This window comes from Columba livia, chromosome W, assembly GCF_036013475.1.
Source record: "Columba livia isolate bColLiv1 breed racing homer chromosome W, bColLiv1.pat.W.v2, whole genome shotgun sequence".
NCBI lineage: Eukaryota > Metazoa > Chordata > Aves > Columbiformes > Columbidae > Columba > Columba livia.
In genome coordinates this window covers 18,465,992-18,754,349 of record NC_088641.1, presented here as the reverse complement: position 1 = coordinate 18,754,349, position 288,358 = coordinate 18,465,992, and the positions used below count along the sequence as shown (strand labels likewise).

Sequence of the window (288,358 nt, the reverse complement as noted above, 5' to 3'; positions counted from 1 at the left end):
GCATGAAGACACATGGGGCTAAACACAAACCCAACAGGTCACACCCAACAACGGGTGGCCAGACATCAGGATGCTCATTAAACCAGATCAGGTTTCTCGGTGCTCGCTAAGCCAGGACTCACTCAGTCTCTTTATTAGTTCATAATTTTTCCTGATCCAGTCTGTTTTTAAGTTATTTGCTTTTTACCTTGGATTAGCTAGAACAAGCTTTTCATGTAACGGCCCTTGCTGAGATAGAAGGTATGGTAGATGACACCTGGTTCCTGCAATTTGGTATTTAGGCAGTTCTGTCAAAAGTGTGGTCAAGAACGTTGTAAAATTGGTAAATCTGGACATCCACAGTGTCTGACAAGTCACAGAGCTGCAACTCAAACATCAAGGCAGCTATCCATTTTTTTTTCAAGATATCCAGTCTAGATGTAATTTTACTGCATTGCACCTTTATATTCTCATACTTTCTTCTTATTGTCCCTTGGGGAAGATTCTGAGATTGCATTTTGTTATTTTCTACCATCAGTTCCATGATTTGCTAACACAAACTGCAAGGTGTTAGCAAACAGTAGGAACAGTAAAAATACTTACTTTGCTGCTGTTGTGAAAGTGCCGGTATAATGTATCTATTTACTGAATTACAGAAAATCGTTCTCCTCCTGCAGGGGAGCATTGGCAAATTTGGTCACTTAATTCTGAAAGATTGAGAGTAATATAACAGCAATTACTTCAATGTCATGGAAACACATGCCAGCGCTGTGAGGAGCTCAACAGTTCTCCCTTGGGAAAAAAAAAAAAAAAAAAAAAAAATTGCAGCAGTTTAGCACTGAGGTTTCCTGGGAGCAGCATTCCTGGGGAAGCATTACCCATATTACCAGGTCTGCTGAATTTTGGGGAACATCTCCAACCAGCCCAGAATTCCTATCAGTGGGTGTTTGACAGCACCTCCCTGCTATTAAAATCCTTCCCCCTGAGCTTGCAAAGAGCTTTTCAATAAAGAAATGTCAGCAAGAGCAGGGGACCAGCATTTTTTGCAGCCATCTCACGCCATCAAGGGCTTTGCTGGGTGGCGCAATGATGGTTATTATGGGTGTGGGGGCTCAGGCTTTTGGCTACTCTGTGGGAGAGTAAACGTAAATTATCTTGTTATCCAAGCTAATCTCCTGGGAATAAAATCCTTACAGGATGTAAATGACATGGAGCCTCTAGGATCTACAACTCACCCTCCCAAAAAGCAGCTCTCTTGCCTTCAGCCAAGGCTCGGTGACGGTAAGGGTGGACTATGGGTGGGTTCCCAATGATATCATGGAAGGATGTGGGTTTGCCTGCAAATTCCTGTGTCTTCTCCTGAGCTAATTGTGCTCTTTGTTTACTCTTAATCAGGACGTCTGCAGCCAAGAATTAATTAGCAGCACTGGCTTAGTGCAGCAGTGTCCTACCAGTTCAAGGCATCATAAAGCCAAGAAGATCCATGCAGCTTAAAACAATTTTTTTGAAGGAAACCATTACTAAGCACTATTACTAGTGAAAAAAATCAGCTAATTACTCCGGTAAAAATAAACACTTAAGTGGGGAATGTCTCTCCAGCTTCACTGTGAAAAGCAAGGAGTGCTAGTGGAGGAAGAAGATGTTTTAGTAAGGACTTTGGCTTTTTTATTTTGCTTGCTGAAGAGCATTTTTACTGCCCTCCACTATGCCTGATACCTGGATAAGCCAGGCCAGATAGGCTTGTTAGCATTCAGGACACATAACCACGGGCGTAGTTATATGTGGTGCTTTATTTCAGCGCTGGGAAACCAGGGGTTCGCACCCAAAGCTGGCTTTGAGCGCTGATTCGAACTCCACTATATTTATACAATTTAGTTACATACAGATTCATTAGATTTACAATGTGTATATTGCATATTCATTAGGTTACACAATTATTTCACAATATCAGTTGCAACATCTTGGATCAACTCTAAGCATGCGCAGTGTCCTCTGGTGGTCGTTTTGGGGTCTTCAGGATGAAGTAAGTAGTCTTCATCACTAGTGTACTTTTCACCTTTTGTCACTGCACATGCGCACTATTCATGAAGTTATATGAATTCTTGGATGATAGCAAATGTACCTTCTCAGCACATCTTATTCTCTCGAGATAAGTACTAACTTTCAGTTCTCTAAAATATGAACTTGTATACAACCTACATAGCTTTTAAGATAAGAATCTTGGATATGGTCTGCAGAATCAAAACACAGCCCACAAAACCTAGTTCAACTCCAACAGGCTCAGTTCCTGCACTGCCTGGGGCTGTGGATTTTTTGCTTTTGTGTTTTCTTTTTTCTTTTTTTATTTTTAAGAAGGATAAAAAGCATCCTAAACAGAGTGATACTGTATCACGCGGCATTAAGACAGTTACTCAAAATGAGATGTGAAGAGATTATTTGCTTCCTCTCTTTGCTAAAATAAATAAATCATGTGTAGATTAAGTGCCGTGCAATGAAGGCAGCATTGTACGCAATATTCCCCAGTAGATGCTTACATTTCCTAGATAAGATACATGGCAGTGAAGGCTGATGAACTACAGACTTTCACATGAAACTGCTACTAACTACTATTCCTACTAAAAATATCACCTAACTATACTTGCTAAAATAAACATTTATATGCACAGATAATCCCCAAGCTTCAGCATATAAACCAGCCAGTGGTGGATAAATGATAGAAAAAGCTTTGCCAGTAAGGATGTTGCTGCAATTTTTCTGTTCTAGGGTCTCTTCTAGCATCACATCCAAACTATTGATACTGGTTGGAACACGTTGGCAAGTGGAAGCAAATCCAGATTGCATGTCCCAAAATAAATAAATAAATAAAACCAAACACACGCAAAAACAAAACAAAACAAAACAAACAAACAAACAAAAAAAAAAAACAAATAAAAACACAAAACAAACAAACAAACAACCGAACACCCACATTTTTTTACTTGTTTTGATTAGAAGAAAATCATTAGCAAATATGTTCACATCATAATTTTCATGCCGATGAGAGCATCGGACCAAAGTCAACTCCAGAATCCAAAACCTTCTACAATGGGAGACCAAAAGTCAGATGAGAAACTTAATTCAGGCATTCTTGTGTAATGTTTCTGCTTCTGAGACTACAGCGATGGTTTCACCTCAATATTTTGCAAGTATGTGTGAATAATAATGTTACTAAAGTTACCCTTCATGACACTGATCTTCTCTTCTCTTCTCTTCTCTTCTCTTCTCTTCTCTTCTCTTCTCTTCTCTTCTCTTCTCTTCTCTTCTTTCTCTTTCTTCTTCTTCCTCCTTTCCTTTCCTTTCCTTTCCTTTCCTTTCCTTTCCTTTCCTTTCCTTTCCTTTCCTTTCCTTTCCTTTCCTTTCCTTTCCTTTCCTTTCCTTTCCTTTCCTTTCCTTTCCTTTCCTTTCCTTTCCTTTCCTTTCCTTTCCTTTCCTTTCCTTTCCTTTCCTTTCCTTTTTTCTCTAGGTTCAAGCAAGATGACCCAAAACACCTTGGAAGCATCGCTAAAGTGCCCCAATAAACATTTTGTTGTTGATGCCCAAAGACACAACCATCTCAGGCAAAGTGGAGCCAGATATGTTGCTATGTTTGGGTTTTTTTGGACCAATCTTATTAACAGCAACCTGTTATTTTCGGCAAATCAGATCAAATGCAGCTATCAGTTCACTTCAGCTACTTTTGACCCTGGGCTTCTGCCTATTTTTGCATGCCTGGGATGGAAATATCGTGTGTGAGCCTTGAAATAAAACAGTGCATCTCCTGAAGTACAAGAAAAATCGCTGTCAGTACTTACACAAGCAAGAGTTTGTCAGGTAAATCTGCAAAAAATAGCGAGATACATGCCAAAATCATGTACTGGGGCTCAGTACGTACAAATCCCGGAATAAAGATAAACCAGCCTAACCATCTGGATATGTATGTCATACAACAATCTATGCTATTTGGGTTTTGCTTTTAAATCCTCCTGTCGTTTTGGTTTTTTTTGTTTGTTTTTTTTTAAGAAAAATCAGGTTAACTTTAAACAAGTTTTTTTCTACCACAAACATCTAAATTGGAAAATCCTCGAGCAAGCTGTTCCTTTTCCATTCCAATGTTTTTTCAAGCGTTTTTTCAGCACCAAGAAAGATCAGTCACCTTATTGCTGGCAGTAAGTAGCACTCCCAAAAGCTGTTAAATTCTTTACCTGCAGATGAGTGCCTCTTGAATAGGTAAAAAAACCTATTTCCTGCCTTTTGAAGATATGAAAGGGGCTCAAAAGGATTACGAACTGGAACTGATAACTTTCAGACAGCAGCATTATCAAAACGTGAAGATAAATGACCAAATTCATCCAACATCTAGCTGCTTAAAGTTCAACCTGGAGATGAATTGCCTTCAGCAAAGCCAAGGTCTACATGGTGTTTTGTTAATGAGTACAGAAATAATATTAGATATTATGATTGACAGTGGTGTTTTTGACGTGTCACTGTTATTAAAGCCCGTAAGTCCAAGTCCTACTCATGTGGGGACCAAGATCTTGCCTTTCTCCTAGGATCTTGCTTTTCTCCTAGGATCTACCACCATCATCACTCACTTCATTTCTGGTTGACCCATCTGCCAGTAAGGTCAACATCAGGAAAATGAGGTCCATGCTTCTCCTTTTATGTGCTCCTCATGGTCTTACATAGACAAAACCCAACTTTCCAGGCAAATACAGAGCTATTTTTAGAGGTGTTGTCCCCCCAACAGAAGTTGTAAATATTTTTGAGCTCTCCCTTATCTCAGTAGTAATTGAGAGTGCTCTACCTCACATGGGAACAAGCTTTGTTTCCAGGCATTTTAAAAGTATTTAGGTTATTTTGGTGTCTCATTTTGAAATTATCCCATTAGGCTCTTGCTTTGACCATGTGTACTACATTTGTCTGGCATTATGGCACAGGGCTGTGGCATGAGAATGAAGTAACTCAATCCTCTGCTTCTGTGTTATCTTCCTGTCACCCATGATATTCTGAAAATTCAAAAGAAAACCATAATTGGTCTTTTTTATTATCTGGTGGTCTTAGCACCCTCACAATCCTGGAGGATTTCCTCATGCTCAAGAGGTTCCTGCTCTGTAAGAGCCACAGCATCAGAGCAACTGGGCATGTCAAGAGAGTGCCATGAACCAACATCATGGAAATGAAAAGAAAGTGTCCTGCTGATAAGACTTAAGGTTTTACTGGCAGACCTAATGTGTATCAGCAAAAATATCCTCCCAGTAGGGTAAACTTTGATTATCAGCACAAAGAGGTAGGCCCTCCTGCTCTTCTCATGCCATTTGGGAAGATCAGTTTAAGCTACACAAGAGGAAGAGTTTTATTGTCCCTATGAGATATGTTTCCTGAGCAAGGGGTATCTGGTTGCAATGATAGAGTTCTGCTGCAAATTTCTCTGAGCATAGACCAGTTCTTGCCCTACCATTCCTCACCTGGAGAGCTAGATCTGCTACAAAGGCACGAATTCAGAACTCTTTGATTCACCTGGAGCTACACCTGGCTGGTGTTTGCACCAACGACCAAGATTGAAAAAGGGCAGACCAGGCAGAAAAATCAACTGGAAAAGGGCTTTTCTGGGAATGCTCTACAAGCAGAGTTAGTGAGGATAATGAAATATGTGATGTCAACCAGCACACTTTCATATGTCCCTTGGTTCCCAGTCCAGATGCTCTCCTTTGTGTGCTACTCACATTACTCCTTGAACAAGCTCTGGATGAGCAAAGGGTGACCTGTTCTTGGGTTCATGAAAGAGGAACCATGTACCAGCAGGTAAGAGCAAGCCAGCAATTAGAGATCAATGTTTTGGTAGCTAATATTTTGTCTGTTGTAGCTGATAGGGTACTTAGAGACAGATGTCTCATCTGAAATGACAAATGAACTTATATTTTGAAGCAAACAGCTTCTCTTGCATTTCTCTCATTCCTTTATAACCATAGACTGTTGTCGTTTTGTGGACATCTTCTCTTAAGCCAGCCCTTCCAGAATGATAAGATTTAATGTTATATCACAAAGTGACAGGAGAAGACAGTGGTATGTGTTCCCTCTATATGATATTTCCCCAGGAGGCCTAGAAAAGATCATCATACTTTATTTTATGATCAGTGGGTCATTCATCTATACCTGCTTTGAAGCCTCAGTAGACATTTTGCCAATTGCTAATTGTCCTGGTTTTGTTAAAAACAAGACCGGTTGTCTTTTAGTGATTTTTCTTTCAGCTAAGTTCTTCTAGGTGGCTGTACTTTTCTGAGTTTTAGCCTGCATATTTTTCCTAGGATGCTGTACTCGGTGCTGATAAGACCAACGAAATGCTGAAGAAGCTCGTGTTTAGATTTATTACTATGGTAGCCAAGAAAGATTGATAAGTTTTCCCATGTTCTGTTGTGAGAGGGGCGTGTTTGAGGAGGGGTGGATGAAACAAGTGACTAGAACTGACCAACGGAAGTATTCCATCCCATAGTCATCATACCCCCTATATAAGAGGTTGATCACGAGGGTCACTCTCTCTTTGACCATGGCCGGCATCTAGAGAGGACCCTGCCTGTCTGCCTGTGATCTACAGGCCTCAGGCCCTGCATCCCTGCAACCAGTTTCTGGTTTGCTGTGAAGTCCCGCCCATGACTTCTGGGGGCCTGAGCTGCACCTGCTGGAGCCACCAGCTCCACACACCCAGCTCCTGCTGCTGGAGTGACGCCAACTCCACATCGAGCACTTGAGATTGGTTTTGTATATTTTGTATATATATTCTTTATTTATTAGTAGCATTAGTAAACCCTTTAAAACTCTCCAACTTGAAGTCTAAGTCTCTCTTACTTTCCCCTTATCGTTCTTATCATCTTTCCTATCTAAAGGAAGGGGTGGCGGGAAGTGAGGGGATAACAGGGAGCGTCTGCCACGGTTTATTGGCACCTTGCCTTAAACCTTGACAGATTTAATTGGTGGCCCGTACGGGGAGAAACAAGACCGTACAGAGAGAAAGTGTATGGGGATGAGATAAGAGAAACCGTGACAGGTTTTATTGGTGCCGTGACTCGGATTTGCGTGAGAAATTGTGACAGATTTTATTGCACTGGAGCAGGGATGGGATTTTGACTGAGACGGGCTATGAGCAGTATCTGACAATTAATGTAAACAGCTTACTGGGTAGTGTAAGTGAGAGAGCATTGGGTTTTGATGTGTATGGTCTGTGTTTGAATCCTCTGGTGGGAGGAAACTTTGGGAACCAATAGACCTGTGTGTGCTTTATGGGCCATAAAGCAGATTGTGGTTTGAGTTTGTTTTTGATTTTAAAGCATGTTGTTGCAAATCTATTTGGATTTAATAATGCCTTTTTTGGGGGTTAATTCTTCTTGTTAATGTTTTTGTGCAGAACATTGCTTTTGGAAGAAGGGATGAACTTGTTATAATAGTTTTGGTCCTGGGTTGTGTATCACTGATTTATGTGATTTTTAGTTAAGTCCATGATGTATTTCTACTCACTGTTATCATACTTTGGGAGTATGCATTTTTGGAATTCTCCGGTAGAAGCAGAAGAAATTAAAGAGACCAGTGCCTTTTGTTTTCTCAGTTTGAGGAGTGAGATTTTAGGAGAGCTATTTAACTCTTCTTTGCCTGTGTCATTAGAGCAAATTACAGATGCTTTTGGGAATTTTGAATATCCCTGGACCTTTGAGCGAAGTTTGTTGGTGTTATTGGGTCTCTGGAATGTGTGTCAGTCTTTGCTGCTGATAAAACTGTTTAGGAGAACAGTAGCGATTCTAACTCCTGCAGCAGGAGTTGCTGCTTCTAAAGCTACAACGTCCATGACAACTACTGCACCCCTCTCGACAGACTCTGCAGCAACTCCAACTCCAGCACAATTGGAATCCATTGTGAAGGAAGATGAGGAAGAGGAAGCAGAAGGTCCTTCTACCACAGAGCAGGGAGAGGTTGTTTCTGGAATAGAACAAGGTGGCGATGAAGAAGAATCAGAAGAGGAAGAAGAGGGTCCTTCTACAGCTCCTCCCACAGCCCTTTCTCAGCTCCTTCCACTGCCATCCCAGGCTACTACAGCAAAGCTACCAGCGGGTCCTTCTACAACAAAGTGACCAGCAAAGGACGAGCTAATAGAACACTCCTTATCTCTGAAGGAGCTGAGGACTGTGAAACAGGATTTTAGCTGTCGTGAATTGCCACTTGCCAATTGTCCAATTGCCACTTGGCTCATTCGATGCTGGGACAATGGGGCTAATAGTTTGGACTTAGATGGCAGTGAAGCCAGTCAGTTGGGATCCCTGGCCAGAGATGGGGGCATTGATAAGGCAATTGCAAAGAAGAAATTAAGTCAAAGCCTCTGGAGAAGAATTTTGTCAGCAGTAAAAATCAGGTACCCTTTGAAAGATGATATCATATGCTGCCCAACCAAATGGACTACTATGGAGAGAGGTATTAGGTATCTGAGAGAACTGGCTGTGCGAGGGATAATTTACAGTGACCCACAGACAGTTATAGATCCTGATGAAGTGCCATGTACTCGAGGTATAATGCGGAAGTTTGTCCAGTTTCCAGTGGGAGGCTTTCAAGACAGAGCAGGAGAGATTCTTGTGTCTCCCTACCAGAGACTGTGCAAAGCACCAATTAGTGGGGCCCTGCCTCCAGCCAGGTGGAGGAGAGGGACAATGACAACAGAGTTTATTGGACTGTGTGGATTCAGTGGCCTGGTACATCAGAACCACATGAGTATAAAGCCCTGGTAGACACTGGTGCACAGTGTACAATGATGCCATCGAATCATAAAGGGTTAGTATCAGTATTGAAGGAGTGACTGGGGGATCTAAGGAATTGACTGTATTAGAGGCTGAAGTGAGCCTAACTGGAAAGGAGTGGGAAAGGCACACTGTTTTGACTGGTCCAGATGCTCCGTGCATCCTTGGTATAGACTACCTAAGGAATGGGTATTTTAAGGACCCAAAAGGGTATCGATGGGGCTTTGGTATAGGAGCTGTAGAGACTGAGAACATTAAACAGCTGTCTAATTTGCCTGGTCTTTCTGATGACCCTTCTGTTGTAGGACTGCTTAAGGTCCAAGAGCAACAGGTGCCGATTGCTACCACAATGGTGCACAGATGATGATATCGCACCAACCGAGATTCCCTGATCCCTATTCATAAACTGATCCAACAAGCAGAGAGTCAAGGAGTGATCAGTAAGACTCGCTCACCTTTCAGTAGTCCTATATGGCCTGGTCCAAAGCCTAATGGAGAATGGAGACTGGCTGTAGATTATCATGGCCTAAATGAAGTTATGCCACCATTAAGTGCTGCCGTCTCGGACATGTTAGAACTGCAATATGAACTGGAGTCAAAGGCAGACAAGTGGTATGCCACAACTGACATCGCTAATGCGTTTTTTTCTATTCCTTTAGCAGCAGAATACAGGCCACGGTTTGCTTTTACCTGGAGGGGTATCCAGTACACCTGGAACCTGCCCCGGGGGTGGAAACACAGCCCTACTATCTGCCATGGACTGATCCAGACTGCACTGGAACAAGGTAAAGCTCCAGAGCACCTGCAATTGGCAGGACATTGCTGTTTAACTAGAGAACCTGACTGTAAAAGTATGGCATGTGGATGCCCGTGTGCCTAGAAGTCGAGCCACTGAGGAACATCAAAACAACCAGCAAGCAGATCAAGCTGCTAAGATTAAAGTAGCTGAGGTGAATTTGGACTGGCAACATAAAGGTGAACTTTTTCTAGCTCGGTAGGCCCATGATGCTTCAGGGCATCAAGGATGGGATGCAACATATAAATGGGCTCGGGACCAAGGGGTGGACTTAACCATGGACATTATTTCACAGGTTATCCATGACTGTGAAACATGTGCTGCAATCAAGCAGGCCAAAAGGTTAAAACCTGTGTGGTATGGGGGGCGGTGGTTGAAATATAAATATGGGGAGGCTTGGCAGATTGACTATATTATACTCCCTAGAACATGCCAAGGCAAGTGCTATGTGCTCGCAATGATGGAAGCAACCACGGGATGGCTGGAAACATATCCTGCCTCTCATGCCACTGCCCGGAACACTATTCTGGGCCTTGAAAAGCAAGTCCTTTGGCGACATGGTACTCCAGAAAGAAGTGAGTCAGACAATGGGACTCATTTTAAAAATATTCTCATAACCACCTGGGCCTAAGAACATGGTATTGAATGGATATATCATATCCCCTATCATGCACCAGCCTCTGGGAAGTTTGAGTGATATAATGGTTTGTTAAAAACTACTCTGAAGGCAATGGAAGGTGGAACTTCTAAAAATTGGGAAAAGAATTTGGCACAAGCCACCTGGTTGGTTAATACCAGGGGATCAATCAATCGAGCTGGCCCTGCTCACTCAGAGCTTTTACATACAGTGGAAGGGGATAAAGTCCCTGTGGTGCATGGAAGAAACATGTTAGGAAAAGCTGTCTGGGTTATTCCTGCTTTGGGCAAAGGCAAACCCATTTGTGGGATTGTTTTTGCTCAAAGGCCTGGATGTACTTGGTGGGTGATGCTGAAGGATGGTGAAGTCCATTGTGTACCTCAAGGAGATTTGATTCTGGGTGAGAATACTCAATTTTAAACTGTATGAGGGGAAATTGCTGCATGACACTAACAGTGTTCCATAAGTGTCTTTCAGATTGATGCAGTGGTGGTGATGAACCCTGAGCTAACCTCATCGAGTGGTGTCCAGTAACTTGCCTGAGACTGACATCTCAGACTTACAATTCCTGGACATGAACTGCATCAGATTGCACATCATCTCTCCTGCCTAGAGAGAGAAGACTGCTGTGATAGAGAGACTTGCGCTCATGAACTAGTGAAATAGATATTTTTGTGTGTGTGTATATACATTTGAAGACAGGCAGAAAGCGGTAGTGATTTGGGTATAATGTAAATGGTATGGAATAAGGGGTGGAATGTCCTGGTTTTGTTTAAAAACAAGACCAGTGCTCTTATAGTGATTTTTCTTTTAGCTAAGTTCTTCTAGGTGGCTGTACTTTTCTGAGTTTTAGCCTACATATTTTTCCTAGGATGCTGTACTCGGTGCTGATAAGAGACCAACGGAATGCTGAAGAAGCTCGTGCTCAGATTTATTACTATGGTAGCTAAGAAAGACTGGTAAGTTTTCCCATGTTCCGTTGTGAGAGGGGTGTGTTTGAGGAGGGGTGGATGGAACAAGTGACTAGAACTGACCAACTGAAGTATCCCATCCCATAAGGAGGCTGTCCTGGGGAGCCCTGTACCCCTGAGACCCCAGATGAAACCAGGTCAATGGAAGAGTTTACTTTAGTCGATGAGGACTGGGTTAGGGAGCAATTAAATAGTCTGGACATCCATAAATCCATGGGTCCAGATGGGATGCATCCGCAGGCGTTGAAGGACCTGGCTGAAGTCATTGCTAGACCGCTCTCCATCATCTTTGCCAAGTCTTGGGAAACGGGAGAGGTGCCCGAGGATTGGAGGAAAGCAAATGTCACTCCAGTCTTCAAAAAGGGCAAGAAGGAGGACCCAGGTAATTATAGACCAGTCAGCCTCACCTCTGTCCCTGGGAAAGTAATGGAACAGCTTATCCTTGGTGCCATCTCAAGGCATATCAAGGATAAGAGGGTTATTAGGGGCAGTCAGCATGGCTTTACCAAGGGTAAGTCATGCTTGACCAACCTCATAGCCTTTTATGAGAATGGAACAAGGTGAATGGACGATGGCAGAGTGGTGGATGTGGTCTACCTTGACTTCAGTAAAGCCTTTGACACAGTCTCCCACAGCATCCTCACAGCTAAGTTGAGGAGGTATGGTCTAGACAACAGAGTAGAGAGGTGGGTTGCAAACTGGCTTAAGGAGAGAAGCCAGAGAGTGGTAGTCAATGGTGCGGAGTCTAGTTGGAGGCCAGTATCTAGTGGAGTGCCTCAGGGGTCAGTACTGGGGCCAATATTATTCAATATATTCATTAACGATTTAGACGAGGGAATAGAGTGTACTATCAGCAAGTTTGCTGATGACACTAAGCTGGGAGGAGTGGCTGACACACCAGAAGGCTGTGCTGCCATCCAGCAGGACCTGGACAGGCTGGAGAGTTGGGCGGGGAATAACCTAATGAAATTTAACAAGGGAAAGTGTAGAGTCCTGCATCTGGGCAGGAACAACCCCAGGTTCCAGTATAGGTTGGGAAATTACATATTAGAGAGCAGTGTAGGGGAAAGGGACCTGGGGGTCCTGGTGGACAACAGGATGACCATGAGCCAGCACTGTGCCCTTGTGGCCAGGAAGGCCAATGGCATCCTGGGGTGTATTACAAGGGGAGTGGTTAGTAGATCGAGGTTCTCCTTCCCCTCTACTCCGCCCTGGTGAGACCACATCTGGAATATTGTGTCCAGTTCTGGGCCCCTCAGTTCAAGAAGGACAGGGAACTGCTGGAGAGAGTCCAGCGTAGGGCAACAAAGATGATTAAGGGAGTGGAGCACCTCCCTTATGAAGAAAGGCTGAGGGAGCTGGGTCTCTTTAGTTTGGAGAAGAGGAGACTGAGGGGTGACCTTATTAATGTTTATAAATATATAAAGGGTGAGTGCCACAAGGATGGAGCCAGACTCTTCTTGGTGGCAAACAATCATAGGACAAGGGGTAATGGGATCAAGCTGGAACACAAGAGGTTCCACTTAAATTTGAGAAAAAACTCCTTCTCAGTGAGGGTGACAGAGCACTGGAACAGGCTGCCCAGGGAGGTTGTGGAGTCTCCTTCTCTGGAGACATTCAAAACCCACCTGGACATGTTCCTGTGTGACCTCACCTAGGCGTTCTTGCTCCAGCAGGGGGATTGGACTAGATGATCTTTTGAGGTCCCTTCCAATCCCAAACATACTGTGATGCTGTGATAATCATCATACCCCCTATATAAGAGGGTGATCACGAGTATCACTCTCTCTTTGACCATGGCTGGCATCTAGAGAGGACCTTGTCTGTCTGCCTGTGATCTACAGGCCTCAGGCCCTGCATCCCTGCAACCAATTTCTGGTTTGCTGTGAAGTCCCGCCCATGACTTCCAGGGGCCTGAGCTGCACCTGCTGGAGCCGCCAGCTCCACACACCCAGCTCCTGCTGCTGGAGTGACGCCAACTCCACATTGAGCACTTGAGATTGGTTTTTTATATTTTGTATATATTCTCTATTTATTAGTAGCATTAGTAAAACCCTTTAAAACTCTCCAACTTGAAGTCTAAGTCTCTCTTCCTTTCCCCTTATTGTTCTTATAATCTTTCTGATCTAAAGGAAGGGGTGGTGGAAGGTAAAGGGGATAACAGGGAGAGTCTGCCGTGGTTTATTGCTGCCTTGCCTTAAGCTGTTACACTAATAGAAACTAAATAAACACAGCCAAACAGTGTCATCTGTCTGTGTGATGAGTAGTTCTGAGGGATTCCTCTTTAAATGGATGCTTAAGTAAATATAGAAATATCATTTTATGAAAGCTGTCTCAGAAAAAGGTGTCGAGGAGTTACAAAGTAGGAGCCGCCTCATTTACAAATGTACATGTATAAATGCTAATGTGACCCGATATTGTTATCGAGTGTGTAGCAAAGGCATTTATTTCGGCTTTTAGAGTCATGTGTGCTTTCTTTAATCCACCATACTCAAGATGGAAAAGTAATTTTCTATTTCTGAAGTGTCATTCATAAAAATGGCTTTTTCGTTGAGTATTTTCATGCCGGTATGCAACACTATTCATTTTTCTAAGGAGGCTATTGGGGAAATATTTCATATAATACATTGAGTTCCTGCAATACAATGGAGGGTTATATTGCAGCTGTACGATTGTTCTATACCCTATCGAGTTGTGATTATTAATGACCGTGTAGCACTTAGCACAAAGATATGGGTGTTTTAGCTGATATGATTTATTTTGCTCTGCCCACTTCAGTCCTCCCTCCATGTCTCCAGGACACATAATTCAGCCTCATCTCCACTCCTGCAACATCAGACTGGGCTCCAGGTTGAGAGATGGACCTTTTCCATGCTCGGTGGAGCTGTTTGCTACCTGTAATGCAGTAATTTAAATATTAAGGATGGGTTTTTTTGGGAAGTTCAGCTCTCGGTGAGTAAACCTTACTTAACTGTGGGAAGAGGGAAGAAGAAATGGGGAAGGGGGAGTGATGGGGAAAGAACAAAGAGTTTCAAATGCTTCCATAATTGTCTGAGGAGGAGGCAAGTGGTGCTGTTGGAGGGTGTTGGTATCTTTTCCCAAGTATTAAGTGATGGGACGAGAGGAAACAGCCTCAAGTTGCACCAGGGGAGGCTGAGGTTGGATCTTGGGAACAATTTCTTTCTGGAAAGGGCTGTCGGGCATTGGAACAGGCTGCCCAGGGTGGTGGTGGAGTCACCATCTCTGGAGGGGTTGAACAGGCATGGAGATGAGGTTCTCAGGAACATGGGTTAGTGCCAGGGTTGGGTTAACAGTTGGACTTGGTGATCTTAAGGGTCTCTTCCAACCAAAATAATTATGTGATTCTATAACTGAGAGATTTATCTCCCAGACCACAAAAAAAAAAAAAAAAAAAAAAAAGTAGATGGTGGGTATAGAGGGAAGAGGCGTAGTGTGGGGCACAGAGCACCACTGCTGGGTGGGAAACCAGGGCACCCGAATCTGCAGAAAGAAGGGAACAGGTCCCTGCTGTGGGTAAATGAATGGCTTAGAGCATCCAGGGTATGTGTATTGGCTGTTGATATATTTCTACCATTTGTTCTTTTTCCCATTCCCTCCACAGCCTGAGCCGTTCAACTTCCATGCATCACCACTCCTCCCCCACCCCCCACCCTGTTACTGCTCTTGAACCAGAAAGGTAGAAAAATGCAGAACTTTTGCAATATTGCTGCCACTGCATGAAAACAAGTTGGCAGGGAGATGAGGAGCCAGGATTCCTGGGACTTGCAGCTGTGCAGAGGGAGACGGCAAGAGGACAAGGGCTTTTGCAAGAGGATGGTCCCTCCTTCTCCAGCTCTCAGGGGGTCTGAGCTCAGTAGGATTCCATGGCAAAACACCATATTATTGTTTGCTTTCTACCAAACCAGGCTGTGCCATTGCTTTTTTAGGGAAATGGCTGCTTTCTGACTGCCTGCGGCTGCTCTGTACAGCTGTGGCCAGGCACAAGGGGTGAATATGGCCCAGATTGTGGCCAGCAGATCAAGGGAGTTGGGGTGTTCAGCCTGGAGAAGAGAAGCTCCAGGGAGACTTTATTGTGGCCTTTCTGGACTTAAAAGGGGCCTGTGAAAAACATGGGGACAGACTTTCGAGCAGGGCCTGTTGCGACAGGACAAGGGGTGATGGTTTTAAACTAAAGTAGAGGAGATGCAGACTAGATTGAAGGAATGAATCATTTATGCTGAGGATGGTGAGACCCTGGCCCAGGTTGCCCAGAGAGGTGGTGGATGTGACATCCCAGGCCAGGCTGGACAGGGCTCTGAGCAACCTGAGCTGGGTGAAGATGTCCCTGCTTATGGCAGGGGTTGGACTGGATGAGCTTTGAAAGTCCCTTCCAACCCAAACTATTCTAAGATTCCATGAAACAGCTGCTCCCAGCTGGGCAGTGGCACCATCTCCCCCACACTACTGCAGACCTTCCGAGATGGAAGCATTTGTAGGGGTGCAAAGCAGAGTCCCCAAGTCAAACCTCACTTGCTGCAGCACATCACTCACCTGTGCCTTGTACTGGTGTCTCACCTGGACCACACAGCTCCTCAGACATCTTCTGGGAGCAAGTGAGGTCCCACCAAAGGTGCTTCACCCATGCTGTGATGGGTGTCAAGAAGGGAGAGGAATTACTCTCTGGAGGGATTTGTCTCCTCTCAGAAACCCTGCATAGACCCTTAGACTAGAAATATTACTCTTTTTCTATCCAAGTTTAGGTAAGGTGAACACCATCTTATAAACAGCCCGGCCAAATACGAATAGTGACATTAATTATTTCAATCAGTGTCAAAGGATCTATGAGTTGAGTTTTTCCTATCCAGTCTAGAGAATGGAGATGAAGTGACTTGGAAGATGCTGGAACAGAAATACGCACTGCCCTCAGGGGTGCCTATAATGGCATGGGATTTCTGTACGTTGCAACATTCCTTTAAAGTAATGTAATCTAATGACAGACTTAATTCTTTTTATTTGGAGGCAAGGAGAGAGAAATTAGCTTTCTTATACAGTTTCCTCCCTTTCAACTACTTTTCTTTTTATTTTTCAGATATATGCGTGATGTGTACACATTAACTGTAAATAAAAATACATTCTGTTTTGTAGTATGTGCCTTTTAAGAGTCTTGGAGGAGTAACGCTATCTCTGGACTGTGAGTAGTTCATCAGCTTTGGAGTAATAACTCAGGGAGGAACCTGTTAGTAAGCAAGGTTACAGCCTGGTAAACTGAGGCAGGGGTTTTGCCCTGTTAAAAAAGGGACTTGTCGAACAGGGATTAAACCAGCAATTCTGTAGAATATATGAAAATCTCTATAAAACTTGTGTTATTTAATACAAAATGACATACTTCCAAACAGTGGTCACTGTGGCTCTTCCCGAATATCTCACATTTGTGCAACTGAAAGATGCTCTGAAGTTGTGGCAAGGCTTATATCTTTTATCCCAGGGCTTCATACAAACTGGAGCTGTGCAGGATCCTTGGGGGGATGTTGTCAGCAAAATTTTGGACGCAGGGAGGTAGCGTTTAAAATATTTCAGGTGTATAGAAAACCTATCATTGCTTCTGAGGCTCCAAGTAGTCTTGTGTTCATGGTAAGTCAGAGCAGTTAATAGGGCTTTCTGGCTTTACTTAATCTATTTTACCACATTTTTTCTGGAATTAATATGTTGCAAAACAATTTAACTAGTCCAGACTAAAGGAATCTTCAAATCGGTGCCAATTTACCTTACCTGCTGTTCTGCAAATGGAGATGCTCACTGGTGTGAGATGGAGGAAGATGATGCACTCAGACTTACCTTCAGACTCACCAGAGGTATTGGGACAACCTGTCATGAGGCTTTTCACTCAAACTGAGAAGCTGAGATCTTGCTGTCCCTTATTTCTTTCTCTATTTAAATTTTGCATTGAATTTATGGATTCAGTTATGCAAGTGGAACACAAAAACCTGCAGTTTGCAAGCATAAATGGTCATCTGCATATTTGCTTGCCGTATAGATGGGTCCAATCTGTAATAAGGCTGATTGAACTGGTCCTATCAATTAAACACGTGTTGGAATTAATGCCGCAATTTAAGAAAACAATTTCCCTAAAGGGGCTAAGTGCTGGTGGGGAAGGCCTGAGAGCTCTAAACTTCTCTTGATGCCCTTTGGAGATGAGGCTACTCCTTGTAGGAACCTGTATGGTCTGGAGAAACCTGAGCCAGCAGATTTTCTAGCACATCACCATAAACAAAGAGTTAATAGTAGTAGTAATAATAACAATAATAATACTTAGCGTGTAAGGACAACAGCTGGTGGGGCTGTGAATGGGAGTGTTCTTGCAAACCTGTATTTATGGTGCTGGTGATATCATGGAGTCTGGCAGGAGGTCCACAGCTTGGATTTCTTAAAGCCTTTAGGAGGTGGTAATTGTCTCACTTTTGCCTTAAACACAGAGTTAATTAGCTTTTTTTAAACAATGGATATAAAGTCATCCTTTAATTCTTCGTAAAGTGCTCTTCCCTGTCTCTGAGTGTTGGAAGGTGTCGGAGTAAAGCGCCATCACTAGGGCTATCAAAAGGGAAAAAAAAAAAAAGTCACTTTAAGTTTTGCTCATTTTAGTTGATACACTTTAATCTTGAAGTTTTGTCTTTCTTTGAACTTGAAGGCACAGTTAGCACAGGATCCGTTGCAGTGCACTTTACCTCTTTGCTTCAAATTGTTTTTTCTTTTCTATTCCATAGGTGATGTTGGGTGGTTTGACTTTGTATCATTAAATTATGCCAGCAAACCCTCTGAAAATAATAAATTTTTAAAAGTGCCTGTAATATCCTTTGGATATTTCAGATCTGAAGTGACTTTTATGTCTTTGAAAAAAAAAAAAAATTAATAATAATACATTTGGGACACGGTGGGCCATCTTCTGCAGCCCCTAGAAGACCCAGCCAGCAGCCCACAGCTATCTCAACCAGTACGGCTGCTTTTACCTTCTCCCAGAATATGTAATTTTTCCTTTTAAATGAGGAGAACAAGTCTGGGCCTCCTTTGGATTAATCACCACTATCAGATGGCATGTCTTCTTCCCTCCAGATGAAATGAATGTGCAGGTTTGGGTAACGTGCTTTTGAAAATCCCATCTTTAAATTACACTTTATTATTAATACTTTTTTTTCCCCCTTCAGCTTATGCAATTTGGATTGTGAAATCAGGGTAACCAGTTCCTGTCTGATGCTATATTTCTTGTTTACATGAAACTCCCTTATTTCAGGTTCAAGGGAAATTTCTCATCCTATCAGATGGGGTCCCAATTTCATTTCAGTGCCACTCTCCAGTTCTCAAGCAATTTCCATCACTTGAATCTTTTAGAGAAAAAAAAAAAATCAATTCTGAGCAGGTTATTTTCCCTGGAACTGAGCCATGCATAAGACCGTCATGAAAAAAAGCTATTAAAAAAATCCCAACCCTACATTTAGACAAATGAGGACTTTTCAGTTATCTGTTTTAATACACTGGCTTTGCTAATTCATAAATTATCAGGTATGAATGGCTATTCCTACTGTCTAGATGACCCACCTGAGGAACTCAGACCAGAAAGAATCCCTGTGTCCCTACAGGTTTAAACCAGCTGGAGCTCATCTTCTGAATTACCACCAAAACCTCACTTCAAAATTAGTATTGACAGAGCATCCACCATAACCAGTAGTTAATTACTCTACCTGGATCGTTACTGGTGAAAAATGATGCTTCATTTCTCACTCATATTATCTAAGCAGAACATCCAGCTTTTGGCTCATCCTATATCCTTGAGAAACTCATTATCAAAAAATGCTTTTTTCCGCCCATGCAGGTATTTTGTGACTAAGTCCTTGTAGGCTTCTAGATAACAGATATTACTTATGTAGAATTGTCCTGATTTTGGAGCATCTTTTAATTATTTACATGCATGTTCTCAGTTCCTTCTTGAGCACAACATAGTGGTGTATCATGCAGAGTCCAAAATGTTGTCATATAGAGATATAATGCTACCCTAAAAATGGAATATAAAGAAACATCCAAGAATTTGTTACTTAAAATAAGAATTTGGATTGGAGGACAAGAAATCTAAAACATGTTCTTTAAAGCAGACTTGCACAATGTAACTGCAATATTCTACACTTAAAATGTCACAGATTTATAAAGTGCTTGTACCACAGATGTTTGATTGTTAATTTTTTTTTAATGTCAAAGTGTAGGTCAGTATGAGGAACACTAATCCTGAGCAACCTGTTATAAACATGAAAATTCTTTATTTACTACAGGCTGATCCCTGTCTCTGATGGGACAAAATTCTCATTAGCATCAGTGGAAATTGTTCCTGGAAAAGCCTGTGGAAAGTCCAGGTATCTCACTACCTGTGAGGATGTGGATAATGTTTGAGGGAGAGAAATGAGCTCCACAATGCATCTGGCCAGGCCACCGCAATAAATACAGAAAGACACATAAATGTTGTCAAGGTTATGACCTATCCCATTAAAAAGGAAGGAACTCCAAAATTACACCTCTACCTACTGGCAATAGGAAATACAGAAGCTGGTGATTATTTTTTTTCCCCTCTTGCTTTGCCTGCTACTCTTCTACAATTATATTTCCTTCTGCCAAAAAGGGTTTGGTGTTTTTTTGTGTGTGTGTGTGTTTGGGTTTGGTTTTTTTTATTGAAGGAATTGTGGGTTCCTTTCTGGGTAAGCAGCTGATGCTGCCATCTGAGCAGCCCAACTTGCAGGATCTGATAAATCCCCCCTAAAGCTCCATACCTCCCACTGAAAAACAGGGATTTGCTTGATAACATTAAGACTAAAATGCTGCTTGTAAGTGATTGACACCCCACCCTTCCCCAGCCCCCCTGGGCATAGGTGTTGCAATGTCATATTTAGCATCCAGGAGGTCTAAAGGCAAAGGTAACTATATGTATAGGTAACTAAAAATAAAACATTGCAGTTCATGCATTGGGAAAACATCCTTACTTGAAATAAAGAGGATTTTGATTCACACTGCTGAAAGGGAGATACTATATTGCCTACATGTACTTACTTTCAAAATGTTCCAGCAAAGCTACTATGCTTTCTCTTTCTATATAGAAAAGTCCTTTCTTGAGAGCTTGCATGCCAAAACAAGTCTAAAGAAACATATATTTACTATTTTGCACATCCAAAGCACAGAAGTACAGGTACAATAAGTTACAGATAAGGTGGTGTATTCAGGTTGTATATTTTATATTAATATTGAGCATCTCAGTCAGCAAGATCCTCAGGAGCTCCAGAGTGCAAACAGATCCCAAAGGGTCTCTGGGTGGGACTGCTGGAGAAAAAAGCCAATCTCTGTCTCAGAATAACATGTAGCAAGAGGGATTTGCAGGCTTTCGTTTATCTGTGAAGTTAAATATTCCACCTGCCTCTGATCCTCCCCTTTGCATCTCTCATTCAACAGACCCACATCTTCTCTGTCTGTCTGTCTGGCAGCTCCCAAATGTGCTTCAATTCCCATCTCCCTGGTCATACCCACCCAGACCACCTGACTTAAATCCGTTTTCTAACCCAAGCACTCCAATGACTGTGTGGTTGAACCATAAAACTAACAAAATTTCAGGTAGCAAAGCACATATATGTGCATGTGTAAGTGCTTTGAATCTGGGTATTTTGGTAACTGATGAGTCCCCCAGTGCCAGCTATAGCTACTCCATTTGGACAGAGAATCACAGAATCATGGAATAGTTTGGGTTGAAAGGACCTTTCCAGCTCACCCAGTGCCACCCCTGCCATGAGCAGGGACGTCTTCACCCAGACCGGGTTGCTCAGAGCCCCATCCAGCCTGGCCTGGGATGTCTCCAGGGATGGGGCATCTACCACCTCTCTGGGCAACCTGGGCCAGGCTCTCACCACCTTCATTGTGAAAAATTTCTTCCTCATGTCTAGCCTGAAAGGAGTGCTTTTCCCCATGCTTGATAAGCACAGGCAAATGTCCATCCCACTACACTTTTTTTTTTTTTTTTCTAATTTATTCTACCCACTTGCAGTGAATCATTTTCCAACAGATGCAGCCTTGGAGTGGCTGACAGCACCCAAGATCACCAGCGCTGAAATGACGATTTTTATCTTGCCATGTTGGGTGAGAAGAGCAAGAGCGTGTGAGCTCCATGTCTCCCTGTGTCACATACCAAGGTTGCTCAGAGTTTTCTTCGCAGACCTGAGGTTTTGTAGCTTGAATTTGCCGTGTTTTGAGCTGCTGGAGTGCAAGGAGACCCTGGATACAGCCCAAATGGCATCATAGCCTGGACTTCGAACATTGCTTGAGAGCTCTGCTCTGAAAATAAGGCACAAAAATTGAAGTAGGGCCACAAGTGTAGCTATTCCTAATGTACACAAAAGGATGGGAGAGTGCCAGGAGCAAGCCTTGTGCTCTCCTACCTCCTCTCAATGGCTTTTCACTGCTCTTCAAAAAAAAAGACATACCCCCAAAAGAGCAAAGTGTGTTTGTTATTGACCCTGGCCTGGAAAGTGTGTGAAGAGGGATCAGCTCTGTTTGTTTGTACCTGGTAATGATGTCAGGAAAAGGTTTGGTTTGGGTTGTGTTTGTTTGTTGTTTGTTTGTTTGTTTTTTTCCTCCCAAGTCTGGTTTTATCCCCTTTGTTGGAAGTGCCTTTGGTGAGTCTCACACCCTGGTGCTGTTAGCAAAACAATTAGATTAACAGTGCCCTGGCTCCAACTGTCTGTCAAGGGCTGAATTGCAATGCAAATGAACTCGGCTTGAGCTCTTTAAAGCCAGCTGGGTTCAGGAAAGGTCTCTAGAACCCTCCATGAAAATCCAGGTCTTAGGGACGGGGAGCGTGGGCTTGGTGGGATTTGACATCCAGGAACTAATTTGTTTCACACGAGGGATGTAATGCATTCTACAAATACATAATACAAATATATTATACAAATGCAATACATTCAATTAATACAAATCCCTTCAAGGATTAGAAGAAGATGGGGACAGACTTTTTTGCAGGGCCTGTTGCGATAGGACAAGGGGTGGGTGATGGTTTTAAAGTAAAAGAGGGGAGATTCAAGATGGGTTTAAGTAATAAATTGTTTATGCTGAGGGTGGTGAAACACTGGCCCAGGTTGCCCAGAGAGGCGGGAGATTCCCCATCCCTGGAAATATTCACATTCAGGTTGAACAACCTGATCTAGGTGAAGATGTCCCTGCTCATGGCAGGGGTTGGACTGGATGAACTTTAAAAGTCCTTTTCAACCCAAACTATTCTATAATTTGAACAGATTTTATTCCTTCTCATGGGTTAGGAGTGACTCAGGTATATTTTGGGCCAGGTTTCTGGTCCAGTCTCATGTTTATCTGCCCGTGAGCAACGTCATCCCACCGCAGCACAGTCTGTGACTGTCACCCCTCTTTCAGAGCATCTCCCCAACCCAGGTACCATGCACATTTTTATTAGCTTCATTACGCTTATTTCTGTATTTTCCATATGGGCATACACATGTGGACTGTTTAAGCAAGTTGGCAGGGTTAATTAGAAAGCAGTTCTTTATCAGTTATTTAATATTTCACACTTCTGGAGTCATTTTCACCTGCAGGGATCACAAGGATGGGCAAGTACTGCTGGCCCAGCTGTACGAATGGGCCAAAGCTCAGGTCCCTTCTTGTGGGGAATTAGATGCGCCCAAGGTCACGTAAAGTCCCTATGGCAGGGCCAAAAAGAAAAAATTAACCCTGGACCCCATTCCTATTATTCATTCCTTCATAGCATATGCCCTGTTTTGCTTTTTGTCGCTCTGTTCATGACAATAATCACAGTCATAATTGAAAAAAAAACAAAAACAAAAACAAAAACAAAAACAAACAAACAAACAAAAAACACTAAAGAAATCAATTAATTTCACAGAATCACAGAATCGACTGGGTTGGAAAAGACCTCAGAGATCATCGAGTCCAACCCTTGGTCCAACTCTAGTCCGTTTACTAGATCATGGCACTAAGTGCCATGTCCAATCTCAATTTAAAAACCTCCAGGGACGGCAAGTCCACTACCTCCCTGGGCAGGCCATTCCAATGCCTGACCACTCTCTCTGTAAAGAATTTCTTTCTAATATCCAGCCTAAATTTCCCCTGGCAGAGTTTAAGCCCATGCCCCCTTGTCCTATTGCTAACTGCCTGGGAGAAGAGACCAATCCCCACCTGGCTATAACTTCCCTTCAGGTAGTTCTAGAGAGTGATGAGGTCACCTCTAAGCCTCCTCTTCTCTAGACTAACCAACCGCAGCTCCCTCAGCCTCTCCCCATAGGTCTTATGTTCAAGTCCCTTCACCAGTCTTGTTGCTCTTCTCTGGACCTGCTCCAGCACTTCAATGTCTTTCCTGAACTGAGGGGCCCAGAACTGAACACAATACTCCAGGTGTGGCCTCACCAATGCAGAGTACAGGGGAAGGATCACTTCCCTTGTCCTGCTGACCACGCTATTTTTGATACAGGACAGGATACCGTTGGCCTTTTTGGCCACCTGGGCACACTGATGGCTCATGTTGAGCTTCCTGTCAATTAGTACCCCCAGGTCCCTTTCTGTCTGACTGCTCTCCAGCCACTCTGCACCCAGCCTGTAGCGCTGCAGGGGGTTGTTGTGACCAAAGTGCAGCACCCAGCACTTGGCCTTATTGAACTTCATCCCATTGGAATCAGCCCATTTTTCCAGTCTATCCAGATCCCTCTGCAGAGCCCTCCTGCCCTCCAGCAGGTCGACACTCCCTCCCAACTTGGTGTCATCAGCAAATTTGCTGATGATGGTCTCAATCCCCTCATCTAAATTGTCAATAAAGATGTTCAACAGGACTGGACCCAACACTGACCCCTGGGGAACACCACTAGTGACTGGCCGCCAGCTGGATGCAGCCCCATTCACCAGCACTCTCTGGGCCCGGCCCTCCAGCCAGTTCTTAACCCAGCGTAGAGTACACTTGTCCAAGCCGTGGGCTACCAGCTTTTGCAAGAGTATATTATGGGAGACAGTGTCAAAGGCCTTGCTGAAGTCCAGATAGACCACATCCACGGCTTTCCCCTCATCCACCAGGTGAGTCACCTGATCATAAAAGGAGATCAGATTGGTCAGACAGGACCTGCCCCTCCTAAACCCATGCTGGCTGGGTCTGATCCCTTGTCCATCCTGAAGGTGCTGTGTGATTCCATTCAGGATGATCTGCTCCATAACCCTGCCAGGCACCGAGGTCAGGCTGACAGGCCTGTAGTTGCCAGGGTCAGCTCTGCAGCCCTTTTTGTGGACTGGGGTAACTTTGGACAATTTCCAATCATATGGGACCTCCCCAGTGAGCCAGGACTGTTGGAAGATGATGGAGAGCGGCTTGGCAAGTTCTTCTGCTAGCTCCCTCATCACCCTAGGATGGATCCCATCTGGTCCCATAGACTTGTGAGGATCCAGATGGCTCAGTAAATCACCAACTATTTCCTCCTGGAATACAAGGGGCCTATTTGGCTTCCTATCTCTGTCAACCACCTCCAGAGATGAGTTGTCCTGAGGGCCACCTGTCTTACTGGTAAAAACTGAGGCAAAGTAGGTATTAAGTACCTCAGCTTTCTCCTCATCTTTGTTAACTATATTTCCCTCAAAGTCCAACAGAGAATGGAGGTTTTCCTTGCCCCTTCTTTTGTTATTAACATATTTGAAGAAGGACTTTTTATTATCCCTGACAGAATTGGCCAAATAAACTTCAAATTGCACTTTTGTTTCCCTGATTTTTTTTCTGCATGATCTAGCTATTTCCATAAATTCTTCATAAGTAGCCAGCCCTTTTTTCCACAGTCGGTAAAGTCTCTTTTTATTTCTGATTTCATTCAGAATCTAGCCTGGAAAGATTTAAAAATTCAAAGAGTATAATGTGTATGTTAATGGGCATCTTTCACCAGCAGATATGGGAAGGAGAAGGAACTACTTTATTTTCCTCTTTTTCCCTATCAATTTACCATATGCATCACAGTGAAAAAAGGATTGAGGTTCTCTAAGGAAATAAGGAAATCAGCCTCGGTTTATATGAGGTCACTCCAGAGGCTGGCGAATAAGACGTTAAACTGAAAATGTTACCCCGTTTCCATTTTTCAGGCTGCAGAAGTGACTATTTTCAAAGCAACGGGATTTTCTGGAGCGCAGCAGCCCCAGATGCCAATTCTGTTCTGCTTTGGCATCATGCAGCCCACCTGACCTCTGCAATGGCCTTGGCTGCAGCCTCAGAATTCGATGGGCCACTTAATAGGCAGCTTCATTAATGCCATTAATTATTTGGTGGTGAAGTGAGGAGTCCATCCCCTTCCTCAGACTCTGGTTTAATAACACAGCTTCCTAAATTATTCTTTAAGATGCCAGCAAATAATGTTCTTCCCCACCTCAAATTTTCTTGCTGTTTATCACAAAGCAGATTTTGGGCCTGGGTGACTATATTCTCATGAACATTTCATAAGGCTGCCCCAAAATCTAACCCCCATTATAACTTATTTAGATCCAGATTCTGCAAATACCATGATTCCAGGCCTGTTAGGAGTCTCCTTGGCCTGTTCTTGTGAATATTTGCAAGACTGGGCTCTGAAATTATACCTGCACTCCTGCCTTGATGATCTTAAAGGTCTTTTCCTGTCGGGGATTGGCTCAAGGAGCACGGACATGAGTCCACCAAGCAACTGTACGAGCAGAGCCCATTTTAGTTGACATAAGTAGGCCTTAGTTAGCTTGTCTCTTAGGCCGTGGGAAAGGGGGGAACGGAAAAGTACTAACTAAGGCAGGGTCAGGATATCCTTGAAGAGAGAGTCAGAAGAATGTGGGATGCGTATAGCTAGCTAAACCCAAGTAGGTGGAGTAAGTAAATGTAACCTTTTAGTGCTTAGCCTATTAGATAGAGACAAGTATGCATAATTATGGTATTTGGTATAAATGCATGCTATCTCGGGCAATAAAGTTGAAGTATGCTTTATCACTCACATTGAGTTGGCTGCATTTCTTCCTCCGTCCGCTCAGGTCTGGAACTCTGATGGCATTTCTCTCTGCAATTGGCGCCCGAACAGGGACCTGAAGTGGCGGACAGGAGCAAAAGGCGCCGGGAGAGCAGCGACCGGCGGGCAAGAGCGACCGAACACTGTGCTGCGGTGTGTCGACTCCGAAGCCTGAACCGACTGAAGTTCGCCAGTGCTGGGCTACAGGAAACAAGGGCTGCAAGAGGTCTCTTAATTTAGCAAGAGGTACCGTGCTATAGTGATGAATAACGGAGAAATGGATTTAGAAGTAGCCCTAGATTTATTACAAAGCTTTTTAGAAAAGCGGGGGGTTGATCATAGTTGCATTAAACAGCTAGCTGGTCTAGTAGCAACGGGGAAAACTAAGGGGTGTTTTCAGGATCCTGATTTGTTGTTTGATGAAGGAGAGTGGAGGAAACTGGGAGACGTGTTGTGGGATATGGTTATAGATGATGATAAATCAGCGAAGAACCTCAAAAGACTATTAACTTGGTGCAGAGGCAATAGGTATCCTGCTGACCTGTCAGGAGTTTTTCAAATAGAGACTTGGAAAATGATGGGAACTGTGTTGTGGAAGGCAATTAGTCACCGCGAAAGATATATTCTCAGCCTTGTAACCATCTGGAAACTGATAAATACTACAGTGAAGCAATTAAAACCTGAAAAGACTGTTACGAGCATTAGTGACTCAAAACTTGAACTTTGGGACAGTATAGAGCAGAAATTATGGGATAAAGTCAGCAATAGAGATAAAGAAGCTAAATCATTAGTAACTACATGGAAGCTTGAACGGTCTGCTGCTGCCGGAATTTTTGCAGCGTTGCAGCCTGATAAGTATCCTGAAAGTTCCGGTGAAGTTCACCCGGTTTGTGTCTGCAATACCCTCCCTATTCCATCCCCTGCTGTGCTTTCGGCACCCCCGATGGTTCAGCAGTCCGGGGCACGGGGAAGGAACAATGCCAAATGGTTAGCCTCCTGTACCATCATCTAACCCTGGTGAGAACAGCAAGTCCAGAGGATTGGTGTCAGACAACTTACTCAAAGAACCTGTGAAAGCTGAGAATGCTAAAGTCGTAAACAAGTGTACTATCAGTCCTTTTACCAATTTTACCAATCTGCTTTTCCTGCATTTTAACCCTCTAACTTCCACAAGAGAACAGAAGAAGTCACTGAAAATAGAACTGGACAACAGAACTGTGTGACAGATTAGATCAGCTAACAGCAAGTGAATCTGACAGTCGGCAATGTGGTCATGATAATCGTGACGGGAAAGGGGGTGCTCCTGGGGACTCAGGGTATAAAACTTAGAAGTTAAGGAAGCACTGGTGTTGAAATTAGCAGTAGAGAATGCTAATGTTTGCTATCAACATGTTATTTGCAAGTTTTACAGTGCATATTATGTGCTCCTGTTTATTGCCTCTCTGAAAGTCAAGCAGCTTGTCAGGAATGTGAGTTAATTGTTTCACTGGTTGTTGTTAGAATTGTTTCTTTGTGGTATAAGTACACCGTAAAACTTTCTCTCCACTTTTCCCACTCACGCTGCAAGCAGCCCTGTGCTTTTCCATGGGGTCAGAAATTACTGTTTTCAGTCGTATTCATAAAAAATCAGTATTGGGAGGTGTTTCAAAACATAGGGAAGCACTTGGAAATATGAGGAAAGAAGATCTTGTAAAATATTGTAATTAATGGTGGCTGCTGTATAAGTTAAATGATTGGGAAAAGTGTCTGGGGAATAGAATCTTGAAGTATAACACCTTATTGCAATTAATGTTGTTTTTAGGGTGAGAAGAGTAAGACAAAATAAATCCCTACAAGAGATCATTAAATCATTTCAGACAGCTGAGAGAGAGTTAACTGATAACACACAGGTCACAGTAAACTTGCTGAAGTCTGCACAATGTTTTCCTTATTAGCCTGTTTTCTTTGTGGGTATCTGTTTAAGCACGTTGCAATTTTGGTAGGTCTTTGTTATATGGTACATTAAGTTCACAGACTGTTAAATCATGAGAATCGGTTGACTCAAAAGGTGCGTTTTGTGATAGTACAAAAAGATCATGAGTAATTTAGTTCCTTACTGCGTGAACGTGATGTTAAGATTTTATGTGTAGTAGCTGTTATATTTTTTTTTTTTCTCTAGCATACTAGCTTTATTCCAATATCCAGACTTGCGCAACTCTGTGACAGGCTGTCTCTCATCTCGGTGCACTAAATTTGGCCTTTTTGTATGCACATCAAGTAAAGAATCCTGGTTTTAGAATAACAGTTGTAGCGCACCAGATGAGACACTGATAAAAGGCCTTGCCCAGTCCAGCTTGCTGCGGCAGCGGGTGGGCGGTGGATGCCAAATGGGCCTCCAGCGCGCACTGACCCATTTTGTCAGGGAGACCCAGAGGTACCTCCACCTGGCTGAGCAGTAAGCGGTTCAAAGGTGCAATGCAAAAAATTGAGATATTGTCTTAAATTGGTGTAAGTGTGATCCATCTGCTTATTTGAACTTGGTATATGGTTTTCGTATCTGAGCTCAGTATTTTAGTTTGTATATTCATATTCGGTACCAAAAGAATCTTGTTTGGGGAGATAATTACAAAATGGGAACCGGTTCCACTGCTAAATTTCCACCTTGCTCCCCCTTAGGATGCATCCTTACACATTAAAGTAATCGCTTATATTGTTAGAAAAGCATTTAAATTGTTAAAATACTATGATAGATGTGAACTTGGGGTATTGTATGAAGTTATGAAGTTGTATTTAAAGGTTGCTGGAATGTGAACTGATTTGGATCTAGGACAATAGAATAATGGATTTATGTTTATTATACTGGTTTATACTGTTTTTTGACATCTCTAAATTATAAAAGGTAAATGGAGCTAAGGAATGTGACTATTGCTGAGCTACTTGAAATTGCATATAAAGTGTATTATGGCTGGAATGAAATGGGAAAACAAAAGAGCAAAATATCCCAGGCCTGTGTGCAGCTCATTGTAACTGAGAAGTTTCCCAGAGCCTCCTACTTCGTACCAGCCAGTATGCCAGCTGCGTGACCTTGGTTGTATCTACACTGCAAAGAAAGAAAAAACAACTGGAAAAACCTGGCTGCCCGCTTTTAAAGCAGTGAAAGGGGGGTTCTCTTTCCCCCCACTGCAGCGATGTAATACTGAATGGAGCAGTCCGAGGGTGAAGTTTAAAGGCATCCTGAGCAGACCCATTGTTCTAATGAAACTGGACAATTAAACCAAAAATTTGTTGATAGACTTATCCTATGGTAATTAGTTGTAAGAGACTTCTTAGTAAATTCACCATGCTAGTTTTTGAGGACATGGGAGACAACAAAAGAAAGACCGTTTTTTGAGACAAACGGAATGCCAGATTTGGAACAAAGTTTTAATACATGAATTCTTGTATTTGCCCAAAAGTCCTACACCTCTCTTGGGTCAGGATTTGTTAAGTAAATTGTAAGCTCAAATAACGTTTTCTGAGAATTCTGTTTAGTTGCATGTCCTACAAGAAGCTGCTTGGATGGTGCAGATCTGCTTGTGCAAGTGAGAAATCTTCAAGGAACTTTTGAATGCTGTATTTCCACTAGTATTAACAGCCAATGTTTTTGATAAAGCAAATACTACACTGAGAAATCTGAAACAGGACTTCGATCCGGTAAGGGAAAACAATATCCAATAAATATGACAGCCAAAATGGAGTTAGAAGCTTTGAGGGATGAATTTATGACAACTTTACAGGATGACTGCATTCGATTGAACTTGTAGATTTGTCTATGAAACAACCTGTGGCTATTGTGGGACAGTATGATGAGAATGCTAACAGACTAATATACCAATTGTCACTCTGATCAAGAAAATGCAGGGAATGAATTTAAGTCTTAATAGGCCATGATCCTTTTGTCATATATGTACCATTTGTGAAATTTAATTCTGATTTTTTTTTAATTTTTTATTTTATTTGTAATCTATGTCTTTGTCAATTGCACTAGCTGGTTTTCTTAACAGCACAGCTTTTGGTATGCATAAATGTAAAATGTAAATTGCTGCAGAACCTGCAAGTCTTTAACATCAGGCCATAGGCCATACTTGTATTTGGTCTGATCCTACATACTTGCACAGTTTTTGTTGATGGTTTTGGGAAGTCTCATAAAGCTGTAGTGGTTTAGCGTGAAGATAGTGATTAGCATCATTCTGTGAAAATTATTGAAAATTCAACCCAATTAGCAGAACTTGGCACAGCTTTAAATTATTTAGAGATTTTTAAGGAGGAACCTCTAAATTTGATTTGCGATTTTGAGTACGTAGTCAAGATCCAACGCATATCTGATTCTGAACTGTGTTTTTGTTTTGTTTTGTTTTGTTTGTTTGTTTTTTTTAAACAAAAAGAGAAATTGTCAAAAGGATTGTATGTGATGAATCACTTATATCTAAGTGGTGCAGCCTAAATTTGCCCTGTGATGAAACACTTTGTAAGTATGACCCAAAACCATGCTAAATCAGAAAGAACCTGCATTAGTTATGGTCAAATCACTAGTTAACGTTCAATGGAAAAGGCCACACCAATTGATAACCTGGGGGAGAGGTTATGCTTGTGTTTTTACAGATCAAGGGCCGCAATGGTTGCCAGCACGAAACGTGAAACCTGTGTTATCTTCCTGACAATGATTGTTGCAGCTGCTGTGTTTTGGATGCCTGCACAGACAAAGACTAACATGTGGATTACTTTAGCCAACATGACTGACCATCTATATGCCTAACTACGATGTCTCTGGAAAAAACATTGCACACATGCTTGGTTGGTGTCTTCCTTGATGACTACAGCAGCATCACACGACTGTTTCAAATAGTGGTTGATGCAGAGGCATTGCAATGAACTGTAATAATACTAACACGGCACTTTGGATTAATTGCCACCTGGAAGCAGACATCGAACCACAGGAACTGGAATTGCTGGCATCTATGCCCATGGATGCTTGTATCCAGCTGGTTTGTGAAAAGTGTCAGAACAGTATACAAGAACATGAATGGATAAAACTACAAAATGTTAATGCTACCCTTGGTGACTACAGAAATGAAACTCGACGGTGTAATGCTTCACAGAAGAATGCAAGGGATGTCATTGATAATGTGGGACAGCGACCCTAAAACCTCCTGTATGGTGTATTCTTGATCTGTGAAGATAGAGCCTGACCAGGAATTCCTTCTAATGCTGTTGGAGGACTGTGTATTTTGGGACTATTAACTCTCTTAACGCCCAATGTATCTATGATAACAGATCACAGAAGAGCAAGACGAGAAAAACACTTTTGCGTGTATATGAGTCAAAATGTGATGATAATGTAGATTATTGAGGATCAGGGTAAGGGTTTTAGGATCTCTTGTATCTAGTGTTGGCACAACTAAAGCTTTAAATACTTTAGAAAAATTAGGATGCTGGCTAGTTAAGCAAACAAACAGAACTTCTAAGGCTTTAAGTGGACTTCTGTTAGATGTAGATTCTGTAAGACATGCTACACTGCAGAATACAGTCACAGGAGACTTTTGTTATTAGCCCATGGCCATGGATGTGAGGAATTTGACGGAATGTGCTGTATGGATTTTCAGGATAAGTCGAGATCCATCCACAAGGAGATTAAACAACTTATGGACCATTCACAGAAGATCAGAGAGGATGTGGGCCTCTTTGGCTTAGAGGGCCTCATGAACTGGTTTGGACTAGGAGGATGGGTAAAAGGGCTTTTGCAGAGTGCTCTGGCTCTCTTAATCATAGTAGTAGTTGCATTAATATGCTTGAGTTGTGCTATATCATGTATTAAGAAGATTTTAGAGCAGACACTTGGGCAGGCTCTGCTCGTAAAAAAAAGAAAAGGGGGGAGATGTCGGGGATTGGCTCAACGAGCATGGACATGAGTCCACCAAGCAACTGTATGAGCAGAGCCCATTTTAGTTGACATAAGTAGGCCTTAGTTAGCTTGTCTATTAGGCCGTGGGAAAGGGGGGAACGGAAAAGTACTAACTAAGGCAGGGTCAGGATATCCTTGAAGAGATAAGAGTCAGAAGAATGCGGGATGCGTATAGCTAGCTAAACCCAAGTAGGTGGAGTAAGTAAATGTAACCTTTTAGTGCTTAGCCTATTAGATAGAGACAAGTATGCATAATTATGGTATTTGGTATAAATGCACGCTATCTCGAGCAATAAAGTTGAAGTATGCTTTATCACTCACATTGAGTTGGCTGCATTTCTTCCTCCATCCGCTCAGGTCTGGAACTCTGATGGCATTTTTCTCTGCATTTTCCAACCAAAATAGTTCTATAATTCTATTATTTTATGAAAGGCAGACGTGCAGGACAGTGAACCCCAGGAATACCCTACCCACACAGCACGTTTTGTCCCCCCGTTTTAAGTCTGGTGTCACATTTAGCTCAGTGCAATTGTTTTAGAATTGGATTTGCTTATAGCAGCCATGATTTAAGAGTCTTGGCTTCTACTTCTGATGTGATAACTGACTTACTGAGTGACCTAAAGCAACTTTTCTGCCTGCACTTGTTATATGAAAAAGGAGCTACTTATCTGTGGGACATCATGTGGGATGGGGACCCCTGGGGACACCCCTGGCCCAGCAAAGCCTGGCATTAGCAATGGGGACCCTTGGGGATGTCTCCAAACCTTGCAAAGCCTGGTGTTAGTGATGGGGACCCCTGGGGACATCTCTGGCCCAGCAAAGCCTGGCTTTAGGAAGCCTGGCTGGACTTCCCAGCTTCCTGCAGCCTGAAGCAGGGCTGCACCAGCCACGCAGCCTCTTGGTGGCTCAGTTTCCCCATCCTTGGCAGGTTCTTGCTGGCAGAATCTGAATGGGAGGACCTGCGGAGCACCCTGGGGTCAGGAATTACTACCACTAGTAGTACTCAAAACAAGAATAGTCAGAGTGTGACATGCTCATCATTCCTGCTTCCCATTTTGTGAGAATCAGAGTATACTTACCCTCTATGAAAATACTTTGGTGACAGGTGCTGTAAAAGTGCAAAATATTATTAGTGTTATTGCTTTTTTGTGCCATGCTCTCTTTTAATGCTCAGAATCATTTTTAAAAATATATATAAATTTTTATGGCTGGAAAGGGTTTAATACTTCAATATTGACAGTGGGCTACAGTCTCTCCGGCACACCCAGGCTTTGGGGGCGCCCCCATGGCACCTACGGGGGGACCAGCTGCATAGCACACCCACCCATACACCCCAATTCCCGGGGGGTGCAGCACCCCTGGGTGTAGCGGGGGGGTAGGGAGAACCCACAACCTTTCAGCAACCCGAGCCGTCGCTTGCGCAAGGCAGTTGGAGATAAATATATTATATATATATATTTCTTTTTTTTATTATTATTTTTTTTTTTTCCCGGAGCGACACGGTGTCTAGACACCCACGTGATGGGGCCGGACTGAGGCCGCGCTGCTGCGCACTAAGAGCAGCGGGCGGGAGGGGTGGCGTGGTGGGCGCGGCCAAGCGCGTAAGCACCGCAAGCACCGCGTTTGCTAGCGGCTCCGCCGCCGGGATTCCCCCGCCGGAAGGGAAAGACGGGAGGTGCTGGTGCGGGGAGGCTCTTTGCAGCGAGCTGAGGTGGGGGGGGGGAGGAAAGGAGGAGGAGGGGAAGGAAGGCAGGCAAGAAGGAGGAGAGAGAAGGAAAAAAAAAAACAAAACAAAAAACGAGTGAGGCAGACGCGCCGGCAGCACGGAGAGGGTCGCCGCGGGCAGCTCCCGCACCCATGTAAACAGCGGCGGGAAGAGGCGGCGGTGACAGCGGCCCCGGCGCGGAGCGGTGCGGAGGGGCGGGCAGCCCGGCTTTTCCCCCCCCGGCAACACGCTGCTGGGGAAGGAGGGGACACAGCCCCACTTTTTCTTTTATTTTCTTTCTTTCTTTTCGTAGCAGCCGGATCAAGACTCCATGTGTGCGTGCGTGTGGATTAAAACCTTTGAGAAGAAGGAGGGAAAAAAAAAAACAACAAAAAAAACACAAAAGCAAACCAGACCTCAAACCCCGCATCAGGACGACCTGGGCTTTAAAAAGGGATACAACACTCTGGATGCGCTTGTTCTTCTCTTTTGTGACAGATGCTTAAACCGATTCCGACGTCCAAATCTTAGGGTTGGTGTTTGATTTAAAAAAAAAAAAAAATTCTTTTTATAGACATCATTTTGGCTTGCTTTTTTCTTTTTATCTTTTGATTCTGCCCTGCGTCGCATCAATCCCGTCTCCCCTTCAACCCGCCCTCCCCCCCTCCCCACAACCCCCCCTCCCCAGCACTGGCGGGTTGATGGAAGCTGCGGCCCCGGGGAGGCCGAGGATCCCCTGCGGCTCCAGCCGCGCTCCGTAGCCGCGCAGGACGACGCGGCGCCGGCAACCTCCACACGCCTCCCCCAGCGCGATGCGCCTCACACTATACCCAGCCTTTTGATTTTTTTTCTTTTTTGGGCAAAACCAGAGCGAGCAGCGGCTCCCCCCTCCCCCTTCCCCCCCCCCCTTTTTTTTTTTATTTATTTTTTTTTATTTTTTTTCTTGTTTGTTCTTTTTCGCAGCGGGCAGAGGCGCGAGCCGGCACAGCCCCCCGCGGGAGGCGGCGGGACCCGCGGCCCCCTAGCGCGGAGACTGGCGCATGCTACAGCCTGCCTCGGCCTCGCCGCCGCCTTTTCCCCGCCGCCCGCCGCCTGCTGCTGCCCGCCGCCGCCTCGTCTCAGCTCCCGGCCCCTTCATGCGCGGCGGACGACATGCCCGTTTTGTAGCCGGGTGCCCCTCCTCTCGTCCCGCATGTTCAGGACCAAACGCTCGGTGCTCGTTCGGCGGCTTTGGAGGAACCGTGCGCCCGGCGGCGAGGAGGAGGAGGAGGCGGCGGCGGGGGAACCCGGCGGCGGGGCGGCGGCGGCCGAGGCCCAGGCTCATGTTTGCGGCGGGGGGCGCGGGTGTTGCCCGGGCAAAGCGAACCGCGGTAGCCGGGCGTCCGCGGGCGCGGAGGCGGAACTGAAGGCACTGATCCACGCCGTGTTGAAGCGGTTGAAGGAGCGGCAGCTGGAAGGCTTGTTACACGCCGTGGAGTCCCGCGGTGGGGCGCGGACCCCCTGCCTGCTGCTGCCCGCCAAGGCCGACTCCCGCTTGGGCCAACACTGGTACCCGCTGCCGATGCTGCTCTGCAAGGTGTTCCGCTGGCCTGACCTCCGCCACTGCTCCGAAGTGAAGCGCTTACGTTGCTGTGAATCCTACGGCAAGGCTCACCCCGAGCTCGTCTGCTGCAACCCGCACCACCTCAGTCGGCTCTGTGAGCTAGGTAGGGCGGTTTGGGATGGAGGGATGGGGGTGCAGGGGATGGGGATACACGCGGTAGAGGTGCAGGGGATGGGGATGCAACACTCGGGGATGCGACTCCGCTCCATGCCCACTCAACTTTTAATTTTTTTCCCTGAGGGGGAAAAAGAGCAAGAAACGGAAATAAAAATTACAGTGTTTTCTGAATTTATTTTTTTTTATTTAGGGGAGGGGGTCAGATCCCCCAGCCCCGGGGACTCCGGCGCTGCCTCTCCGCCGTCCCCGCGCCGTACCGGGGGATTAGGGGCCGCCTGGCGCTGCCAGACCCGGCGCTGCCGCTGCTCCGGCGAGCCAAGGAGGCCCCGATCAGACAGCCCGAGCGGCAGATAGCAGGGAGACTGGCGCCAGACGGCCCCTTTTGTTTATCTGACAGCTAAATATCAAGGCAATCACCGCCTCGCTGCCCTGCCTCCAACCCCCAGAGCTAAGACAAACAGTTTTGCTAAAAGAATGCCACTGCTATCATAAGTTCCTATCTTTTTTCTTTTTCTTTTTTTTTTTTTTTTCTCATGGCTCTGCCTTTATTTTCTCTGTGCTTTTCTAATTCCAGAGTCTCCCCCTCCACCCTACTCCAGATATCCAATGGATTTTCTCAAACCAACTGGTAAGTGGACTTATTCAATGCAGACTGCAGATAAAAAAAAAAAAAAATAAAAAGGGAAAACAGTCCCTTTCTCAGGGGAAACATCTCCTGCCTTTGTCATGCTGTGATGCATTTTGCTTTTGGGCTGCTTGCATGCTTCTGTGCCTTCTGATATCCCTGGAACAATTAACATATAATTTATCTCAGACATTCTTTGCACAAAGTGTTATTTTAAAACTCTGGTAGGAGGGATTGCAATGCAGCACAGGCCTTTGCTGCTTGGAAAAGCCAGGAAGAACCATGGGCCCTGGTTTTAAATAGCAGAATACCCCTGCCCTTGTGTGAATTCATAGGAATTTAGGTTGGGATGCAGCACAGCTCTGGCCAGCATCTCCCTGATGGCTGGGCATCCCAAGGAGACTTGACAAATGGAGCTGGTCAAAATCTTTCTGTCTTTTAAGGGAGCCTAATCCCACCTTGTCAGGTTGAAAAAAAATAGGGAAGGGAGTTGAAAATTTGTTGGTTGTTTGTTTTTTTTTTTAGTACTGTTCTGCATGCCTGTTGCTTGTAATTGAATGTCAGGGTGCCAGAGGAGAAGCCCATTTGAGGCTGGCACCAGCTCTTTTGCGGTTGTCTACGTAAACTCCTGGTTGGCAGTGAGTTGGCTGGCTGGGAGATAAATTGGATTGGAGGAAGGAGGAGAGGTGGGGAGAATCAGAAACGGGGGGAGCTCAGGGCCGAGCAGCTCCTGGCTCCCCCAGGATTAGTGGATCTGGAGCGCTGGCTGGAGGATGGTGGTTGCTGTGGTCTGTGGTCGTGTCCCTTGGTCACAGTGGGCAGGAGGGACACAGTGGTACAGGTGGTACAGGGAGGTAAAGATAGATGTATTTCTGAAGACCAATATCAGGTTGTTGTTTTTTTTTTCTTTTTTTTTTTTTTTTTTTTTTTTTTTTTGCCAAAAGAGTAGTTTCTGTAAAATTGTTGCTCTTGAGTTTCTTGGAACTAGAAGAAACCCCAAACTTGAGGTCGCTTCAGACACATGGGGTCCCATTCTGCCCACTATTCTCTCAGAGGCTGGACTGTTGTTTTTCCCCTCTAAGAAACACTAATAAGTCTCTTTTAATGCCTTGTGGAAATAAGCAAAGCTTTTTAACAAACAAAGCATGAAATATTTTGCCTCAGCATTGAAAAACAGGAGATAAAGGCTCATGAATGAAAGAGGAACATGGGGAGGAGGTTCAGCATCACTAGCATGTGCTGGGATGCAGAAAGGCTGTTTCATAATAGACTCTGAGGGTTTGCTGCATCACAAAGTTTAATGGGTTTGGGTGAGATTGGCATCACTTTGACTGCATCCCTGCAGTGCTCCCCCAAAAGTTTATATTTCTTTGTTTTTTGCCTTTGCTTGCACCCGATGATGTTCCTGGCATGGAATGCAAAGGGGGTCGGAGTTGCAGGAGAGAAGGGTTAATGCTTGCCTTTGGTTTCCTGTAAGGATGTTAGGATAAATCTATTAGCAGGGTTTAAACATCCAATCTGCCTCTGCCAGGACCTCATTTTCAGTTAGCTGAGTGATATATTTATTCATTAGCAAGTGTTGACATAAGGTAGCAAAATGTGTGTAAACAGAAAAGCCACAGAACATGAATGTGCCATTTTGAAAAGAAAAGTTATTCCTATCAGCCAATAGGAAGTGAATAACGCTGCCCATCGGAAACGCAGAAACAACTGGGTTACTCACCAAAAAGTCCTCCTTTTTAAAAGAAAAATCCATTTGGCAGCTGAGCTCTGACTAATGGGGCCGTGACAGGCACCAGTGGAGCCTGGAAGTCTGTTGTTGCAGGTGGGTTTTGCAAGCTCAGGGCTTCTCAGCGTTTACTCTGCAGACGGACCGAGGATTTTACATCCCGGCATCCGTGCCATCTCCTGCAGCATTTGCCCAGCCCAGTGTTGAGGATTGTGTGCCATGAATGGAAGAGGGACAATAGGTGATGATGGGAAGGTGTGAAGTATTTTACCTGGTTGATGCACATGAGCCATCTTCTCCTCTGGGACCTTGGGTGGGAATGGTCCCTCATTTAGTCTTGGGCAACTGCATCTGCCAATGGAGCTGAGAACATGCGTCCAGCAGGAAACTTCTGCTTTTCCATCAAGCATGATAGTGGTCATAAAAATATTGAAGCATTTAGTGCAACGTCTTGTAAGTGCTTCATAGGGATGGACGGACAGGAATACCTGGACCAGCATGGGGTCTGGCAGTGGTCGCCAGTGCCCGTGATCATAGAATAGTTTGGGTTGAAGGGACCTTCAAAGCTCATCCAGTCCAACCCTTGCCATGAGCAGAGACATCTTCACCCAGCTCAGGTTGCTCAGAGCCCCATCCAGCCTGGCCTGGGATGTCTCCAGGATGGGGCATCTACCACCTCTCTGGGCAACCTGGGCCAGGAGTATGAAGAGTGCAAGAAACTCACTGAGATGTCGCTGCAGAGCTAAATGCCCTTGTGTGGCATCAACTTTCAGGGGAGTTGGAGGTTTGGCAGCTTCCAGGAACTTATTCGGTACCTTGCAAGGTTGGGCTGGTGGCCACCAGGAGTAACTGTATGTCTCTGTGATGGCTTTATGTTGTGAGAAGGCAGTTTTGGGAGGGGACTCACATGCTGTAAGCTTGGGTAGATCTCTGATCCTACGATCTCTCCAGTGCTGAAGATAAAATGAACCCAAGTATCCTCTGCTAGCGAGAGATCTGTGGGCAATGGGAAGAGTGTGAGGATGAAACCAGTATAGGGCAGGGAGCCCAGGAAGGTCCCACTTCTGGGTCTGTCCCATACCTGACCATGATGCTTGGTCTAGAGTTGAGGTGCATCAGCTCTGTGTCCTCTAAAGAGATGTTGGAGGGTAATTAATTGATGAAGGGAACTGGCTGTTGGATGGTGGGACATGAGAATGGAGCTGATGGTTTTGAAGGGCTTCTCTTTGGTGGACAGTGTGGATCAGGGTGGAGTGGTCCAGGTGTTCAGGGAGGTTCCAAATCTCCTTGTTCTCAGCTTCAGTGCAGAAATGCCAAATGGATTCAGAGTCAAACCGGAGCAGCGTTGCTCTAAGACCCATTTCTAGGGTGATGCATTTTAAGTCGGGATGGGATTTTCTCCCACTGATGTGCTAGCAGAGGACCTGGTCATGGATGATCCCAACATGGAAAAGGCAAATTATGTCCTTGATTTCACAGGGGCTCATCAAAGAGCTGTAACGGGGAGTGGATGGAGCCCAGTGCAGGGCAGAGTGGTCCAGCCTGCATTCAAAAAACATCTGTAGCCCAAGCACCTGAAGCCATCTCAGGGAAAGGGCATGAGGAATCTTCTGTCTGGGTTAGATAGAGTTAAATAAATGAAAAAGCATATTTCTTTAAAGCACAGAAAGCACAACAAGGCATTTAGAGAGTGTGTCATATACAGTATTTCACAAGTAAGTCCATTTCCTGTCTCCCCTATTGTTTTTGGTTTGATTAAGTATATCCTGTTAAACTGTATATTCCTGTTAGGGCTTCTACTTTACTCTGATAAAATGAGGCTATGCAGCCAGGCATTTCTTTTTCACTGGGATTTCAGGGGATGAAATCTGGGAAAATGACTTTATCAGTAGTGAGAAAATTACCTCTGCTCTCCTGGTGGTGGCCCTTGCTTTGAGATACAGCATGGTGTCATTAGGGAGCCCAAATTTGATGAAACCCAAAGTCCCCAGGAACCTGCTGAGGACCAGAAGGTTGTATGAATTTCATGGGTCTTCTCAGGCGTGGAGCGTCCTTGAGCTTTTTTTCCCCCCATGGTAGTGACCAAAAAGCTGGAGTTTGCCTGTAGGACCAGGGGATGGGTGTTGGCTCATGGGTGTTGTCACCTGGAAGAGCAAACTTGGGATGGGATGGTCCAAACCTTGAGCTGGAACATCTCCACGCGTCACGAGAACCCTCTGACGGGGCAGCCCATCCTACCCTGCCCTTGCCCTTTGGTGGTGGATGGAGGAGTAGATCCAGTTGCCCACCTGTCCCCGGAGGTGACAGCGGGGAACACGAATGTAGACCATTTGCCACAAAAGGGCAGCAATGAGACACTTCCCTTTCGGTTCCCATTTCAGTGACTTACAGGTGTTGACTAAGTTGGGTGCTTAAAGCCACAATTTAAGCATTTTTGGGAGCTCATTTACATCAGAATGACATGAACCCTGATCTCGGCTACTCAGTGACTTTTTTTACTTGGTGACTTGGCCAGAGAGGTGACAACCAGTCTATAATGTTTGCCGATCTATGATCAGCCTTGGCTGGTGATGAAGCACAATGTGCAGCCTTGATCGAGGTGACGAGTTAGGGTGGATGCTTCTTGACAAACTACTGTCTCTGCATGGACAATTAGTAATCGCTTCCTGCTAAACCCTTTGGAATGTGTGTTCTGCTCACAGCAATGCTGGGAGCCTGCAAAGAGTTGCCTATATACTGATTTTTTAATATTTTTTTTTTTTTTCTTCAGCAGATTGTCCAGACTCTGTGCCTTCCTCCACTGAAACAGGGGGAACTAATTGTCTAGCCCCTGGGGGGCTTTCAGGTAAGACATTTCTTGTTGCCCTTGATTTTGGCCATGGGTTGTGTTGACAGAGGGTCCTGACGGACAGTGAAGTGATGCTGGGGAGTTTTGGAGATGCGAGCAGTTGAGAGAGTCATGCTCGAAGGGGGAATTAGGTTTCATTTTGGTAGCAGCCACGTACCTCTCTTGCAGAGGATGTGTTGAAATCCCAGGTGAGGTTCTCCATCCCCAAAAGCCCATATTTTCTTCAAATTCCAGCTTTATGCTCCATTCATTTTCGGAGCAAGGTAGGAGTTGGGGAAGGCGTGTTGGGGAAGGTGAAGTGCTGTTGGCCACCCCTTCATTTGGATACATGGATTATTGGAGCAGGTGCGGTCGTGCTTTGTAGAAGGATTCAGTGTCAAGTTCTCCTTGACTTGATGGTGGTGGTATCTCTTGTCTCTGGGACGAGAGCCATGCTTGGCCTTTGCTCCTGGTAGGATAACCAACATCCCACATCTCATGCGTGAGGCTTGTGGTGCCCAGGGATGAAAGGCAACCCTGTTTTTTGCATAAGTTGTTGCTGAGGCAATTGGTCTTGATGATCCTTACTGGTCCCTTCCAACTTGAGATACTCTATGACTTTCCTTGTTTGCCCATTTGCCATCTCCTTCAGCCTCCAGGTGCCACTATGGGATGGGGGTACAGAGGATGGTCTCTCACCCCTCTTGTTTTTTTCATAGAATCATAGAATGGTTTGGTTTGGAAGAGGCCTTTAAAGGTCCTCTAGTCCAACTCCCAACACCTTTTCCAAGGTGTGACATCTCCAACACCTCGTCTCCTACCCCGGACCGCCCAACTCTGTGGCTGGGCTCTGTCTCTACCGGGATTAAAGTGTCTGAAACCATGTACCTGCATGTACTCGCCAATGTTTGAAGGTGCTTTCCTTTGTGCAGATGTCTCCTTGATTTGTGATTTATTCATCGCCCTGAAACTGGAATTTCAGAAATAGGTTGGCGTGCGCGTGCATCCGCCCTTGCGTCTCTCCAGGAATTGCATTTGGTGTGGATGTCTTTAAGTGAGCCTTGTTTGTTTTTCTTTGGGTGTAATATATACCCTGTCTGTTATTTGAGAGGGGAGCATATTGTTTGTTCAAAGGCCCTAATGAGAATTAATCAAATGAAAGGGGGAGAGGGAACAGAGAAACTTGTCCCTGCCTTTTTTACTTTGTTTGTTTGTTTGTTTGTTTTGTTTTTTTGGTTTTTTGTTGTTTTTTTTTTTTCTGTAGCTGTAGGGAAGAAAGAAAAAAGAGACTTTAAAGTAGAAAAAAGACAAGAAGCAAACCAACACAATAAGGATGTTGTTATCTCTTTTTTTTCTTTTTTTTTCCTCCTGAAATGCACCCGTTGTGGAGGGGAGGAGAGAGTTCAGTTCCACAGTATACCACATGAAATAAGCAGAGGAAGTACTCGCTTCTTAAAAGGGGGCTTTTCTGTAAGGTTTCAGCCTATTGATAACATCTTGTCTGGCTGCTCCCCTCCTGAAGGGAAGGGAGGGTGGGAGGTGGGGGCTTGAACTGCAGGAAATAACGCAGCCTTCCAAAGGGCCATGGGAAGGGGAGCCCCAGCTCCCCATAGAGCCTCCTCCTCCCCAAAAAAAAGCACGTTCCCCCTTGACAATTCCTTTTTTTCCCCCTATTTTATTATATTTGTATTATTTCATCACATGTGCTTGTTTTTGGTCTTCATTATCAAAGGTTTCCCCCCCCCAAGCATAGAAACAGAACCTTTTTACGATCATTAACCGCTCTTATTTTTTTTTCCTCCCCAAATGTAATTGTAGCCTTTAGTTTAACGAGGAGCTGATAGGAGAGTTGACTCATGAAGGGGATACGGTTAGCTACCCAAGCCCTGAAACAAAGCCAAACGCCTCCACATGAAAGAGCATTTGTTTTGAATTTGCTCTGATTTACTGGCATGTCCCTTCCACACGCAGAAGTGCAGCCCTGAAAATTCCCAACTGGAGAGACCCAGTCGAGAAAGGAAAATAAGTGCACTTTGCAGCACTCCTCCAAAGCTTTCTTCTTCTTTTTTTCCACCCCCTTGCATATTTTAGTTAGCAGAAGAGTGTATTTGAAGGTGGTTTTAATGAGTTATTGGCAGGGTACATTGGGGAGAGCTTCAGTTTGGTCTTACCTAAGTTTGGGCAGATGGCGATGGGTGATGCTGGGTAGAGATTCCAGCATCCATCATCACTGAGGCTGAGGAATAAGACATCATGGGTGGTGGTGGTGGGTTCCTGTAGCACCGTGGGCTTTGGCCACCAGTGGATGCTGGTGTAGTGGTGGTCAAAGCCAGCAGATCCACGCTAATGTCTGGAAGCTGGAAGGGCAGGATTTAGTGCGGCAGATCAGTCTCAACACCGAGAATTTGGGAACAGGGACAACCTGGGGTTTCACAGCCGTTCTGGCAGGAAAACTGCATGGGGGGGTTGAGAAGATGAAAGTTTCTGTTCCCTTTCCTGGCTCAGGAATGAAATATTGGGTAGTCTTTGACGCTGTGCTGGTGTCCTCATCCCTCCCCAGCTGATGCACCTCTCGCTCCCCCCGAGGTGTTGGCTCTCGATTCCTTATTCTTGCCTTTATTTATTTTCTTATATCTTTATTTTTATTGGTGGTCACTCTGTGGGTAGGTCAGGCCTCCTCACTCACAGTGATGGTTGTACTCAGGTACTACCAGTCCAGATCCTTTATGTCCTTGATGTGGTTGAAGAAGAAAGCAAAAATATCCCATTGGAAACAAAAATAATTTCCATAAATAGGAGACAGAAGGTGTTTTTTCCTGTATTTTGAGCTGACTCGTTCCCAGCAGATGTGTTCGGTTATGACTCTTCTTTCAAACAAGCAAAGTCATGCTTGGGGAGCCTGGAGGTGGCCAACTTCTGGTCCAGTGGCATCTGATGGGTGGCAACTGATGGGTATGACTGTGCTCTGAGGGTAGGAATGTGCTGATGGTGCTTGATGGTGTTGGTACTGGGTCTCCATGGGATGTTCTCCACCCAACCCTGGACATATCTCTCTTGATGTGGGGCTGGTGGCTCTCAGCTGATGTAGAAGGTTGTGGTGCCCATGGTGGGCGAGAAGGTGACTCTCCTGCAGAACAGGTGAACAGTGCTGGATCTGCTGGCAGAGTTAAGTTCTTCAAGAAGCCCAGAGCTGGCCATCACAGAGGGAAAGCGAGATAAACTGGCTTGTGTCCTCGCCACCTCTGCTGCTTTTTTATTTATTCATAAAATATCAAAACCTGAGAGTTTACCCAGATTTCAACCTGATCCTGTTGACTTGCCCTGACTTTGGAACCACCCCAGGGTCTCCTGGAGCAAGTGAATGTTGAGTGATGGTGCTTGGTGGGCACTGGACCAAGGGTTGAAGCTGGGAGACCCACAAGGCTCTTCAGGAGCAAGCACAACCTCAGTTTCCCCCTCCCAACCCCTCTGTACCAAAAAAAAAATGGGAAGAGACCTCTAGAAGCTGGAGAAGCATCAGCATCACTCCCTGCCCCAGGGGTGGGACCTCATCTGGTTTAAGGGACCTCTTGGCTGAGTGACAATTCATTCTGAAATCGTGGGCAGGCCAGGAATGTTTCACTATGTCTCTGATCCCCGCTGGTATCTGCTTGCTGGAGAAGCAGCACCTTGTCCAAATCTGGAGCTATTTGCCCCCAAAGCAGCTCCCCCCCATGTAAACAGGATCCTGCATGGTTTCTCCAGCAAAGTTCTCCCTGTGTTTTCCCATTCCCCCCCCGGCTCTTTCCACCTCCCTCTCATACAGAGTTTACAACCTCCTGTGAAATACCTTTATTTACAAATTGGCATCCTATTATAATCTGAAATCGAGACATCTTCCTGTGAAACTAGGATTGTATATTTGTCCCAGGGATAAACAGTTGCTTGGGATATTTCTTTTTTTTTTTTTTTTTTTTAAAGTCACTTATTCTTGGTTTATTTTTGAGCATATGTCCTTTTAATATATATTTTTTATTTACTTTGAGCACCAAACGGCCTTGCACCCCTTCCTTCCCAGCCTTATTGCAGACGCCACCACCTTGCTAAAAAAACAGTCCCCTCCTGGAAAGGACAAGGTTATCAGGGGTTAACACCAAGATGACAGCACTGGAGCCTCTAGAGCAGAGCAGGCTGCCTGCCAGACTAGGAGCCTCCCCACTCGCCTCACACATCATCTGACCGTGGCCAGTGGGGAGGAGGGAGCCGGCACTTGGCACCAACCCTGGGACTCTTGGCTTGGCCACCCACTCTGGCTCCTTTGACCCTGTGGGGTTTTTTTGTTGTTGGTGTTTTTTTTGTTGTTTTTTTTTTTTTGTTTGGGGTTTTTTTGTGTGTTGGTTTTTTTTTTTTGTTGTTGTTGTTGTGTGTTTTTTTTGTTGTTTTAAGGGGGATCTCAACCTGTGGGGACCCCCCCTCTTCAGGGATAACCCCTATGCTGCTGGGGCATCCTTCCCCCAGCTCCTGGCTTTTAGCTAATTAAAATCCCCTCAAAGCAAATAAGACCTGTTTAATTATTATTTTTAAGTGATCTAGAGCCTTTGCTAGTTACTCTTCTAGGATGAGTTTTTAAAAAAAAATGATGGCAGAGATGCTCCCCCCATTAAATGTTCCAATCCATCCATGTACAGGTCCATTACATTCATTTTTTTCTGTGTGCAGCTGGATTTTCCCAACCAAACAGTGCCTTGAGAGCAGTTGACAATAAAGTGCAGAAGATGACCCCGTTACCAGCAAGTCCTTCATGGTGGGGACCATGATGGGTATCACATGGGTTTTATCCCACTTTTTAGGGCAGAATGAGGACAAAAAGGTGAATTTTGGAAGTTCAACATCAATTTGAACCACACTCCACTGGCCAAAAAGATGTCCCGACGAGCGCCAGCAACTTGATCGTTGGGGACATTTAAAACTCGTTGGGACACAAACACTTGTAGCGGAGCAGCAGCGGGCTGGCAGGGATGTAGGTCGCATCTTTTCCATCCCCGCCGTCTTGCCAGCGGGTATTGCTTACGCTGGAAGAACCAGTAACATTAACCAGTAACATTAACCACACGTGTTTCCCTGCTGCCGGCTGGGGGGGAGATGCCCATTTCCACTGCCAATGCCGTAAATCACCGTGCTGGGTTAAAACAGGGTACACCCCATTTTAGGGTGCGCAGGGGAAAAAAATAGGGTGTGCGGAGGCTTCTCTGGCTCTAAGCGGGTGTTTTATCAGGGTGGTGGGGTGGGTGGCTGGGGGTGCCATCCCCACCGCTGTCCCCAGCCAGTGTGAATGACCCAGGCCATGGCCTGGCTGCCTGCCGACTGTCACAAAGGAGCTTCCTTTCCAGTTTATTTTCAGCGCCAAGATATTATTAACCACTCAGGCACAGTCTCTTGTTCTAACTACCCTGGCTTTTTTTTTTTTTTTTTTCTTTCTCTTAAATTGCTTTGTTTTCATCCGTGAGACTGCCGGTTTGGCTCCGGTGCCACTGGGAGTACCAGCCATGTCATGGATGCTGTTGAGGAACAGGGAGGGTACGAGGGGCCTGATCCTGCGCGGGGTTGGGGACGGGGAGGGGAAGGAGCTCAGTGTCTTGTAGGATTTCCGCCCACTGGCTTTGGATTAGCCCCTTTTTATTATTTATTTTTTAAATTATTAATTTTTTTTTATTTTTAATCATATTTTGATAAAAGCATCATCTTGGGTGTTGCCGGCTGCCTCTTCTTTTGCAGTTTTTAATTTTATTTTAGTTTAGTTATTTATATTATTGTTTTTTTCCTTTTCCTCTTCCCCTCTTCTCCTCTTCTTTCTCTTCTTCTTTTCTTCTTCTTCTTCTTCCTCCTCTTCTTCTCTCCTCCTTCTCCTTTGCCTTCTCTCCTTTTCTCTCCTTTTATTTTCTTTATTTTCTTTTACTTTTTCTAATGCAAGAAAAGAGCTTTTCTGGGCAAGCATTGCAGGTATTTTCCATCCCCATCCAGGGAAGGGTGGGGGCTCGCATCCCCCATGCACGGACCCACTGTAGGAGCCACCCTTGGGGGGGGTCTTGGCCGATGGGCTCAAGTCTTTGGGGTCAAAAAGCTTTTACTGGAGGGTTTTGTGCTGTTGGGGGTTTCTAACAGACGGCACTTTTCTCCCCTTTTTAATTTTATTTTTTTTTCTTTTTCCCCTGTTTTTTTTTTTCCCTCCCCTCTCTTGGGTAGCCATTTAAATATGTGAGGATAACTTTCACCCTGTTAATTAACAGGAAACATTGGGACATGACAGGAAATTACATCAGTCTTTTTATGAGGAAAGAGCCAAGAAAAAAAAAAATACAAGAAAACATAGTTACTAGCGAAAGGAAAGAAAGTGCCGGGGGAGGTGGAGAAAGAAAAGGAAGAAAAACCCCATCCCATGGGCCCCGCTTTTCCGAGGGAGGCTGCTCCAGTACTTCTATTTTTATTATGTTGAAAAATATTTGACTAGCAGGGTCACCTTTGCTTGAGTGTGACACTCGAGCTTCCCGAGGAATTTTTTTTTTTTTAACTTTTTTTTTTAATGCCTTTTCTCAGCTTCCTTCCCCAAACTGTGAGACCTAGGAAGCTCTTGGCTGGGAGACTAATTTTGGTTTGGCTGCTCAGCCCTTCAAATTGGTCCACACCCAGCATCATTATCTTGGTTTTAACTTGCAAGGGGAAAAGAAAGAGGAAAAAAAAAAAAAATAAACACCCCATAAGAGCTGGCTCAGCCCTTCTCTACCCATTTAACCTCGCTGCATAAAAAAACCTCCTGGTTTCAGCTGGATTGTGCCAGCAATGCCGAAGCACCAGGGGAGGTTGCAGGAGGTTCTGGTGATGGTCTCAGTGATGTTCTTCCATGTGCAGTGGTGGGCACCTAGCTCTGTGGTCTTTCATCTTCCTCTGTTGAGGATGAAGTAAGATGCCCGTTGGGCTGCTGGCTTTTGGTGAACTGTCTGTGCGCTGAAGTCCTGGCTCCCGTGGGCTTTCCCAGCTTTTCCCTGAATACCTGGGCAGGTGGCAAAGCAGATTTCTCCATTAAATGAATTAACTCAGAACTGCTCAGCCTTCAGAGCATTGTTGCAAATATGTGCCTGTATGTGTCTGCAATAAGTGAGGCTATGAACTGTTTTATATATATATATATATATATATATTTAGGTTGAATATATATAGGTTGCATATATATTGAGTTATGTATTGTATATGTAGGTTGAACGCATCCAGCATAGTCATTATATATTCATTATATTTGATCTATTTGATACAATGAATATATAATGAATGTTGAGTGTATTCAACCTATATATATATAGGTTGATAAAAACCTCACATACTTGGAGAAACTCGGGTGTTGGGAAGGTAGGGAAAGTTCAAACATCCTTCACTTTTACAAGTTGGCGCTGTATTCGGTGATTTTTGGTGATGAAAACTGATGGGTTGAATTTATAGATGCTAAAAATTGCTGGGCATCACCACAGAGGAGGAACTCCCATCATGGTGGGTGATGCAAAATAATATCGGAGAGGTTGTGTGGCTGTTTGTGTGTTGGGTTCCAGGTGAGGTTTTGAGTGGAAAAGCAGGGAAAACAGCAAAAAAGTCCCCCCACGTGGGACAGCTGCTGATGGCTGAGCTCTGGCAGCACCTTCCAGGGCAGAACAGATGGAGTAAATAACTCCATAAAATCATCTTTCGAGCAGGAATCAAATAGCAGCAGTTTTATTTGGAAAAGGAGTCGGGAGCCTGAAGTTACATCACTGCGTTTGAACTGATGAATTCATTTTCTTTGAAAGCCGAGCTGAGACTTTTTAGCTCATTATAAGGAACAAACCCATAAATCTTCATGCGCTGAGGCCCGTAGTTTTCCTGTTCTTTGTCACAGCCAAGCATGGAAAATGTATCTTGGGCATCAAGAGCATGAAGACTTGACTCACCTGAGATGTTGCACCAAGGTTATTTTCTAGAGTATGGTACTGGGTGCTGAGCCCCAAATCCCCTTGGTGATGTCCAAATCTGGGTTTTGTCCCCACAGAAGGGTGTTGCTGGGTCTTGGTGATTGCCAAATCTGGATTTTGCCCCATGGGACGATGCTGCTGGGTCACAGTGATGCCACCCTGGCTGTGGCACTGTCCCCGCCTGGGCATGGACACTGCTGCTACCACTAAAAATGGGGTGGGATGAGCATAAGGGGCGTTTTTTTTTATGTGTGTTTGTTGTTGTTGTTGTTGTTTTGTTTTTTTTCCTTTTTTAAATCCGGGTGCTGCTAACCTGCTCTGTTTTATAACCTGCCCCGTTTTATAGCCTGAGGCAAACCTCTGCCAGCCTCCGTCTGTGAAAGTGGGGTGCCAACTCCGCCAGAGCGCCGGGAGGGTTAATTACTTAATGAATGTAATATTCTCTATAATTGCGAAGCGTTATTAATCCAGAGCAAAGTGAGAGGCAAGGAGGGGAGGGGCGTCTGCATGGCCGGGCTTGTGAACTCCATCCGAACGTTGTCCGTCTGTCTGTCCCTTGCCTGCCCCGCTGCCTGAGGAAGGGCTGATGCTGTCTGTACGTCGGTCTGTCCGTCCCTGGGCGGTGACCCTGCCTTGTACATGAGTGCGTTTTGCCGCCTGCTCTTAGGAATAGGCGATTAGATTATGAAGGCAGACAGAAGTAATGATTAACTTTTTCAGTCTGCATGCTGTCTCCAGTCTGGCGCTGGGTGTTTTTTTTCCCCCTAAGTAGGCCCTGGCTCCGTGTCGACAGGGTATTAGGTTGTAAAGAAAGCCAGGAGGAATGAAGGCAAGGGAGGGAGGGGAAAGAGAGGGAAGGGGGAGACATTTCCATCGGATCCGGGGATGGAATTTATTGGCAGGAATGCAGTAAATGAGTAAATGCTCTAAATGCCAGCCCAGCTAAACAGTTCTCATAATTGCTACGGAGAGGGGCACAACAGGTGTGAAAAGGACTTTTGTTCCAACTCTGCTTTTTCCATGGGTTTACATCCCTGCGAGGGATGCTGCTCTGGGAAAGGGAGCTGGGGGATCATCTTTTTTTTTTTTTTTTTTTTTTAGGGGTGGGAAACACATATTTATGTCTTTTTTTCAGTCTTTGGGGAGAATTCTAGGTCGGTGTGCTGTGAGGAGAGGCTTTTTTTTTTCATTATTGAAATGAGAGAGGCAGCAATGCTGTGTGTGTGCGTGGAATGCAGTTGGGGGGGAAAAAATCCTAACACACATCTGGGTATTAGGTATCTGTTTGGAAATCCTAGACCACTCTGCTTCACTTTTTATTAAGGACTTTACAGGGTTTTTAACATGTTGTCAGCAGAGAGCTGCGGCTTTCCTGGGGGTCTGCCCTCCCCGAGGCATTGCCAGGTACCAGGTGACCCCCCCGCTTCCTTGCAACAGCAGAGCTTTATTTTTAATTGCAAAAGCGTTTTAAGGTCTTCATCCTCTAAAACTGAGCTCGGCGGCTGTGTTGAGGGGGCTGTGACCCTGGGGATGGTGTGGCCCGGTGGCCTCTGGTGGCTTCAGCGTCTGTGTGGGTGGCTTATCCTTGGGCTGGAAGGGTGATGGGCAAGGATGTTGTCGTGGGAGCCTCCAGAACAACCCAAGCCGGGAGAGATATTTTGGCAAGCTCATCCTCAGGTCTGATTTGCATGGTTGTTAAGTCAGGAACCTTTTGTGTGCTGGTTTCTCCTTCTCAGAAGGTTTCTGGTGGAGATCTGGGTTGGGTATGGGTGGAGAAGAGGTGTGTCTTGGTAGTTGCGGAGGATGAAGCATGGACGTGTTTGCTCATCTCCCGGAGCTGGGGCTGGTACTGACCTTGAGTCACTTGATGGTCTCATGGCAGCATCTTATGAACTCTGGCTTGAGGTTCTTGTGTTTTCCAGAGGAGCCTCTTGGCTGATTGTAATAAAAATGTGATTATTTTGGGTTGCTATCAAGGCAGGGGAGGAGATTGAAGGGTGCACGGGGCTGTGGAGCATCCTGCAACACCTCAAACAAGTCCTTCCAGGATATAGAATCACAGAAGCATAGAATGGATTGGGTTGAAGGGACCTTCCCAGCTCACCCAGTCCAACCCCTGCCAGGAGCAGGGGCATCTTCACCCAGATCAGGTTGCTCAGAGCCCCGTCCAGCCTGGCCTGGGATGTCTCCAGGGATGGGGCATCTACCACCTCTCTGGGCAGCCTGGGCCAGGCTCTCACCACCCTCAGGGGCAACAATTTCTTCCTCATGTCCAGCCTGAATTTCCCTTCCTTTAAAACCATCACCCCTTGTCCTATCGCAACAGGCCCTGCTGAAAAGTCTGTCCCCATCTCTCTTACAGGCCCCTTTTTAGCGCTGAAAGGCCACACAGGAGAACAGCAATGGGAACACGTGAGCAAAAATAAGATTTCTGGGGGTTTTCCACATGGATCTACATGTCTTCATGCCTATATGGGTGGCCTGGGAGGGGGTCTTAAAATCCCCATGGGTGCTGGCAGCACCCTCTGGAAGGGTCTCCCCTCTGGAACGATCTCTGTGTCCCACCCTGTGTTGGGTTGGAGCTTGGGGAAGGGTTTCCTGTCCTACTGCTTTTTGAAATAAGGGAAAAAGTTTTCCCACACCTTTGAGGGGTGCAGCAGGAGAGGCAGATAAAGAAGGTTCTTTAAATTAAAACTTCAAAAAATAATTAGACTGACTGTATACTAAACAAAAGCAAAGAGGCCCCATTTACTGTAAATATTATTAATGGATTTGGCTGGTTTCTTCGCATCCCCACCCTTCCTCTAAGGCTTTTTCTCTTGAGCTGAGTCGAAATTCAGCCTTCAGACAGCACGGTACTCTATAATTTGCATGGCTGATGAGGCCTGAAGCCTGGTACGGAGGAAACTGGAGTCAGCTGGCTCCTCTCTAACCGCTGCAGACAGGCAGACAGAAATTTTTGGTGTGCGCCTGCATTTTTTTTTCTTCCCCCTTGTAGCTGCAGCTTTGCTTGACTTTTAAAGAAAATGGGCACAAAAAAAAAGGTTCTTCTCAAGTCATTTTTAGCCATGGTAATTGATTAATCACCGTAATTAGACAATAGCGGTGACTAATAGGATGTTTATTAATCAAATTTCAGGTTTGGTGGACTCTATGAACTCAGCAGTTTCACTTTGGTTCTTTCTTTGGCATCTTTTGATGCAGGGGACATGGGGGAGCTGGGCTTTCTTCATACCTATATATTGATCACCTTATATTTTTCAAGCTTGGACATGTCTCCTGGGCCAGCCTTGATGTTTGCTATACTGGTGCTCACTCTTATAACAACATACTTGCAGGGATCCTTTCCTGGTTTTTCTTACTTTTGTGTCTCATCCCTGAATTAACCCTCAATGGTCAGGCCTTGGGTTCCAGGTTGGGAGAAGGTTGACTCAAGGTGCCACCAAGTTGGGGTGGGAACCTCAGGGGATGTCATCTATACCCACCATCTACTCAACCTCATTTTTGTCCTGCTTTCACAAGAGGGTTTCCCAGCCCTGGTGAAGGTCATGGAAGTCCTTGGTTGGGTCATCAGGGGACTGAGCAGAACATTCCTAAGCTCATAGGTTGCCACTAACGAGTCTGAACCTAAAGCCCTAGTTACAAAAATCGGGAAACCCCAGACTCCTTCCCCTGATGACTTCTGTGTCTTTCATCCTCTGTGTCCCCATCAGACTCACAAGGTTTCAAATCTCTTGGCAGCCCTTAGAACTGAAATCTTGGGGGAAAACTCAGATGGAGATTTATTTTCATACAGGGTTGACTTATTTTGCTAGGAGCAAGGACCATTTAAGCGATTGGGTGGGCAACTTGTTAATAAATTAAAGCCTACAATGACTACTGTATATGTTGAGTAGTAAGAGCTGCCTAATTAGGCATAGACACAAATTTATGGTCTAGCCTTTCGATCTGCAGATTAAGGACTCCGTAAGTACCTACTGACACGATGGGCTGTAATGGCTCCTAAAGAGATGTGATGGTCTATCGTGTTAATAATCCACAGATTAAGGGCTCCCTAAGTATGTGTTGATGTGACTGACTGTCCCAGCTCTTTGGGGGCTCTTGTGTTGGCGTGGTGGAGGGACCCCAGGGGCCACCTTGGGTGGTGGCATCCCTGCAGTAGATCAGGGCTTATTTTCTCTGCAAACAACAGGATCTTTAACACATGACCATCCTCTAAGTTAGCCTTTCAGAAATCATCCCAGCCATCAAAATCAGGGGTGGGTGAGGAAGTCAAAGCTGTCTAGCCCTTGTGTGCAAGGAGACCTAAAAGGTTTGGGGCAAACATTGCCGTGGGTGGTGTCTCCAGCCTGCCCACAAACTCCATTAAAGGCACAAAGACCCTTTTCTGCATGCAGGATATATCCTTTTATTGGGATTTCTTTTTTTTTTTTTTTTTTTTACTTTGCTTTTTTGCAAAGCATACCTGGAAATCTGGCTTTGAAGGATTTTTCTTGTGTTTTTTTTGTTTGTTTGTTTGTTCCCCCACGCAAGTAGCCTGTAAATCATCTGAGAGACTAGAAAGGAAGTATGATTTCCCTTTTTGGTGCCTGTTTTTCTTTGCTTGGATGAGCTGTGTGGTTGCATGTCATGCTCGGTGTTCTCCTCACCTTGTTTGGGGGTGTGTTTTTCCTGAGATCCTGCAAAAACAACACTGACTGGTTAACATGAAGGGCAAAATTGCAACTGGAGTGCCCCGAGCTGCTCTGAGGACCCTCAAGAAGAGCATGCAAAAACCCATAAAAAGTTCCAGGGTTTGTGTCTCCATCTCTTCCATCTCAATGAGCAGAAGATGGGGGGCTTGCAAATGCTGCTTAAGGTCAGCCAGGAGAGATTACTGGGCACGAGACGTGCTGAGCTTGGTCTCAGCCTTGTCCCTGGCCAGATGACACATTGTGCTGACACCAGGCCAGCCAATTTATTTTTTTTTTTTTGTTAAGCACAGATGCCTTCCATGAGTTCATCTGCTCATTGGTGGTGCCCACATTGCTTGTTTTCCAGCAGGAAGCTGCCTCCTGAGAAGCTGAGCAGGGATCTCACCACCCCTCTGGGCCTCCTTGCTGCCCCAGGAGCTCATGGGTCCTGGTCCTTCTAGGAAAGGTCCATAAGACCAATCTCCTTTAGGTGCTATGATTTCTTGGTGGACATCTATACAAATGTTTCTGTTGCCTTTACCCATTTGTGTTCGGTTATCAGTCGTGTGCGCAACGTGTCAACCTCCACAAGAGGCCTGGATGAAGGTATCACAAAACCTGAGCAACCTGATCTGGGTGAAGATGTCCCTGCTCATGGCAGGGGGATTGGACTAGATGACTTTTAAAGGTCTCTTCCAACCTAAACCATTCTGTGAAAATGAGACCCTTGTTAGCAGTTCAGGGTAGATGATACCATGGTGAATATTGCATCCAGGTTGTTTGGTGGGAAATCCAGCCCCAGGGATCGCAGAGGAATGAGGAAGAGGAGGGAGAAGTTTAGGAAGAGCATGAGAAGATGCCTTGTGTCAACACTACACTTAAAAAAATAAATATATATCTAAAACCAAGCAAAAAAATATGTAGTTTGAAACACTTCTACAGCTGGATAATTTAATTTACATCTAATCCTAATATCATTGAGGAAAGATCCAATTACAGGCATTTAAAAACCTAATCAGGGACACAGTTGTACTCCCATTTTCAGCGAGGAGTTGTTATTATTGCAGATATCAGTGACAATTTCTATAGCTCTTGACTTGATCAGATGGGAATAGTCCCGGCAGGTGAGATCGCTCCATGTGTGCTAAACTTGCTGTTTTCTTTAGAGGTCGGTTGATTACAGGAAAACCTTTAGCTGTGTCAAAACAAAACAACGAAAAACAAAAGATCCCCAGCCCCCCTTCCCTCAGTGTTCATGAACTTGGCACCGGCACAAGGCTGAGATCCAAAATCCAGCTGAGAGCTGCATTTTCTTTTTTAATTTTTATTTTTAAAATTCTATTTTGCCAGAATGTGTCGATTCTTCCTTTTTCCTCCCAAGCTCCTAATAAAACTGCTGGAGTTCAGAAAGAAAAAGTACAGATGATATGGTTTCATCATCCTAAAAGTGTTCATGTGTCGAGGAGAAAAGCCACACCAGAAATTTTCCGCCGCTTCCAAGCAATGTGGGATGCGAGTCCTCTTACCATGGCTTGGGCGTGGAGACATTATTGATAAATTTGGGTGTTTTCTGTGGTGTGAATATCCCATATCCACCTTTATCCAGACCTCCTTGGTTTCAGAAGCTTTTAATTTTGGGGGGGTTGTTGCTCTGGTGTTGCATCCTCCAGAATTTCTGTGTGGATGTAGCATCTTCTTCAGCATCCCTCCCCAGCGCAGGATGATGCCCTGAGCCCTTGGGTACCAAGTGCACACCCAAAGACAGAGAAATCCTGGCTTTCGTGGCCTTTTATTGAACAATTTTGGGCAGGAGTCGATATTTGGGAAGGTCAAGGCAGGTGGTGGAAAACTTCACAGTATCCGAGGCTGGTTGGTGTGTTGGGAAGTTTTGGGGATAATGCTTTTGAGGAGTGCGCCAGTAAAAGCCTCAGGAAAATTCAGGAGGGTGTGAAAAATATGGAAAAAAATCAGTTTTCCACTGGGAATGTGATACTAAATAATGTGGTTGTGCTGGGACATTGCTGGTGATGAAACATCAGCACCAAATTAAAAAAAAAAAAATGTTACCCCAAAAAATTAAGGTTTAAAAATCTTGCCTTAATTTCTCCACTTCATGCAGAAATGTGCTCTGCTTCGAATGGCCTTTCTCTGTAGCCCCAACTATAAGTGATCAATATGACTAATTCTCTAAATTCCTGAGGGCGGACTCGCTTTATTTTCAGTTATTTATATATATTTTTTTCACAATAGGCTTGTACAACACACTGGGGGGAGCCTGATGGAGCCCCTAGGTGGCCTGTAATGCAAACCATGGAAAATACTAATAAATCAGTGATAGCAACAAATGGAGGAATGCTTAATAATGAAATAATAGCGCGGATGTTTGTAGCATTAAACATTATAATTATTTGCTGGAATATGGGAATGCTCACAGTTTGCTGGGAGTTTTCCAGGTATTTAGAAAGGAATATATTTGCTCAGAGGAGCTCGTAAAAACAAGGCTTTTTAAACTAAAAACAAGAATCCCACAGTGTTTTCTGGGCTGTCGCACATGAGGACACATTGCAGGTGATGTGGCTGCAAATTCCCTGGGATCTGTTTTTTTTTTGTGTGGAATGGGAGACAGGACTGGGATGGTGGGTATGGATGAACCTGGTGGGGCGTTTTGGGGCAAAATTCACTTATTTGCTTCATTTGCCCACCAAAAAAAAAGTGCCTTTTGAGGAAAAAAGTCTCCATCACTGTAGGAAGCATCTCTGTGTCATTTTTTCCTTCTGTCCTGCAAACTCCTCTCCCACCTCCGCCGCCCCAGTGATGCCACCAGCTTTTCCTCCCCCTTTTCATGGCTGATGCCAAAATCAGGGATGCAAGTGGGACCTTGGGGTCCCAAAACTGTGAAAAGCGGCTTCGGTGGCGGCTAGCGTGGAGACCCAATCCTGTTATCCGAGCTCAGCCCCTGATATTCTCTTGGCTTTTTGACTAGAAATCCAGTCAACAGCTGAATTCCGTGAATGGAAGATGCTCTGGCATATTTATACTGTGTGCTGGCATTGACTTCTTAAAAAAAAATATATATATCCCACATTACCTAAGACTTGTCCTTGAAGTCTGGTCACCCCATGTAATTGAAAAACCTAGTGGGGAATTCATTCATGAACTTTCAGCCCTCTATAAAGGTCTGTTCATTCATAGCCGAGGCAGTTGTTTTTTTTATTTTTTTTTCAATGCGCTGGCAATTAAATAACTCTTTGTAAGCAGCAATGAGCTGCTTGTTAAGTGGTCTTCACTAATGCAAGCGCAAAAATCAGGTGAAAAAGTTTTTCTTTTTCCCTCCTGCTAAAAGGGGGGCTTTTGTGTTAAAATAAATAAAAAACTATAGGAATTTCAGCAGGGTTCAATGGATCTTGCTCCAAAATTCCCTTAATTACTGTAAAACAAAATGCGAGAAGCTCTGAGCATCGCTGGCAGGCTATTGATGAGGAGTGTGCAAGATGGGGATGGATCCAGGAGCATCCCCCCAAAATTCCTCTGTCTCATGGGGTGGGAGAAACATCACCCCAGGGGTGTTTCTTGCCCTGTTGGGTGCATCCTTGGGTGGGGGACACCCCATTTGGGTTAAGGGAGAGGCAACTCAAGTTGACGCCCCCCCTCGGTCCCTCGCATGGTACCAGATTTCAGCAGGATATAAAATTATCCACAAAAAAAAGCACTGAAAAAGGGAAGTGGAAGGATAAACTGGGGCACATCCCGATGGATCCCACTCCCCTGCCACCAGGACCCCCATCCCCAGTTTCAACTGAGAGCGAGGGTCTCTAGTTTTGGGGCAGACACAGTCAGGCTCATTTTTAGTAGCTGCCTTCAGAAACTGGAGAAAATATTTTCCTCTCTGTCATAGAAATGAGGAAATGAAAAGTGTGTTGCCGGGTTGTTTTTTTTTTTAATTTTATTTTTTATTTTTAAAAGCACAGTGCGGGGCTTGAAACACAACTCGGAGATGGGAGAAAAAAATGCCTGGTCTGGGGAAACTGGCTTATTAATAGCAAAAATTATAGAAAAAAGAGCATGCCGCTGCCATTGCTTATGTCGAGGGGGTTAGGGGACTGCTAAGGAGAGTTTTGGGGTGCTGGGTCACCCACTGTCCCCCGTCCCATAGCTTTATTTCGGTAGCTTTCACTAACTCACATTCACAGCTTTTTTTTAATATATATATTTTTTTTTTAATACAATTATAGAGATGAATAGTTCCCAGGTCTTAACATGCCTACGGAGGCTAGAAGGAATTACCCGCTGAGCAGTGCAGGGATCGTCTGTCAGGAAAAGGGGCTTTTTCACATTTCTCAGCCTCCCCCCTTGCTTTTTTCTCTTATGTTGTATCCTTGCTGCTTGCACAGAGTAGCTACAGGCCAGGGAGTTGAAAGAAGGGCTACGGGACAAATTATTGGGGTTTTTTTAGGCCATGAGTTAATGAGTGTGAGATTTCTGGTCCCTACCCTGCCACCATCTACCGGTGCTTTCTGCAGGTCGGGGCTTCATCCAACATCTCCATGGGGCAATGAAGACCCCCATGGACTAGAGTTGGTGAGTCCTTGTCCCCTCTGGTCCCATGGGTGACCTTCAATGTGCTTTTCTTAGCAGCACCTCGTTTTTTTTCAACATCCGCGCACAGTAGATCCGTCGTTCGGTAGGTGCAAATAAGGGGATTTAGGGTGTTTGGTCTTGCTGGATGCAGTTGGCTGGAGCATCTTGTCTCTCCTGTTGGCACTGAAGGTGGTTCTAGTGATGGTTTGGGCGTTGCGGTGCCACTGGTGGGTCTGAAGCCACTTCTGAAGGTGGATCTGGTCATTTAGGACCTGTAACTCCAACCAGAGCTGAAGCAGCACAGGAATCCCCCAAACCTGGGTCAACTTAAATGGTGTTTGTGGTGACCTTAACACATGGCTTTTGGAAAAGGTGGATGTGCTATGGGCATTGGTGTGTGCATGGAGAGCATCATGAAGCATTGTGTCACTTTTGGGTCATATTACCCCTTCTTGGTGCTCAATTTCTCCTTTTTTTCTCCCGTTCTGTAGATTCCCAAGTTCTTCAGGAGCCAGGGGATCAGTCACAATGGTGCGTGGTGGCATACTGGGAAGAGAAGACGCGCGTGGGTCGGCTGTACTCTGTCCAAGAGCCCTCCCTGGATATCTTCTATGATCTACCTCAGGGGAATGGTTTCTGCCTCGGACAGCTCAACTCGGACAACAAAAGCCAACTGGTGCAGAAAGTCCGTAGCAAGATTGGCTATGGCATCCAGCTCACCAAGGAAGTGGATGGCGTGTGGGTGTACAACCGCAGCAGTTACCCCATCTTTATCAAGTCGGCCACACTGGACAACCCCGATTCTAGGACGTTGCTGGTTCACAAAGTGTTCCCAGGTTTTTCCATCAAGGCTTTTGACTATGAGAAGGCATACAGCTTGCAGAGACCCAACGACCATGAGTTCATGCAGCAACCATGGACTGGATTTACTGTTCAGATCAGCTTTGTGAAAGGCTGGGGCCAGTGCTATACGAGACAGTTTATCAGCAGTTGCCCATGCTGGTTGGAGGTTATTTTTAATAATCGATGACTCGAGACAGAGTGGACTCATGACATTTATACTACTTTGCTGCTGCTATTTCCTTCTGAGTGCTTGCTTTTCATGCAAACTTTTTTGTTTGTTTGCTTTTTCCCCCTCTCTGTTTTGAGAAATAGCTTATGGAAATAATTTTTTTTTTTTTTTTGCCTTGGGTATTTGGATAAATACCTCTATTTTTTCAGAAGTGTGAATGACCAATAACTCAGAAGGGTGAGAGAAGGGAGCGGGGGGGATGGATTGCAAGTGAATTATTTTGCGCCTCTGAAAGGTTTATTCTATGCAATCGGTGGATTCGGAAGCCACTCGCTGTATGTTACAGCTCCTTCTTTTGGATAGAACAACAAGATACCTGTATTTTTTATGCACCGCTGTCCTCTTGCCACCAGCTGTCCCTGGTGACAGTGACAGCGAGACCCTTTCCTCAGCGGTGCCATCCCCACATTGCTGCTGAAGGATGGTGCAAAACATTCCCAATCAGGTCTTTAGCCCCCCTTTTAATTTTTTTTTTTTTCTTGTTGCTGGGTTCACGTCTTGTCTCTGTGTTCATCCTTCCACTGCTTTTTTTTTTTTTTTTTAATGGTCATGGATTGATGCAAGGGGAGAAAACAACGGTGGAGAAACCTCGCACACGGCCCATGCTTTATAATTTGAGCTGAGATGCAAAGCGACAGAAGCTTAAGCCTTAAAAAAACAAAACAAAGCAAAACAAATGGGAAAACAAAAGAAAAAAATTGTTCATGATAGTTGGTCTGTTGTAATCTGCTTAGTTCAGGTTATCCCGGTACCATCCTATCTGGAAATGCTGTTGTGCTTTCATTTCTTCTTGAATTCATACACAAGTATGATACTTTTACACTGTTCTTAGCTCAATGAGCATGTTTAGACCTTAACATAAGCTATTTTTCTAAATATAAAGGTTTATGAACAAGAGAGCATTCTCATTGGAACTTTAGCATTGTAGTGCTTTGGAAATACACACACAAAAAAGGACTCCTTAAAAAAAACCCTGAGATTTATTAAAGAAAAAATGTATTTTATGTTATATATAAATATATTATTACTTGTAAATATAAAGATGTTTTATAAGCATCATTATTTATGTATTGTGCAATGTGTATAAATGAGAAAAAAAATAAGATGCACTTTGCTTTAATATAAATGCAAATAACAAATGCCAAAATAAAAAAAAAAGAACACGAGATTGGTGGGTTTTTCTATGGGTGTTATCATCCAGATGAATGTTTTTTCTAAAAGAGTTTATGTTCCATTCAAAAACTAAAAATGTACACTTGATCCCAGGCTGTGCCAAATGGCTTTTTTAGTGGCGGGGATGCCGCAGGCAGGTGGTGGGACCACTCTGGCATGGGTAGCCAGACTTTGTCCTGTCCTTCCCCCTTCATCTCCCATCCCCCTGGAAATAAAAGGTTATTTTTTTTTTCCCTTTTGCCCCTTTAACCCTGCCTTCAGGTGTTCACATGTGTCACATCCTGCTTGCACGTGTCCTCTGCCAGGGAGAAGGTCCCTGTTCTTGTCTTTTGTGGAGAGGAACCTTGAGTGGAAACCACCAGAATCCTGGAGACTGAAAGATTTGGAGAAGTAGAAGGTCTGGATGGGTTTGTAAGCTCCCTCCCTGCCATAGCACCTGGAATGTGACTTCCAGCCTCTGCTGTCCTTCACGTGGTTGATGGTCATAGTGGTAGATCAACCTTTTTGAGCATCTGGACCAACTGGCTCAAAGTTGTACCCTACTATTCAACGGAGATGTGCCCAATACAGAGGGATTTCTTGAGATAAGGCATTTGGTTTGCTCTGCATTGACTGTACCTTTAGTTGGATTTATGTCACTGAGCCCATGAACCAACTTCAAAGTGGCTTTTGCTCATGCGTGAGGTTTGCATAGGAGTTTCAATTTCCAGGGTCTGGCCTCTCGTCCTTCTGGTGGGAGTTGTCATCAAAGGCTGAGCGCATGATGGACGCACCCACCCTGTCTTGCTTGATGTGCACTAAGAACCACCTGAATGGCAGATGTTGGAACAGTCATCTACATGACAATTTGGCTTGTTTCCATTCTACACTAGCAGACTTGAAATATCCAATAATCATGTCATACCTTCTCCGTGGTCCAGTGGCCAAGCTAGCATTGATGGCTTGCACTAGATTCTCAATGAAGAGTGTTCCCACATGTGTCTTCCACACCCACCCAGGTAACGCACCATCAAAGGCCCAGCAGGATAAAGCAGGAAATTTCATCGCAAAACCAGCTTTTTACTCCTCTGAGCTTCTGTAGCATTTATCTGCAGGATTGTACAGGCAGTAGAGACCTGGGGTTAGAAAGATGCTTCCAAGTCTAGGAGCCATCAGATTGATGTTCTATGAGGTACATACCATATCCTGGTACTTAAAGCCCTGACCTAAATTGTAGCATAGATGACATCGTCCCTTGAATTGAGATTTGGGTTCTTGTCCCTGTTCATCGGTCCATGAGGTGTGATTTAACTTTGTTGTTTCTCAGGATTGCCTTGTGTGACAAACAGAGGCTACAAACCATAGCTCCTCCTGAGAGATGAAAGCAGAAGATGGAAATACTTCACAGCAGTTTTCCAAAATACGTAAGGGCCACAAAAATGATCTGAGGCTGGAACAGCTCTGCTGGGAGGACAGGCTGAGAAAGTTGGGGTGTTCAGCCTGGAGAAGAGAAGGCTCCGGGGAGACCTTATTGCAGCTTTTCCAGACTTAAAAGGGGCCTGTAAGAAAGATGGGGACAGACTTTTCAGCAGGGCCTGTTGCAATAGGACAAGGGGCGATGGTTTGAAACTAAAGGAGGGGAGATTCAGGCTGGACATGAGGAAGAAATTGTTTGCACTGAGGGTGGTGAGACCCTGGCCCAGGTTGGCCAGAGAGGTGGTGGATGCCCCATCCCTGGAGACATCCCAGGCCAGGCTGGACAGGGCTCTGAGCAACCTGATCTGGATGAAGATGTCCCTGTTCATGGCAGGGGTTGGACTGGATGAGCTTGGAAGGTCCCTTCAACCCAAACCCTTCTGTGATTCTGCAATGATCCAAAGAGGAAAAATGATCCAGCAAAGCCCAGAGGATGGCCCATGATGGGTGCTGGTGGGCTGTCGTATCACTTGCAAGGTGCAGCAAGGGTCTGCTAGGCCTGAGATATCCTCCACACACCCCATTTTACACCATGTCCTATGTGACTATCCCTGGCCATGGCTGGAGACATGTTGAGCTTGGCTAGACCTTCATCTGGACATCATGGCTTTCCAGGTCAAATGTTACAGAGCTCGTCTGGAGAATGAGCTGAAACTCCTCATGGAGCACTTTATTTTATGTGATCTTTACTTGCATTCGTCTGTCAAAAGAAAAGAAAGCTTGGAAATAATCAGCAAAACTAAGGCTTTTCAACACTATGGCAGCTTTACCTAAAGTGTTCCAGTCTTTACCTCCTGCTGAGCTAATTTTAGACCTCATTCAATGAAAAAAAAAGAAACACGACAGAAGGGTACTGAGGACCAGTTCATGCGTATTCCCAATTACCCAGAGCTTGTTCAGCTCTAGGGCTGGTAGATGCAGGGCGGGAAATAGTCTGAAGGTTAAAATAGAGATTGGAGGTTAAAGTGTGGAAGAATTTCCCCTGGGCTGGGGTTTGGTGATGCTTTAAATCCATCTATAGGGCTCAGAAGCTGCAGCCACCTAAAGCAAAGTGCTGATCTGGTATAAACCTGGTCTGATGTGGTCCTGCTGGTGTTGTGCCATTCAGCTGGAGGCTTCATCTGCTTGTACCACTTTCACTGTATGCGAGTCCCTCTGCAGCTGGCGCTAAATCAGGCTTAAACACATGTGCTTATATAAACCCTGAGTGCTGGAGGTAACTTGTCAGAAATGCAGTTTTGTGGCCACTCTTGATCTGGTCAAATTTTGATGATCCAGTAACGCCCAGACTAAGGATCAGAACCACAGTCCTGACCTGCCCTTGGATAGAGAAGCTGTGGGCAAGGGTAGAGCCAGCTCCTTCTCAAATGAAAATGCTGATGTCCAACCTCCAGGTCACTCCTGGCCAGCAACGTGATGTCTCCTTCTTGCTCCATGCCCACAGCACCTAAATTCAGGCACTTTCCCAGGTATGGGAACCTTCAGCTCCATGGACATCTTCCAACAGAGTAGTGGCGGCCTTGGGCCCTCATGTGCCATCGTGCTCTGTATGCCCTAGCTGTGGTTTCCACTCTTCCCTCCTGGGAAATCACCTTACAGAAAACTTATTCAGTTAAGAGGCTCAGGCATTGTCTGGTTAAGACAGTCTGAAGTCCTGATTTCCCAGTAGATGGTGGGACATGTCTCCCTTCCTTATAAAAGAACTGGACTCGATGATCTTGAGGGTGTCTTCCAACTGAAATGATTCTATGATTTCTCTGGAAATTTGGGATGTCTGATCTCAAGTCTGTTCTAGTTGACTGTACTGTTGCTTTGGATCACGACTCCAGGGTAATCAGTGCTAAATCTTCTCATGATATACTGCAACACAGTAAATTACATCATGGTTGGGCCTTTTTTCACCAATATTGCTGAGCGGTAATTGAAGAATGCAATAAAGAAGGGTCAAATAGTGTAAGCTTTTGCTGCTAAATCGTATGTGAAATATGCTCAAACTGTCATCTGCTGCTAAAATATCATGTCTATAATGGTTGATGTACTGCAAGGGAAGAAAGTAAAACTCCATCTCGAGATCATGGGTTTCTACATGGGAAAACCATTTGTAAATGGATTTCCATTGCGATCATGGTGCAGAGCCATGATCCCAGTTTCATTTAGGCGATGCTCATCATCTGACTCGTTCCCCACCTACTCTAAGGCGTCTGTGGGCTCTTGTCTTGCAGCCATTAGGTCAATGGACCCTTCTGTCCATGCAGGATGATGTGGTGGTTGTAGGTTGGTGACTACACACAATTCAAAGAGTGAGTCCTTGGAAAAGTATTTGCTTTATGCTGGTTGTACTTTGGTCTCGGTATTTGCCAGTGTAAAGTTGAGCTTAACTCAGTCTGCAACCAGTAGCTCACTTGGCTTTATATGTATGTGCATATCCTGGTCTGCAAGGGCTTCTAGAGGCCAAGTCGTGAAGAACTGTCTTAAGATGAATTAAAAAAAAACACCTGTAGAGGGAAACAGCATTTTCTTTGTGTTGTCTACATGTGTTTAAAAATATGTTCTGGTTTACTGTGCACAAGATGTCATGGTGGGGATGGATCTCTGCTGGTTTAAGGGGGGAGATGAATGTGTGCTGGGACAAATGACTGGGAGATGTTCCTAGCAAGAAGTGATGGATGGAGCTCCTCCTGTGACACTTATTTTTATGGTCACAAGGACTCACATGGGGTCCTGAGCCTTTTTGGGCCAGGCATTATAAAGAGAAAGACCTTGTCCCAAGAAGCCAATGCATGAGCGACAATGTGAGGTGTTGTACTGGGGATGACAGCAAAGCCAGAATCAGATCCAACCCTCTAGTCCATGGTGGGACAAGTCTAACCCCTGTGACTCCCCTGTGTCACTAGGTTTTGACAGGAGGATGTCCCTGCCCAGCCTTTGCAAATTTGCACAAGGGAGTCAAGGGGACATCCCTGGGGACCCCACTGAGTCATTGTGCAACTCTTTTGGTGGCTTAAAGATGAAATGAAACAAAACCTGAAACACTTGAGAGGCTCAGGTAGCTCTTGTGGTTAACGGGGAAGTCACCGCTGTGACATGTTTACCAGCCAAGGTCCTTGTCATCAGCTTTGGTGGAAAACCCCAGGGCGTTTTCTCTTTGTCATGCTGACTGGACCAGCATCATTAACCAAATTACTCCTAGTAATGAATCTGACCATCCTTTTTTTTTTTTTTTAACCACTCTGGTTTCTGAAAGCCAAGGTTCTCCAATGCTCACATGTCCATCTGTCCGCCAACTGCACACCAAGTAACTCCTAAACCTTGTGACAACATCGTCAGATCTGAAAGTGTGATGGAAATCTGGAGGGGAATTCAGCTCTGCTTCCAGAAATGAAAAAGATTGTGTGAAAGGAGAAGACCTAAATTAGCAACTGTCCCATAGTAGAAGCAAGTCAAGCTGTGCCATGACTTGTCCTCCTTGAAGGACCTCTTGGTGAGAACAAGGGTGTGCTTCACCATCTGGGCTGGGGCAGTGGACCTTTGGTGGCCGGACTTTTGAGGTGCTCATTGGATTGAGGAGCAAGGAACAGCAAGAACGAGCAAAAGCAAAACTCTAGTTTAGTGGTTAAGACACTCTGTGCAAAGGCACGTTGTTGTCCCTGCCCCAGCTCTGGTGTGCACCTGGTACCATACACAGTCTGACAGAGTTGGGGTTGTTCAGCCTGGAGAAGAGAAGGCTCTGGAGATCCTTCATCCAAGAGCCCAGTTGAGCCCAGTGTTGTGGGGAGATGCTCAAAGCTCTTAGCTCCATCACTTGCAGTCCTGTGTCTCTGCAGGGTCAGGGCTAAAGGAAGGGAGGTTTAGGCCTGTTGGGTGTTAGAGCAGCTCTGAGAGTAAAATCTGGCTGGTTTCATAGAATCATTTGGTTGGAAGAGACCCTCGAGATCATCAAGTCCAACTGTTAACCCAACCCTGGCACTAACCCATGTCCCTGAGAACCAGCACTTAATTTCACAAGCTTTCGGTAGGGGCAAAGCATTCGCAGGGTTCTTCCATATCAGACGGGAACAAAGCAGTGTAAGTCAGGTGACGATATAGATGCTGTTGGTTACCAGGGTTACAACACACATGGGAAAAAGGAGAAAAAAAAAATCTTATATATTGCAAGGTACTAACTCTTAATTTTGCTGTGGTGGCAATACTTAGGACTGGCATTACCATGGAGGTATTTATATCCTCTGTCCTGTAGAAAATATGTAAGTTATTGAGGCATGTGCATACCTGGAACTGGAGTTGGGCCAGAAGAGACCTCCACGGAGTTGTTGTGTGAGACCCAAGGGAGCCCCCTGTTATTCCCTACAGCTGCCCAGACAAGAATGCCAATCTGAATATGCTTAAAATTAGGAAAATTGACATTCTAACCCCAAAAGTATCTGTTTTGAACAAGGCACTCTGCAAAGAAAGGAGTAGGACAGCTTGGGGACCCATCATTCAGCCAGCGGAGGGACACAACTGGCCCCTAGTATCACACCTACTGAAATCAGTTAGCTCAGTTCAGAACCAACCTCCAGTGGCAAATAGGTCAGAAAACAAGTTTTGCCTCCCATCAGCAAGACAAGACAAGACTGAGAGCTTGCAAGAAGAGGAAAACAGAAAATAAAGCCCTTGTAAAATGGGTTTAGTGAAAGAAAGGAGAAACCAGGTGTCAAGGCATTTGCTGGAGCCCAATGGAGGTGAGCAACCAACCTTCTTGACCTCAACAGGAGCTGGTGCAGATGGAGAGTGATGGGACCCCACACAGCAGTGGGTGGGAACGGTATTCAGCCAAGGTGGCCAAGGGAAAGTTGGTGCCAACGAAAACAAACCCCTGGAGACACCCCAGCACCCCGAAACCCCCCACTGGAAGTGGTATTTACTCCTTCCCCTGGAAACACAGGCCCTGCAGTTGGATTTTTCCAGTTCAGCATGCCATGGGGAAGCTGGGATGAATTTCATGGTTGGAGAATTTTTGAATTTTGCTCTTGATCAAGAGCGAGCAGTGGGACAGAAAGGCTTTGTACAGCAACTTGCTGCCTGTGGGCTCCCTGGTCGAAATGCTTCCAGCAGTGAGAAGTTGAGCGGGGCTTAAAGCAAGGCATTGCCTCCTCAGGATGGACTACTAAGGACTTAGTGCCTCCACAATGGGTCAGAGGGGATTGCTATCATCTTCCTGCCTGGAACATCTGGAGCCTGGACTTGTAAAACTTTCATTATTACTTTAACCCTCAGGCCTGTTTTTTAGGGTTTTAAAAATTTATTTTGGATGTGAGGCTGCTGTTGGTGGAGCACTAAACCCATGTAGCAGCATTGCTAGTTGGAGGCACTGCCGGCTACGTCTGCTGCCCATGGAGAGAGGGACAGTGGGGCCTCAACCCATCTCTGAAGACCTCTGGCATGAGAGAAGGTCTGGTGCCGGATGACTACCAGACACTGAGATTTTAGTGGTTATCCTATAAAAATAACATTTCTTCGGACTTTTGAGGTCTTTTGCAGGGATGCATCACCACCCTTGGCAGTGCGGCTCTGGGGTTCAATTGATTTTCAGCCCAGTCAACCCTGATGCTCCTAATCCAGAGCCTTTCATCTCTTGGAGGTCACACTGAGTTCAGGAGACAAATTTCTCACCTGGGGCATATTTTTCTTGCAGGAAAACAGATCTCCAGATAGGGACCTGCTTTGTTCCAGGAAACAGATCTCCAGATACAGACCTGCTCGTATCTTGGGAAACCCCAAGAAGATGAAGACAGGGTGATATTTGGGTTCAGAGCTCAGAAGCTTCAAATACATCAACCTCTTTCCAGTAGAGATGGACAGTCCAGTAAAACAACCTCAGCTGAAGCAATGAGGGGCATAGGATCATGATAATGCAGAATCATAGGAATGTCTAAAATGGGCCTCAAAGTGGAGATGGTCAACATGAAGAGCAGGAAACCACAAGGAATGGTGGATCTTGGTTGTACATTTCTGCCCTAAAGTCTCAGCTGCTTTTTAAGCTCTGTGCAGAGTTCCCACCCATGGGCTCTGTTTGGTGGTTCCTCAGTGTCTTACCAGAGGCTCATGAGCATCTGAGAGCTCCAGATGTGTGGGCAAGAAAAAGCTGAAAGCAACACAACTCACCAGTCCTTCAGCTGCAGGAGAAATTGGAAAAGTGCAGGCTGAACACCGAGAGGATGAATGGGTGAGGAAAAAGGTTTTTTAGGAGTTAACCTGACTTTTAAGTCAGCCTGAGCATCTGGGTGATTTTTTTTTTAAGTGTTTGTGTTTGCAGGGCTTGGGAGATCTTACGCAGAGACAAGAAGTCACACTGGATATGGATATATCCTTCCATATCTATCGTCACCTGAAGCAACACATTCCTGCCCCTCTGTGGTTTTGTGGTTATATTAAAATCTCAGGGTCTGCCCCAGAACCCTAAAAGCTGGACTTTAAGCTTGGCTTTTGGTATCTGGCCCACGGGTGGGATCTCTCCCTTGTATCTCATGGTTATGCAGTGGTCCATGGTGGCTTCACTCTGACAGTTCCTCCTGCTGCTGCAGCATTTTGGATGCATCTCTAAACTTGTCACATCACAAAAATGCTCTGAGTGACATTGGGCAAGCTGCTTCTGCCTCAGTTTCCCCTTCTTCCCACTTATCAGCTCCTGTGCCTTTGATGGCATCTGGGATGACTTTCTTCCACCAGAAGTTGTTTATTTTAGAGTCTGGTGATAGCTTCTCCCCAGTATCTTTATACACCCATTGCCCAACTGAGTGCTGGAGACGAAAGCTATGTGGCTTCCTGAAGGACAATGTGCCATGGGAAGGGTAGTTGCAGCAGGAACATCAGTGCCACCACCAACTATGTTTGTGAAACCTCCATGCCAGGAGACATCAGAGAGGGTATGGCATCCTCAGCTCCCAGGCAGCGAGGAGGTGAAATGCCCTTCCAGTTCAGGCATGCCTCAAGAGTTTGCTAAAAAAACCCACTTCTTATTAATCTGCGATTGAAACTGTAATTATGTCATGGCTCTGAACAACCCCATTGACAAGTTTGGGCGTGGGGAGAGCTGGAATGGTCAAGGCTGGTGTGCTGCACGCTGTGAACAGCCCAGCCTGGCCTTGTCTCCTGCTCTTACCATCAAGGGCTGTTTGGGTTGGCAAACCACCATGGTCCATGGTGTCCTCTCCAGTGAGACCAAAACTCATGCCAGGGTCTGGGGGGGGGGGAAAGCTGCTCGTGGGTGGTGTGATGGACTCAGGTAATGTGTGGTCATTGTCCCCCTCCACCACTCACGTTGTCCCCATCCTTGTGCCACAAATCTGGGTGTCCATCTATAGAATCACAGGATGGTTTGGTTTGGAAGGGACCTTCACAGCTCACCCAGTTCAACCCCTGCCACAAGCAGGGACATCTTCACCCAGATCAGGTTGCTCAGAGCCCCATCCAGCCTGGCCTGGGATGTCTCCAGGGATGTGGCATCCACCACCTCTCTGGGCAACCTGGGCCAGTGTTTCACCACCCTCAGTGTAAAAAAATTCCCCCCAAACCTGAGCTTTTTCTCTCCTCAGGAGCTCCCACCTTTTCAGATGCTTCTCATCCCCCGGGAAGCCAACCCAGCCCCACACTTGCCTTTCTTTGCTCTGAAAACTCCAGTTTCAGCTTCCATTGCTTTCAGAGGTTTTTTTGGACCTTATTTAATAACATTGCAAATGCTGATGTTAATTAAAATTCCTCCTAACCGCCCCCTGCTCACCCTCGTCTTGTAATTCCTCCTTAAAACCTCATTCATTTTTGGGACCTTCCCAAGCTGAGACTCTCCAGGCCCAGCTTTATTCAGAGTCTTTCTCTGTACCATGTGCCTCCTCCATAAACTCCTCTGAGATGTAAAGCACTGTCTGCTTTTTCTTTATCACCATCTTCCTATCATTTTGTCTGTCCTTGAAGCTTAAGCTTGAGGAACATCAAAAGGATTTATTACACTTAGGCTGGTCTTTATCTGTGCCAGGAATGCAAGAGTCCGACCTATCGACATGGAAACACGTCTTCGTCTCTTGCGTTCAGGACGTACGCCTCTCCCAAATATGACATTTTAGAAACTGAGCTCCTGTCTGTTCAGCATTGGACTGTAAATATCTGGAATAATGTCTATTAATTCCATGGAGTTTGCTCTTATTAACGTCTACTCTGGGTTTTTTAGCCTCTTGTGTGTATGGGGTGTGTGTCCTTCTGAGATTTGTTTGCCTTGCTGGAGGAGAAAATGTCTGACCTGCAGGAAAACTGATTTGCAGACAAGGTGGAAAAACATTAAAGCGAGACATTTCCTTAAATTTCAAAATGCATCCCAACCAAGGAAGAAAAATAAATGGAATAATAGAAAATGGGGATGGAAGTGAGCACTGAAAATTCATTCATCCACCCCTAGACTCAAGGGCAATGTGACTATCCTTAAACCACCCGTGATGGGTATTTTTCCAACCTGTTCTTAAAAATCTTAAATGCAATTCTACTATTTTTCCAGGTGATTTTTCCAGGTCTAAATTATCCCTGCCACTGGCAAGCTGCCTGCTGTCACCCCAGCAACATCTTCCTTCCTGCCGTTGAAGCCCATGACTCCTTCGCCTTTCCTCTGTGATTGTCAAGAGTTTATTTCCTTTCTCTCAGTAGCTATATTTTACTATATCCCCTCACTGTTCTTTCTTCTCTAGACTAAACAACCCCAGGTTCTTCGAGCTTTCTTTTTGGGATATCTTTTAATTTTCTGAGCGCTTTATACACTCTCTTCCAGACTCCCTCTATTACTAGTTCACCACATTTATTACTAACTCATTATCTAGCATTCATTAGACATTACTTATTCAGGTAAATGCTATTTATTAGAATATATTTATTCTTCTCATTATTATAGAATATAATAGCTGTTGTCCAGCCATCTGCCAGTTCTTTATGTCTTTGCAGAGGTGATGGATGGGTGCATTAAGAGGAGTTATTCTCAGCACAGAATTGCAATAGAATATAGGGAGCTCAGGGGATTTTAATGAGATGTTCTGTGGTTCCCAGACTTCCCAACCATAGCTCACATGTGCCTGAGGACCCTGTTCCCTAAAGGATGTGAAACACCCACCAGAAATTTGTGGTTCCTCTGAGGTCTACATGGATTTGAGGAACCCCTGGGCAGGTTCCCATGGAAAATCAGGGTGAAGTCCCCAGATTTGTGCCAGGCAGGGAAGAGCACAGGGTGTTAAATGAAAGCAGGGACAAGAACACCACTTTTTATCCATTTTCAAATGATGTTTTTCTCCACAAAGACATTTTGAAAAGAAAAAAGTTTTTTGTGTTATTTATTGCAATTAGCTCTGGGTCCAGAGTTGACTTCGCTGAAGATAAGGACCCTGGAACTGCAGAAACAGCATCACCAGTGAGATAAGCAACAGCCATCAGTGCACAGTGGGTTTCCATTTCAGATGGAGAATGTCAGACCCCCCGCTAGAACAAAAACGTCCAGCCCTATCCAAACAGAAATATATTTTTTTAGAAATATATTTTTCCAGTTGAAGACCTGGCCTGGGATCTGTACAACAAAGCAGCAAATTGTTGCGCATGCACTACAAATCTGCTAAAGATGTTTTGGATGCAAAGAGGGACTTTGAAACAACACAGTGCATTTTTTTTTCCCTACTTTCTCCCTCCCTCAGGCCAGGACAAGATCTTTTCTAACTTCTAGGTACCTTTGCGGAGTGACCCTTAGACCAGGTCATTTTAGGTGAGCAAAGCCCCCTCCAGCCACTGCCGATTAATTATTACTTCCATTCCTCCTGCTTCCCAACTTTGGGAAACTGCCCTGTATTGGGTAATTCCTTTTTTTTTTTTTTGTCCACAAATGGACAACAGTCAAAATATAACTTTCCTCAGGCATATACAAAATATTTTCTACCAAAACTGCAGGTTGGAGACAAGAGATCCCTTTGGAAAGGGGTCCATGGATGGACGGATGTCCTACTTCATGGCATAGGTTAATCTGCACAGGGGCAGGAGGATTTGGGAGCAAGATTTCGCAATGACATTAGTGGCCTGGCAAAGGGACGTGGCAGAGTCTGGTTCTTACGACACTGAGCACTTCAGCCCTCGGCACAATTTCCATTGGCACCTGGGGCTGGAGCCAAGCGGGAGACCTCTGCTCAGCTTCCCATTAACCATTTCATTTTAATTAAAGGCATTCAGCAGTCAACTGTCACCGGCCAACTGGGAGACTAAACGGGTGGTCCCTAACCATCATGTCCTCCTATTTTTTTTTTTTTTTCACTAATCTGGCCATTTTTTGCTGTTGCAGAGGAGGAGAGGAAATGGGTGAAAAGGGGGTGTTTCGGAAAAGAGGTGTGATGGCCTTTTCAAGCAATTTTTGGCCTTTTCAAGCAACTGCTAGAGAAAATCCCATGGGCAAGGCTGCTTGAAGCTAAAGGGGCCCAAGATAGTTGGTTAATATTCAGGGATTTCTTCTACCAAGCACAAGATCAGAGCATCCCGACACGTAGGAAGTCAAGGAAGGGAGCCAGGAGACCTGCGTGGTTAAACAGGGAGCTGCTGGGTAAGCTCAGGTGGAAGAGGAGAGTTTACAGATCATGGAAGGAGGGGCTGGCCACTTGGGAAGAATATAAGGCTGTTGTCAGGGGATGTAGGGAGGCAACTAGGAAAGCAAAGGCCTCCTTAGAATTAAAGCTGGCGAGAGGGGTCAAGGACAACAGGAAGAGCTTTTTCCAATATGTGGCAGATAAAACTAACACCAGAGGCAATGTAGGCCTACTGATGAACGAGGTGGGTGCCCTGGTGACAGAAGATACAGAGAAGGCAGAGTTACTGAATGCCTTCTTTGTTTCAGTGTACTCTGCCGGAGGCTGTCCTGAGGAGCCCCGTACCCCTGAGGCCCCAGAGGAAGTCAGGACGGTGCAAGAATTTGCCTTGGTTGATGAGGACTGGGTTAAGGAACAATTAGGCAATCTGAACATCCACAAATCCATGGGCCCAGATGGAATGCACCTGCGGGTGTTGAGGGAGCTGGCTGACATCACTGCTGGACCACTCTCCATCATCTTTGCCAAGTCTTGGGAAACGGGAGAGGTGCCTGAGGACTGGAGGAAAGCAAATGTCACTCTAGTCTTCAAAAAGGGCAAGAAGGAAGACCCAGGTAATTATAGACCGGTCAGCCTCACCTCCATCCCTGGGAAAGTAATGGAATAACTTATCCTTGGTGCCATCTCAAGGCATATCAAGGATAAGAGGGTCATTAGGGGCAGTCAACATGGCTTCACCAAGGGGAAGACGTGCTTGACCAACCTCATAGCCTTTTATGAAGATATAACGGGGTAGAGAGATGATGGCAGTGCGGTGGATGTTGTCTACCTTGACTTCAGTAAAGCCTTTGACACAGTCTCCCACAGCATCCTCACAGCTAAACTGAGGAAGTGTGGTCTGGACGATCAGGTAGTGAGGTGGACTGTGAACTGGCTGAAGGAAAGAAGCCAGAGTGTCGTGGTCAATGGGACAGAGTCCGGTTGGAGGCCTGTATCTAGTGGAGTGCCTCAAGGGTCTGTGCTGGGGCCAGTACTGTTCAATATATTCATCAATGACTTGGATGAGGGACTAGAGTGTACTATCATCAAGTCTGCTGATGACACAAAGCTGGGAGGAGTGGCTGATACGCCAGAAGGCTGTGCTGCCATCCAGCGAGACCTGGACAGGCTGGAGAGTTGGGCGGGGAAAAATTTAATGAAATATAACAAGGGGAAGTGTAGAGTCTTGCATCTGGGTAGGAACAACCCCAGGTTCCAGTATAAGTTGGGGAATGATCCATTAGAGAGCAGTGTAGGGGAAAGGGACCTGGGGGTCCTGGTGGACAGCAGGATGTCCATGAGCCAGCACTGTGCCCTTGTGGCCAAGAGGGCCAATGGCATCCTGGGGAGTATTAGAAGCGGGGTGGTTAGTAGGTCCAGAGAGGTTCTCCTGCCCCTCTACTCTGCCCTGGTGATACCCCATCTAGAATATTGTGTCCAGTTCTGGGCCCCTCATTTCAAGAAGGATGGGGAACTGCTGGAGAGGGTCCAGCGTAGGGCAACCAAGATGATTAAGGAAGTGGAGCACCTCCCTTATGAGTAAAGACTGAGGGAGCTGGGTCTCTTTAGTTTGGAGGAGACTGAGGGGTGACCTTATTAATGTTTACAAATATATAAAGGGTGAGTGCCATGAGGATGGAGCCAGGCTCTTCTCGGTGACAAACAATGGTAGGACAAGGGGTAATGGGTTTAAGCTGGAACATAAGAGGTTCCACTTAAACTTGAGAAAAAACTTCTTGTCAGTGAGGGTAACAGAGCACTGGAACAGGCTGCCCAGGGAGGTTGTGGAGTTTCCTACTCTGGAGATATTCAAAATCCGCCTGGACACGTTCCTGTGTAGCCTCATCTAGGTGTTCCTGCTCAGGCAGGGGGATTGGACTAGATGATGTTTCGAGGTCCCTTCCAGTCCCTAGCATTCTATCTTGTGCTGGAGCTTTTGGGGAGAAAAGAGAGGAAAACCCTTGCGCAAGGATAAAAGACTGAACAATGCAAAAGCCCCTTTAGTCCAGCCTAAACTTGAACCCTCTCCCTGTATATTATCATAAATGGCAAATTTTGGCTTCGCACACCCAAAAAGGAGGATGAACACATCACTCTGATCTCCCTCAAATGCTTTGGTCCCGGTGTCACCTCATTGTCCCAAAGGGCTGGGGACATTGGGTCATCCATGCTGTGTCCACCCACCAGCCACAGGGTGTCCTCATGTCCCCTTCACACTGACGTCTGTCCCCTGTGAGCCAAGAGGAGGACAGCAACAGGGTGACCAGGCTGCTGGCCAGCCCTTATCTCCTTCCTCCTCCTTATCTGCTTCCAGTAGAAATGGGATTACAAATGGGTGCCCTGGGAGCGAGGCCGGAATGGAGTGGACAATGAGGGCAGCTGATAACGGTGTTTCCTGGAGACCAAGCACTTGGGCAAGGACTCCTAGAAACAGCTCGTGACAAAGTTGAGATGGGTGAGATTAAGAAAAACAAAACAAAACAAAAAACCCTCTGCAGCACTGGATTATTCATCTGCCTGCAAAACAGCCGGCACTGAGATCCTGCCTGACACCTCAGGGGGGAAACAAAGACCCAAGGACCTGGGATGACCCTGCGAGGCTGGGGAGGATGGATGATGCTGATAGTCAAAGCTGCAGCTCCCATGAACTGGGAGTAAATGGAGCATCTCGTGTACCTGAAGAAGGTTATGGCTGGAGAGCAAGACTTGTCCTAAAAAACACTCTGAAGTCCGTGGGGTGAGTGACATGGGTTGAGATGTGGTAAATACGCCTTGTAGGCCAGCACAGGGATGGTTCCCTGGGACCAGTGATGCCAACACAGAAAGGATTTGCACCAGGACATCCCACCAGCATCTGGCCTCATGCCACATGGTAGGGTGCAAATCAACCCCAAGTGAGACCTTGGGCTGATGTGGGGTTGAGGTTTGCACATCCAAGTGTGACAGCAAGGGACAGAGGCCACTGCTTGTCCTCCGGAGACCCCAGCTGAACGCCCTGGGTGGAAAGCATGACGGTGCCTTGTGGTCTGGGCTCCCGTCCAGGTTCGTCATGGGACTCCCAGCAAATCCCCCAGGGCAATCTGATCTCTGGGACACCAGGCACCTATCCCTCCCTCCGGCATGTCAGGTTTTCCATGGTTTAAGGTGCCAAAGTTCATTGACAGTCCTGGCAGGTCGGGCACACCCACAGCTGGTGCCACCCTTTGTGGGACAATGCAGGTTACCCGTCAAGGAGGAAAGAAAACAAGGTGTAATAGGGATAAAACCACTTTGCACCTTGGGAAAAAAAATAATAATAAATAATAATAAAAAAAAAATAAATCACCCTCATGACACATCCTACGTAAACACCGGAGGTTATATCACTGCTCGTAGATATTAAATGGTTTTATTTCATGGAACAGTCAGACTTGATGATGAAACGCTGTCTGAAGCTTCACGGAGACAAATGACACGTTTTCCAGCAGTCCTTGAATGGTTATCAAATGTGTCATAGTTAGGAGCCAGCCTGGAGGGACTTTTTCTCCAGTAGCTCCTTTTCCAGGAAATGAGTCTGCCCTGTGCATTCCCTAAAGTTGTCAGTGATCTAGGGAGGCATCTTTGTTAAAATTAGAAGGTCCATTTTGGTAGAGTTTCTACTAACTCTTGAGTAATTTAGGAGGTGAAATAACCATGCAGAGAAAGCCTCATGTCTCTTCTGGGAAAATATGATGGACTTGTTGGGAAACACAGCTTGACCAGGAATTATGCCATTTGTCCCTTTACATTCTTCCAGGCTTTTGATGTGAAACCTTCATGACCATGTCCTTGAGCCTGGAAGGGAGTCTGTCACCCTCTGAGTGAGGTGCACAGCCCCGTATGTGCTCTCTGCAGCACTCACACACCATCCCAATAGCGCCAGCACCTTGCACAACCCACGGGGTGAGGGACGTGGTGCACGTGTCCAGGCGAGCAAATTAATCTCCACAACAGCGTAGCCACATGAAAACTGCGGATTAAGGATAGTGTTGGGTCCATCTGAGCTCCTTGGTGATGTTGGAATGTTTCCTGGAGGCCCAGCTAGTTGGCATGGGACAAAACTGTGCCAAAAAGCCCTTGAAGCATCCCCAGCGTGGTCCTTTTGCACCGTGTGGTACCCACCAAAACCATTTTGGTTTCCCCGTTTGCTTTCCCCATCCTGGGCTGGGCCAGACCCTGGGCTGAGCTTAGGGCAGCACAGGGAAGGCTTGGTCAGCCCTGCGACCCCAAATATCTGACATGAAATAAATGACCATGGCAGTATTTTGTCCACTATGTCACTGGAAATACTGCGAGAAGAGCCTTTCCAAGCAGATGAAGAAGTCAAACTCCAACAAAATCACAGAAAGAACAAGTTAAAGTAAAATATCCACTGCCCCCCCCCCCCCCCATCTGGCCTCCCTCCCCATGAACTTTTTTGAACTTGGAAAAAAACAAAGCAAAACAGAGCTGGGTTCAGCCTCAGTTCAAGTCGTAGATAAAGTTCAACCTACTTCTAATTTTATCCCAATGGTTCCCACCTGAAAATCAGCTTTGGTGTGATGCCGTGAGGGTAAGTCAGTCCTGACCCTCACCCCTTTACCAGCCCCCCAGGTGTCCCCAGAACCTCCTGCCCACCAGCTGCCATGTCCATGGTAGCCAGGGTGGACTAGCCCAGCCCACTCGCTCCAGTATATTCAGTTAATATCCAGTATATTTTTTGACCCTGAGGGTGGTGAGAGCCTGGTCCAGGTTTCCCAGAGAGGTGGTGGATGCCCCATCCCTGGAGACATCCCAGGCCAGGCTGGACGGGGCTCTGAGCAACCTGATCTGGGTGAAGATGTCCCTGCTCATGGCAGGGGTTGGACTGGATGAGCTTGGAAGGTCCCTTCCAAGCCAATCTATTCTATGATTCTATGATTGTAGAGTCCCTGCAACCTCCTCACAGCATTTCCACGGGTGACACCACCACACACAGGTGGTGGCTCTTGCCAGCAGGATGCAAACCTGGCATGACCCAGGTGTGGTGTTTTTGTAGCAGTTGAAAAGTGTTGAAAAGGGAGAAAACTCTTGTACAAGGTGCTGAGGGTCTAAATTGGAGATTTAGGGACCAGGAGTGGTCCCTTGTCCCCAGAAATACAAGTGCAGATGGTGATTGGCACAAGGACAACTAATCATCTCCAAAGAGGAGACATCCTCGGCTGTGGAAAGGGAGTGGAGGTGGCCAAACATGACAGCATGGAGCTGGAGAGTGGAAGGAGCAAATACGGAGGGAGCAAAATTAAATTTAAATTACAGGATAGAGAGTAAATGGAGAAAAAATGGGTAAATTGGCTCAAAAATAGAACCTAAGCTGGGTTATTTGGGCTTAGACCACTCCCCGGAGAGCAGTGAGACCCTCAGCACTGCTTTGAAAAGTGCTCACAGAAGCAACAGAAGTGTAATGTTCTATAAAGAATATATACAAGGGTATGTGTCCATGCAACGGTCATAAAAACCACCAGGGAGATGAAGCACTTGCAACCTCCACATGTGACACAATCCCTCTCCCAAATGCTTCATCACCCTGAAAAAGTAAGACTGCATTTATCTTTAGGAAATCAGGACAAAAACTTGCTTTCAAACAAATATGCCACATTTTTTGTGCTTTAAAAGAAGAGCAGCGCAGCCTTGAGAGTGAGGGTTTGTTTTCTCGCACGAGTTGTAAAATCCAGCCCCAGGGATAGAAGTTACCTGAGCTGTAAAACAATCCATGAACTGGATTTCACAACCTTTGTTGTCTTTCTTTCCCCAGAGCAATATTTTACAGTATTTGCCCTCAAACCAGTTTTTCATCAGATGACATGTGTTATTAGCACAAGACAGGTATTTGGGAACCCATCTCCTGACGCCATTTTTCCTCTCACCCTCGTGCTCCATAGCTGCTGATTTACTGAATTGGGCCTTTTCTAGACCTGCTTTGAAAGGTGAATTTGAGCTCTTTTGGAGCTCAAAATTTAAAAATAGCAAAAATCGTAACTTCAAAATTGATCTCTGAGCTTGAAAGGTGCTTTTCTTACCCCAGCGTTCTGCTGGCATTAACTACTGGAAGATGTGGTGTCTCTATCCATGGGGCTGATGGATGAGAAGAAATGCCAGGAGGTTTCTGTAGGATCAAGGGTTGGGTTGGGAGTTTTTGGGAGGGTCAAGCCTCAACTACGGGCCCTGATTGCCCAGGAGAGTTTGGAGAGGAGGTGGTAGGGAAGGCCACTGGCATCCTGGCTGGTACCAGCACTGGTGTGGCCAGCAGGCCCAGGGCAGTGACCGTCCCTATGCTGGGCACTGGGGAGGCCAAACCTCAAATCCTGGTGTCAGTTTTGGGCCCCTCGCACCAAGAAAGCCCTTGAGGTGCTGGAGCGAGTTTAGAGAAGGGAACGGAGCTGGGGAAGGGGCTGGAGCACAAGTGTGATGGGAGCGGCTGAGGGACCTGGGGGGTTCAGCCTGGAGAACAGAAGGCTGAGGGGAGACAGGAACACAAAGAAATGGCCTCAAGTTGTTTCAGGGGAGGTTGAGGTTGGATCTTGGGAACAATTTCTTCCCGGAAAGAGCTGTCGGGCATTGGAACAGTCTGCCCAGGGCACTGGAGGGGTTGAACAGATAGGGAGATGAAGTTCTCAGGAACATGGGGTAGTGCCGGGGTTGGGTTAATGGTTGGACTCGATGATCTTGAGGGACTTTTCCAACCAAAATGATTCTATGATTCTCTCTGCAGCTCTGGGGCATGGCTGGACAGCACATAGGAGGATTTCTGCTTGTCCATGACAGGTCTAACCTATAGGAGAACCACTGGGACTGGGTTCTCCTTCTAATACTAGGGAGTAGTAAATGCTGATCAGGATTTCTTTTGAGTTTGTCCCATGGACAAAACTGTGCCAATGACTGTCACATTTGTCTGTGGTTGACACATGGGACCTGGAGAACCCTCAGCTCATATGATGTCTGAGCACAGCATATCAGGCTGATGCTGCTCATGACCCACCTGTGCCCAGCATCCCGGTTCCGGCTCCTGCTTGGGGGGTTGCACATCTGATGCTGGATCTGCTAAGAAAGCCCAGGCTCATGCAAAGCTCATGATTATGGTTCTTAAAGCTAAGAGAGAGCTGCTCATTCCCTGTCTCCATGCACAGGACACCAGAAGGAATATCTGTCTGGTGAATACATAAAGCAAAAGCCAATGGGATTTATCTCACGGACCAGGAGAACCCACCGGTACCTCTGAGCATCCGTCCGCTAAACTGAGGGAGTGCAGTCTGGATGACCGAGTAGTGAGGTGGATTGCGAACTGCCTGAAGGAAAGAAGCCAGAGAGTCGTGGTCAATGGGATGGAGTCTAGTTGGAGGCCTGTATCTAGTGGAGTGCCTCAAGGGTCTGTGCTGGGGCCAGTACTGTTCAATATATTCATCAATGACTTGGATGAGGGACTAGAGTGTACTATCAGCAAGTTTGCTGATGACACCAAGCTGGGAGGAGTGGCTGACACGCCAGAAGGCTGTGCTGTCATCCAGCGGGACCTGGACAGGCTGGAGAGTTGGGCGGGGAAAAATTTAATGAAATATGACAAGGGCAAGTGTAGAGTCTTACATCTGGGTAGGAACAACCCCAGGTTCCAGTATAAGTTGGGGAATGACCTGTTGGAGAGCAGTGTAGGGGAAAGGGACCTGGGGGTCCTGGTGGACAGCAGGATGACCATGAGCCAACACTGTGCCCTTGTGGCCAAGAGGGCCAATGGCATCCTGGGGTGTATTAGAAGGGGGGTGGTTAATAGGTCGAGAGAGGTTCTCCTTCCCCTCTACTCTGCCCTGGTGAGACCCCATCTGGAATATTGTGTCCAGTTCTGGGCCCCTCATTTCACGAAGGACAGGGAACTGCTGGAAAGGGTCCAGCGCAGGGCAACAAAGATGATTAAGGGAGTGGAGCATCTCCCTTATGAGGAAAGGCTGAGGGAGCTGGGTCTCTTTAGCTTGGAGAAGAAGAGACTGAGGGGTGACCTTATTAATGTTTACAAATATATAAAGGGTGAGTGTCAGGAGGATGGAGTCAGGCTCTTCTTGGTGACATCCAGTAGTAGGACAAGGGGTAATGGGTTCAAACTGGAACACAAGAGGTTCTACTTAAACTTGAGAAGAAACTTCTTCTCAGTGAGGGTAACAGAGAACTGGAACAGGCTGCCCAGTGGGTTTGTGGAGTCTCCTACTCTGGAGACATTCAAAACCTGCCTGGATGCCTTCCTGTGTAACCTCATCTAGGTGTTCCTGCTGTGGCAGGGGGATTGGACTAGATGATCTTTCGAGGTCCCTTCCAATCCCTAACATTCTGTGATTCTGTGAAGTAAAACCCAGGCTCGGTTCTTCCTGCAGAAGGGTGGAAATGTTCTACATAACCAGCCATTTGGACTTTGCACAGGTCCTAGATGCCAGGGAATCCCATGGACTGCTTTCTCCACTTCTCACGCACATGCAGACACTCCAGTTCCTCAGTTGGCTGTAGCCACCACATCTCCACCAGTTGCAAAAGCATCGATCTGCTCTAGAACCTGGTTTCTCCTCACAGCTCCATCACCAATGACCACCGTGGGGTCACTGGAGGGGTCTGTCCAGCTCCCTCCCCATCTTGGCACGTTCATGTCCTGTATTTAGATGTCTAAGAATGACACGCGTCGGGACAGGCATTAAATGTTGATGCGTTTCCATCTGGCACATCTCGGAGAAGAGGTGCGGAGGCTGAAGCAAGTCCAGGACCCTGTGGTCATCTTTAACAGCGAGGAGAAACAGAGCAACTCTCCAGGAGTCTGCATCTCTGGAAATGTTTAAATCATTATATTATAGCTCAAGAATGGGATTATTTTTTGCAGAAATTAATTCAGAGAAGTCCTGAGGTGTGGGACAGACATAAAGGTCAGCTCAGAAGTCACATTTCTGTAGCTGCATAAGTCTCCAGCTTTATAATTAGTGATCACAATGGAGGATCTAAAAGGAAGAGGCCATATAGTCCTGCGATGTGTGTTTTTGTTTTAATATCATTGTTCTTGTTGCACCCCCAGTAATAACCGTTTAAGCTACACTTCAGCTTGCATACATAACAGTGATGCTGTGACATTAAGTGTGAATGTACTTTGTCGCTTAGGATTTCTCTTTGTCATATGTTTTGCCACCAGCACGAGCATATAAAAACTCAGTTTATTATTCAGTATTGGAAGTGGAGCTGCTGGGAGAGACAAACACCCTGGCTATTTGCAGGTTTGCTGTTTTAGGAAAGCCAAGCAAACTTACTCTGATTCCTGGTGTTTCTTTATTTGCTGCTGAGTTTTTGGCAGCCACAAGGAATACCCATAGATATTCCTGCATCTTGAAAAGTTTCCAATCTGCAGCAATGCCCATCCATCTGCTCCAAAATCTTCTGTTTACTGCAGGTTATTTTCTCATTTACTGTATCTCGGTGGTCCCAGTGACCATCCTCACTCTTGGCTTGGCTGCTCCCAGCCCAACTCCAGTGTTGATAAGATCTTTCTGAAGCTGGTTCAGATGCTCTCAATCTTGATTTGGTGGAACAAGTCAAACTACAGCTCCAGCACACCCTGAAGCTGTAGGTTGGGGCAGTTGATGGGGACATTTAGGGATGGATCCTTGGAAAAGGTGACTTTGGAGAGATTTGGATGGTTTCATCCTTCATTTACCAGCAGTGATTTGTCTCACTTGCTGCACAACTTTTTCCCACCCAGTTGATGCAGCAATAGAAATTATGGGAAGGACCCAGGAGTAATTAGAAGTAACAGGACAAAACCTACTGGGTCAACTTTTCAGCAGCAGATGGCATGAACCAGTTTATTGTTTTTCCCTGTGCTATCGTCAAAATAACCCAAAATAATGTCTGGTGTTTGTCTAAAGGACTAAACAGGAGGTTTATATGATATATTTCTAATTTATAGTCCTGCGCAAACAACCTGGAATGACCCTGTTGTGCATCATAAGACATTTTTGGGAGACAATGGGCAATTCACCCTCCATCACCAGGACATGTTGGACAAACTCCTCCAGGAAAGGTGCTGGTGCAGTTGGTCCTGCTTTGGGACAGAAGGATGGACCAGGTGATGCCCCATGTCACAAATAATGCTGCCTGGTGGGTCATGTCATCAACCTTCAGTGTCAGTACAGAAAAGATGAGGTGCGGGGACACCATTGTCCCCTGGGTAGGTGACCCAGCCTGGGTGTGCTGCGCTGGGGAGCTACCGCAGAAATGGGCTTTTGGAGGCAAAAAACCCCATAAGGAGTTATGAAAAAGGAAAGCAAACCTCATGGATCAACTCTGTTCCATTAAGGACACAGGTCATTCTCCACCACTTGACCTTGGCCATGTCTAATTTACCGTGTTGCTCGTGATGGTCGAGACCTCAACTTGCAGGCAGAAGAGGAGAAAAAAAGTGAGGTTTTTTTTTGGCAAATTGAGTTAAACTCTCATAAAATGCTTTGCATGGACTTCAAGGTTGATGTCTGCCTCCTAGGAGATGCAGGAGGAGATGATCCTGAAAGACAACAGCACAGGTCAAGAAGGATTTAATGAACCCAAGGCTCTTTCCTGAAGCAGATATGGGGTTGCATGGAACATGGGGTGACTTGTACCTCATTTTAACATCTATTTATTCATGGCTTGAGCTCCCAGCATGGATCCCTCTGCCACAATCCCACCTTCTTCCACGTCCTTTTGATATATTTATTTTGCAGATTGGCTGCATTGCAGTGAGCTCTGAGCACACAGTCACATAGGGCATTTCACAAGAACATTTCTTCAAAAGCAGGAACCAGTTCACTTCCAATTTTCTGGCCGAAGCCCGATGACACACACGGGCACAAATCGCTCAACCCCGGTGACCCGTGTGGTTTCCCAGGCCAACGCACACACTCAGCCAAAAATTAATTGGCTTGGGCTGGGATCTGACCCAGTGACAGGAGCAGAGGGAAGGATCAGTCCTGGGGCCACATTTCCAAGCAAACACGATTATGGATTTATTTTTTTTCCCCCTTTATATCTTTTCTTCCATCTGACACAAGGATATGCAGACCAGCACACATACCCACAAAGAAATGGGAAAATGTCAAGCTTTAAACATTTATTACTCAGATGATGCATTTTACAGCATACAGATGTTCTATAAACAAAGACTAGATTGCCACAAAGAGTTATTAGCTCTCGTTTTAACAGTCTCTGAAACGCTGAAAATAATGAATTTGTGTTTCCTCTAGTATGAATATCTAGTCTTTATTCTCCCCAAAACCTTTTTCCTTTTTTTTTTTAATATTTTTATTTTTTTAAAGCACTTAGTTTAACAAATATGATTAAATTAAAAATGTTGCTTTTCTTTTTTTTTTTTTTTCAAATGCAAATAAATACATTAAAAAAAAATGAATTGCTAGCATTCAACTCCATGTTCTGCAGGACACCGCAGCTCCCTTGGCTATCAACAGTGGACTTCGCAACCCTTAGCGTCATTTTTTCCTGAAAAAATACTGCAAGTATCACTGGGACTGGCTAATAGCTAACACCAAGAAGAGCGAAATTAGTGTAAAGCCATAAAATACCCAGTGGGGAAATTAAAAAAAAAAAAATCCTATTTAAGATTTTGAGAGACTTTCAAGTGAAGGACATTATAAAAATAAGCATGAAAATAAATCATAAGTTATTCTGACAAGTTTTCCTTCAAAGCCATCAATTATGCCAAGAACAGATACTAATTAATCTCCTTTGAGGGAAGAGGGGAACCAAGCAAATCACTTACTTTTCCTTTTTTTTTCCCTCCAATTTTAATTTCGCCTCCATATATGAGACTTTTCCAAACAGGGGTGAAAACCCTCATGGGGAAACTGAGCAAGTTACTTTGTGAGTAGCAAAAAATCTTCAGTTTGGAAATAATTTCACTGGGAATGGGGTGAAATAAATGCTCTGCATCCAAGGGGGACTGGCACAGAGCATCACTCCTCTGAAGATGCTTCAGCCTTTACACCACCCTCAAGTTTGGCCCAAGGAGGTAATTTTCCCCCTTTGCTGATGGGGAAAATACATTAAAATATATTAAAACCCCAAACAAATACTTTTATGGAATGGCAAAGATCAAATCTGGCTAATTTGGGGCGACATAGCCAGTGGCTTCACACCTTCAAAAATGCACAGTGTAGAATTACACTCTTTGGTGCCTGTTTATAAAGAAAGTAAAAAAAAAAAAAAAAATAGAAGAAAAGTCAAAAACAAAAGGAGAAGAAAATACTCAATGAATCCCAAAAACTTCCTGGCACTGCTCCCCATCAAACAACCTCACGGTACCTGTTTTCCCAAGGTGGTACTGTGGTTAATGATGGCATGTGCTCACCGGCTTCCCACTGATGGGCTTCCAAAAGATATCATTGGCAGCATGTAATTTTTTTTGGGAAAAAAAAAAAAAATCCATTTTTGCTGAACATTTTGATTTTTTTGCATATCAACAGAGCGACTGACATACCGAAACAGTTAATGGCTGGATGAACATACATTAACAGCAGAGACAAATGGCAAGACGTTAAAAAATGATGGGTTTCACATAAAAGTTCTTCGGTAGGAGAAATCCCAGGTGTTGGGGGTGGGGGGGGAAAGTCATGGACTAAGCCCAGTCAGGGGGTGTGTGTGTGCAGAATTGCACCCCAGTGGGAAAATTGAATAAACTCTCATGGTTGGTAGGAATAGGGAAATGCTTAAGCAGAAATACTGCCACAGGGCCTCTGAACACCTCCTGATGTACTGATGGGTGAAATATTCACATTTTTTAGAAGGAAAAATCCTCAACTTCTTTGAGTTTTTCCTTCTTCTTTTTTTCTTTCACTACATCCCAAGAGCAAGTTATGGAAGAAGGGGAAAGGAGAAGCAGCCAATGGGAGCCCTAGCACCCATCTGTTTCTGCCCCCCCTTATAGGACTTTTCTGGTATTTTCTTTTAAAAAACAAAACTCAAGACAAAACTGGTTTTCAGGTTTTCTCCCAGAAGACTGACACTGTACCTGGGCACATTGTGATGGGTATTAAATCCCCTTTTCCGCTGCTCCCTGAGAAATCAGGGAAAGCCAAGAGCAATGGGCACAACCCTGAGCCTTATAACACTGATGGACTTTGCTGCCTTAATTAAGTTCAGCTGCTTGTTAATACTTTCAAACCCCATTGCTGCTAACAAAGCTGACCCAGCACAAGGCACCGTCACCATGTGAAGCTCCTGAGCTTGAATCCATGAAGCAGAAATGTTTTTCCAACACATCCACCAATAATTTTGCCGCTTGCTGGGTAGAAAGGAAATTTCAAGCTCCTGTTTCCAGCTCTCGCCTTTTGCTCCACATGCAGATTAGAAAACAGATGAAAATTCAAATAATGTCAAACCGTGCCATCAGGACTCTCACCTTATGCCATCAGGACTCAAACCTTCTGCAATGCATTTTCTGCTGAAAATTTCTGCCCTTTTAAATTTTGCAACAAAAGCTTCCTCCCCATTGCAGACAGACCAACGCATTCATAAGGCACCCGAGAACATACTGCACATCCAAAGAGGTCCGGGTGAAATCTTGCTTCTCTTGCTTCTCTACAATCTACCATTCAATGTTTTGCTTGGAAAAAATGGGTCTGAACTGCTGAGTTCAGACCCAGCCTGCCTGGTCCAGGGTCTGGGTGTGCTGGAACCACAGTGTGAGTTATCTTCTTACACCAGGAAAGGAAAATAAATTGAATATTGGGAAGAAAACAGGATGGGCTGCCAGCATCGTGCTTTCCTTGGCTCCTCTTCCACTTCACAGGTGGGATGGGGTGGCTCAAATCCCCATGAGGCTTCACCAAAATAAGCACCTGATGTGATTTAATAAGTCAAAGCATTGCTAGACAAGCAAATAAGGAGATCACCAAGTCTTGTTCACGATCCAGGGAGTGATGCAATGGTGTGGTGTGTCCCTCCGTACCGGCGTCCTCATCCTCTGGGTATCTCCTCGCTCAGGTGGCATCTCACTGTCATCCCCCGCAGCTGCCCTCTGCCTCAGGGTGCTCCAGCACGGAGCAACCTGGGGATCCCTGGGCAAACTCTCCCCCTCTGAACACATCGCCCATCCCTCCGGGACACAGTGACACTTAAACTAACCATGGGGCAGATCCACTCCTGTACACCACACACCCAGAAACACCGGTGAGCAAATTCACCTAGGTTGGACCCAGGCTCAAAAGCCTCTATTTTTGGCTTTTCTTATTTTTTTCCTCCTTTTTTTTGCTATTCACACCTTGTCTTCTCTTACCCAGTCTCCAAAGAACATTAAACCTTCATTTCTCCCTCGCCCTGTACATCATTAGGGCTGACTCTAACAGGCCTGGATTTAAATGTACAATTACAACCAGGACAGTAATTACAATAAAGCACTCCTTCAATGGAAACAAACAAAAAAAATAACATTATGAAATGGGCTATAGTGGCTGAGGGATAACAGTGACTTTAACAGCAAGAGCTACAGAATCCCCTGGTTTTTAGAGCTCCCAGCTCAGCGGACATGTTTCTCAGTCCATCAAGGAGGTCACTGGCAAGATGATGGTGGCGACGTTACTTCTACAAGTGGCTTTTGGACTCCTAGAAAATACTCCTCCTGCTTCAGCATCTTCACGTAAACTGTTATCAGCTCGCGGGAAGGTGTTGCCTTCCCCATCTCCGAGCTGCTCGCAATTGTCCGTTCAACAAGAACAACAAAACAAGAAGAAAATACAAACGCCCGAGAAGAAAGAAAACCCAGTGCAAATCAGGAAGTCGTCCCCACTCTCCTGTCTGCTGCTGAAGGGCTGGTGAGGAGGGGAGGGACACACAGAAAGTCAAAGACAAAAGGAAAGGCTGAGGGGGAGGATAAAACCTAATGCGAGCCCCTGCTCAACAAAAGCCATCAGTTATGAGCATCTGGTGTCGTATGTGTCTGGCTTTGTCCTCCCGAGACATCTGCTGCCTGCTGTCTCCTGCCAGTTGGCCGGAGCAAGGCAGAAGGACGGCGTGAAAACAATACCAGCCCCTACTTGGATTCTTTTTTTTTTTTTCTCCCTCAAATTCTCCATCTTTTTAACAATAACCCAGCAGGATGTGTCGCTGCTGCTTGAGCAATGAGTTCAGAAAAAAAAAGAAACACCCCCTAGAACAAAAACCACGGCAAGGAAGAAGAGGGGTGGCACTTGACGATGTGGCTGAAAAAAAGAAACATGCTTCTTCCTTCCCACCCCATGAACGGATTCTCAAGCATGCTGGGGTTTGGTCTTGCTGGGGGGATTGAAATGGGAAAAGCTCTTGCTGGATCCCTGTCAAAGTGCATGTCTTCTTCTTGGCCCTTCCCACCCCACCTTGCCCTGCCTCTCAAGCCGTCAGTTTTTGGATGGTTTTGTTGTAGTACTGCGTGATGGTGGGTGTCAGGGGGTTCCAGTTGTTGGCGTGCAGCTCAATGACCTCCAGCAGCAGGGAGCGTGTCAGCATGGATTCGGAGGGACATAGCATCTTGTCACGGGCTATCGCCAGCAGCTCCGTCATCATCTCGGGCAGCTGCTCCTCCAGCAGCCGGCCAGTGCTCTGCAGCTGTCAGGAGAAGATGGGGTCAACCATGGCACAGTGATCCTTACAGGTCCCTTTCAACTTGATTCTATCATTTTATGATATTAAAACACCCCGCTGGCTTTTACAAGTGCCCTCCAGATGCATCTAGAGGGTAGCGGTCAATGGCTCAATGGCTGGATGGACACTGGTGACAAGTGGTGTCCCTCAGGGGTCCATACTGGGACCAGTACTAATTAATATCTTCATCAATGACATAGACATAGGGACTGAGTGCACTCTCAGCAAGTTTGCGGATGACACCAAGCTGAGTGGTGTAGTTGACACGTCTGAGGGACAGGATGTCATCCAGAAGGACCTGGACAAGCTTGAGAAGTGGGACCACGTGAACCTCATGAGGTTCAACAAGGCCAAGTGCAAGGTCATGCACCTGGGTCAGGGCAACCCCCGGTATCAATACAGGTTGGGGGTGAAGGGATGCAGAGCAGCCCTGGGTAGAAGGACTTGGGGCACTGGGGGATGAAAGATGGGACATGAGCTGGCAATGTGCACTTGCAGCCCAGAAGCCAATCGTATCTTGGGCTGCATCACAAGGAGTGTGGGCAGCAGGTGGAGGGAGGGGATTCTGCCCCAATAAAAGAGGGGAGATTCAGGCTGGACATGAAGAAGAAATTGTTGACCCTGAGGGTGGTGGAAACACTGGCCCAGGTTGCCCAGAGAGGTGGTGGATGCTCCATCCCCAGAGACGTCCCAGGACAGGCTGGATGGGGCTCTGAGCAACCTGATCTGGGTGAAGATGTCCCTGCTCATGGCAGGAGTGGGACTGGATGAGCTTCTAAGGTCCCTTCCAACCCAAACTACCTTCCAACCCAAACTATTCTATGATTCTACAATTCCATACCTCCAACTCTCCCTGCTCAGTGCAGCAGGGCGAACACATGAGGTTAAAGGCATTGTGGCTTTTGAAAACCAAAACCACCCAGCAGCAGACTCTAAGAGCCGAAGATGAAGGGCGAGGTTTTCAAAAGCATCCGTGCTGGGCTGCTGGAGGAGCGAATGGTTCAGCTCCCACTGACTTAAAAGTTAGCAACATTGGATTGCTTTTGAAAAAACAAACAAACAAACAAACAAAAACCCACCTAAAAAATCATGTTATTGTCAAAACAAAGTGCAGGCTGTGATGTGGTATTGCTGCCTTCTACCTGGCCCTTCATTTACGCACTGATTCACCACTGTCAGTGACTCCCCGTCATTAATTGCATCAGCAGAGGCCTCTTGTATGCATAACAAATCCTGCCCTGCTGAGATCTACATTTACACCCATCATGCCATTTCTCTGAGGACAGCCGAGGGTTGTTTTAGTACAATTACTCCTTGGAGAGTCTCCATGGAGCAGCATAAGGCCTGGGTGGTCCCACAGAGGAGAAGGCCCAAGCTTGAAGGGGACAGCAGTGAGTCCATCATCACAGAACTGCTCCCCAAAGTCCTAATCTTAAAAATTCAACCTCTCCTCCTGGGTTGCCTGTCACTTTGCTGAATTTTAACTGTTCAGGCTGCAATTTCAACCACTCTCTGCAAGGAAGGCATCCATCCCCACAGGCCAATTGCTTCCCAAAAGCGAAACTAATGAAACTTCGCTCTATTTGCAGCAGCATTTCTCTGCAAACCTGCTGCTGAGCACAGCAAACCTCTCCCTGTCACCCAAGGGGCAGTTTTTGCTCCAATGCAGGGCTTTTTGTGCTTAAAAAATAAACACATGGTGAGATTTGAAGGAACCAGGATGATATAATTTTGGGATGGGACCCTGGCTACCAAACGTTTTGCATCCATTTACATGCATCAGTGATAGAGTCTCAAGGGACATCTCTTATCTCATGGTGATGTCATTTATCTACTCTGCAGGGCCTATTGTGATGGAACAAGGGGCGATGGTTTTAAACTAAAGGAGGGGAGATTCAGGCTGGACATGAGGAAGAAATTTTTGACCCTGAGGGTGGTGAGAGCCTGGCCCAGGTTGCCCAGAGAGGGTAGATGCCCCATCCCTGGAGACATCCCAGGCCAGGCTAGACGGGGCTCTGAGCAACCTGATGGCAGGGGTGGGACTGGGTGAGCTTGGAAGGTCCCTTCTGACCCAAACTATTCTATGATTCCACAAGGCAAAGAGGCAACAAGGCTGATTTGGTTTGGGAACATCTAAGAGCTGCTCGAGATATGTGTAGCCAAGGACAGAAGGGACAAAACCATGAGGACTGGGATGGGTGGTGTGGGTGCTCTCCTACCTCCATGGAGCAGCAGAGCACAGCATCTTCCTTCACATCCTGAGATTGCAACAACTGCAAAAGAGAGAAGCAGTGAGAAATGCGTGACCTCCGCCTCCCGTGAGACCTTCCTTCCATCTCTACACCCAGCTTGGCTTTCACCACTTCCAGGAGGAAAGGACAGAAAATAAGAAAGAGGGGAGGAAAGTGATTACCAACACAAAAAATTAAGATAAACTAATAAAATGCAGGGTAAAGGCTATCACCAGCATATCCAGTGCTGGGAGCAAGCAAGCTGGGCAGAAAATTTAGATTAGTTTAGATTAGAGAATTTAGATTAATTACTTTCAAAATAAATTTTATTTGGTTTACACTCCTTTTTTTTTTTTTTTTAAATCCCATGGCAGGCAATGAGAAAATGCGACTAAATATTAATACAACTGTCAGATGACAACATTGGAGCAGCTATTTGGAAGGGAAGGGCTCTGCCCAAGAGGCAGCCACCCACCACTGAACTTCTCCATCCCCATGGGGACACTTCGACCAGCCACAAAATTACCCGATGGGGAAGTGTTACAGCCAAGACACCGTAATTAATACATCTCCTTCTAGACTGGTGCAAACGCAATGGGTTGCAGCAAAACTACGATGTCAGAGATGCACTGACTCCAACCTCGCTCTGCTCTCCATGAACTTTGCATCCCAAACATGAGCTTGGAAGCATGAGGAATTTCCACGAGAGACCCAAAATGTTGTTGTGATGGGGAAGGAAGATGCTCGTCCCTCTTGATTCAGACTCAAGACATGCCACGAGAGTCAACAGCTCTACCTGATGATGGCAAAGTGTAGGAGCTCAGCATGTCTCACCCCCAAAAACCACACGCAAAGACCCTCAAAAATGGATCAAAAATTCACATTTTTCTTTGATTTCATCTTCATGACTTCGTCACCACACAAAGGCGTTGTTTCGGGTAACCGCAAGAAAAAGCATGGTTGTTCTAGTTGGTTTTTTCAAGTAGATAAAAATACTGAGGTTCTCAATCAGCCAAGAAAGTGAGCAGGAGCATTATGAAAAACAGTGTACCATGAGGTGGCTGATAAAATTAAAAGCGCTGACAATGCTCGAAGCTATGGCTGCCTCCACTCCATCACCTTGGGTTGAATGAGCACTGAGCTAATCCCTGTGTGCACAGCGGAGCTGAGTGAATGCACTAAACACTGAGAAAGAAGGAGAAAAATTAGGAAAAAATGGCTTCATTAGTATCTGAAATTCATCAGGGAAAGGCAAACTTTGGGAAAGCGGTTGGACTAATTAAAGCTGCCCATCTAAAAATTGTTCAGCATAAATAAACGTGCTTCAAAGTCACGTCCTTTACTTAAAATCTCAGTTCTGATTCTCAGCCTTATAATCTCTCCATCTCACTCTCATTTTTTCATGTTTCCTTTATAAATAAATGCCTTATTTGTTTACCGGCTCCACAACTGCTGGAAAAATAGCTAGAAAAAAATAGAATTATCATTCCTCTCAAAGTTTTGTCTTCACTTTCTCCTGTTTTCAACAGCCAGCAGTTTGTTTGTGTTGAAAATGGTGTTTACAGCATCTCAAGGAGCTTGTGGTCCATCGGTTTTTTATCTCGCATTGCCGAAGGTTCAGCCAGGGATTTGGAGACATGCAACAGTTCCACCACCACCCTCCTCCAGTTTATCTTTCTGCTGAGTTGTTTAGAAAATGTTAGTTAAGCCCAAGCCACGTGGTCTGAGATAAGTTCTCACAAACAGTTTGCAGATTCTTCGCAAAAAAACCCCATGAGATTATTTTAAACCCAACAACAAGGAAAAAAATATAAATTAGGGACAAATATAAACAGGCAGTAGTCCAAAAATTCACTCCTGGGTTATCTAGCTCACGAGCATAGCATGAAGCAGGACTGCAAATTGAATACATATTCATCTTTCTGATTCTTTAGTAATGAATATAACATAGAAATGAAAGAAAAGTGGAGTTAGGACTGATTAGGAAGGACCAATGGTGGCCCAGTTCCAGCCCTTCCCACCTGCAGAGTTGAGTCATGCTTCCCTGCCTCGAAAGTTGATTGTGATTAGAATATGTCACTGTCAAGTGTCTGGATATTTGGCTAATGAGCCAAATGAGTCTTATCTATGATGAAACAGAGACTAGATCCTACCCCAGTTCTTGGGCAGGCACCTTCTTCCTTCATGGTGCTCTCCTGGAGCTCATCTCATGTGACTTGGCTGAACAAGGAGAATGCATAGGCTACATTTTGTCTATCAGGGCACCATGTGCTCCACCTCATCCACTGAAGCACCATGTGTTCCACGTCGTCCACTGAGGCACCATGTGCTCCACCTTGTCCATCGAGGCATGATGTGCCCCACCTCATCCATCCAAGCACCACGTGCTCCACTGCTTCATCGAGACACCATGTACTTCACCTCATCCATTGAGGCACAATGTGTTCTACCTCATCCATCCAAGTAGCACGTGCTCCACTGCTTCATCAAGACACCATGTGCTTCCCCACATCCATCCAGGCACCATATGCTCCAACTTGTCCACTGAGGCACCATGTGCTTCCCCTTGTCCACACAGGCAGCATGTGTTTCACCTCTTCCATCCAAGCAGCACACATTCCACTGGTCCACTGAGGCACCATGTGCTTCACCTCTTCCATCCAAGCACCACGTGCTCCATTGAGGCACCATGTGCTCCACTTCATCCATCCAAATGCCACATGCTCCACTGCTTCATCAAGACACCATGTGCTCCACCTCATCCATCCAAGCACCACGTGCTCCACTGCTCCATCGAGGCACCAAGAGATACCAGTCCCAAGGGCCACAGTCCAACCTCTGCCTGTGATACGTGGGTTGAGGAGGCCCAGAAACTGCCCACCAAAGCCAGGCACAGCCCTGCGCAGCAGATTGGGGCCCAACATGTGGATCTGCTGGTGCTTCATGAACCAGTCCATGCCCACAGATGATTGTCAGCCACCTGCATCAGTGCAGTGGTCTGAATCCAGGAGGATCAGGAAGATGTCACTGTTTCTCTGCATCTTCTTGGTCATAACTATGTTTCTAGCATGCTGGAGTGGGGCTCTGGAGCTTCCCTGAGCTGTAGGCACCAGAGATCTGCTGCTGGAGGACATCAAGAAGCCTGGTTTGCTCTCCCTAGCACGACATGGGCTGCTGAAGGCAGACAGCAAGGGTGGCACTTGCAAGGACTGCGCTGTCCAGGGTCCTGCCATCCATGTCCTCACCCACTGATAAAGTCTTGCACCCATTTCTCAAAGGGTGCTTTGTCCCCAACCAACCCACTCAAGCACCCAAGGGTGGGTGCTTCAGCAGGAGCACAGCATTTCCCAAAGCTCTTTGATCCCTCCCATGTCAGCCCTGCAAGAAAAAATGGTGCAAACACTTCAAGACCTCCAGGGAAGTCACAACCACGAAGTGACGGCACTTGCGTGACCATAAACCCAAACCCAACTGATCACATTCATCGTTTGCAGTCTAATTCATATTTACATAAAATATTTTAATGTAAACATGCTATACTCATTAATTACCACTCCCACCTTGGAATTATTATTTATTTAATTATTTATAACTGCTCCTCCCTGCTACAAGCATCTGCCCCAAATCCCACCGTGGGCACCATCCCATCCCTCTCCACCAAGTTCCCACACACTTCAAACCATCTGCTGAACATGGATGAGGGAGTGGAAAAAAAAAAGAAGCGTGAGGCAGACAAAGGTGAGCTGAGCCTCACATGCTTTTCAGTTTAACCCATAATCATCCCCTGGAGGCTGGGGTTGTCTGAGAGAAAATAAAAAAACCTTTCCTTTGCTCTCCAGCTGGTTTCCCCCATATCGGGTGAAGGCAGGTGAGGAAAGCAGCAGTTCCTGCTGGAAAGCAGACAAAAAGTGTGCTCGATTTCCTAAGAGAGGCAGCTGCACACCAGAATCTGCCCGACCACTCATAAAATACCCAACCACGGTTGCGAAAGGGCTTCTCGCTTTTGTTTCTGGGGCTGGAATAGCAGCTTTGCAGACTGGTGGGAGATATCGGGCTCCTCCTCTTCTAAATTTCTGTGTTCTCTTGAGAAATGGAGCACTGGGTGACGTCCTCTGTGAGGTCAGCATGCCTGGGGGGGCTCTGGGTGCTAAATATTTTAGTAAGAAATCCAAAATAATTTGTAGAGTTTGCTTCTGGAAGCAGGGAAGCTGCAGTGCCTTGCTGGATGGCTCTGGAGTGCAACTGGTTTCCGTGGTGTGCTGCTGGGACTGGTCTCCCCTGGCTTCCATGGCCCCAAAAACTGCTCTTTAAATCTTTTTAGAGCATCATAAACCCCAAGGGGTGGGCACACAACGGTGGTTGAGAGGGCAAAGAAGCCCCAAAACTGCAGCGGTGCTTCATCATGGAAGGAACCAGCTTGGTCCTCCTGAACATCAACGGATGAAGATGCATGTGGTGCAGACCACCAGGAGCAAAACAGGGAGATGGGATTCACGTACCCACAAATATTTGGGTTTATTATCTGCTTTCAGAGATCACCTGGGCTGCTGAGAAGCTAAAGTGCTTACTCAGTGTTCTCAGGGCTGCCCACACCATGAGCAGGACTGAAGAACCTGCCCCACTGTCCCTTATCACCAAACCACGCAGGTTTGTGTTCTTAGCAATTCTCCCCAGGAGATGGAATGGGAGCAGCCCAACACGCACATTACCCTTTCCAGCTGCAACGATATTTCTCCTGCAAGGCACAGGACTAATTATTGTGTACAATATCGCTTGCAAAATGACACATAAGCAACACTTGCCACAAACTACCTCTTTGCATGCAGTGTCTTCTGAGGCTTGGGTGATGACTTAGGTGTGAAAGAACAGAAAGCTTGAAAATATCCACCCATGAAGAGGTTGGGATGTCTTTGAGACCCAGCAAAAGCTGGACTGGCCATAGTCCATGTGCTGATTGTCCCAGCTCCCCAATGGGCATCTCAGGTTGATCCATCCAGGTAGCAACATGTGTGGACATCTAAACAGCCTCAGGTGTGAAGCTCCAGCCTCACAACTGCCCTGTGTTCCCTGCCCACAGGTCTGCTTTTCATCTGATGTGTAAGTCACAAGGAGGTGCCCATCAGTATTCACCCCAGGGAGTGTGGACAACAACCGCAGAAGAACCAACGCGTTGCAAATGCAGCATCCTGGTGTAGCAACCAGCTCACTGGTGTGAAACAAGGCAACGGGTGAAAGCGGAGACACATTTTGATTAGGAAGAAGGAAAAAACCAACCAGCTACTTGAGCCACTTGGAGCTTAAGTAGAATGAACCTGAGCTTGAAAGGGTGCAGGACAGACGGTGCTTCCCAGTCCCATAGGAGACCTTGGGAAGGGCCATGATGGACTTTGTCCTCAAAAAGACGGATATGGTCCAGCTCTGCGGTCCGCATTGTCACAGAGTCCTCCTTATAAAGGGGCTTAGAAGAAAGATAGGGACAGACTTTTGAGCAGGGCCTGTTGCGACAGGACAAGGGGCGATGGTTTTAAACTAGAAGAGGGGACATTAGGATTAGACATGAGGAAGAAATTTTTGACCCTGAGGGTGGTGACACTGTGTCCTAAGTTGCCCAGAGAGGTGGTGGATGCCCCATCCCTGAAGACATCCCAGGCCAGGCTGGACCTTGATTTCAGTAAAGCCTTTGACACAGTCTCCACAGCATCCTCACAGCTAAGTTGAAGAGGTGTGGTCTAGACAATAGAGTAGTGAGGTGGGTTGCAAACTGGCTTAAGGAGAGAAGCCAGAGAGTGGTAGTCAATGGTGCGGAGTCTAGTTGGAGGCCAGTATCTAGTGGAGTGCCTCAGGAGTCAGTACTGGGGCCAATATTATTCAATATATTCATTAACAATTTGGACAAGGGAATTGAGTGTACTATCAGCAAGTTTGCTGATGACACTAAGCTGGGAGGAGTGGCTGATACGCCAGAAGGCTGTGCTGCCATCCAGCGGGACCTGGACAGGCTGGAGAGTTGGGTGGGGAATAACTTGATGAAATTTAACAAGGGAAAGTGTAGAGTCTTGCATCCGGGCAGGAACAACCCCAGGTTCCAGTATAGGTTGGGAAACTACATATTAGAGAGCAGTGTAGGGGAAAGGGACTTGGGGGTCCTGGTGGACAGCAGGATGACCATGAGCCAGCACTGTGCCCTTGTGGCCAGGAAGGCCAATGGCATCCTGGGGTGTATTACAAGGGGGGTGGTTAGTAGGGCGAGAGAGGTTCTCCTCCCCCTCTATTCTGCCCTGGTGAGACCCCATCTGGAATATTGTGTCCAGTTCTGGGCCCCTCAGTTCAAGAAGGACAGGGAACTGCTGGAGAGAGTCCAGCGTAGGGCAACAAAGATGATTAAGGGAGTGTAGCATCTCCCTTATGAGGAAAGGCTGAGGGAGCTGAGACCCTTTAGCTTGGAGAAGAGGAGACTGAGGGGTGACCTTATTAATGTTTACAAATATATAAAGGGTGAGTGTCAGGAGGATGGAGCCAGGGTCTTCTCAGTGGCAAACAATGATAGCACAAGGGGTAATGGGTTCAAGCTGGAACACAAGAGGTTCCACTTAAATTTGAGAAGAAACTTCTTCACAGTGAGGGTGACAGAGCACTGGAACAGGCTGCCCAGTGGGTTTGTGGAGTCTCCTACTCTGGAGACATTCAAAACCTGCCTGGACGCCTTCCTGTGTAACCTCATCTAGGTGTTCCTGCTCCGGCAGGGGGATTGGACTAGATGATCTTTCAAGGTCCCTTCCAATCCCTAACATTCTGTGATTCTGTGGATGAGGCTCTGAGCAACCTGAGCTGGGTGAAGATGTCCCTGCTCATGGCAGGGGTTGGACTGGATGAGCTCGGAAGGTCCCTTCAACCCAAACTATTCAATGATTCTAAGGTTCTATGGTCATCCTCCTGGGAGCACAAGCCAGTTCTTCTGCACTTCACAGGCTTTCCACAGAAAGACATAAATAGCAATTCTTTGCTTTTTCCGGTGGCCCTTTATCGACCTCCTGCCGCAAGTGTTCAAGGAAGATGCCAGAGATAAGATCCATGGGGCTGCTTGGCATGGGGAGAGTCACGCACTTCTTGGAGCTCTAAGCAATTGCTACAACTCCACTTTTCTTGCTGTCACAAGGCACCAGGTGGTGAAAACACCCAAGACTGAGGAAAATGCAAAGTACAAAGAAGAGTGTGGGGGATTGTCCTGGCTTTGTTAAAAAAAAAAGTTTCTCTTTTAGTGAATTTGCCTGTCAGCTAAAGCTTTCATATTAGCTGCATTTTCCTGGAGAACCAGATACAAGTTTTAGTAAACATAGCAATGGAATGCAAAGTTATTGATAAGCATGGATGGACATGTCGCGAGAGGGGCAATGAGAAACAGGTGACCAAGAAACTGACCAACTGTGTATAACATTCCATTCACGTGAATACTTCATATAAAAGTGGGAGATCACGAGGATCTCGGCCCTTTTTCCCTTTTGCTTATGGCCAACATTAGGAGAGGACCTTGCGAGTCATCCCTGCGAACTGAGGCCTAGTGAGACTGAATCCAGCTCCAGTTGGCTGCAGAGTCCAATCCAGGACTTTGGGTGCTGGCTCTGCAGTTGCTGGGACTTTCAAGATTGGGTTTGTATATTTTGTATTATTTTCTCTATTCTTATTAGTAGCATTAGTAAAACATTTTTAATTTTTCCAACTCTCTTCTCTCTGTCCTTCTTTCCCTCCTGATCACCTGTCCTTAGTGGGAAGCGGGAAAAGGGAGAGGCTGAAGGGGGAAGAGTGGGGAGAGAGAGTTAACAATACATCTGCCACAGTTTTATTGTCACCCTGCAATCAAAACCCTCGACACCTGGGAACCAGGGAAATCAGGTGAGACCTTCCCCTAGAGAAGACACAAACAGGCACTCGGAAACAGAAGCTCTTTAGAAGTTCACAGGCATCTCCTTTGCTCACCTATTTGATGCTGAGGTTGCCCAAACACAAAGTTTTGGGGAAAACCTTTCCCTTATGGAGCTGCCTGTGCTCATCTTTGCACAAGGGACAGGCTCTACCATGCTCCAAAATTTTACTTTTTTGAGCTCTGAAAACCCGACTGACCTGGGAGAGGCAGGTTGTGTTGAGCCGCATCCACCAGCAATGGTGCTTCTCTCCACATCACCTTCTGCTCACACCTCTCTGGAGATCTGGTGAAGTCTTCAAGCCCATTGAGGATGCACAAGGTGCCATCAACCCATGTATCTCATGGAGGGGTCCCTCTTCCCAGTTATCTATCTGGGATGGCCTGGTCAGGGACTTGGTTTAGTAACAGCATTGGGTTAATGGCTGGACTTGATGATCTTGAGGGTCTTTTCCAACTGAAATGATTCTATGATGACAGCAACTCGCGCTGCTCAATTAGGAAGAAGCCACCAACATGGGTCACTGCTGGTCCCACACGGAGGTGGCACAAGGTGGGAAGGAGCTCCCCAATGTATTTTGGACAACGTGAAGGAGTTTGCTTGGTAGAAGCTACTCCTTTTGCAGTGACATGCTGCTCTCAGCTGAGGAGGAGATTTCTATTCTCCTGTTACCCAACCAGGACTCCCTGGGAGGATGGTAGGAAGATATTAGATTGTTTATAGCATCGAATAAACCAAAATGTTGGTTATCCTCCTCGTCAGGCTCCTGAGAAACTCAGATATATTTAACAGCAAATGGAATTAAGGCCAGAGGAACAAAACCTCGTACCCAGTTGTGGGAAACTCCTCCCACTCCTTTCCACTGTAGAGAAGGGAAACCATGAAACATGACTCCCTCTCCCCAGATTTGGAACAGCAGAAGGGATTCCTGTGAAGATGGAAACTATTAAGAGACAATTACTGGAGACAATGATGAAGAAAATCTGGTCACTTGTCAACTCAGATGCTGCAATCCAACAGTAGCTTGGTAGTTATACAACCCCTGGCTGGAGGCGGACCTTCAGGACCTGAAGGTGGGTGAGACAAACGGACAGAGCCACCCAGTCTGCGCTCACAGGGCAACCGAGTCACCTAGACGGCTGGCTTCATCCTGCCTGGCCAAAGCCATAATAACCCTGGGAGAGAGAAGAGGATGTGATCTCATCCCAAGGGTCCCAAGGAAAAGACAAAAGATGGAAAGAACCAGCGGCGAGACCATCGCACTTGATTGTGATGGGCTCCACCCTGGCTCGCCGGACGCTCTCAGGCTTTCCTGGCTCAGCAGAGGGAGAAAAGGCAATGGCAGGGAGACACAAATAGTTGTGTTTACATCCCATTGAAAAGAGTTTTTGGGAACTAACAATGTCTGGTAGGGAGGGCGAAGGATAAAAACAAAGCCATGCGAGGAGGAGGGACCATCCTGTGAGATGGTATCTAGGCTTTGTTTCTTCGTCTGCCCTAATTTTTTCCGTTGCCTTCTCCATGGGTCCCTGAGAAACGAGGGTGGCATTTCCCCTCCCTTATTTAAAATATACCATTCTACTTTTAATGCCAGGGCTAAACGAGTCCCATAGCTTTCCAAGAATATATGTTCTTGCACATAAAACACTCGACAGAGCTTCTGGGCTCAAAGGCATCATGCAACCCTCCTCTTTTTGGTCTGTCCTCACCTGCTCCCAAATAAAACCCCATTTCCTTCACCTTAACCCTGTCCTTTGACCAAAACAATGCTGATTAAAGGGATTTTTTCTCCCATACAGGCTGCATTCACAAGAGGGATTTTGCCAGCGCAGCTACAGGGGGTCTTATTTTCTCCCCACTCTTCCATGTCTTCAATCCTCCTCTTCTGGATTCCCACCACATTTCCCCACTTGTTTGTTCTCCCCATTTCTCCTTCCTTCCCATGTCCCTCAGTCTCTTCTTTCTCCCTCCTTCCCTGACATCCCTCCCATCCCTGCATCCCTCCTCCATCCTTTCCCCCCTACAAACCACTTCCCAGTTTGTCCCAGTCTCGCCAAACCAAACCACAGATTTTTTTTCTGCAGAATGAGATGGGGACACCAGAAAGGGACTTTTATGAGGAAATAAATCCCCTTCTTCATAAAGAACTTATTTTCTCTGGTCAGATCTGGCTTCACAGAGCTACCTGGATGGTGGGTGGTGTAGGATCAGGATCAGGATTTGGGTGTTAAAACCCTGGCCCAGGTTGCCCAGAGAGGTGGTGGATGACCCATCCCTGGAGACATCCCAGGCCAGGCTGGATGGGGCTCTGAGCAATCTGATCTGGGTGAAGATGTCCCTGCTCGTGGCAGGGCTTGGACTGGATGAGTTTGGAAGGTCCCTTCATCCCAAACCATTGAATGATTTTATGATTCTATGATCTGACCCCATGGCTCATTCAACAAAGGAAATATTCTAGAAGAGTTAGGAGAATAATCTTAAAAATCCTAGTATCTCATTATACTGTCAAAGACCCTTTTTTGACTCAAAAAGGCTGACGCTTTTTAAAAAGTGAGAGTGATTAAAAAAAAAAAAAGGCAAAACCCATGTTAGAAGATACAATTTTCCTTTCCAAACAGCACCACCCTCCCTGCTCCTCTGAGTGCAGCTGGGACAGTTTTTCCTCTCTCTTCCTCCGAAGGAGACAGTAAAAAGGCAGTGCCCTCTTGAAGTTCAGATGTTAATTATCCTGCTTGAATAGATTTGCTAAATTACACAGCATGGCCCCAGGAGATAACAGGCGCTAAGAGAAGGGAGGGGAGTGGATACCCGTCTACACGCTGTGCCTCAGACTCAGACACGGGGGAAAGGCAATTAGACGGGGAGTATTTATCCTTCACCACCCGGAGGCTTTGCAGTGAGCAGGGAAGCCGTGGGAATGTGCCAAGATTTTAAACGATGCTGAAATGGGACCGTCTCTGCCAATCAGACTGGAAGTAAGGAGACAATTCCTGCAAGAAGAACAACTGTCCTGCCCACTGCCAGGGCTGGTTCACCACTCCCGGGTGCTGTCCACACAGTTGGTAAAAAGATCATAAAAACATCTGTCTTGGGTCAGGTCAATGCCCATGTAGCATGGAATCATAGAATCATTTTGATTGGAAGAGACCCTCAAGATGCTCAGGGTGATACCCCCAGGGGCAGCCTCAGCAGCAATAACCCTCCCAAACTGGAGGGACCTTCTGAGAAGCAGCTGAGGGACCTGGAGGGTTCAGCCTGGAGAACAGGAAGATGAGGGGAGACCTTCTCGCTCTCTGCAACTGCCTGAAAGAAGGTTGAAGCCAGGGGGGGGTCAGGCTCTGCTCCCAAGGAACAAGAGACAGGACAAGAAGAAATGACCTCAAGTTGTACCAGGGGAGGTTGAGGTTGGATCTTGGGAACAATTTCTTCCCCAAAGGGCTGTCGGGCATTGGAACAGGCTGTCCAGGGCAGTGGTGGAGTCACCATCCCTGGAGGGGTTGAACAGACGTGGAGATGAGGTTCTCAGGGACATGGGGTAGTGCCAGGGTTGGGTTAACGGTTGGACTTGATGATCTTGAGGGTCTTTTCCAACCAAAATGATTCTATGATTCTGTGACCTCCGTGAATTGGTCCTGCAGCCACAGCCTCTTGCATGAAGGAGTTCTGCAGTTTAGTGTCTCTGATGAGCTGCTTCTTGAGGTTTGCTCTGAACCTGCCCTAACAGCCCTGTGTGATGCACCCATGGGCACTGAGAGTGGAACGGTGCCACAGCAAGACTGCTCCCTGTCACCTCTGGGATCCAGTCGCATTGTATCCATGATAGGACATAATGAACTGGACAACCAGATGGGTAAAAAGACTGGTCGGATGGTTGGGCTCAGAGAGTTGTAGCTATTGGGTTACAACCCCACTCCACTGGGAGGTCAGTGATGAGGAGAACTGACATCTCTATCCTGGGACCTGCATCCTTATCCATGACCCGGAGGAGGTGAGGAGCACGCTCTTGAGATATTTGTAGATGAGATCAAGTTGGGGGGACCACTCAATGGGGTTGCCCTTGTAAGACCCCAATCAGCAAGGTGCCTTGAGGAGACCACAGTGACATCACTACCTGGCATCTTCTTGAGCTTTAGGTCCCAAAAGCCAGCTTTTCCACCTCCTCACTCTGCTGCTGTAGGCAACTGCTCAGGTTACCTGGCTGACCACTGAATGGCATCATAAAAACAAACAAATGAATCCAAAGCACCACCCAACACCAGTCACCTTGGCTGGAAGTGGCTCCTTCTGGCAGAGGGATGTCAGGAAGGTGGCAGCTCCCAGGCCCAGAGGCACCTCCTGGGTTGGTGTCTCAACAACATCCGATGAGGATGAGATCAAGACACATGAGGAGCCAAAGCTCCTGACACCACTCATATGTCCTGGCTTCTGCAGAGCATGACCACGGCTCCAAATTGGCTACGATCCTTCCTTCTCTGCAGACCTCAACCATCATCAAGAGGTGGGCCAGGTCCCTCAGGACTCAGTCCTAAGTGAATCATATGATCACAGAGCCATTTTGGCTGGAGGAGACTCTCAAGATCTTCGAGTCCAACCATTAACCCAACACTGGCACTAAACTGTGTCCCTAAGAACCTCATCTTTGTGTCTGTTCAACCCCTCCAGGGATGGTGACTCCACCAGTGCCCTGGGCAGCCTGTTCCAACACCTGACAATGCTTCTCCACCCCAGAAGCACCAGAGGATGAAGCTGGGTTGGCCCATGCCAACCCCGTTGACACATATCACAGTATCACAGTATGTTGGGGATTGGAAGGGACCTCAAAAGATGATCTAGTCCAATCCCCCTGCTGGAGCAGGAATGCCTAGGTGAGGTCTCACAGGAGGGTTTTGAATGTCTCCAGAGAAGGAGACTCCACAACCTCCCTGGGCATCCTGTTCCAGTGCTCTGTCACCCTCACTGAGAAGAAGTTTTTTCTCAAATTTAAGCGGAACCTCTTTTGTTCCAGTTTGTACCCCTTGCCCCTTGTCCTATCATTGTTTGCCACTGAGAAGAGCCTGGCTCCATCCTCGTGGCACTCACCCTTTATATATTTATAAACATTAATAAGGTCACCCCTCAGTCTCCTCTTCTGCAAACTAAAGAGACCCAGCTCCCTCAGCCTTTCTTCATAAGGGAGGTGCTCCACTCCCTTAATCGTCTTTGTTGCCCTACGCTGGACCCTCTCCAGCTGTTCCCTGTCCTTCTTGAATTGAGGGGCCCAGAACTGGATGCAATATTCCAAATGGGGTCTCACCAAGGCAGAGTAGAGGGGAAGGAGAACCTCTCTCGACCTATTAACCACCCCCCTTCTAATACACCCCAGGATGCCATTGGCCTTCCTGGCCACAAGGGCACAGTGCTGGCTCATGGACATTCTGCTGTCCACCAGGACCCCCAGGTCCCTTTCCCCTACACTGCTCTCTAATATGTAGTTTCCCAACCTATACTGGAACCTGGGGGTGTTCCTACCCAGATGCAGGACTCTACATTTTCCCTTGTTAAATTTCATCAGGTTATTCCCCACCCAACTCTCCAGCCTGTCCAGGTCCCGCTGGATGGCAGCACAGCCTTCTGGCATGTCAGCCACTCCTCCCAGCTTAGTGTCATCAGCAAACTTGCTGATAGTACACTCTATTCCCTCGTCCAAATCGTTAATGAATATATTGAATAATATTGGCCCCAGTACTGACCCCTGAGGCACTTCACTAGATACTGGCCTCCAACTAGACTCTGCACCATTGATTACCACTCTCTGGCTTCTCTCCTTAAACTAGTTTACAACCCACCTCACTACTACTGACTGCCCCTAATAACCCTCTTATCCTTGATATGCCTTGAGATGGCACCAAGGATAAGCTGTTCCATTACTTTCCCAGGGACAGAAGTGAGGCTGACCGGTCTATAATTACCCAGGTCCTCCCTCCTGCCCTTTTTGAAGACTGGAGTGACATTTGCTTTCCTCCAGTCCTCAGGCACCTCTCCCATTTCCCAAGACTTGGCAAAAATGATGGAGAGCGGTCCAGCAATGACTTCAGCCAGCTCCCTCAGCACCCGTGAATGCATCCCATCTGGACCCATGGATTTATGGATGTCCAGACTATTTAATTGCTCCCTAACCCAGTCCTCATCAACTAAAGCAAACTCCTCCATTGACCTGGCTTCATCTGGGGTCTCAGGGGTACAGGGCTCCCCAGGACAGCCTCCAGCAGAGTAGACAGAGACAAAGAAGGCATTCAGTAATTCTGCCTTCTCCGTATCTTCTGCCACCAGGGCGCCCACCCCATTCATCAGTGGGCCTACATTGCCTCTGGTATTAGTTTTATCTGCTATGTATTTGAAACAGATCTTTTTGCTGTCCTTGACCCCTCTTGCCAGCTATAATTCTAAGGAGGCCTTGGCTATCCTAGCTGCCTTCCTACATCCTCTAACAGCAGCCTTATATTCCTCCCAAGTGGCCAGCCCCTGCTTCCATGACCTGTAAACTCTCCTCTTCTGCTTGAGCATACCCAACAGATCCCTATTCAACCACGCAGGCCTCCTGGCTCCCTTCCTTGACTTCCGACGTGTGGGGATGCTCTGATCCTGAGCGTGGAAGAAGCAATCTCTGAATGCAATCCAGCTATCTTGGGCCTCTTTTCTTTCAAGCAGTCTTGCCCATGGGATTTCTCCCAGCAATTGCTTGAGAAGGCCAAAGTTAACCCTGCTAAAGTCCAGGGTTGCAATTCTACTTGCTATTCTGTTCCTGCCACACAAGATGCTGAACTCCACCATCTCGTGGTCACTGCAACCCAGGCAGCCCTCAACCTTTACTGCTTCGACCAGACCCTCCTTGTTAGTGAGGATGAGATCCAGCAGTGCACCTCTCCTAGTCGGCTCCTCCACCATCTGCATGAGGAAGTTATCATCAATGCACTGGAGGAACCTCCTGGACTGTGGCTGGCTGGCTGAATGGTCCTTCCAGCAAACATCAGGGAAGTTAAAATCCCCCATAACAACCAGGGCCTGTGACTGTGAGGCCACTCTCAGCTGCCCATAGAAGGCCTCATCAACTTCCTCAGCCTGATCTGGTGGCCTGTAATAGACGCCCACAAGAGTGTCACCCCTGCCAGTCTGCCCCTTAATTCTGACCCATACACTCTCAACTCGCTCCTCATCCACTCCTGGGCAGAATTTAGTACATTGTAGTTGCTCTCTCACATAGAGAGCAACTCCACCACCACGCCTGGCTGGCCTGTCTTTCCTGAAAAGGGCATAGCCATCCATGACCACATTCCAGTCATGTGAACTGTCCCACCATGTTTCTGTAATTGCCACCAGATCATAATCTCCCAACCGAACATAGGATTCTAACTCCTCCTGCTTATTCCCCATGCTGCGTGCATTGGTGTACAGGCATTTCAGGGAGCGAACAGAGCAGAGCACACCAATTTCTCCCTAGGGGCATAGGAGGCCACCCGGTCCTCATCAGTTTTAGAATGCTGCCCCACTTTTGCAAGCCCAGCTACAACCCCATCCCCCTTCAAGCCTAGTTTAAAGCTCTCCAAATGAGCCCAGCTAATTCCTGCCCCAGCATCCTTTTGCCCCTGCGAGATAAACCTTTCCCGCGTAACACTGTCCAGACTGGAGTCTTATGAAACCAACCATTATCAAAAAATCCAAAGCCCTGCCTGTAGCACCAGTCCTGGAGCCAACCATTTAGAGACTGAATTTTCCTATTCCATCCCACATATGCTTCCAACCCTCATCGTCTTTTAGGTCCCCTACCTCTGCCCGACAGCGACAAGGGTGGGGCCTTCTCAGGACTTCCGCCTCTGTCCGAGAGGGCAGGAGGTCTATCTCCTTTTGGGGGTACCTCCCTGGGGCCTTTCCGACTGGCACGTCAGGGTGTTACTCCACCAGTCGATCTCCCTTTCGCACTCCCTGATGGTCCTCAGCGTCTCAACCTCCTCCTTGAGCTTCACAACCACGTCGAGCAGGTCTTGCACCTGCTCACACCTCACACAGGTGGAGTGCTGGCCTCCCTCCCCTGGCAGCAGCAGGCTCTGGCACTCCCTGCAGCCGGAGACCTGAACAGCCACCATTCGGGACAGAACCTCAGTCTGCGTTGCCACAGTCTGAGACAAGCTCTCCTTCTGGAGGCGACCATGGTCGTCAGCAGTCTGGGATGCTGGCAATAAGTTAGAGGGGCTGACAAGCAACAAGTGCTCTCTGCACCCTGCTGCACAAGCTACCACACCCACTGCTGCAGCACAGTGTGGGTGGGACTCACCCGCTACACAAGCTGGTTGCTCCTCTCTGCACCTGGTGGGCAGTGACTAGTCGCTGCCCTCCCAAAGGCTTTTTCAAGGCAAGGGGAGGGGGTGTGGTCACCGTCACCGTGGGAATGCCCCCCGCCACGTCAGCCGCTCTCTCGCAATGGCTGCCGGGGCTGCGGGGATTGGGACCCACCGGGAATCACGCTGTCCCTGTACGTTTCCCTCTGAGCTTCCTAATCTCTGCTGAACCTTGTGGTCGGCTGAACCTTGCCAGCTCTGGCTCTTGCTGGGCTGGCTCCGATCAGCTGACTGAATATGCAGCCACAGGCAGCACAGACCTGGATGAAGACCAGCCAGCTCCAACCATGCTTAGGAAAGAGCTAGAAAAGGCAAAAGTGGTGATAGTCAGTGAAAAGTAGGTGGGAAATAATATTATTTTTATCTCAACATCTTCAGTAGCCATAGGGCACTTGTTGCACCAGGCTCTGGAGTGCTCCTGCCCCACTGATGGTTTAACTGGTATTTGTTGGTCCTTGGTCTTATCTCATTTTTCACATCTTGCTGACTCTGCCAAAGGCCGCAGAAAAGAAATATGGCCAGGCTGCAAGAACCGAAGTCTCTTGGTTGTTCTCCTGGTTTAAGTTGGTTTTGGGGGCCATGCAGCATGAAGTATTGTTGGAGCGGGGCTGAATGTGGTCTTTGGTGTTTGGGCATGGGCTTTGGGGCAGGAAGGATGGCAACATGTTCACTCCCCACCATCCTGGAGGGGCAGAAGGAGAGGTACAGGGTCAATTTTGGTGTGGTTTTGCGAAATAAAGTGAGGCTGGAGTTGAGTGCATATGGGCTGTAGGACCGGGAGAAGACAGTGAGACCATCTTAAATGTTGATCTATGGGCTGGTCTTGGACATCCCATTTCCCTTCCCCAACTTCAACCCTGCACTATTCCAACCAGAAAAAAATGTGTTTCCATCTCAATCACCACCTAAACTCGCCGTGTTCCACCAAACCATTTTAACAAGAGCTGGACCCACCTTTTACTTCTCTTGGCGAACCACCTCTTTGCCTAAAATCTCAACATTGACCCCACCAGGCCTCGTTGTGAAGACACTCTCTGCCTGCACAAATCTCACGTCAACCCCTCAGAATGGTTTTGGAAATTAAACTTTTTGATTCTTTGGGGATCCAGCTCCTGGGAGAGGCAGTCACCATGTCAGATGTGGTAGAACCTTCCTTCTCCCCACACCCTGTTTTCCAGCAGGACACTCAGGCGATGGGTGCAGAGGAGGACGCAGCAGATCCCCCTCCGATGGGGGCTTGGCATGGACCACATTTGTGCCAAGAGGCACAGCCATTCCCTTGGCTCCCAAAACTCTGCCCAGGTGAGGCATCAGCTCTGACCTGAATTTCCTTTGCCGTGATTAAAAACTAGTTGCCATGGCTGACATCAAAATGCAGCTGTTTCTGCCCATGTCCTTGAGGACAGTGATGAACACTGGTTCAATTAACCAGCAAACCTCAGCATTAATCACTCCAGCCTCACCTGAAATGAACTTTCTCTTTTGATTTTTTTTTTTCTACAGACAGCAGCAGGAGACAAAACCATCTTTAAAGCAGGATGGGGCAAAGCCTTCTCCTGCTCTTTTGAACATTAACGCTTGAGTTGCCTTTTCTGTTTGTCCTCACCGAGGTTTTTGCCACCACCCTGAACCACGGGGAGCTCAGGTTCTGAAATGTCCCCAGTCCTGGTGGCAGGGCTGGGTTTCTGCTGCACTAAGCGGGGACTAAGGACATACGGGACCTCACCTCTCTCCCTTTTTTCTCCCCTCAGTCTGTCTCATCTATTCAGGTGGCTTTGCCTGCTTTTAAGAAGCTTTTTAAGCCCCTTCGGTGGGAATTTTTGCTACGTTGGGATTTGCAAACTCAAGCATTGTCTTTGCAATCCCAGCTGTGGGGCTTTGCAAAACCTTGGACAATGGAGTCCTGCTCGAAGCACGTGCTTTTAATGAGCAGAAACACAATATGCAGGAAAAGCCAAGCATCCCTGCAGACGTCGGTACTTTTGGGGTGAAAAGTAGTGATGCTGGCAAAGGAAACCTCTAGGAACATCTACAAATCATGGGCACCTCAGCACAGCAACACAATGGCTTGACCCGCAAGGTGGAGAAGGACAAACTCCGAACGGCATTTACCTCCCTGAGGCAGGTATAAATGGGACAGACGAGTACTCTGAAAGGTTCTCCGGTGCTGCTTCTCATGGTGCCGAAGACTTCGCAGAGGAAGGTGATGAACCCCAGCCAACGTTCCACGTCCAGCTGATGCAACTCCTCCCGCATGGTGAAATCTTTCTGCAAAAGGGACAAGAGACAAGAGGCTGCATCAGCAAAACTGTGTGACCATGGGAGAGGCAACGGCCATCTAGAGAAAGAATTAGGAAGGAACTGAAACTGAGGGTGCGGGGAAAAGGCAGACAGACAGACAGACTCTTCAGTAACAACAGGGAGATTACTCAACGCACATTGAGCGGCTGGAATTTCAACACAGCAAAGCCACCAGAAAGCAGGTACTGTAGAAATATCACCAAGACGTGCTTGACCAACCTCATAGCCTTTTATGAAGATATAAAGAGGTGGATAGATGATGGCAGTGCGGTGGATGTTGTCTGCCTTGACTTCAGTAAAACATTTGACACAGTCTCCCACAGCATCCTCACAGCTAAGTTGAGGAAGTGTGGTCTGGACGATCAGGTAGTGAGGTGGACTGTGAACTGGCTGAAGGAAAGAAGCCAGAGTGTCGTGGTCAATGGGGCAGAGTCCGGTTGGAGGCCTGTATCTAGTGGAGAGCATCAAGGGTCTGTGCTGGGGCCAGTACTGTTCAATATATTCATCAATGATTTGGATGAGGGACTAGAGTGTACTATCAGCAAGTTTGCTGATGACACGAAGCTGGGAGGAGTGGCTGATATGCCAGAAGGCTGTGCTGCCATCCAGCGAGGCTGGAGAGTTGGGGGGGGAAAAATTTAATGAAATATAACAAGGGAAAGTGTAGAGTCTTGCATCTGGGTAGGAACAACCCCGGATTCCAGTATAAGTTGGGGAATGATCCATTAGAGAGCAGTGTAGGGGAAAGGGACCTGGGGGTCCTGGTGGACAGCAGGATGACCATGAGCCAGCACTGTGCCCTTGTGGCCAGGAAGGCCAATGGCATCCTGGGGTGTATTACAAGGGGGGTGGTTAGTAGATCGAGAGAGGTCCTCCTTCCCCTCTACTCTGCCCTGGTGAGACCACATCTGGAATATTGTGTCCAGTTCTGGGCTCCTCAGTTCAAGAAGGACAGGGAACTGCTGGAGAGGGTCCAGCGTAGGGCAACAAAGACGATTAAGGGAGTGGAGCACCTCCCTTATGAAGAAAGGCTGAGGGAGCTGGGTCTCTTTAGTTTGCAGAAGAGGAGACTGAGGGGTGACCTTATTAATGTTTATAAATATATAAAGGGTGAGTGCCACGAGGATGGAGCCAGGCTCTTCTCGGTGGCAAACAATGATAGGAAAAGGGGTAATGGGATCAAGCTGGAACACAAGAGGTTCCGCTAAAATTTGAGAAAAAACTTCTCAGTGATGGTGACAGAGCACTGGAACAGGCTGCCCAGGTGGGTTGTGGAGTCTCCTTCTTTGGAGACATTCAAAACCCACCTGGACATGTTCCTGTGCGACCTCACCTAGGCATTCCTGCTCCAGCAGGGGGATTGGACTAGATGATCTTTTGAGGTCCCTTCCAATCCAAAACATACTGTGATACTGTGAAATGAAATGCAGAAAAAAATGCTGGTGGCCATGTTGGGCTTGGTGGTCCAGGTGGACCTGTCCCGATCATTCACCCCAGTGTATTCAATATGTATCCAGTATATTTTTTTACACCGAGGGTGGTAAAACACTGGCCCAGGTTGCCCAGATAGGTGGTGGATGACCCATCCCTGGAGACTTCCCAGGCCAGGCTGGATGTGGCTCTGAGCTACCTGATCTGGGTGAAGATGTCCCTGCTCATGGCAGGGGTTGGACTGGTTAAGCTGGGAAGGTCCCTTTCAACCCAAACGATTCGATGATTCCATGATTCTGTGTCTGGCTGGCGGTATCCTAATGGTCTGGTTGCTCCCTGGGGTCTCATGAAATTACAGCAGAGCCTGGCTCACTGCCCAACCAGAAGATCAGGGCAGCTCAGTCTTGGCATTAAAAGGTCACCCTGCTCCTCAGCTGATGGTTGCCATGACCAAGGATTATCTGAATGACGTGATTTATGGAGCAACATCAGGAGGAAGCGTGAAGGGAGATAACCACCTCCCCATCAGTCCTCCAACTGGGGAGAAAAAAAAGGGGTTTGCCTGAAGGGAGGAGATGAGAACCAAAAACCTTTCTAGAGGGTTGCACGAGAGAGTGAATTGTACTCAGAGCCCAAAGGGTTTCTCTGGACTCTTAGTGATGCTGCGGAGCTTCTTGCAAGATGTCTCACATGACTTTGCTTGTCTGTCTGTCTCCTTTCCTCGATATTAAAAATTAGCAGACACTAAGTAGGGGAAAATGAAAGAACAGAACAAGTTTGTTCTCAACACTGTGTGTTCCTGGTGCAGGTTGCACAACATTTAAAACCCAGTGACTAAATAAATTATCTTCTGTATCTTGTTCATCTTGGTTTATTCCTGTTGCCTGAGACAAAGGGCTTTTGCTGCTGCAAATGCTCCAACCCGCAGCTGCACTTTGCAAAGCCAGGGAGATATAAAAGCCATAGCACCGAAGTTCATTCTCATGGCCCTGAACAACAGACAGGAGATTTTTCTTTTGAAAAAAAAAAAAGGTAAGTAAAGCAGCTGCTAAAGAAACCCAGGCCAAAGCACAAAGTTTATTTTTCTGATGCAACCATAAAAGATCCAAGACAGGAGCTATTTATACGTTTCATTACAAAAGGAAAAAAAAATATCTATTTGCATATGCAGGAAAAAGACTTGTAAAATAACCGAGGCACTTATTAACCAAACGGCGATGACTAATTCTTCTCTACACCCATTTCTATAAGGCAATTGCCCAACTGTGTCTGTGAGTCCCAAGTCAACCTTGCAGCCAAATACTGTCAGGTCTTTGCATACTCTCTAGGGGAGTTTGCGGAGTTTGTCCTTTCATTATCCAGCCAGTCCTGGGGCGGTGATGGAGGAGACAGTGATTTGCCAGCTCAGGTTATCACCCCAGGGTTACCAAATTACTTGTTCTGGGGATTTTTCTTGAATTTTAATAATAATAATATTAATAATAATAATAATAATAAGTCTAAATGTCCTCCTGACTCTTGAGCAATTAAAAAAAAAGTCATATGAGAATATCCCACACCCCTCGTCTGCACCGGGGACCTTCAGCCTCGTCTAACCATAAGGTCACCAACTTCTGCCCTGGGACAAAAAGCACCTTTTGAGCCCCAAGACTTCTCCATGCCCTGGCACTCAGATGTCTCCTGCATCTCACACATTTCTCCAGCCCCTGAGCCATCATGCTCCTCCTACACTGGATGCCCACCAGCATCTCCCTTGTCCTGCCTGGGAAGGTCTACACTGATGCTCTTGGGGAGCTGGGATGTATTTTGGGATCCTTGGGGCATGCTGAGAAATTCCCGGCAGCTTGGGATAACTACATGGTCTCTGTGGTCTCGGATTGCTGGGAAAGAATAAAAACCACCGCAGAAAATTCTCCTCTTTCTCGTTCCTGCTTCGAACACATCATCCCGCTTTGTAGCCTTGCAAGAGAGAAAACTGACTCTGACTTTTTATCTTTAAAAAAAATATTTTCTGTAAAACCAAAAAAACCAACCAAACAAAAATTTCCATAAAACAACCACTGAACCAAACTCATTATGCAGAGGATGGGAGCTGGGCAGGAAGAGATGCCACCACCCAGCACCCTCTTCTTTTCATCCTGCGGCACCCGGTGGGTGATGCCACCCAGCAGAGACATCAATGAACATTCTGAGCCCAACTTTGCATCTGAAGAAGACTCTTGCAAAAGAAAAGGGACTGGGCTCCACTCCCAACCCCCTCAAATCACCAAAAAGCTTGTGCAGACTTTGACAGACCCTCATGAAGGACGAGAGAGGGGGACAGAACGTGAGATGGATGCAGAGGTCACTGCAAACATTTTCATCTAGAATGTGATACTGCAGAAGCAATAATTTTACTCCATTTGCTGCCTCAGGTTAGGCCAAATTTCACACAAGTAGATCATCTGCAAGTCCTCTGCAAAGAGGGGGGTAATACTGATTCCTTCAACAAAGCAGGAAAAGCACCTTCCCAGAGGTAGGAATTATGCTTTTTGGACCATTCTTGCCTATGGGCAAGAGTTGGGCTCACCAGGAGCTAAACCTACATGGAAGTGCTCTCCTGAAGCATCCTGAGATACCAACTGCTTCAGCCCCACAAGGTGACATGACACCAGTGTCACTGAACACACAAAGAAGGTGGCCAGGGGAGCTTTGGCCTTGAATTTGGCCTTCAGACAGCAGGTTTGACCAGAACCACAACACGCACAACAAGCCAACATGAACATCTCCCATGCAGAGGTGTCCCACCTCCCTTGAGGTGTCCATATTTGATGAGGTCACTGCTGTCATCTCTGATTGCCCAGAGAGGTGGTGGATGCCCCATCCCTGGAGACATCCCAGGCCAGGCTGGACAGGACTCTGAGCAACCTGATGTGGGTGAAGATGTCCCTGCTCATGGCAGGGATTCTGAGATTCTATTCTATGATCTAGGTAATTTGGTCAACGGAGTTAGGGGTTCAATTCACCTGGCTGCATGTCAACCGTGGTCCCAACAGGACCCACAACTCATCATGCTGGGCATGGAGAACATGGAGAACAACTCAATGGTTTCTCCAAAGGGTGTGCAACCAAAATGGATGAGCCAGACCAACAGTGTGGAAGAGGTGAAGAGTTGGCCAGCAGTGAAGAGCAGCTCAGCAGAGGACAAAACCCACATCCCATGTGCCCGGGGCACATCTGATTGACAGACCTCCACCCCACCGAGGAGAAGCCTTGAGGAGGCTGAAGAGCCCTGAAACCAGACAGCTGGGTCACTGCCCTGCCCAGTGAACTTTATTTGCTCTAGAAATGCCTCACGGAGTTATATAAAAATAACCCGTGGATTGGCTTGCCCTATGCTTAGGTGGTGATGTCAGGGAAGTGAGCAAATTATCTTTCATCAGTTTGGCTGTATTTTTGAACAGGAATTGTATTATTAATTTAGGGGTGCCCTGGCCTGGAGATAATCTGGGTGCATTGACTGGATGACCTTCCCTCAGCACCTCTAGTTTAAATAAAATGTATTTATACCAGGTAGCAGGGTTGACATCCCTTCTCTGCCTGGTTTAGGAGAAGAGTTTATTGGGAAACCATGTGGCAATTGGGGGGACGCCAAGGGGACCTCTGAAGAGGTCTCATATGGGACAAGTTGGACTTGATGATCCTTGGGGGTCCCTTCCAGCTCAGGACATTCTATGATTCTGAGTTTGGGGCATAAACCTGAAGGTTAAGCACATTCATCACATTAGGTCTCACCATGTGTGATGGGTAGGTCAGGGGTGGCCTGTGTTCATGCTAGTTGAAGATGGTCCTGCTCATAGCAGGGGGTTGGACTAGATGACCTTTGAGGGTCCCTTCCAACCCAAACTATTCTATGATTCTATGATAAAGATGAGCCATGGCTCAGCCCACCCTCTGACATCCCCCACTGGACAATTTCAACCCTTGGCTGAAGCTCCTGTCAGCAAAAGAAACAGAAAAAAGGTCTTTATTTGGGGGCTCTCCACCCTTGCACCCAAGTGAAAGCTCACTCTTCATCTCAGTGTAGATGCAGCTCATGCAATGCTGTCCTTTCTTGGCCCAGACGTGAGACCTTTCCAAGACCAGGACCAAGCTAGAAGAGCCAAGAAGACTTGGCCAGTCCATGAGAGAGGAGGAAAATCCATCCTCTACCACTTTTGGTGGGGCAGTAGAGTCAAGCGGGATGAGAAGCAGAATTTTGCCATCAGGTCTAAGCCTTCGCTCCAGCCCTGACAGCTGCAGCTTCATCCTGACAGCTGACAGCTTCATCCCTTTGGAGTTCACTGCATTTTTTTTTTTTTTTTAAATGAGTCTCAAATAGCTTTTCCCCAGATCTGGGCCCACCAACTCTGTCAGCAGCAAAGAGGGCAAAAGTTTAGCGTGGGCTAAAAATAAGGGTCAATTTAAGCATTGCCACCTTCTGACGGAAAATAGAATTTAAAAAAAAAGACACATTTGGGCTTGTTGCTTTGTAAACACAGGGCTCTTCCTCCGGCAGCTTGGCTGTTTACTCGGTCATTGTCAAGGAGGCAGGAAATACTGCATCAGAAATACCGCATAAAAAGAAATATATAATGCTTAGATATCAGCGCTCGGCGCGATATAAAAAGCGGAGAGAGGTTGTGCTAAATACTTGGTCTTGCTAGCAATGTGCTACAAAAGGTTTGAGCCTTAAATGGCTCTTTGGAAAGGACCTGAGACAAATAAAATGGAGTTGGAGGAGGGAGCTGGTGGGAAGAGGTTGGGACAGTGTCCATCCCATGTCACACACCCTCTGCCTGGTCCCTCCTCAAACCCTCCTAGAAAGGGCTTCAATAAATGACATTTTACACATTATTCCCTGTTTATAATTTAAATAATACTTGTATTAAAGTCCTGGCTTGGAGGAGGAGTGTAGCTTTGCTTTCTGGGGAGTATAACCCAGTGAGATGAGTAGTTTATGGCACTGACGTGCAGAAGAAGCTCAGAAGGTGCTGGAGAAACCTGTGACAGCACCAAAGATTGATTAAACACTTCCACCCATGGATGCTCAGGGTCTCACCAAGCACCTCCAAAACAGAGCTATCACCCACAGCATCATTGGGAACATCTTGCCCCACATGGACACCACCATACAAGCTCCTTTGTTGTGCTAAACCACAAGAGATGATGGGACATGAGGTGGGACTTCTTCCACGGGCTCTGCTCTTTCTCCAACCACCCACAGCAACACTCCTGGCTAATCTGCCAGGACCCTGCTGACACTCCTTGAGGACTGAACTATACTGAGATGCCACCACACCATCCCTGCCTGTGCTACTGCCAGTAGTGTGGAGGATGTTGGTCTCTTCTCCCAAGTAAAAAGTGACAGGATGAGAGGAAAAGGCCTCAAGTTGCGCCAGTGGAGGTTGAGGTTGGATCTTGGGAACAATTTCTCCCCGGAAAGGGCTGTTGGGCATTGGAACAGGCTGCCCAGGGCAGTGGTGGAGTCACCATCCCTGGTAGGGTTGAACAGACGCGGAGATGAGATTCTCAGGGACATGGGTTAGTGCCAAGAACCTCTGCTGAGTCCCACCACTGCTGGGAGATACCTAGATAGGGTCAGCAGAGATGATGGGACACCAAGAGCCACCCCTGAGGGTGGTGAGACCCTGTCCCAGGTTGCCCAGAGAGGTGGTGGATGACCCATCCCTGGAGACATCCCAGGCCAGGCTGGACGGGGCTCTGAGCAACCTGAGCTGGGTGAAGATGTCCCTGCTCATGGCAGGGCTTGGACCGGATGAGCTGGGAAGATCCCTTTCAACCCAAACTATGGCTGTTTTTGACAACACACCTGAGCGTTGAAATATAAAACCTTACCAGAATAATGAATTCAGTCAAATATGCCATTCTTTAAACACTAAGGCTTTATTTTTTTTCTTTTTTTTTGCAACTTAGTCCTGCTTCCCATCAACCGCACAATGCTCTGCTACTCAAACTAAACCCCTTCTCTGTGCAGAGCCATGAGTGACGGGTGGACTCCAGCCCCCAGCTACCTGGGGACAACCCCCTTGGTGTCTCCTGGGATGCCCTCCAGGATGCTGGTGGCCCTACAGCCACCTCTAGCTGTGACACAACTTCTTGAGGCGCTGCAAGCCCCAAAACCCACCCCTGGGCTCGGGTTGAGGACCAATGTGCAGTGCAACCCCCAAACTGATTTAATTTGGGGTTTGGCTCAGCTATTCCCAGTTCAGAGATCTCTTAAGCCTTTTGGGGCACAGCTCCTGTCACCACCCCCTCCTTCTTATCAGTTGGAAATTGTTGCCTTTTTTTTTTGTGCTCCATGAAAAACCCAGATCTTGGGTTAAACCCTTTTTTTGTGCTCCATTAGAACCCCAAATCTTGGGTTAAACCCTTTTTGCACTCCTTGAAAACCCCAGATTTTGGGTTAAACCCCTTTTTGCGCTCCATAACAATCCCAGATTTTGGGTTAAACCCTTTTTTTTGCTCCATTAACCCCTCCCTCATCTCACCATCATCCTCCAAGGAGGCGATGCCTGGCATTCCCTCGTCCCTCACCACCATCCCTCATCACAGAAAAGCTGTGAAAGAACCAGACAGCTCCTACAGTCATCGCTCTGCTTTGGCAAAGAGGCAAGTTGAAAGAGCGGAGCTCGATATTTAATCCAAGGCTCTCTGATAACTCCTGGACCCGCATGGGTCTGCTAGCCGTCTGCTAGCGGCTCCCATAACCCGGATGGTGAAGCCGAATGGGTGTTTTCACTACGGGCAGGCGGCAATGGCTTGGCCGGACTCACGGGTAAGGACTGAACCAGCTCTAATTGACACCCTTTGCCTGCTTGCGTGGGCAGGGTGCCAGCCCACTTCCCTGGCTCCCTCTCCTGCCCGCTGCCGACACTTGCACCGGTTACATTGGGCCCCAGATGATTATGCAAAATTATTTAAAAAACCCCACGATTATTACTACACTAAAACAATAAATAAGAAAATAATATAAATAGAGGATTCTAAAATAATAAATAATAGCAAAAATAAAATAATAAGCACCCTGTTACAGAATTGCAGAGCATCTTCTGAGATACAATTTGGGGCAAATGGGAGAGAATGTGTTTCTTTCCTGCTCCTTGAGAGGAGGACGCAGCAGCTGGGGATGCTCTTCGGAGCCACCTCCTCATTTCCCCGCTAAGCCCATATATATAATATCTGTATATATGTGTGCATGCATTCAGAATTGCATTTGAATTCCCTGGGCGTAAAGAAAATGTAAATAAATCCCATCTGCAAAGCAGGTTTTACTGGCAAGTCCCACAGCAGTTTCCGAAATCAGGACAGCGCTGTCAACGTCAGCGCAGAAATGTAATGAAAAAGGTTTCCAAGCTCTGCAAGTTGCTGCAAAACCAAAATGAAGTTATTTATTCAAGGGTAGCATGATTTGCAGGGCTGGGAGAGCCCAGGCACACATCAGTTCTGAGGGTCACCACCGAGATGTCCTTGGTCACCCAAAAAGAGCGGTGGGGAGCAGCTTTCCCCATGGAATCATCGCCTTGACATCTTATTTTCGCCCTAATTTTTAATGTAGCAACCTCTCTGGTGTCTCCTGGACTGTGCCTTTTCCAAGATAAATGCTACCACTGTGTTTTCTGTGCATGAATTAGACCACCTGTAATTAAATTAAATTTAAACCACCTGTGGAACAAAGGCTGATGGGTTTTGCAGTCAATGTTAGCCATGATGCACGGGTCAGATGCTTTCTGGCTGTGTTTGGATCCTCCTGCCTCCACCTCTGTCAAACCACAAACCATTCCCCAATGAAGACCCAAACCTTAATCATTAGATATAAGGGAGAAATTCTTCCCCATGAGGGTGGTGAGGCACTGGAAGAGGTTGGCCAGAGAAGTTGTTGATGCCCCATCCCTGGAGACATCCCAGGCCAGGCTGGATGGGGCTCTGAGCAACCTGAGCTGGGCGAAGATGTCCCTGCTCATGGCATGGGGCTGAACTAGATGATCTTTAAGGTCCCTTCCAACACAAATCCTCTTGCCCAGCATGGTAAACTCTTCCCTTTGCACCCTGATTTACAGAAGGGAATAAATAAATTCTCCAGTACCTAATGCCACAATGTCTACATCCCAAGAAAGGATCCAGCCTAAATTTTCCTCTTCTATCCTCCACCTGGGCTGACAACAGATTTTTGGCCACCTTCCTGGTTGAGCCCCTGCAGAAGTGGCCATATGGACCATCTCAAACCCAGGCGAGTGCAACCTGTGCCAGAAATCAGTGGATTTGACCCCAGTTTCTACAACCAGAGTGAAGCGAAGCACCAAGCCAAGGAAGGGCCATTTCTGGGGCACTGAGAGATTAAACTGAGATGCTGAAGAAACCTTGCATGGGTATGTGATAGGGTACGCATTAGGATATGCATTAGGGTATGCTATAGGGTATGCAATCGAGAATGCAATAGGGTATACAATAGAGAATGCACTAGGGAATGCAATAGGGTATACATTAAGGCATGTAATAGGGTATGTAATAGGGTATACCATAGGGTATGCATTAGGGTATGCAATAGGGTATACATTACAGCATGCAATACAGTATGCAATAGGTGATGCAATAAGGAAAGCATTAAGGTATGTAACAGGGTATGCAACAGGGTACCATAGGATATGCATTAGGGTGTGCCATAGAGTATCCTGTAGGGTATACTGTAGGGTATTCCATAGGATACAAATTAGGATGTGCCATAGAGTATATGATAGGATATGCCATAGGGTATGTCACAGGATATGCCATAGGGTATGTCACAGGATATGCCATAGGGTATATGATAGGGTATATCATAGGATATACCATAGGGTATACGACAGGATACGCATTAGGGTGTGCCATAGAGTATACCATAGGGTGTATACCATAGGGTATACATCAGGGTGTGCCATAGGGCATGCTGTAGGGTGTGCCACAGGGTATACCATAGGGTATACCATAGGATACGCATTAGGGTATACCATAGAGTATGCCATAGGGTATATCAAAGGATATGCATTAGGTCATGCCACAGGGTACACCATAGGGTGTGCCATAAGGTATGCCATAGGGTATAGCATAGTGTATAGCATAGGATATGCATTAGGGTGTGCCATGGGCTATATGATAGGGTATACCATAGGGTATGCCACAGGATATACCATAGGGTATATGATAAGGTATATGACAGGGTATACCATAGGATATACCATAGGGTATACTACAGAATCCACCTTAGGGTGTGCCATAGGCTAGGCTGCACGCCAGTGTGTGCCCTGCAGCGGGCTCTGCCGCTCTGCACCCAGCTCCGCATTTCACCGCATGTATCTTTTTTTGTTGTTCTTTATTAAAAGAAGGTATCAACCTTCTGTTTGATGTGTTGTTGGCCACAGTTGCCAAGGGGAGCAGGGTACAGTTACAGCCCTGGTGATGTCCACACTAATAATACTCTTGGCGCTGCATAGCTCAGATGCAGACACAGCCTGGCTATTAAGAGCACGGTCATTTCAACGTAGGAATACACCAACTTATGTTACATGGGAAGGGTTTGGGGCACGTTGCTTAACACCCCTCCCACTGAAAAAAAAAATAAAGCACCACAGCCTAGACATGCCAGGGACTGAAACTATGAGAAGCAAAAACCTCTCAGAGGAGACTTACTTTCAATTTGTAAATTAATAAGGTATTTCTAGAGGGGTGAAGAAACCATATGTGTCCAGCAAGGGCTCATGCAGCCCAAAATTGCTCCTTATATCAAATTCAATGAGCAAAAAATCAAAGCAAATTTCCACCCCACCAGGGCTGAGCCCCCAAACGGCAGCATCTCCCCTTCCTGCATTTCCCCTTCCCACATCCCCGAAGGTTTGAGGTACCCAAATTCAAGACTCAGCCAAGAGCTGGGATCAAAACACAGAGTGAGGGATAAATTCAAACCAGAGTTTTCCTGATAGATGCCCCTTAGGGCCCTGAAATGGTGCGGCGGCAGCCGGGGGGATGCTCTTTAGAGGAGGGAGATGATGGGACAGCATTCCTGCAGCACCAGCATCTGTTTTTGGGATCAAAACAGAGATAAGCCACAAACATGTGCAGCCCCCGAACACCTTGTCAACAGCTGAAAATATAAGAAGGGCCAGGTTAAAATATCAATTTATTAAGTTTATTACCTGTTTTGTGGGAAAAAAACCCACCTTTCTGCTTGTTTTAAGGCCCAGTGGGGCACAGGGATGCTGGTTATAGGGACCGGGATGCTGGGAGGGCGGCTCAATAATAATAATAATAATGATAATAATGATAATAATAATAATAATGTATGAGATCCTCCAGTGGGGCTGAGCTGTTGTCATCACAGTCCGAGAGAAAGGGATAAACAAGACCCTACAAAACAGGAGCGTCTGCCGGGAGCAGATGGGGGGTGAGTGATGCAGCCCCAGGCGCCAACAGTTTGGGGGGGGGATCATGTTGATCCCAATTTATCACACTCCAGCAGAGTAATTCCCCAGCTCGCCGGTGCCCAGCAAGTCGAGCTCCTTATGTCCGGGGATCAGATTAGTCTAAAAGGTGCTAGAGAGACATAAAACCAGCTCTGGAGTAAGTGTTTTATTAAAGGGGTTATGAAAAATCTTTTTTATTTTTTAATTTAATTTAAATTAATTTAACATATTTTTTAAATTTTTTTGTTTAATTAATGATAAATTATCTGGAGATGGTTGATGGGAAACATCTGATTGTGGTACTGGGTAATGTTATACCATCAACTATGTATCGATGTATTATATTGATATTGGTATATATATCTAATATATCATATTGATACTGCTATATCAACATTGTATCATCAACCATATTGATATATTAATACATCAATTTGATATAATATATTAATATGATAGCGCTATTATTCCACAATATCCATATATTATTGAATATATTACATTGATATTATATTTATACTATATCAATATGTTATCATGATATTAATATATCTGTATTATTCCATAATATACATATATTAACCAATATATCATATTGATATTGATATTGATAATATATCAACACCATCAACCCCCTTATTTCACATCAAGGCAGCTGCAATGAGTCTTTGTGCTTCTGACCTGGGTCTGTCCCCAGCCAGGGTTATCGAGTCTAAAAGCATCACCAACAAAATCTCAGTTTTGGGCTGATTAAAGTATTTTACGAATCTGTGCGTCTGCATTCAGTTATTGTGGCTGGAAAATGAAACCAGGCTTGGAGAAAGATAAAATCCTCTACTATCAGAAAGGAAATGTTAAATTATTTAATTTCACATAGCACTTTGCTTTTGACCTGTAGCAATCTGTCACCTTTCGCCCCGTCAAGCCACGTTTGAGGCTGAGTAAATCCATTTTTCCATATTTTTCGAGGCTCTCACAAATGAAATCAGTCACCCGTACACCCCGCTCACCCTTTACATTCCATTTCTTCCCAGTTTTTCACAACGCACGTTGCACTACGTGTTCCTGGGAAGCACTTTGGGATTTTCTGGCGATCCAAGATATATTATTAATATATATCCTACATTCATGCTGTGAAGAGCTGAATATGAAGCCAGTTATTACTGCTGACATTTTAGTATAAATCAGTTTACTGGGTCTGTTGGTAGGGGTGGAAATGGTGGGGGAAGACAAGTTGCAAGAGTCCTTCCTAACCCAGAAGGGCTGTCATCATCTGCAGGTTTTGAATTTTTTTGCTCCCGTTGCTCCTGGACTTTATTTTTAATTTCTTAGCATCACTCAGCCAAACATGGAAAGACACAAGAGTGACCTGGCATGGGAGGAGTGGGACGCTCGGATGGGTTAGACCCTCTTCCAGACCCTCGCGGCTAAATCTGGGACCGATGTTGACCACGATTTATCCCCTCCTGCTTTAGAACAGCTTTGGAAATAAATCAATCAATCAGGAAAAAATCGCTGCCTGGTACACGGAACAGGCAGATGTGTGTTGCGCCCAAGGGCTTTCCAGGGAGAGATGTTGGGTTTGATACGCGCCTGGAACAATGAGAGAAGCAAAACCCGACTGGTGACTTTGCAGGATTACCTTAGGTTACATCAAATATTGATTGTCATGATTTTATTTTGCTTGTTATTTTACTGCTTCCTGTGTTGCCCAAAAGCCAACACATCCCTCACAAGGTACAGGCAGCCAAGCTCAGCATCCAAGGGATGATCTTCAACAAGAGCAAGAAGGACGAGATGTGTCAAAAACTGGAGTGATGTTGTGGAGAACATGTGTGGATAACAGAAAAATTAATCGTGAGCTTTGTACGTGCCACCAATGACACGTGTCCCCCTCATTTTGCTGTCACTGATGCTTTTGGAGCAATCAATCAACCAGTATTGCATATACCAACAAAGAAGTCACCCAAAAGAATTAGCAAATACACAAATTATCAATTATGAGCCCATCAACCAGGTGATGCAACCAACAGCCTACTCAAGGACCATGACTTGGTATCTCTGGTGCTGAGATGGTCTTCAGAACAAAAAGAGTGGCAAAGACCCTCCACTGTATGACCCTCCACTGTAAGACCCTCCAAATTCACTGCTCTTCACACCATGGGGATGCTGCTGCAAGCAAACTACTCATTTCACAGACGGGCCCTGGTGTGAGATACCATAATTAGGAAAAAATACCATAACTAGGAAAAAATTATTCATGGAATGGGTTGTCAAGCAGTGGAACAGGCTGCCCAGGGAAGTGGTGGAGTCACCATCGCTGGAGGGGTTTAAAAGGTGCATAGATGAGGTTCCTAGAGACATGGTTTAGTGCCAGTGTTGGGTTAATGGTTGGACTTGATGACCTTGAGATTCTCTTCCAACCAAAATGATTCTATGGTTCTATAATTCCACGTAAAGCTCATAAAATGGGAATTAAGAGCAACTTGACAATGCCCTCAGTGCCACGTTACCTATGGTAACAATCAAAGACAAAATCGCAAGTACGCTTCTGTCTTCCTCTCATCAACAGGATTCAAAAGGAACTTGGTAACGGGTCAAGCTCCTGGCCAAATGCATGGTAAGACCATGAGTGGTGAAGCTGTAGGCATCTAACCAACTAATTTTATCTCGTTACCTGCAACATGTTGAGGAGCAGACTCCGAAATTTGGTTCCTTCCACCATGAAAAGGGCCATTTTGTCACAGAGTTTGGCTGCCGTGAATGCAAAGCTGCGGTCCGTCACCGCTTTCTGGTAGATGGTCTTGACTATCTCCCCCAGCATCTCCTCAGAGTTGGTAGAGTTCTGGGCTTCCTCCATGAAGGTGGTGAGCTTGGAGTCAACGTCGCTGCTGTTGTTCCTCATGCTGTTGAGGATTTCAATTAATTTGTCCATTTTGTTCTTTTCGGGACTGGTGGTTTCTACCGTAACTTCGTCCTGGTCCGTGAAAAGGGAAAGACAAGGTGTCTGTTACACAAGGAAAAAACAGATATATCAGCCCTTGTCCTTCCACAAACAGCAGAGGGGGAAAGGGGTTGGGGAAACATATAAACATATACAGAAAAAACAAAGTATCTTTTAGAGGCACAATGGTGTCATGTCAACATTGAAAACCACAAGTTCTGCCCCAGAAATGTTTTTTTTCCCCATTTCACACAGCACACAATCCTAAAGTCCTCCCCTTTGGCTCAGAGAGATGATGTTCTCTGAGGCCCTGAGCCAGGATGCCAAGGTCTGACCACCTCTGACCGCCTTCTGCATCTTGGCCATCTTAGTTTTTATTTTGCCTCTATTTTGAAAGTCCACTGATGTTTGCAAAATGCTCAGATAACAATCTGACAAAAAAAATCTACTTTTTAATATATATTTAATGATCTGAATTAAGATTGAAGATGTCACATGATCCCAGTGTTGGACAAAATCTTAGTTTTTCCATCTCTTGACCATTACACTTCTTTCTTTATGTCATCATCATAGAATTTATTGCTTCTTTTCAACATTTAATTACACATTTATTCCTTTCCCTCAGTGTAAGGCATGCATCCTGCTTGCGATGCTCTGCTCCCTTCTTCTCTAGTTCCATCTCAAAATGTGCTACACAACACAAACCTGCAGCAATTTTTTGGACAACCCCAACTGGTAGTTGGAGGTATCCAAAACTCCCACCAGGAGATCCAGTTGTGTTGACTACACCCATCTAAGAGTGGGTGCTTAGGTGACGTCTCTCTTATAAGACTATAAAGTCACATGGAGAGCATTAAAATTAATACTTTGAAAGTCTCTGCTGTACTCCCATTGTTATAAATACCATGAAAATAACAAAATCTCTTCCTCCCCCTCATGCACCATACATAAATAATAAATGCAGATGCAGCCAAAGGTATACATTTCCAACACGCACTCCCATGGAATTGTATATGTTCAGATTATTTTTACTACACATTTTGGAAATCTCATTGGAGATACCCCTTTGGATGCATTTGCCAGTCTGACAAAGAATCTGAATTTCACAGGGGGCCAAATGGAGATATCATCTCTGAATTCCTCAAAAATCTGAGGCTGAATATTGTTTCCAAAAAGGATTTCTCCTCCAGCACCTGCGTGCAATAGCTTTGTTATTTTGGAGTTGTTGGAAGGAAGGGGGAAAGATAAGTGTGTTACAATTCATTGCCAAGATAAATCGATATCAACTTTTAAGTAGCCGACTCTAGTTATTCAGCACTTAAAAGTTGAAGCTTGGGATTTAGCTCTGTGATTGCAGAGAGACAAATTGCCTTTTTTAGACCTCTTTGCAAAGCAGATGAGCTCTGCAGACCAAGAGGCAGTCAGGGAAGGAATACCCGGTCCTTCTTGGAGAACTCAAGCTGGTAGCAACCTCAACCAAGAGTTCAAGCTAAGCATCATGTCAATAAAAGGCTTCCTGAAGAAGCACGAAGACACTTCAAGAGAAGTCTTGACACTGGGAGATTAAGATAAGTTGGGTGCATTCATGGAAATGTCCCTTGAGCCCACCCCACCCTTGATATGGAGAATGGCCAAAAGCCAGACTCTTGGAAAATGGGAAACTCAACGTTTCCCTAAGAATTAATACCTTTTCTTTTAGCCTCCTCCGCAGTCTGTCTTTGGAAGACTGAAGCAAGTTGATTTTGGGTCTTTCCTCAATGCGCTCGTGAACACTGTCTTTCTGCTTGGTCTCCAACTCCTGGATGAACTGCTGAGACTGCTTCTCCACAGCCTCCAGGCCTCGGTGCGTCTCCACAGGAATGTGCACCGTGCAGATGGAGGTGTCCTCAATTTTCAAATTCTCATTTTCTTTGGCATTTCTGTGTGTTTCTTTGTCATTGGGTGAGTACTTCTGGTTGTGGTGCCATTTCCGGTTCTGGCTGTAGCCGTGGTGGCCCATCCTGCCCGAGGAGTGAGGGGCCTGGCCTCCTTGGTAGAGTTTCTGGTGGTCCCTGTTGTGTTTGGTGCCACCTTGTTGATGATCCACGTGTTGTTGAGGCTTGTTCCCACTGGGAAGTCTCTGCTGTCTCCTGGAAAGTCAAAGGAAGATATTAGTACACCCTTTCCTTCATCGTCCTGCTTGGTCAACACATCTTCTATCCCACCAAACAGCTCAGCCCTTGGTGGGTGAGCTCTGTGGGTGTCCCTGCCACGGAAGAGGAGACAATTTCTTGGCATCTAACACAACCTAGTACCAACTCAACAACCTGAGCTGGGTGAAGATGTCCCTGCTCATGGCAGGGGTTGGACTGGATGAGCTTGGATGGTCCCTTCAACCCAAACTATTCTGTGATTCTATGATCCTATGATCATCAAGGATGCAGTTAAAATGGAGATGGTCTCAGCCTTGGATGCCTTGGTCTGGGACTCTGCAGGGTTAGTCCTGAGCATGACAGCAGCTCTTTGCCTGATCACTGACAGTTTAACACTCGATATTGGCTCTGAGAGCATGTGGGATACTTTAACACCTGGCTCCTTACACGGCTGCTGGGAGCAGTGCTGGAGGTTCACAAGGGACATCTCCCCAGCATCATCCCCTGGAACTGGGAGACCAGTGACCACACTGGTCCACATTCATTATAATCCCCCTGCTCGGCCTCATCCCTTATCCCAAACCCCTCATTCCATCCTGATAAATAGCAGCATTTATTTTAAACCTGCCGCATAGCAATTAATTTTATTTTCATCATCCGCACGGCTCGGCTAAATACATTCGGACGAAGGAAGTGGCCATTCACAAATACATTTCAATGGTCAGCAGCTAAACAGTCTCCAGCCCTGCCTGCCAAAGCCATCTGCCCACCAAATCTGTATTCCTTGGCATCCCCAGGAGTTAAAAACCTATTTTCTGAGGCAAACTGGCTCTTAACCATAAAGAGCGAGGGCTCGTGTTTGGCGAACATGGGACAAAGAGGCTTGTTTGTGGTGGCAAGTGGAAGGAATTTGTGTTTAGTCTCAGACCACCAGATACGGTTTTCTGAGACATTTAACATGCATTTTTTTCTTTTTTTTTTTTTTTTTTTTGCAAGCTGAATGGCAGGGAATTAAAGAAAAAAAAACAACAGAGGGGATGGGGGAAGCTTTCCTGTTTGCTGGAGCTTACAAGCATTTTATGAGTACAGATCCTCCACATTAAGTTTTCCTGGCATTTCTTTGTTTCCTCTCATAAATTGCTTTGTAAAGAACAATGCTTATTAAAAGGGGAATGTCAAAATAAAAGTTAGTTAAAACCCTTATCTAGTACTAAGTCCTCACATGTTGAAGTGTGCAAGAGGTTTTGCTGACATAATTCAGCATTTGCTTTCTGTGGTTTTCCTTTTCTCTCAAATATCTGAATTTAACTGTTTGGGTGCACTTTCAGTCTTGAGTTATAAGCCAGACAAGCTGCTACTGTATTTAAGTTGCAAATATTGCACAGAAATGATAAAATTTGGACACAGACACAGCTTTAATTTAAGCAGAGGTGAAGGAAAATGTGTGGAAATGAGCTGGGAACCTCTGCTGTAAATTCCTGCAAGAAATGCAATCAGGGATATTCTTTTCCTAAAGACATAATGATGTTATAAACCAAAGCGTTTCTGTTTAAGGGCTGTGAAAGGAAAAAACCTAGGTTTAAGATTTTAAAAAAAACACTTAAGTCAGTGTGGAATGTGCAAGATTGCTCGTTTTGGGGCTTTTGCAATAGGACAGGGAGAGGACGAGCAGCTCTGTCCCCCTACGGGACAAACTAAAAAGCAAGATCCCCACAGCAAGGGGCAGAGCAAACACGAACCAAAGTTCTGCAGTCACTAACCACAGGACGGAAACCACCAGAGTCTAACAAGTTAGGGAAAAAAAAAAAAAAGGAAGAAATAAAAGGCAAAGGAAGGAGAACGGCAAACAAGAAGAAAAGTCCGTGACTTGGCAGCAGGCAGGGGTCTAGAGGATCATCCAGCATTCAGGCAATGACTCATCATGTGCTTTTATCTTCCCAACACCCTGGTGAAGACGAAAAGCCAAGAAGAAATAGGACACCACAGCAAAAAAGAGCCCAAGCCAATGCCCAGATCTTCAAACTTTTTTGATTGCAAAGCTTGGGAGGTTGGGATGAGCCATCCTTGCTCTCCAGTGTGACCAAGGTGTTGGGGACATGGAGTCCCAGGAAGGGCAAGATGGGGACCAGGACATCCCATCACACACAGGTTGAGGTCATGGAAACCACCTTGTGCTTGCTCAAGGGCAGGAGAACTGAGATGGTGGCTTGGGGTGACCTAAGCTGAGGGAACCAGACCATGGAGGAACCCAAAGGCTCTTTCCAGTCCCAGGGTTTTAGGCTTGTGATGCTGAAGAGAGGAAGCACATGGCAACATCTCCAAGAAAAGGAAGAATTCACCCCCCAAAAACGCTGCAGCTACTGGGAAATCTTTCTTCTGTCCCTCTCTGTGAGGACACGGGTGTCTTCTGGGGGACACTGCTTCAGCTACAAGTATCTGGAGAACACACCGGTTTCTTATCTCTTGCCTCTGTTTAATGTTAAATAATTATTTTTACTTCAAAGGCCAAATTCTGCTTCAGCTCAAAACTCCCCCTGACTTCAGCAGGACCGGGGAATTGGCCATTGGTCAATGCGGAAACTTAAAAGAGACAAAGAAACTGCAGAAGAACTAAAATCCACAGGGAGACGATCAGGGTTGCCAAGCTGGAAATAGGATGATATCAGTCATTATATGGTTTCTCCACTGATTTTTTTTTTTTTTAATTAACTGAATAAGATACCTTTCAACAGAATTTAGATCTGACAAATGCCTGCTCTGCTAGAGGAGCCTACGCAAACAAATCTAAGGCTTCAGCTGTCTTGGTGATTACCAGCCTACATACTCAGAAATATGGGATTCCTGCAGGTTTTTACTCCATCGTTCGCTCCCAAGGAAAAGGGCTGGAAGGCACAAGGCTGGGGAAAATAACTCCAGACATGTGGACAGCTGTGGTCTAAAACACAGTTGCTCCATCCTGTCAGCCCTGTTCATATCCCACCCCTGAGCAGGACAAGTCCTCGGAGAGTCCCCACCGTTTTTCTGGCATGTGGAGAGCCAGAGGTGAACGCAGGTGACATTCTTCTGGTGGTTGCATGGAGACTGGGTCAGGAAATTCCTGTAAATACAGAGAGTTGAGGAGCTACATCTCTAAGAGCACTTGGAGATATTTACCCTGTGGTGCAGAGCACCCAATATGGCCAAATGGATGGAGATCTCATCCCAAATGGATCAAGATCCCACCCGTGTCTCTTGCCTTTGAAGAACCTGGTGGATACCACGCTTGTCCTCAGTCCGGGGCAATTCTTCCATGGGACAAACCCTCCAGGGAACACTAAGCTCCTCACAAGGGAGGGATCATAGAATCATTTTGATTGAAAGAGACCCTCAAGGTCATCGAGTCCAACCATTAACTCAACCCCGGCACTAACCCATGTCCCTGAGAACCTCATCTCTGCATACATTCAACCCCTCCAGGGATGGTGACTCCACCACTGCCCTGGGCAGCCTGTTCCAATACCCGACAGCCTTTTCCGGGAAGAAATTGTTCCCAAGATCCAACCTCAACCTCCCCTGGCGCAACTTGAGGCTGTTTCTTTGTGTCCCTATCTCCCCTCAGCCTTCTGTTCTCCAGGCTGAACCCCCCAGGCCTCTCAGCTGCTCCCCATCACACTTGTGACACCTGGTGTTCATGGCCAGGGCCACCCAGTAATGAACAACTAATATGGACTCACAGCCACATGGGCAAGATGTTGAGAACGAAGAGCAGTGCCATGGCCAAGGTCAAACCTTCTGTGTCGCCTTCATCCTTCTGGTGCTTGAACAAAAACATCCCTCGCTGCATTTTGCAGACAGAAAGTTTCTTCTGCCCAGGCAGTATCTCATCTCTGTGCCAGGATCAGGCCCAGGAATATGATGCTAAGTCTCAGGAGTATCTAACAATCAGCTTTGCTATTACTATAACTGCAGTTAATTAGCAATTACCGTTACAAGGCATAGATTAAGATCTGCTGCAGGAATGGACGCTGTGGGACCTTCCACCCCCATGAAGACCCCAGATCTCACTTCTCCGTGACACCCCTCAAAGCTGGAGGACCAGAGCATCCCTAAGGGACACAACTGCACCTGCCAACAGAGGACTGGTGGGGCTGACTCTATGGGCCACCTCTCCCCACCTTCTTTTTGAAAATCCCAAAGTAATTTTCCATCGAGAGGGAGGGAAATTAAACTCTTCAGAGTCACTACTGAAAGAGTTAAATCCATGGAGATCAACGTCAACTGGGTTCTTCACGGCTGTGCTAGCAAGCTGTCCAGGATACTCAGCATGAAGATGGAAAGGGCAAGAAGAAGTCAAGTCCTCTGAAACATCCCTTGAACAAACAGATTTCTCCAGGCATGGCCTTTCTGAGTTAACATTCCAGCCAGACCAGCTGCTTCACCTTGTATGATGCAACTCCATAAATAACCGGACTGGCACCCCCAATCTGATGTTGCTGGAGGGGTTTGGGCATCAAATAGTTTGGGTTGGAAGGGACCTTGAAGATCATCTGGTTCCAACCCCCCTGCCATGAGCAGGGACACCTTCTGCCAGACCAGGTTGCTCAAAGTCCCACTGCTCAAAGTCAAAACCACCCATTGTCACCGGCTTTGGGCAACTAAGGGACATGGTGGTCCAAACTGGAGGGCCTGAAGGATCCCAGTTAAGAGCTGGTGGAATTTTATAGAGTCTAAAACTGGTCCTAGAGGTCTAATTCCGTCCTATGAGGTCAATGGGAATATTGCTATTAATATAATGAGGAGGAAGGTCTGAATTTCTATTCTAGAGACTTCTCCTCAAAGTGTTCTTCACTAAGCTCATGTCCATCAAAACACTCTCATGTCTTACGTGCATGTATAATGATAACTCAGTTTTGTAGGGAGCATGACAGCCCAGCCACAGCTTTTTTCTATCCTTGCTATGACTGAGAGTGGGAAATACTCAAATAAGCTTGACGGTTCCACACAATTTAATCAAAAACCTCAAAACCCCCAAGAAAGCAGCAACCACCAGCTCCAAGGATGAAGAACACAGGACTTCTGTGTGTTTTCCTTTTGGCTTTCTCTCTCAAGCTGGTTTCACTTGGCTCCAGTTTAATTTTTGTTTGGATTTTTCTCAGATGAGAAGGGAACAAGATGTCATGTTCACTCCTGAAAACAAAAATGAAATTATTCACACTTCTTTTATGCTTTTCTGTCACCAGGATTAAAATCTGTCCCAATCACTAGACCCAGCCTGCTTGTCTGGATAGACACGACATTTTGGAAGTGTAGAAAATCTACCTGTCATAACGGTGGTGGATCAGGATCTAAAATCACCTTTGAACAGTGGAGATGTAATGCATGCTTTAGGTCTAACACGTCCGCATGCTTCAAAACATACCATGAACTCTAGAAGACAAGCCCAGCCAACAAAAACAACACTATGAGGGTAGAGATGTTTTTGATGAGGTCACAGCATCTGGCTGCTGGGAAAAGCATTATGAAAGCTTCCGATGAGCCAGGAACAATTTCTCTTGTCACATCCTTGATCTTGGGGTACAGCTGCTGAAGACAACTCTTCCTTGGGCCTGGACATCATGTCTGTCTTTGTTTGCTAGAGATGATTTTGTGTGGCCTTTACAACATAACTAGACTCAGTATAAAACAAAAGAGTAGCATTAATTTTTATACCAAGGATAGTGAGAGCCTGGCCCAGGTTGCCCAGAGAGGTGGTGGATGCCCCATCCCTGGAGACATCCCAGGCCAGGCTGGACAGGGCTCTGAGCAACCTGATCTGGGTGAAGATGTCCCTGCTCATGGCAGGGGTTGGACTGGGTGAGCTTGGAAGGTCCCTTTCAACACAAACCATTCTATGATTCTATGACAGGACACAAAGTCCATCAGAGCAGACTCAGCAAAGCACTGAAGAGCAAACTTGTCTACTGCTAAAGTCCACCAAAAGTCCTCACATTCTACAACGCTTGGCCACACAGGCTGCCTGAGTTAGCAATTTTCTTCTAAGCTTCATGGAAATGAAGTTTCAGGAGAAATTTAAGTAGCTGTTTTGCAACACCAGCTCGGGAAAGACATCCCAAGTACAGATGGCATGTGAGATATCTGCAAAACAGCTCTTCAAATGCTTTGCTGGATCTCCCACAAATCATTAGGGATGTCCAGATGGAGGTCCTTGTTGCACAGAGCAGGCAACCAGTTAAGAAGACACCCCCTGGACTTCAAGGCCGATTGTCCAGATTGGTGTAGAAATCACTGCAGTGATTTCATGTAGCAATCGCTTGGAACTGGTTCTCTTCAGAAACGACATTGCATGGAATGATGTTTTTGGATTCTTCTCATACCGTAAACATGATTGCAAAAATTACATGAAAACCATAGGAAAATAAAGTGACAAGAAACTGAGTCGAAACAGTTTAAAGCTGAAAGACACAACCATGTACATGATATTCCCCAAAAATCCGCTGAGCGCAACGACATGCAGATCCTGGACTACTGGTAAGAATGCGAGTTGAATGAATATTGATTTATCTTTTTACTACTTTGCAATGAAAGAGCTTATACCACAGACTCCAGGCTGCCTCCTTTAAAAATACACCCAGGCTGACTAGTCATCCCGCAATCTGATAATCCTCCGAGAGATATAAACTTTAAACCTGTGCCAAGATGCGCAGACAGAGCCCACCACCGTCCCTCCATGGTCCCATCCCTCAAGACGCATCCTAAATAGTACGTTTGAGCCCCCACCTGCTGCCTTTTTGTCCAGCTGTCTTCCCTTAGACCTCTGTGACTCTTTGACCTGCAAGCAAGGAGACATTCTAGGCTTTTTTTTTCTGTCTCCTATTAATACCAGTGCTTTCTAATGAAGAAACAAATGTTTTTCTGTTGACGTCAAGGCAAGATTTGACAGGATCTCCTAACAGCTGTCCAGACGTGAGCTTGACCCAAAATCCACAACAAACAATGACTTCCGACATGAGGATCTGGTAAAACATAAACCCAAGGAGCAGAGATGCTTTGGATTTATGTGTGTCAGGAGCCTTTATCAAGCACATTAAATAAACTTGAAAAATGATGGGATAGCATTTAGCATAGAGCTGGGATCAACCTGGACATTGACTTCTTGTAACCCAAGTGACAATCCTAATCCAAATCTTTACCTAAGCTTGACCCACTGTCAAAAGAAGACTTGTCTTCTCTTGACCCCATTCTTGTCTTCTCTTGACCTCATTCCTCCTCTTTCACACTACCTGAGCTGTGCCAAAGTCTGATCCACTCCAAAAATTTACTTTCTCTCAGATGAGTTTCTGCTCATTGCTTTGGAGAGGAACACGCTGCCCAGACATGGAGCTGGGTCACCTTATGCATCCCCACGAAGCTCCTGGTTCTTGTTCTTTTGGGACCAGCAGCCCCAGCTTTAAATGGGAAATTGGGATGAACCGCAGCATCTGCAGAACACTGGGAATGGCTGGAGCAATGTTAGTTTAAATGAAATAAAGAAGCCTGTTGTCCACTCATGCCCTGGGGGCTGTCACTCTAAATAAAGGCATTATCAGAGAAAGAGCAGATACTCAGTGCCTTCATGCCTGTTAATGACACCGGCACCTTCCAAATCAATCCAGGGACTTTCTTTCCCACAGATGATCCCTTGGAGACAGACTGCTGTGGCTTTAGTAGGAATAAATGGAAACAAAACAGTTAAATATCCAAAAATAGAGAGTAGTTAACTTTTTCTTTTTTTTTTTTTTTTTTAATATGGAGATGAAAAATCCCTGGGTGATTTACATGCCAGCAGCGATATTAGATGCGTATAATAGATGCAGTATTTTTAATATTAATATTTTGGGCTGAGACAAGAGAGGGAATGGAAAGTATTCCCAGTGCCTTGACTTCTTTATTTTGCAAACATCGGTTGCTAACAGGGGTCAAACAGAAATATTGTTTCTGCAACAAGAGCCCAAACAACTCGAGCTGGCAAGTTCTTTGCACACTAACCATGCCAGGAGACCCTGCAGAGCTTCAGCATGTTGCTCCCTCCAAAGTTTTTGGGGCAAATATCCCCAACTTGGGCTTGTAGAGAGAAGGAGTGGGTGGTAAATGCTCTCCTGCTGCAGACAAAAACTGGAAGTCACCCATGAAACCGTGCGGCCACACCGTTATCTGCAGCGACCTTGGCAGAGGAACTCTGCGGAGGAGCTGTAGCTTCAGCCTGCGAAGCCGCCGTTGGGGGGGCAGTGGCTGCAGCGGCAGCTTTGGCTGTTTTGCTCTTTCTCCCAGGGGTGGAAACACAGTCCTACCATCTGCCATGGACTGATCCAGACCACGCTGGAGCAAGGTAAAGCTCCAGAACACTTGCAATATATTGATGACATCATCGTATGGGGCGACACAGCGAAAGAAGTCTTCGAGAAAGGTGAGAGAATAATTCAGATTCTTTTGGATGCTGGTTTTGCCATAAAACGAAGCAAGGTCAAGGGACCTGCACGAGAGATCCAGTTTTTAGGAATAAAATGGCAAGATGGCCGTCGTCAGATCCCAATGGATGTGATCAACAAAATTGCAGCAATGTCTCCACCTACTAATAAAAAGGAGACACAGACTTTCTTGGGCATTGTAGGTTTTTGGAGAATGCATATTCCTGACTACAGCCAGATTGTGAGCCCTCTCTATCGAGTGACTCGTAAAAAGAACCAGTTTGAGTGGGGCCCTGAACAACGACAAGCCTTTGAACAAATTAAGCGTGAGATAACTCATGCGGTGGCCCTTGGACCAGTTCGGACTGGACTAGATGTTAAAAATGTGCTCTACACCGCAGCCGGAGATAATGGACTTTCCTGGAGCCTCTGGCAGAAAGCACCAGGAGAAACCCGAGGTCGACCCTTAGGTTTTTGGAGTCGAGGATACAAAGGATCTGAGGCCAACTATACTCCAACTGAAAAAGAGATACTAGCAGCATACGAAGGAGTTCGAGCTGCTTCAGAAGTGATCGGTACTGAAGCACAGCTCCTCCTGGCACCTCGACTGCCGGTGCTGAGCTGGATGTTCAAAGGGACGGTTCCCTCTCCACATCATGCAACCAAAGTTACGTGGAGTAAATGGATTGCATTGATCACGCAACGAGCTCGAATTGGAAGTCCCAATCGCCCAGGGATCATAGAAGTGATTACAGACTGGCCAGAAAGCAAAGACTTTGGGATGTCTCCAGATGAGGAGGAAGTAAAACGTGCTGAAGAAGCACCACCGTATAATACTCTTTCAGAGACTGATAAGCAGTATGCACTGTTCACAGATGGATCCTGTCGTCTTGTAGGAAAACATCGAAGGTGGAAAGCTGCTGTGTGGAGTCCCACACGACAAGTTACAGAAGCCACTGAAGGACAAGGTGAATCTAGTCAATTTGCAGAAGTGAAAGCCATCCAGCTGGCTTTGGACATTGCTGAACGAGAGAAGTGGCCAATACTTTATCTCTATACTGACTCATGGATGGTAGCAAATGCCTTGTGGGGGTGGCTACAGCAATGGAAGAAAAGCAACTGGCAGCGCAGAGGTAAACCCATTTGGGCTGCCACACTGTGGCAAGACATTGCTGCTCGGCTAGAGAGCCTGCCTGTGAAAGTTCGGCATGTAGATGCTCATGTCCCTAAAAGTCGAGCCACCGAGGAACATCTAAACAACCAACAAGCAGATCAAGCTGCTAAGATTAAAGTAGCTGAGGTGGACTTGGACTGGCAACATAAAGGTGAACTTTTCCTAGCCCGATGGGCTCATGATGCTTCAGGGCATCAAGGTAGAGATGCAACATATAAATGGGCTCGCGATCGAGGGGTGGATTTAACTATGGACACTATTTCACAGGTTATTCATGAATGTGAGACTTGCGCCGAAATCAAACAAGCGAAACGGTTAAAGCCTGTATGGTATGGGGGGCGATGGTTAAAGTATAAGTATGGAGAAGCTTAGCAGATTGATTATATTATACTTCCACAAACACGTCAAGGTAAGCGTTATGTACTTACAATGGTGGAAGCAACCACTGGATGGTTGGAAACATATGCCGTACCTCATGCTACAGCCCGAAATACTATCTTGGGCCTTGAAAAGCAAGTCCTTTGGCGACATGGTACGCCAGAAAGAATTGAATCAGACAACGGTACTCATTTCAAAAACAGTCTTATAGACAATTGGGCCAAAGAACATGGTATTGAGTGGGTATATCATATTCCATATCATGCACCAGCCTCTGGGAAAATTGAAAGGTACAATGGTTTGCTAAAAAGTACACTAAAGGCACTTGGTGGTGGAACCTTTAAAAACTGGGATTCACATTTAGCAAAAGCCACTTGGTTGGTCAACACTGGAGGATCAACCAATCGAGCCGGGCCTGCCCAATCAGAAATTCTACGGACTGTAGAAGGAGATAAAGTCCCTGTAGTACACATGAAAAACATGTTAGGAAAGGCGGTCTGGGTTACTCCTGCCTCAGGCAAAGGCAAGCCCATTCGTGGGATTGTTTTTGCCCAGGGACCTGGCAGCACCTGGTGGGTGATGCTTAAGGATGGAGAAGTTCAGTGTGTACCCCAAGGGGATTTGAGTTTAGGTGAAAATATTCAATACTGAACTGCATGATGTGAACTGCCATGCTAACAGTGTTTAATAAGTGTCTTCCAGATCAAGACAGTGATGATGAAACCAGAGCTAGCTTCTTCGAGTGGCGCCTGACAACTTCTTCGAAGTTGATGTCTTTAACCCACAAACAGTGGTCATGAGATGCACTTGTACCATTTTTTTTCCTGCCCTGGGAGACTGTCGTGACAAAATGAACTTAATGAACTTTTTAAAGGATGGTCCACTGATTAATTACTCCTGTGTATATATGTACATATGTGTATATATATATAGTAGTAGTGATTAATTAGATTATATTGATAGATTGTATTGATAAGGTTTAAGCATTCAGTGAATGGCATATTATAAGGGGTGGAATGTCCTGGTTTTGTTAAAAACAAGTTTCTCTTTCAGTGAATTTTGTCTGTCAGCTAAAGCCTTCATATTAACTGCATTTTCCTGGAGAACCAGACACATGTTTTGGTAAACCTAGCAATGGAATGCAAACTTATTGATAAGCACAGATGGACATCTCGCGAGAGGGGCGACGAGAAACAAGAGACCAAGAAACTGACCAACTGTGTATAACATCCCATTCACGTGAATACTTCATATAAAAGTGGGAGATCACGAGGATCTCGTGTGCTTTTCCCTTTTCCCTTCTGCTTATGGCCGACATTAGGAGAGGACCTTGCTAGTCGTCCCTGCGAACTGAGGCCTAGTGAGAGACTGAATCCAGCTCCGATTGGCTGCAGAGTCCAATCCAGGACTTCAGGTGCCGGCTCTGCAGTTGCTGAGACTTTCAAGATTGGTTTTGTATATTTTGTATTATTTTCTCTATTCTTATTAGTAGCATTAGTAAAACATCTTTAATTTTTTCCAACTCTCTTCACTCTGTGCTTCTTTTCCTCCCAATCGCCTCTCCTTAGTGGAAAGGGGGGAGAGGGAGGGGGAAGTGTGTGTGGGGGGGAGAGGGGGTTAACAATACATCTGCCAGGGTTTTATTGTCACCCCACAATCTTAACCCTCGACACCAGGACTGAGGAGCCGGGACAGAAACGCTCTACCAAAAAGAAAACCATTTCAATAACAGATTGGTTTCCTAGTGCAAAGGAACCTGCCGCTTCATTTCCTTCCCTCAAATCTGGACGGCTGAAATGGCATCATGTAGACAGTCATGTTTTGCCACACTAGAAGAGCAGTCTTGAAGGACAGGCTCATGGGTGATGGAGTTTGCAAATACAAGGATCTGGTGGCTATGGGTTCACTGCAATGTCTGCAGTGGGGGAAGGTCCAACCATAGCATCTTCTCCTTTCTGCCTCATTTTCCTCACAGAGAAGGGGAGATGCTGAGAGCAGCCATGTGTCGAAAAGCACTTGGAGGTTGATGGACAACAAAACATCACAGTGTTTTATCTCTGGTTGTCTTCCCTGGGGACAGCTCTTCATTTCATCCCCGTGATTCTTCCCACAGCTGATTGACCAAAAAGTCCCTACGCTCACCCATGCAATGTGGACTTCCCTGCCAGGTTGGTTAAAAATAAATAAGTCACATAATCAGCTAACAAAGCAACACCAGTACAACCAAGATGACCAAGGTGCCCTGGGTGGAGGCCACAGAAATGATCCAAGGCTAGAACAGCTCTGCTGGGAGGACAGTCTGAGAGAGTTGGGGTGTTCAGCCTAGAGAAAAGAAGGCTCCAGGGAGACCTTATTGCAGCCTTTCTGTACTCAAAAGGGGCCTGTAAGAAAGATGGGGAGAGGCTTTTTAGCAGGGCCTGTTGTGACAGGACAAGGGGTGATGGTTTGAAACTAAAGGAGGGAGATTCAGGCTGGACATGAGGAAGAAATTGTTGCCCCTGAGGGTGGTGAGAGCCTGGCCCAGGTTGCCCAGAGAGGTGGTGGATGCTCCATCCCTGGAGCATTCCCAGTCCAGGCTGGACGGGGCTCTGAGCAACCTGAGCTGGGTGAAGATGTCCCTGCTCATGGCAGGGGTTGGACTGGATGAGCTTTGAAGGCCCCTTCCAACCCAAATTATTCTACGATTTTATGACTCTAAATTCCTAGAGAATCACAGAATCATTTTGGTTGGAAAAGAGCCTTAAGATCATTGAGTCCAGCCCTGAAGAAGACGAGATCACTGCTAGGAAGCAGAATTACATGCACACCCTGTTCTTCTCACGCCTCTCCTGGTGTCCATTGACCCATCCTGACCTCCCCATGAGCTCCAGCACACCATGACCACATTTAATTGCAAATGAAAAACTCCTGCCTCTCTGCTGATGCAGGACAACACGGCAACCATAAGATAAGATGCGTTATCTCTCAGCTGGGTGGAGGGGTTGCAGCACAAGGCACTTTGCACTCAGAGGCAATTACCGCTGCCCAGCTCACGTGTTGTAATTCATTAAGCTGCAGTAATGCAATCACTCAGCTGAGCCCTTTTAGGAACAAACCGCCAAGACAATGTTGTCCTCCAGGGACCTGCAGTTCGGAGAATTAATTTAGTGTAATAACTCCCAGTGATGTTGTGGACAAACCGAAAGAAAAAAAATGATATGTCTCTAAATTGTCTGGAACCAACCCCTGGGCTGACATCCTGCTCGTCAGTGTCTGCTGGCTTTGCTCAGGAGGGGCAAATGCTGTTTATTCGGGACTTTCCTGCATCTGAACACTTAATCCTTGAGGAACATCCTTGTGAAGGACCATCACTCCAACAAAGAGCTCTTCACCTTGTTCTCCGGGATGCTGTTTGAGCTGGTGCAGCTTTCTTAGTTCTATGTTTTAGTTTTAGGCAGTCCTGCGAGGAGCAGGGAGTTGGACTTGATCCTTATGGGATCTTTCCAACTGAAGATATTTTGTGATTCCTTTCTGAGATGCACCTTTAGTGCAGTCGTTCATGAAAAAGTGGCCTGTCCTCCACCACTGGCTTGAAGTTTCTAAATCTGAAGCAACACAGTGACTATTATTTTAACAGCATCTCTGCTTATGTGCTTTCAGCTGCCTCAAGAGCTTTTTGCATCGTTACACTATGATTTAACAAGATGCTAATATTGCTACTTATCAAGGACACAAATGGAGACTTACTTTTGTCCTTAAAAATAAAAATAAAAAAATCTTGGTCCTGAGGAGTTTGCTCAGGAGAAAACTCTCTTACAAAGGGCAGCTTTTCACAGCCACCGTTACGCCAGCTCGACTCCTGCTCAGCAGGGACACCCGTGACATCCCCAGTAGCTTTGGGATGTCCCTTCTGTGCCCCCAGAAAGAGTCTCCACGGTGGCTTTGGTCACCCCCATCAGTTCCCAGGGGGCACAGAGGAGACAGGAGCATGAGGAGGATGAAAACCTGATTTCCAGATGCCACTTCAGGGGTTCAGACCCACGTGCTGTTAAATTTAATTATCTTGACTTGGAAATCCTATTGAGAAGGGAAAGGGTGTTTCAACCATTTCAATTCCTTCCCTTCCTCTCTTTTTCTTCTGTTTCAGAATCATTTATTGAGTTCACTAAAAGCACCACAAATTGTTTAGCTCAGTGTTTGTTTTCAGCAAGTACCCAGGCCATCCGAAACATTTTGTTTTGTTCCAGTTCAGAACGGCACTTTGGCACTAAAATAACATCTCGATATTGTTGCTTTTTTTTTCATAAACATTCTCTCCTCTCACTGCAAAGCTCTCAACAAATGACCTTGGAAGAACAAAAGACATTTCTGTATTGTTTTAAGTTCTCTTCCTTTCTGAAAAACCTCAATTAAAACGGTGAAAAAGCAAACGTGTCCCTACTGTACTCTGTAATTATGAACTCATTTCTATTCACTCGCCCAGCAGGAGAGGTTTGTCCTCGTGATCTTTGGGAACAGATTTCCAAGGCTTTTCCAAAATTTCACAGCCTTAAAAACACCACATTCAGATTCATGTCAGCCATAAAACACATTCACCTTCACCCAAAATAACTTGCAATCTTAAAATTCATGGCGAGGGCCATTCCTGTGATTATTTTTATTTGTGAAAGGAGCCCCAGCGCTGGATGTGAACAGGTAGATCAGCACGGGAGTGGCTCTGGAAACAGTGCAACCCTTCATGACAGTGTGAAAATTGCATGAATATGGGCTGTCAGCTTATTGTAAAGAGTTTTCAAATAAATACCTTGCATAGCATGCTCCTGATTGATGGTCGGGATTTTCTTAGTGATCTTTCCAGCACAAAAACTACCTGGCCCAAAGAGGATGCATGCCATTGCCGTCCCAACCTCTTGACTTGCCCATGTGATGCTCATGGGAACAAGTGTAGAGTTTTCTTTTGGTAAAGTCCCACTGAGAAAAACATTTTTCAAGACAAAATGCTGGGACAACTTGGTTATATATGTATTTTTATTGGTTATATGTGTATGTATAAATATAAGGAGATGGACTTTTAGCAGGGACTGTTGCGATAGGACAAGGGGTGATGGTTTTAAACTAAAGGAGGGGAGATTCAGGCTGGACATGAGGAAGAAATTGTTGCCCCTGAGGGTGGTGAGAGCCTGGCCCAGGTTGCCCAGAGAGGTGGTGGATGCCCCATCCCTGGAGACATCCCAGTCCAGGCTGGACGTGGCTCTGAGCAACCTGAGCTGGGTGAAGATGTCCCTGCTCATGGCAGGAGTGGGACTGGGTGAGCTTGGAAGGTCCCTTCAACCCAAACTATTCTGTGATTCTGAGATCTTTAAGCAGAGAGTGAAAGGTAAAGTGGGTAAAGAAGAGGGAAAACCATTTTTTTAATGAGAGATGAAACAGTGGACAAGACGATTATACTTGAGAACTCACAATCAGATAATAATGAATGCAAAATAACAGATTTTCACATAAAATAATATTGTGCTTTAAAAACAAGAGAGAAAATAGCTTTCAAGTTCACACATAGTACTACAAGCCACAGTGCTTTAGGGTCCGTTCCTCACCCTCCCATGATTTCGGGTGTTTAGATGAGGTTCTTAGGGACATGGTTTAGTGCTAGATTTAGGTTATGGTTGGACTCGATGATCCTGAGGGTCTTTTCCAACCAAAATGATTCCATGATTCATGTGCCTGTGACACACCTAGACATAGATATTTATTTTCTCTGAACATTTAGAACAAAATCTAAGGGAGGACATGTACATCCACAACACAACTTATGCAGAGCTGAGGACCCCACAGCTCTCATCAACCAACTCCCCAAATCCCACTCAACCCCAAGGGCTTGGGTCAACTCTCATTTCATCTGAAATGTTAAGTGCCAAAAGCATCGCTGCCACACGCATCCTGAGATGTCACCATCTCCTCAGATGCCCCATTTCAGCCACCTCCTGCCTTGGGACATAGCAGATCCATGAACTTGGGCATCTGCCCACCACCTCCCATCTAGAAGAAGGTGCAAATTGTTAATTGAAGTGAAAACGAGTTAGGGGTTGTAGCAGGAGTTAGCCATGCCTTGAAGGGGCTCAGGGCTAAACCTTTCCAGCTGTGGTGACAACAGATCTGTTGACACCTGTTTAAGAAAAAACAATGGCAAAAAAGTCAGCTACTGACTTCACCCAGGTTGCTGAAACATCAATGACTGGTGTCAACTCCTGCTCATGAGCTGCACCAAGACAACATGCCTAGTAGACCCAGGTAGGTTCTACCTACCCAACCAATGGGTGACCCAGGTAGGTTCTACCTACTCAGCTGATGGGTGACCCAGGGAGGTTCTTTTTATTCAACTGATGGGTGACCCAGGTAGGTTCTACCTACCCAACTGATGGGTGAGGAGGGCTTGCTCTGGCCAGTGAAGCCAAGCAGCCTCAAGAAGGGATTTGGCTAAATGTGGGTGATCTCATTGGCTGTGTGCAAAACCAAAACGAGATCTCCCACGTCCCCCCCAAGGCCTTGGACACAAGAGCAGTTGCTTTTTAACCTCCTCCCTGGTTGTACAGCCACTGTGAGCTCCTGCTCCCCATTCCCTAACACTCGCAAAAACAGGCAGCAGCAGAAAAGGAGCGAAGAGCCGTCGGTATCAAGAACTCACTGTCCTCCAGACCAGTTTCTGCTGCCACACAGAAACAAGATCCCTAAGAAATACCGAATTTTGATGAAATCTGGTGTCTCTCCACCACAGCCACATGCTGAAGTTCTGGTTTTGGTTTTTTTGTGTGATTTTTTTTGGTGGTTTTTTTTTTGTTTTTTTTTTTTTTTTCTTTTTTTTTTCTGGAGCAATTATTTTGCTTTCTGTGAAGTAACATCATAAGACCCTGAGATCATCCAGCAGGCTATTACATTTCTGTTGAGGTTTTATAACAGTGAAATGTTTTCCTGGGTGGTACATAAAGTCTTTCAATCAGCTGCAGAGATGGAGAAAAACAACCTGCAAAAGCCTCCTGATGCCATAAAGTCTACTGGCAGCTTGGCAATTCAGGTTTAAAATTAGTCTGCAGGACAGGGGTCACTTCAGTTGCCAAGATCATAAAAAAAAAGGAATAAAAACTCTTGTGTTGTAGAGATTTTATGTAATGACAAAGCCACTCCCGATAGAGAGGTGGCAACCCTGCAGCTGGGAAACGTACCCGGCTCTCCTGCCACTGCCTCCTGGCATTAAAAAAAAGGAACAATGAAAGGAAAGGATTAAATTTGCTTAGATGAGTATCTTTTAACCCTTCTGCACCATCCTTTAGCTAGGCACACGAGGAGGACAGAGCAGATATGGAGAATGGTAACAGAGACACATCTCCTGAAGTCCTCCTCACATGGAGCGTGTCCTATTGGACTCACAAAAATTTATTTTTCTCTTTCCATTAGTCCTGAGCCCACAGAGCACTCTGGTGTTTACAGAAGTACGTTTTCCTTGCATCACATGAAATGTAAAGTCCTTTTAGTCGTCGCTAGCATTGCAGAAAGGAGCTGTAAATATGGCATCGCCTTCCATGGTGCGTTTAGCTGGCAGGATCGCAGCCGCGCCATCTGCCTTCGGGGTGACTCACAACTGGGCATATTGTCACTGACACCCTCATGTGTGGAAGGGCTCAGTGCTGATCACAACGGCAGAAACAAGAGCAGCTGGGTGGAAAAGCCCTGCTCAGTCTGCCACAGATTGAGACAGGCGACAGGCAAAACAAAACTCCCCAATGGATAATAAACACCAACTGCTCACAGTAATGCCATTGGGAAGACTCTACGTGTGCTGCTCTGGGGATGATGCTGGGGCAGGCAAGTGGCTCTTAGATGAGCCAGACTAGGACTGATGCTAGATATAAACCTGGTTGAACTTCAGATGGTATCTGCAGAGCTATTTGATCATCTGTGTCCTGTAGGTACTGGGGCCGAGATTACTGCACATGGGTGGCATTGGACTATTAGAGCCCCATGCCATGCTGACATGGGCATAGAATCACAGAATAGTTTGGGTTGGAAGGGACCTTCCAAGCTCATCCAGTCCAACCCCTGCCATGAGCAGGGACATCTTCACCCAGCTCAGGTTGCTCAGAGCCACGTCCAGCCTGGACTGGGATGTCTCCAGGGATGGGGCATCCACCACCTCTCTGGGCAACCTGGGCCAGGCTCTCACCACCCTCAGGGGCAACAATTTCTTCCTCATGTCCAGCCTGAATCTCCCCTCCTTTAGTTTAAAACCATCACCCCTTGTCCTATCACAACAACATTGCTGAAAAGTCTGTCCCCATCTTTCTTACAGGCCCCTTTTGAGTACGCAAAGGCCACAATAAGGTCTCCCTGGAGCCTCCAGCTGAACACCCCAACTCTCTCAGTCTGTCCTCCCAGAAGAGCTGTTCCAGCCTCGGATAATTTCTGTGGCTCCAACAGGTCCATGTCTGTCTTGTGCTGAGGACCACACAGCTGGATCCAGCACTGCAGAGGGGTCTCACCAGAGCGGAGCAGAGGGACAGAATCACCTCCCTCAACCTGCTGGTCATGCTCCTTGTGATGCAACCCAAGATACCATTTGTCTTCTGGGCCAACTACTGAGCCCGGAATGGTCTTGATGGAGCCAAACCACCTCCAGATCTCATCTCCAAGAGGTTCCTCTTGACGAGAAGATGCGATGCCACCCAGCAGCTCAACCCGCAGCTGAGTCACCTGCAGCTGGATGCCCACGGGTTGTCAGGAGGTGGCTTTTTGATCACTGAAGGACCACTCTTTCAACATGGAGCCTGGTGCAGGCTTTGTTCTCAACAACCTCCTCCCGGTAGTGGGGTTCCAGTGCTGTGACCCCTGGCTGAGCTTTCTCCTCGACGCCTGGAAGGAAGGACAGCGAGGCTGGGCGATGCCGGCGCGTCTGGCCAGCACGGCTCTGTGGGTCTAAGGGGCTTCTGCTTGACCCCTCCTGATACAATCTCTGTCCTGTTCTATCACGGCCTTGCCCAAAGAGCAGCTGATGGACTAACCGGGTCCCAAGGACACCAAGCCTTCATATGGACCTACCCAATAGCCTTGTGAGAGGGTTTGGGAGTAAATGCAAACATGGAGAAGGAAGACCTGGTGCAACCTCCTCCATCTGTCACTCCCTTCATGGCAATTAAAGCAGACCTTCCTCTGCTTTCCAGTCTTGATTAAATGACCCATTTTATCTGCTCGCTGTTCGCAGCAGCGCATTTCTTCAGCAGAAACAGCCCTTCTCCCCCTATGCCGTTTATCCCCGCTTGAGAGAATCCGCATCCACTCTCAGCCTCTGCCGGGCAAGGCTGAACCAACAGACGTGTGAAGCGGCATTTCCTTCTTGGGGCTTTCAAGTTTATTGTGTCCTTTAGTTCCCTGGGTGACCTAGGATCCTCATATTAACAAACAGAAAAAAAAAAAAGTGTAGAAAACTTTTGCTTTACCTCTCATCTCATCTTAACCCCCCCCCTTGCTAATGGCTCCATCTGTCTCCAGCCTCATGTGGTCCCACAACTACCACCCAATCCCATATGAGGAGATCTTGCCCTTGAAGGACCGAGCTGAGCAAAGCTGATTCCTGTGATGTTTTTATGACAGGGTAAAGTGGTCAAGTGCCCTTTATGGTGTTTTGAAAGGAAATTTTACAGGAACAATGTCCCGAGAAGCATGGCTATTGAAAAACCCTTCACAAAAGGACTTTGCCACAAGAGGAAAAGCAGCTTAATCAGTCCAACTAATCACTGTAGGTGGCTGAGTGTCCCCGAGGGTCTGTAAAATCAAATATAATGGGAAAAGTAATATATCACACCTTGCTTACGCTCCTCGGCAGAGCCACTAGCGGATCTGAAACGTTCCCTGCCTGGCCCCAAGCCACCGCGACGGTCCTTTGGGCCATCCCTATGCAGGACCACAGTCATGTCTGTGAGAGACCCCGGCTGGGGCCACATGGACCAGATGAGATGAGCTCCAGGAGGTCCCTCAGCAACGTGGTGGCCTGTCCGGGTGATCTGGGCTCCGAGCAGGGAGGCACTACAGGGATGCTCACCTCAGATAACCCAATTTTCGGCGCAGGCGCGAGCAGGAGGGGTCAGCGGCGCTTACACAACCCTCCTGCTTCAGGAAGAGGAAACTGCCCCTGACAGCCACCCAGGGCTTGCTGGGGAAGGGCGATATTTCTGCCTCCCCTCATCTCGGAGTCTAATTAAAACCAGAAAACAACACACAGACATTTAAAAAAAAAAAAAAAAAATCCAGACTGTTTTACCTGATCATTTAAGTGTAAAGCCAAATTAACAGTAGGAAGCAAATTGGGATGATGTAAGAGAAAACTTGGGGATGTTTCGGTAATCCTGCTGTCAAAAGGATTTGGGGCATGCTGAGGGGAGGTGAGGAGAGCACATGAGATTCTTTGCTTCCACTCATTCTCTCTATGTACGAGCCAGGAGGACCTACGCGGTCTTCTGCTCCACCTCCTTATCTCCACACAAGGGCTTTATGAAGGATGGATGTCTCACCAGCATGGAGGACACACAAGGGATCTATTGAAAAGAGTATTTCAGACACCATTTGGGAAGACAGGATTAATTAACTCTTCGGGTTTTATTCCATCTCCAAGCCACAGGTCTGTGCTTCCCTCTGTAATCCTGTCCTGTCCCATAGAATGACCACCAAAAGCCCTGTGAGATACCAGCCAGCACCTACACACACATGAGGATTTCCTTTTGGTCAGGTATTCAGCCTGGTTTGACTTTTGAATCCAACAAAATGTCATTGAACCCATGTGATTACAACGGCGCAAACTTTCTAAGACTTCCCCAGCAACCTTTCCTTGCTCCTCACCAAAACTATCCCCTTCCTTAGGTGACACAGAACAATTTTAGTCCTCTGTTAACCAGAAGATCAAGAAATTGGTAGAAACTTCTCTGTCTTAACCCATAGCAACTCCATATATTCCTTGTAGATCTTATCTAAACTGGGCAAGATTTCTTATCACTCCTACAAGGCCTCTGTGAACTTATCACCAGGCTGGTTGGACCCTCCATCCAAAACCACGTCATCCCATGATGCCATGGGAACTGAAGGAACCCTGTGCAGCACCAATCTGACTTGTGATGCTTTGATAGATACTTAAGAAACAGAATTTTTGGGAACTTTTTGAAAGACAATGGGCCAAACTCAGAGTCCACCTGCCCAAGGAGACCACATCCCAGCACAGCTCGTGCTCCACTAGCAGAGAGGCAGCGGGTTGGGAAGGGCAGAAGGAGAGGACTTGAGAAACGGGTCCAGAGTATTTATTTTCTCTCAACTACTTGCTTGAGATGAAGGCTGGAGAGGTCCTGCTACCACCTGGGGAAAATCTCTCCTTCACTGGAGTTACGGGAGGTCAAACCAAGTTACCGTTGGTGACATCTAGGTAGGGTGGGTCTTGTGTGGCAGCAAAGAGCAGATTAGCATTTGGGACAATAAAACCCTCTATGGATCACATGGACATCTATGAAAAAACTTGCCTTTGCTGTTCTCCTTCAATGATCCAATCAAGCAAAGATGTTCTTCATCAGAAGGTGGCAGTTATGCCTCGTGTGGCCAAACCAACAGAGAAAACATCAGGGTTTTCTGCCAGGTGACAAAGGGAAGGTGACACCTCTCCCTGGTCTCCTGCCCTGGTTGGAAGCTCTTTGCAGCAAGGACCTCACCGCCTCTCGTAGGCTTTTACGACAACTTGTGCAACCAAACCCTCTACCAGATATGGCTCTGATGTTGAGCGCTGTTACCAAAAATGCGTCCAACAGACACACAGTGGTCCTTAATTGGGAAAGCTGAAGCCTCTTTTAATGACATCTTTAATCTACTCTTTGTTTCTATCTTACACAACCAATGAAGCACATATCTCATTGAAAAATGACTTGTGGAATGTAAAAACAGATTGTATATGCAAGGAGAGAGCTATGGTTGAATGTCCATAGGGTTGCTTCTCCCCATGGGAGTGAAAGGTGCATGGTGGGGACCTTGGGGTAGGTGGGCCACGCTCCTCCACAATGCGGTGACAGCATTTCCTGAGGAAAGGTGATGGGAAAGAAGTGGGGACAGGCGCTATTTATAGCACAGCCAGACATCGGCGTCATTATGCATGAGAAACAAGAGGTGCTGCGCTGGCCCAAGACATGGCCTCATCAGAGAGGGGAGTGGAGACTGCACATGCTCTGGGAGGGAACCGGTATCATTTATAAGACCAGAGCTAAACCTATGCATCGTTGGGGACAGACATTTTAGCAGGGCCTGTTGCAATAGGAAAAGGGGTGATGGTTTTAAATGAAAGGAGGGGAGATTCAGGCTGGACATGAGGAAAAAATTTTTGATGCTGAAGGCAGTGAGACCGTGTCCCAGGTTGCCCAGAGAAGTGGTGGATGCCCCATCCCTGGAGACATCCCAGGTCGGGCTGGACGGGGCTCTGAGCAACCTGATCTGGGTAAAGATGTCCCTGCTCATGGCAGGGGTTGGACTGGGTGAGCTTTGAAGATCCCTTCAACCCAAACCATTCCACAATTCCACGATTCTATGTTCCTTGCAAATCCATCACATGTCAACCCTATTCCCACCCTTGGCCGCTGCCAACTCCTTTCTAAGAAACCAGCTTTTCTTGTCTTGGGTTTGGGCATTCAGAGTTTCTTCCCAACCCCTGCACCACCAAACGGCCCTGTTCAGCCTCTCCCAAGCGTCCCTCTCTCCATGGTCTTGCAATTTTGGGTCTCTCCATATCCAGATGAGGTTTAAAACAAAAAGCCCGTAACTCCCAATGGTTTTGCTGACCACAAAATCTCATCCTGAGGGATGTTCATACTCCCTTTGTGGCTCCACCAGCTCTGAAATGAAGCTTTCCCACCGCACACCCCACCACCCCACCCCCCCCCCCCCCCAATGATGCCTGGAACATTATGATAACAGTGCTGCAATTAAGTGTGAACAGCTTTGTAAACTGCTTGTGCTCCAATACCGTGTGGCTTTTTTTCTTATTCCCTTTTTTTTTTTCCCCATTCCATTTTCTTTTCCAGTTCCTGAGATCAGCTGATCGGAGGCAGCTCGGCAGGTCCCGATTAAGCGAAATCTTCGAGGTACAGAGAAGCTTTTTTTGGGTTTTTCTTTTTTTTTTCCTCTCAATCGGGCACTTTGGTTCTCAAGAGACCTGGCATCTCCTGGCAGCTCCCGGCAACCCTTGCAAGAGCAGCTCACGTGGAGTGGGCAATCGCTCTCCCGCCCCTCGTCTTGAAAAAGCCTCCGGGAGCTGCCCACCAGGTGCTGGAAGGGGCATTTGGGTTGTGACACCGGTGAGTAGCATCCACGCTGTGCTGCAGCAGCGGGTGTGGTAACTCGTGCACTAGGGTGTAGAGGTTGTCACCTTTTACTAGTTAGACTCTCACCTATTGCCAGTGTTTCATACTGTTGCTGACCATGGTCTCGACCAGAAAGAGAGCTTGTCTGAAAAAGACTGTAGCAGCTCAGACAGACTGTCTGCCCTGAACCGTGGCTATTCAGGTTTCTGGCTGCAGAGAGTGCCAGAGCCTGCTGCTGCCGGATGACGATGGCCAGCATCCCACCTGTGTGAGGTGTGAGCAGGTGCAAGATCTGCTCTACATGGTTGCGAAGCTTAAGGAGGAGATTGAGACACTGAGGACCATCAGGGAGTGTGAAAAGGAAATTGACTGGTGGAGTAACTCCCTGGCGTGCCACTCAGAGAGGCTCCAGGGGGATACCCCCCAAAAGGTGATGAACCCCTTGCCCTGTCAGGCAGAGGGAGAAGACCTGAGACAGCCCCTTCGCTGTCGGGCAGAGGTAGAGGACAGAAAAGATGACGAGGGTTGGAAGCTAGTTCCAGTTTGGGGCTGTGGGCAACCCCCTTCCCTACCTGCTTTGCTTCCCCAGGTGCCCCTCCATAATAGGTTTGAGGCCCTGGATCTTGAAGAGGAGGTAGGTGAGGATGTGGTGCAAGGCCCACCTACGAGGTCACATAGAAAGAGGCAGTTGACTCCATGCCTCAAGACTGCCTCAGATAAGAAAGAAAGAAGGGTAATTGTAGTAGGCAATTCCCTTCTGAGAGGGACAGAGGGCCCATTCCGCAGAGTTGACCCTCATCGTAGGGAAGTGTGCAGTCTACCTGGAGCCCGGATCAGGGACATCACCAGGATGCTCCCCAACCTGGTGCACCCGACGGACTACTACCCAGTGCTGATCTTCCAGACAGATGGGGAGGAAGCTGCATCCCGCAGTCTGACGGGAATGAAAAAAGATTTCAAGGCCTTGGGACGGATGGTAAAAGAGTCTGGGGCTCAAGTGATTTTCTCTTCCCTCCTTCCAGTTTTGGGTGATGATGTGGGAGAGAATAGAAAAATCCAGTCCCTAAACAACTGGCTACAGGACTGGTGCTACAGGCAGGGCTTTGGGTACTTTGATAACGGCTGGTTTTACAAGACACCAGTCCAAACAGTGATACGTGGGAAAGGTTTATCTCGCAGGGGCAAAAGGATGCTGGGACAGGAATTAGCAGGGCTCATTTGGATAGCTTTAAACTAGATTTGAAGGGGGATTGGGTGGTAGCTGGGCTTGCATCAGTAGGGCAGCACTCTGGAGTTCATGAGGGCTGGGAGGTCCCCCATACCCCTGAGGTGAAATCGGAGTGCTCAGCTCGCTCCCTGAAATGCCTGTACACCAATGCGGGCAGCATGGGGAATAGGCAGAAGGAGTTAGAAACCTGTGTTAGGGCAGGAGATTATGATCTGGTGGCAATTACAGAGACATGGTGGGACAGCACACATGACTGGAATGTGGTCATGGATGGCTATGTCCTTTTCAGGAAAGACAGGCCAGCCAGGCGAGGTGGTGAAGTTGCTTTTTACATGAGAGAGCAACTACAACATGTTGAATATAGGCACAGATGAGGAGCGAGTTGAAAGTCTGTGGGTGAAAGTTAAGGGGCAGGCTGACAAGGGTGATACTATTGTGGGCGTCTATTATAGGCCACCAGATCAGGGTGAGGAAGTTGATGAGGCTTCTACAGACAGCTGGAAGCAGCCTCACAATCACAGGTCCTGGTTGTGGTGGGGGATTTTAACTTCCCTGATGTTTGTTGGAAGGACTACCCAGCCAGCCAGCCACAGTCTAGGAGGTTCCTCCAGTGCGTTGATGATAACTTTCTGATGCAAAGGGTGGAGGAGCCAACTAGAAGAGGTGCATTGCTGGACCTCATCCTCACTAACAAGGAGGGTCTGGTTGAAGCAGTAAAGGTTGAGGGCTGCCTTGGTTGCAGCGACCATGAGATGGTGGAGTTCAGGATCTCATGTGGTAGGAGCAGGATAGCAAGCAGAATTGCAACCCTGGATTTCAGCAAGGCAAACTTTGGCCTTTTCAGGCAATTGCTAGGGGAAATCCCATGGGCAAGGCTGATTGAAGGAAAAGGGGCCCAAGACAGTTGGTTAGTGTTCAGGGACTGTTTCTACCGGGCACAAGATCAGAGCATCCTGATACATAGGAAGTCAAGGAAGGGAGCCAGGAGACCTGCGTGGTTAAACAGGGAACTGCTAGGTAAGCTCAAATGGAAGAGAAGAGTTTATAGATCATGGAAGGAGGGGCTGGCCACTTGGGGAGACTATAAGGCTGATGTCAGAGGGTGTAGGGAGGCAACTAGGAAAGCTAAGGCCTCCTTAGAATTACACCTGGTGAGAGGGGTCAAGGACAACAGGAAGAGCTTTTTCAAATACATGGCAGATAAAACTAAAACCAGAGGCAATGTAGGCCCACTGATGAACGAGGTGGGTGCCCTGGTGACAGAAGACACAGAGAAGGCAGAATTACTGAACACCTTCTTTATCTCTGTCTACTCTGCCGGAGGAGCCCCATACTGCTGAGGCCCCAGAGAAAGGCAGGAGAATGGAGGAGTTTGCCTCAGTTGATGAGGACTGGGTTAGGGAGCAGTTAGGCAATCTGGACATCCATAAATCCATGGGTCCGAATGGGATGCACCCATGGGTGCTGAGGGAGCTGGCTGAGGTCATTGCTGGACTGCTCTCCATCATCTTTGCCAAGTCTTGGGAAACGGGAGAGGTGCCTGAGGACTGGAGGAAAGCAAATGTCACTCCAGTCTTCAAAAAGGGCAAGAAGGAGGACCCGGGTAACTATAGACCGGTCAGCCTCACCTCCATCCCTGGGAAAGTGATGGAACGACTTATCCTTGGTGTCATCTCAAGGCATATCAGGGATAAGAGGGTCATTAGGGGCAGTCAACATGGCTTCACCAAGGGGAAGTCGTGCTTGACCAACCTCATTGACTTTTATGAGGACATACCAAGATGGATAGATGATGGCAGAGTGGTGGACGTGGTCTACCTTGACTTGAGTAAGGCATTTGACACAGTCTCCCACAGCATCCTCACAGCTAAACTGAGGAAGTGCAGTCTGGATGATCGGGTAGTGAGGTGGACTGTGAACTGGCTGAAGGAAAGAAGCCAGAGAGTTGTGGTCAATGGGGCGGAGTCTAGTTGGAGGCCAGTATCTAGTGGAGTGCCTCAAGGGTCAGTACTGGGGCCTGTATTATTCAATATATTCATCAGTGATTTGGATGAGGGAATCGAGAGTACTATCAGAAAGTTTACTGATGACACCAAGCTGGGAGGAGTGGCTGATACGACAGAAGGCTGTGCTGCCATCCAGGGAGACCTGGACAGGCTGGAGAGTTGGGCAGGGAAAAATTTAATGAAATATAACAAGGGAAAGTGTAGAGTCCTACATCTGGGTAGGAACAACCCCAGGTTCCAGTATAAGTTGGGGAATGACCTATTAGAGAGCAGTGTAGGGGAAAGGGACCTGGGGATCCTGGTGGACAGCAGGATGACCATGAGCCAGCACTGTGCCCTTGTGGCCAAGAGGGCCAATGGCATCCTGGGGTGTATTAGAAGGGGGGTGGTTAGTAGGTCGAGAGAGGTTCTCCTTCCCCTCTATTCTGCCCTGGTGAAACCATATCTGGAATATTTTGTCCAGTTCTGGGCCCCTCAGTTCAGGAAGGACAGGGAACTTCTGGAGAGGGTCCAGCGTAGGGCATCAAAGATGATTAAGGGAGTGGAGCATCTCCCTTATGAAGAAAGGCTGATGGAGCTGGGTCTCTTTAGCTTGGAGAAGAGGAGACTGAGGGATGACCTCATTAATGTTTACAGATATATGAAGGGTGAGTGTCACGAGGACGGAGCCAGGCTCTTCTTGGTAACAACCAATGATAGGACAAGGGGTAATGGGTACAAACTGGAACACAAAAGCTTCCACTTAAATTTGAGAAGAAACTTCTTCTCAGTGAGGGTGACAGAACACTGGAACGGGCTGCCCAGGGGGGTTGTGGAGTCTCCTTCTCTGGAGGTATTCAAGACCTGCCTGGACACCTTCCTGTGTAACCTCATCTAGGTGTTCCTGCTCTGGCAGGGGGATTGGACTAGATGATCTTTTGAGGTCCCTTCCAATCCCTAACATTGTGTGATTCTTTTCCCCTATTCCCTTTCCCCTCCTTATTTCTGCTCTTTTCTCCCCCTATTTCTACCATGTTTTTCTCATAAAATAACCATTCTGAGACCTCACTTGCTGCTAGAAATCAATTTGAAGGAGAGAGTGCTCCCTGGGGGCATCTCAAGCAGTGCTAGAAGGACTAAAACTCCCCTCCTGGTCCCAAAAACACCACAGAGACAAGCAGTCCCTGAAAGTCCATCAAACCATATGGTGCAGGGACAGGTAGGGTGCTGGGCTCCCCAGATGAAGTCTAAGGGATAGGAACATGCTTTTTCCACTTAAATAGTTATTTAAGAGACTGGGGGTTCACTCCAGCTCCCTCAACCTGGGCTTCTTATGTTTTTGTTACTAAAATAATTATGTTTTTCTCTCTAAGCATGGACACCACCATGGGTGTCTGTGTCCGTGGAGGACTTGGGCAGAACTGCATCCCTTCTGCTCTTCTATTTTATTAAATTCCTTACTGCTTAGGGATCAGTCTCACAACTCCTCCCACATGATGTCGTATCAACTGGGTTATAGAATCATAGAATAATAGAATGTCCTGAGTTGGAAGGAACCCACAAGAATCATCCTGTCCCAGTGCTCCACCACCCTCTGGGTGAAGAACCTTCTCCTAAGGTCCAACCCAGACCTCTCCTGGCATCTTCCTGCCGTTCCCTCGGGTTTTACTGTTTCTGTCTCTCCTCCTGGGATATTATCCCATTGCTACTTGATCTGGGCTTTATCTTACCCCGAGATCTTCCAAGCCCAGCTCAAGGCAGGTGTTTTTTTTTTTTTTTTGTCTCTCCTGGTTGGAGACAGGGATGTCCTGGGGGGCTGAATGTTCTGTCTGCTGCTGATTTATCTGAAGGGACCAGAAAGAAAAAGAAGCAGTGAAGCAGGCTTTAGCTTGGTTTTAACCATGTTTTGGTGATCAACTCAGCTGAAACAAGCCCTATTTTTTTTTTCCTAAATCACAAGATGAAATTGCCTATTAAACAGCGCACGAGGAAAAAATGAGGGAGTCCCAAAGAAGAAAGAAAATAGAGTTTGCTGCTGACAAAAGCCTTGTCCACAGAAGAATGTTTTAGGATGCTTGAGCAAACTCTTTGCAGCTGTTTTTTGGTTGCTTGGTAAAATTTAGGAAAACCAAACCGAGCAGAGAGTTAACTGCGTCACAGCTTTTCGCGAGTCGAGAAGCGATCGGGAGATTTGAGGACACACTGTAACTCCTATTACAAGTGTTTGTAGGATTCCCCCAAAAATCCCCCCTCGAGGCATCACAGCTCAGACACAGATTTCAGATCACTCTAGGAGAAAGTTGGCCATTTTTTATCCTGTTCAGTAACATTATCCTTGCAAATTCCTGCTTTACTGCCCCAGTTGTGTTTTCTCAGCCACAGCAGAACACGCAGGCAGAAACCAAGCTCCCTTATTCCCCTCTTATTTTCACATTTAACCATAGTCATGGTTCCTACCAAGGACCCTAGATGCCCCCATCTAATTAAATACGCAATTGACACAATTAAATATCCAGTTGACCCAATTCAATTAACTCCAATGGACTGAAATCGCAGGAACTCAGCTGCCTTTTTAGGCATCCAATGCTCGCTGCAACCCCCTCTCAACCACCCCCCCCCTTTGCAGGTGACCCTGAAAGTCAGCAAATTTTGCTTTTCGATAGAAAGAGAGGAAGCAAATCACAAGGACTCAAAGATTTTACAGATAATACCTTCCCAGCTGCCACTTCTAATATAAATGGGGGGATGTGGCTATGCTAGAGTAAGAGGAAGAGAAGGTCCTCAAGATACTCCTGGAGCAATACAGGACGTACCCCAGATTTAAAAGACAAACGATAGGGATGGACAGACTCTGTATTTTCAGGATGTTACTGCTCAAATAAAGGTTTTTCAATTAACCCAATGCTGGCAGCTGCTAAACAGCAGTATTGTGCAAAGACACTCCATGAGACAGAGGGGGAGATGTGCAGTGAAGAAGAGAAGATAAAAAATAAATAAATTAAAGATGCTTCACCTACCTCCGGTCATTTCTCCTCCTTCTGAAGAGTTTTTTGGTGTGTGCAATTTCAGCTTCATGAGGCAACGGATGGTAACCCTGTAAAACAGAGAGAAAAGCAGAGATCAACTCCAAGATACAGGAGACATGGATATGGAAGAGGTCAGAGAGAGACAGAGCTGGACACCCTCCATGTGAGCATGAGAAGAGAAACAGTTCCCATCCAAACATCCTTACAACATCTCAGACTTTATCAACGTGGGTCTGGAAATCCACAGACCTGTTGTACCTGCTCAAGGCTGGTGCAATGAGCAGGCAACGGATTTATCTGTGATTTCTGGATGGGACAAGCCACACAGGGCAAATATTGGTGGATACACCATCTATAGGGAATTCACTCACGTCACAAACCACACTGCTGCACTTAAACCATCCATTTTCATTGGGTTGTTTCCTTTGTCTGTACTTATCTAAAACCCAGCTGTAAAAATGTCTGTAAGCAGCCCAGAGAGGTGGTGGATGCCCCATCCCTGGAGACATCCCAGGCCAGGCTGGATGGGGCTCTGAGCAACCTGATCTTGGTGAAGATGTCCCTGCTCATGTCAGGGGTGGGACTAGGTGAGCTTGGAAGGTCCCTTCAACCCAAACTATTCCATGATTCTATGATTTTGAGGATACTGAAGTAAGGGAACATGAGCCATAGCTGGCAGATGGGTTGGGGTTGTGCCCCCATGCCATTAGCAACTCAACGACCACATAATGAAAACCTCGCTGAGCCTGACCACAATGAGCTGGTCAACCAATGAGATGCTGGAGCGAGTTCAGAGAAGGGAATGGAGTTGGTGAGGGGTTGGAGCACAAGTGTGATGGGAGCGGCTGAGGGACCTGGGGGGTTCAGCCTGGAGAACAGGAGGCTGAGGGGAGAGCTTCTCGCTCTCTGCAACTGCCTGAAAGGAGGTTGGAGCTGGGGGGGGTCAAGCTCTGCTCCCAAGGAACAAGCAACAGGATGAGAGGAAATGGCCTCAAGTTGTGCCAGGGGAGGTTGAGGTTCAAAGCTGGAAACAATTTCTTCCTGGAAAGGGCTGTCGGGCATTGGAACAGGCTGCCTGGGGCAGTGGTGGAGTCACCATCCCTGGAGGGGTTGAACAGACGTGGAGATGAGGTTCTCAGGGACATGGGGTAGTGCCAGGGGTGTGTTAACTGTTGGACTTGATGATCTTGAGGGTCTTTTCCAACCAAAATGATTCTATGATTCTGTACACTGACAACCCATAACACCCCTGGGGAAGGGACAGGTGGCATCTACCTACTGGAGACAACTACGATGACCAGGACATTACACAATTTGCAGCAGTGACATCAGTGGAAGAGCTGCATGTAATTCAAGCTGCTGCCTCGTCATCTCTCCACCAAAGGTGCAGACTCTGACTTGGTATGTTCATCTGATAAGGGAGATGATGTATTTACCATCCTACTATGGTCATCACGAGGCTTCATTAATGTCAACAAAGAGCTCTGAGGTTCCTGGATGAAAGGCACTATATAAGTGCAAAGTATTATTTATTTTCCAGGGACTACAGAGCTATCACAACCATAATGAATTTTATTTATGCAATATTGTCCTTCCCCGACTGGCAATAAAAGCCCTGTAAAAGTCACTCCTTTTATTTCCATTGCAATCTAGCTCAGCATCTGAGCTCCAGCCGCTGCTGGTGAATCACGATGTGCCATGAGGGAGCAGCCTGGCCAAGGGCTGGGTGGGAAACCATCTCATGGAGCAGCAGCTTTGTCACATTGGCATGACAACATTAACACACCAGCTTAAAGAAAAAAAAGTCCCTCTCTGTGTGAAGAGCCTTAAAAATGACAGTTAATTTTAGTAGTGGTTACTGAGATAATAGTATTTGGAGTTTCTCTGGTGGAAGATGTAACAGAGGAGAAAGGTTGCTGGGAATGGTAATGAATTTAGGCTTGTAGACCAGAGAAGGCATCCCCAAGTCCAAGACAAATTTGGTTTATTATGACCATCCACCTTGGCCATCTGCAAAGAACCTGGAGAACCTGCTACTGCAGCAACTCTACAGTTCCCACGGCAGCTGGAACCTTCCACTTCAAAGACCTTCGCTCTTTGAGATGTCAAGCAATGAAGAACTCAAGAAATCCCCAGGTAAGTCCTGCTGCATGTCCCCATTTGAACCTTGCTTTGGCTTCAGTATTCAAGTATGTTTCCTGAGAAGGTAGTTTACTTTTTAACTTTCTCTTTCTCTTATAACACTTCTAGAGAAAATTGGACACACCATGATCGTACGGTTCAGCACAGGCTTTAGAAAGCATGTTCAAGATGCCCCATCCCTGGAGACATCCCAGGCCAGGCTGCACAGGGCTCTGAGCAACCTGAGCTGGGTGAAGATGTCCCTGCTCATGGCAGGGGTTGGACTGGATGAGCTTTGAAGGTCCCTTCCAACCCAAAATATTCTATGATTCTATGATATAGCCCATCTTTTGGAAGTAGTAGCTGGCAACCTGCTTTCCAAGGGCTTGTGGTTGGATTATCACCAAGTTAACCAAGTCTGACTTGGGCTTCTCCTGCAGTCAAACACCTCATGGTTAATTCTCTGTGGAATTTTTGATGTCTAATAGCTTAAAATCATACTGAACCTTCTTCATTAGTTAGGGTTTGAATCTTCCTCATCTACTTGTTCATTGAATGCATAGGAGGAGCTTAATATCTGAAACATCTCTGAAAATTTGCTTGAAATTGGCCAATGGTATCAAAGAGAAAAGGGAAGGAGCAGATGTGCACACAAGCCAATCACATCAGCTCTGCTAGGTTAGGAAGTCAGGTTAAAAATAGTACAATACTCAGTGAGGTTTGTTTCCAAATGTTGTATGACCACAGCAGGCTAAAGCTCAGGGTATTTTTAAGAATTTAAGCTGCATTGCAGACACAAGTGGAAATACAATCACCCTGGAGAAATTAAACTACTTCTGCAGAACACAAAGACCTAAAGCACCGATTTCCTCAACATGAAGCATTCATTGCAGTCTCAGGAGCTGCCTTTTAGAATCATAGAATCATTCTGTTTGGAAGAGACCTTCAAGATCATCAAGTCCGACCATAACCTAACTCTGGCACTAACCCATGTCCCTAAGAACCTCGTCTCCGCATCTTTTAAACCCCTCCAGGGATGGTGACTCTACCAGCAGCATCGGGGTGAGAGATGATTTCATTACACATGAATAAGGTTCCTAATCCAAGGAGCACGATGGTGCCTGAACAGAGGAGAACTTGGTGTCCCCATTAGGAAAATCAAGCACCTCCCTTCTCCAGCTGAGCAGTTCCCTTCCTTAGTCGTAGTCAAGAGACAATGTTTTGGAAAAAAACAGTCATCAGTCCCTACTCTTGTGTGGGTTTTTTTGATGCCTGAAGAGCTAAATTTGGAAGGGAGAAAAGTCAACTTTTTTTTTTTTTGCACAGTAAGCTGATGTAAAAGGAAATACCAGCAACTTGCAAGAAGGATGTAGTGGCTGGAGAAGACCAAAGGTGCTGGGCGGGTGGGGACAGGCCAGAGTCCCAAGGGCACAGTGAGCACCTTGATGGCTCTTGAGTTTGTCTGGAGGCTGCTCCCCACCATGGGTCATGCAGGACGGCAATGGAAGTGCCTTTGGTCATAGAATCCTAGAATAGTTTGGGTTGGAAGGGACCTTCCAAACTCATCCAGTTCAACCCCTGCCATGAGCAGGGACATCTTTACCCAGATCAGGTTGCTCAGAGCCCCGTCCAGCCTGGCCTGGGATGTCTCCAGGGATGGGGCATCCACCACCTCTCTGGGCAACCTGGGCCAGGCTCTCACCACCCTCAGTGTCAAACAGAGGTGGCTTGCTGAGGACAATTTGGATCTGAAAGGCAGCTCTTTCATTATTCAGTGAATAAACTCTTTATGAACCTGAAATCCCTGAGCAGAGCCAAAGGGAAACATCTCACAAGGCAGAAGACCACGCTCCACTTGGCAATGGGTCTACAAGAAGAGGGGTGTTTTTTGCTCCTCCTTGAGTCAGAGGACAACATCAAGCCCAGGTGCTCATGGTTTTCATACGGAAGTTTGCAACTTCTCAGTGGGCAGCAAAATTGCATTTACTGTCTCTCCAATATCAGTTTTATTTTGATATTTATTCACAGGTGGCTTGAGAAAAAATGTAACAAACCAGCATTTCAGTGCTGCTGGTTCTGGAAGTGAGGCATGTGGGAAAAGCAAAGAACAAGGAGCCCGTGGTCTTAGGAAGGACCATTAATAGGAGTCATTTTCAATTTTGGAGCAAAACACTCTGCGGTTGACATGGTGGGAAGCTTGGAGCAGAACCTGAGAAGCCCATGGGACTTCTAATGCATGTCAAGTTTCAATTATAAACATGCATGCTGGAACAAGAAAAGCCAACAGTTCTGAAAGAGATGGAGCATTCAGGACCAGTCTGCTCTCCAGGCCAGTCTCCTAAAGATCAGCTACATTGTGATGGACATATTCATTCTTCTCCCAAGTAGCAAGTGATAGGACAAGAAGAAATGCTCTCAAGTTGCGCCAGGGGAGGTTGAGGTTCAAAATTGGGAACAATTTCTTCCAGGAAAGGGCTGTCGGGCATTGGAATGGGCTGCCCAGGGCAGTGGTGGAGTCACCATCCCTGGAGGGGTTGAACAGATGTGGAGATGAGGTTCTCAGGGACATGAGTTAGTGTCAGGGGTGGGTTAATGGTTGGACTTGATGATCTTGAGGGTCTCTTCCAACCAAAATGATTCTACGATTCTATGATTTTTAGATGTTTGGGGGAAAGCAGCTCTTGGAGAATGGAAAGTGGTATCTCACAAGCTTAGGTGACTATCATACAGCCAGTTAGCACACACCAAGGGAAATATGTCATCTACTGAAATTGCTGGAAACAGACGGCAGATGGGAGCAGGTTTGACACCCACATGCACTCTTTTTGTGCTTTCCCTTTCTAATGAAGGTGTCTGTCCAACCCTCAAACCCGTCTACCTGCCCAGGGAATCCAGAAAGCTGCCACTCCACTGCCCCAGAACCATTTACCTCAAGGTTTAATGAAAGAACAGGTAAAAAGCTTTCAAGATCTTGTTGGCAATCTGCATCAATGCAAAAGCCTCCACTTCTCCCCCCACCGATACCTGCTCCTCCCCATCAACATCCCTCTTCTGAGCCACTCCAGCCCAGTAACCTGTGGGATACTGGCCTGGAAGGGACATGAGGAACAGGGTCATGGTTATTTTAGAGCTACCATGCTATGATCAGGAGCTTTGCCATAATTTTTCTCATCCCTCCTCTGCAGCAGGATCAGCTGAAGATGAAGAAAGACGTACCAGCTTTGGTCCTTTTACTGGCGACAGTAAATCACAAGGAGATAAGCAGAAATGAGGCAGGACTTGTGGCTGCTGGTGGTCCTTCTGTGACCACCTGTAGGTAGCAAACCCCAGGGTCTCCTTTGGCATATAATCATTTTGGTTGGAAGAGGCCCTCAAGATCATCAGGTCCAACCATTAACCTAATTCTAGCACTAAACGATGTCCCTGAGAACCTCATCTATATGTCTTTTAAACCCCTCCAGGGATGGTGACTCCACCACTGCCCTGGGCAGCCTGTTCCAATGCCTGACAGCCCTTTCCGGGAAGAAATTGTTCCCAAGATCCAACCTCAACCTCCCCTGGCACAACTTGAGGCCATTTCCTCTTATCCTATCACTTCTTCCTTGGGAGAAGAGGCCAACACCCTCCATGCTCCAACCTCCTTTCAGGCAGTTGCAGAGATCAGAAGGTCTCCCCTCAGCCTCCTGTTCTCCAGGCTGAACCCCCCAGGTCCCTCAGCTGCTTCCATCACACTTGTGCTCCAGCCCCTTCCCCAGTTCTGTTCCCTTCTCTGAACTCGCTCCAGTACCTCAAGGGCTTTCTTGGGGTGAGTGGCCCAAAACTGAACACATCCGACAACAACTGCCTTATAAAAAGATGGGCCTATTTGAAACCAACCTGCACCCTCCCTCCTACTCCTCCATTTCTGCGCTTCTCAAGTTGCACGAGGTGGCCAAATTCATGAGTGTTTCACAAAGACTCGAGGAGCTATGAGAGGTTTGGGTTCATGGCTACATCCCCATGGCATTGACGTCTTAACGCAGCCTGACTTTCAGATGTGAAACCCCACTACACAGAGTGACGTCTTCACTCGACACTCATCCAGCCTCTTCCATAGATGTTCCCCATGCAACAGAAACACTCCCAGCCTGTCACGGTCAAGCAGAAGATGCCTGAACGAATTTTCTTAGTGATCTTTCCAGCACAAAAACGACCTGGCCTGAAGAGGACACATGCCATTGCCGTCCCAACCTCTTGACTTGCCCATGTGATGCTCATGGGAACAAGCGTAAAGTCCCACTGAGAAAAACATTTTTCAAGACAAAATGCTGAGACAACTTGGTTATATATGTATTTTTATTTGTTATATGTGTATGTATAAATATACGGAGATGGACTTTTAGCAGGGACTATTGCAATAGGACAAGGGGTGATGGTTTGAAACTAAAGGAGGGAGATTCAGGCTGGACATGAGGAAGAAATTGTTGCCCCTGAGGGTGGTGAGAGCCTGGCCCAGGTTGCCCAGGGAGGTGGTGGATGCCCCATCCCTGGAGACATCCCAGGCCAGGCTGGATGTGGCTCTGAGCAACCTGATCTGGGTGAAGATGTCCCTGCTCATGGCAGGGGTTGGACTGGATGAGCTTGGAAGGTCCCTTCCAACCCAAACTATTCTAGGACTCTATGATTTATTGACACACATAAACCCTGTAGGCACTTCCAGTAGAACTATCTCCTTGGAGGCCACTTGCCATTGCCTCTTCTCCTTCCCGGACCCCCCCCCAGTGTTGTCCTGCCACCTACTTCTCCTCTCTTACACGAGGGGAATTTTCTACCTCTTGAAAGGAGAGGGCTGAGGCACAAACCAAAACCTTGACCTGCTTTTGAAGCCATGGAAGAATACCAACAATGTCAGGAAGACACCTGGAAATGATTTCTGCTCTGTTAAAATTTAAATGATAAATTTGTTCCTTCAAATTGCAAGCTCTTTATTTTTCCTGGAAGGTGCTTATAAAAATAGTTACTTCTGTACAAGAAATCAATCGGTGCTCAATGTTAATGGAATAGAAAGTGCGAGGATTTTAAAACATACGTGTTGCCCAAGATAAAAAGCAGGGAAATCCTTACAGCACTTCACGGTTGTGGCTCTCCCATCACTCCTCACCCACAACAAAGCATATGTAGGTCCTGGCCACCTCCAAGGAGATACTTTCTTCAACCTCAATAATCAGCGTGTGGCAGTTGCACTCTTCCCCCCTCTGAGAACTGCTATGGCAGTTGCACTTTACCCCTCTGAGAACTGCTGTGGCAGTTGTACATCCCCCTCTCCTTCAATGGGGCAGTTAATGGCTCTTTTGTGGGACCTGGAGTAGGTTGGACAGGGTCGTTAGCATAGGAGGAGGGGCCCAGAGAAGCCAAGAAACTTCTGGAATGCCCACAGCCAGATCTGATCAGACTATAAAACGGGGTCCCCACTGAAGATTCCCTTTGTGTGGTCTTCTTGGAGCAGCGGGTCTGTGCCGGAGCCCTCCTCTTAGGCGGGAACGCCATCTAAGGAAACTTCCTGGGACTGGAAGCGCCTCACCTCCTCATTTGGGTGAGTGATAATCTACTGTAGTCTTTGCCGACCAGGCAAGTGTAGTATCCTGGAGTCAGAGGGTTCTGGCTTTGTTTCTTGTGAGTGCGTGCATGCATGCTGTGGATCCTCATTATTCTCATTTGCTGCACCCCAATAATCTCCTCAACTGATATCTGAACCTTTATCTTATGTTATCGGAGTGCTAACTAATTGTATAAACCCTGTTTTGGTCGGTTTGTTGGCTGTACTTTTCTGGCCAGAATAAAGTCTGTTTTGGAACTTGTTTTGCCCCCTAAAACTGACTTTGGGGTCCCTCCATGACATGGTGTCAGGGCTACATTAAACTATACAGTTGGCAGGAAGGACTTAGTTTCCAGCCACCCAGGAGCTGGAAAAGGAACAAAACTCCTCTGGCTTTGCCACCACTGATCCAACAAGCCCCCATGGCAGATGTTCTGTGGGACCTTGATAGTAGGATGTGCTTGATGATGAATCATGGCATGACATAGGCCTCAAATGGGAGGCATGGGAAGCTGTTTCTTGGGAGGTATCCCGGTTTGGAGGATTTCCCAATTAACTGGATCTTTGCATCTTGCACACCAGAAATCGTAGATGGGCAGCAAAGGCTGGATGTGTAGCTGCAGCACGCATGCCTCAGTGATGAGCACTTCAGAAAAGACTCTTTTCCCAAAAAAATGGTGGGAGCACAGAGGAGGGATATCTGTGACAGTGATCAGGACTGTCACAGCTAAACACCACTCTTCAGTTATCATTAAAAACATTTCCCTATAGGGAATATCCCTCTGCCCTCCCATGTTGCCCCAAGGACGCAGACTCCTGGATTTTTACTTGTTGAGCATTAATGCTGGTTTATACGTCCCCTCACACGAAATGGTGGGTGTTTTAATCATACAATAGAATTATAGAATCATCGTGGTTGGAAGAGACCCTCAAGATCAAGTCCAACTGTTAACCCAACCCTGCCAATAACCCATGTCCCTGAGAACCTCATCTCTGCATCTGTTCAACCCCTCCAGGGATGGTGACTCCACCATTGCCCTGGGCAGCCTGTTCCAATGCCCGACAGCCCTTTCCGGGAAGAAATTGTTCCCAATTTTGAACCTCAACCTCCCCTGAAACAACTTGAAGCTGTTTCTTTGTGTCCCTGTCTCCCCTCAGCCTCCTGTTCTCCAGGCTGAACCCCCCAGGTCCCTCAGCCGCTCCCATCACACTTGTGCTCCAGCTCCTTCCCCAGCTCTGTTTCCTTCTCTGAACTCGCTCCAGGACCTCAAGGGCTTTCTTGGTGTCAGGGGCCCAAAACTGACCCCAGGATTCGAGGTTTGGCCTCCCCAGTGCTCAGCACAGGGTACAGTCACTGCCCTGGGCCTGCTGGCCACACCAGTGCTGGTACCAGAAAGGATCCTGTTGGCCTCTTGGCCATCTGGCACACGCTGTCTCATGTTCAGCTGCTGTCACCAACACCCCCAGGTCCTTTTCCCCCAGGCAGCTTTCCAGCCGCTCTTCCCTGAGCCTGGAGCCCTTCCTGGGGGAATTAATAAATTATGGACTCTGCACTTGCAGTCCCAGACCCAAAGAAGTTTCATTTAGACCCTTATATTCCAACCACCTTTTCTTGGAGTTTGCTATCGGCTCCTGGCAGAATGGACACCCAGCGAGAGGGAAGACAGCATTTAAAATTACATTAAATACTTGGTGGCATTAAAGACTTGGTGGCAGCTAAGCTGTCCCACCTCGTCCCTCAGCAGCCTCTGGGATGAAACAAAAGACACAGAGAGTGGCAAAAACTCCCCATGCAGGGTGAAGGATGCAAATGCAATTAAAGCATTTGAATAATTAGGCAAAGTATCCCAAGCAAAACTTACCCTGAACCTTCCTCAATGCCTTATGAATACTGACAGCAAGTTTTCCAGGGTTTATTTTTAACTCTCAGCCCCTAAGCTCCTGAATTATACATAATGCAGAGATAATAAAACTTTAAAATCCAGGACAAAGTCTCCAAGGAGGAACTGCCTTTGCAAACACACACGTGCACTTCAGGACAACCAGGATGGGCAAGCAGAAAAGCCCAACTAGTGCCACCAAGCCCTGGTGAAGCCACTGAGATGGGGACAGGCTGGAAATGCTGCTGCATTGAAACATGGTCCTTCAGACAGACCGACACGGACACACGGTGCCATAGGAAGAGTATAAATAACAGACAAAAGAAATCTTTTGTTACTGTCCTGGTTTTGTTAAAAACAAGACCGGTTCTCTTTTAGTGATTTTTCTTTCAGCTAAGTTCTTCTAGGTGGCTGTACTTTTCTGAGTTTTAGCCTGCATATTTTTCCTTGGATGCTGTACTCGGTGCTGATAAGAAGACCAACGGAATGCTGTCAGCAGTCGAGAGGCCCATCCATAAATAAATAAATTTATCCAGCAAATATAGATATAATCATACTACTGCTTGGAGTCCTTAAATGCAGAATATTTAAAGAATCATTAAAATAAACAGTGTTGGTGACCTGGGTTTGCTTTCCCTTGGAAAAGGGAGCCTTTTTGAGCTAATACTGGGAATAAATACCATCCGCATCACTTGCCACCAGGAGGTACCACACCAGTTATTTCTTTTGTGGTCTGCCCAGGTAGACCGAGATGATCCTGAGAAAGGGCTGAGCTGCTCTGAAAAGCTTCTCCTACATTTTTCTTGGCTTTGTGCTAATTTGGGGGTGCGTGAGGAATTGCTTTAGCTGGGACTTCAAAGTGTTATGAGGTTGTTATGGGAATATTTGTAACTTGAGATATTTCAGTCCCTCTGGGACCTCAAATTTCTTTAAAGCATATTTTTCCCCTATATTTTTCACATTCCCCAGTCTGGTTTTCCCTGTCTCTTGTACCCTTCAAAGCCCAACGCCCCCCAGTTGTGAACCTCCATGTGCCATCTGACCGTGTCCCTCCAGACGAGATGACGTGGGCAGATGAGATGCCAGGAGGACCCTTTGTTCATTGTTCACCCTCAACACCTCCCCATTATAGAATCACAGAATAATTTAGGTTTGAAAAGACCTTTAAGATCATTGAGTCCAACCGTTAACCCAACACCACCAAGCCTACTTCTAAACCATGCCCCTAAGAACTGCGTCTTGCCATCGTAGTGGACGGTGTTGCGAGAAAGCCAGCTGAAAGCAGAATAGGGACCTCCCTGATGAATTTTTAAGGTGACATATCAACAGACCCCATAGGACATCAGGGAGATTTGGAAAAGGTCACCCTCTAAGCTGGAGGGTCTGTTTAACCTCTGTGCAATCCCAATGTCGGTGCAGCCTCCTCGTGCCGGGTGTGCCCAACTCAAATCTCAGCATCACTCTTAGTATGAGGTAAGGGCTGTATCCAAGTTTATTTTCATTTCACCCTTATTATTAATAAAAGATTTCATGTTTTTCATGGTTGTCTGTGCAATCCCCCAGAACCAAGCCCCCACAAATCTTCTCCTCTTGGGTGGACCAGAGTTTCAGCCCAAAGGAGCTCCAGCCCATAGGAGCTGGGACAGTCCAACAGCGATGAAACGCCTTATTTGTCTAGTGATAACTTTATAATCTTACAAACAAGAGGTGGCTTCTCTTTTCTTTCAACGTGGGTGGACCCACAGGTGCTAGGAGAACATTCTCACCACTCAGCCCTTGGCGCTTCCTGTTGGGGACCTTCCAAGTGTATGAAGTTTCACAACACCCTATGACCACAGGCAATAGTTAATAAGTCTACAACTACCTGAAAGAAGTTTGTAGCATGGAGGGTGTTGGTCTCTTCTCCCAAGTAGCAAGTGATAGGACAAGAGGAAATGGCCTCAAGTTGCGCCAGGGGAGGTTGAGGTTGGATATTAGGAAAAAATTCTCCACAGAAAGGGCTGTCGGGCATTGGAACAAGCTGCCCAGGGAAGTGGTGGAATCACCATCCCTGGAGGGGTTTAAAAGGTATTTAGACGAGGTTCTCAGGGATGTGGTTTAGTGCCAGAGTTAGGTTAGGTTATGGTTGGACTCAATGATCCCCAGGGTCTCTTCCAACTGAAATTATTCTATGATTCTAAGTCAATGAGCTTTTTTTGCCGTGATCCCTATAATTGTGATCCATACGTTGCATCACCAAAGTCCAAGGGAATTTTGCCATCACCTTCAATGGGGTCATGGCGGTGGCTGGCCCTCTTGGTCCAGCGGTAGACCTTCCTCGTAGACCTTCATGGCTGAAGCAAGCTGTGCAGAATATCACCATCCTTTCCTTCTCCAAGCCCTTCATATTGTGCTGGAAACACTTTCCCACAACAGATATTCCTGTTTGCAGTTGGCTGAAGATGCAGCCAACACATTTTCCCCAGGCCTATACCACAAATAAATAGTTTTTCTCCTTTCCAAAGTCTCTGCTTTGTCTAGCTCAGCTCACAGAGAGCAAGCAAGGATCCCATGTTGCAGCCACCCCAGCTTAGAAAATACTCCGAAGTGTAAATGTCATTCTTCCCTTCAAAAAGTGCCATTCCTTTGCAGGAGTGTGGGCTGCGCAACACAAGGCCTCGACTTTCTCCTTGCCAGGCTACCAGCACCTGGGTGGAAGAAGCTGTTTCTTGAGTGTCTGTCTGCGCCCTCTCAGGATTTTCCTTTTATGCATCAAGGATTAAAATTCCTCCTGCTGTGATGGGTTTTAAAGCAGGGACAAGCACAGAAAATGTTACACACTTGCCACAGAGTATTAAACATATCACACCATATATTCATTATGCTGGTGGTTTTTCACAGATGCTTTGCAGACCTCAGGGAGCCGTGGACTACTTTGAACAGTAAAATGAGGACAAGAAAGCAATTTCCAAATGTGACATTTGGAAACGGATCTGGCATTTCCACCAAAAAAAAAAAAAAATCCTGAGAAACTGGGTTTTATACAAAAGTTACTACAGGACAGGCAGCAAGACATCCATATCTGCTCTCCTGTGTCTTGGAAATGCTGAACATCAACGATGACAATGTCAAAGACAGAAGGAAACTGCATGTTCTCCAGACATCGTTCAAACATCATGTGTTAAAGCTGCTTCTGTGCTGACTGCCAGAAGCTGGGTGAAGCCCCTTCACTTCATTTCACATTGGCCAAGAGGACGAACCTTCAGGTATTTCATCAAAACCAAGCAGGGTCAAAGAAGAACCTGCATCAAAACTCAACAAAACAATCAAACTCCTGGATATTTTCATGTGCCAAGCAACCAGCACTGAAGACTTTGCTTACTGGGATGTCTCAAATCACGTTGTCTCTCCTTGCTTGGGCTTTTTTAGCTCTTTTCTTCTTTCCTTGGTGCCCTCCTTTCTGGCAGGGTTGTGAACATGTGATGGGCTCAGCTCCAGAATTTGGGAAGGGTCTAAGATAGTGGTCACCAAGCATGGTATGACCAATGAGAAGAAAGGGGCATGATGGAAAAAACATAGATTAATGATTAATGTATTATGAGCAACTCAGAAGTGGCTGTGAAACTGCTCATGACCAAAGAGAAATGAGAATTATGGCAAACATCAAATCCCCCATATCCGTTCAGCTGGTTCCCTTCTCCGTCCAGGATCCCTGCCCACCACTGTCAGCACTGCAGCTGTAAGCATCCTACAGATCATAGAATCATAGAACCATTTTGGTTGGAAGAGACCCTCAGGATCATCAAGTCCAACCATAACCTAACTCAGGCACTAAATGCCAACAATGACACCTTCATGGTGGCTCTGAAGTCACACAGGGACCATACAACAGCCTTGGGATGCTAAATGAGTTCTCCCATGCTACACTCCATGCTCACCCACATAGTCCTCCTAATGATCTAACTAGAGGTTAAATTACATGGCCAAGTACCTTACCAAAAGTGGTTTGAGATATCCTCACTGGCATATTGCTGTATGCCCACTGTATGTAGAATCACAGAATTATAGAATCATAGAGTCATTTTGGTTGGAAGAGGCCCTCAAGATCATCGAGTCCAACAGCTAACCCAACCCTGGCACTAACCCATGTCCCTAAAAACCTCATCTCTGCGTCTGTTCAACCCCTCCAGGGATGGTGACTCCACCACTGCTCTGGGCAGCCTGTTCCAATGCCCAACAGCCCTTTCCGGGAAGAAATTGTTCCCAAGATCCAACATCAACCTCCCCTGGTGCAACTTGAGGCCGTTTCCCCTCATTCTGGTGCTTGTTCCTTGGGAGCAGAGCCTGACCCCACGTGGCTTCAACCTCCTTTCAGGCAGTTGCAGAAAGCGAGAAGGTCTCCCCTCAGCTCCTGTTCTCCAGGCTGAACCCCCTAGATCCCTCAGCTGCTCGCATCGCACTTGTGCTCCAGCCCCTTCCGCAGATCCATTCCCTTCTCTAAACTCGCTCCAGCACCTCAAGGGCTTTCTTGGTGTGAGGGGCTTAAAACTGACCACAGGATTCGAGTTTGGGCCTCCCCAGAGCCCAGCACAGGGGGATAGGAGACAACCCGGTGAGCCGGGATGGCTCAAATCTGCCCTTCCCAAACCAAGTCATCAGACACCTGCGTCTCTGTGCTTGGCAGCCTCAGCCTTTCTCCCCTTATTGATGCCAAAAATTAATCATCCGTGGCCATTCACCAGCAAGAACACCATGTGAGGAGCAGAACCATCTCCTCCGCTCTCCCAACAAAGTAAAGTAACAAAAGCAAAGCTCTTCCTCATGCACAAAAAAAAAAAATTCCCACCAACTAAGAAAAGCTGGAGGTTAATATAAATTCCATGGTTTTGAGGGGGAAACAGAGCTGCATTCAAAGATTCGATGGCTAACCGCGCTTCCTTTATCTGGCAACTGCCTGCTCCCCCAGCAGAGTTATTGAGGAAGTCAGATGAGTGCTGTATTTGTTCCAGCTGCACATTTCCCTTAACCCCTGGCAGTGGTGTTTTTGAAAAAAAAAAAACAAACAAACAAAAAAAAAAAACCAAAACCCCACAGATCTTATTTTCTGATGGTGGCTTTTTATTTTCATGCCATGGCTGTAGTTATTAGCTTTCAATGTTGTCATTCATAGATAAATATAAAGAAAAAAAATGCAAACTTTGGCATTCTAAGAAGTCCAAGCTGGATGAGCAAAAGGGGGATTAAATTAAATTAAATTCCAAGCTTTCAGGATTTAGCTTGGAACAGGAAAGAAGAAGATAAAGCCATTATAAAAGCTTGTGCTAAGACAGGAGTCCTTTTTGTTGTGTTAATGCAGCCATGCAAATTCCTATGAAGATTTATTAGTCAGCTCATATAATCTGCTCCTCTTTCTTTTCTGATGACAACAAGGCTAATTTCCTCCGCTAAAACTTCCCTCTCTCCCAATTAAGAGGAAAAAAATTATTATTTTTTTCTTTCCAATATTACGTTAGTGGTATAAGCAAGGCTACCGGTGAGTCTGACGCCTTCGGAACAGTGAAATATTATACAGACGCTGAAATTTTAGAGACTACACTGGTAGGATGCTCCCCATAAGGTCCATGGTACCCAACACTGAATCACCTTGCGGAGCTGGGATACTCCACAGGTTTGTAGCATCGTCTCCTTCCATCATCCCAGACCTGCTAGAGCATCCTCTATCCCACGGGACTTCAGTCCACTAAAGCATTTATTTTATGTGGAATCTACTCCTAAGTGTACTATTTGTCTTGGCCCCCGGTCAACCGAGCACTTAGGCACATGCTTAAAGTTAAGCACAAGAGTAAACAGATTGAAGTCAGGGGAACTTAAAATTAAGCACGTATTTCAAGGATTTGCTGGATAAGGGCTTTAACCTCAGTGTGCGGCATTTAACTGGGATGATTCCCAGCTGATTAGCTCCCCCCTTTCCCCAGCCTCCATCAAACCAGGCAACAAACGGTTTCTGTTTTGCCACCACCACGCGAAAGGCTTGGCTTTAAAGAAGCCTTGTCTAGCCTCCAGGAGAAGCATGCCTTTCTTTAATTATACCTGCCTGTGAAATACCTTCCAGAAATCCCCACCCAAACAAAGCCTCAGGAAAGGAAATAACGGAAATTCCTGATGGTTTCCATGGGGAGGGAAATGATCCTAACCAGTGAGATGAGGCACACGTAAGACGAGGCTGATGACTGTTCCTACTGTACATGGCTCCCAACCCGGAGAGAATCCTTAAAGCTCCAGGAGAAACCTGATCTGGATGAAGACGTTCCTGCTCATGGCAGGAGGTTGGACTAGATGAGCTTTGAAGGTCCCTTCCAACCCAAACTATTCTGATTCTATGATAGTCCTCATCTCCCAGGGCAGGAGCCTCCTTGAACCTGGCTCCTGGATGCAGCTCTCTGCACACATTAAGCTCTGAAAAGCCTTTTGGTGGACATGTAGGGGACGAAGAGACATGTGGCAACACAAAATCTGTGAAATCACCATGTTTTCCCCCATAGCAAAGTGCAGCACCCAACGGGGAATCATCCAAGAGGCCACACAGCTTCTAAAGGGCTGGAGGTCACCTCTGTGACTTCTTTTTTTTGCCTTCCATGCCCTTTCATACTTCACTTTATTCCAATTGCATCTACCCATGCTAGGACCTCAGTGGCTGTGGGCACGTGTGCAGATCTGGCAGAGCAAAACTCCTCTTGTCACAAGGAGGCAATCACTCCTAACAGGCAGTACAGGCAAGACTTGGAGATATGGACAAAAGAGATAAGCAGAAGATTGGAAACCTGGACACAGATGAAGTTTTGCTGTTGATTTCTCCAGAAACAGGATTGTTCTCATCAAGGAGCAGCGACTTGCCCAGACTTGACAGTGGACTTAAGGAATGTCACCAAGTCCTGCTCCCATCCCTTACCTGTCCCCATCTAACTTTTTTCTAACCATCCTGAGCTGGATTATCTGCTCATGAACTCCACTGGTCCTTCTCACCAGGTCATGAGCAGCATAGCAAGGGCACTAAATAACCAAGTACCTTTGGAAAACTGCCTGTAAAAGATGCCTGGATTACTCCATCCAAATTGCAAGCTACTCTAGGTGACCACTAAGTCATCAATTTTCCCTTTTGATCCAACCTCACATCAGGAAAGCTACCTTAGATCTCCCAGAAGGAGGGCATGGCCATCAGCTCCTGAACCGATGACTCTCACAAGATGAACACTGGCAGAATAAATTTGAGTTCTGGCTTGTATGCAAATCCCACCACGAAAAGACATGGCAAGCAGGAAACCAAATAAGGCTATCTACTTCTACTTCAGACAGGAATGGCAGGATGGTTGAGTAGCAAAGGAATTCCACCTTAAACACAACCTCATGTACGACTGCAACTCTTGGAGCTACTCATGATAGATTTTTGTGGCTTCGCTGGCCACAGGCAGCTGGGCACTATGTCCTCTTCTGGATGAGGAAGAACAGCCAAGGAGCTATATCTTGGAAGTCTATCACACTTCACCAAGGTCAACATAGCTCATGTAATTATAATTTCTTGCATGTGTCATTATAATGCTTGGAAACACCACCAAAATTCTGGATGTTGTATGCAAAGATCTGGAAGCTCTTCCAACACCAGGAGAAAAGCAGCATAATACCAAGGCTGAAAGAACGCACAGCTTGTTTGCTTTTACCTTCAAACAAGGGTATTGGTAAAAAAAAAAAAAAAAAAAAAGAGTTTAAATAACAAATCTGTTTGCCTAAGCATTTATAAATTGAACTAAAAATAGTTTTCCTTTAGTTGGAAGGACCCTATAGTGTGTGTAGTCCCAACACTGTGGCACTGCAAGAGGGATGGGTGTGAGACCCTGAACTTCTACCTGACCATGTGTGTTCCCACCACGTCCTTGGGAAGACATGAGGCCATTCTCCTCTGTCACCCCTGGAATCATAGAATGGTTTGGGTTGGAAGGGACCTTCCAAGCTCATCCAGTCCAACCCCTGCCATGAGCAGGGACATCTTCACCCAGATCAGGTTGCTCAGAGCCCCGTCCGGCCTGGCCTGGGATGTCTCCAGGGATGGGGCATCCACCACCTCTCTGGGCAATCTGGGACAGGGTCTCACCACACTCAGGGGCAACAATTTCTTCATGTCCAGCCTGAATCTCCCTTCCTTTCTCCTTCCTTGATGGGGTCCTGGTCTCTTGACAGTTTTCTATACCCAGGTTTGGTTTTACTTCAGTCCTCAGAGCATTGGTAGAAGAGGAGCTCTCATAAGTGTGCATGTAAGCGAATGTCCGCGTAGATGTCCGCCTGCACTGACAAAGCAGACAAGGGAAAGAGGAGTCGCCGCTGCGCTCTTCAGATCATGTCAGGTCACACGTACGTTTGAAGTTGGCCACCCAGTTCTACGCATCCAGGAGTAATCTTGTAACGGCAACTTCCTCTACCACTTGCAGAGCTGATCTTCAGGAAAGCTCTGTAGTGCGAGGAAATCCCGACCATCGCCACCAAAGTGTTATCGATACAGCAAGGAGATAATTAATAACAGGAACTGCCTTACGGCAAAAATCACCATTGTGATTCATGTGACTGCTTGGTGTCAAAGTCCAACAAGCTGGAACACAGGGAGGGGAGGTCACACATGTTATTAGCTGGTTATTGTCCAAAAAAAAAAAAAAGAAAGAGGTGGGTTCCTACAATTTGATGAGCATCATCCACTCTCCCTCTGGCAAATGAATCAGGTCTTCAGTGAATGATACGGTTTATTGCGTTCAACTCATGTTCTCATAGAAGGCCACAGGTCCCACCTTCTCCTTTGGGAGACAATCAAATGCCATGTCTGGCAAGTTGACACCTGGAAAATCCTTGGAGCACGCACAACGTAGCAAGCAGCCGTGCATCCTTCAACCCCATCCTTGCTGGAGATCATACCCCACCAGGGTGCAGGCTTTGCATGTGCACTACAGGAGCAGCAGATGACCTTTGAAGGACCCTTCTAAACTGTATTATTCTATGATACTATGAAATCCCCCAGCTTGGACAACTGGAGAAATGGAAGAGGTCAAGGGCTGGTGATACAAGGACTCACCAACCCTCTGTGGAGATTTGGCCACTTGTTGAGCAGATGCTGGGGGAGATGCTGTGGTGGCATCATGGAGGAGCCTCTATGCAGGATAAGGGGGTGGATTTCCCCCCATCATGATTTAGATTGGATATTTGGAAAAATTTCTTCTCGGAAAGGGCTGTCGGGCATTGGAGCAGGCTGCCCAGGGCAGTGGTGGAGTCACCATCCCTGGAGGGCTTGAAGAGACACGGAGATGAGGTTTTTAGGGACATGGGTTAGTGCCAGGGTTGGGTTAATGGTTGGACTTGATGATCTTGAGGGTCTTTTCCAACCAAAATGATTCTATGAGAAACACCCATCGGTACATTCTCCAAGCGCAACACTACACCAGAAACAGAGCACCCTAGAGACTTAATTTTCTTCTTTCCTTTTTTTTTTTTTTTTTTTTTTTTTTTCTTTCAGCAGCTCAGGATTCCCAAGTTCGCAGAGTCTCTTTAACTTCACACATGTGGCTCAGGTCCCTCAGGCCCCAGCAGAAGCAGCCTTGGGATATTTGTGCAGACCCCTCACAATGGAAGGAAGAGGGTGTAGGAGGGAGGATCAGGCTGCTGACCCCTTTATTGTTCTTGGGCCAGAAGAAAGCTTCCTCCTGGCTTAAGAACCGTGGCGCTGAAAAGGTTTTCCAGCCAAAACGAGTCAGATAGAGTCACTGAGTGGTGGTTTTTCTATTTTTTTAAATTTTTATTATTTTTTTTCTTTCTCCTTCCCCTGCCTCCCCCTTCGGTCAAGCGACGGGGAGACACAGGGTTGTGCTTCATTCACAAAATACCTGCCGCACATCACGTAGTCCTTCCCCTCAATAGTGGGGAAAGGCGCTATAACCCAGGTAAACGAAAATAAACCTTTTTCTTTTCCTTTCTCTGCAGATTTGGAAAAAAAATAGAAAGGAAGAAAGGACCCCGCTCCCAGACTGACGCCTCCAGCGCGTGCCTGCTGGGGAAGGGGTAGGCGAGGGGGGGGAACAAAACAACCATATGAAAGAAAACAAAACCAGCGAATTCTGCTCCAAAAGGATTAAATGGAGATTTTCCAAAAAAACACCCTGCCATTATATAATGAGGCTTAACTCAGAGTCACCAGGGTCACACGACGCAGCAGACTGGAAAAAACAAAGTGCAGTGTAGCCTTTTAATTGTTAAGCTAACCATGAAAAAAAAAAAAGAAATAAAATGGAAAAAATGATGTTGTGATTGCACGACAAGGTGTCCACTCACACTAATGCTCGGGATATTTTTTTACCCTCTTTGCTCTTTCTGGCTGAAATCCCATTTTAGTGTGAGTTCGATCCCTCGCCTTTCTGTGTATCAGGGTGGAGACCTGTTTTGTGGGGACGTTGTTGTCACCGGGCAGTGATGCCATGGGGAGCATGGGGACCACACCGGCTCCCGAAACCTTAATGCACACGGGGCTGATTTGCACCGAAAGCAAAATAAAGCCCAAGTGGAAACATTTCCCTAACAATCCAAGTATTAGAACCTATCACTGGGTTTTCAGATCAAAACTTGCATGCAAAGAGATGATTTTTTAGCATGCCGGTTGCATCTATAAGTCAAACCTTGATCCATGGTGACCCACCTTGACCCCAGGTTCTCCGCAGCCTTTGGGCTGAGGTGGTTGCATAACCACAGGCAAACCTGTGCCTGGGGAAGTTTAGGTTGCACATGAGGAAAAGGTTCTTTACCCAGAGAGTGCTGGACACTGGAACAGGCTCCCCAGGGAGGTGTCACGGTCCCAAGCCTGACAGTGTTCAAGAAGAGACTGGACAACATCCTCAAATGCATGGTGTGAACTGTGGAGTTGTCCTGTGCAGGGACAGGAGTTGGACTCGATGATCCTTGTGGGTCCCTTCCAACTCGAGACATTCTACAATTCTGTGATTCCTCCATCCTTGACGTCTCTCAGCACCATCTACACCAGAGATCTTAGCTGCAGGGCTGAACAAACTCCATGGCCACAGTGGTATGGACACAAACAACCCAAATGAGAAGAAAGTTTTAAAAAAGCCCAGCCTAGCCCTCTGCTTTTGGAAAACCAAGCTTTCATTGACTACAGACCAAATGGCTGGAGCAGACCAGCCATTGCCACCATGCCACGGCATGACCAGAAGGTCCAGCAGCAGTGATGGGACCTGCTGGTACCATCAGGCTGGAGACCTGGAGATCACCCTGGGTTCACATTTTCTTTTAAACGATGACAAATTCAAATTTATGCTTCACATCTGAGTCTTAAAAACCAGTATCAGTCCAGATTATCGTTTCAGAGCAACCGTGAAACAACAGGCTGGAGTGTCTCTCCTGCTGCTTTTTCAAACCATGTCCATGCAACTACCAACCCCAAACCTTTTCATTCTTATCTAGTAAACATGCAGCAACCCAAACTTGAAGAATACGTATTTTTATGCTGTATTTATTCATAGACCCAAGAGGAAGGTTGGACAAATTATGGCATATGCAGCTTTAAGGAATAATGTCACTCATGGGCGCGTGATGTAAGGGTTGGCGATTCCCTCCCTAGGACCGGCACGCAGAAGCAATTTATATTTTATGAGATATCTGCTTATTTTGCCTAGCCAAGGGGTCTTATTTTGCCCAGGCAAAGGGAAACAAGCGGCTCCTATAAGCATATGTATTTTCTTTCTGTTCGGACAAGGCACCTAAAAAGAATATACAATGAGAAACTAAATAATCAAGAGGGTCACAAAAGCAGGAAGAAATGAAGCTTTATCATTCTCCAGTGGGTTCTCTGTTCATACGTTACAGGAATTAAAGACAAAAACAACAAAAAGCACCACAAAAGATAAAAATTAGAAAGCATGCCAACAATGAGGAATTTCCAGTAGATGAAGGGCAGAATAACCCTGAGAGAGAGACATGGACACCAGGGCAGCATCATGCAGCCAAAGTCATGGAGACCACGTTCACAGAACCACAGAATGTTAGGGATTGGAAGGGACCTCAAAAGATCATCTAGTCCTGCTCCGGCAGGGGGATTGGACTAGATGATCTTTCGAGGTCCCTTCCAATCCCTAATATTCTGTGATTCTGTGTAGTCCAATCCCCCTGCCAGAGCAGAAATACCCAGATGAGGTTACACAGGAAGGTGTCCAGGCAGGTTTTGAATGTCTCCAGAGAAGGAGACTCCACAACCCCCCTGGGCAGCCTGTTCCAGGCTCTGGCACCCTCACTTTGAAGAAGTTTCTTCTCAAATTTATGTGGAACCTCCTGTGCTCCAGTTTGTAGCCAATGCCCCTTGTCCTACCATTGGTTGTCACCGAGAAGAGCATGGCTCCATCCTTGTGACACTCACCCTTTACATATTTATAAACATGAATGAGGTCACCCCTCAGTCTCCTCCAAACTAAAGAGACCCAGCTCCCTCAGCCTTTCCTCATAAGGGAGATGCTCCACTCCCTTAATCATCTTTGTGGCTCTGCGCTGGACTCTCTCCAGCAGTTCCCTGTCCTTCTTGAACTGAGGGGCCCAGAACTGGACACAATATTCGAGATGTGGTCTCACCAGGGCGGAGTAGAGGGGAAGGAGAACCTCTCTCGATCTACTAACCACCCCCCTTCTAATACACCCCAGGATGCCATTGGCCTTCCTGGCCATAAGGGCACAGTGCTGGCTCATGGACATCCTGCTGTCCACCAGGATCCCCAGGTCCCTTTCCCTTACACTGCTCTCTAATAGGTCATTCCCCAACTTATACTGGAACCTGGGGTTGTTCCTACCCAGATGCAAGACTCTACACTTTCCCTTGTTATATTTCATTAAATTTTTCCCCGCTGAACTCTCCAGCCTGTCCAGGTCTCCCTGGATGGCAGCACAGCCTTCTGGTGTGTCAGCCACTCCTCCCAGTTTGGTGTCATCAGCAAACTTGCTGACAGTGCACTCGATTCCCTCATCTAAGTCTTTCCTGAATCAAAGAATCAACTGGGTTGGAAAAGACCTCAGAGATCATTGAGTCCAACCCTTGGTCCAACTCTAGTCCGTTTACTAGATCATGGCACTAAGTGCCATGTCCAATCTCAGTTTAAAAACCTCCAGGGACGGCAAGTCCACCACCTCCCTGGGCAGGCCATTCTAATGCCTGACCACTCTCTCTGTAAAGAATTTCTTTCTAATATCCAGCCTAAATTTCCCCTGGCAGTTTAAGCCCATGCCCCCTTGTCCTATTGCTAACTGCCTGGGAGAAGAGACCAATCCCCACCTGGCTATAACTTCCCTTCAGGTAGTTATAGAGAGTGATGAGGTCACCTCTAAGCCTCCTCTTCTCTAGACTAACCAACCGCAGCTCCCTCAGCCTCTCCCCATAGGTCTTATGTTCAAGTCCCTTCACCAGTTGTGTTGCTCTTCTCTGGACCTGCTCCAGCACTTCAATGTCTTTCCTGAACTGAGGGGCCCAGAACTGAACACAATACTCCAGGTGTGGCCTCACCAATGCAGAGTACAGGGGAAGGATCACTTCCCTTGTCCTGCTGACCACGCTATTTTTGATACAGGACAGGATACCGTTGGCCTTTTTGGCCACCTGGGCACACTGATGGCTCATGTTGAGCTTCCTGTCAATTAGTACCCCCAGGTCCCTTTCTGTCAGACTGCTCTCCAGCCACTCTGCGCCCAGCCTGTAGCGCTGCAGGGGGTTGTTGTGACCAAAGTGCAGCACCCGGCACTTGGCCTTATTGAACTTCATCCCATTGGAATCAGCCCATGTTTCCAGTCTATCCAGATCCCTCTGCAGAGCCCTCCTGCCCTCCAGCAGGTCGACACTCCCTCCCAACTTGGTGTCATCAGCAAATTTGCTGATGATGGTCTCAATCCCCTCATAAAGATGTTAAACAGGACTGGACCCAACACTGACCCCTGGGGAACACCACTAGTGACTGGCCGCCAGCTAGATGCAGTCACTGATGAATATATTGAATAGTACTGGTCCTAGTACCGATCCTTGAGGGACTCCACTAGAAACAGGCCTCCAACTAGACTTTGCCCCATTGACCACAACTCTCCAGCCTGTTCCTCTCGCTATTTCTATTAACCCTGATTAAATCCTTCAGCCCCACCATCCAGCAAATGCATTTTGGGGATGGCACGGAGTATTTTTTTTCACTGACCAGCGCATGTACAGCTCAGCGCTTGCCATTTTTACAGCCGGTGGAGAAGTTCATGGAGTATCTTCAAAAAACCCAAACAAACCCCAAAGGTATTTTTTTTTAAATCATAAAATGAGGAACAATATGAAGGTGGGACTAGAAAGGATCTCTGTGTTACAGAGCTACTGCAGGTGAGAACATAATTTAATTCCCTTCATAAACAGCCTTTATTTTCCCCATGGAGATGTCCAGGCGTTGTGCGCAGCAATAAATTTCCCACTTAAAGTACGATCTTTGACCGAACCACCTTGAATTGCAATAAACACTTATCCTGTTGCTAAATACCTATATTTACACCCACAGCTATATATATATATCTCCCCAGGCTGGACAGGATTGACTTACCTGCTGCCTCCAGGCAGGAAATTTGCATTTTAAGAACTTCTGGTCTCATTTATTTTATCAGTTTTTATTCCCATAACATCAGAGGAAAGGTGGGAGAAAGGGAGGGGAGGAGCATCTTGTGTTTAAAAAGAAATTTTTAAATGTGACAGGAAACATTAACCTTATAATTTGTCAGACAAGCAGTGAGGACATCCCCCCTTCGCAGGTTTTTTAGAGCTACATGTGTAGGTCCCTCCACCAATGAGGACATTTGCACGCCTCTCTTCTCTGGTCCTGTGGTATGTCTATTTTTTTTAGAGAGAAAATTCCTTCCTTCCCCTGATTTTATTAAAAATTCAGGTCTTTCATGGAGAGCAGGGAAGAGGATTAGGATGTGGAAATAGCCAAGCCAGCAGAAATAGCTGCTTGATCAAAGAGACATTGAGTTTTTATTCAGGATCTTTAGAAATCAGGATTTTTTTTTTTCCTCTGCTACTTTTAATAACTTTTTTTTAACTTAATCATTACCCCACAACTGGCTTCAGGAAAATATTCAGCAAATTTAAGGGAGTGCAGCAAAAGCCCTCTCAGATTTCTAATGAATCCTCTGGGAAAACGAGGGAGAAAAAGATGTAACACTATTCAGAAGTTAAAATTCAGGCAGAATTTGGGGTGTCTGTGTGTTACAGTCTATAGAAAGGACTAGGAAAACAAAACAAAACCAAACCTTTCAAGGCTTGTTTTAGCTACACAAAAGCAATTTTTTTTTTCAAAGGGAAGTCAGTTATAAGGCTGAGAAAAGCCCGTGTTGTTCTCTGGTGTGTTTAAGCCAAAGCTCAGTGCAGTGACATTTCTGAGACTCAAATGCCATACCCAAATCGGTTAATTCTCCAGAAAACTGTTCTTCTCCAGTCTAGAACTACTTGTGAACTCCTTAAAAGCAAAATAGAGGATCTTTCTTCATCATACTTCCAGGAACCGCCTTACACATCCAGCTCTCCCATTCTCTTGTCTCATCTCCTTGTGGTCCTAGGTCATAAACCCAAAACCAACCACCTCCTAAGGATAATCCCAGCCTAGTCCGGCCACTCAGCCGCTTTGTGTCCATCCCTCCATCAGCCTGGCTCAAGGAAAAGCTGCAAAGCAGCCAAAATTCCATTCTTCATCTTTTTTTTGTTTTCTTTGTAGCACAAACCAGTTCCTGGCAAACTGGGGTGTAAGGAACAGAGATGGTCCAGCGGTGGGCACCACCATGGTCTTCATCTCCCTCCTGCTGAGGTTGACGTGTCCTTCAACATGGGGTGGGGACAATGGGGTAGATGGGGGACAGATGGACAAATGGAAACATGGATGTTCAGAGGAATATCCTACATTTGATGGAGCAGCATCTTCTGGAGAAAGGAAGGACCCCATAGCACATCTGGCACCGCTCCTGTGAGGAGCATCTCTTCAGCCTGAGCCCTGCTGGAGCATCCCATAGGATGCAGAGTTAAGGATTAATTGTGCAAAAGTGGGATTTCCAAGAGGAGTCAGGGAGGTTTCAGGATGTAAGGAAGACCTGGGCTGTGTGGCTTGTCCAACCTCTAGGAACCAGCTCCCCTCAGGGTTGTGCAGACAATGCAATGGTGATGATGATGGGAGCTTCACAGACACCTTCGGTTTTAACCCCACTCTGCTCAGGGTCTCCATCTGCTCTGAGGCTCACAACAAAGCACGGTCCTAAATAAATTCAGCCCTGGGTGCAAATACCTTTCTCCTCCGCAAGCCCAACATCTCCCACACTTGACGTGCACCCTGAGGGACAGAGAGCAACATGAAGGAGGGTATGAGACAAAGTCACCACCCAGCGAGGTTTCTGCTTGGAAAAAAGCCTTTGGAAAAAGCTTCCTTGGCACAGAACCGTGTTTTCAGGGCCGTGCAGCAAGGCTGCAGTGCCCTCTAGTGCTGTTGGAAGTTCCTCTGCCACCAGCCCTGTGCCCTTGGTCACTGAATGTCAAGCCCACCTTGAGAACTGCAATGTTAAGTCATCCTTGTCCAACCCTTCTTGGACATCCCAAATCCATATCTCTGAACCCAGCTGACCCAACCAGGGTGTGAGAGAACCCAAACACCTCCCATCCTGCCAGAAGGTCATCACACTCCAAACAACAGGGCAGCCTGGCCCTAACCTTGCTTACCTGACCAGTACCAGCTCCAGGAACCACAATTAAAAAAGCATCTCTGTGCCCACTGGGTTGGGAAGACACCCCCATAAATTATGAGCCAACATCGCTAAGTCTGCTTGAACTGGGTGACAGCCAGAAAAATAAAACCAGCTCTGAGAAGGGAGAGTCTATCTCATTTGTTACAATCAGAAACCAGCTCTGAGTAATAATAATAATAATATGATGGTCCATCACACCATCAAAGGAACCTACATTTCCAAAGCAGCCTGCATGTAAGACTCATTAAATCTCTCAAATTTGGTGGTCTGAACCCAAAAAGCCTCTTCCTCAGGATATGCTGCAAACATAACCACAATGTGGGAAAGCCCCATGGAAAATGATTTTTTCTTCTGTATGCTCAGACGAATATTTTCCCTTATGCCTCCACGCACTGTGCTCCACAGAGACATTTAAAACGAGGGATAAAGACCAGCAAAATCACTGTCAGCGTCACACAATCGTGTTTAAATCCAGTTAACAATATGTCAGGATTAAGCCAGCTGTCTGCAAGAATTTCACTTGTCAATGCCAAACGAGACAAATCCTCATCCAGAACTACCCAGCTCCTCATTCCTACATACAAAATAATGTAGTATAAGCACAAATAAAACACCAAATCCAGCATTCCCACCAGGTCTTCCAGCTTAGAGCTGCCACACTAAGAATTAAGCTGGATACCAAGATGAATTTTGGAATTAATTCGCTGGAATCAATGGACTCAACCTGGTGTTACAACAGGACGAGGAGACAACCAGACCAAGAGGACCTGGCGTATTTTGTAGCTGTCAATTATAAAAGACAAACCCTAGAGGAGAATGTCAGTTCCTCGCACCAAAGATTCATAGAATCATTTTGGTTGGAAAAGACGCTCAATATCATCAAGTCCCACCATTAACCCAACCCTGGCACTAATCCATGTCCCTGAGAACCTCATCTCTGCATCTGTTCAACCCCTCCAGGGATGGTGACTCCACCACTGCCCTGGGCAGCCTGTTCCTGTGGGAGATTTGAGGGATTTTCTTGAGGTTGTTGTGTGGATGGGTTTCTATTAGATGGAGATTTATTTCTCAACTAGCCAGGCCCAAAGGAATTTCAAGGCCACTTTGAAAGATGAAAACAGGACCTGCTGTGGGAGTGAGGCAGTTCTACAATAACAGGGCCTCAACAAGATGTAAATCAACAGACCTATCAGCAGTGAGACTCGGGCGCGTGGACAGCTCGTGAACATGGACAATATCCAATCAGCTAATGCATGCTTGGAGCATGGATGCGTGATCAGGAAATAACTGCATATATAAGGAGGCTTTGTTTCTGTAATAAATGGCTTCGCTTGAATTCATATTGGATTGTATGGAGTTCATGAGTTTTCGCCGTCGCATGTTCCAATGCCTGACAGCCCTTTCCAGGAAGAAATTTTCCCTCTTATCCAATCTAAACCTCCCTTGGTGCAACTTGAGGCTATTTCCAATTATTCCTCAGGGAAGATAACCTTATTTTGCAGAATTACTGGGGTCTGTATCAGCTGACTGATGTTTTCTCCCTGTGACCTAAAGTCCAGACATACCAAGGATGCTGCCAAAATCAGCAACTCTTCTCCACTCCTTCCACTGGTTTGTATATTTAGTGTCAGCTACCTCATCCAAAAGAAACAGTAAAGCGGATCATCACACAGTTTGCAGGACGAGCAAAGCTTTTCCTTCACATAGTGCATGAGCAAGGAGCCCAGCGAGCTCTTTGCTCAGCACAGAAAAGGGCGACGCTGCTGCAGCACGTGAGACATCTCCATCCTTTCCTTCTGCAGGGAAAGGTGAAAATTCAACAAAATCGTGCCGAGCACCCTCAGAAACTTGCCCATCAGCTACTTTGAGGACTAGGGCTCTGGAAAGTGAAAAATTATATGATTCTGACAAACTGACCTATTCAATAGGATTTCTTAACTGAAGGCCTCGTCCTGTCATTCCCCAACTTTCTAGCACCAAATGTCATTTAAGCAGAATTACTAAAATCGGGTTGTAGAGACAGACTTGGAGAAGAAACAGGATAGAGAAAACGTACAAGTCGATGAGCATCGCATATAAACATACACACACCCCGTAGGGGAAACATCTGGATCAGCACATCATCACCACTGGCTTCTCGGCCACAATTTATTTTGGAGCTTTCAGGAGCCTTGATGCTTTTCACAACCTCCTTTCCTAAAATATATGAGCCCTGTGTCCATGTATGGGTATAAATATATGTATATTTGTCTGTATATATATACTGCCTTCAACGTTTTGCCTCCCAATGAAGTCTCTATGGTAACTACCCTTGCCCAGTACTTGCTGAAATCACTGCAGAATTATCCATCACAAGGCCCAAAGAACCACAGCTCAGAGCATCCAGCCCAGGTTTTCCCACTTTTTGGAAGGGTTTCCCACTTGGGGGAAAGGTTTTCCGCTTTTGGGAAAGGTTTCCTAAAGAAAAGTAAGGCAGAAAAGCTTCTGGTCTCCACCGTACTATGAGGAGATGTCCTTGTCACCTACCTGCCACACTGGAAGGACTTTCTCTATGTCGTTCAAATTGATGCTGTTGCCGTCCTCGTATTTCCCTTTTCCAAGCCTGTGGCAGGAAGAAAACAAAAAGAAAACTGAGTGAAACCTCGCTGGAGGCAAAGTTCATTTTCTATTATGGCACATGGGGAAGATCAGTTCATCCTGCAAAGGACTCTCATGAAAACAAAGTAGCTCTCAGAAGTGAGCGAGCTGTCTCTCTAAAACAGTCCCACGTGGGTGTAAAGCCATTAATACAAAATTAAATGTTTTTCCCAGTCCTCTCCATCTGTGCCATCCACCACAGCATTCAAATGCTTTGGGTAATAGTAGCAGTGAGAAAATCAAAAGCAGTTCCAAGCAGAAACGTTGGGGGATTTGATTCTCAGACCAAGTAAAACTGAAAGCTCAACCCACCTGGAAAAAAACAAAACAATACAATACAAAACAAATGAGGATACAAAAATGTAATGAAAACTGTTTCCTTTGAAGAATTGCTCATTTGTTAGTCTCCACGGGAGCTCCTGTTCCCCTGCTGAGAAAGTGTCAGTGAAAAAGCACAAAGGTCCATTGCGAACAGCAAACAGTGATCGATATAAAATACAAACATACAGTTTGAAATGTGAAAAAAAAGGGGGTGAGAAGATGAGCAATGACAGACCAAACACATAGTTGGTAGATGAAGGATTTTCTTGTAACAAGAAAGGAAAAAAAAAAATCCAAAGATAATTACTAGCTGGATGCAGGGAGTTTGTAATGATACAGAAGAAAAAACAGTCAATAAATATCCTTCTACATTTATAAACTATTTTTATAATGCAAGAATGATAATGTATTTTTTGGTCAATTAGTGACATATTATTAAATAATATATATTAGACAGAAACTTTAATAGCAGCAGGTCCAGGTAATTAGTGCCTTGAAGTCAGAGAACAACAGATCTTGGTGGAATTACAGCAAATGGGGTAATAAAAAAGGCAGAAAAATTGAATGTGCTGAGGTACCAGGCTTGAAAAACCACCAAGCTGAATGTAAACGCTTAGTTTAACTAGTACTCTAATCAATTTATTGGAAATCAGAGGTGTTCAACGGTGGACTTGCCCTCACAGATGAAACAGTGACTTCGATTTGCAAAGGCAAAAATGTCTGTGTGTATATGTGTGTATATATAGATATGTGTATATATATATATATATATCTGTAAAGAAAAAAAAAATATATATGGGGGAGATGAGGAGGCACAGCTGAGCCTGAACTCAAAAGAGGTGGTTGAGAAATTTAATCTTAGAGTCCTGGGAAAAACTAAAGTGATAAACAGGGTTTGGGAGATACCTGGAATGAAGAGAAAAATATCAGCTACAAAAGCTGGTTTGAACTGGAAGAGGTAAATCACAGCAAGAGCTAATGCTGGAAATGGAAGGTGGATAAATTCAGGTCAGAAATGAGGTAAAGTTGTCTTGTTTTCCTTAACCACTCCACTTCATAGCACCAAACTCAGTATCTGCAAATAAAATCCAATGTTTTTCTGGAGGAAAATGCTTCAGCCCAGGAAAAGACACTTGAGGTCAATCAGCTGGATGCAATTACTGGCCAACCTTGGGCAAGCGATCAGGAACAAAATGGTCTCTGGTGTTTGAAGGGTAGAAACACGTTCTGAACAGCATCTTTCCCTTTTTTTTTTTTTTCCTATTAAATTTTTAATTGCACAGCTAGCATGTTAAAAAAAAAACAGAAATAACTTGAAAAGTTAAAAAATAAAAAATTTGGTTGTGCTCCCTCTATTCTAGTGTAAGTTACATACATGACCTGCATTTAGGAAGACACGTTGCTTTTTCTCGTGGCATCTGTTTAACTTTTCTGCACATACACTAATTATTATTGGATTTTTACAGATGTAATATCTAGGAGTGATTAAGTATCTCCTCTCTGTCCTGCTTTTTCTACTTGTTTGCACCCTGGGCATTCACAGTACCCAAGAACCAGGGGCAGAACATAGAATTATAGAATCATTTTGGTTGGAAGAGACCTTCAAGATCATTGAGTCTAACTGTCACTGTCACTAAACTGTCCTTAAGACCTTCATCTCCACATCTGTTCAACCCCTCCAAGGATGGTGACTCCACCACTGCCCTGGGCAGCCTGTTCCAATGCCCAACAGCCCTTTCCGGGAAGAAATTGTTCCCAAAATCCGATCTAAACACAAAGCAGACCCTGCTGCATCCTCCCTATACATAGCAGGTGTTGCTGGTAGGATCACCTGGCAAGTGCCATCAACCATGGAACACATTATATCCTATCTTACAGAGAGCCTTTCATCTCATTTTTCATCTGTAGAAATGGGAGCAAACATGACTAAGGCACTTAAGAGAGTTGGAAATTTAGCGTTGTTTAGTTGTTCCAAATAGCCTGAAAATTGCTGTTTATGTACCTGCAGTAAATACTTATAGTGGAGAAAAAAAAGCCTAATACAGTCAAGTGGCTCTGCCTGTCCCTGTGCAGTACAGGAGCCTACTGCAGATGCTGAAGTTTTGGAAAAAAAACAACTTACCAACAGAAAAAACTTCTCAGAGAGAAAATTTCTAACCCTACATACAACATGGCATGAGAAGTCACCTGCAATCTTCTCAGCCTCATCTTTTAGAGCTGTTCTGATTTATTTTTCCTTCCTCCACGGGCAACAAATGATCAATGATGAGGAAAAAATGTCAAAAATTTGATGGGGTAAAATGTGGTTATGACGTTCTTATTCTGTTTTTTAGCAGAGATTTGGAGTGAGTTACATCAGGACCAAATTGAAGCCTCATCATAACTTGGGATAACAGGACTGGTAATACTTGCCTGCAGCCCCGAACAGGCGCTGCCAGCGCATTAACCACCAGGATTGAATAATAAAGAGAAGAAAAAAACATATTATGGTTGATTCACAATCTGCAGAGAAATGGTGATGTCCATCTAAGCAACACTGGTGAAAGTCTTGCTCCCAATATGCATTTATTTGGCTTGACTAAGCAACAACCAAAGAGGAATCTCCAGCTGTCACCACCAAAAGCAGCTGTTTAATATTTTCACGATTTTCTGGGAAGCAGATGGGGATTGAACACTTGGATCTACATGGATCACGTTGATGTCCTCTCCTTCCCTGAAGTCTTGCTGGAGAGAACTTGTGGGAACTGTAACTGGGATCAGCACAACGCCAGGATCTTTCCTCCAATATTCAGAGATATTTAAATCTAGAGGACTTGGATCTAGGAGATGTGAATCCAGGAGACTTGGATCTAAGAGACTTAGAGCCAATGTGGTTTAAAGAATGAACCCTATCAAGCAATGCAAAATACAGCAAGCAGCTCTGCTCCAGCCCAAAATCAGATGATAGAAGAGCAAGACAGACTGATCGTGGCATCCTCAAACCCCGGACATGGTCCAGAGCCTCTTCCCCATGTCCTCCATGAGCCATGAGACCAAGCTGGTGTTCCTAGAGCAAGGGAGAAGTTAGAAATGTTGCTAGAGAACACAGTATCGCACACATGACACTCACCCTTCTCTGTCTATGTGAGGCAATGGGTGTTTGGAGGTGTTCCGCAGCTTCCTGTGAAACTGGGTGAAATCGAGTTTTTCAGGCTGCGAGTCCCACGTCATGCCACTAGGAGAGAAAAACAGGGAAAAAAAAAAAAAACAAAGAAAGAAAGGGAAAAACAAAGCAAGAAGGTCCACTAGTGATTAAACACCACTGAGGTGAAGAGCAGAGGGCACATTGGAGCCTGTAGATGAGGAAAGCTGGTGCTTCTGGAAGCACCACTGCCTGCTGCAGAGCACATGAATGTGGAACTCTAACCTTCACGCTGCTGCATCGTGTTTCTTTTAATTTCTTCTGGTTTGTTTTTTTTTTGAGATGCTGAGCTCCTGCTGCTTGCTCTAAACCCCAAGTTTTGATGTCTCATGCAGCACACACTTTGCAAGCTCTACATGCTCTCTGTAGCAAGGAGATATTGCAACAGGTAGAGGTCTGGTTCATGCCATGGAGATGTTCTCTCTGGTCCTGCACAACCTGCCCACTCCAACGGCCTGGAACAAGTCCCAGGTGGGAACTCAACCCCTGTAGACTCTTGCAGGCACAGAGAGATGCGTAAAACTGGACAAAAAGCATATTCCACCACTTTCCCCACATCAGAGCAGCAGTTGAAGAGCTCTTCCCAGCAGCTGCGAAGCCAACACGTGATTGCACGGCCAATTAATGGAAGAGTAAAATCATAGAATGGTTTGGGTTGGAAGGGACCTTAAAGATCATCTGGTTCCAACACCCCTGCCATAGTCAGGGACACTTTCCACTAGACCAGGCTGCCCAAAGCCCCGACCAACCCATCCTTGCCTTAAGTCTTGCCTGGGCAGCTACAAGTAATCATATTGATACTGTAAATCAGCTAATTAAAAAAAACCCCAACCTTCTAAAACCAAATCAATTTACGATTTTAGAAGCAAGCATCCTTTACTGATGCGTCGGCTCCCATGGGAATCGTTTTTGCCTAGTGGGGGCCCCGAACAATGCCCAGGCACAGGTTATATCCACACAGATCATACATATTCATTACATTTCCAATAAATCTTTTGCATCTGCATCACATCTCTTTGTTATTCGGCTTGTAACCTGCTTGCATTGGTGTCACTACCTTGTCTTCTGAGAACAAGGGCATTGTCTTCTAACCTTCTCCTGCTTATCTTAACAAATACCATCCTTGTGACTTAACTCCTAGCAAGTGCCTAACACCTAAGAGCTGTGAACCTTATTCTTATTAACTTAGTAAATGCCTAAAATCTATGACCCTTATTCACATAGACTTATTTTATTACTAGTTGCTGATTTTAGGTATCAATATCGGTATTGGTTTCAGATGTCTGGACTGCAAACCCATCCTAAGCATGTAGGATGCTTGAAGTAGATTGATCGTGTTTTAAACCTGGCTTACCTGAAAGAGTCAAAGGTGTTGGCAGCCCAGATGTCTGTGCCCAGCATGTCAAGGGACGTCTCCTTGTTGCCGTTCTAGAAGGGAGGGAAAGGCGGTTACTCATGGAAGGTACATGGCGCAATCCGGACCACGGCACAGCCTCTCTCACCGTCGGCCATGGAGATGCCCCAGCTCTGCTTCTCTGGGTGAATCCACACTCACTGCAACGCAAAGTCCCCTCATCCTCTGCAAAAATGCATTGTGAAGGCAAAGGGTGACCCAGTTTCAGCCTTGGGGACACAAAGCTGTGGACAACATGGAGCAGACAACATGTAGGTTCAGCTCTGATTCCATCCCTGTTCTCCTACCCCACAGTCCACAACTTCCAAGACCCACCAAGGTCTGGTGGGCAAGTTGACATCCCCATCATGAAGATGCCCAACTTCAGAGTCACACACCAATTGAGGTAGGAAGGAACCTCTGGAGCTCTTCTGGTCAAACCAGGTGCCCAAGATCACATCTAAATGGCTTTTGAATGTCTCCAGGGATGGAGATACTCTTTGCCAGCAGCTCTCAGAGCCTGCTGTCACCAAAAAGGATGGGGAAAGCCATCCTACTTCTTCAAGGAATCACGGTGGTATGACTTCTCCTTGCTCTAACAACAGGCAGAAGACATCAGAACCCCGCATCGTGCCATCTCAGCCATGTACACCAGCAAATGAGCTCACACGGTTATTCTGATACACGTCCCACCAACGAGAAGGTGATGGTTCCTTCCCCTGAGAAGCAAAAGCATTGTGGAATAATCAGGTGGGAATTCTGAGAAGCTTCCAGCCAACTGAAAAGCACCTTGAATTTTCCCATGGAGACTTGACTCATATGGGACAGACACATAAATGCATTACAAATAGGAAATCCTGTATTACCAATTTTCCCCCAATATTTCTTACACATATTCAGATTATTCATAATGTTGCACATATTCAGATTAGATAAGTACTTCTACCCAAAAGGTCCCATTCTGGCAAAACATGTGCTGGGGAAGATGGCTTCTGTATACTCCTCATCCTATAATTACTGCCATTTTCAAACATTATTAATAGTAACCAAGACACTAAAAACTCATAAAAAATTGATCGTTTCTGACTGAAGTCCCAGAACTCAATCTGCCCATAAAATGAGCAGTATTTTCCCAACAAGCAGGACGTATTATACATCCTCGCTGCACCCTACAGATGGTCACACTTTGCAGACATTCCCAACACAACAACAAATTTAGACACCAGATACTCCAAACACAACCACATTGATCATTTTTTGTCTCCTCCAAGGGGTCTACGGATGATGAGTTTAACCTCTGAGGATCTGCAGGTCAACATGTCTCTGCAAAGAAACAAAATATCTAAATATCTAAAATTCTCATGATCAATCACTGAAAATGAGATTTTTCTTTGAGGCAAATGGAAGGGAAATTTTCTCCCAGCAAGGAGAGAAATTAGTTTTCTAACTTCTTAGAAGCATCCTTGTGTAGCATAATGAAAATAAACATGTGTAGGTCTTCATAGCTATAATCCAACAAAGAGATACCTCTTCTTGCAGACAAATCCATCTCTTTTTCTATTTCCTACGGATACTGGATATTTTAAGTACCCATCAACGAGCCATCTAAAATAGGATTTTCCAAGAATAAAGTATTTGGGTTCAGGAAGAAAGACCGGGAACATGTAACCAGTTGCAATAACGATGAGCTGAATCAGCAATAAAGATATTAAATAGCAAAAATTTAAGCTAACGTAGGTTCTTAATGCATCAGGTTGCATCCTAAAATTGTTGCTTAAATTCAGCTCGGTACAGGACTTCTCCATCACGACGGCACCAGGACCAAACAATAACACCTTGTCATTAAGTTGCAAGTCACTACGGTAATTTGAAGATTTTTTTTGTCTTTGATGACCTGTTTTTATAACCGGTTTCTGTCTCAACACACAAGGCAGGAGGACGCTTGCTGCCCAAGTGAAGCTGCACAGCGGGGCGTACACTAAAATGCTCACAGCATGATAACAAAACTTAATAATAAGACTTTAAAAAAAACAATTCTCATGTTCGGGGCTAAAAAAAATAAGTTCATGTATTTAAGAAAAGAAGTGACTCGTTTCAGTTCCCCCAGGACCGCAATTATAACCATCAGCAGTTTTAATGTGAAGCTCTCAATGACCAACCCTCAGCTTTGGATACTTATTTTCACCACGAAGGGGTTAGTACTGTTGAAAATTAATTAAGCCACTAGGAAAGATGATTAAGAGACCCTGACAAGAATAACAGCAATACTCAGAGAAATTTAGTTTTAGTTTGTTTAGTTTTTGTTCAGTTTTATGGTTTAGGCTACTATAGCAAGGAGTTTAAATTATTAAGCTGGTCATCTCATTTTCGTTTAAGTATTAATGGTTATTTTATAGATGTCTTAGGAAGCATCATTCACTCACATAAAAGGAACTTACTGAAAATATCAAAACACAGAACTGTGTCATGCATCAGTTTGCTATGATAACATTATGGAATATAAATTTCATGGTATATATGAATATCAGAAACATTACAAATTGTTTTATATGCTTTACAGAAGGTACATTCAAGGTGAAACTGATGTAATAAATACCAACACTTCTCCATTTCTGAAACTTTTTTATACTCTTCCATACATGTAACAAATGTTTCAGCATAGAATGGACACTCTCAACTTTTTATGTCACTATGGAGATGCTGAGAATATAAAGTATTTTAAGATACGAGCCCTAGACAAAGGTTACATTGAGGAAAGATAGGAAATACACTCAATTTATTCTGGGCTTGATTACAAATAGTATAATAAAACACATAGTCTGTGTGTAGGAGAGATCAGAGATTGGGTAAAGCAGATTCTACACGCATATATGGTTTAAATTCACGTCCGTAACCTCTGTCCTCCAACCACGTCATCTCCATCCAACATCATCCAACCCCTGGAGCTGCCCCTGCAAACAGAGGGACGGACAAGGCCACTGGCCGCAGGGACTCTGACCGTTCACCTGCATCTGCAGCTTCAGCAAATTCCCCACCAAGGCAGCATTTGCAGCTTTGCAAAGCCCAGCTCAGCATCCCACCGGCTCCTCTCACTGCTCTTCGTTACCACTCTCCAGCAAACTGCTACAAATATAAAATTGCGCTCTTCATCGCATGATCGCAGAAGCGTTAGCTCATCACGGTGCTTAGAATTAATATAGAACAACATCAAGTGGTTGACTGAGTCCCTGGTATAAATTCAGGGATAATCCGGTGTCATGTGTTACTTGTTAAGCATTTTTTGCTTCTACATTTGAGAAGATTCCGCCAACTTTCCTACTTCTCAGCTGCCTACACCCCCTAGCTGCACTTTGGTAGAAAACAAAAAAGATAGATACCAAAGTGTCTGAAAAGGTTCCGATTAAAGTGTTTCTTGTTGAAAACTGCAAGTTTTCGTAAGAAAAATAAAGCTGTTTTGAGAAAAACAGTATTATCCCTGCTCAAAGAAAGAAAGATATGGTGAGTCTTGTTCCTACCAGAAAAAAGTGTCACTTTTCAGCAATGACACAGTTCTGTGGGTCCTCTCCCACCACGGCATTGCTCAGGAGGACAAATTATCTCTTCAGGATCTCCAGAATGGATGAGATGGATGAATGGACCAGGAATTTGACCATTGGATCCAAACCTCTCAGAGTGTGTCCACCACTTATGACCCAACCAATGCTCATGTGGGCAGAAGAAGAGGTCACTGGTCTGAATTTAAGGAATAGACCTAAAACCAAATCAAATCCAAATTCCGATAGTCTTCTGCAGGGGGGGGAAGGTAATTCCTCGTTTAGCCCTGTTGATGGCTCCCACAGAAAGCACTTGGACTCAAGGTCAACATTTAACACCACTTATGTGGTGTCCACTCATTTATCAACTTCTAATGAAGACTTGCCAAAAAACAATTACAGACAGCTCTTAATTTCCTAAAATTAAAATACTAAGACTTCAAAAGAAGAAAAAAGTTAATTTCCTTTTCACTAAATCAGCTGACTAGGGACTTCTTTCCCAATATTAAGGCACTCAGCACATCTCAAGAGAATTGTTGAGGCTGAAGGACAACTACAGCCACGTTACCATTTATGCATGAATTAAGTAGGTCTTTGAGGTGTCCTTCATAACTGACATGCACTCACACCCTACATGTCGACATACGCACAGAACACGTCATTCGGAGGATGCCTCCGGTAAACAGCAAGCAAAGGACATGACTTCAGCATGTGGCTACCAGATAGATATACCTTGGTCAATTGCCTGAACTGTCTGCTTCTCCCGCAGCTGCTGGACCTGGATCCAGACCCACGTCTGGAGCCTGAGCCCGGCCAGGATCCTGCGCTCCCACTGCTGCTGTGATCCCGCTCTTCCTAGAAACAACAAACAGGTCACTTTAGTCAAGGGTAACGCCATCCCACACCCACAAAAAACACTGATCCGGTGAACCAGGAGAGCTCCAGCTCCCAAACCAAATGTGCAAGTTCCTACAAAACTATGTCCATTCACGGGGCTTTCTTGGAGTCTTTTAAAATGTTCTATTTACATGTTGCAAAGGGATGACATTGTGGGAGGCTTCAGTGAAGATAAGATTCAGCTCTGGTACTGTAGTCATAGAATGGTTTGGGTTGGAAGGGACCTTCAAAGTTCATCTAATGTGTAAAAAATTTCTTCCTCGTGTCTTGCCTGAATCTTCCCACATGTGTTAAGGTCCGTGCTGGACCACCAGGTAGCATCACCTTAGGTGGCTTCATGTCTGCTGTGCATCTGTGTCCCTGCCCCATCCAACCCAGGTGGCACTTGTGGAGCTGGGCCCTGGTCTGTGCTCCAAGATTAGTGACCTGGACTTGGTCATTATGTGCAAAGAGGAGTTCACACCTTGTTCTACTTGGCTCTTGAAGTTCAAGGTGGTTCTACCCTTGTCTTAGCCCATGGCAGTGTCCACAGAGACTCACATAGTCCCACAAGGACGTCTGAGACATGAGAAGTCCTCTTGAAGTGTCAACTCTCACACCAGTCCTGAAACACTTGCTCCCCTTGGTATTTCCCAGATTTTCAAATTACTTGAAAGAGTCGAATATTCTGCGCTCCGTGATTTCATGTTTTTTTAATCATCTTAGGTCACTTCAAAGGCCTTTCACAAGCCTCTGAGCAAAGCTTTTGGAGCAATTACCCTGACAATATTCACCTTTCTCCCCAAGCACTTTGTGGGATGTTTGGGTAGATAGGGCTGGCTGGGTGAGTTATTCTCGTTTTCAGAGGACTCATCTTGCCCTGAGGGCTGCTGGCTGAACAAGAAACCTGCAGGTTGCTTGACAGCAGAACAAGTGTTAGGAGAATAAAGGAGAAAATTTGGACCAGTTCCATAATAGGTAGAAAGCACCTTCTTCCCTCCTTGCCAGACTGCGACTTGAATCTTCCAAAGAGAAATACGAAGTGGCACAAAGTTAAGGGAGTTGTTAAATTGGTGTGGAAGAAAAAAAAACTTGATTGATGCCACTTTGTTGGAGGTGGTTCCTTCAGGAAGCCTTGGGAAGAGCAAGTCTTGCAGGCATCCCGAGAAGCACAAATAATCTTTGACATGGGAAAAGACGCGCATCAACTGAAAAGGTGGTTGGGAGAAATGAACCTTCACCACCCAGTTGTTTAAAAGATTATAATAATCACCAATTTGCTCTGTCCTACACACTGAACATCTCGTTTGTATGGGAATATAGCAGAAGATTGGCAAGGAGGTTGGTTAAATGTAAATACGCTCAAGTGACTTGCAGCTGTGTGTAGAAAAAGTGCATATATCACACTAATTGTTTTACTGACCTTGTATGCTTGATGAATAGAACCTCTGTGTTAGATAACATAGGCCTGTGAGAAACTCTAGACAACTTATCACTATGTCTGAGATTCCTGCTTTGTTGTGAGAAAGAGCGGGAGGCTGTGCCTGCCTGAAGCCTTGAAATACAGGCGAGCTCAGCAGGCCCAGTGATCTTCCAGCAGGGCTGAACTTACCAGCACCTGCATCCCCGCTTGTGTTACCTCTGCATGGGAGCTTAGGTGCTACTTTGGAGATCCCCCAGTAGAGAGGTAACTAAAATAAAACTTGCTCTTTGCAAATGCATTCATGGCCTCTAGCTCCTCTTGCAATGTGCCTTCACTTGTGCTCACATTGTTCTTCTATGCATGGAAAATTTCTGTGCCAATGCTACCATGGGACCAAGTCAGTGTCTGCACCATTCCCTTTTAAAAAGACATTGAAAATAAATATCACTATTTGGTTATGTTTGGTTGACCCAACTTTTGGTCATGGTCACCTGCACACAAGCTGAGGCCACACAAATTCCAGAAACATGGCTGTCCACAACAAAACCCTTGTGAGAAACAAGGAGATTGGTACCACCATGCATCAACATCCAAACTCAACAAGACAAGCCAACAGGTACGGCATGAACCAGTTAGATAAAAATCAGGGCTATCACTTTCATTAAATCAGTTTGTGTCATTCCCTGTTCATGTTCCTTATCTTTATCACTCCCTGTTAATATTTATATTTAAAAATAAATTATTTTAAAATGAACACTGTTGAACTAAAAACTGTTGAAACTTCTGTTGAAGGTGAAACGGTCCAACCAAGTATGATGTAAATACACGCATGTTCAAACTCATCGGCACAGCCAGATGGTTGTGGTGCCTTTGTGTCGTCTAATAAAGCCCTTTTTGTGCTAAAATGACCCCTCTCTGCAGACTTCCTGTGGCACTGAAGCTCACACCAACCTCACAGGTGATGCTGGAGGAGTGGGCAAGAGTATGCAGGTAATGATCATTCCTTAAAAAAACCAACCAAGCAACAAAAACCCTCCACCAGCATCATCATAAAAACCCTGTCATCTGGCCCTACTCCATTGGGTCCTCAAAAGACCAAGACTCTCTTAGTCTCTCCCAACACCCCAAAAAATACCCTTGAACTCTTATTCCCAGCTCTTATTTGGGTTCATCCACCATCCATTCATGGTTTATACTCACCAGCAGGAGATGGGACCTTTGTGGCTTGGATGGAAATGTCACCCCCTCCAAAGATTGATTCCTAGCAGCTCCTCTCATCCATGCCAATCCTCCTGGCCAAGCTCTTCACCCTCTTGGGAAGAGCGAGGCTTGTGCATTTTAACACTAGGAAACTTGCTGTCAAATCTCACATTTGCATTTTAATTAGCAATAACCATCCGTTTCACTTACACTGCAATTTTCACCTTCACAGCTACCAGCTCTTTGCAGCATGAACTAATAAATCTTGCTCCCTTCGCCAGCTCAGGAGCAAATACGTTCTGTTGCTTCAGTGCGAGTTCGAAAAAGATGATTTGCAGAAAAAGGAAATCGCTTTCCCCGACGTGCAGGCAATACATGAAAACGTGACCACCTATGTGGTTGCTCTCAGTGATGATAAGTATGGATGAAGTTGGTAGAGGTGTAGACCAACTGTGGCGATACTGCAAGTTTTAAGCGGTATGAAGACATCAGTGGATTCTTGATGGGATTCACATTCGATTGTATGGAAAAAAAATCTCAATATTCAATGTACATTGTTCATAGGCAGAGGAAAAGGAAAGTCAACAGAAATCTAGAGGATTTCTCAGGACACAAAAGCCTCTGAGATATCCCCTAACATTAACAACTGTCCCACCACAGCATCTACAAGAAGTTCCCTGGAGTATACTTCAAATGACTCCCAACATTTGAGTCTTAATCCTGGTCAGAAGAGAAGACAGCTACCATGTAAAAAGTCCTTTTTGAGATTTTTCTGCAGCAGAGGTGGTTTTCACATGCCCACTTCATGCTGCAGCTAAATCTTCTAGTTATGCAGAATTTTGACACTGGACTCCGAGCATTTGATGCCAAATCTTCCTGCTGTACTCAATCTATTCTAGAACAACCACTCAATATTTTCTATGGAACTATTTCTATAAAACCAATTATTTTAATGATTTTAAAGTACCTTTTACAAAAAAAAAAAATCTAAACATTTTAGTAGGGGCATAATTCCAGCTTTTCTTCTCAATGTGTTGCATAAAGCTATAAGAAAAACAGAAAACTTACCCTTATAAAAACATTATGCAAAAAAAACAAAGAACTTTGGCTCTGCTCCTTCCCTCCCCAGGTCCATGTCCACCTTCCCCAACCCTCTCCAATCTGGGACGGTATCTCCTCACTTCTTTGGTAAAGGAACAGCAGAAGAAACACCAAACGGGGCTCTGAGCAACCTGATCTGGGTGAAGATGTTCCTGCTCATCCAGGGGGCTGGACTAGATGAGCTTTGAAGATCCCTTCTAAACCAACTATTCTATGATTCTATGATTGGAGCTCTTGTCCCACCAGGAGAAGTAAGGTCTTACCCATACCTGCGTAACAATTGTCAGAGACTGGAAAGAATTGTCTCAAACATTGTGCCAAAAACCGGTTTCTCCAGCCCCAGGATTGTCAAAGTCTAAAAGGAATCACGCCTCAAACATTGTAGCAGGAGACGGGTCACTCAGGATAAGGTGATAAGGTGAACTGCAATTTACATACCAACAACATGCTAAGGGGCCACAGACACAGGCCAGTTGGCTGGCTGTAGGAGGTGGGGAACGTGCAGGGGGGCACATAGCTCCACCTTCTGATACACCCAGCATGGCACAAAAGAAAAAGACTAAACTCCTCAAAATGGCCCAAAACTTGCCAATTTTTCGCAATCACCAGCCCCCCACACTTTTTGCAATAACACCTCTGAAAAAGACAAAAGAAAACTTATGCAAGCAAGTAACCCAGAGGGCTATGAAAAGCTCACCTAAACCAGCACTGGCAGGGAACCCACTACCCTGAGGACCCCTCCGCCCACCAGCCTCGCCATGGGAACTGGACCAGATAGGGGAGGATGCTACACTTCAGAACTACAAACCCCAGCACCCTCACTGCAGGACACTGGAGGCCACACATCATCAGACAAGTCCCATCATCCACACCGTGGAGCCGTAAGAGTGGCTGGATCCCTCACCTTCTCTTTCTTCCTTTCTCTTTGCTCTTTCCTTCTCTCTTTCTCTTTTTTTTTTTTTTTTTTCTCCCTATATCCCTATTTCTTTGCCTCTCCTTCTGTGAGTGGTATAATAACATAAGGTTCACAACTCTACCTGCACCACAGATTCCTTTATGTAAATCCCTTCTCTGTTAAGCTATTCACTAATTAGACCTAAGTAAGGTAAATCTTTCTGCTGCCAAATCATCTATAAATTGAGCCACACTGCAAAATAAAAGGTGTTGCTTTTTTTTTCAGACCTTAAGTACTATATGTACTGTTTTCCAACCGAGGGGGACCTATGAACCTGAGTCACCTTTTCCCCCTCCCACTCATAGCTCTGGGTGGGATGTGACAACAATACAGCACCAAAGGACCTAATGGGTTTAGAAGTACAGAAGATTAAGCTTACAAGATCTTCTGGACTCCACACAAAAAAGGCCCAGTCTGTGTGGATGTGTTCTCTTTGGACAACCTCAGAAAAGATGTGTTAGCCACGGATGTGTTAGATATCTCATTTATGCGCATGGATGAGGATGAGAAGGGGCACCAAGAGCACCCAGAACGGCACTGAGAACTTCAGATGTGCCATAGAAACCCAGCAGTGATCCTCTGCCCGAGCCTTGGAGGAAATCATAGAATAATTTTGGTTAGAAGAGACCCTTAAGATCATAGAGTCCAACCATAACCTAAATCTTGCACTAAACCATGTCCCTGAGAGCCTCATCTATACATCTTTTAAACACCTCCAGGGATGGTGACTCCACCACTACCCTGAAATGGTTCATATTATCCCTTTTCTGCCAAGAGCTTCAGCACTTGTTGACCTATTCAACCAAATCTGGAAGAAAAAAGGATGGAGACCTCAAAGGTAATTTGGCTACTGCGAGTTTCACAAAACTAGAGCATGGGAGACTGGCATCTCCTTGTCTACTCTACACAAATTGAAACTGAGGGTGATGTGATGTTCTCCCACGTGAGTCACTAGTGACACCAGGCCCAGAAGATATCTTCCTCCATCCTTTGTGAGCAACAACAGTTCTAAATCAGGCAGCAAAGCAGTGAAGCATCTCACTCCCAGATCTTCAGACATCAAAGCTGGTGTCTGCTTCACAAGGGGTGGTGGTTCTTCATGATATGTATCCCAAACAGAAGCCCCAGAGAAAGTTAAACCTATGTATTATCTAAAGGACTTGATTTCTTTCTCAGTCCTCTCCAACCATAAATGAACAGGAGGGGGTGACACCCAGCAATCACAGGCAGAAAACCATTAAGTGACTGGTTTTCTCAGAGCTGCTCTTTGATTGTCAGCAGGTCACCCCACTTGAAAAGATTTAATTTCGTCCTCCATCAGGCAGGGCTACACCAACCTGTATTCATTGGCAAGACCTCAAAGTAAGTCTCTGTTTTTCACTTTTTCTTTTGGAAATGAGACAAAGGCGACTGCAGCATCTATCGTCACCCGCTTGTCCCAACAGGACTTCATTGTGGTGGCCAACCTCAACTAAATTCAGTGTACAGACTGGCCCTGGGCTATGGCACAAGCAGATTGGTGAGATGGAAAAAATCGAACTGCCCCTGGGATCATCCTTCACGTTTTGCTGAGCAACAAAAGTGGTGGAGTCACCACCTCTGGAGGTGTTTAATAGGCACGTAGATGAGGTTCTTAGAGACATGGTCTAGAGGTGGACTTGGCAGTGTTGGATTAACAGTTGGACTTGATGATCTTAAAGGTCTTTTGCAATCAAAATGATTCTATGATTCTATGGAAACCACCATGCTTCAGATTGGACCCAAGGATGAGCAACTAAAGCCAGACATGGGGAAATTACTTACATCTTCAGTGGGGAGATCCTGCCACCCTCTTCACAAACATCACCCACCCACTCTCCAGCGTTGACCTGGTTAGCAAAGGATTTGGGGTATTACACACTGCTTGCTGATGGCAGCGGATTTAAGCTGGCAAGCACACCCCTTATCATCTTCGTAGCCCGCTGCTGGACTCCCTCCAGTAATTCTTGTCCTTCTTAAACTGGGGAGCCCAGAACTGGACACAGAACTCCAGATGTGGCCTCACCAGGGCAGAGTAGAGTGGAAGGAACAACCTCCTTCAACCTGCTGGTCACACTCTTCCTCATGCACCCCAGGATACCATTGGCCTCTTAGCCACAAGGGCACATTGCTGGCTCATGGTCAATCTGTTGTCCACCAGATCTCCCAGGTCCTTCTCTGCTGAGTAGGACGGCAATAAAGATCATCAACCGGAGAAGCCTCCGAGGTCCAGCACTCATGCAACATGTTCCTTCTACACCTGGTGGGACATGGATACACACGCAAATCAGCAGTAAAATAAGTTGCAGTCCCATTTAGAATCATAGAATTATTTTGGTTATAAAAGACCCTCAAGATCATCAAGTCCAACCATTAACCCAACCCTGCCAATAACCCATGTCCCTGAGAATCTCGTCTCCGCATCTGTTCAATCCCTTCAGGGATGGTGACTCCACCACTGCCCTGGACAGCCTGTTCCAATGCCCGACAGCCCTTTCTGAGAAGAAATTGTTTCCAAGATCCAACCTCAACCTCCCCAGGTGCAACTTGAGGCCGTTTCTTTGTGTCCCTGTCTCCCCTCAGTCTTCTGTTCTCCAGGCTGAACCCCCCAGGTCCCTCAGCTGCTCCCTTCACACTTGTGCTCCAGCCCCTCAGCCTTTCCTCATAAGGGAGGTGCTCCACTCCCTTAATCATTTTTGTTGCCCTGCGCTGGACTCTCTCCAGCAGTTCCCTGTCCTTCTGGAACTGAGGGGCCCAGAACTGGACACAATATTCCAGATGGGGTCTCACCAGGGCGGAGTAGAGGGGAAGGAGGACCTCTCTGGACCTACTAACCACCCCCCTTGTAATACACCCCAGGATGCCATTGGCCTTCCTGGCCACAAGGGCACAGTGCTGACTCATGGTCATCTGTTGTCCACCAGGATCCCCAGGTCCCTTTCCCCTACACTGCTCTCTAATAGGTCATTCCCCAACTTATACTGAAACCTGGGGTTGTTCCTACCCAGATGCAAGACTCTACACTTTCCCTTGTTATATTTCATTAAGTTTTTCCCTGCCCAACTCTCCAGCCTGTCCAGGTCTCTCTGGATGGCAGCACAGCCTTCTGGCATGTCAGCCACTCCTCCCAGCTTGGTGTCATCAGCAAACTTGCTGATAGTACACTCAATTCCCTCCTCCAAATCATTGATGAATATATTGAATAATATAGGCCCCAGTACTGACCCCTGAGGCACTGCACTAGATACTGGCCTCCAACTAGACTCTGCCCCATTGACCATGACTCTCTGGCTTCTTCCCTTCAGCCAGTTCGCAGTCCACCTCACTTATAGAGGCTATATGAGAGTATCTTGTGTACATCAATGGAGTGTTCTCCACCCCAGAGCTTCACATGGTGCTAAAAGATCTTCTGAGGGGTGTCACTGAAATGCCATGGGGTTTAGTGGAGCACGGAGCAAACTCAAGTGTTCACAGTAGAAAACAGAGAATTATAAATGAGCCAAATATAATTATGAAACAGGGATTTTCTCAGCACACCAGGAGTTCACAAAATACATGTTATGAGACCTTTCATGACCAAAGTGTCTTCTCACACCCACTTGCCCGAAGAACTGGAAAGAGCAGAGTAAAAGGGGGAATTTTCTCCATTTTTAAGCCGCTGCTTTGTATGGAATGCACGAGTGTCAACCTACAGGCACTAACTTCATTTATCTCCCACAGCTGCTAATAGCGGATATCTCACCAAGAAGTGTAAGAACAGGGCAAGTATGGGGTCATCTTTCCCAGAGAAACCCAACAAAATTGGAAAAACAGCAATTTAGGACTATCTTGGACTGCAAGTTGCATCAAGACACCTTATTATTACTCTTAAATTGCACATTATCCAGGAATTGTTCTCAGCCTCACGCTTATACAACATCCCATGGATGCTTATATACACACATATTACATATAAATGTCTATATAAATATACACCAAAAAAAAAAAATATTTCTTTTACTTGCCTTAACCTCACTGGATCCTAAAGACAAGAATCTCAGAGGCATCGGGTTCTTAGGGATGCAGAGAGGGATTTTCAGCTTCACTCGGGCTCCTTTATAACCTTTAGGAAGCCAATTATTTTTGAAAATGTGGCCCTGGACTACTCTGCTTTCACAGAAAAGGAACCAGACGCTGAATATATTTGCAGGACTAACCTGGATTTCCATTTTTCTGATCATCAGGCTAGAATTGTGTGAGGCATATCAGGGTTATTGATATGTAACTCACATTTTCACAGCGGCTGACGCCAGCAGAAATCTCACATCTGAGTATTTTTCAACTAAGACCGGTGCGTATCGCACAACCGGCAATGCGGAAATCTCAGCTGGAAATAAAATGAGAAAAAGAGGAATTTGATTTTCCAACCAAATCCCTCAAAATCCATAAAAAACATCACAAAACAAAATCCCTTAAACATCCCTTGGGAAATAATTAACCATTTTTTTCCTTAGCAGGTTTGAAGAATGATTTATAATTTATGTTCAAGATAAACACCATATTAGTGATTTTAAAAAAATTTTTTAAAGCTACTGGTGAAAAATCAATACCCAGAAATGGTAATAAACTGAAGCTAATTCTCACCAGCGGCGTTTCACTCATATATCAGTGACAGAAACAGAAATTTTTGACCAGAGAGAAGAACAGTAGCTTGCAACTGTGCTTTGGTGACAAGGAAAATTTGTTACTAGCTGTTAAAGAAAGCCCAACGTGGAGAGAGAGAATTCTGAGCTCTGCTGCGGGCTGGGAAAGAGCACAAATGCAGAGAAAAGAGACTGGGCATCGGTGAATGTTGTTTGTGTGTAGAAAACAAGCGCCATGCCGGAGGAGATCGAATGGGTTTGATGTGCAGGATAAAATGTAAAAATAAAAATAAATAAAAATAAAAGTTAAAAAAACAGTAAAAATAAAATTTAAAAAATTAAAAAGTAAAAATAAAATTTTAAAAATAGAAAATAAAAATTAAAAAAAAAAGTAAAAATGAAAGTAAAAATAAAAATAAAAATAAGAAAAATAAAAAGGAGAAGAAGGAGAAGAAGGAGAAGAAAAAGAAGAAAAAGAAGAGGAAAAAGGAAAAGGAAAGGAGAAAAAGACAAAAAGACAAAAAGAGAGAGAGAAAAAGAAAAAGAGAAAAAAGAAAACCCCCAGAAGTTGAAATAAAAGAGCACAGTACAGGGTAGGTGGAAGCTGTTAGAGGATGTAGGAAGGCAGCTAGCATAGCCAAGGCCTCCTTAGAATAACAGCTGGCGAGAGGGGTCAAGGACAGCAAAAAGAACTGTTTCAAATACATAGCAGATAAAACTAATACCAGAGGCAATGTAGGCCCACTGATGAATGGGGTGGGTGCTCTGGTGGCAGAAGATACAGAGAAGGCAGAATTACTGAATGCCTTCTTTGTCTCTGTCTACTCTGCTGGAGGTTGTCCTGGGGAGCCCTGTACCCCTGAGACCCCGGATGAAGCCAGGTCAATGGAGGAGTTTGCTTTAGTTGATGAGGACCGGGTTAGGGAGCAATTAAATAGTCTGGACATCCATAAATCCATGGGTCCAGATGGGATGCATTCACGGGTGCTGAGGGAGATGGCTGAAGTCATTGCTGGACCGCTCTCCATCATTTTTGCCAAGTCTTGGGAAACAGGAAAGGTGCCTGAGGACTGGAGGAAAGCAAATGTCACTCCAGTCTTCAAAAAGGGCAGGAGGGAGGACCCGGGTAATTATAGACCAGTCAGCCTCACCTCTGTCCCTAGGAAAGTAATGGAACAGCTTGTCCTTGGTGCCATCTCAAGGCATATCAAGGATAAGAGGGTTATTAGGGGCAGTCAGCATGGCTTTACCAAGGGTAAGTCATGCTTGACCAACCTCATAGCCTTTTATGAGAATGTAACAAGGTGGATGGATGATGGCAGAGTGGTGGATGTGGTCTACCTTGACTTCAGTAAAGCCTTTGACACAGTCTCCCACAGCATCCTCACAGCTAAGTTGAGGAGGTGTGGTCTAGACAATAGAGTAGTGAGGTGGGTTGCAAACTGGCTTAAGGTGAGAAGCCAGAGAGTGGTAGTCAATGGTGCAGAGTCTAGTTGGAGGCCAGTATCTAGTGGAGTGCCTCAGGGGTCAGTACTGGGGCCAATATTATTCAATATATTCATTAACGATTTAGACGAGGGAATAGAGTGTACTATCAGCAAGTTTGCTGATGACACCAAGCTGGGAGGAGCGGCTGACACGCCAGAAGGCTGTGATGCCATCCAGGGAGACCTGGACAGGCTGGAGAGTTGGGCGGGGAATAACCTAATGAAATTTAACAAGGGAAAGTGTAGAGTCCTGCATCTGGGCAGGAACAACCCCAGGTTCCAGTATAGGTTGGGAAATTACATATTAGAGAGCAGTGTAGGGGAAAGGGACCTGGGGGTCCTGGTGGACAACAGGATGACCATGAGCCAGCACTGTGCCCTTGTGGCCAGAAAGGCCAATGGCATCCTGGGGTGTATTACAAGGGGGGTGGTTAGCAGATCGAGCGGTCTTCCTTCCCCTCTACTCCGCCCTGGTGAGACCTCATCTGGAATATTGTGTCCAGTTCTGGGCCCCTCAGTTCAAGAAGGACAGGGAACTGCTGGAGAGGGTCCAGCGTAGGGCAACCAAGATGATTAAGGGAGTGGAGCACCTCCCTTATGAAGAAAGGCTGAGGGAGCTGGGTCTCTTTAGTTTGGAGAAGAGGAGACTGAGGGGTGACCTTATTAATGTTTATAAATATATAAAGGGTGAGTGCCACGAGGATGGAGCCAGGCTCTTCTCGGTGGCAAACAATGATAGGACAAGGGGTAATGGGATCAAGCTGGAACACAAGAGGTTCCACTTAAATTTGAGAAAAAACTTCTTCTCAGTAAGGGTGACAGAGCACTGGAAAAGGCTGCCCAGGGGGGTTGTGGAGTCTCCTTCTCTGGAGACATTCAAAACCCACCTGGACATGTTCCTGTGCGACCTCACCTAGGCATTCCTGCTCCAGCAGGGGGATTGGACTAGATGATCTTTTGAGGTCCCTTCCAATCCCAAACATACTGTGATACTGTGATACTGTGATACTGTGATACTGTGATACTGTGATACTGTGATACTGTGATACTGTGATACTGTGAAGCTGTCAGGGTTGCGTTGACTGGAGCCAGGAAAGCATCACTTGTGGGTGACTCCTGCCTCTTCCTGTGGTACCCACCAGAGACAGGCCTGTCCGCTGAGCCCTTGGCTGACGAACCAGGGACCTTCTTCTCCAGGGAAGGTCCTGCACAAACATGCCAAGGAGGCTCAACGGAAACGACCAGCCACTCAGCTGAATTTCAAGCAGCTGGCTGGGACGGTGGGAAGGAGCCCAGTTGGGATTTTGCCACCGAATATGAGCAGATCAAAATGAGGAGAAATTAAATCCCCAAACCCATCTGGCACCTTCAGAAACTCATCTAAAGCAGTGTTTCCGTACAGCGTGTACCTTGCTACACAATGAGATCTTGTCTTTAGTGTGTGCAGGTGTTTGTACAGATGCTCCCAGCATCTTTGCATAGAATCATAGATCATTTTGGTTGGAAAAGACCTTCAAGCTTATCAAGTCCAACCATTAACCTAACACTGGTAGTAACCATATCCCTAAAAACCTCATATATGTGTGTTTTAAACCCCTCCAGGGATGGTGACTCCACCACTGCCCTGGGCAGCCTGTTCCAATGCCCAAGAGCCCTTTCTGGGAAGAAACTGTTCCCAAGATCCAACCTCATCCTCCCCTGGCACAACTTGAGGCCATTTCCTCTGGTCCTGGCGCTTGTTCTTTGGGAGCAGAGCCCGACCTCCCCTGGCTCCAACATCCTTTCAGGCAGTTGCAGAGAGCGAGAAGGCCTCCCCTCAGATCCTGTTCTCCAGGCTGAATCCCCCAGGTCCCTCAGCTGCTCCCATCACACTTGTGCTCCAGTCCCTTCCCCAGCTCCGTTCCATTCTCTAAACTTGCTCCAGCACCTCAAGGGCTTTCTTGGCATGAGGGGCCCAAAACTGACCCCAGGATTCGAGGTTTGGCCTCAACAGTACCCAGAACAGGGGGATGGTCACTGCCCTGGGCCTGCATGGACAGGCACACAGTGGGAGGGGACACGAGTCCCCATCCCACAGCCCAGCAGCTCCCAGCACAAAGTCGTGCCCAAAACGGGATGCAGGAGCTGCAACACACACCCCTAAGACTGGCACAGACTCTTGTACCACCCTGCAAGGGGCTCCCAGGCTTCTTCTCATGGATCCCACATGTGGGACTGAAGCCTGGAGGACATCAAGCAGGGCAAGAGCACCAAAACCATCAGCCTGAAGCTCCTTCTCCAGGTGGGACGTCCATCAGTCATAGCAACTGCAAATGCCACTTCACACCCTTTCCTCCAGTCGGCTCGGTCTCATATCTCCTTGGGTGAACGTTGCTGTTAGAGGGTTGATGGTCTCATGGTGGGACAGCAGCTCCTCAACTACGTGACTGGTCCAACCCATGCCTTCACCGTTGCCAACCTTCTCCCATGTCAGTGCTCGCACAGAGGAGGGACAGTCACCTCCAGAGATTCCAACTACTCTTCACTGATGTTCACACTCCGTACAACCACCAAAACCGACTCACACCTGGTTTCTGACATTGCAAACCCAACATGGGCTCTCAGCACATGCAATTTGGCTTCTTCTCCCAGTTCAACCTCTCAGCCATTTGATCCTTTTCCCTCCAACACCATCCTTGTATGGCAGCACATAACCAAGAAGCACAGCTACACAAGAACATAGAATCATTTTGGTTGGAAAAGACCCTCAAGATCATCAAGTCCAACCGTTAACCCACCCCTGGCACTAACCCATGTCCCTGAGAACCTCATCTCCACATCTGTTCAACCCCTCCAGGGATGGTGACTCCACCACTGCCCTGGGCAGCCTGTTCCAATGCCCGACAGTCCTTTCCAGGAAGAAACTGTTCCCAAGATCCAACCTCAACCTCCCCCGGCGCAAGTTGAAGCCATTTCCTCTCATCCTAGATCCCTCATCCCATCCTTACATCATACTTCCAAGTCAGCTTTGATGCTCCAAAGATGTCCCTCACACAGGTAGCAATAAGAAGCTCTTCAGGAATAAATAGGACGCACCATATTTATTTCCCTGTTATCGCAGAGCAACAAACTCCTGGTCAAAGCATCCACCTGCGCATCGGGATGTTGTCCATCTCCCATGGTTTCGGTGGGAGAGGGAAAGGGAAAACTGAAGCCACATAAGCATAAATGCAAAGTTTTGGGTGAGAAAGAGCAAAAAACAACCCTTACCTTATTGTGTTCATGAGACGATGAGCCCTTCCCTCGAGACGGGGAACAGCTGCCATCAAGTTGCTCATCACAATCTGCCGTCCACTACAAAAGGGATAAAAAAAAAGGGATTGCTTAAAATAACAACTGAGCTGGGGAAAACTGCTGCGTCAGTCTGAAGCACACAGAAAACACTATCTGGGCACCGGCATCAGCATACGCGTGCAGGTCACCCCTTTTTAGTGACGATCTCAAAGGCTTTGGCTCAAAAACGTTCCACCTGCCGACGGTGAGCAGAGGGAAGATGCAGGAATAATTTCAGGAAGGCACCTGAAATGATGCTTTGCAATAAAAAAACATCTCCGCTGTTTCCTTACAAACTCCAAGGGCATTGGGCATCTCAGGTGTGTGGCAGATACCAGGGCGGATCGAATCAATTACTCTTTTCCATAGAGTTTTCCATGAAAAACTGGGAATTTTCTGCTTTTCCCACCTCTGTTCACTTCAGGGATAGGTATAAGTCCTGAGCTGCCACAAAACTGTGTTTTTATTTTAAAGAAAACAGAAAACAGAGCTCAAAGCTGCGGGTTTGGTCATTGCCACAGCTGTGACGTGCAGCCTGATGGCGGCCCTGCTGTCACCCCACTGTCACCCCACGGTGAAGGACATCAGGGGACTTCCCAGACTTAGGGGATCACAAGATGTTTCGGTCAGCTTCCCCCAATGTTTGATAGCAAGGTGCTTCCAGAAAATAATTAAATTTGGAGTCATTTGTTGGGTTTTTTCCCCCCTCAAAGAAATGAAGGGCTGCATCATACTGGGGGAAAAAAAGAAAAATTAGAAAAAGCAATTTTCACTAGGCAAATGTGAAAGATGCTGCTTAATCCTAAAGTCATTTTGTCACCCCCACAACAAAGTTGAGCCTGAACCTTGATGACCAGCCCCATTACTGAGGTTTTTCACGCTGGAAGTGTTCAGTTGCTCCATGGACACTCACTGCTAGGATTCCACCACCAAGACGGATGTTTTGAGAGAATGAAAAGTCAGTTCCATAAAAACAGAAACTACCTGAGAACTTCTTGGCAGGATGAGGCCACAAAAGATGAGGAAGAGGAAGGATCAAGAGGAAGGATCAAGGATATCGCTAGAGAGCTCCCCAAACTGGTGCACCCAACAGACTACTACCCGCTGCTGGTCTTCCAGACAGATGGGGAGGAAGCTGCTTCCCGTAGTCTGAGGGGAATGAAGAACAATTTCAAGGTCTTGGGAAGGATGGTGAAAGACTCAGGGGCTCAAGTGATCTTCTCTTCACTCCTTCCATCTTCAAGGGACGATGTGGGATGGAATAGGAAAATTCAGTCTCTAAATGGTTGGCTCCAGGACTGGTGCTACAGGCAGGGCTTTGGATTTTTTGATAATGGTTGGTTTTATAAGACTCCAATCCGGACAGTGTTACGCGGGAAAGGTTTATCTCGCAGGGGCAAAAGGATGCTGGGGCAGGAATTAGCTGGGCTCATTTTGAAAGCTTTAAACTAGGTTCGAAGGGGGATGGGGTTGTAGCTGGGCTTGTCCCAGTGGGGCAGCATTCTAAAACTGATGAGGACCGGGTGGCCTCCTATGCCCCTAGGGAGAAATTGGTGTACTCTGCTCGCTCCCTGAAATGCCTGTACACTAATGCACGCAGCATGGGGAATAAGCAGGAGGAGTTAGAATCCTATGTTCGGTCGGGAGATTATGATCTGGTGGCAATTACAGAAACATGGTGGGATAGTTCACATGACTGGAATGTGGTCATGGATGGCTATGCCCTTTTCAGGAAAGACAGGCCAGCCAGGCATGGTGGTGGAGTTGCTCTCTATGTGAGAGAGCAACTACAATGTACTAAATTCTGCCCAGGAGCGGATGAGGAGCGAGTTGAGAGTGTATGGGTCAGGATTAAGGGGCAGGCTGGCAGGGGTGACACTGTTGTGGGCATCTATTACAGGCCACCAGATCAGGCTGAGGAAGTTGATGAGGCCTTCTATGGGCAGCTGAGAGTGGCCTCACAGTCACAGGCCCTGGTTGTTATGGGGGATTTTAACTTCCCTGATGTTTGCTGGAAGGACCATTCAGCCAGCCAGCCACAGTCCAGGAGGTTCCTCCAGTGCATTGATGATAACTTCCTCATGCAGATGGTGGAGGAGCCGACTAGGAGAGGTGCACTGCTGGATCTCATCCTCACTAATAAGGAGGGTCTGGTCGAAGCAGTAAAGGTTGAGGGCTGCCTGGGTTGCAGTGACCACGAGATGGTGGAGTTCAGCATCTTGTGTGGCAGGAACAGAATAGCAAGTAGAATTGCAACCCTGGACTTTAGCAGGGTTAACTTTGGCCTTCTCAAGCAATTGCTGGGGGAAATCCCATGGGCAAGACTGCTTGAAGGAAAAGGGGCCCAAGATAGCTGGATTGCATTCAGAGATTGCTTCTTCCACGCTCAGGATCAGAGCATCCCCACACGTAGGAAGTCAAGGAAGGGAGCCAGGAGGCCTGCGTGGTGGAATAGGGATCTGTTGGGTATGCTCAAGCAGAAGAGGAGAGTTTACAGGTCATGGAAGCAGGGGCTGGCCACTTGGGAAGAATCTAAGGCTGCTGTTAGAGGATGTAGGAAGGCAGCTAGGATAGCCAAGGCCTCCTTAGAATAACAGCTGGCGAGAGGGGTCAAGGACAGCAAAAAGAACTGTTTCAAATACATAGCAGATAAAACTAATACCAGAGGTAATGTAGGCCCACTGATGAATGGGGTGGGCACCCTGGTGGCAGAAGATACAGAGAAGGCAGAATTACTGAATGCCTTCTTTGTCTCTGTCTACTCTGCTGGAGGTTGTCCTGGGGAGCCCTGTACCCCTGAGACCCCGGATGAAGCCAGGTCAATGGAGGAGTTTGCTTTAGTCGATGAGGACTGGGTTAGGAAGCAATTAAATAGTCTGGACATCCATAAATCCATGGGTCCAGATGGGATGCATCCGCGGGTGCTGAGGGAGCTGGCTGAAGTCATTGCTGGACTGCTCTCCATCATCTTTGCCAAGTCTTGGGAAATGGGAGAGGAGCCTGAAGATTGGAGGAAAGCAAATGTCACTCCAGTCTTCAAAAAGGCCAAGAAGGAGGACCCAGGTAACTATAGACCGGTCAGCCTCACTTCTGTCCCTGGGAAAGTAATGGAACAGCTTATCCTTGGTGCCATCTCAAGGCATATCAAGGATAAGAGGGTTATTAGGGGCAGTCAGCATGGCTTTACCAAGGGTCAGTCATGCTTGACCAACCTCATAGCCTTTTATGAGAATGTAACAAGGTGGATGGATGATGGCAGAGTGGTGGATGTGGTCTACCTTGACTTCAGTAAAGCCTTTGACACAGTCTCCCACAGCATCCTCACAGCTAAGTTGAGGAGGTGTGGTCTAGACAATAGAGTAGTGAGGTGGGTTGCAAACTGGCTTAAGGAGAGAAGCCAGAGAGTGGTAGTCAATGGTGCGGAGTCTAGTTGGAGGCCAGTATCTAGTGGAGTGCCTCAGGAGTCAGTACTGGGGCCAATATTATTCAATATATTCATTAACAATTTGGACAAGGGAATTGAGTGTACTATCAGCAAGTTTGCTGATGACACTAAGCTGGGAGGAATGGCTAACACACCAGAAGGCTGTGCTGCCATCCAGGGAGACCTGGACAGGCTGGAGAGTTGGGCGGGGAATAACCTAATGAAATTTAACAAGGGAAAGTGTAGAGTCCTGCATATGGGCAGGAACAACCCCAGGTTCCAGTATAGGTTGGGAAATTACATATTAGAGAGCAGTGTAGGGGAAAGGGACCTGGGGGTCCTGGTGGACAACAGGATGACCATGAGCCAGCACTGTGCCCTTGTGGCCAAGAAGGCCAATGGCATCCTGGGGTGTATTACAAGGGGGGTGGTTAGCAGATCGAGCGGTCTTCCTTCCCCTCTACTCCGCCCTGGTGAGACCTCATCTGGAATATTGTGTCCAGTTCTGGGCCCCTCAGTTCCAGAAGGACAGGGAACTGCTGGAGAGGGTCCAGCGTAGGGCAACCAAGATGATTAAGGGAGTGGAGCACCTCCCTTATGAAGAAAGGCTGAGGGAGCTGGGTCTCTTTAGTTTGGAGAAGAGGAGACTAAGGGGGGACCTCATTAATGTTTATAAATATATAAAGGGTGAGTGCCACGAGGATGGAGCCAGGCTCTTCTCGGTGGCAAACAATGATAGGACAAGGGGTAATGGGATCAAGCTGGAACACAAGAGGTTCCACTTAAATTTGAGAAAAAACTTCTTCTCAGTGAGGGTGACAGACACTGGAACAGGCTGCCCAGGGAGATTGTGGAGTCTCCTTCTCTGGAGACATTCAAAACCCGCCTGGACATGTTCCTATGCGACCTCACCTAGGTGTTCCTGCTCCAGCAGGGGGATTGGACTAGATGATCTTACATCCACAGCCAAAGAAAATTGCATTTTCTCTCTTTTTTTTTTTTTTCTGGTGGGAGCAAGGCTGGAGACACCCCCACCATGGGAACATCTGCACTTTGGGATTCTCTAACCTGGTGATGGATTCAACTAAAAAAAAAAAAAAAAAAAACAACATTATTACAGCCACGAGGAAACAAAATAACTTGGCTGAAGTTAAAGATTATTTTGGTGGCAGAACCTCGCAGTTAAAACCAATGTTCTTGGTCTCAGCCTAGTGCCTTCACCATAAACTCATCCTTTTTCCTTCACTTCTTATTAAAATGGAACATTCCACCTTCAATTGGGCTCGTTTCCACCAGGGTTACTCCAGTGAGCTGCAGGATACGTGCATGTTTATGGCTTTGATAGGAAGTGATCAGGAAGAGAAAACCAGAAATAAAAATTCCTGATTATTTCTTCTATAAATTTGAGGAACGAGGTGGGACAATTAATATCTTCAGGAGACGACAGATAAATTCTTCTTAACATATCCTTTAAGACATGGCTCGATAAAAGTGGGTGACCTATCTAAAAGCCCATCCTCACTTCTTGTCCAACATACAGCCCTAAAAATCTAAAATATTGCATTTTGTTGGAGTTTCACATAGAAATCCTAATTAAACTTAAACACCTATGGTCTGGGGTACAACCACATTTAGCTGCTTAGATGCCTCTAAGAGGTTTCGATGTTCAGATCTTTCATTATTATTCCTTTTTCTTTTAAAATACAACCTAACCATCTTTAGAGGCAGCATCCCCAGAATTGACATAAAAAAACCCAGCAGCTCCTTTTTTTCAGGGTAGGCTAGCCAGGAAAGTTAAAATCCCATTTCCACAAGTGGAAGATGAATTTCGTTGTTGTAATTAAGGATCTTAAGGCAAAAATTGTACACAGGCTACCATGAGAATTAGAAGCTTTTGTCCTGAAGATGGGCAGAGGTGTGGACAGACTACAAGTGGTTGCAAAACTCTGACTATTAATTTATTTCTATTTCTACTTCAATAGTATTTCTATTGCAGGGACATCTTCACCCAGCTCAGGTTGCTCAGAGCCCTGTCCAGCCTGGCCTGGGATGTCTCCAGGGATGGGGCATCCACCACCTCTCTGGGCAACCTGGGCCAGGCTCTCACCACCCTCAGGGGCAACAATTTCTTCCTCATGTCCAGCCTGAATCTCCCTCCTTTAGTTTCAAACCATCACCCCTTGTCCTGTCACAACAGGCCCTGCTAAAAAGCCTCTCCCCATCTTTCTTACAGGCCCCTTTTAAGTCCGGAAAGGCTGCAATAAGGTCTCCCAGGCTGAACACCCCAACTCTCTCAGCCTGTCTTCCCAGCAGAGCTGTTCCAGCCTCAGATAATTTCTATGACCTCCTCTGGACTAACAGGTCCATGTTTGTCCAATTTGTCACCCACCAGTGTCCCCAAGCCCTTTTTTCCAAGGCTGCTCTGAACTCATCCATCCCCCAGTTTGTAATGATACCAGGGGTTGCCCCAACCCAGGTACAGGAATCACAGACTGGTTGGGGTTGGAAGGGACCTCTGGAGATCATCTAGTCCAACCCGCCTGCTAACGCAGGATCACCAGAGCAGATCACACAGGGTTGCATCCAGGTGAGTTTGAATGTCTCCAGAGAAGGAGACTCCACAACCTCTCTGGGCAGCCTGTTTCAGGGCTCTGGCACCTCACAGGAAAGAAGTTTCTCCTCATGTTCAGATGGAACTTCCTGTGCTTCAGTCTGTGTCCGTTGCCCCTCATCCTGTTGTTGGGCACCACTGAAAAGAGTATGGTCCATCCTCTTGACACCCACCCTGGAGATATTTATCAGCATTGATAAGATCCCCTCTCAGCTTCTCTTCTCCAAGCTGAACAGACCCAGCTCTCTGTCTCTCCTCATAAGAAAGATGCTCCAGACCCCTCAGCATCTTTGTGTCCCTCCGCTGGACTCCCTCCAGTAATTCCTTGTCCTTCTTAAACTGGGGAGCCCAGAACTGGATACACAACTCCAGATGCAGCCTCACCAGGGCAGAGTAGAGGGGGAGGAACAACTTCCCTTGACCTGCTGGTCACACTTTTCCTAATGCACTCCAGGACCTTGGACTTGGCTTTGTTGAGCTTCATGAGGTTCACAGACAACTTGTCTCTGCTGGACTTGGGGACATAGGTTTCTGCATGCTAGGGTGCACGGGGCAGGAGACTTCTGGAACTAGTAGGAGAGCACCTTGGCCTCCTACCCCAACTACTACTCCTAATTTAAAGGCAAAAACAAAGCCTTATGGAGGCAGGGCCTCATTTGTAAGCAATTAATACACTTATTATTCTTATTTCATCCTCGTAACAAGGCTCTAACCTAAATAATTTATCCTACCAGGAGCCCTGCAGGGTAGGAAAGCACTTCTGTCACAAATGGAAGATCACAGCAGCCTTACAAGCCCAAGGACATGGAGCAGAGCTCCCTGTTCCCTGAACCACGGGCTCCTTATCCCTTTAACAGTTCACATCTTCAGCACACCACGGCACCAGAATACAAACCATTTCCCTCTGAACAACAATGACAGTTCAGGAGGCTTCATTTCTCCTTGTGTTGGACCTAAAATGTCCATTTTTAGGAACAAACCTAACTAGGACCACGTCATTCCTCATGATAACACCAAACCATATCCTCCCTAAAACCATCCCTCTGTTTGCTGGGTGTTCACATCCTCTGAAATACAGCACAAATAAAATCATAGAATCATTTTGGTTGGAAAAGACCTTAAGATCATCAAGTCCAACCATTAACCCACCCCTAGCACTAACCCATGTCCCTGAGAACCTCATCTCCGCATCTGTTCAACCCCTCCAGGGATGGTGACTCCACCACTGCCCTGGGCAGCCTGTTCCAATGCCTGACAGCTCTTTCTGGGAAGAAATTGTTCCCAAGATCCAACCTCAACTTCCCCTGGCGCAACTTGAGGCCATGAACAACCTTCATGGCAAACAGTTTATCATATGTATTAAAATGCCCACAAAAACCACACTTTTGGGGAGAATTTGGGGTTTTTATTGACCTTCTGGTCTTGGTTGTTTAATGGACACCCCTGTGCATATGGATGGGAACACATCTCACTACCGAGCACCTCCCCACTGCGGCTCTTCCCAATCCCTCCAGGATTTTTCCACTCTGGAGAAGCAGCATGCTGTTTGGGATGGAGAGAGGTACACTTTATTTACAGATGAAATGTCCTTCATGTGTAGGATCATAGAATCATCAAATCATTTTGGTTGGAAGAGACCCTCAAGATCATCAAGTCCAACCATAACCTAACTCTAGCACTAAACCATGTCCCTGAGAACCTCATCTAAACGCCTCTTAAACCCCTCCAGGGATGGTGACTCCACCACTTCCCTGGGCAGCCTGTTCCAATGCCTGACAACTCTTTCCAGGAAGAAAATTTTCCTAATATCCAATCTGAACCTTCCCTGGTGCAACTTGAGGCCATTTCCTCTTGTCCTATCACTTGCTACTTGGGAGAAGAGACCAACACCCTCCATGCTACAACCTCCTTTCAGGTAGTTGTAGAGAGCAATGTCTCCCCTCAGCCTCCTTTTCTCAAGGCTAAACAGCCCCAGTTCTCTCATACAACTTGTGCTTCCATAAACGGGAACCTTGGAGAACTCAAAAAGCTTCAGGGCACACACATTGAGACCATGAAAAAACAAAAAACAGTTGGCAGGAGACCTCTACTAACCTCTACCAACCTCATGCCTGATTGAACAAACAAGCTGCCCCAAATTTGCTCTTTTATGTCCCGGCTTTACACCCCAACACTAAAAAAGCTGCTTCAGCTGGATGCGCATCCCCAGCCCAGCCCTTTTCCCACCCCGTGCTGTTCCCTTAGCCCACCTGCAAGATGTGGGACTGTGTCTTCTCGCTCTCTCTGTCCCCCTCGGTTTTATCCATCAGCAGCCCCTGGACCTGGTACTCCAGGACGTAGCTGTCGATGAAACGCTCCAGCTCCTCAATTTCCTGAGAACGGCTGCTCCCCGTCTCCGAGGAGGCTGACACCACCGACGAGTTCTCCATCCCTTCAGGAGAGACACTGAGAACAGAGGGGGCCTGAGAAAGTAAAATTAAAAAAAAAAAAAAGTCAAGAAATTATTTCCCAGTATTTATAAAAAGGTTAAGAAAACAGCAGCCAAAGCTACTGTTATCATAGGTGGAATGCTTTTGCTGTACATCTAATAACATTTATCATAAACCTCAGTGGTCCATGTGTGTACAAACAAAAGTCACATTTCAGTAATATTCCAACATCTAAGGACAACACTGGACATTTTGCTTATCTTCCTTCTTCCTTCTTAAAACCCAAACTACTGAAAACCTTCAGACACATGCATAAGAGGTAAAAGAACCCTTAAAAAGCTGCATTTAAAGAGCCCAAGGCATTAACTTGTGCTGGATAAAGAGTGATAAGCTTGGGATGATGGACAAGGGTGTGAGGAAGAGGATGAGAATTGAAAATCTTGTCTAGGATGGCAGCGATAAATTATGATGCAGCAACGGTGCAGCTGTAAATGGTCCAGCGAGGTCTGCACATGGGGGAGAAAAAGAAAATCTATTTTCAAAACCTCTCTGTCTGCAGGAGAACAGTTCTAAAGAAGATTTACAGGCTTTATGATGTTATCCTCCTCCTTATTTCTCCATGGTTGAACGTCAATCACACCTTAAAGAAAATAAACCATCAGCTCATGTACCTGGGCATGTTTGCACATGAATTAAGCTTTGGATTCAGTGTTTTGTGGTAAAACTCATATTCCTTCTTCCCTGCGCTTGGGTGGGAGAAGACACAAGACCTCCCATCACATTGCAGGACACCAAGATTTCATCCTTCACCAGGAAAATTGTATTTACAGTCTGTTTTGAGACAAGTATAAAATTACCAAGCAAATTCCAAAGGGAAGGAGAAAAAAAAAAAAAAAACAAAAAAATCTGTTCCCAGCTCGTGTAATTTCCAGCTCCTGAACTATTTCTCATCTGTCATTTCTGAACAATTGTGGCTTCATCTGGAAACTGCCAAGAACAAGCAGTTCTGGCCTCAGGATTTCATCTGCTCAAGGATTTATTCCCAAATGTGCCCAGACTGTCAAAAAGGCTCATTATTTAGATCAATATCACACATTAGCTCCTGAACAAAAAATCATGTGGCATATTAAAAGGGAGAAAAAAAATATAGAGAAGAAATAAAAAAGAGGAGCCCCAGAGAGCATGGAGCCCTGGAGGAGGGCATGCTTCTCCCTTTTTTGTTAATTAGTGCCAATTAGCAAATGCAAAGCACTAATTATTAAACAAAAAGTGCTAAAGAAAGAGCTGGGAGAATAGGTGGTTGCAGTAAGTCCTGGACCATGTGAGGAAGGGGACAACTGATACAGGTGGATGAAGGATCTCAAGCATCTTCCATCCCTTGGGGCCAAACAACACAAATGTAAAGTCTTTTTTGCCTATTTTGCTTTTTTTTTTGAAGAAGAAGAAATCAAGGCCAGGGCACTTTTTGGGGTGCTCACCCTAAGCCCAAGGAGCATTTGAGGATTAAGCAACAGGATAGATGGTGGACTGGAAAGGAATAGGTTTGTCAGAAGTCACCAGGTCCATCAAACGACCACAAACCATCTATTTGAGATATTTATGGATCTCTAGTAGGAAACTTTAGAACCAAATCGCCTTGTGGTACCTTCACCTCTCTCTAAAGGAAACCAAAACTCTATTTTTAAGGGTGATGAGTTCCCACATCCACCTGAGATAGGATCATCATCGGACACAAGGATCTCTAGAGCAGACGTCCAAGCATGGACAACAAGTTGGTTGACATCCAACCCTCATAATAAGATAAAAAATGAACAAGTCATGGTCTGTAATCTTTATATGCTTAGTCGGTGTGAATCATGTAATGACACAGAGACTGGACAACCCATCTGTGCTGAGGCCACTGCCAATATGTCACCATCACCCAACCCAGGGCATCAAGAAAGAGGCTCAACAAGTAACATCTTGGCTTTGGGGCATCTCCTGGTAGCGACCAGCTCTGGGTTTTCTGAATTTGTCCTTTGAATTCCCTTTTCTGACCACACTCCTTTCCAATATCGGGGTTCATGGTTAGGACCACACGTGCCTGATGGCTACGCCAGCAAGGTGATGTCCAAACTTGATGTTGACACTGCTTTGGACAAGTGGTTGGAAGACTTCTCCAACCTGAATGGTTTTAGGATTCCATGAGATGATGTTCAAGCACTCATCGCTTAAAAAAGCCTCCTCTGCTCTCAGTTGACTTTCCATACTTCTTTCTGAGTAGTCTCATCCATTTTAGATGAGTCTCTCCCACTCATCATGCAACTGCCTTCTCCAATTCCACCAGCCTGCCCAGAGATGTCCCAAAGCTCAGATGAGGGTTGTTTCGGTCACCATCCTTTTTCAAGGCAAAGCTTTTTGAGCTGTTACCCATTGATTTCTGGGCTCTCCCTAATTCTACCATTGTGAGACACATGTGCTTGACCAACCAAAACCATCACAGGTTTACAGAGGCCTGTTTGCTGGGTCCTGCAAGCTGGTTCCTGGTTCAAGCACCCTGGTCCTTCAAGAGGAGCAGGTTTTAGAACACAAATGGTGGCTCATCATCCTTGGTAGGAGGCATCTTGGGAAGGGAAGCAGCCACCTAGATCCAGACCAAAGGTTTACTCCCCATACTAATGCTAAACCTTCTGTCATTTTCCAAAATTAACCCTCTCTGATGGGAAGGCAGCATGGGCTGGATGGTCTCCTGCTCTTCTTGGGTGTCGTGTGTGGTGTCTTCATGCCTGGAGAAGGTTTCCCATCTCACCTTGCCTTCAAAACATCTACAAACAAGAGGTTTTCCAAGAAAAAACCCAAAACTGAGCATCAAAGCGGTTATCTTCCTAAACTGAGCAAACACATGTTCTTGAGAGCTCTTCAGGGAGTAGTCAACCCTTGGATCTGTGATGGCACAGCATCTACCACCAAGGATTCCCAGACCACAGATACATTCCTTAATGAAAATTAATAGAGATCAACCTCAAATCTTTTTTTTTTTCTTTTTTTTTTTTTTTTCTGTTCCCTCCCCCCCCTGCTTCATCAAAACACAAAGTCTGTAACTCTTGGGGGTTTGAAAATCACCTTTCAAATGTTGCGTACGAAGCCCACGCCGTGCCCATTATTATGACCATAACACAAAGAATCAGTAGCAGAAAAAGCCGATAGATGTGCAAAGTGCTTATTACAACTTAATAAATATCAGCATTACTGTAATGTATAATTATTATTAAGAGTTGTTATGTTAAAGAGTGATCTAAATGGGGTTCTAGGAAGATTATACAGTTTATGGCAATTACACAGTTTTACCTTTAATCAGCAAATAAATTCAATAAGAATAAGCATTTTTAATGACATTTCTATGTTTATTCCCCTTCTCCCAAAGATGCTCCAGGCTTGTTGAACTTGTGGAGCCAAGTGGTGAGTCTGATACGTGAAGAGCAGCAATGGAGAAGGAATCCATTTGGGGCAAGATGAGTGGGAGGCAACAGCATAGGGGGACTTACAAACAAAACGATGGAAGAAAATATGAGCTCATGATGAGAAGAAGAGAGATATGTAGGAACAGAAATGTATTTCCATCAGCTCATTCAAGTCTGGGTGAGAGGACCCCATTCTTATGTCCTTCCCACAGGGAAGATGCTCCAACCATCTTCTCTCTATCACTCCAAGACAAAACTTCTCCAAAACCTGGACTGAGCAGCCCAGCCATGCCAGTGTGGGACCCACAACCATCCCAAGCAGGCAGAGACTCCAGCCACACACAAATATCATTCCCTGAAGTGAGGAACGGAGGCTTTCGGTCCAAAATATGCTGATCTGGCAACCTTGTCAGCAAGACTGCTGGTCCACAAAGTGATCTTCTTAAAATAGTTCTTGTTCCAACTCAGCAAGACAAACCAATGTCCTAACCTACCATTAAGCCAATGACTACACAACTCCTCACTCCCACCCAAGGTCCAACCTGCTCAGGCATCAGTAAAGGAAAAAAAATCAAGAGGTTGCTTTTGCCGTGTTTTCGTTTCCATTGGATGGATGCTGAAAGGCGAAAACACTTTCCCACACATGACAAGTTTCTTTGAAGGTTGTGGTCATCAAAGACAGGAGAACCACTCGAATATCAAAAGTTGGAAGTGGATTTAACTGACAACTACATTGCCAGGAGCTAACACTCAATGCTAACACTTAGGTAAGATAATTGGAAAAGATCTCTAAAATACAGAGTTCAGGCAGAAATGCAGCACTCAGCATCAGGTTTCTCCAATTTTAGACACCTATATAAAAATTCAGTGATCAAAAGGTCCAACACCCATCAAATTCCAATAAATGGCAAGCACCTAAGCCAATCTTTCCAACCACTTGGACTCCATCATTTAAATATGGGTTTAAATTACTCACTTAAGGCATCCCGGTTGGTAAACCCGCATCTCTTCCTTATTTATCCTCCAGATAAACACTGAAAAAGTTCCCATGCCAATCCTCCTATGCATTCCTCCGTAATTCTAACATAGGGCAGGAGGAACGCAGAGCAGCCTCTCTCTGCAGAAGATTTATTCCCCAGAAATAAAGGCTGTGACGGGCTCCAGAGCTACCCTGACAAATCCTTGTAAACATTTTTCTCACCATACAGGATTTATGATCCCGTGTTTTGCTAAGAACAAGAGATGCTTCCTATAAAAGGTGGCCGCAGCACAAATTCTTCACATACCGATGAGGCCACCTCCTTCTGTGGTGGGTCGTCCAGCGTCCCTCTCGCATTCGCTCTCCCCGGGGAGTTTATAACAAATACATTTGAAATACTGCTGTGATCCAGCAGGTTACTTCTGCTCTAAGACACTCAGGACATAAACTGAGAAGCACCTGAGCAGCCCACAGATTTATTTATTTGTGCCTGCATGATGGGATGATGGCAAAATCAAACCAAAAAGACCTCTAGGAGACCCAAGGAGAGGCTCCAGCCTGGTCCCATGAGGAACCATCATCAACTTTCACATCTCTTGTCCAGCCTCCAAAACCCACCCTATTGCTCTCTGCCCCCTCCAGTGAAGACCTGTTGGACATCATGTCCCACTGAGATGACATCTCCTTCTGCTTGGTGCCTTCTGGGGCTGTGCAGAGAGGAACAGAACATGGTCATAGAATCATAGAATCGTTTTGGTTGGATGTACCTTCAAAATCAACGAGTTCAACCATTAACCCAACTCTAGCACTAAACCATGGCCTTAAGAATCTCATCTCTATGTCTTTTAGACATCTCCAGGCATGGTGACTCCACCACTGCCCTGGGCAGCCTGGTCAAACCCTCCATCAAGCCAACGCTTTGGCAGCAGGAAAGGCAGAAGGACCTTTGACCATCTACATTTGGGGTTTGAACTCCTGCCAATCAGCATGGCCACTTCCCCGCATCTCCTTTTAATGAGCTCCTGCAGCAGCAATATTTTCTCTCTCCTAACCCAGCCGATTTCCAACAACAAGTAATTAGTGATGTGTCTTTCTAAAGCAGTGAATTAAAGGAGCGGTTTATTGCCAGCGGCCACTTTTTGTACCCAGAAAACTGTTTGAACAGTAACTACAGAAAAACTAAAGCAACTGAGATGAACCACAACTCCCCCCATCCACATATTACTGTGAGCACAGATGAAGCATCATGTCTACCATTTGGATTTGCTGCTCTATAACTGGTATTTTTCCAGATTCCAAACAATTCCAAGTGCAGAAATGTAAATTATTATATCCTGGATCTGACCCTTTTCTGATTAAAATGTAAACACCTTTGAAAAGTGACTGCTGCTGGATGTAGCCTTGGGCTTTTCAGATACTGATGCATCCACGGCTGGCTGAACATTTTATATATTTCATCGTGTTTCCAGTCCCAAGTCTGGTTTCTGGTGATGCAGAAAAGCACAAGTGACAGGACGGGAGCCCAACAGCTGCCACGTTGCGGTGCCGTCCATGAGCCTGACATGCCACAAAGCAGGTAAACGCCACTCTGCATTGAAACAGAGCCATTAAAATAGACACAAAAATAAATCAGGGAAGAAAAAAAAAATAGGAGAGAGCCAGGAGACAATCAAGTGCAAAAGGCCACAGAATCAGACCCAAACCAGCTGCCTTGACAAATTTACCCAGCAAGAAAGGGAGAGGAATAACCAGAAAGCCAGAAATCCCTCATTATCAGTCAATAATCAATAATCAGACAATAATTTGTTACGTAGCTTGCTTCACTGCTACAAGGATTTTTTTTGCGGTTGGGAGGTAGATTTGTTGTTTTTTTTTCTTTTTCAAAAAAACAAAAACCTCATCACCTTTAGAAACACAAATTCTTTCAGTGTGTCAAATCCGTGCATGAGGTTGTAGTAGTTTCCCAACAGATGGGCTTCCTCACCGGGGGGGGGAAGATGTTACCTTTGGTGTGTGATGCATGTTGCCAAGAAAAAGAAAGGAATAAATGAGAATACGACTAAGAAAACTACTGTCTCAACTTTAGGAGGTGCGTGGGGGTGGGTTTATGGCTTATCTGATGGATATCAGTCCCACAGGATGCCAGGGCAAAGGAGCATCACTCCGGCTGCAGAACAACAGTAGGCATGCTCCCCATCCCCTGATTTTTATATAAATTCAATATATGGAAATACATCAGCATTTTTAGAAATAAAACCTGAAACCGATCATAAAAAAACCTCTAACCATCAACCATCAAGAACAGGTTTTATAACCTATTTATATAGCAGCTGATACTACAAACTGTGACTTAAGTCAGCAGAATCCATTTTCGCATTCCCCTGCTTCTACTAAAAGCTAATGGCATGAGAACCGACGTTACATCTTATCCTCATTATTTTTCACCTTTCTGAAGGAAATGTCACCAAATAAAAATATGTGAAGAAACAGTAAAAAAAAAAAAAAAAAAAAAAAAAGCAGATTTCACACATACTCCACGATCTTCTCTTCGGAGCTGCCATGTTTCTCCTCCAAGAGCACATGGCATCGCACCGGCAGGCTGGATAGGACATAATGGTTGCAAAAATTATGCTAAAAGACAAGAATTAAGGATGTTCTCCTGCCAAAAGAGCTTGCACACATACACCACACAAACATGGGTGCCTCAGCATGATGCACACAGTGAATAGCAATCCTAAGGAAAAAAACACGTGGATTTTGACCGGTTCCTCTGCAATCCCAGGGGATGAGCCCTGATCCCATGAAAGCAACAGCCCACGTCCTCAGTAAAAGCATTAGAATAACCAGCTGATCCACACGCTTTGCAACCGCACAATTCAACCACAAGCTTGTGCCGTCGCATTCCACCTTTTGCAAATAACCAAAGGGAAAAACCATTCTCAGAAAGGTAATCTTTTCTTTCCAGGCACCCAGGCAATATAATGGGCACTTGGGCTATGAAAAGCCCCATAATGCTAAAAGACACAACCAACTTTGAGTTGAGATGTCAACCCACTGAAGTAATTCATCCTGCGAGTCGGAAGGGATGGGGTGGGAGCAGCATCCCCCGGTCAGCAGCAAGGCAAGCGCGCAGGGTGTTTAATCCCTGTTAAATCATGCCCATAGTTTGCTGACAAAGAACATTTTTGCACCCCTATGCTGACTTTTAGCAGCATTCAGAGGACAGAGCTGGGTCGCCAGCCAAAACGCTGGAGCTGCCACTCTGGACGGACGGAGGTTTTATGCGAGGAGGAGACAGCTGGTCCTCTCTTCATAGAATCATAGAATGGTATGGGTTGGAAGGCACCTTCAAAGCTCATCCAGTCCAACCCCTGCCATGAGCAGGGACATCTTCACCCAGATCAGGTTGCTCAGAGCCCCAGGAAGGGACATAGAACCATAAAATTATTTTGGTTGGAAGAGACCTTCAAGATCATCAAGTCCAACTGTTAACCCAGCCCTGGCACTAACCCATGTTCCCTAGAACCTCATCTCCGCATCTGTTCAACCCCTCCAGGGATGGTGACTACACCACTGCCCTGGGCAGCCTGTTCCAATGCCTGACAGCCCTTTCTGGGAAGAAATTGTTCCCAAGATCCAACCTCAACCTCCCCTGGTGCAACTTGAGGCCATTTCCTCTCGTTCTGTCGCTTGTTCATTGAGAGAAGCTATAAAACAAGATTAGCTCAGAAGGGTTTATATTTGTTGGTGACACCAAGCTGAGTGGTGCAATTGACATGTCTGAGGGATGGGATGCCATTCATAAGGACTTGGAGAAGCTTGAGAAGTGGGCCCGTGTTAACCTCATGAGGTTCAACAAGGCCAAGTGCAAGGTCCTGCACCTGGGCCAGGGCAACTCCCAGTATCAATCCAGGTGGATCCAGTGCCACCTCTGCCATGAGCAGGGACATCTTCACCCAGCTCAGGTTGCTCAGAACCCCATCCAGCCTGGCCTGGGATGTCTCCAGGGATGGGGCATCCACCACCTCTCTGGGCAACCTGGGCCAGGCTCTCACCGCCCTCAGGGGCAAAAACTCCTTCCATCCAGCCTGAATCTCCCTCCTTTCGTTTAAAACCATCGCCCCTTGTCCTATCGCAACAGGCCCTGCTCAAAAGTCTGCCCCCATCTTTCTTACAGGCCCCTTTTAAGTACAGAAAGGCCACAATAAGGTCTCCCTGGGGCTTCTCTTCTCCAGGCTGAACACCCCAACTCTCTCAGTCTGTCCTCTCAGCAGAGCTGTTCCAGCCTCAGATCATTTCTGTGGCTCCTCTGGCCCCTCTCCAGCAGATCCATGTCTGTCCTGTGCTGAGGACCCCAGAGCTGGATCAGCACTGCAGGGGGGTCTCACCAGAGTGGAGCAGAGGGGCAGAATCCCCTCCCTCCACCTGCTGCCCACGCTCCTTGTGATGTAGCCCAAGATAAAATTGGTTTCTGGGCTGCAAGCACACATTGCCAGCTCACGTCCAATCTTTTATCCACCAGTGTCTTCAAGTCCTTCTCTGCAGGGCTGCTCTCCATCCCTCCATCTCCAGCCTGTGCTGATACCAGGGGTTGCCCTGACCCAGGTGCATGACCTTGTACTTGGCCTTGTTGAACCCCATGAGGTTCACATAATGAAATCTCGCCTCCAGCCCCACCGATCGCTTCCCTTCATCATGGTTTTTCTCTCTTTTGGCAATGAAACTCTTCTGTGCGACAAGGTTGGGGACAGGAGAGCCACAGGTGCCTCCCATGTTCAAGGGCTTAGAAAGATGAAATGGGAATGAAGAAGCAAGATGTTTTTTGCAGCATCAGCCACCTCCTGTACCATCAGGAGTGGAAAAAAGCAAATTATCCCTGGGTTTCTGCTGCTCCAACCAAGCAGAACAATCCTTCCCAGCCACAAATCCGGTGTTTTGGAGCTTGAGTTATATGAGCAAAGCAAGGAGCAGATTTCAAGGAGAGATAATTCCCTCCGTCCCAAGGCTGGTTCACTCATAGATGATCTCTGAATTCTGCCTAACATGAGCTGCTCAACTGGAACTGGAAAGAAAAATCATCCTGTAAACCTCTTGCTACTTTGCAGAGGAAAAGGAAAATAACTTACCATGTCCCTCTCTGAGCTAGTTAAACTCATCTGAAAGACTCCATGCACAGATTAAGCATATTCAGAGATTTGCTGAATCTTTAATTACCTTCAGTGTTAAAAACCCCCACAAAAACTAAAATATCCCCACTCAGCAACACCCACAAACAAACAAAATTTCCAAAACCTGCCTCTGGATCCTGGACCTGAGCTCCTCCACCACATTCAAATTATCAAGTTATAAAATAAGCAGCAGATTGGCTTTTATTATACATCACAGACACCCCAGGAGCATCAGTCATGGACCTTATCAGTTGCCATACAAACAGCAGCCACGGCACCACCACCAATGAGATCTTCTAAATATTCTAGTAGAAAAAAACCAAGAATTTTGGAAACTGGCTTCTTCCAGATTGAAATATACCCATGTAAGAGCTTCAGCCACTTGCAAAGACAGGGAAAAAGCATCATCCCCCATGTCCTATGTACTTTTTGAACCTTCTGCTTCGGAAAGGATGGAGCCCAACACAGACCCCAGCAAGGCATCAAACCCGCACACATTTCACAGTATCACAGTATCACAGTATGTTTGGGATTGGAAGGGACCTCAAAAGATCATCTAGTCCAATCCCCCTGCTGGAGCAGGAACGCCTAGGTGAGGTCACACAGGAACATGTCCAGGCGGGTTTTGAATGTCTCCAGAGAAGGAGACTCCACAACCTCCCTGGGCAGCCTGTTCCAGTGCTCTGCTACCCTCACTGAGAAGAAGTTTTTTCTCAAATTTAAGCGGAACCTCTTGTGTTCCAGCTTGATCCCATTACCCCTTGTCCTATCATTGTTTGCCACCGAGAAGAGCCTGGCTCCATCCTCATGGCACTCACCCTTTATATATTTATAAACATTAATGAGGTCCCCCCTTAGTCTCCTCTTCTCCAAACTAAAGAGCCCCAGCTCCCTCAGCCTTTCTTCATAAGGGAGGTGCTCCACTCCCTTAATCATCTTGGTTGCCCTACGCTGGACCCTCTCCAGCAGTTCCCTGTCCTTCTTGAACTGAGGGGCCCAGAACTGGACACAATATTCCAGATGTGGTCTCACCAGGGCGGAGTAGAGGGGAAGGAGAACCTCTCTCGATCTACTAGCCACTCCCCTTCTAATACACCCCAGGATGCCATTGGCCTTCCTGGCCACAAGGGCACAGTGCTGGCTCATGGTCATCCTGTTGTCCACCAGGACCCCCAGGTCCCTTTCCCCTACACTGCTCTCTAATATGTAATTTCCCAACCTATACTGGAACCTGGGGTTGTTCCTGCCCAGATGCAGGATAGGTTTTTGACCCAGGACTGAGTTGATTACCAAAGCTTTCCCTTCACCTGGGGCTGCACACAGTATCCTCCTCAGGTCCAGCTCTGTGGACTGGATGTGGTCCAGACACAGCTTCCATCCAGCAAAGTCACTGTATTACGGAGAAGTGATTCTCATGCCAAACACAGGGACCATTTGAATTAAACCCAGCTCCCTGAGACCACTGTGGGCAAAGGGCATCATCTGAGACAGCTCTCACAGCTTGGCAAGATGCCTTTGCAGACTTTAAATCCATTTTTTCAGTCTACAATGATCTCCTGCATGTTCTCCCACATGGTTTCTCACAGAAATTAGGAGAGAAAATGCGATACCCAGCCAGGTTTTGCACTGGGCTGCCAGTAGTTGCCCTGGGAAGGGACATAGAATCATAGAATTATTTTGGTTGGAAAAGACCCTCAAGATCATAGAGTCCAACCATTAACCCAACCCTGTCACTAACCCATGTCCCTGAGAACCTCATCTCACGTCTGTTCAACCCCTCCAGGGATGGTGACTCCACCACTGCCCTGGGCAGCCTGTTCCAATGCCCGACAGCCCTTTCCAGGAAGAAATTGTTTCCATCTCCCCAAAAATCTTTTTTGGGCAACCCTACTCCCTGTTCAGTTAATCCTCCCTAAATCATAGCAAGTGAGGGGTGATAAGAAGCCAGTGACAGGAAGAAAACCAGCCTGACAAACCCCAGCAGGGTAAAGATGCTGCAAGAGTTTGCACAGCTCCATTTATCACCCAGGGAATCGCGGGGTTTGATTAATAAGAGGTAAATGAAGCAGTTCCAGTCAGCTGAGCCCTGGCAAGCAGGAGGATGACAGGGAGGTTTTCATTAATACAAAAAAAATGGAGAAACACGTCCTTCCAGGACACAATACCTGACCTATTTTGAGATGAACATGAGATCAAGAGAGCTTGGGGAGTGTCTTATTTACCTCCACCAGCAGCAATGACAGTCTAGATGAACTGGCCCAGAACAAAACAGCTGATGTTCAGCCATGGAATCCACCAACCCCATGTCCTCACATGCCCTGTTGTCAGCGTCCTTAACATCAGTCCCTTCTGCAAACCCCAGGTCTCAGATGTCTTGAGGAGCCCCAGTATCGCTGCTGGTGTACTGGGAACGAGAACCTCAAGTTGGTCCCAAAATGTCTTTGAGCTGCTCCTTGTGTCCAAGTGTTCCACCCATCGTGGACCACACTTGGGTCTAACCATCATGGACCCAAGTGACCAAGTGCTGTGCATGTGGTTGGGATGTATCGCTGGCTGCTCCACTGTGCCTTGCTTCCCTCTCTTGGAAAACACAAGAAGTCTTGTTAGGACTTAACTTAAACGCTTGGCTTTCCTGGTGTGGGGAGGAAGAAAGAGGTCTTGGAGCTTCCAGGTGCTACTGCAGGGAAGGCATCACGGATCTAGTAGGTCTTTGATGAACATCAGAAGTTTGGCCTTAGTTTTCAGACTGCCTGAGGGGTGATTGCATTGAGTAAATATCCAGCAGCTCAGGAAAAACAGGACAAGAAAGCACCAATAGAAGCTTTTTCTCCACAAACACAGCCTGGGAAGGGATAGAGTTGGAAATACTTATTTTGTTAAGTTTGCCTCCTGATCCAAAAGGAGACACTGTTCCTACAGGGCTGGGTGATGACTGGAGGACCCAGGACCACCTGCAAATAAAGATCCATCTTTCAGGACACCTGTGTCCACCCCAAGACCCCATTTGCAGTGGAAAACCCACCAGCCATGCCCAGGACTGAACTCCCAACGACTGGGGGACCTGCAGACATGAGGACAACCCAGAAACACATCCACAAATGAGTTTTATGCTATTTTTTTGTTCTTTTGTTGAAGGGTCCTTCATGTTCATGTTCATTATGAAGGTCTTCCCATAATGACCTCCAGCATGTCACAACCCCACTGAAAGCACCTGCAGGGACCAAAGGAGCTTGTTCTAAGCCACGTCAGCATCCAAGAACGTCCCATCCTGCACTGGCCAACCTCTGGAGGAGGGACCTTGAAGAACCTTTGTGGTTGCTGAGAATCTCTGGTCCACAGGGCCACCCCATTGCTGGTAAGCATCCCCCCATGTCCAGAAGAAGCTCAATGTCTTCCAGCAGCAGGAACCAGAGGTGACACCTGGCACTCAAGCCCCACATGTCCCCTCCTCTGACAAGGGACATCAGGCACTCGAGGAACTGAATCCATCTTTGCAGAAACAAAAGGCTGAACCCATCAAAGAATAATAATAATGATTTTTAAAAATCACTTGTTTGCCAGCAGCCCGGTTTTGGCTTGGTGAATTTGAAATAGCTTTGGTCAAGTCACTGCATCCAAAACACTGGGAAGAAAATGCTGTAAAAAGTTGTTTGTTTTTTTTTTTTTAGGGTTTGGTATTTTTAAACAAAGGATTTTTACTTTTATGTCACAGTGACATACACTAAATTTCCACAGCTCTCCATTACAGTGTAAAATACTTAAAACCAGATTTCATTTTGGATTGAATGAAGCCTCTTTGACTTGACATTATTTTGTTTCCTTTTCTAACAAAATAAAACAAGTTGCCCAGGGAAGTGGTAGAGTCACCATCCCTGGAGGGGTTTAAAAGATGCAGAGATGAGATTTTTAGGGACATGGTTTAGTGCTAGATTTAAGTTATGGTTGGACTTGATGATCTTGAGGGTCTCTTCCAACCAAAATGATTCTATGATTCTATGAAAAATACCTATTCTCATTGACCCCAGCTAAAAATCCTCTTATTCTCCACAACTATCACGATTTTGCTATAGGCTAATTAACCGAAAAATAAAATTAAAAAAAAAAAAAATACAGTTACCATCCACTATTTGTTCAGTGGGCTGATATTTAGGAGTATTCAGAACACCTAAGGATAATTTGGGGTACCAACCCAAAAGATGCAGCAGGACAGAAGATGTAATTCACATATCTATCAGAAACTCATAGGAAGCTCAGTGAAGTTTGCATATATATACTTTTATATTTTTTAAGATGAGGGAAATATTTTCTGCTCAAGGAGAAAATATTTACTCTCCAGAGATTATCGGGAATTGCACAAGTTAAAACCCAGGGCTGCAAAAACCCCAACACAGATAAAGGCTCACTGATGCTCAGAGGATGCATCCTCTCCTGCTCCCTTTCAGGTCAAACTGGATCTTGTACATGACAAGGGAATTAAAAAAAAAAAAAAAAAAACAACAAAAAAACAAACAAAACAAACACATAAACAAACAAACAAAACCAGGTTTTGAGGATAATGCTGCTGACTTGTTGTTTTTCAAAGCCTCTGTCATCATGTCCCTGCAGTGCCACCAACCTCTGCTGATCCTATCAGGTGGTTTAACCAGGGAACTTAGCAGTAAAGCTAAGGAGGCACCAAGTTATATCAAGTTATTTTTTGCCCGACAGGGACCACAAAGGTTTTCAGACAGCACAGGGGTAATTCCCCAACCTCAATTTTCAGGAAAAAAATAAGTTTATGAATAGAGGAACTCACCCCAACATCCAATGTTTTGTTGTTGGGTTGGGTTTTGGCTTTTTTTTTTTATCCCTCCTGGGCTTTATTTATGGTGAAGTAGCTGTTAAATCCTGTTAACGTGCTGTAAATCCCTGTCTTGCTGTGAAAAAAAAAAAAAAAATTGGCACCTTTAAAAGGTAACTGGTCTATATCTGTACCCAAATAAACCCCTTATGGAAAAGAAAGGAAGCAGGTAGGGAAGGCAGGGAGGGCAGGGGGGTCTGGCAGAAGGAAGAAATAAATGGGATAGGAAAAAAAAAACTTGGGATAGGGAACAAAAAAAAAAAAAAAGAAAAAATAGGGAAGAAAAAAAAAAGGGAACAAAAAAGATTGGGGCCACCAAACCCAGCAGGAGAAGGAGTTCACAAATATTGCACTGTATCTGGCTACAAACCTTAAACTCGGGCTTATCCAGCCTGAGCAAATGAACAATATTAGTGAAAGACAGACGAGAAATCAAAGAGCAGCTTGGAGAAACCAGGGAAGCCTCCTGAGAGCCAAGGAAACTGCGCTATCCAGGGAAGAGCAAGATTACAATAATTAGGTCAGTTGGTGCTGAGCCTTCTCAGTGAACACGGGCAGACACAAGCTCCTGCCTGGCTGGAAAGTGATGTCCCTAAGGAGCTCAGAAACCCAACGGGTACATGTCAGGGGCATGGACAAGACCAGAAGTCTTCTCCAGCAAACCACCTGAACATCTGAGGATCGGTAGCTGCAGCACAGGAAACTCTGATGGATATAATAAAAAATTCCTTTGGTGTGAGTGACACCAAGGGGTGTGTGGTCTCCATCCTTGGAAACAACATCAAGACTCAGCTGGATGAGACCCTGAGCAACCAGGTTTGATGGAGAAGCTGGTGCTGTGCTGTGCAAAGGGCTGGACCAGAGGATCTCCAGAGCTCACTTCAATCCAGACTAACTCCAGGATCTTACCTAGGCATGCTTGTCCTTAGCCCAGACTTCCAGGACAAAGCCACCAAGTCTGAGTTTCAGCTTAATCCAAACCAGAAGAAAATTTTTTCCCAGCAGCAAGTGGTCTGGAAGTCCAGGCTGATTTGAAAGAGCCCCAAGAGCAGGAGCTGGACTGAGCTCATGTCCAGATGTTCGACATTGGATCAAAAAACAGGAAAGGGAGATCAAAGAGGAGGATGTGCTCACCACCATGACCCCTCCTTCTCTTTCCCTCTCCATCTGCACCATGCAAGAGCCATCATCTGTCTCCGATTTGGTCGCCCAATACCGGGGCCCAACCTCCAATCCAGAAGAAACCAGTCACTTATTGCTTGGTCTTCAGGTTCTCCCTTTGGATGGTGACTTGAATCAAACCCCCACCTTCCAAAAGCCACTCACTTTTGTTAATAGTGGAAGCAGATACTTCACCTGCTCTAGGTGGACCTGCTTTAGCAGGGGGGTTGGACTAGATGATCTGCAGAGGTCCCTTCCAACCCCAACTATTCCATGATTCTGTGGTCTCTCCAAAATTTTTTTTAAGCTGCTTCTTTTTTAACACCTCCCCAATATTCCAACTTGCCACTACAACTCACATTAGCTCCCCAGATTTCTTCACTAATTCATAGAATGTCTCGAGTTGGAAGGGATCCACAAGGATCATCACGTCCAACTCCTGTCCCTGCATAGGACAACCCCACAGTTCACACCTTGTGTCTGAGGACATTTGATTCATACCAGTTAAACCCAATCTTCACACAAAAGCATCCTACAGACCCAACTGTCCTGTACATGCTTCATGCAACCATGAAGTTCCTGCAGTCACTAGAGTTCACCAGCCAAAAACCATTAGACCCCTTAAATGCAAAAATTTTTCCATGTCCCTTGGTCATGCAAGAGACCTCACACATGATGCTCACGTTCAGCCAGCAAACTCTTCTTCATTAGCTTCCCGAGTGACATTCTCATTTGGTTACGTTCTCCAATCTCCCTCCAGCACATGAGAAAACAGCAGCCACAGTTTATAACGTACTTTGAATCAAAGTTAACTGCTTTTTTCGTTAAAATAATTAGCTAATCAAAAGCACTCCTTCCAAACTGATGTTCCTCCTAATGCTTTAATCAATAGACAGAGATGCTCAGAAGAGAGCTAATATGGCCTGAGTGTAGGTGCTGCAAGGACAACGCTATTCAGTCGTTATTACTCATGAGAGTAATAATTTGAGAGAAGATAAAATTTGAGAGAATAATTTGAGACAAAGATCATTCCTCCTCCAACTGTATAAAACAATGTAGTAAGTGGCTCATGTTGGAATTTCCTGAGGAGATAAAAATTGTTTTCAGGGTTTGAGCCTCTGGGTTTTGGAGTGGGAGAGGAAGGGGTTGGGGGGGGGGGGCTTGGGAATTTCTTCTTTTTATTTTCTCTTCTCCCCTTTAAAAAAGAAGCAGAGGTTGCAGCCTGCTGTACTGGCTTCCAGAAGAGGATAATTAACCTGAACGTAATGCACTTGTTTTTAATATAGTACATAGCTGGCCAAATGCCTGGTATTGCTTAGAGTGGCAGACAATTTAGTGACTCCCTTGCTGAGCAGCGATGCCTGAAAGCTCCGGGGAGAGCAAGAGATGCTTCCGCCCCAGCATTTAGCAAACAGTTCAGCTCTGCCACAAAAGGCAAGCTGGCAGCAGTCCTGCACTAAGCAAGCATGAGCATCCACGCAGACGGCTCCCATCAGTGTCCGGGCGAGCATGGCGTCCTTCATCATGCTTCATTTTGCTTGGAAAAGACCTTTAAGATTATTGAGTCCAACTGTTTAACCTACACTGGCACTAACCTATGTCCCTGAGAACCTCATCTCTGCATCTGTTCAACCCCTCTAGGGATGGTGACTCCACCACTGCCCTGGGCAGCCTGTTCCAATACCCAACAGCCCTTTTTGGGAAGAAATTGTTCCCAAGATCCAACCTCAACCTCCCCTGGCGCGACCTGAGGCTGTTTCTTTGTGTCCCTGTCTCCCCTCAGCCTCCTGTTCTCCAGGCTGAACCCCCCAGGTCCCTCAGCCGCTCCCATCACACTTGTGCTCCAGCCCCTTCCCCAGCTCTGTTCCCTTATCTGAACTTGCTCTGCTCTCCCTGGTGAGTCCATGCCATCAAATTTCATCAATTTTTTTACAGTATGACTAGGCTAGCCCCTAAAATTTCATTTGGCTGGACTCGCCTGCCTCTCCACAGATGTCCATGCTCAGGGATGGGGAGCAGAGCAGATGTGGAGCTGCTGCAGGTCTGGTAGCATGTCCTCCTCACCGCGTTACAACCCTCCTGGCACGGAGAAAAGCTCCTGTTGACAGTTCATCCTTCCCCACTGACACGTGCAGCGAGGAGGCAGCCAGGTTCCAGCTGAATGAAGCGAGAGTAACTGGGGGTGCTCAAGGAAAACCTCAGCAAAGGCAGCAAGAGACGAGTGTGCAAACCAGGGCAGGGGAAAGGCTGAGTCACTTCCTCCCCTGGAGCCCAAAATAGAGAAGAGGGTAAAGAAAATAATTCAAAAAAAGGAATAGAATCCCCATTAAAATAAATAAATAAATAAATAAGGATGAAAGCATATATAGTGACAACAGAAGGGGAACAGATAGAAGAGCAGCCTCGTGCTGCAGTTGTAACAAGAAAAGCTGCCAGGAGCACAAAGGGGCCAAGCATTACCCCTGGCTCCTTTGGGAACAGGGGTTCCCTCGTCACTTTTACCAGCAGCTCCAGCTCCGAGGCGAGTTCATAGACCACCAGTGGTGCCAAAAAGCCACCGTGCTGGTGGCTCGTCTCCTCCAGGCGATGCTACCAGCCATGACCTCAGGTTCAGCGGGAAAGCGCAGTGAGCCTGGCCAAGCTTTTGGAGACAGATTTTCAGATTTTATCCACTCCCTGGTGTGCAAACATGCTACATGAGCTTCTAGGTGACAGCACATAAAATCATAGAATCATTTTGGTTGAAAGAGACCCTCAAGATGAAGTCCAACCGTTAACCCAACACTGGCACTAAACCATAAATGCTACTATTAGGAGCCGTAACAGTATAATTAATACCTGATTATCCATCCCAGCGAGTCCATGGAGTGGTCAAGCTCAAGGCTGGAAAACCCTTTGGAACTGCAAAATATTGGTACAGACAGGAGAACCTGGACAAAAGCCACTGGCTGGCTTTTCACTGCAAGCTTGGTGGTTGCGTGGGACCAACAGTGGGGCTGCAAAAAAATTGAATAATTTGGCTTGGAAGGGACCTTAAAGATCATGTAGCATAATCCCATCACACCCTTCCAGGCAGCATCTCTACAGCCGGCTCCTCCTTCCCCACGTTCAAGGCAATTTGGGTTATTTCCTCAAAAAAAAATTTAATTAATTACTAAAGCCACTTCTGAATTAACTGACCCACTTGCACCCAGACAGATAATATTTAAGCTCATGATTGCTGTAGCCTCTCCTTGTAGGCAAGAAGAAATCTGGATTTCCCTTTTCCACCCTCTTTTCAACAGCCTGTAAGTTCTTATCTTTGAGACCCGCACTCCTCTGTCAAATTTGGCTGAAATTAGACCCCTGGTTAAAAAAGCTTCCGGAAAAATAGCAACTGACAGCTAGTAGTTCATAAGCCTCATTTCTGTTAAATAAAAACAAAAAAACCACAGAAATCTAGAGAAGCAGTTTCAAAGTGGCCATTTGCAGTCGATAAATAAATCTTTCACCTTATATAATGGGAATATATATTAAAAAAATTTAAAAGATGTGCAAGTATCCTTTCTCTGAGCTGATTCTGAGAAAGATGATGTGTGCTCCACAGATGCTCCAAAACCCAGGAGGAAGGGAGAGGGACCAGCACCCTGGGGTGAATTTTTGCATTAAAAGCATCCGAGGGGGAAGGATGTTGCGGTTCTGAGCATCCTCATAGGCAGGAAAAAACAAAAAAGCTGCTTTTGCCAGACCAGCAAAGGGATGGACAAAGCAGGGATGCAGGAAGGGATAGAAACCTCGCTGGTCACCAGAAGAGCTTTCCAGAAGCATGCGTTTTATTTCAGAGCTGCTGGCGGGATGTGAGAAACTGCTGGTCCCAAAACAAGGGGAAAAAAAAGCCATGGGAGAAAGGCATCCAGCACTTCATCATAGCTGGTCCCTGCAGCTTTTCAGCCTCTTCATCCACATCTGTGGCCTCCTCTTCCTCTAGAGGCATCTGTAGCCATAATGAGACCTCACGGCTCCTGAAAACTCCACCTACCTCCTCTCCTAGAAGTCATTTCCAAAAGCACCCTGAGCTTCTACCTCCTGCTATAAAGCCTCCAGCTGCAGAAATTATTGCTGCAAGTTTTACGACCATCAGTCCGCCTTCCTGAGCCAGAGAAAAATGTCACCAAAGATGCCTCCAAGCCCATCATTGGCTGGGAAGAGATTTTTCTCAGGTCACTGGTATGCCCCAGAATATGGCTCCCGGGGGTGCAGGCATCCACCCCTGGCTCTTCTCACCACACAAAGCAAATGCCACCTTAAACATAAACCATTTCTCTGTTATTAAACCCAGCTGACAACCGCAACCCTTCCTGCTTGCTTTTCCTCTCTTGCCCTGACACTCAGGATGGGGAGACCTTATTGCACCTTTCTGGACTTAAAAGGGGCCCGTGAGAAAGATGGTGACAGACTTTTGAGCAGGGCCTGTTGTGATAGGGCAAGGGGTGATGGTTTTAAACTAAAGGAGGGAGATTCAGGCTGGACATGAGGAAGAAATTTTTGACCCTGAGGGTGGTGAGACACTGGCCCAGGTTGCCCAGAGAGGTGGTGGATGCCCCATCCCTGGAGACATCTTAGGCCAGGCTGGACGGGATGGTGAGGGATGAGCAGGGGCATTTTCACCCAGATCAGGTTGCTCAAAGCCCCATCCAGTCTGGTCTTGATTATTTATCATTTATTGCACAATTATTCCTGCAAGATCTCCTATTAGAAAACACTCAGATGTGTTTTCATAGACCTGAACACCCCTTAAAGCCACCTGCAGAAGCTGGTGGCCCCAAAACGACATCTGCATGGACCATGAAGTAGAAGGAGCAGTTTGCAGCCATGGCCACGGCTGAGTCCAGCTCTGCAAAGCCCCAGCCCTGATCTTGCCCAAGGCTGTGTCACCCACAACCAGTTCCATGCTGGTTGGCAAAGCTCAGGCTTCACAAACAAAATGCTAAACGCTCATGACAGCCGAGACCCATAAAACATCCACGATGCATTTCTGTTCTAGCTCAAAAGCATTGTGCTTGCAAAGATCAGACTTGTGAGATTTAATCAAATGATACAAAACACTTGGGGTCCTACCTACTTATTTGCAGAAGACTTTGTCAATGCTAGCTTGGGGATGGACCAGGTGCCATCTCTGCTCCTGGTCTGTCCCCCACTGACGGCTGTGGCATGTCACACTGTCCTGCCACAGCCTCCCGTGCCACCTTTCCTGCACCAACCCGGCTGCTCACCTCCTGTGGAGCCACCACCCAACGCAACTGGTAGCAGAGGGATGGTGACAACCTGGTTGTCAACACCAGCTTCTCCTGAGGTCCTGGTGAACACAAGCCAAGCAACACAGCTCCTCCAGGATTTTATGAGTTCAAAAGCATTTTTCAGAATTAATTACAAATGCTGTTAGTGGCAGCTGGGGAAGCTGGTGGCAGCTGTGTCCCCCCATGTAGCTTTTGCTTCAGCACAGGGCCAAAGCCTTCCCAGGGCAGCACAGGTTGTACAAACCAGTCCCAGATCCAAAGGAACAGGGAAGGTTGGTTGGGTTGTGGGGTTTTTTTTTGCATTAAAACCAATTAAAATCACTGGTGAGAAATGAGAAGCTTGTAGGCACCCACATGCATCCTCAGGTCACCTGGACATGATGTGACACCAAGGGATAGAGCACACCACACAGCTACTCACCTCCACTCCCCATTCCAGGGACACGGACATGTCATCCCACCTACAACTCCTTCCGTCCTGCTGCCTGAGAGATGCAGGTGACATCCACCACCACCCAACAGGGTGGTGGACGCAACCATGCTGGAGAAGAAGACAAAGCTGAGCTGGTGTTGGTGGCCACAAAAGGAGACGCCCTCGATAAATTGCTGCGTATTATGAAATACTCACACGGAACACTCCTGGCCGACAGGCATGGCAGGATTTGGTCCTGCAGAGATAGCAGATGCAGAAGTTTAGTTGTGTCACCACAGGTTCTCCTACCACATGAGAAAACAGGTTTTTCTTCTTCTATACCATGACTGCTACGTGCCTGAGGGACACGGGAGGCCAAGGGTTGAAAAGGAAAGATCTCAAGTCCATTAGAGACGCCACCCCCATTCCTGGCCACTTTTGGAGGATCTTTACATTGCAAAAAACAGACAATGATGATGCAGAGTCCAGCAAGACAAGACCCACCATGGCACAGCCCAAGGAAGACGTGGAAGAAACAAAACCTCTCTTTTCGGTGGGAAAGTTGATGGTTAAATGCACAAAATTTTTGAGAATACGCATCATCCTCATTTCAGGCTGAACTGAGCAGGAAACATATTTCTCTTTGGATCACCAGCATGGCATCTATGTTGTAAATTACTCTCTCTATATATATAAATATGCATATACATATACATATATATAAATAAATTAAAATAAAATAGCCAGTCTCTCACACAAACAGAAAACTATTAACGAGCTACACTAGCCCTTTATTTCGGATGACTCGCTAATGCGCTAATTACACTCAGACAGCAGAACTGTACCTTCTCCAAGGAGTTTCACCAGAACATCCCAAAGCATTTATGGAGATTCCTCATCCAGAAGCCTCAACACCTCTTGATTTTCAAGACATAACAATTGTCCTTTCCCTAGTCTAAGAGCATGAGCTACCCCAAACAGCGCAGCAGTCTGTTAATTCTGAAACTTAACGACAGCATGTGTAATAACTGAAGAACAATGAAACCATTAGCAATATTTAATTGCTCCATATTTTAGCAGAAATAGGCAACATGCAAAATGTGTCACAAACACCTCCTGAAATAGCTCATCTGCTGCCTCCAGCTTCCATAGAGGCCATAGGGTCCCGCTATACTTTTAGGAATAGCTCCTCACAAATACACTGGACCCCAAAGACTCACTTGAGCAGCAAGAACGTGAAATTAAATAAAGTCCAGGAGGGTTTTCTTGCTGCTCTGCAGAGCAAAAACTCAACCAGCGGTAACTACTGCAATTTCACACCATTCCTGCTGGGAAAATATGGAACAACAGCAAAGACAGCTGCAAGGAGAAACAGGAGAGAGAGACCCAAAATGAGAAGGAGGGAGAGAGCTGGCATAGCAAAATTTGTCCTCACCAGGAGACCACAGTTGAGTGAACTCAACAGAGCGCTTCACCCCGAAGTGAAGATGCTCAGAGAGCAAAAAAAAAAAAAAAGGAGTGTTTTATTCTTCCAAGACAGACTGCTGAAGGAGGGACATCTGGAGATAAAGCTCAGCACCTCGTCATCTTCCCTTCCATAGTTTGGATCAAGGGTTAACAACTATCAAGTATGTTTTCATGCTTTGCACATTGTTTTTCATGACCCCTAGGAACCCTCCGTAGACCATTCCCACCCCATTTCTGCACCAGGCTGACTCAGTTACGGGAACGAAGGTCTCCAGGTAGCTCCATCCTCTCCCAAATCCCCCCGCAAAGACAGAACTGGTGTCCAGTTCATCTCCACAAATGGTTTCTCCAGTCTCCCGTTGGCCGGGGAGCTCCTGGGTGCTGGGCTTCCCCACATCGCCTTCACCTGCAGCATCCAACCACTGCTCCTCTGCTTTAAACAACCTGAGATCTTATAAATGATTAAAAAAAATGCTGCTTAAGAGCTGGACAAGTCCCACTGCACTCTAACCACCACACCTTAAATTCACAGAGGCCTCCGGTGGGGAAACCATGTTGCAAGGAGGGTTCAGATAGAGCTCAGAGGGAGAGTTTCACATCCAAGCACAGGCTGAGCTTCCCAAAACAGACAACGCTTGTCTCTTTGCCAAAGATAACATGTTTAACATGGAGAAATCACAGCCTACACATTTTACTTGAGGCTTGAGGGAATAAAATCCAGCACAAGGTTTTGCTCTTGGACCTCAGGATGAGCAAGGGCAGAGCAAAGCCCTTACGGGGAAAAAGAATGTGGATTGACGCAATAAAATGTTGAGTTGTTGTTTTTTTTCCATTCATTGAAGACAAAGTGTGAATATTTGCTTGTCAGGGTGACAGAAGCTGTAAGTGGAGCAGGATGTTTCCCTCTCTATCCCATGGGGCACCCCCTTGCCTGCATCTGGATGCTCAAGGGATGGTCTACCATCAAAAGCCTTCCTAGATTTTGGAGAGGAGGGACTATTAAATCACCTGGTCTTATTTTGGTGTCTTTGGGTTGAGAGAAACAACCTGGAAGCTCAATGTATCTCCTGCTTCCTCCCATTTCCTTTGCTTTTGGTAACAAATCTGTGATTTTTAGCTTCATCCCATACCCACCTGAACGCTGGAGGAAGAGTAGCATGGATTACTGGAGCAGGAGCGCAGGTGGCACAGTCAGACATGTGGAAATGGCCTATTTTAGAGGACCTACCATGTCTCCAGAAAGGCTGAGGGCACTCCAGCCTTACTGAGAAACAAAATCTACCTCTTTCCAACATAATGAGACTGCAGCCTCATCCAGTGTGGGGTCTGACTGGTGGGGGTGTCACCCCTTCCAGAGGAGCCTGACACAGGGAGATGAATCTTAGTCTCATTTTATGGAAAAAAAAAAAAAAAAAAAAACAAAACAACAACCTATTCCAAGGATAGAGTTTTGGGGCATTGGGATGCCAGGGACACCCAGCAACGGTGCTTCCAGATTTATGGCATTGCTGGGGGCAGCTGTGGCAAAAAAAATATCCCGCAACCGCCGGCTGCTCTGCTGCCACTAACATCTGTTGTCCCCTACTGTCACCCAAGGTCCTTGAGACCATGTGCAAGCAGAGTGACTCTGCAAGAAAAAAAAAAAAAAAAAAACAATAATAAGAAAATAACAACAAAATTCAGTCCCTGGTTGAGCCCTCACTTGCTACACCCAAACCCAACCCTGCGTCAAGGGCGGGGAAAGCACCTCTGGGAGGTGGGAGATGGACCACGCAGCAGAGGACATCCCACCAGGGATGTCCCCCCCTTGTGAAGATGATGAGGGTTAAAGCAGGTGACACCTTTGTCCCCCCTCACACTGCCACCACCCTCGTCCTCCTATAACAGGGATAACAATGACCTACGCTAATTGCTACAGGAGCTCTTGCACCCCATGGTTTCGATGTCCTTTTTGTCTGGGGGGGGGGACACTGGAGGAGATGGAGGGAGAGGCCGGTGCTGCCCTTCGTTAGGGCTAACAAAGGTGCCCGGGAACCTTCCAGAGGACGAGAGCCAGACCGAAATCCAATTCTAGACCTCCCTGTCCCCGTCACCGAGGGACATATTGGGGGATGGGCGCTCCCCGGCCACACACGAACTGTCATACAGGGCGGGAAAACCCCACGGGACGAGGCCGCTCCCGCAACGCGAAACCAAACCCCCCCCCCCCCCAAAAAAAATCATATTAAAACCCAAACCCCACGGTGGCCCAGTCAACCCCGTTCTCTACAGCCCAGCGCGCACCCACGCGTGGGTTGGATTTTTTTTTAATTAATTCTGAGGAAAACAAAAGGTGGGACGTGCCTCCCCTCCACCGCACCGGCTGCTGTGTCATCGACCCCACTCCCCGGCCTTACCGTGCGGCGGTGCCGGGCGCTGTCACAGCCCCTCGGGGAGGCTCATGGGCTCCGGGTGAGGCAGGGAGGGGACACCGGGGACAGGGAGGGAAGAACACCCGGGGCGCTGCCCGCCCGTGAGGAGACACCCGGGCTCCGGCGGAGGGACGCGCCGGGGCGGCCGGAGAGTGACGCTGCCGGAGAGTGACGCGGTCAACGCTGCCCCGCCCGGGCCGGCCCCCGCCGCTGCCTCCTCCGCCGCCGGCCCTGCCGGGAGATGTAGTTCCTCCGCCCGGCCTGGCTGGGGGCAGCTCCACAAAGCACCCAAAACTCGGGGACAGCTCCCTACTCCCCCGGTCACCAAGCCCTCCGGTGACACCGCCTGTTAAACCGCCCGGGTTTCAAAACAGCTCGTGTGGTGGTATATTTTTTTATTTTTTTCCTCCAGGTTGAACACTGTTAATTCTCATTTTTCCACCTCCACCTGGCCAGCCAGGCTGTATCCTTAAGGATTCAGCCCCAAAACCTTGTCTTCTCCCATCCTTCCTCTTCCACGGTCAAGCCGTGTCCATCTGGGCTTTATGGAGGTGGGTTTTAAGCTGAGCTTAAAAGAAGAAAACTGCAAGTGTTTCCATATAAACCAACATTTCCACCTCAATACACAAAACTCTGCATCCAAAAATGTAAAATACAGAAATTAAACACCTTTTAAACACCCTCCTAGCCAGTTGGGTCCATTTAGCCCCTTCAAATCTGCTCAAAGCCACTGGAAATGTTCCTATGAGCGATTTAAACCACCTTCTCCTGACCCCATCTGGCTCCCAAAAACACCAACCCACCCAATAATTCCTCTTTTTTCTTGTTTGGGTTGTATTCAAGAGGTAACTTTATTTCCAACCATGGATTCTTTGTTGCTCTCCCTCTGGTTTTACCAGAACATCCACCTGGACAAATGGATCGTGTTAATTAACATCAATTGCAAAACCATGGCCACTAATTAACCGGGAGAACCAGCCTCTGGATAAACCTTCATTCCACATTGACGGCAAAAGTGAATTCAAAAGATCTCTCTCCCTGCCATGTTTTAGTTTTGGCCATGTCATTTGCTGGGCAGGTTGCCATGACAACCTCGTATTCACTGGAGGGTGGCTATAATTGGGAGAGCACATTGTTAATTTAGCTCCAGATTTAAAAAAAAAAAAAAAAAATGTTTTGGCGTATTTTAAGCAAGGGGAACTGCCTGGATTTTTATATTTTTATCAATGATCATACTACAGTTTAATTATTAAGCCAAGCTCCCATAGCATTGCTCCAGCTGCTGGCTCATCTCCTGCATCCCCCCAGGACCAGGGTTTCCCTCAGGATGCTCCTGGTGTAGAAAAGCAGGATTGAGGAAAAAAAAAAAAAAAAAAAAAACAAAAAACACAAAATGATCTGTTCTTGTGTTAACGTGCATTTTTTGAAATTCTGGAGTGATTGGGATTGATATCATATATACGATGTAAATAAATAATCTTTAACCTGATAACAGTTAATCTCAGCTACTAATTAACAGCAAATCACCCTTGTTTGGATAACACTGGCCTGTAGGAGTGATATTAATGGTGTGAATGTGTAACGTCCTGATCCTGGGGGGTCATGTCATGTCCTGGCCCCTCGTGGTGGGACCTCTCTGAACATCCTACTCCTGCCTTGAGCTGCTCCAGGCATCCCTGACCTGGTGACACTGCAAAATAGAATACAGAATAGTTTGGGTTGGAAGGGACCTTCCAAGCTCACCCAGTCCAACCCCTGCCATGAGCAGGGACATCTTCACCCAGCTCAGGTTGCTCAGAGCCACGTCCGGCCTGGCCTGGGATGTCTCCAGGGATGGAGCATCTACCACCTCTCTGGGCAACCTGGGCCAGGCTCTCACCACCCTCAGGAGCAACAATTTCTTCCTCATGTCCAGCCTGAATCTCCCCTCCTTTAGTTTAAAACCATCAACCCTTGTCTTGTCAAACGCCACCAAGCTCCATGGGCACACTGGTCATGACATTCATTATTAACCTGTCACAGCGGGAAAAATGAGCATCTTTAGAGTAATTTGGGACTTTTCTCCAGGAGCTGGCACAGCTTTAGGTCCATAGAGCAAAGTGGAACTGCTGGTCCCATCCCCATGGAGGTGCAACCCTGCTTGGCCTCCTCCTTTTATCCCTCCTTCCTGGCTTAATCCCATCGTAGCTTAGAAAGGAGAGAAATTGGGAAAGAAGAGGGTTTCCACTTAAAAGAAAAAAAAAAAAAAAAAGTTGTGAAAAGCCAGGAGTGGAGGAGGGGATGGAAAAGATGCTGTGGCTGCTGTTCTGGGTACCACACACCAGGTAATAACACGAGATGACTCGGCGCTTGGGAAATTAAATTGTTTCTTTATTAAAAGCATGGATCTGGGGAGGTGGTGACGCATCAGGGGGTGTTCCTCCATCGCCTTAGCAGAGGGAATTGAGACAGGTTTCTAAACTCTCACCTAATTCAGTGAGAGCTGGTAAATCTCTTCCAGTGAGAAACACTCCAACCTCAAGATTTTTGTCCCAGGAAAATCGCAATAGATGGAAAGAGCAGCCGGGGGTGCAAAGATATTTGAGAGCACAAACTGCAACCAAAAAGATGCCATGCCAAACCCTGCCCTCACCCTGGCAATATCCTTTAGAAAGGGTTAGCAATCATGGGAGCCTGCTGCTTCGAAGGGGAAATATAGATTATTTACAAAGTACCTCGCTCGGAGCTGTGGTGTGCCAGCAGCTCGGTGCTCCCTCGCTAGCTTGGAGCAAATCTTGGCTTCAGAGAGTTAGCTTGAAGGCAAAATTCAACATACTGTGTTCTGCTCAAATTGTACATCCCCTGTGTGGAAAGCTCAGTTATACATACAGATAGGTGTTGAAAAAAATAAATTAAAGAAGAAGATAATTCCTTTTGTCTTCCCCAAATACTTCTGGCATAGGTGGGATGATGGGGATGTCTCCTGGGACAGAGACACAGTGATGCCCTCAGTAGGTTTTGAAGAAGTGACCATCGAAATACCATCAAGTGCTTAGATGCTCCATCAGAGACTCCCACAGGAAAATAAACCCTTGAAATAGTTGGGTCAACAATTTTCCTGCCAGAGTCTGAGAGATCATTATTCTGGCCAGGCTGCAGTTGAGTTGAAAGCAAACAGACCTCCTTTAAAATCTAAATAATAGACCTACTGTGGAAGCAAGTACTGGAGACAAACAAGGTCTTTATTCCCATCCCGACAGAGCCCGAGTGAGTGGTTCTTCCCTCTTTCCCGAGCACAGAGATGTCTGTCCGTGCCTGGAGGGGCTGACATTGGACATGGAGCTCCAGAGGTTCCTCCTCCACCCAAATCTTATGGGATGAGACATCCTGGCTGCAAAACCAGAGAGAAACTGAGGTGACAGGACATGAATGTGGCCAGCCAGGATGTTCATGGCAAAAGAGATGGCACAAAGCTGTCAAAACTCTCTCCTAGATACATATATAGATGGAATTTCAGAGCAGGGTACCCATGGGTGAAACAATGCTTTGCTGTGGCAAGAGGAGAAGCTGTTTTTGAAATGCTGAGCACTGGGACAGTCTCCTTCCCCCATTTCTCAGTTATTTTTAGAAGGGCATTTGTATGCAGTGGTGCCAAGGCTATTTTCAAGTCAAGACTAAATTTGATGGTATTCAATGGAGCTCTGAAACAGGATTGGTCCTGCAGAGCCAGGCTGATGAAAACAGCTTTGCTGAAGATAGGTTAAAATCCAGCTCTGATCCAGCTTTCCATACTGCAGATAAGAAGATGCAAGTCGGAACATTTGGATTTTCTCCTTGACCTGCCATGTTGCTTAAAATAATATCCCTAATTTCCGGTATTTCACATAAATCAGCTGAATAATGAGGCTACCTGGACATAATTCATTACTTTCTTCCCCTAATTTAATTTGCAGCTACATCTTTGGATTAAAGAGGCCTTAGAAACACAAAGTATGATTACCCAGGTAAGAGCAAATTACCAGTTTGAAGGATTGCCACTATTCCAGCCCCAAGGAAAAGGACAAGCTGCTGAGGCTGCTGAGATGGGAGCTGGCAGAGGCATCGCAAGGACTTGGGGTGGGTAATGAAGGATGTCCTTCCACACCAGGCAAAGGAGATTGTCAGGTGCCTCCTCAGGGTGACAGAAATCATCTCTGACAAGGACATTGATAACTCTGGGTTTGCTGGAGAACAAATTCAAATAACCCATTGACAAGCATGTTTTGCAAAGGCACGGCCGGACAGGAAATATCCCAGTAACCCAGAAATATCTCTGGGGTTTTTTTCCATAATCCCTTATTGTGGATATTGATTGCATCAGAAGATTGAGATGCCACTTAGAGGGTTGGAGCGGGAGGGAATCGCTCATTGTTGGGGTGGGAGAAGAAGGAAAAAGCAGGAGAATTTCACTGGCATTAGGGTGAGGGGTTTGGACAATCCCCTACAGCCAAGGAGCTGGATGGAGGACACCAGCAAGTTTGATTCTTCCACTTTGACTCTCTGGGAAGACCTTATTGTGGCCTTTCAATACTTAAAGGGGGCTTAAAATAAAGATGGGGACAGACTTTTGAGCAGAGTCTGTTGAGACAGGGCAAGGGGTGATGGCTTTAAACTAAAGGAGGGGAGATTCAGGCTGGACATGAAGAAGAAATTTTTGCCCCTGAGGGTGGTGAGAACCTGGCCCAGGTTGCCCAGAGAGGTGGTGGATGCCCCATCCCTGGAGACATCCCAGGCCAGGCCGGACGTGTCTCTGAGCAACCTGATCTGGGTGAAGATGTCCCTGCTCATGGCAGGGGTTGGACTGGGTGAGCTTGGAAGGTCCCTTCCAACCCAAGCTATTCTGTGATCCTATGGCTTATCTATTTCGTAACTCAGTCTTACATTCCATACAAGCAATTTATGGAAACCATTGACTTTAAGCAAGCTGTAGCCCCAAAAGACTACCTGGGAAGAGGTAGTACCAAGGAGGAGAATAAAACTAAGAGGTTTTGGAGGAAAACTGTGCTTTAGACAAGCTGGAGAGCTAGCACTCTAGTCCTGAGAACATTTTTCATTAGAAACAAGGCTGAAGAGAGCAGGCCGGGCACCACACCGAGCTGTGATATATAAGAGCCAGGGCGGGTACGGCCATGGGGCTGGTAGCCCAACCCTTGGCTGGAGATGGGTGGAAAGCACCCATGACTCAATGGGCTTCGGTTTGGATGACCTTGGCTTTGCCACTGGTGATGATAGATGAAAATGTTCTGTTCTCAGCTTCAGTTTCCCTCCCCTCAAATGGGTACAGCTCTACTTACCCTGTTGGTAAAGTACTTTGTGAGTCGGGTTCTACCAGATGTAAATCACCACCTGTGTTTGTAGAGCTGCCAGCAGCCCTGGGTTAGCAAGGACCGAGAAGGACACTTTGAACATATGTCTTTTGTCCTCAGGACAAAGTCCTAGGAGAAAATCTTCGTCTTTGGGAAAATGAGAAGTGTCTCGGGGTATTACTGTCCTGTGCCTCATCTCCTTCGGGATGGTGGCAGATTCCTTGTCCAACCCTGGGTTACTCTGGGATCTGGTGGGGAAGTATGTGGAGCCCACCAAGGAGGCTTTCACCACACACCTACTCACATCACCAACCCAACTTCTTGCTTCTCCTGCTCCTGGGAGCCTACATCCTCTGCAGTCACCTTCCTGCAGCCTCTGTTGTCTCCCACTCATCTTCTCATGGGACCTTTCCTGGCCCTGTCTCACCTGCTTAGTATGCAGATCCTCCCTTTCCCCCAAAATCCAGCAGAGCCACCACAAACAGGAAGGAGACTTGGCAGCAAATGTCACTCCAGCACCCACCAAGCATGGGTGAGCTTGGAAATTAGGTATGTTTTTGGCAGAAAAGTTTAGTTTCTATATTACACTCAACAGAGAAACCATCAGGGTCTCTTAGACTCTGTTCCTACGATGGGAAGGACTTACAGACCTACCTCCAACAAGGAGACGTGATGTCTTGAATCACCCAAGACTTTAATCTTCTTTTTCCCACTGGGCATCTCCATGCTATGAAATTATAGTCCTTAATCACATAATAAAACTCTTCACTGGACAAGGCAGCTTGTGGTTTCCACACACCAACAGCTCAGGTTGAGCAATTACGAGATCCCAGGATCTATCCTTGGTCTGCTAATAAAATAAACAAGCTTGTCATCATGTGGGCTTTTTATCGCTTGGCTTTGGTAAAAATACACTTGGCTGAAGTCCCCAACTCCCTTCCCCAGCAGCTGCCATGGCCCAGTACCCCAGTTCAGACCCTTTTGCCTTCCCAGTAAGGTGATTGGGGAGAAAAGGTAAACATTTTTATTCCCTGGATGCTGCAAAAGCTTTTGGAAGGAAAGGGCTTGACACGCTCCCTCTTTAGACAGGGAAAAAGAAGAGATAACAGCATCAAACCACAAACACTCTGGGCGTGCAACAGGGATTTTATCGTGCTGTGGCCTTCAGAAACTGGCAGGGCAGATTTGTATTAACCACGCTGGGACAGAAATACATGCATTGCAGATATCCTCATAGGGTAGGAAGGCCGTACAGAGGGATATGGACCAACTGGATCATTGGGCTAAGGCCAATTGTATGAGGTTCAACAAGGCCAAGTGCCGGGTCCTTCACCTGGGTCACAACAACCCCATGAACACTCCAGGTTTGGGGAAGAGTGGCTGGAAAGTGCCCAGCACAAAAGGACCTGGGGGTGTTGGTGACAGTGGCTGAAGATGAGCCAGTGTGTGCCCAGATGGCCAAAAAGGCCACCAGCATTCTGGCTTGTACCAGCACTGGTGTGGCCAGCAGGCCCAGGGCAGTGACTGTCCCTGTGCTGGGACCTGGGGAGGCCAAACCTTGAATCCTGGGGGCAGTTATGGGGCCCCTCACACCAAGAAAGCCCTTGAGGTGCTGGAGCGAGTTCAGAGAAGGGAATGGAGATGGGGAGGGGCTGGAGCACAAGTGTGATGGGAGCGGCTGAGGGACCTGGGGGGGTTAGCCTGGAGAACAGGAGGCTGAGGGGAGACAAGGACACAAAGAAACAGCCTCAGGTTGCATCAGGGGAGGTTGAGGTTGGATCTTGGGAACAATTTCTTCCTGGAAAGGGCTGTCTGGCATTGGAACAGGCTGCCCAGGACAGTGGTGGAGTCACCATCCCTGGAGGGGTTGAACAGACGTATAGACAAGGTTCTTAGGGACATGGGGTAGTGTCAGTGTACGTTAAATAGTTGGACTCGATGATCTTGAAGGTGTCTCCCAGACAAAATGATTCTGTGATTCTGTATATACACACAGGATAGCATAGACATGAGATGGGGAATCTGTAGCTACAACAGGAAGGTACCTACTGACCCACACAACACAAGTTACTCTTTTTGCTGTATCTTTTCTCTACCACAGATTTCTTTGCAATAAATACATCAGGAACCCTGGTTTAGTTCTTACTGAATTCCACACCACCAGGAACAAGCTGTGCTTTCCACAAGGATCTCTGTGCTGTTCCTGATACTTTGGGTACATCAGTCTCTCTGGAATAGGCACTGGTTAAAGATTTGGCTGTTTGAGAGCAGAAGTTCTATTTATTTGCCACAAAATCCACAGTGCATGAAGTCTGAAATGACAGAAAAAAAACCAGAAGATATTTTCACCTGGGTCCAACCAACACTTTTCTTTCTTTTTTTTTGCCTGGTTCTTCCTCCAAAAGCCTCATTTGACCCCATACCATGAGTAACACCCAGAAAGGAAACTGAGGCATTTATAACAGCCACATAAAAAAAAAAAAAAAAAAAAAAAAAAAAAAAAAAAAAAAAGTTCCTGTGGCTTCTTCCTTCTCCAAGGTGGTGGGTAGGTTTTGCCCCGGAGACTCAGCAATTCATAAACGTATCATGCCTTAGCTAAATCAGGTTGTTTAACCTGAATTTCTTTGAACCATCCCATCGTGCTGACTGGAGGAGATGGGGGGAGCTCTGTGCCTGGAGGATGGTTTCCAGAATGCTGGGACTTCCTAGGAACATGAGGATCACCAGGAGCCTTAATCTCCTGCTACTTCTTCTTCATCTCTCTCCCCATCAGCCAAGGTCAATGGATGAACTACAGGTACGCAACAGCAAATCCATCAACCCCAAGGCTTTGTCATCCTTGAAATTCATGTCCAAGAATTCACTCATCCCTTCTCCCCTCTCCTGCCTCTCCATCCATCACCAGAACCTCCAAGTTGCCCATTTTCCAGGTTTCTTGCAAGAAAAAGACAGCCGAAGGTCCACGGCCATAAGAGAGCTGCAAATCAACATCGAGGACATCCCTTGTGGTGAGACATGTTCATGGGTGGGAGCACCGAATGCCACACCCCGGGTTGCTACAGGCTCCCAAATTCCCATGCTTTCTCCTGAAAAGTCACACAAATGCTATAAAGCAGAAGTGAGATTTTTCAGAGCTTTGGCTGTAAAATGAATTTGCTTTTCTAATATGTCACTACAGTACGGTGGGTCTCTAACCTAGCTGGGGACACCTGGGCAAGGATGGTCCTTCAGCACCTTGGCTTTCCTGGGTATCAGGACACAACCTTTTTCCCCAAGGATGGGACACTGTCCTGGTTTTGTTAAAAAACAAGTTTCTCTTTCAGTGAATTTGCCTGTCAGCTAAAGCCTTCATATTAGCTGCATTTTCCTGGAGAACCAGACACATGTTTTGGTAAACCTAGCAATGGAATGCAAACTTATTGATAAGCATGGATGGACATCTCGCGAGAGGGGCGACGAGAAACCGGTGACCAAGAAACTGACCAACTGTGTATAACATTCCATTCACGTGAATACTTCATATAAAAGTGGGAGATCACGAGGATCTCGGCCCATTTCTTCTTTCCCTTTTCCCTTTTGCTTATGGCCGACATTAGGAGAGGACCTTGCTAGTCGTCCCTGCGAACTGAGGCCTAGTGACAGCCTGAATCCAGCTCCGGTTGGCTGCAGAGTCTAATCCAGGACTTTGGTTGCCGGCTCTGCAGTTGCTGAGACTTTCAAGATTGGTTTTGTATATTTTGTATTATTTTCTCTATTCTTATTAGTAGCATTAGTAAAACATTGTTAATTTTTCCAACTCTCTTCTCTCTGTCCTTCTTTTCCTCCCAATCGCCTGTCCTTAGTGGGAAGGGGGGAGAGGGAGGGGCAAAAGGGGGAAGTGGAGGGGGAAGGAGGTTAACAATACATCTGCCAGGGTTTTTGTTGTCACCCCACAATCTAAACCCTCGACAGACACAAAGAGATGTTTTCTTGTGTTTCCTCCCTACCGTGAGTGAGGAAATTCCCTTAATTTCGGAAGTGACGGTAAAATCTGGGAAGATGCTGAGTTCATCTCTCCTTAGTTTCGCTCTGATGAATAAATATTAGCAGGTCTTCGGAGCTAGACCAGGGATAAACAGGCTCAGCACTTATTCCAGTGTCCCCTCTTCTTCCACCACTGAAAGAAAATGTTCAATTCAGCTTAATTTCCAAATTGTCCTAATTAAAAAGGGCTAGCAACACAATTAAGTGCATGCCGCAGAGAGAAACTGCTTCATTGAAAGGAAAGTAACCCTGAAAAAGTTGCTTTTGGACTCCAGATAATATAATTTCTAAGCAGATAATGTTTAATTTCTGCATAATAAACTTGTGTTCCCCAGTTGTGCTTCATTCACAGGAGCTGAAGTGCCAACAGTTGTAGGTACAGTAGACTCAAACCTTGGTTAGCATCCTATTGATGGAACGTTCATGAAGTTTGGGAGGCACTTCAAGCCATTTGGATAATGTTGTAAACCAAAGAAACTCAAAATCCTCAGTACCTTCTGGAAAACCATGAGATTTTGGGTTCTAGAAGAGAATAATCCAGGTGGCAGAGATCTACAACTTCTCTCTTGCCCAAGTTCTGAGCATTGATAGAACACATAGCAATCATAGCAGATAAAATCCTTTATTAATTATATATCTGATCCATTTCCGGATTCTAGCAAGTTGTTGCAGAAGGCATCAGATCTTGCCAGAGTCATGCTACAAATCATGGGAGAACAAGATGATGGGAAATTATTTTCTCCGGTTTTAAAGAACAAAAAAGAACCAACATGATTACATCTCCCAAATGATGTGTTTTCCTAGGAGAGATTTGACTTCAGAAAGGGCTGAACTTTGCTACAAAGACAGCCCTGAATAAATCACAGAATCAGAGAAACATTTTGGTTGGAAGAGACCCTCAAGGTCATTGAATACAACCATTAACCCAACTCTGTCACTAACCCACATCCCTAAAAACCTCATCTACATGTCTTTTAAAATCTCCTAATCATTCTCTCCAGGACACAGTGATTATAATGGATGAGAAATTATAATACAAGAAATACAGGGATTCATGACAGAACATGAAAGATGGACAAATTTATTCGCAAACGTTTGACAGCAAAGGTAATTAAAGGTGCGGGACCAAGGGCTGTGGTTGGATTCCTCATCAGCTGGAGTCTTTAATCAAAATGGGGGGTTTTTGTTGTTTTGTTTGTTTTTTTGTATTTTTAATGTATTTAATAGAGGTTTCTAAAAGAGTGTGCTAGGTCTTAAATAAACCAGTGGACATTGTATGGGGATTACTGGGTGCAGTGTTTTGGGCATCAGAGGAGAATGTCCCTCCTGGCCTTGAGCTCAGCAAGTCTGTTCCTGCTCACCTTGGGAAATATCTACACGCAGACATCGCCTTGTAAATCCCGGATAAATTATTTGAGTACGCTTGGATGCAAAGGGAAGCGTCAAACCTTGTGGCATCCCTGGCTGTGACCACCCTGCAAGGGAGAAAACACTCAAATGAAAATAATTCTATTTGGAGAGACAAATTTTTTTAATAGATTTGAATTTGTATTAATTAAACAGGCTCTTTGCAAAGGATTTATCCATCAGCCAGATCACAGGCACTGGGAGTACCGACATCCCTCACAGTGCTGCAAGCCTGAAGATCAGATCATGTATCTGATGACGCCAAGTAGCTAAAATATTTCTAATGCATATATAAGGAGGTTTCTATTTCCCATCTTAAGCATTAAATTATTGTCTGTGCCTGCCATTGCTTTCTGCTGCCTGGCTCCTGTGAGGTCAGAAGTCTTGATAAACGACAGCCACATAAGGTGTGGGAATATATTATTCCCTATAATAATGGGATTATGTATTTTCCAAAAAATACGGGAATTGTGGGAGGACATCTCAGAGCAACAAGGGTCCTTTCTGTCACTGAGGCAACAATATCTCCACCAAAGACCAGACTGAGGAGCTCCTTCTTGGGCTCACTGGACTCCTTCACTAGTTCCACGTCAAATATGTCATATAATCATAGAATCGCAGAATGGTTTGTGTTGGAAGAGACCTTCAAAACTCATCCAGTCCAACCCCTTCCATAAGCAGGGACATCTTCACCCAGATCAGGTTGCTCAGAGCCATGTCCAGCCTGGGCTGGGATGTCTCCAGGGATAGGGAATTGACTGCCTCTCTGGGCAACCTGGGCTCACCACCCTCAGGGGCAACAATTCCTTCCTCATGTCCAGCCTGAATCTCCCCTCCTTTAGTTTAAAACCATCACCCCTTGTCCTGTTGCAACAGGCCCTGCAGAAAAGAGCTGGGAATTAGCTGCGTCCCCAGCCCCAGCTGCACCACATGCCACCCCACACCCGTCGGCAGCTCCAGAACTGAATGCCAGCACAGACAAAGATGCCGTCAGCCTTCAAAACCACCACCCTGGGCTCCTGTTGCAGTTCATGGTAGGTGAAAAGTGGCAGTAAAGTTGAAATAAAGTGTAGTCAGAGCTGGGTTTCTGCCCTTGAGCTCTTGGCTGCAGCAGCTGTTATTTTGTTGGCTTTCATGCGATAGTTATTCACATGGAGAACGAGTTATAGGAATGCTCACAACAATGGTGAGGACAGGCTCTCACTACTGTGACTGATATACCAGTAGCCTCCTCTTCCCAGCCCTTTTCCCACATCCGAGCCTTTGCCAGCAGCAGCCAACCCCCAGAGGAACCTGAGCCAGGTCCTGAACGAGTCCCAAGAGGAGATGTGTTTGCATCCCTGTACCTTCCCCTGTCGTGCTGCTCCCCATCCTGGTACAGTCCATCCCAGTGTTCCTGCATCCCAATGAGGTTGCACCCCCTCACATCCTGGTACCCAGCTCATGCTGGTCCCCATCTCTGTACCTCCCTCCCCCATCCTGATATCCCACTTCCTGATATCCCACATCCTGGTGCTCCTCAACCCAGTACCTCCATCCCAGTACCCCCATCCTGGTGCTCCCATCCCAGTACCCCCATCCCAATACCCCCATCCCAGCACCCCCATCTTTGTTGCCCCCATCCCAGTACCTCCATCGTGATACCCCCATCCCAGTCCTTCCCTCCTGGTGCCCCCATTCCAGTACCCCATTCCAGCATGCCCATCACCATGCTCCCATCCCAGTAACCCCATCCTGGTGCTTCCATCTGAGTAACCCCATTGCAGTACCCCCATCCCAGCACCCGCATTCTGGTAACCCCATCTGGGTGCCCCCATCCCAGTGCCCCTATCCTGGTGCTCCCACCCCAGTACCTGTGGGAACAGCAGGATGTGTGGTTCCAGCTAAATAGCCTTGGACAGGTTATACAGAAGTATGCTTTTTATGAGTGTAAGGAGTGATAGCCCAGGCCAGTGGGAATGATATCTCGGGCCGGAAAACTGCCCCCGTATGTATGATGTGTGAATGTTGGGCCTGAGTGTGTGAATGAGTGGGTCGGAACACCACCACAAGATATGCATGGGAACGTGACTGAAAACAGTCACAACATGAGTGTGGTGTGTTTGGGATAACATTTTTTCAAAAAATGCCCAGGCCCATATCTGTAAACCTATAAATTGAGAACTGTTAATAAGTGAGCTCAGCCTGGCTCAGCTCTGCTCAGCTCTGTCTGGCTCTGCTCTGGCTGCTAACAAGAACTCTGTACCTGTGTGACTCTTTCTGCATCTGTATGAATCGTTCCTCATCGTCGCAAATGGTGCCCTGTGTGAGTGTTTAACCCCTGTGAGGCTTTTCATTGAGCAGTGTGTGTGGTGGCAACCATGCAATCCGACGGGTGAGTAAATTTTTGTGGCCACACTAATCTCTGAGTGTAACAGGGAAAAGCAGTTCTCATTGAACGAGAGATCTGCGGGATTGCGTTAGTAATGGAACAAGCTGCTTCCCCTGTACATAAGCTATATTAGCGAGTTTTACAATACATATTACGTGCTTCTGTGTATTGCCTTTCTGAAAATCAAGCAGCTGGTCAGGAATGTGAGTTAATTGTTTTACTGGTTGTTGTTACAGTTGTTGCTTTGTGGTATTGTTTGTGTAAGTGCACTGCAAGCCTTCTCCCTCTACTTCTCCCACTCGTGCTGCAAGCCGCTCCGTGCTTCTTCCTCCTCCCTCCCTCTTCTCATGCTTTTTACTTATGAGATGAAGTCGGGAATGACTTTTCAGTCGTGTTCCTAAGAAATCGGTATTGGGAGGTGTTTTAGAACATAGGAAAGCACTTGGAAATATGAGGAAGGAAGATCTGGTGAAATATTGTAATTAATGGTGGCTGCTGTGTAAGTCAGATGATTGGGAAAACTGGCCGGAGAATAGAAACTTGAAGTATAACACTTTGTTGCAATTAATGTTGTTTTTAAAGCGAGAAGAGCAGGACAAAATAAGTCTATACAAGTGTCGAGGGTTAAGATTGCGGGGTGGCAATAAAACCCTGACAGATGTATTGTTAACCCCCTCTCCCCCCCACTTCCCCCTTTTTGCCCCTCCTTCTCCCCCCTTCCCACTCACGACAGGCGATTGGGAGGAAAAGAAGGACAGAGAGAAGAGAGTTGGAAAAATTAACAATGTTTTACTAATGCTACTAATAAGAATAGAGAAAATAATACAAAATATACAAAACCCATCTTGAAAGTCTCAGCAACTGCAGAGCCGGCAACCAAAGTCCTGGATTAGAATCTGCAGCACACCGGAGCTGGATTCAGTCTCTCACTAGGCCTCAGTTCGCAGGGACGACTAGCAAGGTCCTCTCCTAATGTCGGCCATAAGCAGAAGGGAAAAAGCAAAGGCAAAAAGAGAAAAGGGACAAGATCCTCGTGATCTCCCACTTTTATATGAAGTATTCACGTGAATGGAATGTTATACACAGTTGGTCAGTTTCTTGGTCACCGGTTTCTCGTTGCCCCTCTCGCGAGATGTCCATCCATGCTTATCATTAAGTTTGCATTCCATTGCTAGGTTTACCAAAACATGTGTCTGGTTCTCCAGGAAAATGCAGTTAATATGAAGGCTTTAGCTGACAGGCAAAATTCACTGAAAGAGAAACTTGTTTTTAACAAAACCAGGACAACAAGAGATCGTTAAATCATTTCAGACAGTTTCTGTCGGGCGCATTCCACACTGAAATGTTGTTAAAAAAGGGGGATCATGATACCTCAAGAACAATTAGACAATGCAATATATACTTTAATATATACTTTAAACTTTTTGAATCATGCTATGCGTCCCTCCTCTATCACAGCAGTGGAAAAACTTTTCCATACTCCAGATTCACTGTCTCAGAGACCAAAGGTTTTGTATCAGGATGCCCTGCACAACAGTCAATAAAAAGGGCATGTAGAGTTAACCACCTGAGGCAGGGGATATGAGTGTGTTCTTCTTCCAAGAGGACCAAAGTGTCTTCCTGCAAAATATGTTAAACCTTACTATGAGTTGCAAAAATGGCACAGAACCCAATGCCAGAGATGCAAAGTCCCTGCAGCAGAGGGTAACGAAGAAACGGAAGAGACCGAAGGAAGAGGCCAGCGATGTTACCTGGGGGCAGTTAAAGAAGTTACAACAAAATGCAAGTACTCTGACAGCAGCCGCAGGCTCCCCTCACTCCAATTAATACCTTCTTAGCCTATTCGGCTATTATCTTCTGCAACAGTGCAGTAACAATGACACACACTGGGTGGGTGGTGCATACATGTTATCCCAAACACACCACACTCATGTCGTGACTGTTTTCAGTCACGTTCCCATGCATATCTTGTGGGCGGCATTCCGACCCATTTATTCACATGCTCAGGCCCAACATTCACACATCATATATACGGGGGCAGTTTTCCGGCCCAAGATATCATTCTCACTGGCCTGAGCTATCACTCCTTACACAAAAGGATGCTGGGGCAGGAATTAGCTGGGCTCATCTGGAGAGCTTTAAACTAGGCTCGAAGGGGGATGGGGCTGTAGCTGAGCTTGTCCAGGTGGGGCAGCATTCTAAAACTGATGAGGACCGGGTGGCCTCCTATGCCCCTAGGGAGAAATTAGTGTGCTCTGCTCGCTCCCTGAAATGCCTGTACACCAATGCATGTAGCATGGGGAATAAGCAGGAGGAGTTAGAATCCTGTGTTCGGTCGGGAGATTATGATCTGGTGGCAATTACGGAAACATGGTGGGACAGTTCACATGACTGGAACATGGTCATGGATGGCTATGCCCTTTTCAGGAAAGACAGGCCAGCCAGACATGGTGGCGGAGTTGCTCTCTATGTGAGAGAGCAACTACAGTGTACTAAATTCTGCCCAGGAGCGGATGAGGAGAGAGTTGAGAGTGTATGGGTCAGGATTAAGGGGCAGGCTGGCAGGGGTGACACTGTTGTGGGTGTCTGTTACAGGCCACCAGATCAGGCTGAGGAAGTTGATGAGGCATTCTATGGGCAGCTGAGAGTGGCCTCACAGTCACAGGCCCTGGTTGTTGTGGGGGATTTTAATTTCCCTGATGTTTGCTGGAAGGACCATTCAGCCAGCCAGCCACAGTCCAGGAGGTTCCTCCAGTGCATTGATGATAACTTCCTCATGCAGATGGTGGAGGAGCCGACTAGGAGAGGTGCACTGCTGGATCTCATCCTCACTAACAAGGAGGGTCTGGTCGAAGCAGTAAAGGATGAGGGCTGCCTGGGTTGCAGTGACCACGAGATGGTGGAGTTCAGCATCTTGTGTGGCAGGAACAGAATAGCAAGTAGAATTGCAACCCTGGACTTTAGCAGGGCTAACTTTGTCCTTCTCAAGCAATTGCTGGGGGAAATCCCATGGGCAAGACTGCTTGAAGGAAAAGGGGCCCAAGATAGCTGGATTGCATTCAGAGATTGCTTCTTCCACGCTCAGGATCAGAGCATCCCCACACGTAGGAAGTCAAGGAAGGGAGCCAGGAGGCCTGCGTGGTTGAATAGGGGTCTGTTGGGTATGCTCAAGCAGAAGAGGAGAGTTTACAGGTCATGGAAGCAGGGGCTGGCCACTTGGGAGGAATCTAAGGCTGCTGTTAGAGGATGTAGGAAGGCAGCCAGGATAGCCAAGGCCTCCTTAGAATTACAGCTGGCGAGAGGGGTCAAGGACAGCAAAAAGATCTGTTTCAAATACATAGCAGATAAAACTAATACCAGAGGCAATGTAGGCCCACTGATGAATGGAGTGGGTGCCCTGGTGGGATAAGATACAGAGAAGGCAGAATTACTGAATGCCTTCTTTGTCTCTGTCTACTCTGCTGGAGGTTGTCCTGGGGAGCCCTGTACCCCTGAGACCCTGGATGAAGCCAGGTCAATGGAGGAGTTTGCTTTAGTCGATGAGGACTGGGTTAGGGAGCAATTAAATAGTCTGGACATCCATAAATCCATGGGTCCAGATGGGATGAATTCACGGGTGCTGAGGGAGCTGGCTGAAGTCATTGCTGGACCGCTCTCCATCATCTTTGCCAAGTCTTGGGAAACGGGGGAGGTGCCTGAGGACTGGAGGAAAGCAAATGTCACTCCAGTCTTCAAAAAGGGCAAGAAGGAGGACCCGGGTAATTATAGAACGGTCAGCCTCACTTCTGTCCCTGGGAAAGTAATGGAAAAGCTTATCCTTGGTGCCATCTCAAGGCATATCAAGGATAAGAGGTTTATTAGGGGCAGTCAGCATGGCTTTACCAAGGGTAAGTCATGCTTGACCAACCTCATAGCCTTTTATGAGAATGTAACAAGGTGGATGGATGATGGCAGAGTGGTGGATGTGGTCTACCTTGACTTCAGTAAAGCCTTTGACACAGTCTCCCACAGCATCCTCACAGCTAAGTTGAGGAGGTGTGGTCTGGACAATAGAGTAGTGAGGTGGGTTGCAAACTGGCTTAAGGAGAGAAGCCAGAGAGTGGTAGTCAATGGTGCAGAGTCTAGTTGGAGGCCAGTATCTAGTGGAGTGCCTCAGGGGTCAGTACTGGGGTCAATATTATTCAATATATTCATTAACGATTTAGACGAGGGAATAGAGTGTACTATCAGCAAGTTTGCTGATGACACCAAGCTGGGAGGAGCGGCTGACACGCCAGAAGGCTGTGATGCCATCCAGGGAGACCTGGACAGGCTGGAGAGTTGGGCGGGGAATAACCTAATGAAATTTAACAAGGGAAAGTGTAGAGTCCTGCATCTGGGCAGGAACAACCCCAGGTTCCAGTATAGGTTGGGAAATTACATATTAGAGAGCAGTGTAGGGGAAAGGGACCTGGGGGTCCTGGTGGACAACAGGATGACCATGAGCCAGCACTGTGCCCTTGTGGCCAGAAAGGCCAATGGCATCCTGGGGTGTATTACAAGGGGGGTGGTTAGCAGATCGAGCGGTCTTCCTTCCCCTCTACTCCGCCCTGGTGAGACCTCATCTGGAATATTGTGTCCAGTTCTGGGCCCCTCAGTTCAAGAAGGACAGGGAACTGCTGGAGAGGGTCCAGCGTAGGGCAACCAAGATGATTAAGGGAGTGGAGCACCTCCCTTATGAAGAAAGGCTGAGGGAGCTGGGTCTCTTTAGTTTGGAGAAGAGGAGACTGAGGGGTGACCTTATTAATGTTTATAAATATATAAAGGGTGAGTGCCACGAGGATGGAGCCAGGCTCTTCTCGGTGGCAAACAATGATAGGACAAGGGGTAATGGGATCAAGCTGGAACACAAGAGGTTCCACTTAAATTTGAGAAAAAACTTCTTCTCAGTAAGGGTGACAGAGCACTGGAAAAGGCTGCCCAGGGGGGTTGTGGAGTCTCCTTCTCTGGAGACATTCAAAACCCACCTGGACATGTTCCTGTGCGACCTCACCTAGGCATTCCTGCTCCAGCAGGGGGATTGGACTAGATGATCTTTTGAGGTCCCTTCCAATCCCAAACATACTGTGATACTGTGATACTGTGATACTGTGATACTGTGATAAATATAAATTAAATATAAATATGTAAAGGGTGAGTGTCAGGAGGAGGGAGCCAGGCTCTTCTCGGTGACAACCAATGGTAGGACAAGGGGCAATGGGTATAAACTGGAACATAGGAGGTACCTCTTAAATATGAGAAGAAACTTTTTCACGGTGAGGGTCACGGAGCACTGGAACAGGCTGCCCAGGGAGGTTGTGGAGTCTCCTTCTCTGGAGACATTCAAAACCCACCTGGATGCATTCCTGTGTAGCCTCATCTAGGTGTTCCTGCTCTGGCAGGGGGATTGGACTAAATGATCTTTCGAGGTCCTTTCCAATCCCTAACATTCTGTGATTCTGTGTGATTCTCTGATTCTAGTTAATTATTGGTTTAACATCCTGTTTCAGGTCCTATTTTTAAAGACGATCCTCTTCCTAAAGAATATGTTGTAAATCTCTAGTAGAAGGTCTGCTTATATAGGGAACTTAAATTTAACTATATGTTTAGCTTTAAGGTCACAAAAGCCCTAGCAATCAGCAACATTTTTCTATGCTGTACATGTCCTATAATATGTTAATTATCAGAAATACATATATCTCCGAGTCCTTTATCTTTTTCTCTAGAACTCATTTTTCTACACCAATTAACATTTTTAAAGACTACTTGTACTCAAAAATCTTTTATACATTTGTGTTAAAATACAATTAAAAAAACCCTGCAAACATTTGCTTCTGAAACCTCTTAGGCAAATGTTAAACCTCTATTTTGAGTACCTATTGGCATTCCAACAATTCAGGCTAGTTTAATTTTCCATTTCCAAATAAAGAGGGAGGACTTTAATATATTTATTTCATAACTGTGCTTATCAACATATCATTTTTTTTTTAGGGAGATGCAGTCACACACAAAACCTGTACACAAGCTTTGGCCAACATTACCATCATGTCATCCTCTCAAATGGTAAGATAACATGTCCTTGTATAGAGGACACCTAAACGAGAAACTGGAAATTATGATATAAAGACTGAAGAGAAAATTTACTTTTGCCTTATCATAGACTTTTTACCAATTCAAGTTACTCTACAAATCAGTTTTTAGAGACAGCATACAGAAGCTTTTTACTTCATGAAGATGATATACTGAACATTTTCATTGTGCCAAGAAACACCATAAATCACAAAAGCTTTTTTCTCCCACAAAAATTTAAGTGGTTCAAATAAAGGTTTGTTGTGAAACAGATTTAATCAATCCAGGGCAAGTAACATATGGATAATTTCACTGTGATTCATTCTGGTTTATTTTAGGCAGAAAAAATAAAAAGTATTATCTCTGGTTAACAGAGATGCCCATATGCAATTTATGTTGAGCTAACTAAATCTCTTTACATCTGCATTTGAATACTTGAAATCACCTTACTTTTCAAATGACAGTGCTGGTATAACTAGTTTTTTTTCATTCACTTCATACAATTTATAAGACCAGGCACTCATTCCTCACAGGCAAACTTACACTTTCTGCATTTTCCTGACACTACTGTGTAACAGTAACAAGTCAGTCTACCTTATCCTTTAATTGGAACACTTTTCACTATCTAATTTGCAAATGGATCATCTGTCAGCACTGAAGATAGCATCTGAAATTATTACTTTTCCTCTTGAGAATACCACTTAATAAGCTTATGCAAATTATGTACCTTTTATTTACAGCCCTAAACAAATCTAAAGAGACCATTACAGCTCCATCCTGCAATCATATTGCCAACCGACTTATTAAGGTGGAACACTTAGATTGTCATTCAACAAATAATAAAATGGGGAACTACAGACCTGTCAGTCTAACCTCAGGGAAGGTCATGGAGCAGATCATCCTGAGGAACATCACACAGCATATAGAAGTAAACCATGTGATCAGGCCCAGTCAACGTGAAAAGCAGGTCCTGTTTGACCAACCTGATCTCCTCCTATGACAAGGTGACCCACCTAGTAGAGGAGGGAAAGGCTGTGGATGTTGTATACTTAGAATTCAGTAAAGCCTTTGACACAGTATCCCACAGCATTCTCCGAGGGCCTGGCCTAAAGAGTTGTGGTGAATGGAGCCAAATCCAGTTGGTGGCTGGTCACGAGTGGTGTTCCCCAGGGCTCAGTATTGGGGCCAGTTCTGTTTAATATCTTTATCAATGATCTGGATGAAAGGATCGAGTGCACCCTTAGTAAGTTTGCAGATGACACCAAATTGGGTGGGAGTGTTGACCTGCTGGAGGGTAGAAAGGCTCTACAGGTGGATCTGGACTGTCTGGATCATTGGGCTGAGGCCAATTGTATGAGGGTCCTGCACTTGGGTCACAACAACCCCAGGCAACGCTACAGGCTTGGGGAAGAGTGGCCGGAAAGCTGCCTGGCAGAAAGGGATCTGGGGTTGTTGATCAACACCTGGCTGAACATGAGCCAGCAGTGTGCTCAGGTGGACAAAAAGACTGGTGTACATCAAGAATAGTGTGGCCAGAAGGGCTAGAGAAGTGATTGTGCCACTGTACTTGGTACTGGTGAGGCCCCAGCTTGAATACTGTGTTCAGTTTTGGGCCCCTCATCATAAGAAGGACATTGAGGTACTAGAGTGCAGAGGAGAGCAATGAATCTGGTGAGGGGCCTGGAGCACAAGTCTGATGAGGAGCGGCTGAGGGAACTAGGGCTGTTTAGCCTTGAGAAAAGGAGGCTGAGGGGAGACCTTATTGCTGTCTACAACTTCCTGAAAGGAGGTTGTAGCTCGGAGGGTGTTGGTCTCTTCTCCCAAGTAGCAAATGATAGGATAAGAGGAAATGGCCTCAAGTTGCACCAGGGGAGTGTTAGATAAGTCTGGTAAAAGCTACCCAGCACCAAACCAGAAATTTGTCCAATGGATGAACTTTGCTTGTTATAATCTTATTATAATACCAAAACACACCTCCATCTCAAAGGATACCTGCCTGCAGCCTACCTTCAAGCATGCTTAGTGAGGTTTTTACCTTAAAAATCAAAGCGAGGATTTCTAAACCAATCAATAACAAAGGTATATATGACTAGAGTCACTCAAACTCCACCTAAATGTAGAAAGTAATATAAAATACCCTAACAATAGAGGAATGGTGGGGGGAAGACACTCTCACTGAGAAGTCAAGGGAACAGCATAACAGGACTTCTGGGATCAGTCGATGGGCTGAGCCTATCTTCCCCACCCTCAGGAGGACGCTCTTGGGTAAGATTTGCACACTTAATTATATCAAGTTTTCCTGGGGACACTTAGACTTTAAGCTTGTATTTTGTAATCACATTAATAGCACTATATAGTCATATTAGAATTTATATATAGATGGTACCAATACGTATTTCTTGCAACTAACTTCTTATTCCAACTAAAGTGTATTTTGCAACTAAAGCGTGTTTTTGCAGACAGTGTATTTATCAATGGCATCTAAAAGAACTTGCACCTGTTGCTTTAATAAGCCTAATTATTTGTGGATCTAGTCATGAGAATTTCTCATTGAATGCACCCAGACCTGTAGTATATGCTATTCATGCATCTGTGCAGCGTGCATATTATACTATTCGTGAACCTGTGCAGCGCAAAGATTCAATCATCATGACTGGCCTGCACTATTCGTGAATCTAACTGGGTGGATTCAACATTACTGTGCCCAGGCCTATAGTATATAGTATATAGTATATAGTATATAGTATATAGTATATAGTATATAGTATATAGTATATAGTATATAGTATATAGTATATAGTATATAGTATATAGTATATAGTATATACTATATAGTATATAGTATATAGTATATAGTATATAGTATATAGTATATAGTACTTATTACACCATTTGTGAATCCATGCGCCAGACTGGCCGTTGAGCAAAATCAGATTTATAGTGCCGACCTGAGGTTATTTGCATCACTCAGGAGTTCAACCGAGCCACTTCTGCTAAATTACTTATCTTAACGCAAAAACTGGGAAAGACTTCTTGTCTTGCAGCACAAACTGTTGCCATGGAATTGCACTCCAGAATTTGAAGTTTCATTTTAATTGTGATATTTCTGCAAATAAATACTTAAAATACATGTGAGAAATTGAATGAAAGGCATATTGCTACTTAAAGCCTAAGAATGTGTTTTCAATTCAGCCATGCCTGCTTTGGAAGCTGTTGGTCCATGGATATTTGTCCCCAGAGCTAAACTGCTGATTTTTTCTTATATGATTATTTTTAACCTATGCCAGTTCCTTGGTTTCATTAATTTGTGGCTTCACAAACAGTTTCACAAACTTCAGAACTAGCTAAACTGGGGGAGGGTATGGTTTCACGAGATAATTTTTTGCCTTTATCTAATCAACAATTCAGTCCTATCTGCAAGGTCTAAGTCAACAGGTTATTTGGGAATGTGACTGGTTTGACCATCCAGGAAAATGAGAGTGGTGTCTCACAGGTTTGCAGCTGTAAGCCAAAATATGTCAAGGTCAGCAAGTCAAAGAACTCAGAGAAGCATCACCAAATTGTTTCAGTTCCCATGTCAGCGTAGTGTTGTTACTACGTAGTATTTTGAGATTTACTGCCAACAGAAAACTTCTAAAAAAAAGATCCCTGAGTCTTATCATTATGTAATTCTAAAAACCATAACAAAACTTTTCATAGTTTTTGTCACTCTTCTGCCTGGAGCTAGCAAACAGCAGGTTTGGGAAGTCTGCTTTCCTCACAATGATTTAGGACAGGACATTTGAGTTATGAAGATGCTCAGATGCCATAGAGAGAAAGGAAAGGGTTTTACTTGGACAGACATGCTTACTGCCACAGGCATACATCTCTTTTTATTGCTTTCCTCCTGTTAAGATACTATTATCCTGTGCAAACCAACAGGTTCTTTCTGAACAGCATCTGGCTGCTCTCGTAGTTGTTGCAGTATATAATGAATCGTTTCTGGCACATCTCTCGCTGTTCCTTGGCAAGAACCTACCTTTAGTGGGTTTGTTCTTTAGTGGAATGATTAAAATGTGTATGCTCTTGGAAAGGCATATGTAATGATAGTCCAGGGAGACCCCTGATGGTAGGGGACTGTTCCCCCTGTCCGTCCCTCCCCCCGTGTTTCATGAAATCATCAGTTTCTACTAATTCTTAAATGTTGTGACATATTTGGTTAGCAAAAAGGAAATTGGTGGATCAAATTTAATTCTGTGAGCTTTTCTTTGAGAACCTATGTGTATAGAAATAAAGGATCTACCATCTTCACTGTCAGAACCACATTGATTACTAACTCTGTTCAGAGCTGCTCAAAAAATTTACTGTCAAAAGTCATCTCGGTTTTATGAAGACAGTATATGCTGAGTGAAAAGAAAGAATTGCTGTGAGGGAAAAACATTTAATTTCCCCATTTTTATATTTCATGTTGAAAATAAAAACTCAATTTTTAGTTGTGCTGCTGGGGATTTACAATAAGACATCTTTGGGGAAAAATATCACTGTTTTTTCACCTATTGCGCATGACCTTAACCCAGAAAGCTGATATATTCAAAGATGCAATAACTCAGTGTTTCTCATGTTGTCTGACCCACATTCTTTTTATTATTCTGTTACCAAGTAGGAATCAGATACCCAGATAACCAGTTCCTGAGGAATTGTTGTCATTAGATGTCACAGAGTTGTTTTCTGCCAATAACACAGCAAATCTAGTAACTTACTGTAGCTCAAGACTTAGAGCAGTATTAGAGAATAGACTGCCTTAGTTTACTGAATTATTGGGACTACTGCTTCTTATAGAACTTGTTTAGAAACTGCTTATATAGAATTCATTTAGCAGAAGCAAGTTTGCTTAGCATAACTTCTGCAAGCTGTGAAACTTTGAACTTTCTGTTTCATTAACTAAAAATGCCTCAGTCTTCAAGCTAGAAGTTAAGGGGAGCTGTGTCCCTGGAGATAAGTAAAGGGACAGAATGGTATCTAACAGAAGAACTTATTTTATCTAGCTGTGGGTGCAAAATAGCAACTTAAGGTCAGAACTTGAATTTACAGCCTGCCTGATGAAAATGAAGAGACCTAATGAAGAACGAGGAGAGTCTAGACCCTATTTTTGCAATTGGCCTGGAGTGTTGTGCAGGGAATGGGGCCTTGGATTGTTGAGGTGTAATTGTCCAAGTTTTATTTCTGCTGAGGGTCCCTCTGCAAGAGGCACCCAGCTTGAGCTGCTCTACACTGTACCTTGCAAATAAATTATTTCTTTTAGAAGAATTTCTGGAATCCATGCCTGTTTCTCTGCTACCGGAAATCTACAAAAAAAGGAACTTCTCTAATAAGCAGCTAACTGAATTTTGGCAAAACAACATAGTTTGAGTTATTTCTAATAAAATTACAGAATCACAGAATGTTAGGGATTGGAAGGGATCTCAAAAGATCATCTAGTCCAATCCCTCTGTCGGAGCAGGAACACCTAGATGAGGTTACACAAGAAGGTGTCCAGGCAGGTTTTGAATGTCTTCAGAGAAGGAGACTCCACAACCTCCCTGGGCAGCTTTTTCCAGTGTTCTGATATCCTTACTGAGAAGTTTCTTCTCAAACTTCAGTAACTGCCTCCTCTGTATCTTCCGTCACCAGGGCACCCACCTCGTTCATCAGTGGGCCTACATTGCCTCTGGTGTTAGTCTGATCTGCCACGTATTTGAAAAAGATCTTTCTGTTGTCCTTGACCCCTCTTGCCAGGTTTAATTCTAAGGAGGCCTTAGCTTTCCTAGTTGCCTCCCTACATCCTCTGACAACAGCCTTATATTCTTCCCAAGTGGCCAGCCCCTCCTTCCATGATCTGTAAACTCTCCTCTTACACTTGAGCTTACCCAGCAGTTCCCTGTTTAAACAAGCACGTCTCCTGGCTCCCTTCCTTGACTTCCTACATGTTGGGATGCTCTGATCTTGAGCTTGGTAGAAGCAGTCCCTGAACACTAACCTTCAAGCAGCCTTGCCCATGGGATTTCCCCTAGCAACTGCTTGAGAAGGCCAAAGTTTGCCCTGCTGAAGTCCAGGGTTGCAATTCTGCTTGCTATCCTGCTCCTGCCACACAAGATCCTGAACTCCACCATCTCATGGTCGCTGCAACCAAGGCAGCCCTCAACCTTTACCGCTTCAACCAGACCCTCCTTGTTAGTGAGGATGAGATCCAGCAATGCACCTCTCCTAGTCGGCTCCTCCACCATTTGCAACAGAAAGTTATTGTCGAGGCATTGGAGGAACCTCCTAGAGTGTGGCTGGCTGGCTGGGTAGTCCTTCCAGCAAACATCAGGGAAGTTAAAATCCCCCACCACAACCAGGCCCTGTGACTGTGAGGCTGCTCTCAGCTGTCTGTAGAAGGCCTCATCAACTTCCTCATCCTGATCTGGTGGCCTGTAATAGACACCCACAACAGTATCACCCCTGCCAGCCTGCCCCTTAATTCTCACCCACAGACCCTCAACTCGCTCCTCATCCATGCCTGGACAATATTCAATACATTGCAGTTGCTCTTTCACGTAAAGAGCAATTCTGTGGATGGGTTTCTATTAGATGGAGATTTGTTATTGAACTAGCCAGGCCCAAAGGAATTTCAAGGCCACCTTGGAAAGCTGAAAACAGGATCTGCTGTGGAAGTAAAACAGTTCAGCAACATTACGTAAATCAACAGACCTATTAGCAGTGAGACTCAGGCACGTGGACAGCTCGTGAACATAGATGATATCCAATCAGTTAATGCATGCTTGGAGCGTGGATGTGTGATCAGGAAATAACTGCATATACAAGGAGGCTTGTTTCTGTAATAAATCGGCTTTGCTTGATTCACATTGAATCAGAGTGCTGAGTCCTTCTTTCACTCCAACACAACTCCACCACCACGCCTGGCTGGCCTGTCTTTCCTGAAAAGGACACAGCCATCCATGACCACATTCCAGTCATGTGAGCTGTCCCACCATGTCCCTGTGATTGCCACCAGATCATAATCCCCTGACTGAACACAGGTCTCTAACTCCTCCTGCTTATTCCCCATGCTGCACACATTGGTGTACAGGCATTTCAGGGAGCAAGCTGAGTACACCGATTTCACCCTAGGGGGGTGGGAGGCCTCCCGGTCTTCATCAACTTCAGAGTGTTGCCCCACTGGTGCAAGTCCAGCTACAACCCCATCCCCCTTCAAATCTAGTTTAAAGCTCTCCAAATGAGCTCTGCTAATTCCTGTCCCAGTATCCTTTTGCCCCTGCGAGATAAACCTTTCCCACATATCACTGTCTGGACTGGTGTCTTATAAAACCAGCCATTATCAAAGAACCCAAAGCCCTGCCTGTAGCACCAGTCTTGTAGCCAAGCATTTATGAACTGAATTCTTCTATTCCATCCTCACCTACCTCTCCTTCAAGATCCAGGGCCTCAAACCTATTACGGAGGGGCACCTGGGGAAGCAAAGCAGGTAGGGAAGAGGGTTGCCCGCGATGCCAAACTGGGACTTGCTTCCAACCCTCCTTATCTTTTTGGTCCCCTACCTCTGCCTGACAGCGACAGGGCAGGGGCTGTCTCAGGTCTCTGATCAGCTGACCTCGGGGACTGAGTGCTAGTTTTGCCTTTCAACCACTTTTAAGTCTCCCACCGACACCATGGTAATGCCCACGCCACGTCAGCTGCTCTCGCAAGGGCTGTCGGGTGCTTCCAGGTCGTGAAATCAAAACCCCAAAAACCGAAAAACCCCCCTGTATTTCGGGATCCGCTGAAGCGGCTCCAGCTGAGCTGGCTCCAATCAGCTGACCTCGGGGACTGAGTAAAAAGCTGTTCGTAAATATATATGTACATTTGCATTTCCTCTTCAGTTTCCTAATGACTTCTGAACTACGTAGGGATTTTGTGCCATTTAAAAGAAAAAAACAAACAAACAAACAAAAAAGCAAGTAGATTCATGGTGCAGTTTGCCACGTGGCTGTCCCTGCCTTGCACCGGGAGCACCATCAGAGATGTGGTGGAGACATCCAACCTGGAAGTACAGCTAGTGGAAGCTACAGGAAAGAGGAAGAAATAGTAAAAGGAATAGCAGCCTCATGTTCTGAGGGACTAACTGAGCGGGGACAATGGTTATTACAGATTAGACTATCCCTAATAACTGGATTACTGTTTTTAATGTTTGGCACAACTATTGTTAAGTATGTGATTTCTTGCTTGTTTTCTTCTGATACAGGGAACTGACAATTAACTAATTAACACTTAAAGAACTGACACTTGAGAACTAACCCTACCCCTCATCACTAAAGACACTTAGAGAGCTAACCCTTTAACCCACATCACTATTGCCTAGCCTTGCTTAACTCTGTGTAACTTATTGTACGAAAAACAGGACTTCACTGACGCCTTGCAAAAATAATAATCCTTGGGTGCATCCTTGGGTGCATCCTTGGTGCATCCTTGGGTGAACTAGATTACAGAAACTTGGGCACAGGACAGGAGATACGCCAGTTTTAACCAACTCAGCAGTCTGAGACCTAACCAACTCATCACACTGGACCAAAAGTGACCGTGTACAGAGAAAGAGGACCCAGGTTCACGATCACTGCGCAGCTGCAGCCAGGAGGAACCAGAGGTGGAGACTATGGAAATGGTCTCCCAGAACTCATTGTAATAAGAACCGCCCTCTCGGGGACAGGTTATGAATATGTACAGGCGTTCCTAAAACTTTCATGAATATGTAACACTTGACTGCATTTAACCAAGCTCACAGCTACTGCAATTTTACACACGTATTAGGTGAAATGATGCCCCGTGTGTCTGGTGTCATAAATAAATACATACCTTCTTTATAATCTCAAGGGTTGTAAGGTCATTCCACGCCTCACTTCTACCTCTTTTCTCCTTGTGTTCTCTATATAAGAATCACCACTCACGAAGATGATGCTTGTTTGGACCATGGGGTGGCAGATGATTTTTTTAACATAAAGATCACTACCATCAATGAAACAAAAAACAGTGTTTAAGTCACAGGGTGGTGTGACAACCTTGAAGCACTCCCCCCATCCCTAGCAGAACAAAGGGCTATATTATGCCTTAAACGTCTGGTTTTTTGCTATGTTGGGAGGAAAAGATAAGTGGCTGTGGAGGCAGGCATCTCGTCTTATCTTTCCCAAGATTTTGTGATTGATACTTTGGGCGGAAAAGATAGATGGCCATGGAGGCAGAAGATAAAGGCAATTAACAGTGTTGCTGTGAAAGGCCTCATGGCCTAATTGGGATGACAGAGATGAACCATCTGGTGGACAACCAGCTACCAGAAGAAATCACGAGCCAACAGCTACCCCTGATGGGCAAAACAACTCACTTCTGGTCAGTACTGTGAACTTTCCCCTAGTTTGAAGACCCCAGACCCATTTCCAGAAGAGTCTTCCTTATTAGCATGAAGAACGAACAGAGGGAGGAGGCGAACTGCCCTCTCCCATCTCACATGTAAATGAACTGGGTTATAAAACAACCTCACGCATGATATGAGGTGGTGGCATGTAAATCCTCAATGCGGCCTCCCCCTCCAGGGGTCGTCGCAGGACCAATGCACCTGTGGAGCGGTGTTCTCTCTCTCTCTCTCCGATATCTTAGTTTTCCTTGTCTCTCTCTTTTCCTTTCTCTTGAACATATAAAAGTAATATCATTGTAAGTTCTGCTGCTTAAGTCTTGTTGAGTTTTGCATCATAGTTACTAATTGTTGTCAATCCACCGTTTTTAGAAGGGCTTTTGCTGTCAATGTATTGATAAGTTTTGTAATATTATAACATACTTTTGCCAAGTCACTAATCACTGTGATTTGTATTCCACCACGTGCTTTTAGTAAATTCATAATTGAGATGGACCCCCTGGAGTGATTGTCTGTCATTCACTTCACACAACCGTGCAGAAATACCCAGAGTTAATTCACATCTGATCTCATTTGTTGAGTCAGGGCGCATGTCGCGTTCAGAGTTAACTCATCCCTCATCCCATCTGTTGGGATGGGACAAATCCTCCTCAGTACGAGGGTGGGTTCGAGTCCCTCACTTGTTGCAGCATGTTTATGAGCGCAAAGTGCGTGGCCTCATCAGCATAAAGCACACATAAAAGGGGTTCGAGTCCCTCTTGGGAATGGGAAAAATATCCTTTAGACATAAACCGTTGACCAAGTCTGAGACTAGGATTGGTTCCAGCTGCACCTAGACACCTCTCTAAGAAGGAGTTTAGAAAGCAAGGGGGTCCTTTCTGAACCTCGTGACTCAACAGGAGGGTCTCCCTGATTTTTTTTTAGTGATGGGAAATAAACTCAGCATAGAAAAGGAGATGCCCTTGGCCAAGGTATTGTAAAAAGATTTATGGTACAGCAAGTTTGTCAAGAAAAGCCTGCAATGGCCTTATGTCGAGAAGATTGTCAATTTGTAACTAAAAATCACCTAGAAAACAGATGTCCTAGACAAATGAATTGCTGGTATGTATAGGATGGTCAAAAGAGGATGGTTAAAAATGAGTATGAAAACCTCAAGAAAGAATTTTAGCTGCAGTTGTGAGTAATTTAACTAAGGCACCTGCAGAGCCAGTCTCTGAAACACCCTACGCTCCCCTCTCTGTATCACTTCTTGATTCCCTTCCCAACTGTCTTTGTTGTCCTTACTGCTTTTGCTGGGCTTTACAGTGTTACATGTATGCACCCATCAGCCCTGACACCCTGGGGCTTTGGTTATATGAGGAAATCAAACTCTTCTGTTAAGGGAAGATGGGGATCAATGTGCATCATTATTTTCTTTTTTTTTTTTTTCTTGGGATATAATCCATCCTGAGCTGATGTTAACCTGTTATTGGTCTGTCCAGAAAGATAATTGAAAAGAATCTGGAATTAACCCTACAGACAGGGGGAAACTGGACTGCCTGGCCCCAAGGTGATTCTAATTGAGATTATAATAATCAAACGGAGATAATTGCCAAACAGTGGTTAAAAAAAAAAAAAAAAAAAAAAAAGTGATAAAAGTGATTAGAGCTTTCAAGGACATAAGAGTAAATTGAACTGAAGTGCAGGAATGTAGACAGAAGCCAGATGAGCACCACCGGGGCGACTGGGGAAGATTTTGACAGGCTTTGTAATGAACTAGTAGCAAGTGTGTTTGTGGATCTACCCAAGTATTTCAAAGAGCATGTGCCAGGCTGGCAAGAGGAATTTGCAAAAATTCTGAGTGTGGTTATGTTTGTGCATGATAGTCAGGAAGAGAAGCAAAAAGTTGAACTAATGAAAGAAATATGAAACAGGAGATTGATTTGTTAGCAGCAGCTTTAGCTAGGAATTTGCAAGTGAAAAGTAAAGATTGGGAAAAAAAAAAAAAAAAAAAAGGAAAATCCACGGAGGATTTAGACTTTAGACTTAAGTTGGGTGATAAAGGGGCAAGAATGGAATGCTGTTATTGTGGAAATCTGGGATATTTACGCCTAGGGCAGCAACCATTCTCAATAACTAAAGGAGGAAAACTCAATAGACTTTGGAAAATCAGAGGGACTGAAAACTTTTTTTTGTTTTTGTTGTTGTTGTTGTTTGTTTTATGTGGGAAAACATGTTTAAATTGCAAAAGGGCATATAATTGGTAAAGTAGGAGGTCATGCCGTCGAGTTTTTAGTAGATATGGAAGCTACCCTATCCCTTTTAAAATTTTACCCTAAAAAGATCTAAGACCAAACATAGAGTCTTAATAAATGGGGTAGCAGTGGGAAGGAGAGAGAATTCTGAATAAACTCCTATTTGTGACAATAGGACTTAAAAATGTATGGGAAAGGTTTGCATTAGCGGAAAATTCCCCAGCATATTAGAGATAAATCTTTTACAGGCTCTGGGTGTGGAAACACAGTTATTGCCTGGGGGGGGTGACAAGGAGAAAATTTGAAAGATATTATATTACCTGGAAGTTTGTGTTGGTTTTGGCTGGGGTGGAGTTATTTTTCTTTATTGTAGCTAGTATGGGACTATGTTTTGGATTTGTGCTAAAAACAGTGTTGATCATACAGAGATGTTTTTGTCATTGTTGAGCACAGAGTGGAGGCTTATTTTACCTCTCACACTGCCCCACCAGCAAGTGGGCTGGTGGGGGGGGAAGCGACAACCAGTGGCACACTTATCTAAGCTCTTAGACCCAGAGTCTTGAGGTTGGCCAGAGTGTGTGCAAGCTGCAGCAGCAACCACACTTCTGGTGGAAGAAAGCAGGAAGTTAACTTTTGGAGGAACTTCAGTTGTGAGCACTCCTCATCAAGTAAAAACAATCCTGACACAAAAGTCTGGGAGGTGGCTAACTGACTCAAGAATCTTGAAGTATGAAGCTATATTAATTGAAAAAGATTATTTGATCTTAACAACAGAATCATATCTAAACCCTGCTGCTTTCCTATGGAGAGGTGACAATGAAGATCGAGATTTAGACCATAATTGTTTGGACTTGATAGAATACCAAACTAAAGTAAGACTTGATTTGAGAGACATACCCCTACATGCAGGGATGCACCTCTTCATAGATGGGTCTTCAAGGGTCATTCAGGGGAAAAGACACAATGGGTATGCCATCACTGAAGGTCTGAGTGATGAAATAAGGGAAACGGGAAGGATGCCTGTCCTGGTTTTGTTAAAAACAAGTTTCTCTTTCAGTGAATTTTGCCTGTCAGCTAAAGCCTTCATATTAACTGCATTTTCCTGGAGAACCAGACACATGTTTTGGTAAACCTAGCAATGGAATGCAAACTTATTGATAAGCATGGATGGACATCTCGCGAGAGGGGCAACGAGAAACTGGTGACCAAGAAACTGACCAACTGTGTATAACATTCCATTCACGTGAATACTTAATATAAAAGTGGGAGATCACGAGGATCTTGTCCCTTTTTGCCTTTGCTTTTTTCCCTTCTGCTTATGGCCGACATTAGGAGAGGACCTTGCTAGTCGTCCCTGCGAACTGAGGCCTAGTGAGAGACTGAATCCAGCTCCGATTGGCTGCAGAGTCCAATCCAGGACTTCAGGTGCCGGCTCTGCAGTTGCTGAGACTTTCAAGATTGGTTTTGTATATTTTGTATTATTTTCTCTATTCTTATTAGTAGCATTAGTAAAACATCTTTAATTTTTTCCAACTCTCTTCACTCTGTGCTTCTTTTCCTCCCAATCGCCTCTCCTTAGTGGAAAGGGGGGAGAGGGAGGGGGAAGTGTGTGTGGGGGGGAGAGGGGGTTAACAATACATCTGCCAGGGTTTTATTGTCACCCCGCAATCAAAACCCTTGACAGATAATTGGCGCCCAACATGGGGCAAGAGAAAGGGGTAAATTTGGAGATTTTTGGCTTTTCTACTGCTCTGACGTACCTTTTAATTTTCTTGGCATGGTGCCAACTAATAGAGTTGTGATAGTCATGGGTCTGTTTCCTTCGGACACTATTTAGTGGTATTAAGGCAAAGTGAATTACATTGATTTAAAAATGTTGTGGCATAAGTTGTATCAGTTATTTTCTACATTGTGCTCACTGATTCCATATCTGTATTGGGCCTTTTTTCTGAATCGAAGTATTCATTATATAACAACAAGAAACTGGACGATGGTTATGATGATACTGTGTGGTTTGGCACTGATTTATTTCATTATACTGCAGCCGCTAATGAATTTCTACTCATTTCTGCTTTACCTTGAAAAAACCTCCAGCAGAGATAAAGCAGCAATATGACTCTGTGTTTGCTATTTGGTCGAGCAAATCTTTAGGAAGGCTGACTAACAATACTTTCATTTTTTCGCTAGGACAGTTTGCAAATGTTTAAGAGAGCTTTGAATATCCTTGGAGCTTTGATAGAACTGTGATGGCATTATCTGGTTTGCTGAATGTGTGTCAGTTTGTGTTACTGTTAAGAGAAATGAGGTTCAACAGGAGGTTTGCATGTCTTTTTAGTCCTGAGATTTGCAGTGCGTCTTCAGAAACTTCAGCAAAAAGCACTCCTAGCCGCTCGAGAAAGAGCAAAACAGCGAAAGCTGCCGCTGCAGCCACTGCTCGCCCCCAATCGCGGCTTCACAGGCTGAAGCTCCAGCTCCTCCGCAGAGTTCCTCTGACAAGGTCGCTGCAGATAATGTTACTTCTCCAGCTTCAAAGGCTAACAAGGCAGCCCCCACTTCCTCACACACTGGGCACTGTTGCTGCTGTAACCATGGCAATCACTATGTTTATGCTCATGCCAGTGACAGTCATTTAGACTCTGGAAATGAATCAAATGATGGTGAACCCATATCAACATCAGTTGCCGGTTGTAAGAAAGTCACTAGAAAGACTACTCATGCAGCAGGTGATGGCACAGGGGCCACAGGGCCAACATCAACCCAAGGGGCATCATCAGCACAGGGAGGAGATGAAGTGACCACCACTCAGTCCTTTTCTCCAGGTGAGCTGAGAGATCTGCGAAAAGACTTTAGTTGCCGAGAAGGCAAGAATATTTTAACCTGGCTGCTCTGATGTTGGGACAATGGGGCAGAAACAATTGAATTAGAAGGTGGTGAAGCCAGGCAGCTGGGATCTCTGTCAAAAGATTCCACCACTGATAGAACAATTTCAAGAGACCCTAACGCCACTACCCTCTGGACCCGACTCCTGACAGCTATGAGAGTAAGATTTCCCTACAAGGAAGATTGCATATGCACATTAGGGAAATGGAATACTATGGAGAGAGGTATCCGGTTCCTGGGAGAATTAGCTGTGCGAGAGATCATCTATTTTGGACCAGACAACCAAGAGGGGACAGACCCAGATAGAATCAATTGTACACAACCTCTGTGGCGCAGATTTGTACAAAGTGCACCACCTGCATATGCTAAGTCATTGGCAGGAATGGTCTGGTCAGCTGGAGGTGTACAAAATATTACAGCCTTGCTGGTCCTCTACACGCTTGCGTCTCTGCTGTGGAGAAACTGTGTGAAAAATCTGATGACTGGTTTGAAAAGCTGTTGCAAGAAATCAAAGAACTCAGAGAAGACACGTACCGTTCACGACCTGTACGAACCTATGTTTCAGCTATTAGGAGAAGGCATTTCCAATCTCGAAAGAGAGGACAGAGGCAGCCCACAAAAAGAGGTTCACTGTGGTTCTTCCTAAGTGAGCAGGGAGAAAACATGAATAAATGGCATGGAAGATCTACCTCAGAACTTCAAGAACGAGTACGTGAGATAAAAGAAAAAACTCCTAGGAAAATGGCTGCTCCAGTTTACAAAAGGAGCAGAAGAGATTCTGATGCTCTTGAAGGAACCTCTAATTCACACCCAGAGACTGTGCAAGACAGAAATTAGAGGTGCCCTGCCTCCAACCAGGTGGAGGAAAGGGATAACAGAGTTTATTGGAATGTACAAATACGATGGCCTGGTACAACGCACCCCCAGGAGTACAAAGCTTTAGTGGACACTGGTGCTCAGTGCACAATAATTCCTTCTAATTATAAAGGAACACAATCCATCGATATTGTTGGAGTGACTGAGGGATCCCAGGAACTGACTGTTGTAGAGGATGAAATGAGCCTAACTGGGAAAAACTGGCAAAAGCATCCCATTGTGACTGGTCCAGATGCTCCGTGCATCCTTGGAATAGACTACCTCAGGAGAGGGTATTTTAAGGACCCAAAAGGGTATAGGTGGGCATTTGGTATAGCAGCTGTGGACACTGAGAAAATTGAACAGCTGTCTGATTTGCCTGGTCTTTCAGATGACCCTTCTGTTGTAGGACTGCTGATGGTTGACGATCAGCAGGTGCCAATTGCTACCACAACAGTGCACCGCTGGCAATATTGCACCAATCGAGACTCTTTGATTGCTATCCAGAAGTTGATCCATCAATTGGAAAGCCAGGGTGTGATCAGTAAGACTCGCTCACCTTTTAACAGCCCAATCTGGCCAGTGTGTAAGACTAGTGAGGAGTGGAGACTAACTGTAGACTATCGTGGCCTGAATGAAGTTACACTACCACTGAGTACTGCTGTGCCTGACATGCTAGAACTGCAATTTGAACTGGAGTCAAAGGCAGCTAAGTGGTCTGCTACAACTGACATTGCTAATGCATTTTTCTCTATTCCTTTAGCAGCAGTGCAGGCCGCAGTTTGCTTTCACCTGGAGTGGCATCCAGTACACATGGAATCGCTTGCCCCAGGGGTGGAAACACAGTCCTACCATCTGCCATGGACTGATCCAGACCACACTGGTGCAAGGTAAAGCTCCAGAACACTTGCAATATATTGATGACATCATCGTATGGGGTGACACAGCAGAAAAGTCTTTGAGAAAGTTGAGAGAATAATTCAGATTCTTTTGGATGCTGGTTTTGCCATAAAACGAAGCAAGGTCAAGGGACCTGCACGAGAGATCCAGTTTTTAGGAATAAAATGGCAAGATGGTTGTTGTCAGATCCCAATGGATGTGATCAACAAAACTGCAGTAATGTCTCCACCTACTAATAAAAAGGAGACACAGACTTTCTTGGGTGTTGTAGGTTTTTGGAGAATGCATATTTCTGACTACAGCCAGATTGTGAGCCCTCTCTATCGAGTGACTCGTCAAAAGATCCAATTTGAGTGGGGCCCGGAACAACAACAAGCCTTTGAACAAATTAAGAGTGAGATAACTCATGCGGTGGCCCTTGGACCAGTTCAGACTGGACTAGATGTTAAGAATGTGCTCTACACCACAGCCGAAGATAACAGACTTTCCTGGAGCCTCTGGCAGAAAGCACCAGGAGAAACCCAAGGTTGAACCTTAGGTTTTTGGAGTTGAGGATACAAAGGATCTGAGGCCAACTATACTCCAACTGAAAAAGAGATACTAGCAGCATATGAAGGAGTTCGAGCTGCTTCAGAAGTGATTGGCATTGAAGCACAGCTCCTCCTGGCACCTCGACTGCCGGTGCTGAGCTGGATGTTCAAAGGGACGGTTCCCTCTCCACATCATGCAACCGATGTTACGTGGAGTAAATGGATTGCATTGATCATGCAACGAGCTTGATTTGGAAGTCCCAATCGCCCAGGGATCATAGAAGTGATTACAGACTGGCCAGAAAGCAAAGACTTTGGGATGTCTCCAGATGAGAAGGAAGTAACACGTGCTGAAGAAGCACCACTGTATAATACTTCCCAAACTTTACCATAGGTTAGTTCCCAATCCAGTCATGTGTACAGCCAAATCAAGGTCAGTGCTGACACAAAGTGTGAGCGTAAGTGGATGAGACCAGCCTCATTCAGTATTCCTCTGAAGTATTTCTACTAATCATTACCAGATTGAAGACATCATTTCTGATGAGCTTTAATGTCATAATCACTTCAATATGGAGCTACAGGCTCGCCCATGACGTGCTGTGCAATGAGACACGTGGCACAGAGGGGTGGGGTGAAACGGTCTTTAAACTGATGAGCTCGGGGGGAGTGGGGTCCAAAGTGGTAATGCTCATGCCATCACGTCCAACTGGGGAATTAGCCAGGCCAACCAGAGCAGCAACAAATATTCTTTAGTTGCCTCCCAAGATGAGAACCAGAAGGCCAAACAGCTCAAGGGTACATATGGCTGCAGTGGATCCTTCTGCACCACTCATGAGAAACCCACATGCTCAATTACTTCTCTAAAGTGTCTACACACCAACGCACATAGTATGGGGAATAAACAGTAAAAATTAGAGATTTATGTGTGGCTGTAGGGCCGTGATCTCATTGCAGTTACAGAGACATGGCGGGACAGCTTACATGACTGGAATGCTGTCATGGAAGGCTATGTATTTTTTAGGATAAACAGGCCAGCAAGATGAGGTGGAGTAGTTGCACTTTATGTGAGAGAGCAACTCCAATGTATAGAACTATGCTTAAGGGAGGATGAAGAACGAGTTGAGTCCTTATGGGTAAAAATTAAGGGACAGCTTAACAAGGGGGACACTGTTGTGGGTGTTTACTATAGGCCACTTGATCAGGAAGAGGAAGTTGATGAGGCTTTCTACACACAGCTGAAAGTAGCCTCACAATCACATGCCCTGGTTCTCATGGGAGACTTCGATCACCCTGACATCTGCTAGGAAGACAACATAGCTAAGCATACATAGTCTAGGAGGTTCCTACAGATCATTGGTGATAACTTCATGACACAGGTGGTGGAGGAGCCAATGAGGAGAGTCATGCTGCTGGACCTTGTCCTAACAAACCAAGAAGAACTGTCTGGAGATGTCATGGTTGGGGGCAGCCTCAGCTTCAGCGACCATGAGATGGTGGAGTCCAGGATCCTGCATGAAGGAAGCAGGAAAATAAGTAGGACTAAAACCATGGACTTCAGCAGTGTGAATTTTGGCCTCTTCAAGGTCCTGCTTGGAAGAATCCCATGGGTTAGGGCTCTAGAAGGTAGGGGGGTCCAAGAGAACTGGCTAATATTCAAACATCGTTTCCTCCAAGGCCAAGACCGATGCATCCCTATGAGGAAGAAATCAAGTAAAAGGAGTAGGAGGCCAGCATGGATGAGTAAGGAGCTCCAGTCAAAACTCAGGTGGAAGAAGGATGTTTATGTTATGTGTAAAAAAGGACAAACCACCTGGAAGGAATATAAGGTGGCTGTTAGAGTGTGCAGGGATGCGGTGAGGAAGGCTAAGCTCCACTTGGAAGCAAATCTGGCCAGGGATGTCAAGGACAACAAGAAGGGCTTCTTCAAGTACTTCAGCAGCAAAAGGAAGGTTAGGGAAAATGTAGGTCTGCTGCTGAAAGAGGTGAATACCCTAGTGATGAAGGACAGAGAGAAGGCAGAGTTAGTGAATGCCTTCTTTTCTTCTGTCTTCACTGTTAAGACCAGCCCTCAGGAATCCCAGACTAGAGGTAAGAGAGAAAGTCTGGAGGGCAAGAAAGATGACCCAGGAAACTACAGACCAGTCAGCCTTGCCTCCATCCCTGGAAAGGTGATGAAGCAACTCATTCTGGATGTCATCTCCAAGCATGTGGAAGAAAACAAGGTAATCAAGAGTAGTCAGCATGGATTCACCAAGGGGAAATCATATTTGACCAACCTGATAGCCTTCTATGATGGTATGACTGTCTGGGTAGATGAGGGGAGAGCAGTGGATATTGTCTGCCTGGACTTCAGCAAGGCTTTTGAGACTGTGTCCCACAATATCCTCATAGATAAGCTCAGGAAGTCTGGGTTGGATGAGTGCACAGTGAGATGGATTGAGAACTGTCTGGATGGCAGAGCTCAGAGGGTTGTGATAAGTGATGCAGAGTCTGGTTGGAAGCCTGAAGTTAGTGGGGTTCCCCAGGGGTCAGTACTAGATCCAGTATTGTTCAATCCGTTCATCATTAACCTGGATGAAGAAACTGAGGGCACCCTTGTGGAGGGGTTTTGATAGATAAAGATTTGTTGCTGAATTAGTCAGGCTCAAAGGAACCTCAAGGCCACTTCGAGAAGCTGAGAACAGAATCTGCTGTGAGAAAGAGGGGCGTTCCTCAATCAGCGGGGTCCTGGCGTGGCATGAATCATTGGATGTATCATCAGTGAGACTCCAGTGCATGGACAGCCCATGATACTCATTTAGCGAATCCATGCTTGGAGCGTGGACGCATGATTAGAATATAGTTGCATATATAAGGAGGCTGGTTTCTGCAATAAATGGCTTTTGCGCGATTCACATTGAATCGGAATGTTTGCTGAGTCCTTTATCGCTCCAACAAATGGTGACCCCGACATGATACTCTGAATGGCGTACCACTAAGATCGGGGAAAAGCCTGGAGCGGCCCAGCCGTAGGCGGATCAGCTGGACTGAGAACCGGGAGGAGGCGTACGGACGTTCCGCGGATAAATTTTGTTGAAAAAGGCCCCGGAAAAGGTGAGCGGCTGGGAGCAGGAGGAGGGAAGAGTGAAGTTACGGGGCAAAATATATCCTCTGAGGAAGAAGCTATAGTTAAACTCCTCCTGCATATTCTCTCTATGAGAGGACTTAAAAAGGAAGAAAGTAACTTATGTAGACTATTAATTTGGTGTAGAATTAACGGCTACCCAGGAGAAAACGAGAAGGCTTTTAAACGTTAACTTTGGGACGATAAAGGGCAGAAATTATTGAATAAGGTCAGCAATGGAGATGATAAAGAAACTAAATCATTAGCGACTACATGGAAGCTTATAATTTCCACCTTAAAAGACTTTAAGGCTGAGTGGGCTGCTGTTGCCGGAATTTTTCCAGCGTTGCAGCCTGATAACAAACCTAAAAATGACTGTGAAGTTTACCTGGATCGTGTCTTTTGACCCCCTCCCCACTCCATCCCCTGTTGTGCCGTCGGCACCCCCGATGATACAGCAGTCTGGGGAGGAAAATTACCGAGTGGATGGACTCCTATACCATTACCCGACTCTAGAGAGATCAAGAAGTCCAAAGGACTGGAATCAGACAATTTGTCAAAAGAACTGGTGAGAGCTGAGAAGGCTAAAGTCATAAATAAGTGTAATATCAGTCCTTTTACTGATTTGTGTCCGCCTTTACTGCCTTCTACCCCTCTAACTCCTACAAAAGAGCAGAAGGAGTCGCCGGATAAGAACTGGGCAAAAGAACTGTGTGAAAGATCAGATCAGCTATTAGCGAGTGAATCCAACAGTCAGCAACGCGGTCATGCTGATCGTGACGGGAAAGGGGATGAGCTTGGGGACTTAGGGTATATGAATAATTATGATGCTAAAAAGTATTGGCGAGAATGTGCACTGTTCCGAACCCCCCTGTTACTAATGATTCTCCAGCACCGTTCAAGTCCATGTTATCTGATGACTCGGAAGAGGATGAGGGTTTGAAGCATTTTTCTTGAAACGTTAAGTATGTGTATGAGTTGCCCCGAGATCAGATAAGAACCATGAAAAACTCAAGCAAAATTATACCTATCCAATGTAACAGCTATAGATCATTTAGGACAGAACAATGGGGATTCGTTGAAAGGGGCAGGTATCCCACAACTCCTGGAAGAGACACTAATTGACACACCACAGCTATAGACACGATAAGTTTCTGAAATCCTGAGGCAGTCAACAGATCTTGCATATCAAGCTATGAGAGAGGTGTCTGAAACCAACAAAGCAGCCAAATCATTTGCAACTATTAATCAGGGTCCCAATGAGAATTACATGCAATTTATTGACCACCTTCAAGAGGCCATCAGTAAGCAGGTCGAAAACTTACAAGCTAAGGAAGCACTAGTGTTGAGATTAGCAGTAGAGAATGCTAATGTTTGCTATCAACATGTTATTTGCGAGTTTTACAGTACATATTATGTGCTCCTGTGTATTGCCTCTCTGAAAATCAAGCAGCTTGTCAGGAATGTGAGTTAATTGTTTTACTAGTTGTTTTTAAGTGCGCTGTAAAACCTTCTCCCCGCTTTTCCCATTCACACTGCAAGCAGCCCTGTGCCTTCCTCCCCTCCTCCCCCTCCCTCCCTCCCTCTTCTCAAGGTTTTTATTCGCAAGATGGGGTCAGGAATAATTGTTTTCAGTTGTGTTCCTAAAAAATCAGTATTGGGAGGTGTTTTAAAACTTAGGAAAGCAGTCAGAATTATGAGGAAGGAAGATCTTGTTAAATATTGAAATCAGTGTTGGCTGCTCTATAAGTTAGATGATTGGGAAAAGTGTCCGGAGAATAGAATCTTGTTGCGATTAATGTTGTTTTTGAGGCCAGAAGAGCAGGACAAAACAAATCTCTACAAGAAATCATTAAATCATTTCAGACAGTTTTACAGGCAGGGCGATTTGAACTTCAACAAGCTGAGAGAGAGTTAACTGATAACACACAGGTCAGAAAACTTGTTAAAGTCTGCAAGATGCTTTCCTTATTAACCTGTTTTCTTTGTGGGTATCTGTTTAAGCATGTTGCAATTTTGGTAGGTCTGTGGTATATGGTACAATAAGTTCACAGTCTGTTAAATCATGAGAATCCGTTGACTCAAAATGTGCATTTTGTGATAATATAGAAGACCATGAGTAATTTAGTTCTTTACTGTGTGAATGTGATGGTAAAATTTTGCGTGTAGTAGCTGTTATTTTTCTCTCCAGCATGCTACCTTTAATCCAGCATTCAGACTTGTGCAACTCTGTGACAGGCTGTCTCTCATCTCAGTGTGGTGCATTTGGCTTTTCCATATGCACACCATGTAAAGAATCCTGGTTTTGGAATAACAGCTGTAGCGCACCAGATGAGACACTAAAAAAACAAAACAAAACAGCAAAACAGAAAAAAAAAAGGCCTTGCCCAGTCCAGCTCGCTGCGGCGGCATGGGGGCGGGTGCCAATGGGGCTCCAGCGTGCACTGACCTATTTTGTCAGGGAGACCCAGAGGTACCTCCACCTGGCTGAGCAGTAAGCGGCCCAGAGGTGTGATGCAAAAATTGAGATATTGTCTTAACTTAGTGTGACTGTGATCCATCTGCATATTTGAACTGGGTATTTGGTTTTCACATCTGAGCTCAGTATTTTAGTTTGCATATTCATAATTGGTACCAAAAGAATCTTGTTTGGGGAGATAATTACAAAATGGGAACCGGTTCCACTGCTAAAATTCCACCTTGCTCCCCCTTAGGATGCATCCTTATACATTAGAGTAGTTGCTTATATTGTTAGAAAAGCATTTAAATTGTTAAAATGCTATGATAGATGTGAATTTGAAAAAGGTTGTATTTAAAAGCTGCTAGAATATTAATTGATTTGGATCTAGGAAAATACAATAAGGGATTTATGTTTATTATACTGGTTTATACTGTTTTTTGACATCTCTAAATTGTAAAAGGTAAATGGAGCTAAGGAATGTAACTATTGCTGAGCTACTTGAAATTGCATGTAAAGTGTATTATGGTTGGAATGAAATGGGAAAACAAAAAAGCAAAATATCCCAGGTCTGTGTGCAGTTCATTGTAACTGAGAAGTTTCCCAGAGCCTCCTACTTCGTACCAGCCATTATGCCAGCTGTGTGACCTTGGTTATATCTAAACTGCAGCAAGAAGAGAAAGAAAAAAAAAAATGGAAAAACCTGGCTGCCCGCTTTTAAAGCAGTGAAAGGGGGGTTCTCTCTCCCCCCCACTGCAGCGATGTAATACTGACTGAAGCAGTCTGAGGGTGAAGTTTAAAGGCATCCTTAGCAGACCCATAGTTCTAATGAAACTGGAAAATTAAACCAAAAATTTGTTGATAGACTTATTCTGTGGTAATCAGTTGTAAGAGACTTCTTAGTAAATTCACCATGCTAGTTTTTGAGGTCATGGGAGAGAATGAAAGAAAGGCCGTTTTTTGAGACCAATAAAATGCCAAATTTGGAACAAAGTTTTAATACATGAATTCTTATAGTTGACAGAAAGTCCTATACCTCTCTTAGGTTAAGATTTGTTAAGTAAATTGTAAGCTCAAATAACGTTTTCTGAGAATTCTGTTTAGTTGCATGGCCTACAAGAAGCTGCTGGGATGGTGCAGATCTGCTTGCTGCAAGTGAGAAATCTCCAAGGAAATTTCAAATGCTGTATTTCCACTAGTATTAACAGCCAATGTTTCGATAAAGCAAATACTACACTGAGAAATCTGAAACAGGACTTTGATCCGGTAAGGGAAAACAATAACCATTAAAAATGACAGCCAAAATAGAGTTAGAAACTTTGAGGAATGAATTTATGACAACTTTACAGGCTGACTGCATTCGATTGGACTTGCAGATTTGTCTATGAAACAACCTGTGGCTATTGTGGGACAGTATGATGAGAATGCTAACAGACTGATATACCCATTGTCACTCTAATCAAGAAAATGCAGGGAATGAATTTAAGTCTTAATAGGCCATGATCCTTTTGTCATATATGTACCATTTGTGAAATTTAATTCTGATTTTTTTTTTATTTGTAGTCTATGTCTTTGCAAATTGCACTAGCTGGTTTTCTTAACAGCACAGCTTTTGGCATGCCTAAATGTAAATTGCTGCAGAACCTGCAAGTCTTTAACATCAGGTCATAGGCCATACTTGTATTTGGTCTGATCCTACATTCTTGCAAAGTTTTTGTTGATGGTTCTGGGAAGTCTCATAAAGCTGTAGTGGTTTGGTGTGAAGATAACAATTGGCATCATTCTGTAAAAATTATTGAAGGTTCAACCCAATTAGCAGAACTTGGCACAGCTTTAAATTACTTAGAGCTTTTTAAGGAGGAACCTCTAAATTTGATTTCTGATTTTGAGTACGTAGTCAAGATCCAACATATGTATCTGGTTCTGAACTTTTTTTGTTTGTTTGTTTGTTTGTTTTTCTAAAAAAAAAAAGGGGGGGAAGAAGGGGAAACACCACAAAAACAATTGTCAAAAGCATTGTATGTGATGAAATACTTTGCAAGTATGACCCAAAAACATGCTAAATCAGAAATAACCTACATTAGTTATGGTCAAATTACTAGTCAATGAAAAAGGCCTCATCAATTGATAACCTGGGGAAAAGGTTATGTTTATGTCATTACAGGCCGAGGATTGAAGTGGATTCAACAAAGATTCAACGGATGCAGATGGACAGGAGGGAGATAAGTTGTGAGGGCTGTTTCAGTTGTAAACCATGGATCCTAATTCAGTGTTATAGATGCTCACAGACCTGGTGGTCTAGAAGCCTATTAGCAAGCAGGTGGTGTACCTTCTGTGGAGAATGGCAATTTGAACAATCAGCAGGAGATCCAAAAGGGTGATATTGTGATTAGATAGTCAATGCATAGATAAGGTAAAATTATGAGATATCCCTACCATAGTAATCTAAGTTTAGCAACTGATAAAGTTTTAGAAGGGATATTAAGGTTAAGCTATTGATCTTTTAAATAGGTTAAGATAACTTTTAAGATATTAATTCAATTATTAGTATATGCTGATGGTATTAAGTATGTTACTCTATAAACTGCGCAGTTATAAATCTTTTAGGAATTTAAGAGAAAATATTGTATTAACTTGTCTGGTTATTTTGAATCTATTAAAATAGTGTGTTAATAAGGTTGTCATAATAGAATTAAGGTTTTAAGAATAGGCAGGTAGTTGTTTGATCTTATTAAGTAAGGTTTAACTGCATTATATGTAATTGTAATTATGTTGTTAATCACGTGTTCTGTGTTGCAGTATATTTAAAAAATGATGCACCGTGCAGTTAAAGGGGCCTGACTAATTCAAGAACAGAAAGGGGGAACTGTGGAGGGGTTTTGATAGATAAAGATTTGTTGCTGAATTAGTCAGGCTCAAAGGAACCTCAAGGCCGCTTCGAGAAGCTGAGAACAGAATCTGCTGTGAGAAAGAGGGGCGTTCCTCAATCAGCGGGGTCCGGGCGTGGCGTGAATCATCGGACGTATCATCAGTGAGACTCCAGTGCATGGACAGCCCATGATACACATTTAGCGAATCCATGCTTGGAGCATGGACGCGTGATTAGAATATAGTTGCATATATAAGGAGGCTGGTTTCTGTAATAAATGGCTTTAGCGTGATTCACATTGAATCGGAATGTTTGCTGAGTCCTTTTTCACTCCAACACACCCTTAGCAAGTTTGCTGATGATACCAAGCTGGGAGGAAGGGTTGATATACCAGAAGGATGTGCTGCCATTCAGCGAGACCTAGACAGGCTAGCAAGCAATAGGATGAGAAGAAATGCCCTCAAGTTGTGCCAGGGGAGGTTTAGATTGGATATTAGGAAATGCTTCTTCACTGAAATGGTTGTCAAGCATTAGAACAGGCTGCCCAGGGAAGTGGTTGAGTCACCATCCCTGAAGGTATTTAAAAGATGCGTAGCTGTGGTGCTTAGGGACATGCTTTAGTAGTGTACTTGGCAGTGTTAGGTTGATGGTTGGACTTTATGATCTTAAAGGTCTTGTCCAACCTAGAGGATTCCATGATTCTATTATTATAATTACAGATGCTAAATACAATTAAGTATTCATCAAATTATTTATTGAACAGTGCACATCTTTAAATAATTTATTCAAGCATTTGTATAGCTTATTTGATAATGTAAGTGACCATATAAACATGTAGTTGCTGAATACTTTGCTTCCTGCTGTGAATACTTTGAACATTTTTATTCTTCTGAAATATTATGAGTGCATGCAGTTCTTCCCCATTACATAGATTTTTTTAAAAAAAATATGCTCACCATATACTGTTTTAGTATCTGCCAATATTGCATAAGGTAGAATACGTTCAAGAGTGAGAAGAATATTCCACCATGTTTTGTGTGGGCATGTGTTTTGTTGGATTTCAATCAATATAGCCATAGCTATACATTCATAGTAGTGATTCAAGAAACACAGCTTACACTTAAGAGTGGAATTTGCTCAAGTTTGTGATGATCTTTAGTTACATTGGTTTATTGTGTCTGTGTACAGAGATGTCTCCTTATTGCCTAACACCAAACATGACCTGCTGGTCGCGGTCCTTTTGATAGAGCCAAAGATACAATTGGCCTTCTGGGCTGCAAGTACACATTGCCAGCTCATGTCCAATCTTTCATACACCAGTACCCCCAAGTCCTTCTCTGCAGGGCTGCTGTCAATCCCTTCATCCCCCAGCTTGTACTGATTGCCCTGACCCAAGTGCAGGACCTTACGCTTGGAAATAGACTTCATGCAAAGCCTCAAACTTTCATGCTAAATACTGAGTCTTTAGTCTTTTACTCTGAAAGTGGTTTGTGTTCTGATGTAACTGTCTGTGCTCAGGAAAATTGTATGAAACCACAAAATTTTAAATCTAGACCAGACTTCATCATTCTCTCATATTAAAAGCTGTTTCTGAGGAATAATAAAATGATTAAGAACAGATTAATTGTGCATAGTCTTCTGCAGTAAGCCATGATGATAGAAAAAGGGATATGGAATGAGTTGAAATTTTATAATTAAATCTCAAGTAGATGCAATATTCTAACTATGAAATTGAACCCCACAATCCAGGAACATTTTTTTTTTTAAATCCTCATTAAAAGCTTTTGTTCTGTGGGAATGTGTACTACTCAAGCCTTATTCCTTGTCTTACCTCTTCCATTAAATTGTTTGCATAAATATAAAAACCTAATAAACTTTGGTAAGCCTGTACTTTTCAACTAGTTTCAGTCTGTGACATTGTACTTTAAGGTAGGCAAAGATATAAAATATTGCCAATTTATGAAATCCTGTGAGTGGTATATGTAATAGAGATCCGCACAGAAGATGGAGATCAGGAAAAAAGAGTAAGGCATTCACAGACATATTGAATCCCCATAAAGTTGAAAAATACTTTGTATTACTTTTGTATGTATTGTACTTGATGTCCTTATGTAGACAGGGCAAGGTGTATGAATTTTCTTAACTACTAATTTTCTGAGTCTGGGGAGGGATTTTTTTTTGTATATCATATGATGGCAGAGTACAGTGCTACTTAGGACCAATACTATGTTCAGAGATTTGGCTGCTAATGCAGCATCTTCTCATATAAAAATAAAACACAAAAGGGATTAACTGGATCATATAACTGCTCTGGACATCTGTTGGGGATTTTTTATGGTACCCCTTGAGGCAAATTAAACACATATTTTTGCTTAAATATAAAAGAAAAAAAATAATGAACAATGCATTGGGCAGTGTTACCGCAATAAACAGTCCTACATGTAGTATGCAAAGATGTGTCACAAGCAGATTCCTTATATACACTTGCACCAGCAGCAATCCCAAGAGCAGTTATATGGGGCTCCTCAGCCTCACCCCAGGTCCATCCCCCAGCCCAGCT

The 288,358-nt window shown here is 45.8% G+C and overlaps 2 protein-coding genes across 13 annotated transcripts; one reads left to right on the top strand and one right to left on the bottom strand.

Annotated features, from left to right (window-relative positions):
• The first annotated feature begins 33,711 nt into the window (after nt 1-33,711).
• Nucleotides 33,712-60,305, top strand: LOC135577164 (mothers against decapentaplegic homolog 7-like). Of its 8 annotated transcripts, none has more exons than XM_065045006.1 (7): nt 33,857-34,043; nt 34,152-34,370; nt 34,802-35,544; nt 36,133-36,186; nt 40,686-40,757; nt 51,075-51,124; nt 58,455-60,305. In XM_065045006.1, exons 3-7 carry the CDS (start codon nt 35,031-35,033, stop codon nt 58,911-58,913), a joined length of 1,149 nt encoding a protein of 382 aa, XP_064901078.1. In that variant the 5' UTR covers nt 33,857-34,043; nt 34,152-34,370; nt 34,802-35,030; the 3' UTR covers nt 58,914-60,305. The 8 variants fall into 8 exon arrangements, with proteins under 8 accessions (XP_064901072.1, XP_064901070.1, XP_064901073.1 ...); XM_065045005.1 differs by having other exon boundaries at nt 40,683-40,757; XM_065045000.1 differs by lacking the exons at nt 33,857-34,043; nt 51,075-51,124 and adding an exon at nt 33,712-33,844 and having other exon boundaries at nt 40,683-40,757.
• Nucleotides 60,306-83,398: 23,093 nt separating this feature from the next.
• LOC102088239 (CBP80/20-dependent translation initiation factor-like) lies at nt 83,399-241,549 on the bottom strand. Of its 5 annotated transcripts, XM_065044993.1 has the most exons (16): nt 241,346-241,541; nt 237,492-237,738; nt 234,633-234,790; nt 230,589-230,709; nt 216,027-216,239; nt 207,680-207,763; nt 193,481-193,603; nt 189,177-189,250; nt 187,751-187,855; nt 184,210-184,285; nt 155,293-155,369; nt 125,294-125,735; nt 123,340-123,669; nt 108,568-108,723; nt 90,153-90,206; nt 83,399-87,897 (listed from the first exon to the last, which is right to left on the bottom strand). In XM_065044993.1, the coding sequence occupies exons 5-16, from the start codon at nt 216,204-216,206 to the stop codon at nt 87,682-87,684; spliced, it is 1,917 nt and encodes a 638-aa protein (XP_064901065.1). In that variant the 5' UTR covers nt 216,207-216,239; nt 230,589-230,709; nt 234,633-234,790; nt 237,492-237,738; nt 241,346-241,541; the 3' UTR covers nt 83,399-87,681. The 5 variants fall into 5 exon arrangements, with proteins under 5 accessions (XP_064901065.1, XP_064901064.1, XP_064901066.1 ...); XM_065044992.1 differs by lacking the exons at nt 230,589-230,709; nt 234,633-234,790; nt 237,492-237,738 and having other exon boundaries at nt 241,346-241,549; XM_065044994.1 differs by lacking the exons at nt 230,589-230,709; nt 234,633-234,790; nt 237,492-237,738 and having other exon boundaries at nt 123,340-123,639; nt 241,346-241,540.
• Between the last annotated feature and the right edge of the window lie 46,809 nt (nt 241,550-288,358).

Coding starts and splice junctions, on each gene's coding strand:
- LOC135577164 (XM_065045000.1), top strand. CDS start 35,031: ATGTTCAGGACCAAACGCTCGGTGCTCGTTCGGCGGCTTTGGAGGAAC. Junction 35,545..36,132: donor CAGTCGGCTCTGTGAGCTAG/GTAGGGCGGTTT, acceptor TTCTAATTCCAG/AGTCTCCCCCTCCACCCTAC. Junction 40,758..58,454: donor AGCCCCTGGGGGGCTTTCAG/GTAAGACATTTC, acceptor CCCGTTCTGTAG/ATTCCCAAGTTCTTCAGGAG.
- LOC102088239 (XM_065044992.1), bottom strand. CDS start 216,206: ATGGAGAACTCGTCGGTGGTGTCAGCCTCCTCGGAGACGGGGAGCAGC. Junction 187,856..189,176: donor AACACCTTTGACTCTTTCAG/GTAAGCCAGGTT, acceptor TTTCTCTCCTAG/TGGCATGACGTGGGACTCGC. Junction 184,286..187,750: donor CCTCACATAGACAGAGAAGG/GTGAGTGTCATG, acceptor TTCCTGCCACAG/GCTTGGAAAAGGGAAATACG.